Source organism: Scyliorhinus torazame, chromosome 5 (assembly GCF_047496885.1).
Source record: "Scyliorhinus torazame isolate Kashiwa2021f chromosome 5, sScyTor2.1, whole genome shotgun sequence".
Taxonomy (NCBI): Eukaryota; Metazoa; Chordata; class Chondrichthyes; order Carcharhiniformes; family Scyliorhinidae; genus Scyliorhinus; species Scyliorhinus torazame.
This window is the reverse complement of record NC_092711.1, coordinates 245,517,500-245,741,994: the sequence shown is the minus strand read 5'-3', so window position 1 is coordinate 245,741,994 and position 224,495 is coordinate 245,517,500. Positions and strand designations below refer to the sequence as shown.

The 224,495-nt window shown below is 49.0% G+C and overlaps 1 protein-coding gene across 1 annotated transcript; it reads left to right on the top strand.

Annotated features, from left to right (window-relative positions):
- The first annotated feature begins 83,092 nt into the window (after positions 1-83,092).
- On the top strand, positions 83,093-211,568 carry f8 (coagulation factor VIII, procoagulant component). Its single transcript, XM_072505270.1, has 25 exons — positions 83,093-83,278; positions 83,829-83,932; positions 95,133-95,255; positions 96,587-96,799; positions 97,840-98,022; positions 100,989-101,210; positions 113,237-113,504; positions 114,106-114,286; positions 121,819-121,900; positions 125,075-125,286; positions 144,461-144,611; positions 148,271-148,480; positions 152,244-153,429; positions 157,091-157,259; positions 170,130-170,369; positions 170,657-170,885; positions 175,931-176,113; positions 176,872-176,988; positions 180,316-180,387; positions 182,225-182,310; positions 182,874-183,029; positions 185,370-185,514; positions 194,010-194,155; positions 194,386-194,568; positions 208,483-211,568. Exons 1-25 carry the CDS (start codon positions 83,127-83,129, stop codon positions 208,636-208,638), a joined length of 5,169 nt encoding a protein of 1,722 aa, XP_072361371.1. The 5' UTR covers positions 83,093-83,126; the 3' UTR covers positions 208,639-211,568.
- Positions 211,569-224,495: the final 12,927 nt, after the last annotated feature.

Below are 224,495 nucleotides of genomic sequence, written 5' to 3'. Positions count from 1 at the left end.
CTACCCTCAATCAGGCAGGCAGACCAGTAGCGTTCTTCTCCCGAACCCTCACCTCTTCCGAGGTTCGACACTCTGCAGTCGAAAAGGAGGCACAAGCCATTGTGGAGGCTGTACGGCGCTGGAGACACTACCTAGCCGGTAGGAGGTTTACCCTCGTCACCGACCAACGGTCGGTCGCCTATATGTTCGATAACACGCAACGGGGCAAAATTAAAAACGATAAAATTTTGAGGTGGAGGATCGAACTCTCCACCTACTCGTACGATATCAAGTATCGTCCAGGGGCGCTCAACGAGCCCCCAGATGCCCTGTCCTACGGCACTTGCGCCAACGCACAGGAGGACCGCCTGCAAGCCATCCACAATGACCTCTGCCACCCGGGGGTTACCCGGCTCATCCATTCCATCAAGTCCCGCAACCTACCTTACTCAACCAAGGAGGTCAAGGCCATGGTCAGGTCCTGCCAAGTCTGTGCGGAGTGCAAACCGCACTTCTATCGGCCATACAAGGTTCGGCTTGTGAAGGCCTCGGGCCCCTTTGAGCGACTGAGCGTGGACTTCAAGGGGCCCCTCCCGTCCACCAACCGTTATGCCTATTTCCTCACCGTGATCGATGAGTTCTTCCGTTTCCCATTCACCATTCCCTGCCGACATGACCTCAGCCACGGTGATTAAGGCACTGCACAGCATCTTCACCCTGTTCGGTTACCCCGCTTATATCCACAGCGACCGGGGTACATCGTTCATGAGCGATGAACTGCGTCAGTATCTGATCAGCAAAGGCATCGCCTCGAGCAGAACGACCAGTTATAACCCGCGGGGAAACGGGCAGGTGGAGAGGGAGAACGCGACAGTGTGGAAGGCTGTCCTTCTGGCCCTGCGGTCGACAAATCTCCCAACCACCCGCTGGCAGGATGTCCTACCCGATGCCCTATACTCCATTAGGTCACTCCTTTGCACGGCCACGAATGAGACCCCTCACAACCGATTGTTTCTCTTCCCCAGAAAGTCTACCTCCGGGGTCTCGCTTCCACCTTGGCTGATGGCTCCGGGACCTGTTCTTCTCCGGAGGCATGCAAGGAGCCATAAAACGGACCCCCTAGTTGAAAAGGTCCGACTGCTCCACGCCGACCCCAGTTACGCCTACGTGGAGTACTCCGACGGCAGGCAAGATACGGTTTCCCTCCGGGATCTGGCACCCGCTGGATCCTCCACCACAGACGCCCCTTCCCCCGCCGCTCCCCTGCAGGACCCGTCGCCCCCTACAACACACCCCCTTCCGGCCTTACCACCCGTTGGTGAGCCCCTACTGTGCGCCCCCCCTTTACACACCCCGCCGGCACCGTTACCCCCGGCCCTGCCTACTTCCCCTGCCCCGACCCGGACCGAAGCTCCGACCGCTGTGCTCCCGGATGTGCCCTCAACCGGGACATCCGTGCCCGCCGCACCACTGCCCGTTGAGGAGGACGATCCGGCCACCGAGACGGATGGACCTATGATGGCACTTCACCCCCGCCGGACTATTTTTAAACAGGGGGTGATTGTGATGAACGGTTACTGCCTTATCATCATGTAAGGTGATGTCCCCATTAAGACCGGGCTTGGAACCCTGGGGACTCCGCATCTGACTCCGCCCATCTGGGAGCCATACATAAAGGGCTGCCTCATGGTCTGTGCAACAGTCAGCTCTCGTCTCTAGCTCTAGCGTAGTTATTAGTCTAATAAAGCCTTCTTTACAGTTTAATCTCTAAGCGTCATTATTGAGGGTATCTCAACTGGCAAAGCCATCCCTAATTCACCTTCAGAAGATGGTGGTAAGATGCCTTCTTGAACTACTGCAGGCCATATGGTACTGGGTCAAAATCCTCAAACTTTCTCCGTTTCTGAGATGAGATTTTAAACCGGTGCTTTGTTTGCTCTCTCAGGAGGTCAATATTTATCCCTCAGTCAACATTAAAACAAAGTAAAAGCAAATGACTGCGGATGCTGGAATCTGAAACAAAAACTGGAAATACTGGACAATCTGAACAGGTCTGGCAGCATCTGTGGAGAGAGAAAGGAGCTAACATTTCCAGACTGGATGATTCTTTGTCAATTGCTGTTGGGTGGACTAGGGTGAGTGAAGCAGTGCTTAGTATGTTGGTTCGACTGCACCCTGATGGCATCCACCAGTTTTTGTATGAGATTCACCCCGTCTTGACCTCAACTCCAGTGATCTGGGTGTGATGCTTATAGATTAATGTACAATTAAGAACGATACCAAGGAGCAGCATGATGGCGCAGTGGTTAGCATTGCTGCCTCACGGCGCCGAGATCCCAGGTTCGATCCCGGCTCTGGGTCATTGTCCACGCGGAGTTTGAACGTTCTCCCCGTGTTTGCATGGGTTTCGCTCCCACAACCCAAAGATGTGCAGGCTAGGTCGATTCGCCACACTAAATTGCCACATAATTGGAAAAAATTAATTGAGTACTCTAAATTTTTTTTTTTTAAACAATACCAAGATATTTTGATGTTGGGTCATGGGTGAGTGGTCGACCACAGAACTGAACATAAAGTTCCTCCCTGGCCTTCAAGTTATTCAGGTCAAAGGCAGAAAATTAAGGCTAGAGTATTCAGGAGAGATGTTAGGAAGCACCTTTTCTCTCAGGGTGGAAGAGGATTGGAACTCTCTCCCACAAACAGCAGTTGAAGCCAGGACAGTTGTTAATTTTAAACCTGAGATAGATAGATGTTTGTTCAGCAAAGATATTAAGGAATATGGACCAAAGGCCGGTAAATGGAGTTAGGCCTCATTAGCCATGATCTCAGTAAATGGCAGGACAGGCTTGAGGGACTGAATGGCCTACTCCTATGTTAATGATGTTTAAATAAATGTAAATTCATGGTAATCAAGTTCACACCACGAGCAGGGTCTGGAGGGCGGGGGGGCACATCTCTAAGTGAGACTTCCCCAGCGCAAATCCCATTATGATCCTCTCATGAGCTTTAGCTACCATGACGGTATTTGCGCCCACGGCTAACTGATCAAAAAAAATCACGCCCGCAGATTCAGGTTAGCTGCATTGAATAGAAATTTTGTGGCCCTGTCTGGCTCGTATGCCTAAAAAATTGGTTCCTTTAGCTTCTTTTAGGTTATAAACTGTCTGCAATTAGTTAGCTCAGGTGTGGAGCACAGCCAAAAGACTGAATCACTAAAAAGGCAGTTGTCCTGCTGGCGTCCAAGCTGACTAAATCAAAAATAGAAATGTAGCTCCAGGAACTGGAACATTGGTTCCTTTGGTTATAGATCACAGCCGGCCACCTGGTGCAACTAAAGCAAGGTTAATTACTATAGCTCACTCAACTCAACAGAAACACAACTACACTGGGAGTGGATTTTGGTAAAAGATTGATTACTTTTACAACTAACCGTGAGTGTCTCCAACAACTAAAATGTTGATTTCTCATGCAGTTCCTGATCGTTGATTTATTCCAACGAGTGAAAGATTAATTGTTTTGGTTATATACATGTGGCTAACAAGCTGGCTATGATGAATATTTAACCTGCAGATCTTGGTTGTGAAGTTGGTTACCCTGATGTGACTTTCGGACCGTCTCCAAATCAATGCAAGGTTAGCATTTCTAAGTGTGGATGAATGGTGTACTGGAAGGTTGGTTCATGGACAATAATTCAGGTAAATCCACCATTGTCTATGTAAGCAATTGTGAGATTAATAACTGACAGATGTAACCCTCCTATAATTTAATTAACTTGTGTCAGGATCCTCATGTTTAAACCTTGTTTGTTTCCTGTTTTCCTCTTTTTTAAATGTTTGCAATTTTGATCCATGAATGATTAATGGACCTGTGACTTTAAAGCATCCTGTGCCTTTAATTCAAGCAGGATAATAGATCAGTGATGATTTGGTTTGACTGACTTGGCTGGTAGCCAATGAACTGGCTTGAAAAGCTGGGCTTTGCCGGTAACCAGTAGTGATTGGTTCTGATTTCTCTGGAATGTTTCTCAGTGCTGGGTTGTTTTTAGTTTTGCTTTTGGTTCTGAAGCTGAAAGGGGCAGCTCTGATTTTTCTCCCTCTGATATAATAAAATCTCTTTAGAAATCCAGTAGAGCTCTCTCTCCAGGAAAGGCTGTGCAAGCAGAATCCAGAATCTGATAATCATCTCTCTGCAGGTAATAGGCGAGGTGAAGCAGAGACCAGAATCTGATTGTTCTCTGTGCAAGAAATAAGCTGCTGTGAAGCCAAAGGCCTCTCCTGGAAGTTGCGAGTAAGATATACTGCTGGGCTGTATTCCAGAGACTTTCAACCACACTCGTACTGTGACAGCAAGAACTCTTATCCTTTTAACTTAAGACATATTATTTTTACCCCTTTCCACCCCTCTGTATTTGTGTGACTTGTGTGTGTGCTGAACGAGCGTGGAACAGTTGGGGGGGGGGGGGGGGGGTGGGGTAGTATGTTAGCTTGCTTGTTATCCAGCTGAAATTACTGCATTTTTCATCTTTATTCCTGTTATAAATAAACAGTAATTGTGTTTCAATTTACAAACCTGGTGACTAATTATTGGCTGGCCAAGGACCAAAGATTTCAGGAATTTTTAGAAGAATTATTGGTTAATTCACTTGTGTTGTGCCTCCGGGACGAGTGGGGCTGGAATTGACCATGCACTTGCCCAGCTTTCCCCATTTCATTCTTCACCCCAGCCTTCTTTGTTCAGGTTCACAGAAAGAGAGGGATTTTATTAAATATATCCATTAGTTTTATTGGACAAATAGGTGCACAGAAGGTATCCTACGAACTATCCACACCAATAGATTTGATTTAAAAAAAACAGCAAAACTAAAATAATGGGCGGCACGGTAGCACAGTGGTTAGCTCTGTTGCTTCACAGCGCCAGGGCCTCAGGTTCAATTCCCGGCTTTGGTCACTGTCTGTGCATCGCCTGCATGTTCTCCCTGTGTCTGCGTGGGTACCCTCCAGGTGCTCCGGTTTCCTCACACAAGTCCCAAAAGACGTGCTATTATGTAATTTGGACCTTCTGAATTCTCTCTCTGTGACAGGCGCCGGAATGTGACAACTGCGGCTTTTCACGGTAACATTACATTATTTATGTAAGCCTAATTGTGACAATAAAGATTATTAATTAAAGGTTATTACTAATGACCTCTGCGAGTGTCTGGATGACCAAACTTAGTAAGTGAAATTGTGATGGTGTATTCTTGAGTATAAAGTTTGGAAAATAAACAAATGTCTATACAAGGTCACTTTCACCACACAATATTATAATGAAGCATCCAACTATTTCTGGTTGGACTCATTAGTACCTCCAGAAATCTGTAGTGAGAAGGCTTGTCAGACCAAAAATAGGAGAGGATCCTGTGAGATGTGTCTCTGCCCAATTTTGTTTTGCTCCTCTACTCAATAAGCACCTCTGGGTGAGCTGTAATAGAAATGAAAACTTTCATATATCTTAGGAAGAATTTTGGTGTTTCTGATGATATGATGAAGCTGTGGAAGAGCTTTGCATCTATTGTTTGTTTCGACCAAAAATGTTGGAGCCCCGGTGAACATTGGAGCAATATTGTGCACTCAGGAATAATTGTTTTTTTTATAGTCCTTGCACTATTTGCCAACAATGTTATAATTTTGTGGTAAATTAAGACAAATTAGAAAACTGAGCTTGCAGCTGAGAAACAGGAGCCAGGAGAGAGAACGGAGCAATAACAAGACTGTTATACTGTATATATGTGTACTGCAACTCATGAAATGTGTTCCAAATAAGATCAACGTCACCAAGCATATTTAGTTTCTGAGAACATTTATTAAGGAATACGGTTTTAAAACACTTCTGAATATATTTTGTTACAAACTTGTTCCCCATTGATGTGCTTTCCTGAACCCTGTCATCTTGGAGTTTTGATTATGTCAACAAATAATGACTGTTTAATGATTTATCACAGCCTAGAATATAACTTTGTTATTAGGCAAATGTTACATCCTATTTTAAATTTTCCTGTTTGTATGCAAACAATGTGCCTATCTAATAACACGAAGTCTCGTAAGCCAAACATGTAGGTGGCCCAACAACATGGAGAGTCATCCCATCAGAACTCAGGAGTAAGCACTGGGGAGGAATCAGAGAAGTCTATCCAGGGAATACTCCCGAGGTCTAATGGTCACTACTGGGCTCACAAGGCAAAGATGTTTGTGCACAATGGCAATGCTTAAGTTGCATGGGGAATTAATATCTATGTGCAGGACTGCAATAGTGTATTATGTGTGACAGTTTTGTACAATATTGCAGTGAAACAGTGAAAATGTGGGTGTTAGAGAGCCTAAAGCAGGATTGCTACAACACAGTGGTAATGTAGAGTTAAGAATGTTCGATGCAGGATTACATATAATTGTGTCGGTTTGAGAGCTTAGTGCAGTATTAGATTGATACATTGACCTTTGGGCTATAGCGAGCTTGATAGGATGTGACTCCATGGGGTTTAGTGAGTGCAGAATTGCAGTGAATCAGTGACACCATAGGAGGTCAGGAGCTCAGTGCACGATTGCAGGAGCTGAATAAATCCTGTTCATTATCAGATCATCTTATTTTCCAACCTTCTTAATGTTGAGTTCTAACATCGAACTGTTTGCTGTCCTGTTCTTTGTTTTAAATTTTAAATAGCACTTGCTATCGATTTATTTTTTTCGAGGCTGAAAGCTCCTCAGCTGATAGCAAATAAAGTGAATATGTTTTATAAACTCACATATGTGAATATTCAGTGAAGATCTGGGTCGCCATGACTTCTCAGTACCCTTAAATATAAGTAGATAACACTGAATGATGCAAATATATACACTGTCTTCACACTTTATTATTTCTGCTATTCTCTCTTCATATCCTGCATCTCCTTACTTCTCAGTGTAGTTTTCCACTATGTTTAAATGCGATTTATAAGGTTTTTGGCCAGTATTGATTAATTATATTATACTTTAATGTATTTATACTGTAACAGAATCTGAGAGATTGTGTATGATAATGAGACAACTGAAGCCTCTAATAATTAATGATGTGCATGGGATAGGTTGCACATTTGGCATACTCAGCAGTCAGAACATACTGGTGCTTGTGCCATTGAGTACTATGAGAAGGAAGCACACTTAACGATTCATGGCATGAATGCCAGATTATAAAATGCAGTTAAATGTTCTCAAAGTGGCAAAAGCAAGTATGAGACTGAACTAGAAAACTGGCACTGCCATGTGCCCAACACATCTCCATTGATGTATCTCATTCCTAATGAACAATCTTTGTAGCTTGATAATGTCATCAGAGACCCAGTAACCAGATGTAGCTGTAGTAATTGTGGAACAGATCCTACACTAGCTACTGAGCAACTGATTAACATCTTTTATCCAGCATTTAGGGATCATCATGTTGTGGCTCCTGCAGAGCCAGGACTGGGGTCTCATGTAACCCTGTAATAAAACAGAAACATAAGGAACAATGAATAGATTGTATCAAACAAAATCTCTGTGGCCAGCGGAGGCCACTGAGGTCAAATTCAGACAGATGTTGGAAGATTACTGTTAAAAGAAGCCTACAAAGCAATTCATGTGTGCAACTGCACAGGCGCCTTTTACCAGCTTATGTACCGGCTGCAAAGGTTGGATTCCTGAATGATGCATAAACATGCCACCACATGTCACATTTATCGATAGCCTGTGGAGTCACAGAAGAGCACGATTCTGCCTGTTTAATTGAATTGCCTGAGAGTTTGAACTGGTTGATAGCTCCAAGATTGAAATTGAAATGCAACATTTCTTTTCTACAATTTATAGTTTTGCTCAATTTTTGCTTCACATTCTGTTTTCGGGAAACCCAGTAAATTTTGATGGGAGTCAACAGAAATTTATTCATTACATTTGTGCTCTTGAGTTATTTCCAGAAACTGATTTTACACAGACAAATGTTGTAAAGAAACTTCTGGTCATAACTGTAATATTAGTAATGAGCCACTGCAAATCAAAAGAATGTGAGTTGCAAAACAATTTACATTTCAATTTATATAAGACCGGGGGGGGGGGGAGGCCCAAGCAGGTAGGTTTTTAAGAAAAAATTCTTTGTGGGGCCAGAAGTAAAACTTAGACCTCCCCTGCCATCAGTGGCTTCCGCCATTCCAGTCTTCCCTACTGCAAGAATCTCCCAAAAGACCCTCGGCACAAAAACTTTTGTTCTGGTGACTATGTCTTACTCTAATTCGTCTGGGAATGCAGCAAGGTGCAGAATTTAGTCAGGACCAGATGGGCGTATTTCACTCACCCTATTATTGGAGTGAATAGGTTTGGAACTGATCTTTTGTGAAAAAATCTTCCAATGGGATATGAAAGTCTGCTGTAGTGGCATGGAAGGGGAATGCTTTTCTAAGCCCATTGTGTTGAGTTTAAGGGCTGCTGTTGCCTACTGACCACTTAACATTTGTATTAAAGTAACCATTTCATGTTTGCAGGAAACTCTGGAATGTATAACTGGCTTAATTACATCTAGTTCCCTTAAATACATAATTCAATGCCTATTTCTTTTAAAGCATCCAGTACACATCAACATAAGATTAATGGAATAACTTGGTTTTCCTAAAAAGAGAGTATTGCCCGAAGCAGTTATTCGGCAATATATTTTCCCAGTGTTTGTAAACTCGAATGTCATTTACATCATTCCGCAAAAGAGCTTATTATGTAGCAAAATAATAATTGGAGACACCATCATTACAAAGCCTTTTCCAGATATTTTACTTAAATGTGTATTCTTCCATTGTTGTTCATCTCTGGAGCCAGTTTAGCATTTTATTATCCTTCGTTAACTGGCACTTAACTAATTTAATCAGCACTTTTGAGGATTAATTAGTCATAAACTACCGTGGCTACTGATGCAGTGGAATTTGATTAATGAACTTGTATACCAGGAGCCGTTTTTACATTTTTCTTAACCGTAAACCTGGTAGGTGCCTAATAAACAGAATGAAATTACATGTGCATTCTAGTTATTTTAATAGACGACTGCACAGCATCTCATCAGCCAGGCATGACGCTAACCTGCTGAATGCTTTGTTTATGTCAGCAGGTGTTGAGATGCTGTTTGTGGTTTATGTGGCTGTCTGAGCTAGATGTGTCATATAGTTCTTCATTAAAAATGATTCCCCTCTATTTCCTGAACTTACTGCACAAACAGAAAACAGCTGCCTATGTTTACCCTTTTGATTTAATGTCTTACCAATATTCTTAACCGTTTTATGTGTAGGTTTAAATCAGTGCAGCGTAATACGTAATGAGCCATTCCTGTTACACAGATCTAAGCTCACAAACATGGAAAACTCATTGGAAAGGGAGTTGTGAGGACTCGATGGTGCTTTATACAAAGAAGCGATATGAGCTAAAAGGTGTTACACTGAAGAACTAGCCAGACTGAAAGGTGTGTCGAACATTTGAAGTGTTGGTTTGAACAGAGAGGCTGTATGGATGGAACCGTATGTTACACAGACATATATGCTGAACGAGCAACAAAACTGAAAGCAGCTAAGCTAAAAATTGTATTTCCAAATTACAAACAGATAAGAAGTTTACCCTATCCTACTAGATGACAAAAGTGAAACAAAACTGATCAGGTCACCTTGAACAAATTTACTTGTAGTAAAACCTCCATTTACTAAAACTTGAATGTGTGCCTTTTTACATGTCGTACATTTTCACATTTTGGTATTTTGAAAGAATATTATCCACGAATTGTAACATACCTGTTCAGTATTTGATGTCTTCAGCTAGAGATGGCATCTTCAATCTTGACTCCAACGATGTGCTGCTCAAACACTGGATATACACTGAATGAAGCAGTTGCTCGAGCTTACATTCATTGCAGGAAAACTCCAAACCCAGAGCAGGAGCGAGAGAGTATTCATTCAGCAGGTGCAAGCAGCCTGGCTCAGAACAGAGCAGGAGGCAACAGAGATACAGCCATGTGTCTTTCTGTACATCATTCTCTCTGAGCAGGCGTTAGCCAGACTGCTGTTCCACTGTATATCAGTGTCTCTGAGCAGCCCTGAGCCAAGCTATTAATATGTCAGTTGTAGCTGGGTGAAATCCCCTGGTTCAGCCCCTGAGCTGTTCAAAGGCTGTTGAGGTGCTGTTAGTCAGTGCTGGGGCTGCCCCAGCCACTCTGTGACACTATGTGCTTACAGCCTCACTGCTCATATCATGATTGTCTGTGTCTGACATGAAACTGGAGGCTGTTGAATTGAAAGTCATCTCATCTGGAGCATTTCCCGACACTTTCCCCTATGTCGGCCCAGTCAGCACTCAGCCTATTAGAAAGTGGTAAGTCGACCACACAATCCTGGCTGTACTTTACTACAGTTGGGGAATTTTCTTTTCTTTTAACTGAACTGGAATTTTTAATGACCCGATTGATTGAAACAAAATAAATTTCCCAGGTGGTGTTTAAGAGAAAACCAATAATTTAGGTTTTAAAAAATCCACAAGATTAACTAGTATCAAAGTATCACAGGACTCAATCAGAAAAAAAACATTCTCAGAAAATAAAATTATTTTTGTTAAGACTGAAACTTTCTCATAACAATCCCTTCCCTCTATCTTAATGAATGATTTGCAGATGAGCTTGCCTAATCGAACTTTAAAGTTTAAATGTGCTTTATTTAAGTTCGTTAAAATAAGAACCTGCATTTATATAGCACCTTATCCAATTTCGTAACCATCTCAGTTATGTAATGTCCATTTGAATCATTAGAAGAGGCAACTGAGAGTTCAGTTTAAAGTCTTATTGATAATCAACACGCAATACTACACTAGTATCAGCCTGATATATGTACTCAAATACTGGAATGGTTGAGGCAATTCTTTAAATAGAGGTCCTGTTTTTTCCCCCTGGAAGCACTGCTTTAGAATTTTGAAATCTCCGTTAGAACTTCTCTATCTGTTTATCCCATTATGCTATAAGCAGGCAGAGTTCCTTTTAATTGAAATTCTCTATCTCTATGATGAATTCCAAAATGTAACAGAGAAACCTGAGATAGCAGGGAGAGAGATGGTGTTACTGGTTGATTCTGCAAACTACTCGCCAGTAGTAGGGCCAGTGGCGCAATGGATAACGCATCTGACTACGAATCAGGAGATTCCAGGTTCTGAGCCTGGCTGGCTCGGACTTAAATCTTAACCGGGCAGCACGGTAGCATTGTGGATAGCACAATTGTTTCACAGCTCCAGGGTCCCAGGTTCGATTCCGGCTTGGGTCACTGTCTGTGTGGAGTCTGCATATCCTCCCCGTGTGTGCGTGGGTTTCCTCCGGGTGCTCCGGTTTCCTTCCACGGTCCAAAGATGTGCAGATTAGGTGGATTGGCCATGATAAATTGCCCTTAGTGTCCAAAATTGCCCTTAGTGTTGGGTGGGGTTACTGGGTTATGGGGATAGGGTGGAGGTGTTGACGTTGGGTAGGGTGCTCTTTCCAAGAGCCGGTGCAGACTCGATGGGCCGAATGGCCTCCTTCTGCACTGTAAATTCTATGATCATCTATGATAACCCACAGAAAAGTTTATATCACAGCTTTTTACAACAAACCTTCAGTTATGTGACAGCTACTATTGGTGTACGGTGGAAGGTGATCCATGTTAATGAAAGAGCTTTGATCTTCCATTGTCAAAGTTACCAAGATGTCATTGGAACAGATAGGGCTGTCATTGGGACACGAATAGTGGACTTGTGGGATGGATAAATGTTCTGAGGTTCTGCTTAGTAAGTTTTGTAGAACTTTTCATTTGTAATTTAACACAGTTCATGAATGGGCATATCGCACATGACATGCAGAAGGGCTAGGCATGGTGGGTCTAATAGCTTTACTTTGTTCTAAAGTCACCAGACAGGACCCATGATTAATATTTGAAGGTACTTCCCTAAATTATTCAATTTATCAAAGGCACGTTTGAGTTCAGCCTTTTGGAATTCCATTCATCAATTGGACAGAAACATTCAAAATTTGTCTACATTCAAGGAATTAGATTTTTTTAATCTCTAAAATCTTACCCCAGTCTCCAGGCATAGACAGGTTTTATGCACTACAAGCAAAGTAGTGAACTACTAACATCATAAAATATTGACCCATTTCTTACTTACAATTTGCTACCAAAACATATTGCAACAATCGGATCTTAACCTACAATTGCTTAAATTGTTTTGAATAAGAATGCATTCAGTTCTTTTCTTTACATTTTTAAATCTTCTCAATAAAACGTTTTGTCCACATGTAACTTAAACAATCATTTTCCTTCCTATTCCCGACATGTTTTTCTTCAGTGTTCTTCTCAGCCCTTCTCTATTTTGTCAGAGATGTGGAAAGTAAGACATGAAGACCTCCTAAGGCGTGCCCTTGAGACACCTCAGGTAGAAGCAGTCAGCATTTCCCTTTAGGTGGCAAGTGTTTGCCATTGGTATTCCATTACACTTACCAGGACTAATGTCGATCCAACAAGTCATTCCTTGTGCTGCTACTATTGGGTATCCTATGAGGTCAAGGTTGCTTTTTGTTGGAACCTTAATATAAATTAGTTGGCATGCCACCCCAGTTCTCAACACACTAGGTGCTGATTTAGCACAGTGGGCTAAACAGCTGGCTTGTAATGCAGAACAATACCAGCATCGCGGGTTCAATTCCCGTACCGGCTCCCCGCACAGGCGCTAGAATGTGGCGACTAGGGGCTTTTCACAGTAACTTCATTGAAGCCTATTTGTGACAATAAGTGATTATTATTATTATTAATAAACTGTGAGTCATTTTCTCTTAATCAACTTTTCAGATCGGCCCAAGGAAATCTATTTACCTATGTCACTCTCAATCCAAGCCAGAGCTCACCCTTTTTCTTTACCCATATTTATAGTAAGATTTTACATCTTCTGTCAGTGGCATTCTGATTATTCCCCTTAGGGTTGATGTCTTTACCAAGTTTGGTCTCCTGTGTATAAGGAATAATGATGTTATTGTGATGGATTTAGATCTCCATCAAGCTCATGGTATGAGACTTGTGTACTTTATGGTGACTTTTGCAAGGTTCGACGTTGTCAGTGCGGTCTCATTCACGGTCAATGTAGCTTAATTTATATATTTTGGAGTTTCGACATTCAATTTAATTCAATATTAGTAACCACTCCAGTCGGGGAACACTTCAGCAGTCAAGGGCATTCAGCCTCTGATCTTCGGTTAAGCGTTCTCCAAGGCGGCCTTCAGGACACACAACGCAGAATCGCCGAGCAGAAACTTTAAGCCAAGTTCTGCATGCATGAATATGGCCTCAACCGGGATCTTGGATTAATGTCTCACTACATTTAACCCCCCACCACCTAGCCTGGGCTTGCAAAATCCTACCAACTATCCTGACTTGAGACATTTCATACCTCTTTAACCTATGATTATCCCTCTCTCCAGTCGCATCATCTGGACCTGTAAAGACTTAATTACCTGCAAAGACTCACATTCAAAGTATCACCTTGCATCATTGGCTTTGTCTATATATGCTGTGTTTGTGTAACCTACCTCTCCACTTATCTGATGATGGAGCTACGCTCCGAAAGCTCGTGATTCCAAATAAACCTGTTGGACTTTAACCTGGTGTTGTAAGACTTCTTATTGTGCCCACCCCAATCCAACGCTGGCATCTTCACATCATGGTAACCACTCCAATAAGTGGACCTTATGTCTCTAAAGATGTGGGAAACTTTTCTTACCACAATTGAGAGATCAACATGGCATGAGATGTCATAAAATACACCTTATAACACTCATGAACTTTCAGCTGGGCCAAGTATTGTAAATATTTAATGAAATGCTGCTGCTGGACTCCAGAAATAACTTTTCTTTGATCTTAGAATTGCAGTTGAAGCATTAAACAATGTTATTTTACATTAGCAATTAGCTTCAAAGGAAAGCTGATGGTATTGACTATAAACACATTCTAATCAGGTGTAAGTTGCTGGCTAGCATTTCAGTTTTATAAAATGATAACTTGTACATATTTGTCACAGTGAGAGAAACAGCTCATTACCCATGATTCAACATTGAGGAAGTGTCACATCAGATGGAAATTTCAACAATCTAGTCTTCACACATGACCTAGTAAATGTTTCTGCTAAATGTAACGGGCAGCAATACATTCCTCCTCGAGTGAGAGAAACTATGATAATTCCCATCCTCGAGAAAGAGTTCAGTGAATTCTTTAAAGCTATGGACTAATTGTGAATGGCCTTGATTGACAGTCATGGTCTTAACATCTACTCAGGTTCAGATATAATTTGCAAACTGTTGACCATTTCTTCAGTTCAATTTTAGTTATTTTTGAAGAAATGCGAAGCTCTTTAAGGGAGTCGTTGCTGCTGTGGACAATCATAATATTAGGAATCCTAGGAACCCAGATTTCCAGCACCCAGTCTTCAAGGAGGTTGACACATCCAGGACAAAGCAACCTGCATGGCGGCTTTCCAACCATGACTTTAAACATCCATTCCTTCAATCACCTACACACATCTATAAAACGCACAGCAAATTGCAAAGGTGTTTTCAACAGCCTCTTCCAAACCCATGACTTATACCACCAGCAAGACAAGGAACAGCAGTTGCATTGAAACACCACCATTTACAAGCTCCCCTTCAAGTCACACATCATCCTGATGTGGAACTATATCGCAGTGTTAAACATAAAGATAAAGCATATATTTTCACAAAGACGAATGGCAGGTCAGAAGACCTCAAGAGAATACTGCCAGAATTCCACCAAGACATCTCTTGTCCCACCAGGGGCCTTATAATCCTTGATCACTGCTAGAGAAACATCAAGGGCACCTACTGCTCCATCCCCGAACCACATTTCGGAAAATCAGACTACAAGACGGCGCTCCTCCCGCATACAAGCAGAAACCTAAGTGGGACGATCCAGTTAAGAAGGTCGTGCAATGCTGGTCTGAGGCAGTGAACTGGTCTATATTCAAGAACTCAGCGACCAACCTAGACAAGTATGCCACTACTGTCACAGACTTCATTAGCAATTGTGTTGAGGACTGCGTGCCAAAGAAGATAGTAAGAGCGCTCCCAAACTGGAAACCATGGTTTAACTGGGAGATCCACTCCCTACTGCAGTCCAGGTCTGAGATGTTCAAGATGGGTGACCCTGATCTATACAAGGGATCTAGGTACGACCTCCACAAAGCTATCAGAGAGGCCAAGAGACAACACCAGACTAAGCTAGAATCCCAAACCAACAGGACAAACTCTCATCGATTGTGGCAAGGCTTACACAATATAATGGGCTATAAAGCAAAGCCGAGTAGAATCTCAGGCAACAGAGCCCCCCTCCCCGATAAACTCAATGCATTCTTTGCTCGTTTTGAGCAGGAAACCAACAAACCAATGTCATCTACTCCAACAGCCTCGAACACACCCATACCTACCGTCACAGCCTCAGAATTCAGATTGGCTTTCTCGAAAGTCAATCCACAGAAAGCAACAGGTCCTGACGGAGTCCCCGGTCGGATATGTTCACTGACATCTCTAATCATTCTTAGGTTCCCACCTGCTTCAAGAAGACTATTATCATACCAGTGCCAAAAAAGAACCAGGCAATGTGGCTCAATGACTACCGATCGGTGGCCCTGACATCTATCATTATGAAGTGCTTCGAGAGGTTAGCCATGAGACACATCAACTCCAACTATCCAGATTGCCTTGATCCACTGCAATTTTTCTACCGCCACAACCGGTCCACAGCAGGTGCTGTCTCCCTGGCCCTACACTCATCCCTGGAGCATCTCGACAACATGGACACCTATGTCAGACTCCTGTTCATTGACTACAGCTCCGCCTTCAACATTATAATCCCAGCCAAGCTCAGATCAAAGCTCCAAAACTGAGGACTCGGCTCCTCCCTCTGCAACTGGATCCTTGACTTCCTGACCCCCTAGACCACAATGGATCCTTGACTTCCTGACCCCCAGACCACAATCAGTAAGGATAAACAATGACATCTCCTCCACAACAGTCCTCAATATTGGGGCCCTGCAAGGCTGTGTACTTAACCCCCTACTGTAGTCCTCATACACACAGCCAAAATTCAGCTCCAACTCCATCTACATCCATTTGCTGATGACACAACCGCAATGGGTCAGATCCCAAACAACGACAAGTCAGAGTACAGGAGGGAGATAGAGAACTTTGTGGTATGGTGGAACGACAACAATCTCTCCCTCAATGTTTAGGGCAGCACGGTAGCATTGTGGATAGCACAATTGCTTCACAGCTCCAGGGTCCCAGGTTCGATTCCGGCTTGGGTCACTGTCTGTGCAGAGTCTGCACATCCTCCCCCTGTGTGCGTGGGTTTCCTCCGGGTGCTCCGGTTTCCTCCTACAGTCCAAAGATGTGCAGGTTAGGTGGATTAGCCATGATAAATTGCCCTTAGTGTCCAAAATTGCCCTTAGTGTTGGGTGGGGTTGCTGGGTTATGAGGATAGGGTGGAGGTGTTGACCTTGGGTAGGGTGCTCTTTCCAAGAGCCGGTGCAGACTCGATGGGCTGAATGGCCTCCTTCGGCACTGTAAATTCTATGATTCTATGATAAATGTCAGCAAAACTGAGGAGCTAGACATTGACTTCAGGAAGCGAAGTGTCGTACACACCCCTGTATGTATTAATAGTACCAAGATGGACAGCTTCAAATTCCTGGGTGTGCACATTAACAATCTGCCCTGGTCCCCCCCCACATTTACACAATGACCAAGAAAGCACAATAGCACCTATACTTCCTCAGGAAACCAAGGAAACTCGGCATGTCCACAATTTTTATAGATGTACCATAGAAAGCACCTTATTAGCTGCATCACAGCTTGGTACGGCCCAAGACCATAAGAAACTGCAGAGCGACATCAACACAAACCAGTCCTTCACCCCAGACCGCCTCCCATCCATTGACTCCACCTCCCGCTGCCTTGGGAAAGCAGACAGCATAATCAAAGGCCGCTCCCATCCAGGTTATTATCTCTTTCAACCTCTTCCATCAGCAGAAGATAAAAAAGTTTGAGAACACGCACTAATAGATTCAAAAACAGCTTCTTCCCTGCTATTACCAGATTCCTGAATGACCCTCTTATGGACTGAACTGATCTTTCCACATATCTTCTCTACAGTTGTAACACTATATTCCTTCCGTATGCTGCACCTGATGTCTACATTTATGTATTAACATTGTGTATTTATAGTATGTCCTATGTATTTATGGAGCAATCTGCCTGGACTCAGAACAATTTTTTTCACTGTACCTCGGTACACGTGACAATCAATCTAAATCTAAGATTGGAAAGAATATTAAGAACATCAAAAAATGACTTTCCAGCAATAGCTGTAAGTCAGGAAATGAAAGGGAGGAAGGAACTCAGGAAAATTACAATCACCGAGAATGTGGTATTGAGAAAATTGTTGGGTCTGCCAGCTGAAAATCCCCTGGGTGAAGTGGACCTCACAGAAAGATCTTGAAAGAAGTGGCTACTGAGATAGTTGATGCATTGGTTTTAATTTTCCAAAATTCCCTAGATTCGGTGAAGTTTCCATTAGATTGAAAGATAGCAAATGTTTAAAAAGGGAGGGAGGCAGGAAAAGCAGAAAGCAGGAAACTACAGGCCAGTTAACCTAATTTCTGTCATTGGGAAAATGTTGGAAGCCATTATTAATGATGTTATAGCAGGACTCTTGGAAACATTCAAGGCAATCAGGCAGAGTTAATATGGTTTTGTGAAAGGGAAATTTTGTTTAACCAATTTATTGGAGTTCTTTGAAGGATTCACATGTGCTGTAGATAAAAGAGTGGATATACTGTACTTAGATTTCCTGAAGGCATTTCATAAGGTGTCACATCAAAAGTTATTGCCTAAAATAAAAGCTCATGGTGTGGGGGGTAAAAGTTGTCTAGCTAACAGGAAACAGAGTTAGCATAAATGGGTCTTTTTCCAGTTGGCAGGATATGGCGAATGGAGTGCCACAGGGGTCAGTGGTGGGGCCTCAATATTGTACAATTTATATAAATGACTTGGATGAAGGGACTGACGGTATGGTTGCTAAATATGTTGACGAGACAAAGATAGGTGGGAAAGTAAATAGTGAAGAGGACATAAGGAGGCTACAAAAGGGCATAGATAGGTTTAGTGAATGTGCAGACATCTGGCAAATGGAGTATCATGTGGGAAAATGTGAAATTGTCCATTTTGGAAGGAAGAATAAAAAAGAGGCATATTATCTAAATGGTGAGATATTGCAAAGCTCGGAGGTGTAGAGGGATCTGGGTGTCCTAGTGCATGAATTACAAAAGGCTAGTACATAGGTACAGCAAATAATTAGGAAAGCTAATAGATATTATTGTTTATTGTGAAGGAATTGTTTAAAGAAGTAGGGAGGTTATGCTTCAATTGTACAGGGCATTGGTGAGACTACATCTGGAGTACTGTGTACAGTATTGGTCTCTTTATTCAAGGAAAGATGTAAAAGCATTATAGAAGCAATTCAGAGAAGGTTGACTATACTAATTCCAGGAATGGACAGGTTGTCTTCTGAGGAAAGGTTGGAGAGATTGGGTTTGTATCAACAAGAGTTTAGAAGAGTAAGAGGCGGCGATGGAAACCTTTTAAGATCCTGAGGGATAATGGTAGGGTGGATGCGGAGAGGATTTTTCCTCTTCTCGGAGAATCTAAAACTAAGGGTCCCTGTTTAAAAATGAAGGATCACTCATTGAAGACAGTGATGAGGAGTCTCTGGAACTCTCCACCACAAAAGGCAGGAAAGAAAAGTCTTTGAATATTTTTAAGACAGTGTTAGATAGATTCTTTATAATCACGGGGAAGAAAGGTTATCGGGGGTAGATACAAATATGGAGTGAAGTTAGAAGCAGATTAGCCACTATCTTATTGAATGATAGAACAGGCTCGAGGGGCCGAGTGGTCTCCTCCTGCTCCTAATTTGTATGCTCCCATGTTCTTATGTTTCTTCACTGTCGCTGGGTCAAAAACCCGAGTTCCCTTCCTAACAGCACTGTGGGTGTACCAATGCCACATAGACTGCAGCAGTTCAAGAAGGCGGTGGCTCCTCAAGCACAATTAGAGATGGGCAACAAATGCTGGCCTTATCAGCGATGTCCACATCCCATGAAAGAAAAAAATGATAAATGAGCATTGATTTCATTTTCAGGCTGTGGAAATTGTTTCCAGTTCAGATACGGTTAACGGATATATTGAAAGAGCAAGTTCTTACGTCTGCAACACAAGGCTATGAAGATCATCTGCACAGATTTGCAGTCTTGGAAATACCTGCAATAACAACTCATCCGGAGAAGCTTCTAATGACAATAGCGGTTTTGAGTGTGGCAGCTGCTTCAGTGCCTTAATGGGACTATTTTATAGGGATTTCAGTAGTTAACTGGGATTGAATAGATTGTTATCACGTCGATCATTAGCCCAGGACCGATCCCAGTGAGCTGCGATGAGTGGCAATAATAGGATGAAATTCTATGTTGCGATCTGCATGCAACTGGAGACGCCGACAGCACATTGGGAACCCAGAGGTTTCAGCAGCTGCATTGCCAGTGGTTTTATAATCGGTCACAGCATTTGCATCTGACTCCCAGATTTCCCGACCAAATAGAGCAGACATGGGTAATCTAATGATTTGCTGAAATCACTTTCAACTCTGCTATTTAAAAGGGCACTCCAAGGGTCAGAGCTGAGCCAGCAATTAGGAAAATGCAGGGTCAATGTATAAAGGCTGCACCAACGTTCCAGATACATCCCTGGACATCATGCCGCAGGCAGTAAGGAACTGCCGGGAGGTTATGTTTTCCCACAAATGTCTCTAAGAAGCTGCAACAAAGAAGAATGAAAGCGAAGGTCACTCACTGTGAAGAAAAGCTGTCACACAATTCATGCACACCCTCAACCAGCTTTGATGCACACACCTTGGTGGGCCTCCAAGACAGGTAGCTGGGTTATCACATGCTGTACCACACATCACATGTGAGCAGAAGCAACTGCTGGAGTCAGGTACAACAGTGGAGAGTCAGAGAGCTCAGGAAACCTCGAGCTCTGTTTAACTGGACACAGCTTCCAATCCCGTGTCATCGCGAAAAAAGACTATGTTGGAGCAGCAACAGAAAATGTGTGAGATCTGTCAGCATTCCAGAGGCAGTGCACACGCTGGCTCTCACCAAGATTGTCATCTTAGGGCAGGATGGAGGAAGTCTCTCTCAGTCATTCAGGAGCAAAGTACTCTCCAGCTCTTGGCAAAGCAGGGAATTGGGTCATGAGAGAGCAGACGATGAAAGGGCTGATAAAGTGAGGTCTCTGGTCAGGGAGTTTCCACTGCTTCCCTCCTCCTCCTCAGTCAGGGCACCACATGCTGCCCACTATCCTTATGGCTGAGCCTACCCCAGCTCAAGTAAAGGTGAGGCAGTCTTTGATGAAGCCCTCGCAGATTCCAAAACCTAAAGGATGTTAGCCAAGGGCACAGTAGCACAGTGGTTAACACTGTTGCTTCACAGCTCCAGGGTCCCAGGTTCGATCCCCGGCTTGGGTCACTGTCTGTGCGGAGTCTGTACGTTCTCCCTGTGTCTGCGTGAGTTTCCTCCAGATGCTCCGGTTTCCTCCCACAGTCCAAAGATGTGCAGGTTAGGTGGATTGGCCATACTGATTTGCCTTTAGTGTCCAAAAAGGTTAGGTGGGGGTTACTATGTTACAGGGAGAGAATGGAGGTGTGGGCTTGAGTGGGGTGCTCTTTCCAAGGTCTGGTGCAGACTTGATGGGCCGAGTGGCCTCCTTCCACACTGTGAATTCTATGATCTATGACCTGAGCACTCAAAGCAGTGAAAAGAGAAACCTGCTTCTAGCTGCTGAAGCCATAGGGGTTGTATTATGTCAGAGTGATAAGAAAAGGAAGAAAAATAATTTTTAGTTAAACTAAACACTATGTTACATTGTTACATTTTAGATTAATGTTCATTAACCATAAAGTTCACGTTAAAGCTCCATTGGCTCATGCCTCGTCTCTCTGTGTCCTATGGAGCAGTAGATGGTTTGAGGAGAAGGTTTCTTCTCTTCCAGCTGCTGCTGCTGCTGGTATTGATGATGTTCCTCCAACTATTCCTCTGCTAATCTCTCAGGTACATCTCCATAAGCTGCTCCTGTGCTGCTGAGAAGATTGATAGAAAAGAAATGCAGATCAAAGTCCAAAAATTCCAAGGTAGCATTAACCTCCAATATATGGGAAAATACCATCAGACCAGTGAAAGTACACTGTTAGAGCAAGTCTTGAGCTGAGGTCTTTCACTTAGGCAAGGAAGCAGCTGCCATATCTCAGTAAGTAAAGGCTTTCTTGCCTTTCTGCTCAGCACCGTCAATTCCTGCTGTGCTCATGCCGGTGAGTACCAGGAAGGTTGGAAAACCCATGCGTTTGGTTAAAGACAGATTTCAGGTTTAAAATGGCACTGAATTGTCTTTTAACATATGTAAATATAGGGCCTGCCTTCCCAAGAGGGCTTGTGGTGCACTAACAAACAAGCTTAACTTAAATGTGGAAGTCAACAGGTCACTCGCAGGTTCTTGTGTTTACCCTGCTATCTGCACAGAAACCCATCTGCGAAGGTTGAAATTCAGCCTGATATATCTGTTTATGAGGGTTGTAACAATGAAACTACATCATTCCAGCTCCTAGTAATGCCAGCAGATGAAGAAAGAACTTGCACCTTTCACACTGTCAGAAAACCCATAAGTAATTCACAAACAAATAATAGCTTTTGAAGTCACATCACTGTTGTTTTGTAGGCCAGAGTGGCAGCCAATGGAGCACATTAAGATGTTGAGATTTCAATGGGTTGCCTCTTATGGTACACCTGTAAAAATTGGTAAGAGGGAATGTGGACATGCCGCATTTCCTTAGTTTTCTGAGGAAATATAGGCGCTGTGTACTTTCTTGGTCGTGGCATTGACATGGGTGGACCAGGACAGATTGTTGGTAATGTGTACAGCTAGGAATTTGAAGTTGTCAACCATCTCCACCATGGCACCATTGATGCTGACAGGGGCGTGTACATCACTTCGCTCCCTGAAGTCGATGACCAGCTCCTTAGTTTTGTTGACATTGAGAGAGAGATTGTTGTCATTGCACCACTCCAGTAGGTTCTCTATCTCCCTCCTGTACTCTGACATTCTTTGAGATCTGACCCACTAAGAGCGTGTCATCAGCAAATCTGCAGATGGAGCTGGAGCCGTGTTTTGCCACACAGTCGTGTGTGTACAAGGAGTATAGCAGTGGGCTAATTACGCAGCCTTCCGAGGCCCCGGTATTGAGGACTATCTTGGAGGATGTTTTGATGTTTATCCTTACTGATTGTGGTCTATGGGTCAGACCTAGGTCAATCCTAGGTTTTGGAGTTTATATATGAGCTTGGCTGGGGATATGGTGTAGAAGGCGGAACAGTAATCAATGAACAGGAGTCTGACGTAGGAGTCCTTGTTGTTGAGATGCTCCAGGGATGAGTGTAGGGCCAGGGAGATAGCATCAGCTGTGGGCCGGTTGTGATGGCATTTAAATTGCAGTGGATCAAGGCAGCTGGAAGTATGGAGTTGATGAGTCTCATGACCAATCTCTCGAAGAACTTCATAATGATATATGTCAAGGCCACCGGACGATAGCCATTGAGGCACGTTGCCTGGTTCTTCTTTGCCACTGGCATGATAGAGGTCTTCTTGAAGTCGATGGGAACCTCGCAACATTGTACGGAGAGGTTGAAGATATCTGCGAACACATCCGCGCAGGATCTGAGTGCACAACCAGGGACTCCGTCAAGACCTATTGTGAAATCATTCAGTGTGTGATGCTGATTTGGTGCTAATGCAATGCTTTAGCCAATGCCCTCTCTTAACACGCATTCAGCAGGAGGAAGGACTCCCGCCACCATACCACCCAACCCTCACCAGTGCTATTTAAAGTGATTCTCAACTAATTTCATGTTTATTGCTGATTGATTTCTGCTGGCTCTTGCTGTGATTGTCGAAGGTTCCAGCATTGTTTAAATTTGCTAAAGTCCACAGAGAGTGGTGTGCCACGTGCTGAAAGACTTTGTCCTGACTTCAAGGATTCTGCGCAGCCCACTTGCACCCAGACAAGGTTGCAGTACTATACCTAGGCCTAATGTATACCAGAATGAGCAGAAGCAACACAGAGCAGGAAAAGTGGCTGGAAAAGGGAGGAGTTAGGAGGGGGAGAAAGTCTGGCAGCAGGAGGCCAGCAATCAGTGTCTTCAGGGAGTAATTTTCCGACCTGAACCTCAGTGAGGAACAGTTTGCCAGACATCTCTTCTTCACTAAGGAGATCCTCACTGACATTGTCCACTGGCTGCAGCCTCACAATGAGGCAAGAGTGGCATTAACAATCACCATGAATCTGATCATAACCATGAACCTTTATGTATCTGGCTCTTTCCAGATTGGTGCTTTTTGCAATATCTCACAGTTTGCTGTTCACTAGTGCATAGGGGAGGTCACTGAGGCTCTTTGTATATGATAGTTGAATGGATTTCATTCTCTCTTGCCAAAGAGAAATAGGCAACAATGATTATCCGCTGGCCACCGGGCACATAATCCTGATACACAAACCAACACAAATAAACAGCATGCATATAATGAGTGCCATGCTGCCTCATAAAATGTGACAAGCAGATCACAGCCATGCTAAAACAATCTTTCCTCTGCCTGGACTGCTCTGGGAGAGTCCTACAGTATTCGGCAAAGAGCATGTCAAGATTCATCATCGATAAAAGCAAATTACTGCGGTTCTGGAATCTGAAACAAAAACAGAGAATACTGGGCAATCTCAGCAGGTCTGACAGCATCTGACAAAGAGTCGTCCAGACTTGAAACATTAGCTCCCTTTTTTCTCCACAGGTGCTGTCAGACCTGCTGAGATTGTCCAATAATTTGTGTTTTTGTTCAAGATTCATTATGATCTGCTGCACAGGGCACAGCCCTTGCCACCAGCCATATGACAACCGGGGTCAGGATTTGGGTTGATAGTTAATGGATTCTGCATTGAGATGATTCAAAGATGTCGACGACCTTCACTACAGCAGCGCACGTAAATGGTGCGTCTAAAAGGCATCATGGGTCAGGTAGATGACTTTAGTCACAGCTTCTCTCATTCTGATTTAATCCCAAATAACTGACTCTGTTGTGGCAGGATGGCTATCTGAAGAACCCTATTATATGAGTAGCACTTGCTCCCTGAGCTCTCAGGCCACCTGCACTAACCAATACCTGATACCTGCACCCAAGCTATGGACTAAGGAATTCCTATCAGCTGACTAACATCAGATTTGACCTGGAGTTCAATAATCGTTACAGTTTATTTGTATCCCCTTCATCCCTGCTAATCCTGCATGTATTTCACAGGATTGTCCTTTAACCCTTCTCATGCAAAAAGCTTTCTTTTTCTAATTCCTTTGAACATAGTTTAGGATGGAAACACTTCTTAGAGCACCAGTACAGATAGAGACATGCCTGTCACCATTTTCTATTGACTGCTCTTGCAGCCCTATTTATACGCATCTATTTTTATATATAGTGTAATCCTTTGTATCAAGACTGTGGCGTGAGAATTTATAGGAAAAGTAGGGGCTGATGTGTGATTTTCTGCCAATTATTCACATCAGATAAAGTTCCAGGTCTCATCATCAGCTGATTCTGATTCTCATTTGCATAACGTCCGCATCATCACCTGAGGAAAGTTTGTGGTCATTTCTTTGAAGAAAAGGCTGCACTGAATTTTTAAAAAATCTGTTCATGATGTAATCCTTTTAAGTTGCTTAGTCTGTTAAACAGTAAAAGCCGCTGGCATTACGTTGACATTTCAATTCCAACCTTATGCCTGATGAGTAGAAATGAGTTGCCCAATTGTGGTCACAGAGCAAAGCCACCCAACAAGCACTTGTAGGTCATGGCTGGGAAAGTTGAAATAGGGTACCAGCACTGTGACAAATCAATCCTCACTAGTGCATAGGGGAGGTCTGTGCACTATGTTTGAAATAAGACTCTTCCACAAAGACCATTAATTCACTCTATGCATCATAAATCTGGGTTGTGAAAGAAATAAAAGCACAAATAGAGCTTGGATAGGCGTCTTGCATACTAAATACCGATTTAATGTTTGCCTGCATGTTGGGGAGGGATTTCTTTTCTCTGTTGCTAAATAATCCGTCAATGAAGTTAAAGGTTCCAAAACTATATTTTATATAGATCATTATTTCAACAAAAATCCTGTTTTTATTAAAAGGGAAATTTCCTCCTGGCCTGGTCCAAGTTCTTCAAAATTGATATTTTCAGACTGTCAGTTTCCAACATGTAGTGCACACATTTATTCATCGAACGATTAACATTACAAATTCTGGCAAGTCTCAAGTCAGAAGTGAGATGGATGAGTGCAGCTGCAACTCAAGAAGCTCAACATCATCCAGGGCAAAGTAACCAACTTAATAGCAACACATCCATCACCTTAATCATTCACTCTTTCTACATAGATCGGCCAATTGATTGAACAATGCCTCCCTGTAAGTTCTCCTCCAGCGGGAGGTGTTCTTCCCAAGTGATGACAATAGGAGACTCTCCTGTCTGACCATAGCAACCTGGAGGGAGATCGCAGAGGAAGTTAGCAACCATGGATGCACCGAAGATTATCATGAGTGCAGTGCTGGAAAAGGGTCAATGACCTCCATTGGTGTGCCCGGGTAAGTGTCACAGAGATATGCAATTGCCTCTCATGTAGGCATCAGGCAACGTATTGTGCAAGTGTGAAGCTAGGCTTGGCTGGTGAATGTCTGATCAGCTTAAGGACCGCATAGCACTTGAGGCCAAAGTGCGTGACAGATTGTCTTGAGTGAACCATTGGATCCAACCTAGTTCATCAGAAAAGGAACTATACTCTCATAATCACGGTGCTCAAAATGTCCATGTCTGCTCTTTACAAGCATCTCAAGTTCTACTTTGTGTTGTCATCCAACAGGTAAGCATTGGTAGTGGGCGACCATTGGATTTGCTTTGGCCCTGGTACAGATGGTGCAAGGTTGTGATCATAATTTGGCAGCTTGATGCAAACCCAATCTCCAACTTCAAATCATGGTTCCTTTACACAAATCTGCTTGTCGAAGTATGCTTTTACTTTACCTTGTTACTTTGTGATCTTGTCTGTCTGCGTTGTGACATTCTGGTTGGATGGCAGTGATAGTTTAAGAATGATCAGCAGCATGCGAACATTGTAACATAGTAACATCCCAGTCTGAGGTTCGGCTGGCGCCTTTTTGGTCGGAGAGCATGGGTAAAGCAATATGTTTGAAGTAGGATATGAATGGATTGCTCAAACATTTTCCGCTCTGATATATTTACTCTCAGAATCTCCATGATCACCGCATTGAATCATTCAATGCCACCATTCAATTGCCTGTAGTGATGGTCTCCAGCAAACAACTTGCCTAAAATGTCAGTGGCTGAAGTGATGGTCGTGGAATTTGTTGTAGTGATTTCTAAACATTTTCTATGTAGATCATGAATGGCAAGCAAAAAAATTGATTGCACTTCTCCACAAATGTCTACTTGGAGTGGTCATCATGGTTTTGTTGGCCATGGGTTCAGTTGTGGTGGTGCAGGATATGGTTCAACAGATGTTTCTCTTGAATGTTCAAGCCATACATTTTCGAATGAAATCTTCTATTTGGTGATCTATTGCTGATCACAAGACTGCTTCACAACATTGTTGTTTCATCTTAACAACAGCCAGATATGTTTCATGGGCAAGATGCAATGCACATTGCTGTTGTGCTTTTGGAATAACCCCTCGAGGTCTGCGTGTGATACAGCTGTTGCCGAGTAATACAGGTTTGTTGTGTCCTCCGTAGTATGGGACCAGTTCTTTCGCCATTTTGAAAGGCCACTCAGCTTTTAGGCACATGCTCATTTTTTGCAGTGCACTCCCAAAACATCTAAAGGACTGTCTAGTGCAAGGTCAGAGAGATGCACGACACTTGACTGCATAAGAAAGCAAACAAACTTCAGGCGTATGTCAACTGCAAAGATTGGAAGAGATTCTATAATGTTCTGAAATCTGTCAGTGTGCCCCAGTCTGACCAACACTCGGTGCCAAAGGAGTCAACAGTGCTCAAAGAAAAATCCTAATTCTAGAAGGATGGGCAGAGTGCTTTAACTACATCCTCAATTAGTCTTCATTCAGCAATGAAGAAGCAATCAAATGGCGACCACTGGCTACCATCAATTATTCTCTTATATAATAATCTTTATTGTCACAAGTAGGCTTACATTAACACTGCAATGAAGTTATTGTGAAAAGCCTCTAGTCGCCACATTCCGGCGCCTGTTCGAAAACACAAGGGAGAATTCAGAATGTCCAAATTACCGAACGGCATGTCTTTCAGGGGCAATTCAGGACTTGTGGGAGGAAACTGGAGCACCCAGAATAAACCCACGCAGCACGGGAGAACATGCAGACTCCTCACAGACAGTGACCCAAGTCGAGAATTGAACCTGGAACCCTGGAGCTGTGAAGCAACAGTGCTACCACTGTGCTACCGTGCTGCCCTTGTGTTACCGTGCTGTCCTTTTACCGGGCTCTTGATAACCTTCACAAACTGTTAGAAACGACAGTCTGTCTATTAGCAAAGCTTCAGGAGCTAATTCTGCCCCAGCTGAGTCCCAGAAGGCCAGAAGTCAATGCCTGGTCAAGAACTCATTGGACTCTTTCAGTCTATGTGGGAGCAAGGAACCAAGAAGACAAAGATGCTTCCATTGCCCAACTGTACAAGGAGAAAGGAATTTGCCTTCCATGCGACAATCATAGAGGAATCTCACTCCTCTTCATTATCATCAAAACCTTTGCAAGAATCCTACTGACAACTTAGTGCAACATCTAGACCAGGATTCGCTGCCAGAGAGTGGTGTGGTTTCAGCGAAGCTTGAAGCACTACTGATATGGTACTCACAGTTATGCAGTTCCAGGATAAGTGGCAAGAATAGATCATGAACGTCCATATCATATATGTTGACCTGACCCAAGACCTTTGACACAGTCAACCTTGAGGGCTTTTGGAATACAATGGGGAAATTCAGCTGCGCTAAGAAATTTATCAAATTGGTTTGACATCTCCATGACAGCATGCAATGCACATGTTCACATGTGACCCACTCCCAGTAAGTAATGTAGTTAAACAGGGCAGTGTGCTAGCCCTAACCCTCTTCAGCGTGTTTTTATCTGCCATGCTTTCTAATGCCTTCCATGATGGCCAATCCTGGCATCAAAATCAGATATTGCTTGGACAGGATACTGCTCAATCTGAGATGATTCCAGGCAAAAACTAAAGTCTCAAGGACATACTTTGTAATCTCCTGGTTGCTGAAGACTGTGCACCCATACCATTGAACAGCTGGATATGCAACATAGCATGGGCTTGTTCCCCAATGCATGTGACTACTTTGGCCTTACCGGCCAGCACTGGAATTAATCTGAAATTGTGTACCAGCATGCACCAAGAAAACCCTATTTTTTTTTGGAAAATATTTTATTATGGGGCATTTATAATTTTAACAATTTTAACCACCAGGTATCAAAAGGAACAAAAGAAGATAAACAGCACACCCACCCAATAACAAATGCCAGCCAACATGGCTGACACAAACAGGACCTCCTTCCCCTGCCCTCCTTTCCACTCGTCTTCCTAAGGAAAGCCCTGTCTTGAGCCCAAGGTTTTATGCCATGGCCATGAACCTGGAAGCAGCTAATAAGTTAACTTAACTTTGGTAGCGTACTCTTTCTTTCTCGAGCAGTCTACTTTGAAGATGAGACATACGCAAGAATTGCCAAAGTGAGTGCAACCTTCAGCAGACTTCAAACATCAACTTGGGAATGAAGAGGAGTAAGTCTGTTTGACAAATTGAAGGCCTATAAGAAATAGTCCTGCATACTCTTCTCTAATATTTGCGAGGCTTGGGCCGTGTGCCAGAGATATGGCAAGAAGCTTGAACCCCTTCACTAGGGCTGCCTTAGGAAGCTTCTGAAGATCAGGGGCGGGATTCTCTGAAAATGAGGCTATGTCCCCAGGCTGGCGGGAAAACCGGCGCCAACCACTCCGGCGTCAACAGCCCCCAAAAGTGAGGAATTCGCCAATTTCTTGGGGGCTAGGTTGATGCCGGAGTGGTTGCCACCATCCCAGCCGGCACCGAAGAGCCGACGCGAATTCGCGCACGCGCAGAATGGCAAGCGTGATCCCGCGCATGCGCGGGCCGACCGCCATATTTCCGCACATACGCAGACCGGCCGCCGTATTTCCGTGCATGCGCGGGGTTCCCTTCTCCGCGCTGGCCCCCTGGCAATATGGCCGAGCCCGACAGGGGCCCGGCGCGGAGGAAAGAAGGCCCCCCACGGAACCAGCCTGCCCGCAGATCGTTAGGCCCCGATCGCGGGCCAGGCCACCGTGGCCCCCCCCCCCCCGGGGTCGGATCCCCCGTGCCCCCTCCCCCCAGGACCACCCCGCACACTTACCTGCCAGGTCCTGCTGTACGTGAAGTGAGTAATTCACACCGGCGGGACTGGCCAAAAATTTACGGCCCGTCGGGCCCCGGAGAATCGCCAGGGCCCCTGTCAATGGCCCCTGACCGCCATGGCGGGAATCCTTTCGGACCCCGGTGCCAGAGAATAGGGCAGCCGGCGGCGGAGCGGGATTCGCGCCTCTCCCAGGGGATTCTCCAACCCAACGCAAGGTCGGAGAATCCCGGCCCAGATGTCAGGACACAATACCAGACACTCAAACAAGCTGGCATGCCAAGCACCTACACCATAATGAAACTTTTCAACTGAGTTGGGCTGGTCGTGCAGACACACTCGCTTAACAAAGCAAATCTTCGATGGAGAGCTTAAATGTCGGGTGCGCTCTCATGGTGGTCAAAAGAAGCCCTACAAGGACACTGTGAAAGATTTGCCTATGATTTTCGAAATTGACCCCAGGTCCAAACAGAAGGTCGCCCAGGATCGCTGCATCTGACACAACCAAATGAAAATGAGTTCAGCCACCTTCGAAAACAAATGCCCATCAGAGGCAAAGAGAAAACTCTAGGATAAAAAAAATCTTAGTCGGCGGCTCAATATCCTGTTTGCAGCAGAACCTTCCAAGCACAGATCTGCTTTAATAGTTTACCTACATAGCCACCAGAACTCTACCAAATACTGCAGATGATGGACATGTCATCTTCGTGTCAAAGGACCAACATCAGAAAAAGCAGATTTTAGACTACCCAGTATTTCGTGAACATTTGGGAAACCATCCGGTTTCATTACTGGTGAGCAAAACCCATGGGTTAGATTGTTTCCTCACTGACCTCTGTGACAACTCATGACCTAATCTGATACACCTCAAACACATTCACAAATTGATAATCACAAGGTTATCAGACTAAGGGAACAGTAACAGGCCATTCAGCCCCACAATTCTGCTCTGCTATTCAATTAGATCACTGGTAGCCTGTATCTCAACTCCATTTACCCACCTTAGCTCCATATCCCTTGATATCCAACAAGGATCAATTGTCCCCTGAATTTTCACAAAGATTAAGTGCCATTCTAATTTGGCTCCTCCAGACCAGTCCATTCACTAAATTGAGACATAAAGGTCTTGGCAAAGCTTCTGGCCATCTGTCTGCACAAATATTGTTTTACGCGTGGGGGAGCCTCGTTCAGCAGCATCTGCTATCGTTTCACAAAGTATAGCCACGAGCTGAGGTTTCTGTGGTATTTTCCCTTTCAGCAGATACGACGTAGTTTGGTTGAGTGGAGATTTTTCCATGGGATGCTCAAAAAAGGGTTTGGCTTTGCACACGTTCCTCTTATATCTGAATCCAAATTCCTCGGGAGTGATGAACAGAATGGGGGAGGAAAAATCAAAGGAGCTGGAATGAGTCATAGTCAACAGGAAAAAGGAGAAAAAAGGGAAAGTGACTAGATGGGTGGAAAATTAGTACAGCACGTAAGAGTCATCAAGAATAAGAAGAAACCAGGATGGTAGCGAAGTTTAACTGACCCAGTGAGGCCAAAAGACTTGAGCAGGATATGAAAATAACATTCAATGAGCAGGGGAGATTTTTTAAACTTTGACATGAAGGTGAATTATTGATGTACAGTAGGAGAAGCTTTCTTCCATGTCTAACCTGCTACACCTGACCGGATGGGACAGTTTAGAGGAAGTTTAAACCTGCCCCAAATCCATCCTACATGGGAGCATATGTGTTGTCACCACTAATGCTCAAAGACAACATTTTAACATCTTTCACTTTGATGAACACAATTGTTTGCCAAAATGCAAAACTTATGAAAATTATAGGTAAGGAATGTTTTGTAATGATGTACCATTTAATGATGTCACAATACTGCTGAAGTAAGGAACTTCAATTCCCTGCTGTGCCTCAGATTGGATGGGTGCTACTAGTTTTTCAGTTTCAGCTCCTCTGGTCCTGGCCTTGTCTGGGCTGAAGTACATTTCTCCACCACTACTGGATTTTATAATGACTTCCAACTTAACCCTCATTTTTCCGTATCCCTTCTAGATCTTCACTTCTACAGAAATACCTTCAACATCCTCCAAATGTTGCAACTAGCTTGTTGGGGAATGGGAACCTGGGGTGGTGGCTCAAGTTGGAAAGAAGTAAAGCTGGTAACAGGCAGTAGAAAAATAGCAAGTGAAATTTTAAGATAGGCGAGCATCAACTAAGCCTAGAATGCAGAATAATGTCAAAAAGACAAAGTTAAGGGCACTCTACCTGAATATGTGCAGAATTCACAGCAAGGTAGATGATTTAAAGGCCTAAACAGAGGTAAATGATCTAATTTCCGATATGGAAACATGACAGCAGGGTGACCAAGACCAGGAACTGAATATTCAAGGACATTCAACATTTAGGAAGGACAGACAAAAAAGAATAGGAGCTGGTGTTGCGCTGATAATTAGGGATGGGATCAAATCATTAGTAAGGGAGGATCTCAGATCAGAAAGAACAACATGTGGAATCTGTTTGGGTGGAACTAAGAAACAGGGGCAGCAAACATTTACAGGAGTTGTTTATAGACTACCAAACAGTACTGATAGTGCAGGACATTGTGTTAATCAGGTGATTAGTGAAGCAGTTAGCATGGGTAATACAGTAATCCTGAGTGACTTCAATCTGCATACAGACTGTGTAAACCTGATGACCACTAATACTGTGGAGGACTGGATTCTGGAGTGTGTTAGGGATGGTTTTCTTGAGAAGTATGTTGAGAAACCGAGTAGAGAACACGTTCTGTAATGAAAAGGGCTAATTAATAATCTAGTTGTGGAAGAACCTTTAGGGATGAGTGACCATAATATGATAGAATTTTACATTATGTTTGAAAGTACAGAAGTTCAATCTAAAGCCAGGGTGTTACGTGTGAACAAAGGGAATTATGAAGGTATCGTGGCAAATTGTCTGAGGTCGATTGGGAAAATACATTAAAAGGTACGATGGTACATAGGCAGTGGATAATCTTGAAGGAATTACTACACAGTTTACAACAACTATATGTTTCTTAAGGCACAAAAACCCAAAAAAGAAATGTCAGTCAATTGTGGCTAACAAAAGGAAGTTAAGGATTGTATAGGATTGAAAGAAAAGACCTATGAAGTTGCCAGAAGTAGTAGTGAACCTGCGGACTGGAAGGATTTTAGAAATCAGCAAACGATGACCAAGAAACTGATAAAGAAATATGAATGTAAACTAGTACATAACATAAAAATTGGCTGTAAAAGGAGGCATTTGGCTAAGACAAATGTGGTCCATTACAGACAAAGTCAGGAAGGTTTATAATGGGGAATAGAGAAATGGCAGAGAATCTAAATAATTACTTTGTGTCAGTCTTCACTGAGGAAAATTCAAAACAATCTCCCAGGATTAGAGATCCGAGGGATTAAGGAGAATGAGAAATTGAAGGAAATTAGTATTGGTAAGAAGGTGAACTTGGACACAGTTTGTTGAAGTTCCATATGCTGAATCTATTGTATCTCACCAAAAGGCTTTTAACTTTATCTCTCGGCTCACCACTTTTGTCTCCTATCTATTTCCCATTTATTACCTATCTTGATGAATCTTAATAATTGCGAAATAACCAGGTCTTGAATGGATATGCTGAACAATTGGTTAAGCTGGTCACCACCACATCTGGCTGGAACAGGTAAAGCACTATCAGGTCTGCTCTCATCTGCCAAAGTGGATCACTATTCCAGCATCTCCCTGGAGTGCAAAGAAAATGCAAACTTATTTTCTCTGTCACAAACCATCTTGTTAACCCTCTCCCCTGCCCCCTCCATCCTCACCTCTAATAAGTACTTGGTGCTTTCTTTGTCTCTAACATTGAGACCATCCAACAGCTGCCTTTGTCACTTCCATCTCTTCTCTTCACCCACTGGGCCATGCCTGGTGTCACATTTGATCCCAAGATGAACTTCCAACCCCATATCCATTCCATCGCCAATTCTACCCCAGTCCAACTCTGCCTCTACCTCTGAACATCTGTTACTGAAACCTTCATTCATGTCTTATTTACTGGCACACTTAACTATTTCAATATGCTCCTGAGGGACATCCCAAATTCTAACCTCCAGGGTGGCATGGTAGCACAGTGGTTAGCACTGTTGCTTCACAGCACCTAGGTCCCAGGTTCGATTCCGGTTTGGGTCACTGTCTGTGCGGAGTCTGCACATTCTCCCTTAGATTTCCTCCGGGTGCTCTGGTTTCCTCTCACAAGTCCCAAAGACGTGCTTGTTAGGTAATTTGGACATTCTGAATTCTCCCGCAGTGTACCCGAGCAGACTCCGGAGTTTGGCGACTAAGGGCTTTTCACAGTAACTTCATTGCAGTGTTAATGAAAGCCTACTTGTGACAATAATAAAGATTATTAGTTTTTGAAAATTGAGTTCCCAAAACTATGTTGTCTGCGACTTACACCAAATTCCATTCACCCGCCCCTTTGCTTGCTGATTTACACCGTCACCCAATTAAATATTGCCTTGGTTTTTAAGCTCTGGAATTCCCTGTCTAAACAGCTCTACCTTTCGACCTACTTTTCCTTATTATCTCCAGACCGTGCTTTTGTCCATGAAACTTAAAATCCCCTTATGTGGCTTGATGTCAAATTTTGCTTTAAAAATTCCCTATGAAATGTCTTGGGAGATTTGAGGTGTAATTTAACCACCGTGTTGCGGATCACGCCAGTTAAATAGCGGGAAAGGGCAAAATGGAGATTTGCGGCGAGCGTGAATCAGTTTGCTATTTAACCAGCCTGTTTTCGATGGCGAGTACCTGATCATGTCCAAATATGGTGAACATATCATGAACACCAATTTGCATTTGTATCCATCTCACTAGAAAGATTGCAGTTAAATGTAATGGCTTCCTGGGAATTAACTAGCTTCCCAGCGAGAAATCACATGGGTGCCGTTTAGTACTCCTTTTTCAAAATGTGAAGCTGGCGCAATTGCAACTGAGGGGAAGTGAATAGCCATTTCCATTTTCCGACATGCAGCTCAAGGGCACTGGAGCTACTGCCCCAGTGCTCGAGGGGGGGGGAATCTCTCAGGGGGATGGGCTTGGTCGGGGAGCTGGAGCCTTAAGCCGTCCAGGTCGGGGGTCACCTCTGGGCCGGGGTTGGGGGGGGGGGGGGGGGGGTGGGGGGAAGGAGGGAAGGGGGGGATTCGGCCAGGGGGCCTTCATATCATATTTAAATATTGTGGATAAGCATAACAGGGGCGACTGCAGCTGATGCCTGTCTGTCCTACCAAAAACTTCCAGTCCAGAGCCCTATTCAGATACCTGGGCCCTGGAACACCGGGCTCAAGGGGATGTATGAGTCCAGAAGGCAATCCGGTTTGAAGTAAGAAGATGCTGCGGGACCTGGTGCGTGACGTTGATCGAAATGGGCCACCCAATGGTGCCATTGAAGAAATGCTTTTGCAGATTGCTGATGTTTTTGCTGCTAGCCAGGTGAGTGCTGCATGTAGCTGGCACATCACCGCGGGTTAAACACTCTGTACGTCAAGGATGTTCAACTGCACCTTGAGTGCCAGTGGAATCATAGAATCATGGAATTTACAGCGCAGAAGGAGGCCATTCGGCCCATCGAGTCTGCACCGGTCCTTGGAAAGAGCACCCTACCTAAGCCCACACCTCCACCCTATCCCTACACTTCCACCCTATCCCTGTAACCCCACCTCACCTTTTCTTTTTGGACACTAAGGGCAATTTAGCATGGCCAATCCACCTAACCTGCACATCTTTGGACTGTGGAAGGAAACCAGAGCACCCGGAGAAAACCCACGCAGACACGAGGAGAACATGCAGACTCCACACAGACAGTGACCCAAGCCAGGAATCAAACCTGGGATCCTGGAGCTGTGAAGCAACTGTGCTAACCACTGTGCTGCATGTGGATGCTAGGATTTGCTTCCAGTGAGATTGTGCCATGTGGGAGGGCCTGCACAGCTGCAGCTCCTGGATGGAGAATGGCACAGATACATTGAACAAATAGCACATGAACAGATCATTTCTATGACAAAGTTCTGGACATGGTAACACATTTTCAGGTTTATCCTCCGTTTCTGTTGAGGAACCTGCGAAGGGTGAAACCCTGTTTTTGTTTTGTGAAAATGAGCTTTGTATTGGTACCAATACGGTGACGTTTCCTTGCTGTTTAATGATCAGTGTGAAATGTAGTTGATTTTCAAATCTTTGTTACTGTTGACCGTGGCTTCTTGTGGGTATTACGCCTCAGACGATGATTATTGCATCGCATTTCAATCAAACTTTGTAGCCTGAACACTTTGCCTGAACTCTAGAAACGCCAGCACCATAGAGGCAGCAGTCAACAATCAAAGGCTCAAGAGCTGGTCTTCAGCACTGGTGATATGCTTGTGACCAAAGGGTGAGTGTGTGGATCAGGGGTGGGCACCTGAGCATGGCCTCCCTAATGTTTCCGGCACGTGTCTGTGATCTGGGATCTAGGGGCTCCTGATGTGGCCAGGGGTGAGTGTGAGGATTTCCAGCACAACTAGCTTGGTGGATGGCACTCTGAGAGAAGGCAGGACACTTAAATGTGGGGGTGGTTTGGGGGAATGGTAGTTTGCACATTGGCTCCTCGTGGCCGTGAAGGTCACCACAGCCCTGAACCTCTATGCCACCGGTTCATTCCAGGGCTCAAGCGGGGACTTGTGTGGCATTTCCCAAGCTACAGCCCACAAATGCATCTGTGAGGTCACGGATACCCTGTATGCCCAAGTAGCAGACAATATCAAATCTGAGCTGGACCAAGCCCACCAACTTGTCTGAGTTGCAGTATTCATCATCATCGTCAGGATGTCCCAGGTCCAGGGGGTAATTGATGGCACACATGCCACCTTGCATACAGTGGAGCACCCTTCATTAACAGGAAGGGGTTCCACTCCCTGAATGTTCAACTCGTGTGCAAACATCACCTCCGATCATGCACATGTGTGTATGCTTCCCAGGGACATGCATGACAGCTACATTCTGATGGGTTGACTTTTGGAAAATATGGGGTATACGCCAAGGTCCTAGCTGATAACACCAGTGCGGCAGCTGGAGACCGAGATGGAGACCAAATATAATGAGGCTCATGTTCCACCTATGCTATCATTGAGCAGTGCATCCGACTGTTCAAAACGCGGTTCCGATGCCTGGACTGTTCTGGTGGTGCACTGCAGTACACTCCCCCAGAGGGTATCCCACATTGTGATGGTCTGCTGAACCCTCCACAACCTGGCACAGCAGCAGGGTGACCTGCTGGAGCAGGAGGAGGAACATGCACCTGTGGTGATGTGATTCAATGTAAATACATGGAGGCTAGCTAGACACTAGAGGGAGCACCAGAAACATCACACACACACACTCAACCAATAGATCAGTTAGATAGGACACGACCAATGGGCATTCACAATACACACAGAGGTGACACCACCACAGGAGGGCATTACACCAACCCATATATAAAGGACACCACACACATGATATGCCTCTTTCCAGTGGAGACAGTCAGTGAGTAGAGACACAGGGTTGATTCAATATCACGCCCACCACGTGGATTGCAGCAACTGGTTAGTCAGTCTGGGTAGCTATAGTAGGATTAGCAGTAGTGTCGAACCCGAGTAATAGAAGTGTAAATAGTTCAATAAACGTGTTGAAGTTATCTCCACGTCTGAACCTTCCTTTGTCAAGTGCACCACAAGGAAGCCGCTTATGTTACACCTACACCTAATAAATCAGCACCCTCGTCTGAGTAGGAGGAGGAGCCGGTCCAGGAGGGGAAGGTGGACGAGCCTGGGGAGAAGCCGCAAGAGGAGCCGGAGGGTAGAGGACACGCAGCGGCCCTACCCTGCCCTAATCCCCCCTCCCTCGCCCTCCGGCTACGCTGTTCCTCCCTCCCAGGGTCTGCGTAACATCACCCCAGAGTGATGGGCCTGTGTCAACACTGTCAGTGGGTCAATATAAAAGGCAGGAGAGTGATGATCACTCGCTGTGAGGAAAGCTCTGGTGCTCCTCAGTTAATGCCAAAGTCTGACTCCTGTCTTTCTGCTGACAGCGTGCTCATACTCATCCACAGAACGGGGTCTGCATCGGAGGTGTTTGATCTCAGAACACTGTGCCCAGGGGGTGGAGGCTGTGGGGAGTGGAGGGTAACAGAGAAGGAGGGTGCAAGAGAGGCAGACAGGCCCGCTGTGAAGATTAACGTGACCGAGGTTTCACATGTATCAGGTGTAATATGGTTAATTGTGAACATTTGACATTTCCATTCCCACTAGCTGGAGATTGTGACCGCCTGCCCCAGTGCTCAATCAGTGATCCTCAATCTTCTTGATCTCAGTGATCTACTGCTCTGTCTAGGTGTGCCCCCAGGATGCATATCAGGAGTGGAGGAACCAGCTGCTTTTTGCACCCTGTGGCCAGAGAAGACACAGCCAGAGTGAAACAGAACCAAGAGTGAGTTTGGGAATTTGAATTTAGGTGGGAATTCGAAGCTGGGTGGGGAGGAAGTGATTTTTATCCCTGGTAAGTGACTGGTAAGTAGGTTTTCTGTTTTCTTTTTCTTTTCATTGGTATATTTATTTATTTTTTCTTCATTGTTTATTTGTTTGTTTACTTATTTATTTATATTTTTGGGAAATTGTAATTGTTGAAGTTAACCGAAGGTTTAAGACACGGCAGGCGATCTCAGACCCGTGTCATGCTCCTCATGTGCGATGTGGGAGCTCAGGGACACATCCACTGTCCCTGGCTCCTTCACGTGCAAGAAGTGTGTCCAGTTGCAGCTCCTGTTAGACCGCTTGACGGCTCTGGAGCTGCGGATGGACTCACTTTGGAGCATCCGCAATGCTGAGGATGTCGTGGATAGCACGTTTAGTGAGTTGGTCACACCGCAGGTGAAAGGTACTAAGGGAGATAGAAAATGGATGACCAAAAGACAGAGCAAGAGTAGGAAGGCAGTGCAGGTGTCTCCTGCGGTCATCTCCCTGCAAAACAGATATACCGCTTTGGATACTGTTGAGGGAGATGGCTCACCAGGGAAAGGCAGCAGCAGCCAGGTTCATGGCACCGTGGCTGGCTCTGCTGCGTAGCTGGGCAGGAAGAAGAATGGCAGGGCTATAGTGATAGGGGACTCAATCGTAAGGGGAATAGACAGGCGGTTCTGCGGACGCAATCGTGACTCCAGGCTGGTATGTTGCCTCCCTGGTGCAAGGGTCAAGAATGTCTCGGAGTGGCTGCAGGACATTCTGGGGGGGGGGGGGTGGAGGTGAACAGCCAGCTGTCATGGTGCATATAGGCACCAACGATATAGGTAAAAAACGGGACGAGGTCCTACAAGCTGAATTCAGGGAGTTAGGAGTTAAACCAAAAAGTAGGACCTCAAAGGTAGTAATCTCAGGATTGCTACCAGTGCCATGAGCTAGTCAGAGTAGAAATGTCAGGATAGATAGGATGAATGCGTGGCTCGAGAGATGGTGCAAGAGGGAGGGATTCAAATTCCTGGGGCATTGGAACCGGTTCTGGGGAGGTGGGACCAGTACAAACCGGACGGTCTGCACCTGGGCAGGACTGGAACCGATGTCCTAGGGAGGGTGTTTGCTGGAGCTGTTGGGGAGAGTTTAAACTAATGTGGCAGGGGGATGGCAACCGATGCAGGATGTTGGAAGGTAGTAAAACGGACAGAAACAAAAGGCAGTAAGGGGGAAAATGTAAGGCAGAAAAGGCATCGTCAAAAATCAAAAAGGGCGACAGTACAAGGTACAGTGACTGAGGGGAGCTCAGTGAATAGGACCAGGAATACTAAAAGGAATAAAACGGGAAGTGAAAACATTAATGGTAAGCGACACGGCAGGTTGTTACATGAAGATATGGGTTCAACGACAAGGAAAATTAGGAGAAAAGTTAGGAGGAAATATAACTTAGGAGAGGTTACAGATCAAGGTATTAAGATTCAGAACAGAGGTAAAAAAGCGAACATAAGTGTACTTTACCTGAATGCTCGTAGTATTTGGAATAAGGTAAATGAGTTGATGGTGCAAATCATCGTGAATGGCTATGATATAGTGGCCATTACTGAAACATGGTAAAAGGATGGTCACGACTGGGAGTTAAATATCTGAGGGTATCAAACTATTCGGAAGGACAGAGTGGATGATAAGGGAGGTGGTGTAGCTCTGTTATTTAAGGATGACATCCGGGCAATAGTAAGGAATGACATCGGTGCTATGGAGGATAAGGTTGAATCCATTTGGGTGCAAATCAGGAAAAATAAGGCGAAAATGTCACTGATAGGAGTAGTCTATAGGCCACCAAATAGTAACATTATGGTGGGGCAGGCAATAAACAAAGAAATAACTGATGCATGTAGAAATGGTACAGCCGTTATCATGGGGGATTTTAATCTACATGTCGATTGGTTTAACCAGGTCGGTCAAGACAGCCTTGAGGAGGAGTTTATAGAATGTATCCGCGATAGTTTCCTATAACAGTATGTAATGGAACCTACGAGGGAACAAGCAGTCCTAGATTGTGTCCTGTGTAATGAGACAGGATTGATTCAGGATCTCATAGTTAGGGATCCTCTCAGAAGGAGCGATCACAATATGGTGGAATTTAAAATACAGATGGTAAGAAGGAGAAGGTAAAATCAAGCACTAGTGTTTTGTGCTTAAACAAAGGAGATTACAATGGGATGAGAGAAGAACTAGCTAAGGTAGACTGGGAGCAAAGACTTTATGGTGAAACAGTTGAGGAACAGTGGAGAACCTTCCAAGCGATTTTTCACAGTGCTCAGCAAAGGTTTATACCAACAAAAAGGAAGGACGTTAGAAAGAGGGAAAATCGACCGTGGATATCTAAGGACATAAGGGAGAGTATCAAATTGAAGGAAAAAGCATACAAAGTAGCAAAGATTAGTGGGAGACTAGAGGACTGGGAAATCTTTAGGGGGCAACAGGAAGCTAATAAAAAAGCTATAAAGAAGAGTAAGATAGATTATGAGAGTAAACTTGCTCAGAATATAAAAACAAAAAAGAATGGCTAAGGTAAATATTGGTCCTTTAGAGGATGAGAAAGGAGATTTAATAATGGGAGATGAGGAAATGGCTGAGGAACTGAACAGGTTTTTTGGGTCAGTCTTCACAGTGGAAGACACAAATAACATGCCAGTGACTGATGGAAATGAGGCTGTGACAGGCGAGGACCTTGAGAGGATTGTTATCACTAAGGAGGTAGTGATGGGCAAGCGAATGGGGCTAAAGGTAGACAGGTCTCCTGGCTCTGATGGAATGCATTCTAGAGTGCTAAAAGAGATGGCTAGAGAAATTGCAAATGCACTAGCGATAATTTACCAAAATTCACTAGACTTTGGGGTAGTCCCGGCGGATTGGAAATTAGCAAACATGACACCACTATTTTAAAAAGGAGGTAGGCAGAAAGCGGGTAATTATAGGCCAGTGAGCTTAACTTCGGTAGTAGGAAAGATGCTGGAATCTATCATCAAGGAAGAAATAGCGAGGCATCTGGATGGAAGTTGTCCCATTGGGCAGACGCAGCATGGGTTCATAAAGGACAGGTCGTGCCTAACTAATTTAGTGGAATTTTTTGAGGACATTACCAGTGCGGTAGATAACGGTGAGCCAATGGATGTGATATATCTGGATTTCCAGAAAGCCTTTGACAAGGTGCCACACAAAAGGTTGCTGCATAAGATAAAGTGCATGGCATTAAGGGGAAAGTAGTAGCATGGATAGAGGATTGGTTAATTAATAGAAAGCAAAGAGTGGGGATTAATGGGTGTTTCTCTGGTTGGCAATCAGTAGCTAATGGTGTCCCTCTGGGATCAGTGTTGGGCCCACAATTTACATAGATGATTTGGAGCTGGGGACCAAGGGCAATGTGTCCAAGTTTGCAGACGACACTAAGATGAGTGGTAAAGCAAAAAGTGCAGAGGATACTGGAAGTCTGCAGAGGGATTTGGATAGGCTAAGTGAATGGGCTAGGGTCTGGCAGATGGAATACAATGTTGACAAATGTGAGGTAAGCCATTTTGGTAGGAATAACAGCAAAAGGGATTATTATTTAAATGATAAAACATTAAAACATGCTGCTGTGCAGAGAGATCTGAGTGTGCTAGTGCATGAGTCGCAAAAAGTTGGTTTCCAGGTGCAACAGGTGATTAAGAAGGCAAATGGAATTTTGTCCTTCATTGCTAGAGGGATGGAGTTTAAGGCTAGGGAGGTTATGCTGCAATTGTATAAGGTGCTAGTGAGGCCACACCTGGAGTATTGTGTTCAGTTTTGGTCTTGTGACTTGAGAAAGGACGTACTGGCGCAGGAGGGTGTGCAGAGGAGATTCACTAGGTTAATCCCAGAGTTGAAGGGGTTGGATTACGAGGAGAGGTTGAGTAGACTGGGACTGTACTCGTTGGAATTTAGAAGGATGAGGGGGGATCTTATAGAAACATATAAGATTATGAAGGGAATAGATAGGATAGATGCGGGCAGGTTGTTTCCACTGGTGGGTGAAAGAAGAACTAGGGGGCATAGCCTCAAAATAAGAGGAAGTAGATTTAGGACTGAGTTTAGGAGGAACTTCTTCACCCAAACGGTTGTGAATCTATGGAATTCCTTGCCCAGTGAAGCAGTAGAGGCTCCTTCATTAAATGTTTTTAAGATAAAGATAGATAGTTTTTTGAAGAATAAAGGGATTAAGGGTTATGGTGTTCGGGCCGGAAAGTGGAGCTGAGTCCACAAAAGATCAGTCATGATCTCTTTGAATGGTGGAGCAGGCTCGAGGGGCCAGATGGCCTACTCCTGCTCCTAGTTCTTATGATCTTATGTTCTTATGTTCTTTGTGGCCCTTGGCCTCTGCATTCACTGGTTCTGCCAGTCCTGGATTTCCCCTTGTCTGCACCTTCAGTGATGCTCCTCAGTGACTGGACTGCGCTCTGCAGTGCCCCTGCAATGTCCACCTGTGTTAGGAACATGTTCCTCATCGACTGGGTCATGATGTCGAGGCCCTCAGACATGATTAGCACAGACTGAGCCATGCCTTGGTCATCAGCACTCAAGTCGCTGACCTTGTGCTCCCGGCTTTCCACTGCATTCGCTTCCTGGCAGTGCTGACCTCGGTGCCATGCGTTGTTGGCATTATCTCCTGCGCCCGGAGCCTTTTGGACTCCTCCAATCAGCTATGCACTCGCTGGAATGTCACTAACATCCTCTCCAGAATCTCATGGCTATGTCCTGGCATCTGCATCAGCTCTGGGATAACTTTGTCCAGAGGCTCAGCATCTGACCAGGTCTCAGCTGAGTCCTGGGATCCAGCAGATCTCTGACTGCTGTCTCCCCTGGATATTCCTTCCTCCACCTGATGTTCATCAACAACTATGTGGTGCTCACCAGACTGTGCCCCAGAAGCCTGCTCATTAATAGACATAGAATTTACAGTGCAGAAGGCGGCCATTCAGCCCATCAGGTCTGCACCGGACCTTGGAAAGAATATCCCACTTAAGCTCACAGCTCCGCCCATCCCCGTAACCCAGTAACCCCACCCAATCCCTTTGGACATTAAGGGCAAATGAGCATGGCCAATCCACCTAACCTACACATCTTTGAACTGTGGGAGAGCCCCCGGAGGAAAGCCACGCAGACACAGGGAGAACATGCAGACTCTGCACACACAGTGACCCAAGCCGGGAATCGAACCTGGGACCCTGGAGCTGTGAAAGGACAGTGCTAAACACTGTGCTACCGTGCCGCCCATGTTGCCCACCATGGTGTGTCTCTGCACTGGTGGAAGGTGGGGGTGACACCATGAGGGCGGTCGCCTCAGAGCTCTTCTCTGAGATGGTATCTTTTGTTGGGGGGGGGGTGTGTAGAGGGGGGAGGATGACTCCAGATGGCCCTGCCAGGTGGAGATTCTACGAGATAGTGGACATGTGGTCAGTGAGAGGGAAAGATCATTATGCCTGACATGAGCAATTCGCTTGAGACAGTTGATCTGGGTGAAGGCACAGTAGTTCCTCACCTTGGTGCACAGGCCAACCTCGCTGCCAGTGACTGCTCTCTCCTCAGTGAACCCCATGATCCAGGGCCCTTTGCTCATAGGGGGTGAGGACTCGGACCTTTGGTAGTCCGCTCCCTGTCTTGGCACTTTCCCGCTTATTATGGGCTATCTTCTCCTGCGGGAGAAGAACCGTTCAATGCGAGCCGCGATCTTGCTAACGGAGCCGGCTGGCGCGGCGCCAACCCCTCCTGTGTCCACCTAGCCCCCTAGACACCTGGCCAATCGTGCCCAAAATGACACTCAGAAATTTTTATGTTAAACCATGCCCCTGATTACATTAAATATGCTGTATAAACACAAGTTGTGTTTGTTGATGGCGCTCTGTTACTTCTCAATATGAAATGATTTGTTTTACAAATCGGATCTTCCACACTGTATATAATTAATTTCCTAAACTCCATTATAGAACTCCACTCTGCAGACATAAGTAAACTATTTTGTTCCAAACATTATCAAATTCTCACACACAAAGGTAATACAAACAGGTTGTCATTTTTATTTTAATGAAGTAACATCAACATCCCTAAATCCCCTATCCCCCCTCAGTCCAACTATCCTCCCTCCCTCACCCCCTCCCCTCCTAATCTCTGACCCTTGTGATACCACAAACAGGTCCTTAAAGAAATTGATGAACGACATCCACCTGGAATAGAACCTTTCTTCCGACCCTCTTAGGGTATATTTAGGGCAGATTTCTCCGACCCCCGCCAAGTCGGAGAACCCCCGGGGGGGGGGCGGCGTGAATCCCGGTGCCGTTTTTTGGGAGGGGGCAGGAGTCCCGCCACTCTGGTTGGAGGCCATTGGCAGCGCCCCCCCCCCCCCCACCGGCGATTCTCCTGGCCCTGATGGGCAGAGCGGCCGTCCATTTTTGGCCAGTCCCGCCAGCGTGTGTAACTTATGGTCCCACATGGCGGGAACTGGCAGGTAAGTCGGCGGGGGCGGTCCTCGGGGGGGGGGGGGGGGGGCGCAGGGGGATCCGAACCTGGGGGGGCCCCACAGTGGCCTGGCCCACGATCGCGGCCCACCGATCTGCGGGCAGGCCTGTTCCGTGGGGGCACTTCTTCCTTCTGCGCCGGTCCCTGTAGGGCACCGCCATGGCCAGCGTGGAGAAGAGAACCCCCCGCGCATGCGCCAAAATACAACGGCCGGTCTGCGCATGCGTGGAATCACGCCGGCGGTTCCATACATGCGCGAGATCACGATGGCCGTTCCATGCATGCGAACTCGCGCAGTCCCTTCGGCACCGGCTGGATCGGCGGCAACTCCTCCGGCATCCACCTAGCCCCCTAGACAGGTGAGAATTCCTCACCTTGGGGGCCCGTTGATGCCGGAGTCGTTGGCGCCGGCTTTGCCGCCGGCGTGTGGACTTAGTCCCCGGAAGGGAGAATCCCGGCCTTAATCTTTTCCAATCGCAGGAATTCTGCCAGGTCACCCAACCATGCCGAGGCCCTGGGCTTTACCGCCGACCTCCATCCAAGCAGGACTCGCATCTGGGCCACCAAGGAGGCAAAGGCCAAGACATCAGCCCACCTCCCCTCGAGAAGTTCTGAGGAGTCTGCCACCCCAAAGATCGCCACCAGCAGATAAAGCTCTAGTTTGACCCCAACGATCTCCGACATGATCTTAAAAAACAAGTCCCAGAACCCAACTAGCTTGGGGCAGGACCAGAACATGTGTGAGTGATTCGCTGGTCACCTTGAACAATGCTCACACCTGTCCTCCACCGCAGGGAAGAACCCACTCATACGTGCGCGTCTTAGTTATGTGCACTCTCTGTACTACTTTAAACTGTATCAGGCTCAGTCTTGCGCAGGAGGAGGTAAAGTTCACCCAAAAAGTAAATTATTTGTTTAAAGCATTTCTAAGGTTTGGAGATTCACTGTTTGTAATTTCGTGGATAAGAGCACAAGGTTGGAGAGATTACTGGAGGTATACTCCTGGCAGTACTTTCCCTGCTATTCAACACTGAACTGTCATCAGTCTTACTCACAGCTACACGAATGAGATTAGGTGTCAACGGGTAGCACTGTAATGAATGGTGACTGTCACAAAGTTACCACAAAGTCACACTTAAGATGCTTGTTCGGAACCTAAAACCAGTGCCAAGAATATAGAGGCTGAGAAACCTGAGCTACACATCCAGTGTGCAAAGGGTTAAAGAGCAGGTTCAAAGTGGCTGTATCTCACCTCAGGCTAACAATGTAATGAACCCCTTGTAAATAGTCTGTGTGCGTGCGTGTGTGTGCGTGTCTGGCTGTCTGCGTGCATGAGTGACGGAGTGTGTGTCTGTGTAAGTGGAATTTCACAATCCCCAGAATCAGATGACTCACACACAGGGGAGGGGAGGGGGGTTTCTTATGCATATGCTCAGCGATAGGTGTGTTAGTATTTTTAGAATCAATGACCTCACCGGTAGGAAAAATCAAAGTGATTTAGAATGTCAAAGCTACTCATTTAAAAGAATGAAAATGTACCTAATTTGCATTCAGTTTTTTTTCTGGTGAATCATTTTTCAGTTAGAAACAGACGAAGGAAGGCTCTGCCTCAGCCACACAGGAAATAACTGTAAACACAGACCTCTGCTTCCCCACAATAACCACGACTTTTGCGAACATGAAGACAGATTAGAAAGGATATAGGATCTGATATTTCATTTCGTCCCCTTGCACTCCTCTCCAATGGAGGACCAAATTACTATATTTTAGTCAGATGACAGCTAGACCATCAAATTCATCTGCTTGCAACAAACTATTTAACAGTGACTGAAAATGAAATTGCACCAATCTCTCATGTTTCCACCCCCACATTATATTCGACTTCAAGCAACATCCTGTCCTTGGCTGTCTGCACAAGCAGCTTCTTCAGCCTCATTGTGGAATGTTCTCATCGTACAGGACCTGGAGATCTGTCTTCAGCCTTAATCAAATGATTACTGATTTGAGGAATTACAGGGCTGATCTCTATCCAGAATAACCTTTACATTTGAATTCAGTTTGTAATGAATGTACAGATATTAGTCAGTGATCTAATAAACCTCAATGTTCCTTGGGTGAGGGAGTTGAATGGTCATTCAGGGTTTCCATCCCTGATCACTAGTCAATAACCATTGGAAAACACAGCCTGTGGCTGAATAGTTGGCCATTTGTCTGTTCCAATGCACTCCCAGCTGGCCTCCGTATGTCCATTTCATCACTAGAGTCACCAATTCCACCCCAGTAACATTGATCAATTCTGCCTCTACCACTTAACTGTACCTCCAATCAGCAAGCGGCGGTGCAGACGCACCATGCGGTATCAAGACCACAGTCATGTGACCAGCGACTCCCATATAAGTGGAGACACATCCGGCCATTATCAGTTGGTTGCAGATGATAGTTAGACATCCAAATGAATGGTCGGTGCTAGGTGTAGTTCCAGAGGAGTAATAAGGAGACTCCATGATAACGTGCTGTGTAACAGACTGCTGTTTTACCACATGAGACTCAGTAAAGATCCTGGTTTGGACAAGCCAAGGTGTTTGGTGGACTCCTTTACAAGGTGCAGAAGACCAAACACAAATGCTGAAGGTTTAAAGATAGCGACGGCAGTGACAACGTTAGGCATTCGGCTTGAAGACCGATCTGGGAAACTACAGCCTGAGGTGACCCAACGTGTTTGAAGATGCTGAAGCTCGAGATGGAGGGATTGAGGCCCCCCCCCCCCTCGCCCCCCCCCCCCCCCCCCCCCCAAAACCAGGTTCAGATGTCCGATAACATAGATGTGAACTGGCGGCTATTCAAGCAGTAGTTCAAACTTTATGTTTCGGCCCATAGGCCCACAGGCCCAGCCTGCCGAAAGGTGAATTAGGTTGCTGCTAACGGTGGCAGATCCACAAGCGATTGAACTGCATAACTCATTTGCATTCGATAATGAGGTGGATCACAACAAATATGATGAAGCAGTCAGGCACTTTAATAAACATTGCTGCCCTAAAAAGAATGAGACATTTGAGCGCTACATGTTCGGTATGCGTACCCAAAGACCTGGCGAGTTATTTGACAGTTTGGTCACAGACTTGAAGCTGAAGGCCCAATCATGCAACTCCACCGACCGTTAATACATGACCAAATTGTCTTTGGTGTAGCTGATGATAATGATTATTGCGGGAAGAAGATTTGGTGCTGGAACAGGCAGTGAAGATTTGCAAGGTGAGCGAGAAAGCTGCACAGAGAATAAGCGCACTCTGCTCAAAATACTTTGGCGCCAACCCGGAAAAAGAAGCCAACGCAATTGTGCTGTGACACACGTCATAAAGGTACATGGTCGGTGCGGCACGTTGGGCGGTGGTTAGCACTGCTGTCTATGGTGCTGAGGACCTGGGTTCGATCCCAGCCCTGGGTCACTGTCCGCGTGGAGTTTGTACATTCTCTTTGTGTCTGCATGGGTCTCACCCCCATAACACAAAATGTGCAGGTTAGGTGGATTGGCCATGCTAAATTGCCCCTCAATTGGAAAAGTATAATTGGGTACTCTAAATTTATTTATTTTTAAGTGAAGGAACATGGTCTCAGTGCAGGCGCCCATTTTAAGCGGCCGACAGGAATCGCCATCTTGTGCCAAAAGTGTGGCGCTCGACATGCCCCACGGAAATGGGTAGCCTTTGGAAAAGTTTGTTCCAGGTGCAGCCGTATTGGGCATTTTGCAAAACAATGTTTTGCGCGTTCTACAGTGGACCATGCACAAGCGGTACATGCAGCTGATGAGATAAATACCGAAGAACAGTTTTTTATCGATCTCATCGTGGCGAGAAACCAGAAGAGTCCAAACATCAAAGATAAAAACAAAATCTTAAGGAAGACTGAAGATAGTAAGAACTTTCCGAAGACCTTTACATCTAAATTGAAATCGATGGTGATACTGAACAATTCTTGAATACGTTGTGACTTTGACCCTAAAGCGACAGCCAACCTTATGAGTCAATCTGCTTTGCAAAAGCTGAGCGTGCAGCAGAAATTCGCTGATCGGCCAGGGCTGATGATAGACTTCGGAACAAGAACTATGAAGACCGTTGATGTTTGTGAATTGGTGCTCTCGGTGGCACACATGAAGCACACACTACTTTTTCATTTTGTAGACATGGACATTGACTCAGTACTTGGTACAAAATCATGTGAATCCTTGAATCTAGTCAAGCGACTATGTGTCCAAGGAAATGGCTGGCCAGCTGAACACTTTGGATCCCTACAAGACATTATAGTGTGCATGGTGTATGAGGATTCGGAAGAAATCCTAGTGGGGGACGGCAAATCAGACGAGGGGACAGGACTACCGGTGAGCATTCCGCAATTCTGGTTAACAGTCAGAATGTGCATAGGCTCAATGAGAACATGACAAACCCGTATTATAGCATCTGCGAGATGTGAGTGTTAAATGGGAAGCTGTGGAGCTTCACTCTGGAGCATACATTCGAGCCTAATGAAAATTTCACAAATGAGGTGATCACCAAAGTGTATCAGTTGGACTCGCGGCCGCTTAAATCATTCTTTGCTGAACCACAATTCATCGGCTGCACAGGCTGCACAATCGACTGGAGGGAGGGCACAAATGTAACAATGAGAATAATCCGAACGAAACCAAAGCACAAAAGGTCGGAGCACTCAAGAACAGCGACAAGAACCATATCAAATGAATCGTTCTTCAATTTCTTCAGTCCCATTGAAGTTCCACAGCGTGGAATGTTGGACCAAACTAAAGACTGATTTTGAACTTGGCACCCTATTATATGAACAAATAATTTTGTATGCAATGTTAAATTTTTCAGGTGAAATCATTGCAGACGATGCTGAATCCGATTGCAATTACTACCAATATCTGCTCGAAGATGTCGACGATGATGCAGAAAGTGATGGCATGGGAGGTGAGACAGATGAAGACCACTATGAAATGCTTGCAGATCTCTTTTCCAGCAGCACAGATGAGGCTGCAGAGGCACGGCTTCGGTGGTTTGCAAGCAATGACGAAGAGGTCACAGGAGCCGCCCAGACCATATTGGATTCTGAGAAGAGCGGGAGCTTGGAAATGGCGCATTTCAAAATTCTGTGATACCACAGAAGATCAGCCACTGACCGAGCCGGGGACAGAAGAAATCATCCCGGTATTAGAAAAACTGGCCTCAGAGGTATGTGGTGACTCATTCCAGGTCTTTGCAACGGTTCCTGTATTTCATTCCCAAACCATCGACATGTCCTTCTCACCCAGTACACCTGTGTTTATTGATCTACATTAGTTCCAGGTCTGATAATGGCTGAGTTTTAAGATCATCATCCTTGTTTCAAATCTCTCCAGTGCATCACCCAGCCCTATATTTCTAATCTCCCCCAGCTCCACAAGCCTTCAAGATGTTTGTGCTCATCTAACCCTGACCCTCTTGTGCATCTTTGATTTTCATCACCTCACCACAGGAGACTGCGTTTTCAGCTGCCTAGGCCCTATCCTCATTTTATACACTCCTTAAAACCTACCAAGCTTTTGGTCACCTATCGTAATAATGCCTGGCGTGGTTCGGTATCAAATTTTGCTTGATAACATTACTGCGTAAATGCGAAAGGAATGTCTTACTACATTAAGGTTGTTGTTGTACTCAAGTTCACACTTGAAGAATGGCTATTGAAGGCTGCCAATGCCTAAGAAATTGCATCCCCGTGCCTTCACGTGAGAAAGACGATAAAATGTAAGACCATTGCAAAACCAAAACAATAAACATTTTCAAAGAAGAGACACTAAGTGGGGTACAGGGGCTTAAATACATCCTTCTTCCATCTCCAGCATGTGGACTTAAATTAAGCATTGATGATGGGATGACAAGATCTCTATTTTTGCTGAGAGTTTGGTTCCTTTAAAAAATTGGTTTGCGGCATTCTGAGCTAAATTGCTAAAGGATGCCCCACTGCTCAAAATAGTCCGAACTGCATATAGATTGGCAATTTCAAGCAGAGGGCTGGTTCACGAAGGTAAATAGTTCACATTGACGTGTCATTTCAGATTGGGGTTAAAGCACTTTGATTGGGCTGGATTTAATCTTCCTGACCTGACTTGAAATCTGGCACTGGATGTAAAATACATTGATCGACACAGTGCTAACATTCTTCAAATTGGTGAGGCCGATTGTTAAAAAAAAGTATTCTGTATAGCAGATTTGACTCTGTAATTCCAAAACATGCAATAATCGCACAGTGAATTCAAAATTAGTTTGTATTAAGAAGCTCTCTGAAAGCCAAATTTTCATGAACATCAAGGGCTGGATTCTCTGCCGCCCCAACACCGAATTCGCATTCGGCGATGGGGCAGAATATCCATTTTGATGCCGAAATTGGGAGCGACACCAGCTTTGGGATTCTCCGCCCCCTGAAAAGCGGCGTATTCTAGCAGTACGCCACGCCAAGTATCCACGGCCTCAGGCCATTGCCTGAGGCCCACCACACGATGCTCCGTCCCTGACCGGCCGAGTTCCCGACGGCATGGGTTACGTGTGCTCACACCGTTCGGGAACCTCATGTGGCGGCTGCTGCACAGTCCGGCCCTGCACAGTCGGGGGAGGGCCGATCCGCAGGCAGGGAGGGCTTCATTCGGGGCTGGGGGAACTGTGGGTGGGCGGTTCAGGGCACGCAAGCAGCCGAAGGGGGGCACTACTTTTGCAGTCTGGGTCCACGGGCTGAGTCCACCATGAAGCACGGCGCAGCTGCTGCAGGCTGCCGTCGCGCGCATGTGCGACCACGGAACCGGAAATGCTCAGGGTCGTATTGGCCTGCGAGCTCTACGCTACCTCCCTGCTAGCTCCCAGCAAAACGAGGAATCGGTGGCCGTTTTGGGCCAGTTTTCCTGGCATAAAAGACCACCGTTTGCACCCCGGTGTGGGGATTATGTCTCCCAAATGGAGAATCTAGCCCCACATTTGCTCTGTATTTCTTCTGAAAATAGTGCAAGGCCATCCCACCTCACTCTCTTGCCCTTTAAGAAATGATTTAAAAAGCTTCTGGTCATTCTCGTATTTCCTGACTCTGTTTTTTTTTCTGGTCTTACCTTTCTTCTGGATCACATCACAATACAGGGATTCCGGATATGGCGTGGGGAGGTGTTGTTCTGGCAGCAGCCACAGTCTCCTCTATGGCGCTGCTGACCCTAATGTTCTTGTTGTATGGCCTGATTTATATTACAAGAACATTTGTAGCTTAAGATATAAATGATTTATTAACATTAACTGTGAGTCAAATATATTCAAAACAACAGATGAATAATAGTATGAACATAAGAACATAAGAACTAGGAGCAGGAGTAGGCCATCTGGCCCCTCGAGCCTGCTCCACCATTCAATGAGATCATGGCTGATCTTTTGTGGACTCAGCTCCACTTTCTGGCCCGAACACCATAACCCTTAATCCCTTTATTCTTCAAAAAACTATCTATCTTTATCTTAAAAACATTTAATGAAGGAGCTTCTACTGCTTCATTGGGCAAGGAATTCCATAGATTCACAACCCTTTGGGTGAAGAAGTTCCTCCTAAACTCGGTCCTAAATCTACTTCCCCTTATTTTGAGGCTATGCCCCCTAGTTCTGCTTTCACCCGCCAGTGGAAACAACCTGCCCGCATCTATCCTATCTATTCCCTTCATAATTTTATATGTTTCTATAAGATCCCCCCTCATCCTTCTAAATTCCAACGAGTACAGTCCCAGTCTACTCAACCTCATCTCATAATCCAACCCCTTCAGCTCTGGGATTAACTTAATGAATCTCCTCTGTACACCCTCCAGTGCCAGTACGTCCTTTCTCAAGTAAGGAGACCAAAACTGAACACAATACTCCAGGTGTGGCCTCACTAACACCTTATACAATTGCAGCATAACCTCCCTAGTCTTAAACTCCATCCCTCTAGCAATGAAGGACAAAATTCCATTTGCCTTCTTAATCACCTGTTGCACCTGTAAACCAACGTTTTGCGACTCATGCACTAGCACACCCAGGTCTCTCTGCACAGCAGCATGTTTTAATATTGTCTCATTTAGATAATAATCCCTTTTGCTGTTATTCCTACCAAAATGGGTAACCACATATTTGTCAACATTGTATTCCATCTTTCAGACCCTAGCCTATCCAAATCCCTCTGCAGACTTCCAGTATCCTCTGCACTTGTTGCTTTACCACTTATCTTAGTGTCGTCTGCAAACTTGGACACATTGCCCTTGGTCCCCAACTCCAAATCATCTATGTAAATTGTGAACAGTTGTGGGCCCAACACTGATCCCTGAGGGACACCACTAGCTACTGATTGCCAACCCGAGAAACACCCATTAATCCCCACTCTTTGCTTTCTATTAATTAACCAATCCTCTATCCATGCTACTACTTTCCCCTTAATGCCATGCATCTTTATGTTATGCAGCAACCTTTTGTGTGGCACCTTGTCAAAGGCTTTCTGGAAATCCAGATATACCACATCCATTGGCTCCCCGTTATCTACCGCACTGGTAATGTCCTCAAAAAATTCCACTAAATTAGTTAGGCACGACCTGCCCTTTATGAACCCATGCTGCGTCTGCCCAATGGGACAATTTCCATCCAGATGCCTTGCTATTTCATCCTTGATGATAGATTCCAGCATCTTCCCTACTACCGAAGTTAGCATGCACAAGCAACCCCTCTCTTCCAGCTCCCTAGTCAGTCTGAGACCACTTGACTCTAAAATTCACTTATATACTAATGAAACTCCGAGTGGTCAGTCAGTGAATTACAACCCATGATATCACCTGACTGAGTGCAAAAGCTGCCAGCCTCTGATTGACCGGCAGCTCTTGGTTGGCGTGAAGTTGTCTTCCGTGGTCCTCAGTCTGAAAGAAGGCCAGCAGCTGTCCATCTGACTGCCCGATGGACAGAATATGCGGCGGGCCTTCCTCCTCAGAGCCAACGCGGTATCTTACTATTTCATCAGGTAGCGAGCAAGACACCCACTGAGGACAGAAGATTCCATCCCAGTTCTGCTTTCTTAGCACCTACTTTTAAACCTATTTCCAGCTTTTCTGCTATTGCTTTTAAATTAACTGTTACTGACGATTGCAAGGGATTCACAGACAACTCTCTTTCAAGGAAAGCTTTAGCAATGGATTTAGCTATTTTAACATTTCAATGAATGCAGTAAAAGTCACTGTGACATCTTGCTTAACTTTGGCAAAACCCAGTGTACTTGTCTGAACCTGCGGGCTCAAAACCTCACAAGAGCCCCCAATTTTGTTATAATCCCCACAGAGACCAACAACGTTTAAGAGTAGATTTTAGCTTGCATTTAATGGCTGAACAGATGACATAACAAGATTTTATGTTTAAGAAATTAACTGTAACAAATTAAAAGCACTGTAAACCAAACACTATTTTTGCAGACAACTTATCTGTTAAACTATGGAACAGAACTTTGAACACAACTGAAAAACCCTGGCCGGGATTCTCCGAGCCCGCGCCGGGTCGGAGAATCGCCGGGGGGGGGGGGGGGCGGGGGCGCGAGAACGCTATTCCGGCGGCGGGACGCTGATTCTCCGGCGACCGGAGAATTGGTGCCAATCACGCCAGCGCGGTCGCTGTGGCGCCGGTCAGGGGCCGTTGATAGCGGCCCCCGCGCGCGATTCTCCACGCTCGGCGGGCCAAGTTCCGCCGACTCCCGCCGGCATGGTTTACATATGGTCCCTCCCGGCGGGACCTCAGTGTTCTGGCTGCAGGGGCCGTCCTGGTGAGGGGAGGGGGGGTTCCGACTCCGGGGGAGGATTCCACGGTGGCCAGGCCCGCGATCGGGGGCTACCGACCGGCTGGTGCACTCATTCCGGTGGGAGCCTATGTTCCTCCGTGCTGGGCCCCTGTAGGGCTCCGCCATGTTGCGCGGGGGCCGGCGTGGAGATGGCAACCACGTGCATGCGCCGGCGCGGAGATGGCCATCGCGCGCTTGCGCGGACCTGGGCCGGCCGTGCAGGGCCGGCTTTCGGCACCGGAGCAGTGCACAAAACTCTGCCGCCATTCTAGCCCTCGAAGAACAGGAGAATTACTGGGCCTGGAGGCCCGTTGACGCCGACGTCGCTCGCGCCGGTTTTGATTCCGGCGTCAGCACGATATCGGAGAATCCCGGCCCCTCTATCTGGTGTATGTTATACTGTTCTTTAATTCGACATCCAATCCTCCTGGAAGAATTCTCCTATAAGGGGAGTAAGCTAGTGAGGAACATAAAAACTGACTGTAAAGGTTTCTATAGGAAGGTAAAGAGAAAAAGATTGATAAAACTAATGTAGACTTCTTACATTCAGAAATGGGGAATTCATCATGGGGAATAAAGAAATCGCTGAGGAACTAAATTCATACTTTGCTTCTGTCTTCACAAAGGAAGACATGAATAATGTGCCGAATGTTCTGAGAAACACAAGCTTCAGTGAGGAGCTGAAGGAAGTTAGTATTGGTAGATAAATGGTTTTGGGGAAATTAATAGGATTGAAGGCAGACAAACCTCCCGGGCCGGAGAATCTGCATCCCAGAGTACTTAAGGAAATGGCCTGAGGAATAGTAGATCCATTGGTGGCCATTTTCCAAAATTCTAATGGTTCCTACAGATTGGAGGGTAGCTAAAATAACCCTGCTATTCAAAAAGGAAGGTAGAGAGAAAACAGAGAACTATAGACCAGTGAGCCTAACGTCGATGATTGGGAAGTTGCTGGAGTCCTTTATCAAGGGTTTCATAGCACAGTATTTGGAAAGCAGTGGTGTAATCAGACAAAGTCAGCATGGATTTACAAAAGTGAATTCATGCTTGACAAATCTACTAGAATGCTTTGAAGATATAACTAGTAGAGTTCACCAGGAAGACCTGATGGATGTGGTTTATTTAGACTTTCAGAAGGATTTCGACAAGGTCTCAAATAGCAGATTGCTATGTAAAGTTAAAGTCCATGGAGTTGCAGGTAGTATCTTGGATAGAAAGCTGATTAGCAGACAGGAAGCAAAAAGTTGGAATAACTGGGTCTTTTTCTGATTGACAGGCAGTGACTAGTGGAGTACCACAGGCATCTGTGCTAGGACCCCAACTGTTCACATTATATATTCATGATTTGGACATGGGAACTAAATGTATTATGTCCAAATTTGCAGATGGTTGAAAGTTGGGTGGGAGGGTGAGCTGTGAGGAGGATGCAGAGATGCTTCAACAGGATTTGGCCAGGGTGAGTGAGTGGGCATATGCATGGCAGGTGCAGTATAATGTGGATAAATGTGAGGTTATCCGCTTTGGTAGAAAAATTGGAAGGCAGATTATTAGTTGAATGGGTGTAAATTGACATGGGTGAATACTCAACAAGACCTTAGTGTCCTCGTGGATCAGTTGCTGAAAATAAACACACAGGCACTGCAGGTAGTAAAGAAGGCAAATGGTATGTTGGCCTTCATAGCGAGAGGATTTAAGTAGAGGAATACGGATGGTTTACTGTAACTGTATATGCCATTGTTGAGGCCACACCTGGAGTATTGTGTGCCGTTTTGGTGTCCTTATCTGAGGAAGGATAGTCTTGCTATGGAGGGAGTGCAGCGAAGGTTTACCAAGCAGATTCCTGGGATTGCGGGACTGTCATATAAGGAGAGACTAAGTCAGTTAGAACATAGAACATTACAGCGCAGTACAGGCCCTTCGGCCCTCGATGTTGCGCCGACCTGTGAAACCACTCTAAAGCCCATCCACACTATTCCCTTATCGTCCACATGTCTATCCAGTGACCATTTGAATGCCCTTAGTGTTGGCGAGTCCACTACTGGTGCAGGCAGGGCATTCCACGCCCTTACTACTCTCTGAGTAAAGAACCTACCTCTGACATCTGTCCTATGTCTATCTCCCCTCAATTTAAAGCTATGTCTCCCCCGTGCTAGACATCACCATCCGAGGAAAAAGGCTGTCACTGTCCACCTTATTCAATCATCTGATCACCTTGTATGCCTCAATTAAATCACCTCTTAACCTTCTCTCTAACGAAAACAGCCTCAAGTCCCTCAGCCTTTCCTCATAAGATCTTCCCTCCATACCAGGCAACATTCTGGTAAATCTCCTCTGCACCCTTTCCAATGCTTCCACATCCTTCCTATAATGCGGCGACCAGAATTGCACGCAATACTCCAAATGCGGCCGCACCAGAGTTTTGTACAGCTACAACATGACCTCATGGCTCCGAAACCCAACCCCTCTACCAATAAAAGCTAACACACCGTACGCCTTCTTAACAACCCTCTCAACCTGGGTGGCAACTTTCAGGGATCTATGTACATGGACACTGAGATCTCTCTGCTCATCCACACTGCCAAGAATCTTACCATTAGCCCAGTACTCTGTTTTCCTGTTATTCCTCCCAAAATGAATCACCTCACACGTTTCTGCATTAAACTCCATTTGCCACCTCTCAGCCCAGCGCTGCAGCTTATCTATGTCCCTCTGTAACTTGTAACATCCTTCCGCACTGTCCACAACTCCACCAACTTTAGTGTCATCTGCAAATTTACTCACCCATCCTTCTATGCCCTCCTCCAGGTCATTTATAAAAATGCCAAACAGCAGTGGCCCCAAAACAGATCCTTGTGGTACACCACTAGTAACTGGACTCCAGTCTGAACATTTCCCATCAACCACCACCCTTTGTCTTCTTCCAGCTAGCCAATTTCTGATCCAAACTGCTAAATCACCCTGAATCCCATGCCTCCGTATTTTCTGCAGTAGCCTACCATGGGGAACCTTATCAAATGCTTTACTGAAATCCATATACACCACATCAACTGCTTTACCCTCATCCACCTGTTTGGTCACCTTCTCAAAGAACTCAATAAGGTTTGTGAGGCACGACCTACCCTTCACAAAATCGTGTTGACTATCTCTAATCAAATTATTCCTTTCCAGATGATTATACATCCTATCTCTTATAAACCTTTCCAAGATTTTGCCCACAACAGAAGTAAGGCTCACTGGTCTATAGTTACCGGGGTCGTCTCTACTCCCCTTCTTGAACAAGGGGACAACATTTGCTATCCTCCAGTCTTCTGGCACTATTCCTGTGGACAAAGATGACTTAAAGATCAAAGCCAAAGGCTCAGCAATCTCCTCCCTAGCTTCCCAGAGAATCCGGACCAGGGGACTTATCTATTTTCACTCTTTCCAGAATTGCTAACACCTCCTCCTTATGAACCTCAAGCCCTTCTAGTCTAGTAGCCTGAATCTCACTATTCTCCTCGACAACATTGTCTTTTTCCTGTGTGAATACTGACGAAAAATATTCATTTAGCACCTCTCCTATCTCCTTGGACTCCAAGCACAACTTCCCACTACTGTCCTTGACTGGCCGTACTCTTACCCTAGTCATTAGATTATATTCATTGGAGTTTAGAAGAGTGAGAGGGGATCTCACAGAAATGTATAAAATTCTAACAGGATTAGACAGGGTAGATTCAGAAAGAATGTTCCTGATGTTGGGGAGTCCAGATCTAGGGGTCATAGTTTGAGGATAAGGGGTAAACCTTTTAGGACTGAGGTGAGGAGAAATTTCTTCACCCAGAGAGTGGTGAATCTGTGGAATTCACTACAACAGAAAGTAGTTGAGGCCAAAACGTTTTGTAATTTCAAGAAGGATTTAGATATTGCTCTTGGGGCTATAGGGAATCAAGGGATATGAAAGGAAGGTGGGATCAGGGCATAGAATTTGATGATTAACCATGATCATAATGAGTGGCAGAGCAGGTTCGAAGGCCAAATGGCCTTCTCTGCTTCTATTTCCTTTGTATATTTCTATGTATGTTTCTAGAACAAATCCAAAGTCATTCCAAACTCCCAAGCGTTTACTTCCATTTTTTTGATTTTTCTCAGCCAAGGAACTTTCAATCCTTTCATAGAATCATAGAATTTACAGTGCAGAAGGAGGCCATTCGGCCCATCGAGTCTGCACCGGCTCTTGGAAAAAGCACCCTACCCAAAGTCCACACCTCCACCCTATCCCCATAACCCAGTAACCCCACCCAACACTAAGGGCAATTTTGGACACTATGGGCAATTTAGCATGGCCAATCCACCTAACCTGCACATCTTTGGACTGTGGGAGGAAACTGGAGCACCCGGAGGAAACCCACGCACACACGTGGAGAATGTGCAGACTCCGCACAGATAGTGACCCAAGCCGGGAGTCGAACCTGGGACCCTGGAGCTGTGAAGCAATTGTGCTATCCACAATGCTACTGTGCTGCCCTGTGCTGCAGTTTTTTGCAGGTTCCTCCTCCAGCTAAATAAATCTTCATGCCTTGTTTTAACTCCTCAGTCTTTGGCCTTTTTAATCCAAATGTGAGCTCCCACCTGCATTCCTGCCTGGTGAATCACAAAGACATTTGAACTCCAGTTGTTCTCTCTCTCCTAAATCCTAACAGACTGCTTGTGTCTATGTGATTTCAAGGATAGCTTAGAAACCCTTCCCCTCTCAAAGCCCATCCCCTTAGCAACATAAGCTAAAAATGTTTATCTTGAGACTCCAAGTAAATGGACAGTTTACAGCATAATTGTTTACAACCTGAGATTCTCAACACCTTTCTGGGACTTTGGAGACTAGCAGTCTGACAACTGTAAATGCTTTTTATTGTCTATAAGCATGAACACCTTACACCTACTTCCTAGCAAAACAATTTGACCTTCCTTTAATCTTTAACAGCTTCCTCACCTCGATATGTTGTCCAGCAGACTGCAACACTTGACTCCCTTCATGTTCCTTCAGATAAAGGCACAGTGCCGAAACATAATTGTACCACAATCCATTTATGTTCAAATTGCACACCTCGATATGCTCCGCGATTGTAGATGGAGTGTATTGAACATCTGTCAATACCTCTTAGTTTTTGCTGTCCCAGCTGCTTCTCAAAATATCTTCTGCAGTTCAGTAACTGTATTCAGACTTGAAGTGCCTCCCCACTTCCCGCCCCCTGACCTGGATGCTCCACAGTTGCCTCTGTCACCGTGTCTGCTCATACTCATTTGGGAATTATGAATCACAGTTCAAAATCCAACTAACTATCTGCCTTGATCCTCCAAAGTGTGAGTATTTTCACTGGTGCATGGCTATACATCCTCTAACAGTGAAATGGAGTGATAATTCCCTGAGGAATTAATCTCATGCATCTCCAGCAAAACTTACTGTATCTGCCAACACCCTGGAAGACTGGAATTCAAGGGACATGAATTTATTGTCTCAAAGTAGCAATCCTGACAATCAACATATTCGGTATTCACATAGTTTAATCATTGATAAAATAAAGTTAGGATATGCATTATCAGCTATTTTCGAGTTCCAATTGCATTCAGCAGGTGAATCAGTGACTTAATTCTGTCAGGAAAAGTGAGCACATTTAATCTACATCCTGCAATGGACAACATCCTCCTCTTTCTCTGTCTTACCAAGTGTGCTTCATCACATCATGCCTCACACACACATTTAAAGTTCCGCATCCTTCACTTTCAATGCACTTTCTTAGTATCCATTCACTTGCCACTCATCCCACTCCTTAAGCAGCATATGTTCACTTTTCCTGATGGAATTAAGTTACTGAACCACTTCCTACATTTGTCCAAGAGTAGGACATAATTATCGTGCTGCTCATCTCCTCAAGCACATCCAACCATTACTTTTTTGGTGAGAGCTGCAGGTTTGAACTGAAAGGCATCCAGCAGTAATTCTAGGGAAGCATCACTAAATATGGGTGTTGCCCGTTGCACTTTGGTACATTGATCCCTAAACACTGGGCATGATCTAATCCAATTGGAACAAAGTCCCCTGTCAAGCACGTTTAGTCGGGTGTTTCCCAGCGCTCGCAGCACTGAGAAAGTCCATACTAACAATCAGGACTCTGGCTCAATGCGGGGCCTCAACGGGGAAGTCCCCTACGAGGCCGCATTTAATCCCGTTTTCTGATCTGAAGAATTCCACTTGCTGGAACTCCTCAATGCAGGAGGAGATTGAGCCCGATCTAGTGACCCGCCAACGTGACCCCTGAACACCCCCAAAGCCCCAGATCCACTACAAGGAGGTCCTCGTGCCCTCCCCTGCACCCCCACCCCCACCCATGCATCCCTGGGCCCAATCCACAGCATGGGAAAACGGTCAGCCTGGCACCCTAGTACTGCCGCTGCCAGTCTCACACTCTGACAGGGGCACTGAGGTGCCCAAGTGCCAGGGTGGCCCTGCCAAGGGCCAGGAGGTGAGTGGGGCCAAGCCCATTAAATGAGGATGGAAGGGGGGGAAGTGCAGGGCAAATAAGGAGGGGCCTCCGGGAGGTTGGGTGGGTGATGTTTGGGGGTCCAAGAAGGGAAGGGTGCTGTAAGGGGGCTTGGGGGACCTGGAAGATGGGGGACTGACAGGGAACTCATAGCAGGGTTTCCTTACCTAGAGGGTATGGGGCAGTGTACTTTTGTGTGGGGGTGACATTGCCCATGGGTGGTTGATGTGGGGGACCCATAAACTCAGTTAGAGATCGGGGCACCCTTTCAAAATGGCGGCCCGACCTTTGAGTTCAGCTCCCCAGTGCTTAAAAAAAATTCCAGTGTGGGTTAAACTGGTGAGAAACTCCCCAGGGTCCAAAAAGGTTATAAGTGTCATTGAATAACGGTGGGGAACTCGCCCGCAGAGCCGGCGGGAAACTCCTTGGAAAAAAACGCCACAAATTAATTTAGAAATTTTTGGGGAGAATCGCGCCCATTATACGGAAAGAATGTGCTACTTATTCCGGGCAAATAGCATCACCCTTTCCTAAGAGCTGAGCACATAATTAAGACTGGCACTTAAACAGAGTACCACGGGAATACTAGAATGGTGCAGATACTTTCCTTTTGTAAGGGAAAAATTGATTGGTTAAATTGATGTCCTAGCTAGTTAAGGTGGACGTAAAAGATCTTATAGCAATATTTTAAAGCAGGGTTTTCTTCCAATGTCTTTTCTACTATTTTTCTCTCAACCAAGGCAACGAGAAACCATTCATCGGGGGCCTCCGGTGGTTGCCATGGAGTGCACAGTCGCACATTTGGTAGCTCCCGCTCAAGGTGGATTTTTTTGGTTCTTTCCTCAGTCAAAGAGTGAAAGTTTGGATGGAAAAAGGTATAGGAATGCCAGGAGAAAGCGTGACTCCTCTAGTGTGGCTAGTGGATGATCCATGGACTAGGAGTGGGTCGAGAAGAAGACAGCTGGTGGAGCAGGAGAATCTTTATGCGCCACATGCCAAGATGCCGGAGGGCAAAGGGTCTGTCCTGCCTACCCAGTGGTCAACGGAACAGCTGGTGGACATTTTAATGAGAAGTTCAACCAGCAGAGAAGGGAAGCCCTGGAGCCAAGATGGTAGAGCCACGTAAAGCAGGGATTGACCATGTGGAACAGAGGCTGAAGTCCCAGGGCAAGGCGATCCAGAAAGTGGAGGAGATGGCGGCGGAGCATGAGGAGCAGATCGCCTCGTTGGTGGCCAAAATGGGGGTAATTCAGGAGACCCAAAAGAGGCTGAAGGAGAGACCCGCTCCTGAATCCAAAACTTGCGATCATGGGGATGCCCGAAGACATTGAAGGAGCGGAGGCCAGCATTTATGTGGCCAAGATGTTGGAAAATCTGATGGGGGGATGGGGTATTTGACCAGCCGTTGGAGATCGACCAAGCGCACAGGGCACTGATGAGAAGGCCGCAGGCGGGTGATCCACTAAGATCGATGGTGGTGCGTTGTACTGCTTCTTGGACAAAGAAGATTCTTCGGTGGGCGAGGCAAACAAAGAAGTATACCTGGGAGGGGACCGAACTGCAGGTGTGTCAGGACCTGGGCTCTGAGCTAGCGAAGAGGAGGGCTGTGTTTAACGTGGAACATGAGGGGGCTGAATGGGCCAGTCAAACAGTCGAGTTTGTTCGCGCACCTGAGAAGTCTGAAGGCGGATGTGGTTTTTCTACAAGAGACTCATTTAAAGATAGGGGATCATGCAAGGCTGAGGAAGGGATGGGTAGGGCAGGTGTTCCATTCAGGACTGGATATGAAGGCGAGGGGGGTGGCGGTGCTGGTAAACAAGCGGGTTGCGATCTGGTAAATGTTTATGCCTCAAACTGGAATGATGTGAAGTTTATGAGGCAGGTGCTGGGGAAGATTCCTGGCCCGGACTCGCACCGGTTGATCACAGGTGGGATTTTAACACGGTCATTGAGCCAGGTTTGGACTGGTCGAGCCTGAGGTCGGGGAAGGTGGTGGCGAAGGAGCTGAAGGGGTTTACGGAACGTATGGGGGGGGGTACACCCATGGAGGTTTGGGAGGCCGAGGGCAAAGGAATTTTCCCATGTGCACACGACTTTTTTGTGGTGGACAAGACGTTGCTGGCGGGGATGGTCGACTCGGAGTATTTGGTGATTGTGGTTTCAGACCACATGTCGCACTGCGTGGATTTGTGAGTGGACCGGGGTCAGGGAGGGGGGGGGGGGGGCAGGGGGGTGGGCATGGCCCACAGTGGTGGCTGGACGTAGGGTTGCTGGTGGATGAGAAGGTGTGCGAGCGGGTGAGGATTGCCATCCGGGGGTATGTGGAGCTCAATGACACGGCCATCATGCTTTGGGAGGCGCTCAAGGCAGTGATTCAGGGAGAGTTTATCTCAATTTGGGCACACAGGGAAAAGGGAGGAACGGGCAGAGATGGTAAGGCTGGTGGCAGAGATCCTGAGATGGACAGGAGGCACTCGAAGGCCCCGGAGGAATGGTTGTTAAAGGAGAGGCAGAGGCTCCAAATGGAATTTGGATTGGTGTTCATGGCGAAGGCGGTGGAGCATTTGCAGAGGGCAATATGTGAGTACTGGGAAAAGGCGAGCAGGATGCTGGCCCATCAATTTAGGAAACAGGAGGCGCCGAGGGAGATTGGCAGAGTGAAGGACAGGACCGGAAGATCGGTGCTGGACCTGGTGGGGGTGAATGGGGTGTTTGAGGAGTTTAAAGGAAATTATATGAGTCAGAGCCCTTTTCCTGGGTTGCCGTCCCTGGATCTGCAAGGTGGGAGTAGGGGAGGGTAAGGTGTCCGAGGTTTACAAGGAACTGATGGATTGGGAGGGAGCCCTGATAGGAGATGTTAAAAGGAAGTGGGAGGAAGAGCTTAGGGGGAGGGGGACCGGACAGGACAGGAGACCCTGCAGAGGGTGAATGCATCCTCGTTGTGTGACGTTTAAAGTGGTCCACAGGGCGCACATGACGATGGCTAGGATGAGTAGGTTCTTTGAGGGAGTAGAGGACAGGTATGGACAGTATGCGGGGAGACCTGCGAACCATGTTCACATCTTTTGGGCATGTTTGAAGCTGAACAGGTTCTGACAGGGGTTTGCGGATGTAATGCCCGAAGTGTTGGGGATGAAGGTGGTCCCGAAACCAGAGGTACCGATATTTGGGTTTACGGAAGACCCGGGAGTCGAGGGGGTGAGAGAGGCCAACGTCTTGGCCTTTGCCTCCCTGTTAGCCCGGAGATGGATTTTGCTTGGGTGGAGCCGCTGAAAGCGGGGTTGTGGGCGAATGCCCTGCTGGAATTCCTCAGGTTGGAAAGGATCAAGTTCGTCTTGAGGGGGTCGGCCAATGGGTTCGCCCGGAGGTGGAAGCCGTTCGTCGACTTCTTTTAGGAGGATTGAGGTGTCAGCGGGAGGGGAGGGGGGGGATTAAGGAGGCTAAAATGTGGTAGGCAGGACAGGAAGAGGGAAGGGCAGGGAGGAGTGGGTGCTAGTTAGTTATGTTGAATATTTTTGCTTCCAGCTTAATTGTTTTGTTTGTTGTTTGTTTATGTAAATGCCTGAATAAAATACTTCAAGAAAAAAAAAACTGATCCTTCAACTCATTATTGTTAGTGGACTGTGCTGTGGTGTAATTTAACTGGCCTGTAACTACATTTCAAAAGTAGTTCATTGGATGTGAGGTATGTTGATATGTCTTGAGGATGCAAAGTGTGGTAGATAAATGCTCACAGTTCTCTCTCAATATTTTTCCATTCTTTCATGGGATATGGACATCACTGGCTTGCTAGGCCATTTCAGAGGGCAGTTCAGAGTTAACCACATTACTGTGGGCTCAGTCACATTAAGGATGGCATATTTCATTATCTAAAGGACCAGAGAGGTTTTTTTTTTAACAACAATTGGTGATAACTACATGGTGTAGCCATCTGGGATGTCCACTTCCCGATTACAAAATGGACACTTTGCAAAGATTGCAGGGAAAATGGACATTACTGAGAAAACAAGCTTGTCTGTTTATTGGAGCCGCAGCTCCCAGACAAGACCAAAACTGTAGGCCCATTAGCATACTAATGGCCCATCTCCTGGAACAAAAGAGTAACTTTTGAGTAACCGATACTAAGGCAGACACCCCGGCGCCAGAGGAGACCAGAACAAAGCAGGCCAACGGCCACCTAGGACACGCCCAGCCATCAGGGCACCCACCCCTTTATTGGATGAGATCAATATGAATGATCAAGAAACGGCCCAATTGATTGGGGCCAAGTCAAGGCCCGCCCAAAAAAGCACAAAGCCCCTTTGGGTATAACAAGGAGCCCTCAAGAGAGAATCCTTCTCTTGGACCCGGCTCTCACCGAGGAGAGACCTGTCCACCAGCTGCACCAGAAGCAAGTAAGTCCAAGGTCAATGCTCGCTACCAGACAGATGACCTTCGCTGTTTCTCTTTCACCACTTCAACCCCAGCAGCCTCAGATCCGAACAACGGCCATTGTTCCTCTGACTGAGTGGGCGCCCGAAGCTAAGTATAGGCTTTAGCAGTAGTGATAGTTTAGTCTGTAGTATTTGTGCATGAGTATATTTAACTGTGTGTGTAAATAAATAAGCATTTGACTTTGAACTAACTAACTGGTGTATCGAGTCTTTGATCAGTATTCGGTTTGAACCTTGTGGCGGTATCGAAAGATACCTGGCGACGCTAGAGCAAACATAATTAGAATGAAGGAAGGCGACCATATTGACCGCCACATTCAGAGCCAACGAAAGAGAGAGAACATATAGCAACAATGGTTACCATTACTGAGACTAGCTTTACATTCCAGATTTATTTGTTGAATTTAAATTCCAAAAGCTGCTGTGGGATTCATACCTATGTGTCCGGAACAGCCTGGGCCTCTGGACTACTAGTCTAGTGAGATTACCACTATGCCACTGCTACCCTTCAATTAGGAATAGGTGTTTAACAATTGTGTTAAAATATGAAGGTTTTTATTTTACCACAGAAGTGGTTCTGTCAAACCAAATAATTTCTGACTCTTTGGACACAGAAGTATTTTGGTGCAGATTATATTAATGTCATGACATTAAATTAAATTCAGTTCACAAGAGATTAATTCCATAACATGTTGTTTCTGAGAAATATAGATTAGATGCAGATGAGTCATCCATCCAGAATGGTACTTCATACATATCACTTCAGACAATGAAGATTCATTTGGACATTCCAGTAAATGTTCACACTCATTGGGTGGCATTTAACAGAGGCAACAGGGGTTTTGCCCACCGGCTGGCGAGCTGGTGAGAACCCCGCATTGCCTCTTTCTGGCAAGGTTTGCCACATCAGGTGCCACTCAGGAACTTGACAGGCCAGCGGAAGGCCTTCCTTGGGAACAAAGACCCCGAGACAGACGTCCTGCCCGCTGAGTGCTGCAGGCCAATCAGAGGCTGGGAGTTTTATTAAACGGCAGTGCCACTGGAAATGCAGTGGTTGCTGCCGATACAACACCTTTCCGAGGCCTCAGATGGTGGAGGGACCTAGGTCAGAGATGAATGATGGCGGGAAGGGGTTCAGCTGTAAGGGCATGGCTGTGGCTCTTAGTGAAGCCCCCTCTTTTCTAATGTCAAAGCACTGTACCTTTGAACTGGGGACCAACACCACCACCACCCTACTCCATCCCCCCAACATTTTATGTTGTGCGTCCCACATGGTGAATCTTTCTTCATCCGCTGCTGTGTTTATACCAGTAATGGTGGGATAAAGCCCTTAATTGGCTATTAATTAGTCACTTAGAGGTCTTAATTGGTAATGGGGCAGAAAGATCCTCAGGCCTTCCTACACACACTTAATCAGGGTGGAAGAGGGAAGGTGACGAGGTACCCATCTGCCACCCGCTCACACAATGAAATTTCCTCCCCACTGCCAAACCTGCCAAGAGGGAGGGCATTAAATTCTATTCATTATGTGGACAAGGGTCCATTCAATCAAGAGATTAGCCGCCAGCAAAGGGAGTAAAGTTGATCTCTTAAAGTTCAGGGCTAAACATTTTCAGGAAATTTTCTGATAACAGGAGTGGATATTGGCCACTAACAAGGACTGTGTGTACATATTGTTATGGAAATAACTTAAAGCAAGATAAGATTTATTATGACTGTTATTTTGTTCAATAATGTATTCTTTTCAAAATAAATCAGCCAGTAATTTATAATTAGCCTCATTTCATTAAATTGTTCATTAGATTGTGGTTCAGGTGATCAGAGACTCTAATGTAGTGACACACATGGAATTTCAGTATCTATCTAGTTCATATAACAAGTGACTTCGTTGTTACAATCTCTCAGGTACTGCTGTCATATGAATACATATTAACCAGTATACTCCTAATGATAAAAGACAGAAAGCCCAGTAAGGGGCAGTGATGCTGCACTCACAGTGCAGACCCAAAATGTATAACAACATTTATAAACTTCAAAGATGTCAGAAAAGCAAACTGCATATTTCTGTAGGAAGAACAAAAACTCTCAAATTTAAGAAGTATCTAATCTTCATTTACATATTTCCCTCTTCAACAAATATCCCTGCAATGTTACCTGATGTTACCAAAGATCCTCTGTTTCTTAAATTCAAATTCAGAAATGCCTATCCAAATTACCCCTTCTTGCTCAAATAATCTCCCATCATGTGATGCCTTTTTCTGATGTCTGATTTTTGTGTTCTCCCTCAGATGCACAAATTAAATAGAACCAGTCACTGACAGCATGAGTTTGATAACATAATAATTGTGTTACTGGACTGGTAATCCAACAATGTTGGACTAATAATGATCCAGAGACTTGAGATCAAAACCACCTTGGCAGCAGGAGAAATTAAATTCAGTTAATTCAATAAAAATCTTGATTAAAACCCTATTATCAGTAATGGTTGTTGCTTGGTTCACTAATTTTCTTTAGAGAAGGAATCCATTGTCCTTACCCAATCTTGCCTACAACCCCAGACCCATAGCAACATGGTTGATTTTTAAATGAATCACAGAATCGTTAGAGTAAAAAAAGAGGCCATTTGGACCGTCAGGTCTGCACCAAAAATAAAAACAATAAAAAAAATAATAATAATGAAAAAAAGGTCTGCACCAGCTCTCCGAATGAGCAATTCACCTAATGCCATTTTCCCGTCTTCTCCCGTAAGTTTGCACATTCTTCTTTTTCAGATAATGATCCAATTCCTAATTGAATCTGCCTCCACTACACTCTCAGGTATCACATTCCAGATCTTAACCATTCGCTGGGTGTAAAAGTTTTTCCTCATTTTGACACTGCTTCATTTGCCTATTACCCTAAATCCGTGGTTCAATCCTTCCACCAGTGGGAAGTTTTCCCACATCTACTCTGTCCAGACCCCTCATGATTTCTCCTTCAAGGGAAACAGCCCCAACTGTTCCAATCTCGCTACTTAACTTAAGTTCCTTATCCCTAGAACCATTCTCATGAATTTTTTCTACACTCTCTCTCATGCCTCCACATCGTTCTTGAAGTATGGTGCCCAAAACTGGATGCAATACCACAGTTGAGGCGGACCAAGTATTTTCTACAAATTTAACATAGCCTCCTTGCTTTTGTACTCTCCATTCCTATTAATAAAGCCTAGGATACTATATGCTTTATTAATCCATCTTTCAACCTAAACTGCCACCTTCAATGATTTATGCACATAGGTCCCTCTTGCTCCTGCACCTCCTTTAGAATTGCACCCATTATTTTATAAGCTCCTCCTACCAAAATGAATCACTTCACACTTCTCTGAATTTAAATTCATCAGTCACTTGTTCGCACATGCCACAAACTTGTGTGTATCCTTTTGAAGTTCTGAACTATCCTCCTCACAGTTCTTAATGCTTTCAAGTTTTGTATCATCTGCAAATGTTAAAATTGTGCCCTGTACATCTAGGTCAGTAATATATATCAGGGAGAGCAAAGGTCTCATATAGACCCCTGGGGAATTCCACGACAAGACTTCCTTCAGTATGACAAAAATCCATTAACTACACTCTATTTCCTGTCACTCAGCCAATTTTGTATCCATGTTGTCACCATTCCTTTTAATTCATGAGTCGTAACATTGCTCACAAATCTTCTGTCCATCACTGTAACAAATGTCTTTTGGATATCCATGTACACTACATCAATAACATTACCCTCATTAACCCTCTCTGTTACCTTTCAAAATACTCCAACCAAGTTAAACACGATTTGCCCTTCACAAATCCATGCTGGATTTCCTTAATTAACTTGTATTTTCCCAAATGACTATAAATTTTGTCCCATTGTTTTTAAAGCCTAACATTCCTGGGGTTAGGATGACATGGGAGGCCCAGTTTTGAGCTATTAGATCTTTTGTGAATCTAACTCCACTTTCCCAGTATCCCATGTAGCAAAGTCCATTTCTCCCACTACCATCTTTGAGTCACACATTCAACTCTGATCTTACTTACCCTGTGGCAATTTGTTCATGATTCAGGTAGTAATCCACAGATTATTACTCTGTGGTTTTGTTTTTTAATTTAGTCCCTAACAGCTCATACTCCTTCAACACAACCTCTTTCTTAGTCCTGCTATGTTGTTGGTGCCCCTGTGCATGCTACCCTTCCACTCCAGCCCTGAGGAGATGTCCTTAAACTTGATATCAGGCAGCCAACACAGCCTTCGAGACTCATGCTCTCAACTGCGCTGTAACTAACCCCCTACCATACTGTCCCCCAGTCGAAGTACATTACTTTTTACTTCCCTCATTAGAATGGCTCCCTGCACCACAATCAATGCCCTGGTCAGTTTACTCATCCTCCCCACAGTCTCTGCTCTCTTCCAAAAATAATTTCAAGAACCTCAAACCAGTTGGATAATTGTCAGGGCTGAGGCTCCCCCTTACCACTGGATCCTCATACCTGCCTAATTCATAGTCGCACCATCCTGTCTCTGATCATAGATCAAATGTAAAGTACCTAGCCTATGGGGTGTGACTGCCTACTGGAACTAAGTGTAAAGGTAACTACACCCCCCCCCCCTCCCCCCGGGCGACCCCCCACAGGATACAATACAGTGCCCAATGTTCCGACACCAGCTCATAAACTCGGAGCTGAAGTTCCTCGAGTAGCAGACACTTACCACAGATGTGCTAGCCACAGCTGCCCACCAGCATCCCACATCACCTGCAACACATCACCTGCTCTGCCATCTTTATTGTGTTTAATTTAAATAATTAGGTTTCAAGATCTCCGCAGTACCAGTTAAAACTACCGACCACGTCTCAGTGGGATAAAATCTTTAAAGCTCTGTGAACAATCACTTACCTGTTCATCTAATTAAAGCCTTGAACACACCTCAGCTTTTGGGGCTGAAATATTTTTACAGCCCCACCTCCGTCCCCTCTGCACCAAATCCCCAAGTTAGCTCACTCAGGCTCCCTTGGATTCAGCAGCTAAGAAATCTGCAGGAGGCAATGTTGGTGAAATTTTTAAGGAAAAATGATACATCTGGGCAAAGCACATGTGGACTAATGGAACTTTCATCAGTGCAGTATTGGTTGATGTGCTTTGATAAAGAGTCATCCAGGCTCAAACGTTCGCTCTGTTCCCCCTCCACAGATGCTGTCAGACCTGTTAAGATTGTCCAGTATTTCCTGCTTTGTTTCAGATTCCAGCATCCGCAATAATTTGCTTTTGACTTCAAGTCGCAGTTTTGTATATAATTTGCACCTTCAGTGAGTGATACACCCTCAGGTAAGGTGTACAAAACTGCTAATTTATGTGCTGTGAAGTCAACCCAGGAATATTGCAGTTCAATAGGACACCCGGGAGTTTTTATTCAAGTTTTTGGATGAACGCAGCATAGCATTCAAGGGTTAACTCTCAGCAAACAGCACGTGCTTCATGAATTTTGTGCTGTAAACCTACAGCAATTAAAGACAAAGGTTTGCTTAAGAAAATTCAGTGACCTTCAAAAGAATTGTATGCTGACATTTCAATCTATTGAACCACGGATTTAGGGTAATAGGCAAATGAAGCAGTGTCAAAATGAGGAAAAACTTTTACACTCCGCTATTACATGCAAATGTCTTCTGAATGTATTCTAGGATTAATCAAAATGCTCCAAATTCCCAGGGTGTGATTTGTGTACTTGATATTGGGAATTAATTTACAATAGGTGATCTTTTTTGCATGTATGAGTGGGGCTTTGCATGAGAGTGTTTGGTATTCTTAAACTCTGTCAGCAGCTGCGGTAGTCACTCAACAACCTGACTTTGAATTATATCAGCAATCCTTCACCACTGCTCGGTCAGAATCCCAGAACCCCCTATCTAACGCTACTTTGGGAGTACCTTGGCCACATAGACTGCAGCAGTTCAAAGTGTCTAACCATCACCTTATCAAGGCAATAAGGATGGGGAACAAATGCTGGCCTTGCCATGCAGAGATACTCACATTCCTGAATGAATTTTTAAAAAATACAATACAAAATGAAGGAACAAAGCGAAACTTCACTTGTCAGATACAAGTCATCACATTTTGGTGGTCCAGGGTAAAGCCGACAGTCCGGGAACGTAAGGCACGGTTCACACTTTAAACAGAGCAGGCTGGCTACATTCTGAGAGTTATCCTCGGATACATTGAAAGAGATAGAGTGAGGGAGCCTGAGATTTGCTAACACACTCGCCTGGTCAATGCCGGGTCCATAGCATTCCCAACAATACAGTTGCTTTGCAATGTATTTCATATGTATAGGGGTTTGAGGTTAATAGAGCACCCTCTGCTGGACAATAACAATGTATAATCTGTTGCAGAATAATTTACAGGCAAAACATGGGACCTTAGCTCTCAGGGCCGAATTTTATGCCAGCAGGGTTTTCCAGTCCGCTGAAGTCAATGGGCTTTCGAAAGGCTCACCGTATTTTATGGCCCCGTCCCCACCACGAAGAGGCCATAAAATCCGTCACAAGAGTCATAGTGAAAGATATGTATCGAGGGGATGGGGATCTGGGGCGTCATTCTCCGACCCCCCCACCGGGTCAGAGAATGGCCGTTGGCCACCGTGAATCCCGCCCCCGCCCCCGCCGAAGTCTCCGCTCCCGGAAATTGGGCGGGGGCGGGAATCCGGCCGTGCCGGTTGGCGGGACCCCCCGCTGGATTCTCCGGCCCGGATGGGCCGAAGTCCCGCCCAGGAATTGCCTGTCCCGCCGACGTAAATCAAACCTGGTATTTACCGGCGGGACCAGGTGGCGTGGGCGGGCTCCGGGGTCCTGGGGGGGGGCGCGGGGCGATCTGACCCCGGGGGGTGCCCCCACGGTGGCCTGGCCCGCGATCGGGGCCCACCGATCCACGGGCGGGCCTGTGCCGTGGGGGCATTCTTTCCCTTCCGCCTCCGCTACGGCCTCCACCATGGCGGAGGCGGAAGAGACTCTCCCCACTGTGCATGCGCGGGAAACTGACAGTGGCCGCTGACGCTCCCGCGCATGCGCTGGGAAACTGACAGCGGCCGCTGACACTCCCGCGCATGCGCCGCATTTCCGCGCCAGCTGGCGGGGCAACAAACGCCATTTCCGCCAGCTGGCGGGGCGGAAATCCCTCCGGCGTCGGCCTAGCCCCTCAATGTTGAGGCTAGGCCGCCAAAGATGCGGAGACTTCCGCACCTTTTTACCGGCGCGATGCCCGTCTGATTGGCGCCGGCTTTGGCGCCAGTCGGCGGGCATCCCGCCGTTGGGGGAGAATTTCACCCCTGGATTTTCAAAGACTTCTTCAGGTTATAAGGTGGTAAAGGTGGGGGTTTAGCTGATATACCAGTTTATCCGATGTTTAGTACATGATCCCCAACATGACAAAGGAATTAAAGCTTACGTTCGGAACTGCCACCTGGAGGATAATTAAGGGGCTAACTGACACTCAACTACCTTTCTTGCTAGTACACATTAAAAAGGCTGCATGGTACGTTGGTTGATAGACCTAACGCCTTCTCCTCACAGCTACCAGATGATTGGAAGTGAACAAATCATTGCTGAAGATTTTGAGCGATTCTGAAGGGTTTATCAAGTTTTACTATTCACTTGATGCTGGAGGTTTGAAGAGAACTTTTCAAACATCTGGACCATGTTCACACTTGGGCTGATGGATGACAAATGGCAGGCAATGGCCATCTCCAACAAGAGGCAATCTAATTTTGGGTCGAGGTGGGAAAGTAGAGTTGACGATTAACAGATCAGTCATGACCTCGTTGAATAATGAAGCAGACTCGATGGGCCGAATGGCCGACTTCTGGGGCGAAATTCTCCGGTATCGGCGTGATGTCCGCCGACTGGCCCCCAAAATGGCGCAAATCAGTCGGGCATCGCGCCGCCCCAAAGGTGCGGAATGCTCCGCATCTTGGGGGGCCGAGCCCCAACCTTAAGGAGCTAGGCCCGCGCCGGACAAATTTCCACCCCGCCAGCTGGCGGATAAGGCCTTTGGTGCCCCGCCAGTTGGCGCGGAAATGTCATCTCCGGGGGGCGCATGCGTGGGAGCGTTTGCGGCCGCTGACGGCATTCCCGCGCATGCGCAATGGAGGGAGTCTCGTCCGCCTCCGCCATGGTGGAGACCGTGGCGAAGGCGGAAGTGAAAGAGTGCCCCCACGGCACAGGCCCGCCCGTGGATCGGTGGGCCCCGATCGCGGGCCAAGCCACCGTGGGGGCACCCCCCGGGGCCAGATCGCCCCCCAGGACCCCGGAGCCCGCCCGCGCTGCCTTGTCCCGCCGGTAAGGTAGGTGGTTTAATCTACGCCGGCGGAACAGGCATTTTAGCGGCGGGACTTCGGCCCATCCGGGCCGGAGAATCGCGGGGGGGGGGGGGGGGGGGGGCCCGCCAACCGGCGCGGCGCGATTCCCGCCCCCGCCGAATATCCGGTGCCGGAGAATTCGGCAACCGGCGGGGGCGGGATTCACGCCAGCCCCCGGCGATTCTCCGACCCGGCGGGGGGTCGGAGAATCTCGCCCCTGTTCTTTCTGTCATGATATGCAGACATGCAGATAATGATATACAGACAGGCACAGACAGGCAGCTAATGAACACAGAGAACTGGACATGAACAATGAGCAGGCAGGACACTCAGGGGTGGTATCTATCTATAAAAGGCACGAGGCTCTCACACTCCGCCTCTTTCCACTCATGAACATCTACAGAGTGAGTCAGGGTGTATTTACAGTATCACACCTCCAGCTAAGAGCTAGTCTGGTTCAGTCAGACAGGTAACCACACTTAGGTTAGCAGAGAGTCGAACTCATGGAGAACTGCTCTAATAAATCAGATTGAACTAACTTCAAGATTTGGAGTAAGGTCTGGAGTAACTCCAAGGTCTGGAGCAAAACAGCTGAACTCAACAGGTGAGCTGATAGTGACTTTCCTTGACATCAGGCAACATTTGACCAAGTGTGGCTTCAAGGAATCCTAGCAAAACTGAAGTCAATGGGAAACAGAGAAACCTCTCCACTGGTTGGAGTCATATCTCGCTCAAAGGAAGATGATTATGGTTGTTGGAGGCCAATCATCTCAGTCCTGGGGACATCACTGCAGGACATCCTCAGAGAAGTATCCAAGACCTGATCATCTTCAACTGCTTTATCAATAACATTCCTTCCATCAGAAGGTCAGAAATGGGGATGTTCGCTGGTGATTGCTGGTGATTGCACAATGTTCAGCACATTCACGACTCCTCAGATACTGAAGCAGTTCACACCTGTATGCAGCAAGACCGGGAAAGCATTCAAGCTTGGAGTGAGAAGTGGCAAGCAGCATTTGCACCACACAAGTGCCAGGCAATTACCATCTCCAACAAGAGTGAATCTAACCATCACCCCTTGACATTCAGTGGCATTACCATCACTGAATCCCCCACTATCACCATCCACGGGGTTACCATTGACCAAAAACTGAACTGGATCAACCATATAAATACTGTGACTACAAGACAGGTCAGAAACTCGGAATTCTGAGCTGACTAACTAACCTCCTGATTCTGCAAAGCCTGTTCACCATCTACAAGGCACAGATCAGAAGTGTAATGGAATTCTCTCCACTTGCCTGGATGAGTGCAGCTCCAACAACACTCAAGAAGCCATCCAGAACAAAGTAGCCCCCTTGTTTGGCACTCCACCCATCACCTTAAACATTCACCCTCTCCAACAGCAACATAGAGTGGCAACAATAAAGATGCACTGCGGTAACTCATCAAGCCTCCTTAGGCAGCACCTTCCAAACCCACGACCACTATTACCTAGAAGGACAAAGGAAGCAGGTACATTGGAACAGCACCAACTGGAGGATCCCCTCCAAGCCACTTATCATCCTGACTTGGAAATATATTGTTGTTTCTTCATTGCCACTGGGTAAAACTCCTGGAGCTCCATAACAGCACTGTAGGTGTACGTACACAGCATGAACTGCAGCGGTTCAAGAAAGTGGCTCACCACTACCTTCTCAAGGGAAATTGGGGATGGGTAATAAATGTTAGTCATGCCAGTGAGGCCTGTATCCCATGAAAGAATGAAAAAAGCATAATCAGTGCACTTCTTTTACGACTGACCAGAAAGTCAAGGCCATCATTGAGCTCATTACTGACTTTTTTGGTCATTACAATTGCCCTTAAAACATAAGAATTTGTCCATGGCGCACACCCACACTTAAGGGTGCAAATCACACTGAGCACCATATTTGTGAAAGCATTTTGGGCACAATAAGTGTCATGGTAAGTATGCAGAGGAAGTAGATCATGATGTCGATCAACATGCAATGCTGATTTACCACCAATGGTGCTATTTCGGAGCTGAATGTGCCAGCTAATGCCTGCTGTTAATCTCACACAGCTAAAAACATGTTCAGCAGCATCATCCCCCTCATCCACCAGTGCAAATCAAAAGGATCATTAGTTACTTACAGGTTAGTTTATGGTCAACTTCTTCTGGCCATTGCTACAATCCTATAAGTTTTTGCTGCTTTCCACAGCTGTTTAAAGTTCTAAATGTCCACAAGGCGTGGTATGGCAGGTGCTGCAGTACCTCCTGCTGACTTCAAGGCTTTTATACAAACCAGCTGCTTTCATACATGGCTGCATTAATAGGCATTCCCTTTGGAATACAGCAAATGTGAGAATGAACAGAAATCGCACCGAGCATGACAGCATGACAGGCTGCTGGAAGAGGGAGGAGAGGTAGAAGGAGATCATATTCGCCCAGGGCATTCAGGGAGTAATTCACCTATTTGAATCTCAATGAGGAACAATCTGAGAGAAGCCTGCAATTCAGTGAGGAAATCCTCTCTGCAATGTGCCACCTGCTTTAGCCAGGACCCGAATCTCAGAGCAGGGCAAGGACTGCATCGCCAGTGGTTTTGAAGGGGACTGCAGTGATGAATTGATATGTGCCTGGCTCCTTCCAGACTGGAGCTGCTGATATTTGCAACAGTTTGGAATTCTGTGTTGCATAACAGTGGCTATCGACACTTCATTTCATTCTCTCTTACCAGAGACAAGGAGGAGCGAGCATGCACATTCAGGGTTTGCAGGCTTCCCCTTGGTGCAAGATGCCATAGATGCATGAACATTGATTTTGGATGTCTTATGTCTGCTCTGCCCAATGTCAGAACTGAAAGGGATTCTACTCTTCAACATCCAGCTGATGTGTGATCATAGGCAATGAGCCATGCAAGTCAATGCCTAGTATTCTGGCAGTAATCATGATGTCTTTATTGAATATATAATATATAATAATCTTTATTGTCACAAGTAGGCTTACATCAACACTGTAAAGAAGTTACTGTGAAAAGCCCCTAGTTGCCACATTCAGGCACCTGTTCGGGTACACAGAGGAAGAATGCAGATTGTCCAAATTACCGAACAGTACGTCTTTCGGGATTTGTGGGAGGAAACCAGAACACCCGGAGGAAACCCATGCAGACATAGGGAGAACATGCAGACTCCGCGCAGACAGTGGCCCAAGCCAGGAATCGAACCTGGGACCCTGCCGCTGTGAAGCAACAGTTCTAGCTACTGCTTGTGCTGTATAGCCAGAGCAAATTACATGCTGGTAAAAAGTGGCCAACTCTGAGGAGTTGAGTGGCTCTAGCCAAATATGGGCATAACAAGCTACAGGCTCAACAGGCAATATGTCACCGCAGGTGATTGCAACTGCATCAGAAGATAACCTAATAACTGAAGTAACAAGATGTTGTCTGTACAGCAAATACCAGAGGATAACCTGATTAACTGGAACAATGAGATTGTGGCTGCTGAAATTATAATACTTGGTGGCTTGTGACATGAAGGAATGCAGGTACCGAGTCACACATCTGCTTGAGAAATAAGGTAGAGATATACTGACGAACAGAACACTGGCAGCGACAACACTGGAATAACCATTGCAGGAAGAAGAAAGAAGAACCCTGAGCTTGAAGCCCCGGAGACAGTGAGCTGGAGCCCAGAGACCGCAGTAATGGTAGTCAACCCCGTTAGCGCCTGGCCAGCGTGACTCGGATTTGACTCACTGATCTTATTTGGGAAAATAAATATCGCTTATTTGGGAAATAGATAATTTGTGCTGTAAGATCAGGTAATAGTTTTGGGCTTGTTAAATAAGATTGCATGGGTCAACAAAATCAATCAGAAGAAATGTTATAGTTATATAAAGAGAAAACAGGTGGTCAAGAGCAATAGGCCCACTGTAAGCTGAGAATGGAGATATTGGGGGCGATTCTCCGACCCCCCCCCCACCGGGTCGGAGAATTGCTGGGGGCCAGTGTGAATCCCGCCCCCGCCGTGTCCCGAATTCTGCGCCACCGGAGATTCGGCGGGGGCGGGAATCGCGCCGCGCCGGTCAGCAGGAATCGCGCCGGTCGGCGGGCCCACCCCCGGCGATTCTCCGGCCCGCAATGGACCGAAGTGCCGCCGCTGTCAACCCACGCCAGCCACCGTGGATTGAACAACCTACCGTACCGGCGGGAGCAGACGGCGCGGGCGGGCTCTGGGGTCCTGGGGGGGGGGGGCGCGGGGCGATCTGGCCCCAGGGGGTGCCGCCACGGTGGCCTGGCCCGCGATCGGGGCCCACCGATCGGCGGGCGGGCCTCTGCCGTGGGGGCACTCTTTTCTTCCGCCTTCGCCATGGTCTCCACTATGGCGGAGGCGGAAGAGACCCCCTCCACGCCACATGCGCGGGGATGACGTGAGCGACTGCTGACGCTCCCACGCATGCGTCGCCCGGCGAAGTCCTTTCGGCGCCGGCTGGTGTGGCGCCAAAGGCCTTTCCCGCCAGCCGGCAGGGCGGAAATCACTCCGGAGCGGGCCTAGCCCCTCAAGGTGAGGGCTTGGCCCCTAAAGGTGCGGAGAATTCCGTACCTTTGGGGCGGCCCGACGCAGGACTGATCCGCGCCGTTTTTGGCGCCGGGTAGCGGACATTGCGCCGTTTGCGGAGAATCCCGCCCATTGTCACTGACATTGGGTAAATGGCAGACATGTTGAACAATTACTTTGCCTCAATATTTACAGGTGAAAAGGAGGATAACTTGCCTGACGTCCCGAAAAAATTAATAGTCGATAGAAGACAGGATCTTAATACAATTAATTTAAGTACAGCATCAGTAACTAGAAAATTAATGGAACCAAAGAGGGACAAATCCCCAGGATCTGACAGTTTCCATCTGAGGGTGTTCGAGGAAGGAGGGGAGCATGTTTTAGATGCCCTAACTATAATCTTTCAGAGTTCCCTAGATTCAGGAATAGTCCCTCGGGATTGGAAAATTGTACATGTCACTCCAATTTTTAAGAAGGATAAACCAGGGAATAATAGATTGGTTAACCTAACATCTGTGGTCGGGAAATTGGTGGAGTCTAGAATCAAAGATGGGGTAACTGAACACCTTGAAAACTTTTGGTCGATCAGGAAGAACCAGCATGGATTTGTGAAGGAAAGGTCATGCCTGACTAATCTTATAGAATTTTTTGAAGAGGTGACTAAGGTAGCGGACATGGGAATGTCTATAGATATTATTTCTATGGACTTCCAGGTGGCATTTTATAAAGTCCCACAAAAGAGATTGTTAACTAAGGTGGAAGTCCACAGAGTTGAGGGACAATTATTGACATGGTTAGGAAATTGGTTGAGTGGCAGGCAACAGAGAGTGGGGATAATGGGTGCTTAATCAAATTGGCAAGAGGTGATGAGTGGTGTACCACAGGGATGTGTGTTGGGGCCTCAATTATTCACATTATTCATTAATGACTTGGATGATGACATAGAAAGTCATATGTCCAAATTTGCTGATCGCGGACCAGGCCACCATTGTGCGCGAAGGAGTGGCGTGAACCACTCCGGCGTCGGGCCGCACCTTCAGGGCCTAGGCCGGCATCGGAGTGGTTTGCGCCGCGCCGGCCGGCGGGGAAGGGGCTTGGCGCCACACCAACCGGCACCGAAGGGTCTCTTCTGGCCGGCGCGAGTTGGCACATGCGCGGGAGTACCAGCGTGTGCTGGCATCAACCCAGCGCATGCGCAGGGGGGGTTCATCTCCGCACCGGCCATGGCGGACCAGTACACCAGCACGCGCAGAGAGGAATAGAGTGCCCCCACGGCAGAGGCCCGCCCGCGGATCGGTGGGCTCCGATTGCGGGCCAGGCCACCATGGGGGCACCGCCCGGGGCCAGATCCCCCCGCACCCCCCAAGGAGCCAGGAGCCCGCTCACGCAACCAGGTCACGCTGGTAAGTACCTGTTGTAACATACGCTGGCGGGACCATCTGAAAACGGGCGGCCACTCAGCCCATCGCGGGCCGGAGAATCGCCGGGGGGGGTTCCACTGCCACCGGCCCCCGGCCGGCGTGATTCCCCCCCCCCCGCCAAATCCCAGGCACCGGAGAATTAGGCAGCCGGTGGGGGCGGGATTCACGCCAGAGAATCCTGCCCAAAGACTCAGACGTTATGCTGCAACTATACAAAACCCTTATTAGACCCCACTTGGAGTACTGTGAGCAGAACCTTAGGAAAGATATTTTGGCCTTGAGGGGGAGTGTAATATAGGTTTACAAAAATTATACCTGGATTGAGCAGCACGGTGGCACAGTGGTTAGCACTGCTGACTCACAGCACAAGAGGTCCCAGGTTCGATCCTGGCTCTGGGTCACTGCCTGTGTGGAGTTTGCACATTCTCCCCGTGTTTGCGTAGGTTTCACCCCCACAACCCAAAGATGTGCAGGATCGGTGGATTGGTCACGCTAAATTGCCCCTTAATGGAAAATGTAGATTGGTACTCTAAATTTATTTTAAAAATGGAAACAAAATTATACTTGGACTACAGGGATTAAGTTACAAGAAGTGATTGCATAGATTAGGCCTGTTTTCGCTAGAATTTAGAAGGTTAAAGGGTGATCTGATTGAAGTATTCAAGATTTTAACAGGGAAAGACAGGGTACATAAAGATAAACTATTTCCACTGGTTAGAGATTCAAAAACTAGGGGCACAGTCTAAACGTAGGGCTAAACCGTTCAGGAGAGATGTTATGAAACACTTCTTCATTCAACAGATGGTGGAGGTTTGGAACTCTCCCACAAACAGCAGTTGAAGCTAGAACAGTTGTTAATTTAAAACCCTGTGGTAGTCTGTATTAGGGGTATTACGGTATCTAGGTTGGAGGTACCTGATACTGTAAGATCATTGGTGTTGGAGGTACCTGATACTGTAAGATCATTGGTGGAGCCTGCCTGCTGGCATCTGTGTTTCCCTAGCTGCTGCATTCTGTACCTGCGCTGCTGGGGGAAACATCTAGTTCAATAAAGCCTTCAATTGTCCTACAGTCTCGCTTCGGGAGTTACTGATCATGCATCAAACCTGAGATAGATTTTTCTTAAGCAAAGATATTAAGGGATATGAGCCAAAGACCGGTATATGGAGTTAGGCCACAGATCATCCATGATCTTATTGAATGGCAGGACAGGCTGGTGGGGCTGAATGGCCTACTCCTGATCCTATGCTCCTATTGATTGAACGATTACAGAAATCTTGTGAGTTTGTGTTCATCAAATAGATGGAGCAGCAGAGCTTCGGTGATGAGTTAGAATGAAAGTTGCAACATTGACCATCAGACGTTGCAACCTGGATGCCTCACCAAGTCTGCGAACAGAGTTAGCCACCACTTGCATGCTGGAAAATATCTGGTCCAAATTGTGCGCTAAGCCCTGTATCAAGGTAGTGTTGGACTTCTCCATGCTTCTTTACATTTGACTGCAGGCTTTCTGGCAGGCTTTCGTTGTATAAATCCATAAGCCATCTTTCATTAGCTGTTCCATCAGAGTCGCTCATCTGAGTCCTCTGCAATGGAATATCTGTGGGACCTTGCCCTTTGGTGAGCTGGTACCGTCAGTATCCTTGTCCCATGCCACGGCTGTAGCCCATTTGCAGATACCACCTTTATACTCTTCTCTAAGATATCTCAATTGGTGACTGTGTGTGTGTCAAATAAAGTGATGGTGCAGCTACATCATCACTCTCTTCTTGGTGTTCCTCCATTGCCTGACCAGACTTGCAACTGGATAGAAGGCACCAGGGTAAGGTTGTGATGTGGAAATGAAGAATATATGCTTACACCATTTGCAGAAGAGTGTATGAGACAAGAGAGAAGAGGGAAATAGGATGTGAAAAGGAGGAACAAGTAAGTGGATACCATCGTATTAAATGGTTTAAGCCCTGCTACTGGCCACAACCTCAGCAATGACCATTCCTCTTCTACATGGGTGTTAGGACACACAGGAATACCTGTCTTCCCTTGCTTACCTCCTGCCTCTAGTTATGTGCTACCTTGTCCTGCAAAAAAGAGGAAGTGTGTCCTTGAATATGGCACAATGTGATTTGGTAATGTGGCTGTCATGGTTAATTACTGTCAGTGTGTGCAAGTTTAAGATGTGGAAAGGACACTTTCAATAGCATTAAGTGTGTGGTGGTGAGGGGAAGCATATGAATGTTAGGTACAAGTCCTGACTGATGGAGATTATTGGTAGGTGACTGGTGGAGGTATGGTGATCTGAGTGGGCAGTGCAGTTGGTGGGATATGGCATTTGAAAATGCATTCACTGACCTTGACTACTCATGTGGGGTCATCGAACATCTTGAGGCTCTTTCTCCAGCTCCTTAGGGCTCCACCCCTGGCATTAACTTCCGCAGCTCCAACTGCCTTTTAACCATGTGCCTGGATGGCCTCATGACCTCCTGCAGATTCAGGACATCTCTCTTCCTTTCCACCTCCTCCACCAGGACCTCCAGTGCAGCCTCCAAAAACCTTGGAGTTGCTCCCTTCCACTATTCTGATATTTCTCACTTTCCCAAGTTAGATTCTCTTCAAACACAAATTCTAGCCCCTGTTTCGCCACAATGTACCTGGGCTAACTTTAAGCTAACTTTGGACCAGCCACTCATGATATTGGTCCCCCTCTGATTTGTCTAACCAATGAACAGCATGATTAGCACTGGCTGTACACAGGAATCACTCAAGTTAGGAGGCAGCACAAAGTTCTCCATTACTTTCGGCAATTTGGCCTTCCTAGAATTACAGTTGAACAGTTATAATAGACTGGAAACTCATAAAATAGAAAAATTCCTCTTTGCTTGCGATTTTGTAATTTGTTACTGATGACAAGTTGCATCCTGATTGTAAACTAGAAATGCATTCATTCTCCCGTTTGCATCACAATATGAGTTCAGTCAAAGTTTTATGTTGTGTAAGCAGTAGTGCATTTGCCACTTCCTGGTGACTTCAGTCAATTTCTGGATACTTCTTGTTAGTTGCAAATTGTAATATATTTTGAGCTGATGCCAAAATGCTGACCCAATGTTCCTTAAGAGTTCCTGCCATTAGATTGCTTTCCTGGGGATGTTTTCCTTTCTTCAAAAAATCAGTATTATTTTCCGTAATCCATCCCTAATTGATTGTACTGTGACAGTCATACTTAGCGACCAGCTAGGAAACCATGGCATAGACGGGACCATTTTCCAAGCATTAACTGCCAAACACAGAATGAGAGCCCTGGCTTTCTGTGTGTTTTTGGTCCTTCTCCTTATCAAAGATTCTTCACTGAGAGTGAGGAAGCATTACATTGCAGCAGTGGAGTTTAACTGGGACTACAGGAACAGCAATCTTCTATCAGCGCTGGGAGCTGGAAATCTGAGGTGAGAATTTAAGTTTGTTCTCAGCTGATATCAAAACGAAATACCTGTTACAATACTCCCTGGACCTACTGATTTAAATGGTTGTTTTTGTATTTCCACATTTTTCCCTTGGGAGTAGTGCCAATCTGCACACAGATTTGCCATCCGATGGATTGTGAAACTAATCTGCTAATTCCTGTTTTACTTGCCCAAGGAAAAGCCTGGCAGCAGTGCAAAAACTGAAGTGTTTAATTCCCCAACTCTGAAATCCTCCTTCTGGCATATAAGAATTTGCTTAGGGTTTTGCAACCGTATTTATCTAAATATTATTCATGTAAAGGGCAGTTCCATAGTGCTGCGGCACTACCTCGAGCTCTGATCTCAGTCATGCCACCCTGATGAGATACAGAACAGGAGGGGGAAAGTCTGTATGGAGCCAATATCCTTGAAGCCTTACAGTTTAGAACAGCGTTCCTGGGGTCATAGCTAATCCTGGGTTCCTAGCTAATCAGAGTGGATGAAGAATTCAGAAAACCCAACAAAATGATAAACTAAATAAATTTCTTTACAGGTCGCGATATTCTTCCAGGACATTTCCACAGTACAGGAAGGCGGTTTTTGTGGAATTCAAAGACTCATCATTCCTCACACCAGAACCAAAGCCCGAGTGGATGGGTAAGAATTCATCTGTTGTGAGCATCAACGTGACATTACTAAATTGACTCTGTCAGTGTTCCTGTTTCGCTACTCTGCTAACTTCTAGCTATTCACGGGTCTGTTGAATTTAGCTGTAACACTCTTCCTTTGCTAACGATGAGGAATTGCTGTTCAACTGGAACTGGAGTGGAACACTTCATACCGATTGCTTAGCTGTGGAAATCCCAGACTCATTTTTATCTACTTTCTGGTCCAGATAGATTGCATCATGTATTTTAAAATAATCTAGGGAATAGATGGAAGATGCAATGCTGCAGGGTTTGTTGGAAAAGGTGTGGTTCAAGAACACTGGTGTACAGCTACCCTTATACCTATATTTAAGAAGGGAAATAAAACATATCCCGGGAAGTATAGACCAGTCAGTTTGACATTGACACTAGGAACGTAAAGGAGTCAAGTAAAAAACCTTTTGTGTGTGTGTGTGTGTGTGGGGGGGGGGGGGGGGGGGGGGGGGGGGACTTCTCAGACCTTGAGCTGCCTAATCACTTAAATGATTACGCACAGCCCCGCACAAAACACGATTTTCAGTGACTGCATGGAAGATCAGATTGTTCTCATCGAAGCTCAACTCGCTGTCGCACAAGCTCAAACTACTGCCATCAGAGCTGAATATACTAAGGTGCATAGCAGGATGCCCTAGGAGTGCAACAACCTGTCCTGTAACACATTACGATGACACCTCACGGGATCGGCAATGGCACCATGCAGCACAAGCCAGCTGTCCTCTTTTAGGATGATGTGGAGATGCCGGCATTGGACTGGGGTGAGCACAGTAAGAAGTCTTACAACACCAGGTTAAAGTCCAACAGGTTTGTTTCGATGTCACTAGCTTTCGGAGCGCTGCTCCTTCCTCAGGTGAATGAAGAGGTCTGTTCCAGAAACACATATATAGACAAATTCAAAGATGCCAAACAATGCTTGGAATGCGACCATTAGCAGGTGATTAAATCTGATTTAATGCCAATCAACACTCGTTTGAGCGTGAAATGGCATCGGGCCTGCTGAAGCCGACAGGAATGTGGTCAGAAAATTCAAACCATTGAGCGGGAGTGGAAATTGGAGAGGCTCCAACATCTAAGGGAGGGGAGCAGAATCCGGCCAGCTTGGTCCACACCTCGGTCACATCTGGTAGAGAGGTGCAGGTTCGGAACTGGGTGACGTAACTTATAATGTGCAACGTAAATGAAACCTAGGTAAAATGAACAACGAAGATCAGAAGAGAGAAAGTACTTGTTACTCATGAGGTTAAGGATCAACCAAAAAAACAGCCAGAATGTGGGCCATGGCACCTTGGAGCAGGAGGTTGTCCAGAGCAGGGAGGAGGAGGAGTGGAAGCAAAATGTGTTAGTTGTAAGGGATTTAATAATTGGGACACTGGATCATTTACAATCAGGATTGAAAGTCGCATATGTATGTTGCCAGCGAGGTGCCGATGTGAGAGACACCTTGAACTAGCTCAACAGAAAGAACACTGGAGAGTGAGGGGGAAGGATCCAGTCATTGTAACACATGTTGGAACCCAGAAAACAGGGATGAATGGGCAAGAGGTTTGGAGAGTACTGTGAACAAGGAGTTAAATTAAAGAACAGATCCTCAAGGGTGATAATCTTTGGATTATTACCTCAGCAACATGAGAGGTGAACATGTGGCTAAAGGTGTGCTGTGGGTAATCAAAGTGGCTCTGATTTTGAGAAAAGAAGGAAATCAGCCCCCAACCAATTGGGACCAAGGTCCTAACGGAGGATAAATAGAGCAGTCACAAGGACTTTTAATGAGTAAATGGAGGGTCGGGGTGGAAGATTCAGGGGGAAAAGGTAGTATAAATAATAGTCCAAGAACAAATGAAAGGGAAGAGAGTAGAGTAACAATCAGATATTGTGCCATATGCATTACAGGAAAAGGGAAATTGAAAAATATAAGTGATTAAACCACATGTGAGAAATAAGGGGCGGGATTCTCCGCGAACCGGCGGGGCGGGCAACAATGGCGCAAAGGAGTGGCATGAACCACTCCGGCGTCGGGCCGCCCCAAAGGTGCAGAATCCTCCGCACCTTCAGGGGCTAGGCTGGCGCCAGAGTGGTTTGCGCCACGACAGCCGGCGCAGAAGGGGCTTGGCGCCACGCCAACCAGCGCCAAAGGGCCTCCGCCAGCCGGCACGAGTTGGCGCATGCTCGGGAGCGCCAGTGTGTGCTGGCATCATCCCAGCGCATGCACGGGGGGGGGTTCATCTTCGCGCCGGCCATCGCAGATTGCTACATCGGCCGGCGCGGAGGAATAGAGTGCCCCCACAGCACAGGCCCGCCCGCGGATCGGTGGGCCCCGATCGCGGGCCAGGCCACCATTCGGGGCAGCCCCAGGGACCTGATCCCCCCCTCACCCCCCCACCCCGAGGACCGCAGAGTCCACCACGGAGCCAGGACCTGCTGGTAAGTACCTACCTTAATTTACGCCGACGGGATGGGCCTAAAACGGGCGGCCGCTCGGCCCATCGCGGGCCAGAGAATTCGGGCGGCCCCGGGGCCTATTGCGTCGCGCCGGTCCTCGCTATTCTCCGAGGCGGGCGGCGTGATTCACGTCGGGGAGATTTTTGGGGGGTCGGAGAATTCAGCGGCCGGCGGGGGCGGGATTCATGCCGACCCCCCGGCGATTCTCCGACCCGGCGGGGGGTCGGAGAATCCCGCCCAAGAAATGTGTGAAATAAAATGTTAGAGCTGAAGGACAGGTTATGCTGTGTGGCTCATATAAAAGCCTTTATACAAACACATGCTGTGGAATTCTCCATCGGCGGGATCCTCCGCTTCGCCGGCAATGCACCCATTGGTCGGTTGCCTGAACGGAGGTTCCGCTGCCGGCGGGGACTCGCTGTGACGGAGGACAGGGCTGGCGAGATGGAGAATCGCGCCCGTGACGAGTAACAAAAAATTGAATGAACTGCAGGCACATTTGCAACCTCCCCTCCACAATGCAAACCTGTCACCTCCACCACCACCTCCCCTCCACCCGACCGTGTTGACTTTGCATAAAGCACTTAGCTGCTGGTGAGAAGCTGTCAATCATAGCAAGACTGGTTATAAACATTGTGGTTAGCATCAAAGCCGGGTAATGGAGAAGCATTCAAGCATGATTGGAACGATAGATCAAACAGTCCACCAAGCAGCTAGTCCCAGTCCCCTATCCTTACCCCAGAACACTGCATTTTTAAAATCTTTCAGGTGCTTATCTAATATTCTTTTGAACACCATACTCTGCCTCTATCACCCTCTCAAGCAGTGCCATCCAGATCCTAGCCATTAACTGCATAAAAATGTTTCCAGGTTGTATTTGGTTCCTTTGCCAATCACCTTAAATCTGAGTTCTCCAGCTCTCCAGCCCTCCAAAAGCAAAAGGGAAAGTTTTCTCTCTATCTACTCAGCCTAGATCCCTCACGGGTTTGATCACCTCTATCAAACCGCCTCTCAAACTTCTTTAAGGAGAACAACGGCAGCTTCTTGAATCTAACCTTGTAACTGAAGTCACTCATCCATGGAATCATTCTTGTGAATCTTTTTTGCACCTTCCCTAAAACACACACATCCTTCCTAAAATATGGTGTCCAAAGTCGGACACAATACTCTAGTTGAGGCCAAATCAATGTTTTATTAAAGTTCATTATAACTTTTTGTTTTTGTACTCTATGCATCTACTTCTAAAGTCCAGGATCTCAAATGCCTTTTTAACCAATTTCCCAACCACTATCCTTTTCAATGATGTATGTACATGTACTCCAAGGTGTCTGTTCCTGCACCCGTTTAAAATTGTATGCTTTAATTTATATTGCCTCTCTTCATTCTTCCTACCAAAATGTATTACTTCACATATCTCTGCATTACATTATGTTCACCCATTCCACTCACCTCTCCATGTCCTCTTGAAGCCTATTACTATCCTCATCACTGTTCATAATACTTCCAGATTTTGTGTCATTTGCAAATTTGGAAATTGTGTCCTGTACGCCCAAATCTAGGGCATTACTACATACAAAGAAAAGTCGCAATTCTCGTACTGAGCCTTGGGGAATACCACTCCACACCTTAACTATAAGACTCCCCTGGGAAAAACAATAGCTTACCACAACTTTGTTTTCTGCCACTCAGCCAACTTTGTATCTACTGTTCCTTTTATTCGTCGGTGCCCATCATCATCTGCAGTCCCTCAAAACAAGGACGGCCACCTGCCAGGTTTCATGATCTCCGTGTCCTCAGATGACTCAGCAGACCAATCCTAGAGCCACAGATCATTGTGCAGAGAGGTGAAGAGTTGCCCGGAAGAAGTGCGGGGGATTCTCAAGGCAGGATTCTACTCTCTTTCCTTCCACTTTTGTCTCTTCTCCACAGCTGAGTTTATGGCGTCAATTTCGGACTGTGTTGTAGCTTGTTAGATGAGTCGCCTTTGCATGGAATGGTTTATGGCCAGTTCCTCCCAAGTACAAATGTCACCTTTTCCTCCATTTCAGTGAGACCTTAAAAGACTTCCTCTGTCCTCCTTGAGACTGATTGCCAGCCTTAAGTTGTGGGAAAATAATCTACTTTGGAAGTCAATTATTTGGCTTGTGGATGCAATGTCCAGGCCAGCAGTGCTGATTGAGTGAAAGACCAACCGTTTTGAAGAAATTGAGGGTGGTCTGAATGTCACTTGAATCACTGCAGTTATCAGCAAATTGTAAGTTGTGGATATGTTGGAGTTTACTTTCGTCTTGACTCTCAGCCTGTTGAGGTTGAAAACTTCCTGTTGAGTCAAAACTCAACCCTGTGGACGTTGATCATGAATGAGTTCCATGAGCTGGCTGAGCAGGTAGGGAAGTGATTTGGCACAATCACACAGCCTTTCTGGAGTCTATCTTTATACAAAAGGGTTTGGTCTCCGATCGATTGCAAAGGATGGTTTCTCTCATACCATTGTGCAGGAATTGCAAGGTAGTAACAAATTCTGCTGGACACCCAAGTCTCTGGGGGACATTCCTAAGAATGAAATCTTATTGATGAAATCAAAGGCCTTTGACAGATCAGTAAAGGCCATGTAGAGTTCCTTACTTTGTTCCAGACACTTTTCTTGGACTTTTTGAGTGACAAAGATCTGTTTGTGCTTCCACTGTGTGATGAGTGATTACTGTCGCCTTAACACCATGTAGGTGATGCCCCTTTAAGACTGGGTTTGGAACCCTGGGGACTCCGCCTCTGGCTCCGCCCACCAGGGAGCCGTATATAAGGTGACGTCCTGTAGGCGGCACTCAATAAGCACACGTCTCTGTAGCTGGCTAGTTCTCTTCTTATAAAAGCCTTCATTTACCATTCCACACTCTCGTGTCGTTATTGAAGGTACAACACACTGGACCGCCAGAAACCACACTGGGTCTCTGGAAGTATGTCTTTGTTAATGGGTAGGAGGATTCATGTGAGAATTTTCCCCACAATAGACAGACGGGGGCCTCCGTCTTTCCCACAAATTTATTTATTACAATTCTTGAAAAGTGAAACAATGGTGACATTGCAGAAGTCTATAGAACCTCTTCTTCTCCGATTTTTGTTAAAAGGTCTGAAAGTTTGAATGAGATTTCTGCAGGAATGTTGTCTGGACCGCATGCTTTTTTATCTTCATCTGTTGGAGAGCCTTTTGTATCTCAGCAAGTGATGGCAGTATACCCAAATTTAATCTCTCAAACTGTTGAGGGATTGTTTTGATGATTTTATGCCATACTGTTGACTCCTGACTGAAAAGGTTCCGATAATGCTTCATTCAATTGTCTAGGATAGCTGTGTCATCTAGTCCCTCAGCATGTGGCATACCACTCCCTATTGACTTCAGCAATTTTCCAAAATAAAAGTACAAAACACTTCATAAAGTGCATAAGGAAATGAGAAGAATACTTACTACTCAAACTCAGCAAGAGCCAGTACAAATCTGGCAGTAACTAAATTTGAAAGTAATTGATAATCCTTTTAAATCGTACTGCTGTGAGGTGGTGGGTGGAGTTCCTTCCTGACTGCATGTTCAAATGTGCAAGGTTGAGAGAGAGCATTATTAGCTGGAGTGTTGAGCCCCAATTTTTAAAAATGTATTTATTCATTCATGGGATGTGGGCATCGCTGGCTAGGCCAACATTTATTGCCCATCCCTAATTGCCCTTGAGAAGGTGGTGGTGAACCAAATTCTTGAACTGCTGCAATCCATATAGTGTACAGAGTGCTATTAAGGAAAGAGTTGCCAGGATTTTGACCAAACTATAGTGAAGCAGTGGTGTCATCAAACCACTGTCTGAAATCACAATCTACCCACTCTGTATTATCTGGGGCAGGCTTCCTGCACCCATACTAGTGCCCTACCCACAATGGCATCCAACACAACTCACACCAGAAGTGTACTGCAGACACCATTTTAGAACAATAATGGCACTGCAAATATAAGCAATCTAATTGGGTGGCACGAGAAACCAATAATGTAATAATGAACAATTAACATTGGTTTCAAAAGTCTTGCTTGACCAACCTCATTGAATTATTTGAAGAGGTAACAGAAAAAGTAGAGAAGAGTAAACTAGCTGGTGTAATATATCTAGATTTCCAAAACAGCTTTGATAAGATATCAGGCTGGTTTCTCCCACCCCGCCCACTGCAAGAATCCCACAGGCGAGCAGCTTGGAATAGAAAAATCCATTGCCCTCAGGCAGGATCCTCCGGTCGTCGGGTGAATGCGGCCGGAGAATCCCACCCATCATTTAATATGACATAATAAACTTGCAGAATAGGCATATGATTGGCAAATTAATTTCAGCACAGCTAAAAGTGGGGCTTTTCACTTAGGTCAGAAAAATAAGAAGGTTACATCTTGCATGAATAAGGTCAAGGCATGCAGAGTTGGGGCAAGTAACAGAATGGATAATTAACTGGCTGCAAGACAGAGAGCAGATAGTTGAGTTAAAGAGTAGCTTTCAGAGTGGTGTAAATATAATGCTGTGCTGGGATCACTGTTAATCATCATTTGTATTAAAGATTTACACTTTGGAATTGTAGCGCACGCAGCTCGATAGTAGAATGGCCTGCGGGGGAGGACTCCGGCTTCTTATACTCCGCCTTCAGGGTGGAGCTAGAGGTCAACGGCCAACCAGGACCCGGGATCTGTCAGCCAATGACATTAGGGCTTCCAGTCCCACATGACCCCCAATACATACTACCACAGGAATCAAAAATTGAGGGCGGGATTTTCCAGTGGTTTGCCATTGGCCGCTGATGGGATCTTCCAGTCCCACCAATGTTTATGGAATTTTGTGTGGCTCGTCTGTCCCACCGCCTGGCAACCCGCTTCTAGAGCCACCGGAAGATTCCGCTGGTTGGAAGGGCTGTAAAATCCTGGTCTGAATTTCTAAATTTGCAGGTGACACCAAATTCGGAAGGATAGTCTGTACTGAGGAGGACTACCGCAAATTGCAGGACAATATTAATAAACTTGCTGAATAAATAAAATAAAATAAATAAATAATCTTTATTGTCACAAGTAAGCTTACATTAACACTGCAATGAAGTTATATAATTGACAAATTAATTTCAACATAGCTAAGGGTGAGGCATTTCATTTTGGTAAGAGAAATAAGAGGGTCATAGCTTGCTTAAAAATAGAATCTAAATACTATAGCAAAAGAATCAGAGAGTACAAATACACAAATCAAAATTGTGATCTAGATCAAAAAGATCATAATGAAAGTAAACCAAATACTGGAGCTTATTTCTAAAGGATAGAATTGAAAAGTAGAGAGGTTCGGCTGAATTTGATTAAAACCTTGGTTAGAACACACGTGATGTATTGTGTATAATCCTGATCACCATATTAGAAAAAGAGTAGAGTACATCAAAAAGAACACAGAGGCACAGGAGCGGGGTGCAAAAAAGGTTGACAAGGATGACTAAGTTATATTCGGAAACAATGGACCGTCTGGGTTGGTTTTCTCTTGAAAGAAGACTGACGGGTGACCTGATGGAAGCCTTTATTTTTGCTCTTACATAATTTTATTTTCAATTTTCTCTTTTTGATCAGAGGTAAACCCCAATTCTTATTTTCCTCTAATTATTCCAAGCTGCACACTAACTGAAATAGAGTAACCTCCTCTCAGGTTGCACAAAGGCAGCTCTTAACTATCCAATAGAAGGTATGGACAGGAAGCAGAGTACAGCTTTCCCACTAGTATTTCTTACCCTCTCTTGCCTAGGGAAAAATGACTCCCCTGGACTTCTTTCAGTGATTTAACTGAGACCAGTAACTGAGCAGCAAAAGTCAGACTTCCAAATCTACATGGCAGTGTGTCGTCAACCCAATGTATTTATCCGATGGCACTGCCCAGATTTTTCTCTCATTGATTGTTTGGGTTCTCAATTCAATGTGAGGTTTCTTCAACGGTGAGTTTGTTTTCAGTTGTATTCCAGAGTTTGTCGTATATCTCGGGGTGAACATATGTAAGTTTGTGAAAAATCACTTCTAACGAAGGGAAGCGTGAAATACTCTGATCATAAAATCATAGAATGTACAGTGCAGAAGGAGGCCATTGAGTCTGCACCAGCCCTTGGAAAGAGCACCACACACAATCCCACACCTCCACCAATCCTCGTAAACCAGTAACCTCACCTAACCTTTTTGGACACTAAGGGCAATTTAGCATGACAAATCCACCTAACCTGCACATCTTTGGACTGTGGGAGGAAACCAGAGCACCCGGAGGAAACCCACGCAGACTCGGGGATAACGTGCTGACTCCGCACAGACAGTGACCCAAGCCGGGAATCGAACCTAGGACCCTGGAGCTGTGAGGCAACTGTGCTAACCACTGTGCTGCCGTGATCCATCATACGCACTCGGAAATCGTCAAAGCACATGGCCTGAGTGTAACCTTCTCCCTTCTCTCGCACATTCTAATTTGAGTGATTCAACTCTTTATGGAAGCTTTTGCCAAGTAAAACAGCTTGGGTCCCATGCTACTCACAGTCAATTATCAGGCATATCCATCAACTGACAGCATTTCCCCTCAGACTAGCCAGAAGAAACAAACAAAACAACTTAGCTATGTATACAGTTTCTGCTGGAAGATGTCATGAAGGGTCATATTATGACCTTCCTTTCAGTGAATTTGATTTCTGTCTAAACAGTTGCTTAGAGTTGATTTCAAGACTCTTTCTTTTCCCTTCAATTTTTGATCCTCATCTCCCAGGCTGTCCTGAATGTGCGGACTTTTACAGGGATCATGGGCGGGATTATCCGACCCCCCGTCAGGTCGGAGAATCGCTGGGGGGGGTGGCGTGAATCCCGCCCCGCCACTCCGATGCCTGCTGCCGGTTTTTCCGGCGCTGGTTTTTGGGCGGGGATCACGCCGCGCCGGTCAGAGGCCATTGGCAGTGGCCCCCCCGGCGATTCTCCGGGCCCCGATGGGCCGAGCAGCCGCACGTTTTAAGCCAGTCCCACTGGCGTGGATTAGACAAGGTCCATACCAGCGGGACCTGGCTTTGAGGGCAGCTTGCGGAGTCCTCGGGGTGGCGCGGGGGATCCCACGGTGGCCTAGCCCGTGATTGGGGCTGGCCTGTGTCATGGGGGTACTCTTTCCTTCCGTGCTGGCCATCACGGAGCCTTACACAGGCCGATCGCGGGCCAGGCCACCGTGGGATCCCCCACGCCACCCCGAGGACTCCGCAAGCCGCGGAGAAGAAACCCCTGGCCCAGGCGCAGGAATCACGGGAACGGTTCCGCGCATCCGCCAGAACACGCTGGCGCTCCTGCGCATGCGCCCACTCGCGCCGGCCGGCGGACACCCTTCGGCACCGGTTGGTGCAGCGCCAACCACTCCAGCGCCGGCCTAGCCCCCAGAAGTGCGGAGGATTCCGCACCTTCCGGGCGGCCCGACGCCGGAGTGGTTCACGCCGCTCTTTGGTGCCGGGACAGCCCACCCAGCTGATTGCGGGAGAATTCCGCCCATGGTTCAAAATGCATGGTGGGCCCTCTAATACCGTACCCAATTGCTCATTTTCTAAACCTAGAAAACAACAGTCATTTTTCTAATCAGACATGAAGGACATTATCGGTGACCCCAAATCTGTTGAGACATGTGCATTTCCAGCAGGTTCACTGGCTATTAATCAGGAGAGAGAGACCAAAGCACATTTTAGGCTCCCTAGCCCATGGGTGTTGAGATCAATTGCAATATACTTGTTATCCTGCTACCCTTAACTCAGCTAATTGTGTTTCCAACCCTTGGAGAAAATGCCAAGTAATTCAACTTGAAAACAGCAGTACAATGAAATGTCAGACTCAAGCAGCCTTACAGGAATGTGACTGGATCAACTAACAGTTTCATTGTAACGCTCACAGAAATATGGAGGTCTACACTATGATGCAGAATCCTCCAAAGTTCATCTTGAATCTTAACCTGGAGTTCCTGACGTGATTGGTGCCCGATGAATTTAAGACAGATGGTTGTTATCCTAATGAGAAGTCTGGGAAGTTTCCTCTTTGTTTTGGACATGGATAATGATTCCCTGAATTCCTCTGGATTTATGACTCAGATTGGGAGGACAGCGCTGTCTCTTCCTGCAAGAGATGAGTGATCTGTTAGGTAGTTACTGGTTATTTTCAGAAGAGTTCAAGAAAGGTGACTCATCTGCAAGAATGACTGGAAAATTCTACTGCACAATGAGTAATAAGCTGTAAAACAAAGTCATTGATCCCCAATAATTGCTCTGTAACTCACTCAATTTCTGATCTTTCATTGCTAATTCTTCTGGTTGTCTGCTACCCTGAACCTTTGTAATCTGTATCAGCACCTTTCTTGCAAGTGCATCACGACATCAAGAATATATTTTATTTAACTCGAGCTCATAAGACAACCTATTAAAAGCTTTATTCAGATAAAGGGACTGGTTGGTGTGACAGAATAGTACCCAAGTCCTTTCTGCTTACTCTTTTGACCTAAGTGCAAGGGGAATATTGGACCTTATCCTGTGAATGAAAAGGAACTGTAAAAGATATGGAAATTCTACCCTACCTTCTGTGATTGAGTAGGGTTTAATAAAATATAACAATTTAAATATACATTTTGTCGTTCTACTTTACTAGAAGTAAGTGGCTCACAGATTGTTGTATCTCCTAGGAATTCTTGGTCCCACAATTAGAGCAGAAGTCAATGACAAAGTAATAATCCACTTCAAGAACTTAGCCTCACGACCTTACAGCATTCACCCATTTGGGATCTCCTATTGGAAGATGTCTGAAGGTGAGTCCAACACTACTATTTATATGATAGGCTTTGTCATAATCTGCAGTATAATTTTTCCATTAAAAGGCATCAACCACAATTGTATATTACTATATTGTACATCTATAGTATGAATATTTGTTATAAGCCTGACATAAGTCTAACATACTTAAATGTGAAAATCAATAAGAGACAATCCTACAAAACCCATTTTGCACTTCCTTCAGCATACGTAGCATTAGTAATACATAGCAAATGACCTGAAGTGTCAGTCCTGTAACAAGTTGGACTCACTACATTATCAAATAGTGCTGCTAAAAACATTCGAGCCTTCACCATCATGTACTGAAGTGCTTGTGCTCAAGTTCTGTAGTTGGGCTTGAATCCCTGATTCTCAACCAAGCTGTCACTGAGAATGAGTGCCAATATGACTTTGTCCAGCTTGGTATATACGTTAGCAGAAACAAGCACCGAGAAACTCTCTGCAATTACATGTTGAGCCATTATACATTAACCTCAAAACAGAGTGATTACTCAGGAATCATTGTCTGTGCACACAGAACTTAACAGAGGAAGGACAAGTGAGAAGTAGAGAATGCACAAGGCCAATGTTGTAGAATCTGTGGAGCCTGAAGCCAACATCATTACACTGATTGGAACAGAACACCCTCAAAATTGTGCACCTACTACTGGAAAATCAGAAACACGGACGCAGATCTTCATCACTGCATTGCTAAGAAAGGTCTACCTGCTTTCAGATTAAATGAATGGACAATACATGCAGAACCACAGCCCTTCTAAGTGTAGTGTGAAAGAATGCAGATGAATCCTCACCATTCAGTTAAGAAGTATAAATGCATTAACTCTACTGGACCACCAGCAAACACAATCATCATCTCACCCCCATACGACACAAACATTTTAGTGCTATTTTCTTTTGGCTTCTCTACAGGACCTTTTGGCTCAATTACAATGAAATTCAGTGAAAAACAAGTGCCAGAGTGGCTGCAAACATGTCTCGTCACAGTAAGATTGAAACAAAAGATAGATCACATGCTTATAATGGCTTAACATGTAATTAGCTTTTGTTTCAAGAAGATTAATTCATAAAGGTCAATTCAGATCATTACAATCAGATGGTTTAAACTAGTGCACAATTCTGAATATTTATAAATATATCATTAACCATTGTGCATAGCAATGAATCAAATATTTTAAACATAATCTGACATGTGACAGTTGAATATATTTTGCTTAACATTATAAAGGGACCATTACAATTTCTTTGCTCCACACTTCCCTTACACCTTTTTGTGAGTTGTTACTAATTATGAACATTCTGTACTAAGGAGCTTCATATAATGACCACACATCCATGTCCGAAAAGAAAGATGACATTGTGGCACCCAGAGGTGAATACGTATATGTCTGGGAAATAACGGAGAATCTTGGCCCAATGAATGGTGATCCTAATTGTCTTACCTATGCCTATTCTTCACAAGTGGATCCTGTGAAGGATTTCAACTCAGGGTTAATTGGAGCAATGCTCATATGTAAACAAGGTGAGTGTGAATTAAATGCAGGAATAAAGCTGGAATTGTTTGTAAAGGCAGTGGAAACGCTCCCTTGCCGAAGATTTGGGGGGGGAACCCACCTTCTCCAGGCTGGGAAGCAAGGACTAGATTTAACAGTTGCCAGACTGCTAACTGCTTGAGGCTGTACCTTCCAGCCCCATCTGGGAGATGTACCGCTTCTCAGAGCTCCCAGCCAAACAGATGGCTGTCAGCTCTCCTGTCCAAGCAGCACATTTAGAGTAGTCACCACTGCTAGGTCTGTAGTCAGTCCTCGATGAGGAGACATGGAAATGGCTAGACTGAATGATAAGTGGGTCAGCTTCATTGAGGCCAGTCTGGCAGGACCAGGCAAGGGAGTTTGAGGTCGGTAATAGGGAAGGCTGGGAGAGTGGACAAGCAGGGATAGCGATTACCATTGGCGGGTTCCCCCTTTCAGCAAAGGCACCAGAACAAGAGGATGCCATGCCCTCCAATGCCACAGCCAGCTGGCCGAAGGGTGGGCAGATGGGCAGCCCACCCACCACCAACAAAGCCATTGGTAAAATACCAGCCGAGGTGGGTCAGTGATGGGCATGGCCCCCCAGTTATGGTACTCAATTTAACAGCAACACCACCTCCCGCCCCCCAAGAAGTAAAATTCCTATCAATGTTTGCTTTCTAAATGGTTTTACCATTAAACTTTGTTGTGTCTATTTTGAGAGCTATACTGCAGTACTCTCCTTTCTCTGGTACTACTGTGTGAAATTGTTACAACAAAGTTTGACTTTCCTCATTTTATAAATATTATTATTGATAGATCTTTCATTTCTCTACTTTACTGACTGATATTTAATCAAAACTATTTCTGACTGAATAATCTGTTGTTGTTGATTAGCTGCTGATATTCAGGTACAGTTAATTACTTTAACAAGTTTTCAAATATATTTATAGCTTGTTTAATATTTTTCTGAAAATATATGAAATCTGCATTTTCGATTGAACATTTTTTATTTGAAAGAAAAAAATAATTCTAAACATTTTCACTTCAGGGACTCTAACTGAACTTGGAAAGCAAGTGGATCGACAGGAGTTTGTGCTTTTGTTCTCAATCATTGATGAAAGTAAAAGCATGTACCATGAAACAGACAGGATCAGATACAAGATTCCTGGCCCTCAGAAAATCAATGGGCAGATGTACTCAATAAATGGCTATATCAATGTCTCCTTACCAGGTGGGTTCAAACACATTCCTGAAAGTTGTGTGTTTAGTTGCTCATGGTGTCAGATTTTTATAAATGTGTGAAATTACAATTGTCATAATATACACCAGTACATCATGGTGCAGATACACACACACTGATGGACACACAGCAAGACCAATCAACACACACAACACCGCAGCCAATCACCAGTTAGAGCACATGCACTACAAGGACAGGGGGCATCAGAGTTCCCGCTCATTCGGGATGCGCTATGTATTCCAACAGCGTTTGCAGGGTAAGGATGAACCTTTCCAGTCCCTTCTCACACCTCCGCATCCTTGCGCAGTCCTGTAATTACGGGCCCACCTCCAACTCCATGATACGCGACCAGATCGTTTTCGGTGTTCAGTCGGACCCCCTCCTCAAGGTAAAGCAGCTCACCCTAGCGACCGCCATCGAGACCTGCGTGCTACACGAACACGCCGCTAGTCGGTATTCCCACATCCAAGCGGCTGAAACGGCGCAGCAAGGTCCCCACGAGGCAGAACAGGTCCAAGCAATCGAGCAACTCCAGGGCCTCAGCCTGGATGAGGGCGGCTGTTTTGAGCGCTTTTCGCGGACTCCCGCGCTTGTGCGCACCGAACGAGGGGACGGCGGCGTCGATGAACGTACTGTGCAGGCGCGCACCACGTACAGCCGCATCGCGCATGCACGGTGGCGCAGCGAACGTACTGACGCTACAATGTGCGGCAGCTGTGGCTCCACCCACTTAAAGCGGCAATGCCCTGCCAAATCCCGACAATACCTGAGATGTGGCAAACTTGGCCACTATGCTGCTTTATGCAGATCAGCTCAGTCTGCCAACTCTCGTCGCTCCAGCCAGCCTTGCAGGAATGTCCGGGACATTCAACCCATGGTCACCGAGTCCGATGCGTTCCGTCTACCCGATATTGACACCGAGGACCCGAAGGCGCCTTTTCGAATCGGTATCATTACAAAAAACAGGGTGTCCCCGAAGCAAAGAATCCAGCCTCTATCGGTATACAGCATCGATCCAGACGATGAGTGGTGTGCCACCCTTACGGCCAACCGGTCCCAAATACGATTCCGCCTGGACATTGGTGCCTCCGCCAAGGTCTGATCTCCAAAGCCTTCCTGTCAAACCAGCCATTCTCCCATCAGCCTGCCAGCTATTGGATTATAATGGCAATGCCATTGCTGCCAGTGGCTCGTGTCAGCTCGAAGTGACGCACAGGTCACGCAAAGCCATCCTTCCCTTTGAAATCGTGGGCTCCTCGAAAGCCTCCCTGCTTGGCGCGCAGGCATGCAAGCTGTTGAACCTAGTTCAGAGAGTTTACTCTCTCTCTCCTGCTGACGCATCTGCCTTTCAGGACACCGACTTCAGGGCGCAGCTCGACGCCATTATCAACCAGTACCGCAAAGTCTTCGAGGGCATGGGCACGCTCCCGTACACCTACAAGATTTTATTCAAACCGAATGCCACGCCTGTGGTGCACGCACCTCGCAGGGTCCCAGCACCCCTTAAGGACCGCCTCAAGCAGCAGCTGCAGGACCTCCAGAACCAAGGAGTGCTTTCCAAAGTCACGGAACCGACTGACTGGGTCAGTTCCATGGTATGTGTAAAAAAAGCCTTCCGGCGAATTGAGAATTTGTATTGATCCCAAGGATCTAAATCGCAGTATCATGAGGGAGCATTATCCAATTCCCAAGCGCGAAGAGCTCACATGTGAGATGGTTCGCGCCAAGCTCTTCACCAAACTCGACGCCTCAAAAGGATTCTGGCAAATCCAGCTCGACAAATCCAGCAGGAAACTTTGCACATTTAATACCCACTTTGGCAGATATTGTTACAACAGGATGCCGTTCGGGATCATATCTGCATCAGAAGTGTTCCATAGGATTATGGAACAAATGATGGAAGGCATTGAAGGTGTTCGCGTCTATGTCGATGACATAATCATTTGGTCCACCACCCCGCAGGAGCATGTTAGTCGCCTCCAGCCCGTATTCAGACGTATACATGAGCATGGTCTCCGCCTCAACAGGGCCAAATGCTCTTTTGATCAGACGGAACACAAGTTCCTCGGGGACCACATCTCCCAATTAGATGCGGACAAGGTAGCTGCCATCAAAACACCAGAGGACAAGAAAGCGGTCCTCCGGTTCTGAGGTGCTCCGGAGAGTGAATGCCTCCACCTCATGCGCGAGGTTGGGGCTGATACAGCTGAAGGTGGTATACAGAGCACACCTCACAAGGGCGAGGATGAGCCAATTCTTTGAAGGAGCAGAAGATGTGTGTGAACGTTGCGGGGGGGGGGGGGGGGGGGGGCGTTAATCACATTCATATGTTTTGGCCCTGTCCCAAGCTGGAGGATTACTGGAAGGAGGATTTTAGGGTAATTTCTAAAGTGGTGCACGTGAAACTGGACCCGGGCCCCCGGGTGGCCATATTCGGGGTGTCGGACCAGCTAGGGTTGGAAACGGGTGCGGAGGCAGATATCATAGCCTTCGCCTCATTGATCGCCCGAAGGTGGATCCTGATGGGATGGAGAGCAACCTCTCCACCCTGTGCCCTGGCGTGGTGGGGGGACTTGTTGGAATTCTTGACTCTTGAGAAGGTTAAGTTTGAACTGAGGGGAAGGATGCAGGGGTTCTTCAATTCATGAGCATTATTTATTATGCACTTTCAAGAACTGGATAACATCGAACATTAGTTGGGGCGGGTGGGTGGGAGGGTTGGCGGGAGGGGGGCGTGTGTGTTAATGGTGACTATGGGTGATTCGTGATTCCTTTTTGTTATTTGTTTATGTGAACATGTGGCCTAATGTTCATTTTCAGTGTGTTTTGGTTTATTTGACATAGACCGAACTCAGCACCTTTGGTGTGGAGTTCCTCTCTCCTTCAGCAACTATGATGCATAAGACTTGGCTCCATTAAAATCTGCCTTTCAAAAGATATTTCTTACTTCTTTTCAGATCTGAATATTTGCAAAACCGAAGTCGTCAGCTGGCATTTAATAGCCATGGGCTCCACCCCAGAGCTGTACTCCATTTACTTCAATGGATATGGGCTCCTACTACGTGACCACAGAGTTGTCTCAGTTGAATTGGCTCCAACAGCATTCGTGACTGCAGAAATGATCCCAAATCATGAGGGCAAATGGTTACTCAGCTGTCAGAACCCTAACCACCAACAAGGTAAGATGACAGCAAGATTTTACTGTGATGACAATGTCAGGATGTGAAACGAGTATGTAAGACACTCACTATTGTGACTACTTGTAAAGGAATTGTAAAGTTTAAAATTCCAGGGTGGGATTTTCCGTTGGCCGACGGAAGAATCGGGAAATGCGATTGGGTGGAGAATTGTATGTTTGGGGAAAGTCTAGGCCGGCACCGGGCGCCACGCTCTGGCGCCTCGACAGCAACGTCGATGAGTTCTACTCGCACGTACAGTAAACGCCATTGGCATACCATTAGCGGGCCTGATCTGGTATTGTCCGGGGCTTCTGCAATGCTCCACCTCCGCAAGGAGAAATTACTGATGCCGAGTTTCACTTGTGGATTTAAAAATCGGAAAACCGTCGCCGTGGCTGCTGAGGGAGAGAGAGCGGGTACGAAAAGTGTCCAACATTGCTATAGTGTGCTGACAGTTGTGCCGCCGGCCGGGGGCTGCTGCCAGGGCCTCAGGGAGTAGTAAAGGGCGGCCAGGAGGTGGGCCATGGGGTCCAGGTGGATGGGCACGGAACATCATTGCCGGGGCCTGCAATGCAGCCCTACAGCTGCACACGTCGCTGACTGCCCACTGTGAACTTAGTGCCACGGGTCATATAGGTGTTCTCCGAGGCCACCCCCCCCCCAGGTATCCTCTGGCCCCAGCCGAGCCATCAATGGGATGGGCACGCTCCGGTGCACCAATACTATCTTGTTGGCTGGAATGAGTGTGTGTCGGGAGTGGAGTTCCAATATGTGGCTGCAACTTGTCAGCCTCTCGAGTGCAATCCCGCCCCCGATGGATCGTACACCGTTTTTCATTGGAATCGCCCATATTCCACATGGCACCGGTGCTAGCCCATTAACCGTTGTGGAATTGCTCCGGGACCGGCACCAATTTTGCTGTCATAGAAGTCCACCAATTCTGTTCCGGCGTCAACACTTAGTACCTGAAATGGAGAATCCAGTCCCTTGTCTTTAAGAAAACAGGACTTAATTTTTCAACCATGCACTATTCCTTCAACCTTGATACATGGGCGAGATTCTCCGACCCCCCAGCGGGTCGATGACGGGTCACGTCGGCGTAAATCAAACCACCTTTCAATCGGCGTCAACCAGTGCTCAAGGTTTACGCCGACCAGCGTGGAGGTGGGTGACGGCCTGGGGGGTTGGCCGCTGGAGAGGTGATGGCGTGGCCGCAGTCTGTGTGTGTGGGGGAGAGGTGTGTCTCGGGTTGTGTGTGTGTGTGTGCGGCGGAGGGGGTGGTTAGAGTGGGCTGGGCTCCGGGGGAGTGCCGGGAGGGGGGTGAGTGCCGGGGAGGAGGATGGGGTCCGTGCCGGGGAGGAGGATGGGGTCCGTGCCGGGGAGGGGGATGGTGTCCATGCCGGGGAGGGGGATGGGGGGACGGGGTCCATGCCGGGGAGGGGGAGGGGGTCCGTGCCAGGGAGGAGGATGGGGTCCGTGCTGGGGAGGAGGATGGGGGGGGGGTCCGTGCCGGGGAGGGGGATGGGGTCTGTGCCGGGGAGGAGGATGGGGGGGGGGGGGGTCCGTGCCGGGGAGGGGAATGGGGTCCGTGCCGGGGAGGAGGATGGGGTCCGTGCCGGGGAGGGGGATGGGGTCCGTGCCGGGGAGGAGGATGGGGTCCGTGCCGGGGAGGGGGATGGAGGGGAGGGTCCATGCCGGGGAGGGAGATGGGGTCCGTGCCGGGGAGGAGGATGGGGTCCGTGCCGGGGAGGAGGATGGGGTCTGTGCCGGGGAGGAGGATGGGGTCCGTGCCGGGGAGGAGGATGGTGTCTGTGCCGGGGAGGAGGATGGGGGGACGGAGTCCGTGCCGGGGAGGGGGGTGGGGTCCGTGCCAGGGAGGAGGATGGGGTCCGTGCCGGGGCGGAGGATGGGGGGAGGGTCCATGCCGGGGAGGGGGATGGGGTCCATGCCGGGGTTGAGGATTGGGTGGGGGGGGGTCCGTGCCGGGGAGGGGGAGGGGGTCCGTGCCGGGGAGAAGGATGGGGTCCGTGCCGGGGAGGAGGATTGGGGGGGGTCCGTGCCGGGGAAGGGGATGGGGTCCATGCCGGGTAGGAGGATGGGGTCCGTGCTGGGGAGGGGGATGGGGGGGGGGTCCGTGCCGGGGAGGGGGATGGGGGGGGCCCGTGCCGGGGAGGAGGATGGGGTCCGTGCCAGGGAGGAGGATGGGTCCGTGCTGGGGAGGGGGATGGGGTCCGTGCCGGGGAGGAGGATGGGTCCGTGCCGGGGATGGGGATGGAGGGGGGGGGGGTCCGTGCCGGGGAGGGGGATGCGGTCCGTGCCGGGGAGGAGGATGGGGTCCGTGCCGGGGCGGGAGATGCGGTCTGTGCCGGGGAGGAGGATGGGGTCCGTGCCGGGGAGGGGGATGGAGGGGGGGTCCGTGCCGGGGAGGGTGATGGGGTCCGTGCCGGGGAGGGGGATGGGGGGATGGAGTCCGTGCCGGGGAGGGGGATGGGGTCCGTGCCAGGGGGAGGAGGATGGGGTCCGTGCCGGGGAGGAGGATGGGGGGGGGGGGTCCATGCCGGGGAGGGGGATGGGGTACATGCCGGGGAGGAGGATTGGGGGGGGGGTCCGTGCCGGGGAGGAGGATTGGGTGGGGGGGGTCCGTGCCGGGGAGGGGGATGGGGTCCGTGCCGGGGAGGAGGATGGGGTCCGTGCCGGGGAGGAGGATGGGGTCCGTGCCGGGGAGGAGGATGGGGTCCGTGCCGGGGAGGAGGATGGTGTCCGTGCCGGGGAGGGGGATGGGGGGATGGAGTCCGTGCCGGGGAGGGGGATGGGGTCCGTGCCAGGGGGAGGAGGATGGGGGGGGGGGTCCATGCCGGGGAGGGGGATGGGGTACATGCCGGGGAGGAGGATTGGGGGGGGGTCCGTGCCGGGGAGGAGGATTGGGGGGGGTGTCCGTGCCGGGGAGGGGGATGGGGTCCGTGCCGGGGATGGGGATGGAGGGGGGGGTCCGTGCCGGGGAGGGGGATGGGGTCCGTGCCGGGGAGGAGGATGGGGTCCGTGCCAGGGAGGGGGGTGGGGTCCGTGCCGGGGAGGAGGATGGGGTCCGTGCCGGGGAGGGGGACGGGGTCCGTGCCGGGGAGGAGGATGGGGTCCGTGCCGGGGTGGGGGATGGAGGGGGGCGTCCGTTCCGGGGAGGGGGATGGGGGCCGTGCCGGGGCGGGGGATGGGGTCCGTGCCGGGGAGCGGGGAGGAGGATGCGGGGGGGGGGGGTCCGTGCCGGGGAGGAGGATGGGGGGGAGGGGGGTCCGTGCCGGGGAGGGGGATGGGGTCTGTGCCGGGGAGGAGAATGGGGTCCGTGCCGGGGAGGGGATGGGGGGGACGGGGTCCGTGCCGGGCAGGAAGATCGGGTCCGTGCCGGGGAGGAGGATGGGGTCCGTGCCGGGGAGGGGGATGGAGGGGGGGTCCGTGCCGGGGAGGGTGATGGGGTCCGTGCCGGGGAGGGGGATGGGGGGATGGAGTCCGTGCCGGGGAGGGGGATGGGGTCCGTGCCAGGGGGAGGAGGATGGGGTCCGTGCCGGGGAGGAGGATGGGGGGGGGGGGTCCATGCCGGGGAGGGGGATGGGGTACATGCCGGGGAGGAGGATTGGGGGGGGGTCCGTGCCGGGGAGGAGGATTGGGGGGGGGGGTCCGTGCCGGGGAGGGGGATGGGGTCCGTGCCGGGGAGGAGGATGGGGTCCGTGCCGGGGAGGAGGATGGGGTCCGTGCCGGGGAGGAGGATGGGGTCCGTGCCGGGGAGGAGGATGGTGTCCGTGCCGGGGAGGGGGATGGGGGGATGGAGTCCGTGCCGGGGGGAGGAGGATGGGGGGGGGGGGTCCATGCCGGGGAGGGGGATGGGGTACATGCCGGGGAGGAGGATTGGGGGGGGGTCCGTGCCGGGGAGGAGGATTGGGGGGGGGGGTCCGTGCCGGGGAGGGGGATGGGGTCCGTGCCGGGGATGGGGATGGAGGGGGGGGTCCGTGCCGGGGAGGGGGATGGGGTCCGTGCCGGGGAGGAGGATGGGGTCCGTGCCAGGGAGGGGGGTGGGGTCCGTGCCGGGGAGGAGGATGGGGTCCGTGCCGGGGAGGGGGATGGGGTCCGTGCCGGGGAGGAGGATGGGGTCCGTGCCGGGGTGGGGGATGGAGGGGGGCGTCCGTTCCGGGGAGGGGGATGGGGTCCGTGCCGGGGCGGGGGATGGGGTCCGTGCCGGGGAGGAGGATGCTGGGGGGGGGTCCGTGCCGGGGAGGAGGATGGGGGGGAGGGGGGTCCGTGCCGGGGAGGGGGATGGGGTCCGTGACGGGGAGGAGAATGGGGTCCGTGCCGGGGAGGGGGATGGGGGGGACGGGGTCCGTGCCGGGGCGGGAGATGGGGTCCGTGCCGGGGAGGAGGATGGGGTCCGTGCCGGGGAGGGGGATGGAGGGGGGGTCCGTGCCGGGGAGGGTGATGGGGTCCGTGCCGGGGAGGGGGATGGGGGGATGGAGTCCGTGCCGGGGAGGGGGATGGGGTCCGTGCCAGGGGGAGGAGGATGGGGTCCGTGCCGGGGAGGAGGATGGGGGGGGGGGGGTCCATGCCGGGGAGGGGGATGGGGTACATGCCGGGGAGGAGGATTGGGGGGGGTCCGTGCCGGGGAGGAGGATTGTGGGGGGGGGGGTCCGTGCCGGGGAGGGGGATGGGGTCCGTGCCGGGGAGGAGGATGGGGTCCGTGCCGGGGAGGAGGATGGGGTCCGTGCCGGGGAGGAGGATGGGGTCCGTGCCGGGGAGGAGGATGGTGTCCGTGCCGGGGAGGGGGATGGGGGGATGGAGTCCGTGCCGGGGAGGGGGATGGGGTCCGTGCCAGGGGGAGGAGGATGGGGGGGGGGGTCCATGCCGGGGAGGGGGATGGGGCACATGCCGGGGAGGAGGATTGGGGGGGGGTCCGTGCCGGGGAGGAGGATTGGGGGGGGGGGGGTCCGTGCCGGGGAGGGGGATGGGGTCCGTGCCGGGGATGGGGATGGAGGGGGGGGTCCGTGCCGGGGAGGGGGATGGGGTCCGTGCCGGGGAGGAGGATGGGGTCCGTGCCAGGGAGGGGGGTGGGGTCCGTGCCGGGGAGGAGGATGGGGTCCGTGCCGGGGAGGGGGATGGGGTCCGTGCCGGGGAGGAGGATGGGGTCCGTGCCGGGGTGGGGGATGGAGGGGGGCGTCCGTTCCGGGGAGGGGGATGGGGTCCGTGCCGGGGCGGGGGATGGGGTCCGTGCCGGGGAGGAGGATGCGGGGGGGGGGGGTCCGTGCCGGGGAGGAGGATGGGGGAGAGGGGGGTCCGTGCCGGGGAGGGGGATGGGGTCCGTGCCGGGGAGGAGAATGGGGTCCGTGCCGGGGAGGGGGATGGGGGGGACGGGGTCCGTGCCGGGGAGGAAGATCGGGTCCGTGCCGGGGAGGAGGATGGGGGGGGGGGGGTCCGTGCCGGGGAGGAGGATGGGGTCCGTGCCGGGGAGGGGGATGGGGGGACGGGGTCCGTGCCGGGGAGGGACTGGGGGAGTGTGGCAAGTGAGTTGGTCCACCTGGCCAGGTGCCAGCCTCCAACAGTCGGACCCATGCGGTCCATGCCACCTGGCTGGAGGGAGGAGGGGGTATGGGCAATGATGACATGCCGTCGTTCCCCCCCCCCCCCCCCCCCCCCCCCCCAGGCCGTCATGTTTTCCGATCATCCAGCGATGTTGGCCGCCGTGGTGGCAGCCGCTCATGTCTATGTTGCCCTGGATGAGGAGGAGGAGGAGGAGCGTGCCAGAGAGGCGGCGCAGGCTCCTGCAGAGGGGCTGGCGGCAGCCGACCAGGCTGGAGGGACACCTGACCGACAGGACGAGGAGGGGGAGGAGGACGTCGCGGCCCCACGGCAATGGAGGCACCCGAGGGCGCCCTGTGTGTTCCAGCCCCGGCAGTCATACCAGGACCTCACGGACCGGGAATGCAGGAGGAGACTCCGGATGAGGCGGGAAACCGTGGCACACATCTGCCACCTGCTGGCACACCTGTCACCGCGTGGCACTGGCGGGGGACACCCTCTCCCCGTGTCCGTCAAGGTTACGGTGGCCCTGAACTTTTATGCAACGGGGTCATTCCAGGCACCGAGTGGGGACCTGTCCGGCATATCGCAGACATCGGTGCACCGGTGCATCCGGGCAGTGACAGACGCCTTATATGCCATGGCGCACCACTACATCCGCTTCCCTGTGGACCGGGCCAGCCAAGATGCCCGGGCCGTGGGCTTCTTTGCCGTGGCCGGGTTCCCCATGGTCCAGGGCGCGATCGATGGGATGCACGTCGCCGTGCGGCCACCTGCAGATAACAGGGCCGTGTTCACCAATAGGAAGGGGACCTATTCGATGAACATACAGGTGGTCTGCGACCATCGCATGATGATCCTGCACGTCGGCGCCCGTTACCCAGGCAGTGTACACGACTCATACGTGTTGTCGCGGTCATACATCACCGGCATGTACGAGGGACGCCATCCCCGGTTGAGGGGCTGGTTGCTGGGCGACAGGGGCTACCCATTGCGATCGTGGCTGATGATGCCTATACGGAGGCCACGCAATGAGGCGGAGAACCGCTTCAATGATGCCCATGTAGCGACAAGGGGAGTGATAGAGAGGTGCTTTGGCGTGCTGAAGATGCGTTTCAGGTGCCTGGACCTCTCTGGGGGCGCCCTCCAGTATCGGTCAGATAGGGTCGGCCGCATCATTGTTGTGTGCTGCGTCCTGCACAATATAGCCCAGCAGAGGGGCGATGTGCCGCAGGCAGAGGAGGGCGGAGTGGAGGAGCAGCAGGAAGAAGCACAGTCCTCCCCAGATGAGGGGGATGGGGGCAATTGTCAGGGCAGATGGGCTAGACATGGGCGGGTGGCTGTCCACCGTTACCGGCTGGGCCAGCGGGCACGGGACAGGCTGATAGCCACCCGCTTCACTGACTAGATGGGCATGGGAATCGGGTAGTATGGCCACAGACCGCACACCATGGCAACAGCCAAACATCCACACCCCCCACCCCCCTCCCCAACACCACCCACCCCACCCGCATGCACACCACCCCCCCATTGCCAATCCACCTGCGGCACAACGGGCGGGCTCACACAGTTGCTGGTGGACGCGTGTCTATTGCAGGCCATGGAGATGATGACAACCCGCCCTGCGATGAGCTCCTGGCTCCACATCGTTGGACTATGTCTGACCCATGGCCACAGTACCACCATCCACCCGGACCAGCCCTGCACCCGTGCCAACTTACTCAGTGTCTAATTGTTTGGCCTTACGGAAGCTATGACTACGTCTATGTGGTTCCCCAAACGGTACAGCAGAACTGGAGGTGGACTCCTGTGATTCCTGCCCTCTGACACGGGATCCCTTTGGCGGCCGTTTCCTGGGGTGTCCTGGCCTAGATGGGCCAGGCTGCAGCCCGGGCGACTGGGATGGCGAGCTGCCAGCCTGTCATGCCCGTTGCCCACCTGATGCACCTGGGACGGAAGGGGGGGAGTCCGAGGTGTCGCGGTGTTCCGGGACCTCCCCTACAGGGGGACCCGGGACGGACCACAGCACCTCCTCCTCCCTCGGGGTGCCCGATGGCCCCCAGGCCTCTACATGGGTGGGGGATGCGAACGGACTGGCCATCCGACCCCCCCCCCCCCCCCCGACATCTGGCGCTGCCAGTCCTGGAGGCCCGTGTTGGTATCGACAGGGGTCTGCAGGTTTGCAGCCATGGAGCTCAGGGGATTGTCAAACCCTGTCTGTGACAGTGCGACGCCGGCTCGTACATGGCCACTGGCGCCGATGCCCTCAGCGATGGCCTGCTGAGACTGGGCCATGGCCTGCAGAGACTGGGCCATGGCCTGCAGAGACTGAGCCATGGCCTGCAGAGACTGGGCCATGGCCTGCTGAGACTGGGCTATGGCGTTGAGCGCCTCTGCCATCTGCCGCTGGCGCTGGCTCATGGCCTCCTGAGAGAGGGCAGCCATGTCCTGGGCCACAGACGCCGCCTGCACGGAAGGCCCCAGGCCTCGCAAACCGTTCACCATGTCTGACACCGTCGCACCCATTGCCTCCACCGCGGACGACACCCGTGCGGTGTCAGCCTGGGTGGCACGCATGACCGGCACCACTCCCAGCTCCTGGACGCGGGTGGACTCCTCCACCTGCGACTGCAGCCGCCGCAAGCCGGCCGTCACCCTCTTCGCTCGTCTCCGGGTCGGTGGTTGCATCGGGTCTATGGGTTGGTGTGGTAACTCCAGGAACCCGGGATCCATCTGGGCGGCAGATGTTCGCTTGGGCTGGGCTGCCCTCCGACCGCCCGGTCCCTCTGCTGCTCCTACCTCCACCTGCTGTACCGGGACGGCTGTGTTGTGCGCACCAGTGAGTGTACCAGACGCCTCATCACTAAAGTGCCCAACCGTGGTGAGTGTTTCTGCGATGGTGGAGGGTGTTGGTGACAGCAGTGGCGTTGTGTCGTGCGCATCGTCCCACTCTGAGTCCATGGCACTTTGGGGTGGGGGTTCGTCTCCGCCCATCCAATCTGTGTCACTGTCCTGTATTTCAGTTTCCTGGGTAGTGGTGTCCTGGGTAGGGGTGTCCTGGGTAGTGGTGTCCTGGGTTGTGGTGTCCTGGGTAGTGGTTTCGTGGCTCGGCTGTGACGGGGGCCTGTGGCTGCCCCTCTCGTCGCTGGGTGGCACACGCCTGCGTCATCGCACCCGCACGAGACGAGGGCGTTGTCTCCCTGTTGCTCCAGGTCTCTCCATCTCCAGTGGTCTCCGAGGGACATCGTGCGGGCGTCGCATGCCAGAGGGTCCGGGTCTCTCCGTCCCCCGTGGTCTCCGAGGGGCATCATGCGGGCGGTCTGCATCTGCGGGGATGGGTGCCTCGACGTTTGCTCCTGCGATACACAATTAAGCATGCATGGTTAGATACGCAGGCAGTGATCAGGTGATATGGGGGAGGGGGATATAGGGGAGGGGGGATATGGCGATGGGCTGTCGGTGGCTCACTGGCTGGTGGGCCCCCGACCTCAGCATCAGCAACCTCCCGGTCCTCAGGTACGCCAGCCAGTTCCAGGGCCCTTCCCTCATGTTCGGTCAATGGCCTCTCATCAGCGGGGCCTCCTCCAGTCCTCACATGCTCCCTGGTGTTGTGTGCGCGTTTCTCCTGTGAGGGGGGGGGGGGGGGGGTGGCAGGGGTAAAAGGCAACAGTGTTAGACAGGTATATGAATGCACGCCATCGGTTGCGCGTGTATTGCAGAGGTTAAGGTTAGGGCTGGATTCACTAGGGGAAATGGGGGAAGGCGGATATGGGGGAGGGGGATATGGGGGAGGGGGGATATGGGGGATATGGGGGATGGGGGGATATGGGGGAGGAGGATATGGGGGAGGGGGGATATGGGGAGGGGGGATATGGGGGATATGGGGAGGGGGGATATGGGGGAGGGGGTATATGGGGGATATGGAGATCGGGCATGGGGGGGGGGAGGCTCACCCTGGCTCCTCTGACGAGGTTGTTCACCTTCTTGTGGCACTGGGTGCCTGTCCGTGGTGTCAGGGCCACAGCGGTGACGGCCTCTGCCACCTCCCTCCACAGACGCCGGCTGTGACGTGGGGCAACTCTGCGGCCGTGCCTGGGATACAGGGCCTCCCTCCTCTGCTCCACTGCGTCCAGGAGCGCCTCAATGTCACGAGACTGGAACCTCGGGGCTGAGCGGCGGACGGTCATCCGGTCGGGTGTTCTGGTCGGGTGGGGGGAGCAGCGCGTCCTTAATGAGCCGTCATACACGCCGCACGGCGTGAACCACGTGAGCCAGCGCAGATAACGTCACGTCGCTGCTAGCCCCTTCCGGGCCGGAGACTTTGCGACGTTTTTGGCGGCGTGATGCAGGTGGGATTTGCACCATTTTTGCCGCCGGTCGGTGGACTTTGCGCCGATAACGGAGAATTTCGCCCATGAGTCTAATTGCCACTCAGAAGAATTAAATGAAAGTCTATATTCATTCACTTGCAGGATGTGGTTAGAATGCTGGTTAGACCAGCATTTATTGGCCATCCCTAGTTGCCCTTCAGAAAGTGGTAGTGAATTGCCTTCGTGAACCACTGCAGTCCCTGAGGTGTAGGTACACCCACAGTGATGTTAGGGAGGGAATTTTGACCCAGCAACATTATGTTTAGTGTTCGATGTCTAGCAAGGAATCTACCAAATGACTTGTGACTTGTCCAAACCAGGATCTTTATTACATCACACATGGTAGGGCCGCACGATGGCACAGTGGTTAGCACTACCGCCTCAAGGAGTGGATGTTCCAGGTTCGATCCCGGCCCTGGTCACTGTCTGTGTGGAGTTTGCACATTCTCCCCGTGTTTGCGTGGGTTTCGCCCCCACAACCCAAAAATGTGCAGGTGGATTGGTCACACTAAAAAATTGCCCTTCAATTGGAAAAAATGAATTGGGTACTCTAATTTTTTTTAAAAATCACACGTGGCAAGATAATGATCTGTTACAGAGCAAGTTATCATTGGAGTTTCTTTGTAATCCTCTGGAACTACCCCTAGTGCACGCCTGTCCTCTTGTACATCTTATAACCATCTGGGGATCACCGGATGTGCCCCCATTTATATCTGAGTTCCTTGTCACTTGACCACTTTCTTGCGACCGCATGGTGGGTCCGTACTGCCACCTGCTGGTTGGAGGTCGCACCACCAGCTATTCTATGATAATGCTTACAGGCACCGCTCTGAAAACATTAATGTTTGTTTACAACCATCATTGCTATTTTAACCTTATACATTTGTGCTTTGATCAACAATGAAAATTAATTTAACTAGGGTGTCCATAAACAAGATATGCCCGTCAGCGTCTGTCTCTTTCGCACGTATCATTGTGCCTCCCTCATGTTATCATCTCTGTGATGATTTGGGCTTTTGTCAGCCTGTTCGAAGATTGGTTTTCGGGCCAGCCTCTTATTTCTTCTCCGATTTACTCTGTGCCTTTGGAAGACATGCTTTCGCGATTTCCACGTGTGCATCCTCAGCTCCTTTCTTTTCCTCTTCCTGCCATGCCACTGTTTGCTGCTTCTCGCTGTTTCTTTTATCTCTGGTTTGTCAGTGATACCCTCACCTTCTCATTTTTTACTTTTATATGTGGGACGAGCTACGTCTCCCAGTCTTCTCCTCTTTCTTCTTCTTGTTCTGCCAATGGGTTTACAAGGTCTTTGTTTGGTGTTTGCATTGAGGCTTGGCAGCCTCTGGTTTGGTACTGGTCTGCACCCTATGCTCGGAGGTTTACTGAGTTTCAGGTGGACCCCGAGGCGCCGATGCATCATCACTGGGTTGTGTGACTGAACTGGCTAGTCCAGTTCAGTTTCTGATCAATGGTAATCTCCAGGATGTTGATTGTAGGGATTTCAGCGATGTAATGCCATTGAATATCAAGGGATGGTGGTTAGATCCTCTCTTGTAGGAGGTGGCAAGCAGCTCTCTCCCTCTCGGTGATTAGACTGTGAGGAGAGCAGGAGCATAGATCTAGCTCAGGGCGACTAGTGTGGTCAGACATAGCTACTGTATGTAAACTTTGTAACCTTTCTATTGATATTGATCTTAAAGTAAGAACTCACGCAATTGTTAATTCTGTTACTCAATAAACCTTTCAATATTTCTGGACGACTTCAAGCCTTCTTCATCAAGGTACAAAAAGCCTCTTCAACAACTGGATTGAGTAACGCATGTTACGCACAGTAGTGCTACCAAACACACTACAGTAAGGTAACAAAAGACTTAATGGGCTAATTCATATCGTCGCATTTTCTAATATGAGCTCACTGATAGAAATAGGCAAATGGCTTTAGTTTTTTGGGCATTTGCAAGTCACAGGGCTATTGGTCCATTCATGTGCAGTGAATGGGGTTTGCTTAATAGGGGTGTTTGGTTAAAGAGGATGTTTTGCTAGCCATATCAAGATACATGAAGAATTCTCAAGTTTGCTTTCTGTTGCTGTCTGTTACAACAGCTGGAATGAAGGCTCATTTCAATATTGAGGGCATCTGTGAAGAGGACACTGACGTTTGGAAAACGGGGAAAGTGGTGGACAAGGAGGAAGAAGATGATTTTAATAATTTTGAAGATGGGGAAAAGGATGAGGAGGAATTTCAGTTACAAATTAACTACTTTCCACGGACAACTGTTACCAAAAGTAGGTCAATGGAATGGATTTATTATATTGCTGCTGTGGAGTGTAAATGGGATTATGCTCCAACCCTTCCAGACTACGTGAGCAGGTACAGTCCTTTTGTCTTCATTCCCTTATTGATGTGTCTTGAAATATCTTCTAAGCCGATGTCTTCTGCAGGAATATCACTAGTAGGGCAGGAGATGCTGGTAAAAGCTTCTTCTGAAAGAGGTCTCCAGTTGGGCATCTTCTAGAGCTCTGTGGGTGTCTTTTGTGGGGAAACGCTGAGCAGACACACCCACAGAGTGGAAATGAGAGTGATGACATATTCAATTAGTTATCAGTGTAACGTGCCACCGGTGGCAGAATAATGACCCAGGATAATAATAATTCTATTAATTAATTATAACAGTGCAACTCAGCACCCACCATGGAAAGGGAATTATATTGAAAAAAGGAAAAACATTGCTCCATGTGGAGGTCACTTTTGTCTATGTCCCAGCAGTTTGGCATTAAGCAGCTTTGGCAGAGTATAGGAACAGTGCACTCTCACCTGATCTCAGCCGTGGGACAAGGGATAGCACAGAAAAACAACTTTAAAAATTAATTAAAAATAAGAACTAGGCCAGCTAACAGCCGTAATGGGAGAAACAACTTGCTGATGATATTTACTTCCGAATCTTTGTTTTTCGTGTTCTTTCTCCCTACAGTGAGCTGAGAAGCAAGTTTCTAGAGAGGGGCCCAGACAGAATTGGGAAGGAATATAAAAAGGCTGTTTACATGGAGTATACGGACAACACATTCACGGTTGTAAAACACAAACCAGGTCCGGAGTCGTCAAAGGGAATTCTAGGCCCAGTTCTACGTGGAGAGGTCGGAGATCGCTTTAAGGTCAATTGTTTTAATGGATTCATGGGGCAGAATTTTCCCGCAATTGCACAGAGTCAGAAGGGAAGAACTGTGTGACACTTGCTGGCTTCACAAACACATATTCTCGCCTGATTTAACAGAACTCTGTGCAATTTCAAAGTGCTGGAGATAATCCCACAGCCAGCTGGTGGCCGGGGGGCAGTGGGGAGTCAGTAAACACCAGCAAAGTTGAGATTCTGAGTTCAGGGCGCCTTTTTTAAAAGGCCCCTACCCCACCCAAAGATCGGTACCCCTCTTGCCGCCATCAGGGCACCTCCCCCCAACCCCCCCTCCACCTCGACAGGCACAGCCCCCATCACTGAAAGCAGGCCCCTTCCACACTCTCCAACCCGCACCCAAATGAATGTACAACCGCGCCCCCCCCCCCAAACAACCATTCCCCTCACACGCAGAATGGGGAATCTCCAATGGGGCTCTCCTGAAGGCCACCCCCTGGCAGTGCCAACCTGGCACTGCTCTGTCAGCCTGGCAATGCCAATCTGGCAGACCCAGGGCAATGCCCGGCCATGTCACTCACCACCTAGGAGGCTATACGCACCTCCAAGCCCCCAGCGTAGTTATCACAATTGGTTCTCGTTTCTGAAAAGCAGTAGTGATTCTCACAGGTGTGTTGTCAGGCTGAATGGATGGAAGGGTAAGACATGGGCAGACAAGCCTGGTAAATATATGTAACTGGATTAAAAGTTATGGAAATCACATTCACGCCCTGATGGGGCGGGCTGGGGGAGATCTCAAACCGACCTCCTGTGAGATTTAGCGTCCATGACAGGATTTGCGCCCATGGTGAATGGTGCCGCTAAATCCTGCCCATGGTTTGTAACAGTAATGGAATGGTAATGCCATTGTTTTGGGACAGGGTTTAGAAAACAACAAAGTATATCACGGCGTTCACCTGGCCTATAACTGTTTATTGATTTTGGTTACGATGAGCACAAGGGCCTGCCTTTCAGGTGTTACGCAACAGGGTTCTTAGGCGCTTTTAATCAAAAAATAAGCTTTATTGTACGAATTTAGTTAACATTTGTATAAACACACTTCTGTGACAAGATAGGGAAGGTGATTGAGGAGTATGTGGGGTTTAATTGCACGGTGGAGGTCTCACGGTCAGTAACCTGAGAGGCTCTGGTGAGGGGGGAGCTGATCTCGTTTCAGGCGAAAGTGGAAAGTGCCATCGACTGAAAGAAGAGATTTTGGAGGTGGATGGGAGGTACGTGGGGGACCCGGACCCGTGTCTCCTGGCAAAGAGGAGAGAGTTGCAGACGAGATTTGACCTATTGTGCACGGGAAAAGGGGTGTGTCAGTTGAGAAGAGCAAGGGGAGCTATCTGTGAGTACGGGCATGAAGGCAGGTCAGCTCCGGAGGGAGGTCGCGGCGGGGGAGATTGTTCAGGTGCGGGATGAGAAGGGGGAACTGGTGGGGGCTCCAGAACAGATTAATAAAGTGTTTGAGGAGTTCTGTAGGGACCTGTATAGGTCGGATCCACCGGAGGAGGAGCGGGAGATGAGGGGGTTTCTGAATGGGTTGGAGTGTCCGAGATTGGGGGAGGCGAAGAGGGCAGGGTTGGAGGAGTCGGTAGGGGAGGAGCAGGTGAAAGTGGTGATTGGTAGGATGCAGGCAGGGTAGGTGGTGAGGACTGATGGATTTATTGTCGAATTTTATAAAAGATTTAAGGATAGGCTGACCCCATTGATGGTGGGAATGTTTGAAGATGCAATGTCAGGGGTGCCTTGCCACAACCAATGGGGTAGGCTTCCTTTTGCTAAAGAAGGGCAAGGATCCGGTGGAATGCGGGTCGTATAGGACCATGGGCGAAATTCTCCGGAAACGGCGCGATGTCCGCCGACTGGCGCCCAAAACGGCGCAAATCAGTCGGGCATCGCGCCGCCCCAAAGGTGCGAAATGCTCCGCATCTTTGGGGGCCGAGCCCCAACCTTAAGGGGTTGGCCCGCGCCGGACGAATTTCCGCCCCGCCAGCTGGCGGAAAAGGCCTTTGGTGCCCCGCCAGCTGGCGCGGAAATGACATCTCCGGGCGGCGCATGCGCTGGAGCGTCAGCAGTCGCTGACGGCATTTCCGCGCATGCGCAGTGGAGGGAGTCTCTTCCGCCTCCGCCATGGTGGAGACCATGGCGAAGGCGGAAGGAAAAGAGTGCCCCCACGGCACAGGCCCGCCCGCGGATCGGTGGGCCCCGATCGCGGACCAGGCCACCGTGGGGGCACCCCCCGGGGCCAGATCGCCCCGCGCACCCCCCCAGGACCCTGGAGCCCGCCCGCGCCGCCTTGTCACACCGGTAAGGTAGGTGGTTTAATCTACGCCAGCGGGACAGGCATTTTAGCGGCGGGACTTCGGCCCTTCCGGGCCGTAGAATCGCGGGGGGGGGTGCCTGCCAACCGGCGCGAGTCCCGCCCCCGCCGAATATCCGGTGGTAGAGAATTCAGCAACCGGCGGGGGGGGGGGGGATTCACGCCAGCCCCTGGCGATTCTCCGACCCAGCGGGGGGTCGGAGAATCTCGCCCCATATCTCTGCTGAATTTGACGGCAAGATAACGTAAAAGGTATTGCCATTGAGGTGCCTGGAAGGGTGCCTTGCAAAGGTGATTGTGGAGGTCCAGACGGGGTTCATAAAGGGAAGACAGTTGTCCTCGAATGTGTGGAGCTTGTTGAACATGGTGCTTTCTCTGGCAGAGGGAAGGGAGACGGAGGTGGTAGTGGCATCGGATGCAGAGGAGGCATTCGATCGGGTGGAGTGGAGTATTGATGGCAGTATTGGAGAAATCTGGGATTGGTCCTAAGTTTGGGGCATGGGTACAGCTGCTCTATAAGGAGTCGATGGCGAGTGTGCACATAAACGATATGAGCTCAGGGTATTTTGCATTACTGTGGGGTACGAGGCAAGAATATCCCATGTCCCCCCTTTCTGTTTGATGTACCATCAATGACTACGAGACGAATGGTGAACAATTGAGGCTTTATTGTGCTAGATGTTAAGCCTCCTGCAGCTGGAGCCTGAATGGGGGCAGCGCAGGAGAGCATACGCTTTTATACAGAGCCTGCTGTGTGGAGCCAGCAGGCCAGGATTTATTGTAATGACTGCAGTACAATGGCAGTCCCGTAATGATCAGTGGTGTTTCCCACATTCACTCCCTGTTTAAAAAAAGAGTCCAGCGGGGGTGAAGCGACATTACAGGTTGAGTCTGTCGGGGGCTTTGACCCTCCACCGCGGTCGCCTCAGCCCCGGTTGTGGTGTGGGCGCCGATGTGGGTACCTGCGACGCCGGGAGTGCGTTGTCCTCTCCTTCTTCACCCAGTCGTGGATCCGGTGGGGGGGGGGGACGGGCGCTGCCGGGGTGGAGGTTGCGGTGATAGTCGCTGGTGGGGGGGTGAACGGCGCAGGGGCGGGGTGGTAACCGGAGGGGGAGGGGACGGTACCAGGTTGGGGGTGGTGGTGATGGTGGATGGGGAACCAGCGGGTGCCAGGTCCCGGAGGGAGACTGTGTCCTGCCGCCCGTCATGGTGTGCCACGTAGGCGTACTGTGGGTTCGCATGGACGAGGAGGACTTTTTCGACGAGAGGGTCTGATTTATGGCTCCTCGCATGCTTCCGGAGGAGGATGGGCCCAGGAACTGTCAGCCAGGTTGGGATCGAGACCCCCGAGGTGGACTTCCTGTGGAAGGCAAACACACGTTCGTGAGGGGTCTCATTGGTAGCAGTGCACAGGAGCGACCGGATGGAGTGGAACGCATCGGGGAGGATCTCCTGCCAGCGGGAGACTGGGAGACTCTTAGACCGAAGGGCCAGCAGGACGGCCTTCCAGACCGTCGCATTCTCCCTCTCCCTCTGCCCGTTTCCCCGAGGGTTGTAGCTGGTCGTCCTGCTGGAGGCGATGCCTTTGCTGAGCAGGAACTGACGCAGCTCATCGCTCATGAAGAAGGATCCCCGATCGCTATGGATGTAGATGGGGAAACCGAACAGGGTGAAGATGCTGTGTAGGGCCTTGATGACAGTGGCAGAATTCATGTCAGGGCCTGGGATGGTGAAAGGGAAATGGGAGTACTCACCAGTTACATTGAGGAAGTACACGTTAGTCAGTGGTGGGGAGGGGCCCTTTGAAGTCGATGCTGAGGCGCTCAAAGGGCGGAAGACCTTTACCAGATGTGCTCTGTCCGGCCGGTAGAAGTGCGGTTTGCACTCCGCGCAGACCTGGCAGTCCCTGATCACAGTCCTAACCTCCTCGAGTGAGTAGGGCAGGTTGCGGGCCTTGATAAAGTGGAAGAACCGGGTGACCCCCGGGTGACAGGTCATTGTGGAGAGCCCAAAGCCGGTCTACTTGTGCGCTGGCACATGTACTGTGAGATAGGGCATCTGGGGGCTCATTGAGCTTCCCAGGGCGATACAAGATCTCGTAGTTATAGGTGGAGAGTTCGACCCTCCACCTCAAGATCTTGTCGTTCTTAATCTTGCCCCGCTGTGTGTTACTAAACATGAAGGCAACCGACCGTTGGTCAGTGAGGAGAGTGAATCTCCTGCCGGCCAGGTAATGCCTCCAATGTCGCACAGCTTCCACAATGGCTTGGGCCTCCTTTTCTACTGGGGAATGGCGAATTTCTGAAGCATGTAGGGTCCGGAAGAAAAAGGCCATGGGTCTGCCCGCTTGGTTGAGCGTGGCCGCCAGAGCTACGTCGGACGCGTCGCTCTCGACTTGGAAGGGGAGGGACTCGTCGATGGTGTGCATCGTGGCCTTTGCGATATCCGCAATTATGAGATCTTGTACCGTCCCGGAAAGCTGAACGAGCCGTCCGATGCCCTATCTCGCGGCACTTGTGCCAACGCACAAGTGGACCGTCTCCAAGCCCTCCATGAGGACCTCTGCCACCCGGGGGTCACTCGTTTCTACCACTTCATAAAGGTCCGCAACCTCCCTTACTCCGTCGAGGACATCCGAACAGTCACCAGGAACTGCCAAATCTGCGCAGAATGCAAACCGCATTTTTTCAGGCCAGATAGAGCGCACCTGATAAAGGCTTCCCGTCCCTTTGAACGCCTCAGTTTGGACTTCAAAGGCCCCCTCCACTCCACCGATCGCAACACGTACTTTCTTAACATCGTTGACGAATACTCCCGCTTCCCCTTCGCCATCCCCTGCCCCGACATGACCGCGGCCACGGTCATTAAAGCCCTTGGCACCATCTTTACCCTGTTCAGTTTCCCCGCCTACATCCATAGCGACAGGGGGTCCTCCTTCGTGAGTGACGAGCTGCGTCATTTCCTGCTCAGTAAGGGCGACCAGAGCACCATCTCGACTCATCGAATCGACTTAAGATGTATATAATTCAGTGGCCCAGTAAAGCGGCATTGTTGTAAATAGTTAACGCTGCAAATCGGGTAAAATGTGAATAATTTTGTGGCCCAGTAAAAGCGGCATGATTGTATATAGTTCAATGGTTAAGGCACCGACCCTGTAAACCCCTACCACCATATCACCCACCACCCCACCGGGTTCTTTTTTAACAAGGGGAGAATGTGGTGGTATGTATTAAGGGTAATACGATACACCATGAATGCCGAGGAGCCATTGGAGGACAGATGCTGGATCCTGATTGGATCCGCCGCCTACTGGGCTCCACCCAGATAGGCGGTATTGTGGTGATACACCACTGTACCTCCCTACCATTGTACATAGTATATAATAGTTGTGCGTAACGTGGCCCTGTAATACTGTGTATTGTACTGTAACTCTGCAGAGGTTCGGTCACTGGTAGGTAACCCGACCTGGCCACGGAGAGCTCCGCCTTAGCCACTCCCCCGGGAGTCAGTATAAGAACCTCTTCTGGGACAGCCCCCATTCTTTCTGGGGTCGTCTGTGTCGGGTAAGCCTCCCATGTAGTATATTAAAGCCTGAGTTAAAGTCTCACATGTCTTTGTGGTTCTTGACGCTTAGCGCATCAGGTATATGAACCTGGGTTAATCCCCGCAGCTGCATTCTGTGACTGAGCTGCTGGGGAACGAGTCTGAACAAGTCTGCCCAATAAAGCCTCGATTGAAGTTCTTTACGTCTCGCCTCGTGTGTGATCGATGGTGCTACAAGAGCTAAAGGAATGGCCACCAATAGTGGAGGGATTAACTGAGTAAGAGAGATATGATGGGAAGTCCAATCTTGGCAATCCTACCCATTTCATTCAATGAGTTGCTGCATTGCAGCCAGGTCCTTGGAGCACTGTGGCTGGCATTGACCTGGTCAGCCACTTCTGTCCTTTAATTATGGATGATTTTATGAGCCACTGTCACCCACTACAAGTACAAAGTCTTACAACACCAGGTTAAAGTCCAACAGGTTTGTTTCGATGTCACTAGCTTTCGGAGCGCTGCTCCTTCCTCAGGTGAACCCACTACAAGGGAAGAGGACAGCTTCCAGATTCTCGTGCTCCACAAATACAGAGAATCTTGGAACCCTGGGCAGTGTATTGTCATCTCAATAACACCTGTTCTCTCTAGCTCTGCTTTAATAGCATGCCTTTCTCTAAAGAGCTACAGGCTGACTTTAAGTGGTAGCTCCTGACCTGCCAGATTCTCCAACCTCCCTTTGGCAAACTGCTTCTAAGGAGCGCAGTTAGCACTAGCTAAGCAGATGCCTGCCCATCACCTGCCCAATATACACATATCATGCATCTCTTGGTAACTCGCTCTAATGTATCCCACACTCCATTTTTCCTCATTACAGAACTCTGGAACATATTCCTAACTGTTACATTCTCAGATATTTTGCTTCCTTTGCAATATCACTCCCTGATGCAACTTGTCTTCCCATAGATTAACAAGACCCTTCAGACATGTCACCTTCAAACTGGAGGGTCAATCAATATTGAGACTGTCCACCATTGCCTGACCTCTGCATTTTCCCCACAAAGGCTGCAGATTGACAAGAACTGAACACATGTCCCAACCAAAGCATTCGTTGGGATGAGTTCTCAGTACTGTCAGTTACCCCCAACTCCCCAATTGGGCAGCACAGTAGCACTGTGGTTAGCACAGTTGCTTCACAGCTCCAGGGTCCCAGGTTCGATTCCCCGCTGGGTCACTGTCTGTGCGGAGTCTGCACTTTCTCCCCATGTGTGCGTGGGTTTCCTCCGGCTGCTCCGGTTTCCTCCCACAGTCCAAAGATGTGCAGGTTAGGTGGGTTGGCCATGCTAAATTGCCCTTAGTGTCCAAAAAGGTTAGGTGGGGTTACAGGGATAATAGGATAGGGTGGAGGCGTGGGGCTTGAGTGGGGTGCTCTTTCCAAGGGCCGGAGCAGACTCGATGGGCCGAATGACCTCCTTCGGGACTGCAAATTTTATGATTCTATGAACTCCATCAGCCTCCAACCTCTAACTCCATGCTGTGGCCAATTATTGCCAGAGTCCATCTCACATTTCCCATTGACATCCATTTTATGGAGACATTATGAAAAGTAATTGCACTCTGCATCTAAAAATGTTGGTCCTTTCTGTATGATACAGATCATCTTTAAGAATCTCGCTAGCAGACCATACAATATTAAACCACATGGACTGACAGAAATAAGGGTGGATAAAGCTGAAGGTAAGAAGGAATATTATTGGAATCACAAGGTCAAAGTAACCCGTAATGGGGTCGGACTGTCCTGAGTTTATACTTAGGACCTCTTTGGTCTGTGATAAAAAATACCTGCATTCTTATGTATTACAGAAAAAGTCTGTTGTAATGTGGTTAAACACGTAAACATGCTAGTTTACAGATTACCTGAAATTTACAAATCCAACACAAAAAGACACCTGCGGTGTGTCACAGGTGGGATGTGGGAACTATGAGGGTTTGAAACAAATACATGTTCTGTTTTCTGAGCACTGGTGGACAATTGGAGCCATGGGTAGAGAAGGAAACTAGACAACCGTGTCCTGGAAGCCAAGAACATCTGTCTGCCTTATTACTGTAATTTAATCTTCACTGTCAATGTTATTTAGCTGTTGTATTAAACGCCATATATAATTATATATAGGTGAGATGGAGTTAATCATTGGGTCATGCACTTCATTTATCAAAGTTTTCTGCAGGATGGAGTGCCTTGAAGGGTAATCACTTTTGTCTTTCCCTCTTTGGCTAGTGGCACACTGACACTGAAGAACATTATAAACGAAGAAAAATTATTTAAGGCCAGAGAAGAACCCACCGACATACATCAGAGAGTTATCATTCCCTCTAATATTGCTCACATACACTGGAACAGTTCCCAACGATAGATGTAAAATGTAGATCAATCCAGTTAGTATTTACAAGTCACAGCTCATACAGAAAGGATCATGCTACCAAAATAGTAGACAGGTTATACATATATAAATAGTGCTCTTTGCAAGTATAGAAACAATGGGGCGGGATTCTCCAGCTGCCAACGCCGAGATCGCGTTTGGAGATCGGCCGCAGAATACCCGTTTCCACCCAAATCGGGGGTGGCGCTGCTTTTGCGATGCTCCGCTCCCTCCAAAGCGGCGCATGCGCAGTGTACACGCTGTATCGATGGCCTCAGGACCTTGCGGAGGCCCACCCCTGATGCGCCGTCCCCAACCGTCCGAGATACTGACGGTGTTGATCGCGTGTGCTATCATCCCATCGGAAACTCGGCGTGGCAGCTGCGGACTCAGTCCAGCACCGCCACGTCGGGGGGAGGGCTGATCCGCAGGCAGGGGAGACTTTGTCAGCAACTGGGGGCACTGTTCGGGGATAGTGCAGGGCTCGCGAAGCAGCCAAAAAGGGGGGGGGCACTGTTTTGCAGGCCGGGTCCGCAAGCGGCCGGAGCCATGTTGCATGGAAATTCTCCGAGCCATATCGGCAGCTAGAGCCGGGTGCTGTACACTGCTCGGCTGCTAGCTCTCAGCCAAACGAAGGATCGGTTGCCGTTTTGTGCCGAATTTTCGGTCGTAAAACGCCACCTTTCCCACGCCAGCATGAGGACATAGCTTCAGAATCGTAGAATCCAGCCCAATGTGTTTTTCACAATTATGTTGGACATACTCTCTCCATTAATTAGACCTTTATTTGTATAGAAGCTTGTGCGGTGGTCTGTATTAGGGGTCATGTGGGACCTGTGAAGCCGAGATGCTATTGGCTGACAGATCCCGGGTCCTGGTTGGATCTGCCGACTTCTGGCTCCGCCCTGAAGGCGGAGTATAAGAACCCGAGCTTCTCCCCGCAGCTTCATTCTTTTGCTGAGCTGCTGGGGACAAGCATCGCTTAATAAAGCCTGGATCAACTTCATCACTTCTCATCTCTCGTAAGTCATTGTGCGCTACAGCTTGTTTCTCTGGCCTGCACCACAAGTAGCAGAAAGTGTGGTTATGATCTGTTCCTAAGCCTCAACCAGTGTTATTATTATTTTCTCTTTTCACGGGCGAAATTCTCTGGTATTGGCGCGACGTCTGCCGACCGGCGCCAAAAACGGCGCAAATCAGTCCGGCATCGCGCCGCCCCAAAGGTGCGGAATCCTCCACCCCTTGACTGGCTGAGCCCTCACCTTGAGGGGCTAGACCCGCGCCGGACTGATTTCCGCCCCACCAGCTGGCGGGAAATGACATTGCAGGGCGGCGCATGCGCGGGAGCGTCAGAGGCCGCTCACGGCATCCCCGCGCATGCGCTGTGGAGGGAGTCTCTTCCGCCTCCCCCATGGAGGAGACCGTGGCGAAGGCGGAAGGAAAAGAGTGCCCCCACGGCACAGGCCCGCCCGCGGATCGGTGGGCCCCGATCGCTGGCCAGGCCACCATGGGGCCCCCCCCGGGGCTAGGTCGCCCCACGCCCCCCCCCAGGACCCCGGAGCCCACCCGCGCCGCCTTGTCCCGCCGGTAAGAGACATGGTTTAATCCACGCCGGCGGTACAGGCATTATAACAGTGGGACTTCGGCCCAACCAGGCCGGAGAATCGCCGGGGGGGGCCCGCCAACCGGCGCGGCGCGATTCCCGCCCCCGCCGAATCTCCGGTGCCGGAGAATTCAGCAACCGGCGGGGGCGAGATTCCTGCCAGCCTCCGGCGATTCTCCGACCCGGCGGGGGGTTGGAGAATCTCGCCCCTCATCTCAATCAACATTACCAAAAAATGTATTGAGCCTTCATTTCATTGTTGCTGATGAAATCTTGGTGCACAATATAGGTGCTACATTTACCTACCTAACAGCAGTCATTTTACTTCAAAGTAATTCATTGTATATGAAAGCTTTGAGATGTTTGAGGCACATATAACTTACAATATCAATGTAGGTCTTTTTTTTCAGTTAAAGGCTAGGATTTACATGTGAAGCAAATTAGATGAGTCTCCTTGGAGTTAACCTATTTGTTGTATTAATTACGCAGTTCTGGTGAATATCAGGATTTTACATTTTTTGTCGTGGATTAAATTGCCATGTTGATTTTGAACACAGTTTTTGGTGAGTTCTCCTCATCATTATTTTTTTTAATGTCATAACCCAGATTGAAACTACATTAAGAATAAAAATGCTACTCCTAAAGAGATATAGATTTCAACTACTACAATATGTAATGGTGACCAGAACTGCTCCATCCTCCACAGCAACCACATTTCATCAACACCTGAAGGTGTTTTGCTGGACAATATCCTCATTGGAATGTTTTCAGATTAGATGATTTTGACAGTTAGATTCACAAATGACATGAACGATGAAAGCTATTTTTAGATGTCCTCCAATTATTGGGCCAATTCTGCATGCATGTCTGTTTGGGTTCTCTCTACAGATCACAATATAAGAAATCTCATTGTTCAGCCCAATAAAACAGTCACTTACTTCTGGAGTGTGACTGAAAGCGATGGACCTACTGCCTCTGACTTGGGCTGCCTGACTCGATTTTACTTCAGCAATGTGGATAAGGATCGTGATATTGCCTCAGGACTCATCGGGCCTCTGCTGATATGTGCAAAGGACATGCTGGATATCAATGCACGAATGGTGAGTAGAAGACTTGTGTCAATGATTCAAGATTATTCAGCATGCCATCTGGAGTTTTGTTTGGTATTTGATGGTGTTTTCCAACTCATAGTTTTGATAACTATGGGAAAATGGCAGAGTAGCTGGACACTGACACTATGAAATAAGCTTGTTGGACTAATTTCATTCATTGTTTTCGTTGGAAAGACAGAGGTTGAGGAGGGACCTGGTTGAGGTCTACAAAATTATGAGATATATGGACAGGGTGGATAGCAACAAGCTTTTTCCAAGAGTGGGGGTGTCAATTACAAGGGGTCACGATTTCAAGGTTTAAGGGAGTTGTGCGTGGAAAGTTTTTACGCAGAGGGTGGTGGGTGCCTGGAACGCTTTGCCAGCGGAGGTGGTAGAGGAGGGCACAATAGCATCATTTAAGATGCATCTAGACAGATATGTGAACGGGCGGGGAACAGAGGGAAGTAGATCCTTGGAAAATAGGTGACAGGTTTAGATAAAGGGTCTGGATCGGCGCAGGCTGGGAGGGCCGAAGGGCCTGTTCCTGTGCTGTAATTTTCTTTGTTCTATATCAAATACGTGTGTAGATATACTAACCTATAGTTTACTAAATGGTAGAATAGTCAGAGAGTGTTGGCCAGTTGGCACAGCACCTGAACTGAATACTGGTTGAATGGTGGCACGGTAGCACAGTGGTTAGCACTGTTCTTCACAGCGCCAACGTCAGGTTCGATTCCCGTTTGGGTCACTGTCTGTGTTGTTGTGTTGGGCGCACTGGATCCGTGGAACACATACAGGTCACCAACACTTGAAATAGTGCAACACTATTTTATTGCGTTATTAACAGTTTAACATACTCTCACTGTGGGTTAACACGATACTAGCTTTAACTAAAGACCTTTGCCTTATCCTAACCAGTCGATGCACTCAGCTCATGGTGAATGTCTGTGCTGCAGGCTGTGAGCTCTGTCCTACTAGGAAGCTGCAGCTCGAATGAGCGGGAACTCTGATGCCCCCCCTGTCTTTATAGTGCATGTGCTCTAACTGGTGATTGGCTGCGGTGTTGTGTGTGTTGATTGGTCCCACTGTGTGTCCATCAATGTGTGTATCTGCACCATGATATACTGGTGTATATTATGACATCCCCCTTTTATAAAAGAATGTACAGGTGTGGCAATAAATAGTGTATTGGGAGAATGTCCCTAACTACGTGTGCGTGAAAGACGTATTTACAGGACTATGTACATGAGAACTAAGCTATTTACATGGGAAGGTGCCTGGTGCAGAAAAACAGTATGCAACAAGAATAACGAGATGAGCACTATATGCAAACCATGTAAACGATCAAACGGAAGACCAGAACAATTCAGAAAGTCTATAAGTCCACAAAGTTCACAAATTAAGTCGCTGAGGTGGGCGACGAATTCTGGTTGACCGCCTCAAGGGTGGGTCGGGAGCCGCCGGCTGAGGAGCGGGCTGGACTGCGTCAGAGTGAGGAGGATGCAGAGTGACAGGGATCGAGTGACAGGGATCTCTGCATAGTCCATGGCAGGGTCAGCAGGAGGGCGAGGTGAGCATGGAACGAGACGAAGGGCGCGTCGATTGCTGCGCAGAATGGAGCCATCCGGTAGATGAACCAGGAACGAGCGGGGGCCACCTGCCGAAGGACAACAGCAGTTGCAGACCAGCCACCATCCGGAAGATGGATACGGACGTTGTCATCTGGAGCCGGAGCAGGGAGATCAGCTGCACTGGAGTCATGAGCTGCCTTGTGCTGTGCATGAGACAGCTGCATCCGTCGAAGGGCCGGAACGTGGTCGAGGTCTGGGACATGAATGGACGGCACCGTCGTCCTCAGGGTACGACCCATGAGCAATTGGGCTGGCAACACGCCAGTGGACAGTGGGGCGGAGCGATAGGCCAGCAAGGCGAGGTAGAAATCAGACCTAGCATCGGCAGCCTTGCAGAGGAGCCGTTTGACGAGATGGACTTCCTTCTCCGCTTTGCCGTTGGATTGGGTGTACAGGGGATTGGATGTCACTTGGGCAAAATTGTACCGCCTGGCAAAGTTGGACCATTCCTAGCTTGCGAAGCAGGGGCCATTGTCCGACATAACCGTGAGTGGGATGCCGTGTCAGCAAAGGTGTCCTTATAGACACGGATGACTGCAGACGATGTGATATCGTGCAAACGTATCACCTCCAGGTAATTTGAAAAGTAGTCCACGATCAGGACATAGTCTCTACCCAGCGCGTGGAACAGGTCGATGCCCACCTTGGTCCAAGGTGACCAACTCATGGGGCTGCAGGGTCTCATGTGGTTGGGCCGGCTGGAAGCGCTGACAAGTGGGGCAGTTCAGCTCTGTGTTGGCTATGTCCTCATTAATGCCGGGCCAGTACACTGCCTCACGGGCCCATCAGCGGCACTTTTCCACGCCAAGATGGCCCTCGTGTAGTTGTTCCAGGACAAGCTGGCGCATGCTATGCGGGATGACAATGCGGTCCAGTTTCAGAAGAACCCCGTCTACTACCGCCAGATCATCTCTGACATTATAGAACTGAGGGCATTGGCCCTTGAGCCACCCGTCTGTTAGGTGGTGCATGACACGCTGCAGCAAAGGGTCAGCCGCCGCCTCGCGGCAAATTTGGTCATGGCGTGCATCCGTGGCAGGTAGATTGGAGGCCACGAAGGCCACATGGGCGTCAACCTGGCAGACGAATCCCGCTGGGTCACATGGAGTGTTGACTGCCCTGGAGTGAGCATCAGCAATGATGAGGTCTTTGCCTCGGGTGTATACCAGCTGGAAGTCATAATGCCGGAGCTTGAGAAGAATACGCTGGAGGCGAGGCGTCATGTCGTTCAAGTCTTTCTGTATTACATTGACCAGCGGGCGATGGTCAGTCTCGACGGTGAATTGAAGAAGTCCGTACACATAATCGTGAAACTTAACCACACCGGTCAGAAGGCCCAGGCACTCCTTTTCTATCTGCGTGTAGTGCTGCTCCTGGGGTTCATGGCGCCTGACGCATATGCAACGGGGGCCCATGATGAGGCCTCATCGCTTTGCAGGAGCACTGCCCCAATGCAACGGGGGCCCATGATGAGGCCTCATCGCTTTGCAGGAGCACTGCCCCAATGCCGAATTGGCTGGCATCGGTCGAAAGTTTGGTCTCTTTTGCTGGATCAAAGAAAGCGAAGACCGGGGCCGTGGTGAGTTTGGTTTTGAGTTCTCCCCATTCGCGCTCGTGGGCAGGGAGCCATTGGAAGTCTGTCGTCTTCCTGGCCTGAGAGCCGTGGTATGAGAGGCAAGGTAAGGGATGAACTTCCCTAAAAAGTTGACCATGCCCAGAAATCGGAGGACCGCCTTCTTGTCCTCTGGCGTTTTCATGGCTGTGATAGCAGCCACCTTGTCCACATCCGTCCGCACACCCAACTTGGAGATGTGGTCCCCGAGGAACTTGAGTTCCGTCTGACCAAAAGAGCATTTGGCCCTGTTGAGGCGGAGGCCCTGCTCACGTATACGTTTGAATATGCGCTGGAGGCAACTGACATGCTCCTGCGGGGTGGTGGACCAAATGATTATGTCGTCGACATAGACGCGAACACCTTCAATGCCTTCCATCATTTGTTCCATAATCCTATGGAACACTTCTGAAGCAGATATGATCCCAAACGGCATCCTGTTGTAACAATATCTGCCAAAGTGGGTATTAAATGTACACAGTTTCCTGCTGGATTTGTCAAGCTGGATTTGCCAGAATCCTTTTGAGACGTCGAGTTCGGTGAAGAGCTTGGCGCGAGCCATCTCACATGTGATCTCTTCGCGCTGCGAATTGGATAATGCTCCCTCATGATATTGCAATTTAGATCCTTGGGATCAATGCAAATTCTCAATTCGCCGGAAGGCTTTTTTACACATACCATGGAACTGACCCAGTCGGTCGGTTCCGTGACTTTGGAAATCACTCCTTGGTCCTGGAGGTCCTGCAGCTGCTGCTTGAGGCGGTCCTTGAGGGGTGCTGGGACACTGCGAGGTGTGTGTCTCCAGCGTGTCTTTGCTCGGATACGAGAACACGGCCTGCGCCTCAACCGCGCCAAGTGTTCTTTTGGCCAAACTGAGCTAAAGTTTCTGGGGGACCACATATCCCGGTCAGGAGTGCGTCCGGATGCAGACAAAGTGAGCGTCATTACAGCCATGCCGCAGCCGGCAGACAAGAGGGCAGTGCTACGCTTTCGCGGGATGGTCAACTTCCTGGGGAAGTTCATTCCAACCTTGCCTCCCACACAATGGCTCTTCGCCACCTAGTGAAGAAGACCACAGAGTTCCAGTGGCTGCCCGCACACCAGAAGGAATGGGAGGAGCTCAAGATTAAGCTCACCACAGCCCCGGTATTGGCGTTCTTTGACACCTCTCGAGATACGAAGATCTCGACTGATGCCAGCCAGCCCAGCATTGGGGCGGTACTCCTGCAACGGGACGACACTGCATTATGGGTCCCGGTCGCCTATGCCTCGCGGGCCATGACCCCCACAGAACAGCGCTATGTGCAGATCGAGAAGGAGTGCCTGGGTTTGTTAACCGGCATAGATAATTTGCACAACTACGTGTAAGGTCTCCCTCAGTTCACCATGGAAACTGACCATCGTCCCCTGGTCAGCATCAGACAAAAGGACCTGAATGAGATGACCCCTCGCCTCCAGCGCATTCTGCTCAAGCTCCGGAGGTACGACTTCCAACTAGTCTACACCCTGGGCAAGGACCTCATCATCGCGGATGCTCTGTCCAGAGCAGTGAGCACACCGCCCGATTCAGAGGGGTTCGTATGTCAGGTCGAAGTGCATGTGGCCTTCACATCGGCCAATCTGCCAGCTAACGATTCAAGTCTGCCCCGTATTTGCCGGGAGACTTGCGGTTGACCCCCTTCTACAAAGTGTGATGCGCCACATGACGGGAGGGTGGCTCAAAGGACAGTGCCCACAATTCTACAATGTCCGGGGCGACTTGGCCATCATTGACGGTGTCCTCCTAAAGTTGGACCGGATTGTGATTCCACACAGCATGCACAGGTTGGTCCTCGAACAATTACACGAAGGCCATCTCGGGGTTGAGAAGTGCAGGCGGAGGGCCCGAGAGGCGGTATACTGGCCGGGCATCAGCGACGACATCGCCAACATGGTGCTCAACTGCCCCACCTGCCAAAGGTTTCAGCCGGTGCAACCCCCTCAGATGCTTCAGCCCCATGAGTTGGTAACGTCCCCCTGGGCGAAGGTGGGTGTGGACCTTTTTCATGTGGTCGGCAGGGACTACGTCATCATTATAGATTACTTTTCGAATTATCCAGAGGTCATACGCCTGCACGATTTGACATCGTCCGCTGTCATCAGGGCATGCAAAGACACCTTCGCTCGCCACGGCATTCCGCTTCCTGTCATGACGGACAATGGGCCCTGTATTGCAAGCCAAGAATGGTCTTCTTTTGCTGCTTCGTATGGCTTCACACACGTGACATCCAGCCCTCTGCATCCCCAGTCAAATGGCAATGTGGAAAAGGGAGTCCATATCGTCAAGCGGCTCCTCTGCAAGGCTGCTGCTGCCGGATCGGATTTCTGCTTAGCGCTGCTGGCCTATCACTCGGCCCCACTGTCCACAGGCCTCTCACCAGCCCAGCTGTTGATGGGTCGTGCCCTCAGGACCACTGTGCCATCCATTCTTGTTCCTACACCCGACCATGCTCCAGTACTGCAAAGGATGCGACAGCAGCGTGCTCAGCAGAAGGTGGCACATGACACGCGGGCAACTGACCTTCCTGCCTTGGCGCCTGGAGACAACGTCCGCATCCATCTACCAGAGGGTGGCTGGTCAGCAACTGCCATAGTTCTCCCAACGCGTGGCTCCCCGCACGTTCCTGGTTCGCATGCCTGATGGCTCCATTCGCCGGCGTAATCGCCGGGCTCTTCGCCTGCTTCCGTGCTCACTACGTGATCATACACCGGTGCCACGCCCTCCTGTTGTTCCTGATGTCGACTTTGTGGAGCTTCCTGCCACCATGCATATTCCCCTGTCGCCTGTGGCCAGGCCCGTTCCTCAGCCGGTGGATCCTGACCCACCTTTGATGCGGTCAACCCGAATTCGTAGCCCTACTAGGCTGGACTTATAAGCCTGTTTGAACATTGGACTCACTAAAGTGTTATGCCACAATGTTAATATGTTTCTCTTTTTGTCGTTACAGGAGTTTGTTTTTGATGTTTGATGATTACACTTGTTTTGTTTATGGTACAACCTCGTTGCTATGTTGCACCTGACACCTTCCTATGTATATAGTTTAGCCGCATGTACATGTTGTAGATATTGCACACACACATTCAGCTGCACTCAGTACACATTTATATTTATTACCACATAGGCACATATTCTTGTAAAAAAGGGGGGATGCCATGATATTCAGATAAACATCATGGTGCAAACACTCAGACACACTGATGGACAGATCAACGGACCAATCAACACACACGCAACATCACAGCCAATCACAAGCAAGAGCACACGCACTATAAAACGGGGAACACCACAGTTCCCGCTCATTCCAGCAGGAGACAGCTCAGGGCACAGAGCTCACAGCAAGCCACTCAGACATACACCATGTGCTGAGTGCCTCTCTAAGATAGTGTTAGGGCTGGGTCCACAGGTTAAAGGGTAAAGAACGAACCACAGTCATAAGTTTACAGATGTTGGTATTGATAGTAATAAAACAGAGTTGTACCATCTGCAACCATGTTGGTTCGTCTGTATAGCGGAACACCCAACACGACATTGGTGTCCTGAAAGGCAGACGTGTCATCAAGAGAGAGAGAGTAAACTCTCTGAACTAGGTTCAACAGCTTGCATGCCTGCACGCCGAGCAGGGAGGCTTTCGAGGAGCCCACAATTTCAAAAGGGAGGATGGCTTTGCGTGACCTGTGCGTCACTTCAAGTTGGCACGAGCCGCTGGCATCAATGGCATTGCCATTGTAATCCAATAGCTGGCAGACTGATGGAAGGATGGCTGGTTTGACACGAAGGCTTTGGAAGTCAGACCGCGCAATGAGATTGGCGGAGGCACCAGTGTCCAGGCGGAATCGTATTTGGGACCGGTTGACCGTCAGGGTGACACACCACTCATCGTCTGGATCGATGCTGCATACCGACAGCGGCTGGTGTCTTTGCTTCGGGGACACCCTGTTTTCTGTCACAATACCGACTCAAAAAGGCGCCTTCAGGTCCTCGGCGTCACTGCTGTGTGGGAGGTCCGCACCGGACTCGGTGACCGTGGGTTGAATTGCCCGGACATTCCTGCAAGGCTGGCTGAAGCGATATGAATTGGCAGGCTGAGCTGCTCGGCATAAGGCAGCATAGTGGCCAAGTCTGCCACATCTTAGGCATTGTCGAGATTTGGCAGGGCATTGCAGTTTTAAATGGGCGGAACCACAGTTGCCGCACGTCGTAGCGTCAGCACGTTGCTGCGCCACCGCGCATGCAGGGTGCGGTCATGTGTGGTGCGCACAAGCGCGGGAGTCCGTGAAAAGCGCGCAAAATGGCCGCCCTCATCCAGGCTGAGGCCCTGGAGTTGCTCAATTGCTTGGACCCGTTCCGCCTCGTGGGGACCTTGCCGCGCCATTTCAGCCGCTTGGATGTGGGAATACCGACTCATGGCGTTTTCGTGTAAGACACAGGTCTCAATGGCGGTCGCTATGGTGAGCTGCTTTACTTTGAGAAGCTGCTGTCATAGGGGGTCCGACTGAACACCAAAAACGATCTGGTCGCGTATCATGGATTCGGAGGTGGGCCCGTGGCTGCAAGTCTGCGCAAGGATGCGGAGGTGAGTGAGAAAGGACTGGAAAGGTTCATCCTTACCCTGCAAACGCTGTTGGAACACGTAGCGCTCAAAACTTTCATTCACCTCTACGCTGCAGTGAGTGTCAAACTTGAGGAGGACCGTCTTGAACTTTATCTTCATCATCCGCAAAGGTGAAAGAATTGAAAATGTGGATGGCATGGTCTCCAGCTGTGGATAGGAGGAGAGCAATCTTCCTGGTGTCCGAGGCGTCCTCCCTGTCTGTGGCCTCAAGGAAGAGCTGGAAGCGCTGTTTGAATATCTTCCAGTTGGCCCCTAGGTTGCCGGCGATGCGGAGCAGCGGCGGCGGGCAGATGTTGTCCATGTTGCAGGATGACAGAATGCTGGCGGAAGGCAGTTCACTTGCAGATAGGTCTAAGAAGTGCTAATATCCCTCAACTCCTGGTATCATGTTGTGTTGGGCGCACTTGATCCGTGGAACACATACAGGTGACCAACACTTGAAATAGTGCAACACTATTTTATTGAGTTATTAATAGTTTAACATACTCTCACTGTGGGTTAAAACAATACTAGCTTTAATTAAAGACCTTTGCCTTGTCCTAACCAGTTGATGCACTCAGCACATGGTGAATGTCTGTGCTGCAGGCTGTAAGCTCTGTCCTACTAGGAAGCTGCAGCTCAAATGAGCGGGAACTCTGATGCCCCCTGTCTTTATAGTGCCTGTGCTCTAACTGGTGATTGGCTGCGGTGTTGTGTGTGTTGATTGGTCCCACTGCGTGTCCATCAGTGTGTGTGTCTGCACCATGATATACTGGTATATATTATGACATGTGTCCGTGCGGAGTCTGCACATTCTCCCCATGTCTGCGTGAGTTTCCTCTGGGTGCTCCAATTTCCTCCCACAATCCAAAGATGTGCAGGTTAGGTGAATTGGACATTCTGAATTCTCCCTCTGTGTACCTGAACAGGCGCCAGAATGTGGCGACTAGGCGATTTTCACAATAACTTCATTGCGGTGTTAATACAAACCTACTTGTGACAATAATAAAGATTATTAGGTTGGAGTGTGAGGTACACTCAGGACACTCCTGCATAACCTGCCTGTTTCTTTTTGACTGTCTGATGTTCAACCATTTCCTCTCTCCCTTCATACTCTTAAGCTGCAGAATGACCACATCTATTACATGCTATTCACAAATCTCTCAACCTCATGGATGCTCCCCAGTGATGCCAGCTGCTGCTGAAACTCTGAAACATGGAGCTTAAGCTGCTGCAACCGATGACACTACCTGACCATGTGGTTATCTCGGACACATGAAGCGTCCTGGAGTTACCACGGGGCACAGGAGGTTCACTCGAGAGATTGTTGCTGCCCTGCCATTCCTCTTTCTAGTAGATCATAAATGTTGCCACGACAAATACATCTTACTACTTAAAAAGCTACTCACTTCTCTTCTGTTGCTATCACTTAGATACAGGGCTGGATTCTCCCTCCCCACCCGCCGCAAGAACACCATGGGCGAGGCGCCGACAATGGAAAAATCAATTGACCTCGGGCGGGATTCTCCGGTTGCCGGGCGAACGCAGCCAGAGAATCCCGCCCATAGGGAAGCTAACTAAAGGCTTTATTTAAAGCTTATTTTTTTAATTAAAAGTTTTAATTTCCCAGCTGCTTAAATGAACCCTCCAACTTTGGAGAAAGGGAAACTTCGAGGCAAGAGAGGAAAAATGAAAGCACCAGATACAAAAATCATAGTTTCATACTAATATATTTCTTGCAGGCCTAGAAGTGGACAAACAAACTGCAACATGGAGCTCTAAAATATATGCCAAGAAATGTTAGGTTTTGTATGTCTAGCTAGCAATGCCATCATGGGATGTGACATTGCTAACGAGACCCAGCAACAGTGAAGGAACAACGATATATTTCCAAGTGAAGAGTATTCCATCACGCTCCTGACTTGTGCGTGGTGGATGGTGGACAGACTTTGGAGAATCAGGAGGTGCGGTACTCACCACAGGATTCCCAGCCTCTAATCTGCTCTTGTAGCCATAGTATTGATATGGCTAGTCCAGTTCAGTTTCTGATTAATGGTAACCCCCAGGATGTTGATTGTGGGAATTCAGCGATGGTAATATCCATTGAATTTCAAAGGGTGATGGTTAGTGCTGTGTCCACAGAGTCTGAGGAGGAGGGGGAGGCCCTAAATGAATATTTTGCTTCAGTATTCACTAGAGAGTGGAACCTTGTTTCTTGTGAGAACAACGTTCAGCAGAAGGAGGATGTGTTAGAAATTTTGAAAAGCATCAGGATAGATAAGTCCCCTGGGCCAAACGGAAGCAAGGGAGGAAATTGTTGCACCGTTGGCGATTATCTTTGCGTCCTCACTCTCCACTAAAGCAGTACCGGATGATTGGAGGGAAGCGAATGTTGTTCCCCTGTTCAGGAAAGGGAATAGGAAAATCCCTGGGAATCACAGACCAGTCAGTCTTACGTCTGTGGTGAGCAAAATACTGGAAAGGATTCTGAGAGAAAGGATTTATGTTTATTTAGAAAAACATAGTTTGATTAAAGATAGTCAACATGGCTTTGTGAGAGACAGGTCATGCCTCACAAGCCTCTTTGAATTCTTTGAGGATGTGACGAGACACATTGATGAAGATCAGGCAGTGAATGCGATGTATATGGATTTCAGTAAGGCATTTGTTAAGGTTCCCCAAGTTAGGCTCATTCCGAAAGTCAGGGGCATGCAATACAGGGAAATTTGGCTGTCTGGATACAGAATTGGCTGACCGAAAGAGAACAACAAGAGGCAGTGGATGGAAAGTATTCTGCCTGGAGGTCGGTACCAGTGGTGTCCCACGGGGATCCATTCTGGGACCTCTGCTCTTTGTGGTTTTTATAAATGACTTGGATGAGGAAGTGGAAGGATGGATTAGTAAGTTTGCCGATAACATGAAAATCGCTTATTCTCACGAGTAGGCTTCAATGAAGTTATTGTGAAAAGCCCCTAGTCGCCACATTCCGGCGCCTGTTCGGGGTGACTGTTACGGGAATTGAACAGTGTTGCTGGCCTGCCTTGGTCTGCTTTCAAAGCCAGCGATTAAACCCTGTGCTCAACAAAATAGTTGGTGGAGTTGTAGATAGTGTTGAGGGCTGTTGCAGGTTACAACAGGACATTGACAGAATGCAGAGCTGGGCTGAGAAGTGGCAGATGGAGTTCAACCTTGATAACTGTGAAGTGATTAATTTTGGAAGGTCGAATTTGAATGCTGAATCCAGGGTTAAAGGCAGGGGGCGTCATTCTCCGACCCCCTGCCGGGTCGGAGAATGGCCGTTGGCCGCCGTGAATCCCGCCCCCGCCCCCGCCGAAGTCTCTGAAGGGAGAAAGGTCGGCGGGGCGTTAATGGCGCCGCTGCCGCGGAGAATGTCACGGGTCTGCGCAAGGCAGCCGATTTTCGGCCTGCCGATATTCTCCCTTCCGGATGGGCCGAAGTCCCGTCGACGTGATGACCGTTCACATCGACGTGAATCAAACCTCCTTTTCATCGGCGTGACCCGGTGCTCCAGGCTCACGCCGACCAGCGAGGAGGTGAGTGACGGCCTGGGGGGTTGGCTCTGGGCAGGAAATGGCGTGGCCGCAGACTGATTGCATGAGGAGAGGTGTGTCTCGGCTTGTGTGTGTGTGTGTGCGGCGGGGGGGGGGGTGGTTAGAGTAGGCTGGGCTCCGGGGGAGTGCCGGGAGGGGGTCCGTGCCGGGGTGGAGGTTGGGGAGGGGGTCCGTGCCGGGGTGGAGGTTGGGGGGGGGTCCGTGCTGGGGTGGAGGTTGGGGAGGGGGTCCATGCTGGGGTGGAGGTTGGGGATTGGGGGGGCTGTCCATGCTGGGGTGGAGGTTGGGGGTTGGGGGGGCTGTCCATGCTGGGGTGGAGGTTGGGGGTTGGGGGGGTTCCGTGCTGGGGTGGAGGTTGGGGAGGGGGTCCGTGTGGGGGTGGAGGTTGGGGAGGGGGTCCGTGCCGGGGTGGAGGTTGGGGAGGGGGGCCGTGCCGGGGTGGAGGTTGGGGAGGGGGTCCGTGCTGGGTTGGGGGTTGGGGGGGGTCCGTGTCGGGGTGGAGGTTGGGGAGGGGGTCCGTGCCGGGGTGGAGGTTGGGGGGGGGTCCGTGCTGGGGTGGAGGTTGGGGGGGGGGTCCGTGCCGAGGAGGGTGATGGGAGGGCAAATGAGTTGGTCCACCTGGCCGGGTGCCAGCCTCCAACAGTTGGACCCATGCGGTCCATGCCACCTGGCTGGGGGGAGGAGGGGATATGGGCAATGATGACATGTCGTCGTTCCCCTCCCCCCCACCAGGCCGTCATGTTTTCAGATCATCCAGCGATGTTGGCCGCCGTGGTGGCAGCCGCTCATGTCTATGTTGCCCTGGATGAGGAGGAGGAGGAGGAGCATGCCAGAGAGGCGGCGCAGGCTGCCACAGAGGGGCAGGCGGCAGCTGCCCAGGCTGGAGGGACACCTGAGCGACAGGACGAGGAGGGGGAGGAGGACGTCGCGGCCCCACGGCAACGGAGGCACCCGAGGGCGCCCCGTGTGTACCGGCCCCGGCAGTCATACCAGGACCTCACGGACCGGGAATGCAGGAGGAGACTCCGGATGAGGCGGGAAACCGTGGCACACATCTGCCACCTGCTGGCACACCTGTCACCGCGTGGCACTGGCTGGGGACACCCTCTCCCCGTGTCCGTCAAGGTTACGGTGGCCCTGAACTTTTATGCAACGGGGTCATTCCAGGCACCGAGTGGGGACCTGTCCGGCATATCGCAGACATCGGTGCACCGGTGCATCCGGGCAGTGACAGATGCCCTTTATGCCATGGCGCACCGCTACATCCGCTTCCCCATGGACCGGGCCAGCCAAGATGCCCGGGCCGTGGGCTTCTCTGCCGTTGCCGGGTTCCCCATGGTCCAGGGCGCGATCGATGGGATGCACGTCGCCGTGCGGCCACCTGCAGATAACAGGGCCGTGTTCACTAATAGGAAGGGGACCTATTCGATGAACGTACAGGTGGTCTGCGACCCCCGCATGATGATCCTGCACGTCTGCGCCCGTCACCCAGGCAGTGTACACGACTCATTCCTGTTGTCGCGGTCATCCATCCCCGGCATGTACAAGGGACGCCATCCCCGGCTGAGGGGCTGGTTGCTGGGCGACAGGGGCTACCCATTGCGATCGTGGCTGATGATGCCTATACGGAGGCCACGCAATGAGGCGGAGAACCGCTACAATGATGCCCATGTAGCGACAAGGGGAGTGATCGAGAGGTGCTTTGGCGTGCTGAAGATGCATTTCAGGTGCCTGGACCTCTCTGGGGGCGCCCTCCAGTATCGGTCAGATAGGGTCGGCCGCATCATTGTGGTGTGCTGCGTCCTGCACAACATAGCCCAGCAGAGGGGCGATGTGCCGCAGGCAGAGGAGGGCGGAGTGGAGGAGCAGCAGGAAGAGGCACAGTCCTCCCCAGATGAGGGGGATGGGGGCAGTGGTCAGGGCAGACGGGGTAGACACAGGCGGGTGGCTGTCCACCATTACCGGCTGGCCCAGGGGCACGGGACAGACTGATAGCCGCCCGCTTCACTGACTAGATGGGCGTGGGAATCGGGTAGTATGGCCACAGACCGCACACCATGGCAACAGCCGACCACCCACACCCCACACCCATCCACCCACCCAGCACCCTCACCCCCCTCCCCAACCCCACCCACCCCACCCGCATGCACACCACCCTCCCCCCCCAATTGCCGATCCACCGGCGGCACAACGGGCCGGGCTCACCCAGTTGCGGGTGGACGCGTGTCTATCGCAGGCCATGGAGGATGATGACAACCCGCCCTGCGATGAGCTCCTGGCTCTACATCGTTGGACTATGTCTACCCATGGCCACAGTACCACCATCCACCCGGACCATCACTGCATGCGGCTGTGACACTGCAGCGCACGGTCCCGTCCTCTGCCCGGGGGATCGGGGGATGTTGATGGCGGCCCAGGGGGAAGGGGGCAGACTCACCTGGGGCTGAGGTAAGACCACCCCTCACACACACACTTGCGCTCAACGTACATGACACGCCCGCACACTTTGGACAGAGCACAAAGGCAGCTTCGGTAGGTGTAACATTGATTTTAATAACCAAAGGAGTTCATGCACGTGCCCTAGCCCCTAAAACTCATCTGTGCCCTGCACCCGTGCCAACTTACTCAGTGTCTAATTGTTTGGCCTTACGGGCCCTTTGACTACGTCTACGTGGTTCCCCAGACGGTACAGCAGAACTGGAGGTGGACTCCTGTGATTCCTGCCCTCTGACACTGGATCCCTTTGGCGGCCGTTTCCTGGGGCGTCCTGGCCTAGATGGGCCAGGCTGCGGCCCGTGCGACTGGGATGGCGAGCTGCCAGACTGTCCTGCCCGTTGCCCACCCGATGCACCTAGGACGGAAGGGGGGGAGTCCAAGATGTCGCGGTGTACCGGGACCTCCCCTACAGAGGGAGCCGGGACGGACCACACCACCTCCTCCTCCCTCGGCGTGCCCGATGGCCCCCAGGCCTCTACATGGGTGGGGGATGCGAACGGACTGGCCATCCGACGCCCCCCCGACATCTGGCGCTGCCAGTCCTGGAGGCCCGTGCTGGTATCGACAGGGGTCTGCAGGTTTGCAGCCATGGAGCCCAGGGTGTTGTCAAACCCTGTCTGTGACAGTGCGACGCCGGCTCGCACATGGCCACTGGCGCCGATGCCCTCAGCGATGGCCTGCTGAGACTGGGCCATGGCCTGCAGAGACTGGACCATGGCCTGCAGAGACTGAGCCATGGCCTGCAGAGACTGGGCTATGGCCTGCTGAGACTGGGCCATGGCCTGCTGAGACTGGGCTATGGCGTTGAGCGCCTCTGCCATCTGGCGCTGGCACTGGCTCATGGCCTCCTGTGAGAGGGCAGCCATTTCCTGGGCCACAGACGCCGCCTGCACGGAAGGCCCCAGGCCTCGCAAACCGTTCCCCATGTCTGACACCGTCGCACCCATTGCCTCCACCGCGGACGCCACTCGTGCGGTGTCAGCCTGGGTGGCACGCATGACCGGGACCACTCCCAGCTCCTGGACGCGGGTGGACTCCTCCACCTGCGACCGCAGCCGCCGCAAGCCACCCGTCACCCTATTCGCTCGTCTCCGTGTCGGTGGTTGCATCGGATCTATGTGTGGGTGTGGTAACTGCAGGAATCCGGGATCCATCTGGGCGGCAGATGTTCGCTTGGCCTGGGCTGCCCTCCGACCGCCCGGTCCCTCTGCTGCTCCTACCTCCACCTGCTGTACCGGGACGGCTGTGTTGTGCGCACATGTGAGTGTAGCAGATGCCTCATCACTAAAGTGCCCAACCGTGGTGAGTGTTTCTGCGATGGTGGAGGGTGTTGGTGACAGCAGTGGCGTTGTGTCGTGCTCTTCGTCCCACTCTGACTCCATGGCACTTTGGGGTGGGGGTTCGTCTCCACCCATCCACTCTGAGTCACTGTCCGGTATTTCGTCTTCCCGGGTAGGGGTGTCCTGGGTAGTGCTGTCCCGGGTAGTGCTGTCCCGGGTAGGGGTGTCCTGGGTAGTGCTGTCCCGGGTAGTGCTGTCCCGGGTAGGGGTGTCCTGGGTAGTGGTGTCCCGGGTAGGGGTGTCCTGGATAGTGGTGTCCTGGGTAGTGGTGTCCTGGCTCGGATGTGACGGGGGCCTGTGGCTGCCCCCCTCATCGCTGGGTGGTCGCTCCCGCACGTGACGGGGGTGTCGTCTCCCTGTTGCTCCAGGTCTCTCCGTCTCCCGTGGTCTCCGAGGGGCATCCTGCGGGCGTCGCATGCTGGAGGGTGCGGGTCTCTCCGTCTCCCGTGGTCTCCGAGGGGCATCCTGCGGACGTCGCATGCTGGAGGGTGCGGGTCTCTCCGTCTCCTGTGGTCTCCGAGGGGCATCCTGCGGGCGGTGTGCATCTGCGGGGATGGGTGCCTGGACGTTTGGTCCTGCGATACACAATGAAGCATGCATGGTTAGACATCAGGCAGTGATCAGGTGATACGGGGGAGGGGGATATAGGGGAGGGGGGATATGGGGACGGGCTGTTGGTGGCTCACTTGCTCGTGGGCCCCCGACCTCTGCATCAGCAACCTCCCGGTCCTCAGGTCCGCCAGCCAGTTCCAGGGCCCTTTCCTCGTGTACGGTCAGTGGCCTCTCATCAGCGGGCCCTCCTCCAGTCCTCACATGCTCCCTATTGTTGTGTGCGCGCTTCTCCTGTGGGGGGGGGGGGGGAGGGGGTGGTGGCAGGGGTAAAAGGCAACAGTGTTAGGCAGGTATATGAATGCACGCCATCGGTTGCGCGTGCATTGCAGAGGTTAAGGTTAGGGCTGGATTCACTTGGGGATATGGGGGAGGGGGGATATGGGGGAGGGGGGATATGGGGGGAGGGGGGATATGGGGGGAGGGGGGATATGGGGGAGGGGGGATATGGGGGAGGGGGATATGGGGAGGGGGGATATGGGGGATATGGGGGAGGGGGATAAGGGGGAGGGGGGATATGGGGGAGGGGGGATATGGGGGAGGGGGGGATATGGTGGAGGGGGGGATATGGGGGAGGGGGGATATGGGGGAGGGGGGATATGGGGGAGGGGGGATATGGGGAGGGGGGATATGGGGGAGGGGGGATATGGGGGAGGGGGGATATAGGGGAGGCTCACCCTGCCTGCTCTGACGAGGTCGTTCACCTTCTTGTGGCACTGGGTGTCTGTCCGTGGTGTCAGGGCCACAGCGGTGACGGCCTCTGCCACTTCCCTCCACAGACGCCGGCTGTGGCGTGGGGCAACTCTGCGGCCGTGCCCGGGATACAGGGCGTCCCTCCTCTGCTCCACCGCGTCCAGGAGCGCCTCCACATCGCGTGACTCGAACCTCGGGGCTGAGCGACGGCCAGCCATCCAGTCGGGTGTTGCGGTCGGGTGTTCCGGTCGGGTGGGGGGGAGCTGCGCGGCCTTATGAGCCGTCACGCCGTGCAGCGCGTATGACGCTGCACGGCGTGAACCACTGCGCAAGCGCGGATCCCGTTACGTCGCTGCTAGCCCATTTCGGGCCGGAGACTATCGTCCTATTTTTATGACGTGACGCAAGTGGGATTTGCGCCGATCGGCGGACTTTCCGCCGATAACGGAGAATTTTGCCCCTGATTCTTGGTAGTGTGGAGGAACAGAGGGATCTTGGGGTCCAGATACATAGATCCCTCAAAGTTGCCACCCAGGTTGATAGGGTTGTTAAAAAGGCGTATGGTGTGTTGGCTTTCATTAACAGAGGGATTGAGTTTAAGAGCCGTGAGGTTTTGCTGCAACTTTATAAAACCCTGGTTAGACCACACTTGGAATATTGTGTCCAGTTCAGGTCGCCTCATTATAGGAAGGATGTGGATGCTTTGGAGAGGGTGCAGAGGAGATTTACCAGGATGCTGCCTGGACTGGAGGGCATGTCTTATGAAGAAAGGTTGAGGGAGCTAGGGCTTTTCTCACTGGAGCGAATAAGGAAGAGAGATGACTTGATAGAGGTGTACAAGGGGATGAGAGGCATGGGTAGAGTGGATGGCCAGAGACTTTTCCCCAGGACGGACATGGCTGTCAAGAGGGGAAATAATTTTAAGGTGATTGGAGCAAGGTATAGGGGAGATGTCAGAGGTAGGTTCTTTACACAGAGAGTGGTGGGTGTGTGGAATGCACTGCCAGCGGAGGTGGTGGAGTTAGAGTCATTGGGACTCTTGGACAGGCACATGGACAGCAGTAAATTGAAGGGGTTTACGTTAGGTTGATCTTAGATTAGGATAAATGATCGACACAGCATCGTGGCCGAAGAGCCTGTACTGTGCTGTACATGTATGTTCTATGTTCTATTCTCACCTCACCCTTGGAATTCAGCTCTTTTGTCCATGTTTGAACCAAAGCTGTAATGAGGTCAGGAGCTGAGTAATTCTGGTAGAACCAAAGCTGAGTGACAATGAGCTGGTTACTGCTAAGCAATTGATAGCACCGTTAATGACCCCTTGAGAGTACACTGATGGGGTGGTAATTGGCTGGGATGGATTTATCTGCTTTTTGTGTACAGGATATACTTGGGCCAATTTCCACATTGTCGGGTAGATGACAGTGTTGAGGCCTTACTGGAACGGTTTGACTAGGGGCAAGTTCTGGAGTACAAGTCTTCAGTACTATTGCCAGAATAGGGTGGCACAATGGCACAGTGGTTAGCACTGCTGCCTCACAGTGACCCAGGTTCAATCTTGGCCTTGGGTGACTGTATGGACTTTACACGTTCACCCCATGTCTGCGTGGGTTTCCTTCAAGTGCTCCGGTGATTTGCAGGTTAGGTGGATTGACTATGCTAAATTGCCCATTAGTGTCCAAAAATGTGCACGTTAGGTGGGGTTACGGGGTTATGGGGATAGGGTGGGGGAATGGGCCTAGGTGCTCATTCAGAGGGTCAGTTCCGACTTGATGGGCCAAATGGTGTTCGTCATTACTGTTGGGATTCTATGGATTCTATAAACTTTGTCAGGGCCCATAGGTTTATAAGATAGAACATTGGACTATTAGGTTGGAATCTTCTGGAATTTTATTTCAGTTACTTTTAGCAGCAGGGAGAGACTTAGTAGGATTTTGCAAAAGATTAAATTAGTTGCACATAAAACCATGAAAAAGTAGATTGTACTGGTCTCTGGGAGGTTCGAATAGATGTTTTTATCATTTTGTCTAATTTCAGTCTGTGAAGCCATTTCTCACTGAAATTGAGACATTTTAATATTTTGAAAGGAACACAATCCATCGTTCTTGAACTTTCTACTGTTTTTCTTCTGCTGATTTCATTTCTTAACGCATTCAATAATTCAAAAGGTGCAGTTTTTAACAACATTTCCCTTTGTTCTTACTGAGTTCCAAATACATCAATGACATTCTTCTGCATGATGTTGAAATCAAGACTTATTACGCCAAACCTATTCGAATTCACTCTTGGATCTCAAGCGTCCACTTGTCCCAAACAGCCTTCCCTTCTTCCTGCCATGTACAACCTTGTTAAAAAGCCAGATACTATATTGTATTCTTTCCAAGTCTTTAAAACTTTGGTGGTATCTACCTATCAAGAACCTTAGTCCTTCACCCAAGTTAACTCATTATATCACAAGTTGTCTAAAGACTAAGGATTTATAAACACTTGAGGAAATAGAAGTGTGAATAGGTTACACAGTGCAAGATGTTTATTACAACTTTACAATTAATGCAAAATTGAGCCTACTTTTTTTACTTTTTTTCTATTTTCTCCACAGGTAAAGATAGACAAAGTCAAGTACCTTTTCTTCTCCATATTTGATGAGAATAAAAGCTGGTACATAAATGATAATATTGAAAAATACTGTGAAGATCCATCACGGGTGAATCCAATTGATCCTGAATTTTATGATTCTAACCTAATGCACAGTAAGTGATTAGTGAGATTTCAGTACCATTAACCATCTAACCCTAAATGATCCTTTGATATTGGCAGCATTTGGATGATCTGAGGGTAACATTACTGACTCTTCAACTCCCAGCTTAGACTGCTCCTAATAACAACAGACCAGTCCCAGGCCCTGTTTCTATATGGGGTTATTGGGTCAAACACTTGGAACTGATATCAGCAGAATTATTTCCCCATAAGAGGCAGAAAGGAACAAGCAATACAGACCATGTGGAATACTGGACAGTAATAGTTCCTAATGAACTTGTCAGCTTGTTACGGGTCTGTTTGGTATTTTCTTTATAAGGCACAGGGTCTATGTAAGGTGCCAACCACAACAGGGAGAAGAAGGCAGTGACACAGTGAGGAATGAGTCAGAATGGCCGGTGAGCAGCCCAAGGCACTATTGTAATGAAAGGTTCAGAGAAGATCCTCATTCACAGGCAACCATTGCACAGTGTCAAGAACATTCGGCGGAATTCTCCCCAAAGGGCGCGATGTCCGCCGACTGGCGCCCAAAACGGCGCCAATCAGACGGGCATCGCGCCGCCCCAAAGGTGCGGAATGCTCCGCATCTTTGGGGGTCGAGCCCCAACATTGAGGGGCTAGGCCGACGCCGGAGGAATTTCCGCCCCGCCAGCTGGCGGAAACGGCCTTTGTTGCCCCACCAGCTGGCGCGGAAATGACATATCTTGGCGGCGCATGCGCGGGAGCATCAGCGGCCGCTGACAGTTTCCCACGCATGCGCAGTGGAGGGAGTCTCTTCCGCCTCCGCCATGGTGGAGACCGTGGCGGAGGCAGAAGGGAAAGTGTGCCCCTACGGCACAGGCCCGCCCGCGGATCGGTGGGCCCCGATCGCGGGCCAGGCCACCGTGGGGGCACCCCCCGGGGCCAGATCACCCCGTGCCCCCCCCCGGGACCCCGGAGCCCGCTCACGCCGCCTTGTCCCGCCGTTCAAAAGGTGGTTTAATCCACGCCAGCGGGACAGGCAATTTATCGGCGGGACTTCAGCCCATCCAGGCCGGAGAATCCAGCGGGGGGCCCCGCCAACCGATGCCGCCCGATTCCCACCCCCGCCGAATATCCGGTACCGGAGACTTCGGCAACCGGCAGGGGCGGGATTTACGGCAGCCCCCGGCGATTTTCCAATCCGGTGGGGGGTCGGAGAATGACGTCCATTATCTGTACACTTCAACAATGCTAAGTGCTACAAAAGAGGAAATGAAATAAATTAGTTGCTTTGAAGTGGGCAGTCATAACTAGTATGGGGCTGTTTAGCACAGGGCTAAATCGCTGGCTTTGAAAGCAGACCAAGGCAGGCCAGCAGCACGGTTCAATTCCCGTACCAGCCTTCCCGAACAGGCGCCAGAATGTGGCGACTAGGGGCTTTTCACAGTAACTTCATTTGAAGCCTACTTGTGACAATAAGCGATTTTCATTTCATTTTCAGTGTTTATAAACAAAGGCAATAACTCTAACCTCACCTTTAGCATTCAGCTCTTTTGTCCACGTTTGAACCAAGGCTGTAATGAGGTCAGGAGCTGAGTGACCCTGGAGGAATCCAAACTGTGTGTCCATGAGCTAAGCCAACATCTATAACCCATCCCTCACTGCCATTGAGAGAAGAGTCAATCACAGCTGTGTCTGAACCATTAAGCTGTCAATCACAGGCTAGTGCAAGGTACTGCTCTGTGAAATTGAATGGATGCTCAGCATTTCAAAGGATCACAGGGGATTTGAAGCCTTTTCAAGTGCTGAGGGCTTTCTAGGAAGGCCCTGACACTTTAACAAGCTGCAGTTTCAAAGGCATAGGGCTGAGCAGATGTTAGGAAAGGGAAAGTGTTCCTCCATTGATTCTTCACTAAACTGCCTGGACTTCTCATTAACTGTCGGGCAGGGCAGTTCAGGGTGAGGAGGCCACTTCAGAGTTTAAAAAGTCTGACCAGGATGATGCTGTTGAACAGAGAGCTGCCTGAGATCAAAGTGCCAAGGGTGATCTTCAGGTTACCCAGGGCTGGAAGGGGCAGTCCAGTCACAGGAGGGGAAAGGGTCCTTCACTCATAGCCCATGCCCAAACAACCCCCAGGACCCTTGTGGAACCTCCCTCCGCAGCCTGGCAAAAGCAGAAGGCACATTTGCAATGTGATGACTCTCTTGACCTCTCCCTTGGTGTCCACCATACCAGGACTGCACTTGGCCATACTTACACCAAAGCCCGCCCAGTGGATTTCCTGCTCTGAGGATGTGAGCAACATACTAGGGGAGGGGGGGGGGGCAAAATTGGGCTTCCAGCCCATCAATTCCATGCTAATGCATGCAACTCAGCACTTTGCATGTTCCCGCTGGCCCGGGGCGGGTAGCCTGCTATGAGCAGCGGCCCAAGAGCGGAAACTGGGGATGGGTCTGCCTCCCTGTGCCAATCCTATTTTTGAGCCAATGCTCCATTCTTTGTCCAATCAAAGCAGCAGAGAATGGAGAATGCCGACCAAGAGAAATTAGTCATTAGAAATCAGCACAATGAACTGGTGCTTCTGCTGCTTAAAATAATGAGATGGCAGCTTAAGCAGTTTGTTGCACTAAGAGAATTTCCATGCATCCTCTAAACCTGGAGGTGTTCACCCTGTCTATGTTGGGTACTGTTTCCTCAATCTCCAGTGCTCCAGTGGCGTCGCACTCTGGACAGGTCAAGGGTCAGCCTCTCAAAATGGATCAGTGATATGAGCTTGAGCAGTCCACCATCCATACATGCACATTCTTTCTCCCTAGCATTGTCCTCCTGTTTAGCCTGAGATGTGAAGAAAGCTGCCATTAGGATAATGCTTCTCTCCTTCACAATTTTTAGATTTTCATTTGTGTAAGATGTTGCAGACTTCCCCGTATCTGACTGTGCACTCGGGTTATGAGCTATGCTTATGGATCATCAATACTGTTATGCACACACTTCTCCTGTTATCATGAGAACTCAGTGCACCTTCAGGAACCCCTTCTTTTTTGCATTCTGGTGACTGCTGACCAGGGGCACACCATGTAGGTCTTTCTTTGGACTCACTTTGCCAAACTTGAGAAAGTCACTGAAACATTTCCTGCACTGGACCTAGTTCCTCCTCATCACTCCTCTGCTATTTGAGCCACCTCCAACCATGTTTTCATTCTCTGTCATGCAGGCTTTCTCATGCCACTGACAGGGAGCACGCTGCTTCTCCATGCAGTCACTGCGTCCAGTAATATCTTAAGTAAGAGATCAGAAAAATGGAGATGGTCAGGGTGCTACCCTGGCGTAGGGGTCCTCCCATATCCACCTCCCTTTACACAACTCCTCCTTGCATTATTGAGACAAATGGCAGCCATAGCAATGACTTCGGCTTGCCTTTTAAATCAGGCCTGCCACCAGTCACTAATTGGACAGCAGATATGACCCTGGGTCAATCAAGTAGATTGTCAATTAAAATTTCAATGAGTACACATTGACTATGCAGTGCAGAGTTGGAATCCAGAAATGAATGTCATTGCAGGTTCCTGACCCAGGAATTGAAATCTCACCTTAGATGCTTTTACGTTTGTGTGCTTTTTTGCACTATTAACATGTATGTATTTGCTATCCTTCAGGTACTGATTTGTTTTTATGCATGCTACTTTGCAGGTATTAATGGGTTTGTCTATGAAAATGTCCCCAAGTTGAAGTTCTGCATGGAAGAAGTGATTTTTTGGCATGTAATAGTTGGCGCTCAAGACAACTTTCTTTCAATCTACTTCCATGGACAAACTTTTAAGTATGATGGGGTGTATGAAGATGTATTAACTCTCTTCCCATTTTCCAGCGAAACAATCCACATGGAAATGGATAACATTGGTCAGTAATGCAGAATTTTGCACTTGTTTAACAGGGACATATGGGCTCTACATATCTTCCTGGCATTTAGGCTGGGATCATGTCCCCTGGTACATTTCACTAATGTAAGAGGTTCACACTCCTGTTTCCCCTTATGGATGGTTCTCAACTTTCAGATTTTAGAAAGGATAAAATCACACAGACACAGGTTTGACTCGACCACAAACATGTTTATTTTTAAAATCTCCAACGCCATAATGCCAAACACTACACAACACTCAATTGGTTGGTCCAATTTAAATCCTTCCACAATTTAACCTCGTCCACTCAAACACACAAAATCAATGCAAGTTATTAGAAGGTCTCTACATAAAAAGCATAGACAAAACCCTACGTTTCTGCCCAAATCTTCCTCAATTTATACCCAAATCTTTCAGGATTTGGTTGTTATCCTTAAGCTACCTTAAAAAGCTCATCCCCAATACCCTTCAGATTTGGCAGATAACTTACAACCCCCTACACAGTTGGTCTTTCCGGTGTGAATTGCAGGTCCACATGCTAGCTTGACCATTCCTGACCCTCTTTCTTGTCTGCAGTGCCATACTCTTCAGTCTTGTCCATGTTAAGATGATTCTTATCAGAATAAACATATTCCCTGGAGCCATCCTGCTGGGTTGTCAGTGCTTAGCATCTTTCAATCCTTTAGTCTATTACATGCCCTGGTGCAGACTCTGTGCTGACGTTATTTTCATAACCAAAACCAATGAACTCCAATAACATGGGGTATCCTTGGCTCCAAAGCTGTATGCATGTGAAAGTCTCTCTCTTCCTTGACTGCCATGAACACTGTTGTGTGATGACTGTTGTCTGAGGCAGTTTGGTGGCAACAATGAACGGCCTCCTCAGCTTCTTGATTGGGTTATCAGATGGCAGTTACCTTGTGTCATTGTTGTGATATTGTCGGCATTTCTGGTCCTTTAATTGTATCAGTTCTGCTGCCATGTTGGAATGTTTGGAATTAACTCCTTACAGTATATATATATCAAAGAACAATACAGCACAGGTTCAGTCCCTTCGGCCCTCCAAGCATGTACCGGTCATGATACCATCCTTGGCCAAAACCCTCAGCACTTATTAGTGCCGTATCCCTCTATACCCATCCTATCCATGTATTTGTCGAGATGCCTTTTGACCTCCGTTAATGTATCTGCTTCCACAACCTCCCCTGGTAACACATTCCAGGCACTCACCGCCCTCTGTGTAAAAAACCTGCTTCGCGCATCTCCTTTAAACTTTGCCCCTCGGACCTTAAACCTATGCCCCCTAGTGACTGACCCCTCCACCCCTGGGTAAGATTGCCTGCCAATCCACTCTATCCATGCCCCTCATAATCCTGCTGAATCCAAGTAAGTGGTAGCTTCTTGCATAGGGAGACCTTGCTCTGGCTTGGTCCCCACCCCTTGGCCCCCTAACAAGAGGTTTTTCCCTTTTGCACGCCACAAAACCCAGCAAGTGGCAGAGTGCTGGCACAACCAGGTCTTACACCACTTTCCGAAGGGGTACTGCCAGATTCCAACTAGAGTTACACAGTCCGTGGCCCATCTATAGCCCATATTTTTATTAGCTTTTTAAAAATTTTAGCGTACCCAATTCTTTTTCTTTTTCAATTAAGGGGCAATTTAGCATAGCCAATCCACCAACCTGCACATTTTTTGGGTTGTGGGGGTGAGACCCACACAGACACACGGAGAATGTGCAAACTCCACACAGACAGTGACCCGGGATCAGGATTGATTCCGGGTCCTCGGCACCATGAGGCAGCAATGCTAGCCATTGTGCCACCTTGCTGTCCATATTTTTATTAGTAAGTCTGTTTGCAAACAAGCATTCGCATGAACTCTTTCTTCATCATTACTGATGTACTTTCTGTACAAAAATAAAATGTGTCTGCTTTTGAATTTTGTATCAACACTATTGTTTGTTGAATTAAGGAATTTTATAACACCCAGACAAAACTGCAACAATTCATATGCTGAATTTGGTTTAGTTCGTTTCCGGAAGTAAGTGATTTGACTAAATTGTGCTTGACTAACAATATGTAAATTAGCTTTCCCACAGCCTAATGAAAGTTCCAAGAACCTTGCTTGATTAAGTAATAGCTTACTCTACATTTGCACAGAGTTTAGACAACAACAGTGTCTTGGGGGGTTCCAGACAGGAGAAGTAGTGTGTGAACATGCTTTCTGCGTAAGTCCCACACTCTGATACGCATTGACCTAATCCTTTACACCTCATCTCTTGTTGACCAAGCTTTTCATGGTCCTTTCTAGCACCTTTGGCTTAGCTTTGTCTGATTAAACCTCTGTGATGAGTTTCTACATTAAAGATGCTACGTAAATGTGAGTAGATGTTATTGAGGATACACCACTGTCATTTTGTATGGGGCTTTTAGATTAATTCAAAACTGTTGGCATGTAGCTGCAACAGTTTGTGTTTCTGGTGCAAATGTGCATCTCTGACTTAACTCCCGTTATGTTGGTCGGGGTGCGATTTTGATCCAGTGGTATTGAAGGAACAGCCATAATATGTCCAAAACAGGATGGTGTGTGAATTGGAGAGGACTTTAAGACAATGGTATATGCTAGCTGCTCTTGTCCTTCTAAATCGTAGAAGTTGTGGCTTTGGGAAACTGTCAAAGAAGCCTTAATAGTTCTTGCTCTGTCTTTTTCCCAGTGAGAAAATTCTGTATATACTCACAATTCCATGCAGAATGCACAGAGATGACAGATATGTGAATAGACTGGAGAATCTGAGGACAGACATTCTTCTAAGAGCAGAGACAGCTAAGAGGAGATTTGATGGAGGTGTTTAAAATGCAGAGGTGTTTTAATAGAAGAAGTAAATAGAGTAAATCAAAAACAATAGCTGAATGGTCAATAACCGGACCATAAGACATAGGAGCAGAATTAGGCCACTCGGCCCATCGAGTCTGCTCTGCCGTTCAATCATGGCTGATATTTTCTCATCCCCATTCTCCTGCCTTCACCCCATAACCCCTGATCCCCTTATTAATCAAGAACCTATCTATCTCTGTCTTAAAGACACTCCGTGATTTAGCCTTCACAGCCTTCTGCGGCAAAGAGTTCCACAGATTCACCCCCTCTGGCTGAAGAAATTCCTCCTCATCTCTGTTTTAAAGGATTGTACCTTCAGTCTGCGATTGTGCCCTCTGCTTCTAGTTTCTCCTACAAGTGGAAACATCCTCTCCATTTCCATTCTATCCAGGCCTCGCAGTATCCTGTAAGTTTCAATAAGATCCCCCCTCATCCTTCTAAACTCCAGGGAGTACAGATCCAGAGTCCTCAACCGAGTCACAACAGGTGAATCACAAAAGATGATTGCCAAAAGAACCGGAGGTGACATGAGGAAAAACATTTTATGCAACAAGTAGTTAGGATTTGGAACGCGATCCCTGATAGGGTTTTGCATACAGATTCAACAGTAGCCTTCAAAAGGGAATAGGATAAACACTTGAAAGAGAAGAAAATTCAGGGAAATGGGGCAAGAACAGCAGAGTGGGAACAGCAGCACAGAATTGATGGGCCCAATGGTCTCCTTCTGCATTGTACTATTCAACGATTGACATCCCAACCATGTCACTTTCAAAACTGAGAAATTATGAAATGAAACTTGATATGCTTGGTTGCACTTAATTTAGGTAAAAGTTGATTCTTTCCAACTCTATAGTTTTACTTTATTACTCCCTTTACCTCTCAACCTCCAGGTTTGTGGCTCGTGGAGCCCCTCAATTATCAATATCAAATTCAGGGCATGAGGGCAAAGTTCAGAGTTCGTAACTGTGATTATGATGAGGAAATGGTGGAAGACTTTCTTCTGGAAATTGACCCTGATGAGGCTAATGGAAACGTACTTGAAGAAGAAATGAAGCAACTTCTTTTCAGACCACGAGCATTCAACACGCGCAACAATAATATAACAGAAGAAATTGAACTGGAGGAACTCATGAACATCACGAATGATGTGGAAAATATGATTGAGCAAGACCCTATCTGGTCACATTGCAGGCAAAAGCAACATCACACCTTAGGTAAGGGATATGCACAGGAAAAGAAAGAAAATCGCTTTTCGAATCACGGTAACAGTTTGTCCAAAGACCCCAATGAACTGAATCAAACTATTAGAAAGGATCTTGATGATCCATCTGAAACCAGCAAGAAGCAAACTACAAAAGAATCTGATGAAATGCACTCTGCCTTCACCAAGGACAGTAGAGTTAATAAACACAGCAAGAATGGAGAAATTGATGAGTTAATTGAAACAAACTACAGTTCGGATGATCTTGTGCAGACGAACCGAATGAGAGAGATACCTTTTCACGATAGCCCAGAAGCTAACCTGACCTTGACTCAAACAGATGGAAAACAGGACTTCCTCTATGAAAAACAGGTTCTTAAAAAAGACCGGATCGTATTGACCGACAAATTGCAATCAAATCAAAGCCAAAAGCTGGATGATGGGGTTATCGCAAAGACCCAGCTTCACAAAGCATTTACATTTGAACGGGAAATTAGCAATGGAACAGAGGGAATGAACTTATGGGATAATGATACAGCTGCAACCTTCAGGGAATCTGAAGGTATAACATCCAATCAGACATCATTTAATGAAGCATCAACCACAGAAACTGTAATCAATTCCACACAAGCCAGGGAAGAAACTCTTGAATATGATGACTATTCAGAAGAAAGTGGAGCTGGTGATGAGTCCAGCTACCGAGACATACATGATACTAACTTTGGAGCTTTCTCCAGCAGTGAGTGGTGCCCAGAGGAGGATCCAAGCTACATCCTACGAACTTCCAATTCACAGTCTAAATACTATTACATTGCAGCTGTGGAACTGTTATGGGATTATGAAGCCAACGAATCAGCTGGAGCTTTCAAGCACAGGTAAGTGAGTATTAATTTTGATTCATAAAGGTGGACATATTAAATAAGATGTAACCAGTTAACAATAGACTGCACATGTAGAATTCCTATTCAAGCCAACTGCTTGTTCATTATGAAGAGTTTCCAGGGAGGGTTTAAACTAAAAACGCAGGGGGGTGGGAACCTATGCAGTCAGAGAAGGAGGAATCAAGGACAAAATCAAAAGTCAGAAAGGGGAATAAGAAATGTAAAAGGCAGATAAACCAAGGGCCAGATTCAAGCAGGACCACAGTGAAAAATATTGGGAGTGGGAAAATTAATGTTAAAAAGACAAGCTTAAAGGCTTTGTGCCTTAATCCGTGGAGCATTCGCAATAAAGCGGATGAACTAATCATACAAATAGATGAAAACGGATATGATATAATCGGGATTACCGCATGGCTGCAGTGTGACTAATGGTGGGAGCTAAACATCCAGGCATATTCAGTATTTAGGAAGGACAGACAAAAAAGAAAAGGCGATTGGGTTGCATTGCTGGTTAAAGAGGAAATTAACACAATAGTGGGGAAGGATATTAGCTTCAACAATGTGGAATCTGTACGGGTCAAGCTGCGAAGCACCAAGGGGCAAAAAATGTTTGTGAGTGTTATGTATAGACCCCCAAACTGTAGCGATGATCTTGGGAATGGCATTAAACAAGAAATTAGAGATTCATGCGATAAAGGACCATCTGTAATTTTGGGTCATTTTAATCTGCATATAGATTGGGCAAATCAAATTAATTACAATACCATAGAGTGGGAATTCCTGGAATGTATACGGGATGGTTTTCTGGACCAATATTCTGAGGAACCGACTACAGGACAGGCCACCCTAGACTGGGTATTGTGTAATGAGAATGAAATAATTGCCAATCTAGTTGTGCAAGACCCTTTGGGGATGAGCGACCGTAATATGATAGAACTTTTCATGAAGGTGAGAGTGATGTAGTTGATTCTGAGACTAGGATCCTGAATGAGTCATCTGGTCAGTTGGGGAGCTTCAGCACGCCTACATGAGCACCCTTCACAGGAAGAATGAGAGGTGATCTCATTGAAAGCTATGGGATTCTTAAGAGGCTTGATAGGATAAATGCTGAGAGGATATTTCTCCTCATGGGAGAGTTTTGGACCGGAGGGCATTGTCTCAGAATAAAGGGGGGAAAGTTAGGACCGATATGAGGAGGGATTTCTTCTGTAAAAGGGTTGTGAGTCTTTGGAACTCCTTACCACAGAGAGGTATGGGGGCAGAGTCCGTGTGTATATTTAAGACTGAGATAGATAGATTCTTGATCAGTAAGGGAATCAAGGGTTCTGGGGATAGGGCAGGAAAGTGGATTTGTGGATATGGGTGGCATGGTGTCACAGTGGTTAGCACTGCTGCCTCACAGTGCCAGGGACCCGGTTCAATTTAGGCCTTGTGTAACTGTGTGGAGTTTGCACTTTCTCCCCGTGAGTGGGTGGGTTTCCTCCGGGTGCTCCTGTTTCCTCCCACAGTCCAATGAAGTATAGATTAAGTGGAATGACCATTCTAAATTGCCCCTTAGTGTCCAAGGATATGTAGATAAGGTGGGGGTGTGGATCTGGATGGGGTGCAGATTCGATGGGCCGAATGGCCTCCTTCTGCACTGATTCAATGAATGTTGGATCAGCCATGATCCTATTGAATGGCAGAGCAGGCTTGAGGGGCTGAACGGCCTACTCCTGTTCCTATGTCTTATGGTCTTATGATAATAATAATCTTTATTGTCACAAGTAGGCTTACATTAACACTGCAATGAAGTTACTATATGAAATAAAAAGCCCCTAGTCGCCACATTCCGGCGCCCTTTCGGACACACACACAGAGAATTCAGAATGTCCAAACTACCTATGGGCCACTGCACCATATGCAGCCTCACAAAAGGGCCTCCAAATCTGCGATTAAACCAAATTTCACGCCCCATCTTTTATACATTCAAGGTTATTTTAATGTGCCTACCAGTAAATGATTGGTAAAGGTTGCATTGTCTCACAACTGCAGCCTCAGTTTTGTGTGGCAGACAGGCCAACCGCTGGACAAAATATTAATATGCTCAAACTTTAAACGCTCATTATTTTTAAACTTTACTGATCCAATATTCTTTTTATTTGGTCCAGCCTTATTAAAAGAATGAAAATGTAATCCTCAATTTGTGAGGAAAATGTATCGCAATCATATCAAATTATGACAGCTTCAAATTCCAGCTATTCATGTTTTTGTGACTGTGACCCATGAGTAGCTTGATAAGCAGAAAGGAATTTCCATTTGTATTTATGGTGGGCAATGCATAGTGTTCAGCTCTACTTTACAATAATCTTCAAGTGTCTCTGTCACATGCCCACTGTCTTGACTGGGGAATACTGTGTGACTAGAAGTGCAGCAAAAGAGATTAAACATGGGGCGGGATTTTCAGCGTGTTTCCCTGTGGCGGGAAGCAACCCACCACTGGCCGGTAACGGGATCTTCTGGGCCCGCTGCTGTCAATGGGATCCACCCCACACTGCCGAGATTCCGTGGCAGTGGTTCGCCATCAGTGGAACGGAAATCCTGCTGGTGCGAAGAGATGAAAAATCCCCTTCGCGAATTCAAAAACATATAGGGCTGAATTCTCCGTTTTTGGGACTATGTCCCCATGTCGTCGCGAAAACTGTGTACTTTTACGCCAGGAAAACTGATATCAAAAGTCCACAGATTCACGTCTTGCAGGGGGCTATCAGGCAGCTGTCGTGGAGCTCGCAGCTCCAGCTGTTGGTACGGCCCCCCGCACGTCCGGGTCAGAGGCCAGGCACGCTCCATGGCGGACTCAGCCCGTGGACCTGATCCACCGATATAGTGCCCCGCACGGCCGCTCGCCCGACCCTGACCGCCCGCACACATAGCCCCCAGCCCCAGCCCCGAATGAAGCACCTCAAGCCCTCCGATCGGCCTTCCCCCGACTGTGGCAGCCCCCGACTGAGCCCGCAGCTGCCACACGAGGTTCCCGAACGGCAGGACCATATTAGAGCCACCCTGTCGGGAATTCAGCCGGTCGGGGATGGGGAATAGCGGGGTGGGCCACAGGTCATTGCCTCAGGCCGTGGATACTCGGCGCGGCGTATTCCTGAATACGCCTCTTTTCGGGAAGCGGAGAATAGCGGAACCTCCGCCGGTCCGATTTCATGCGGGAAAACGGATTCTCCGCCCTGTCGTCGAACGCGATTTCAGCGTCGGGGTGCAGAGAATCCAGCCCCTAATAAAAGATAGTCAAGGTTTTTAATTGAGGGTTTATGAGATATCTTACTGATCTTTTGTCAGAGGAGTATCGTTTTACTGTTATTTAACACATGTCTAAGTTAGGCATTCATTGCAGGATTTACTGACTAAATATTAAGGAGTAGAGCACTTTACTGGGTATTTCGAGTTTCAAATAGATATTTGTGCTATTTCCTGGATTACTGCCCAGTAAATTACTGGGCATGATACTGAAGATATTGTACAGAAATGTAAATATGTATGATAGATTTAAGAGATAATATATAAATATACATATATATTTAAATAATATTCACACTCACTAATGGCTGTAACTGGAGCAAATTTAATCAGCTCAACATCAGATTAAACTGATGCCAATGTCACATAGGCAGAGGAAGCAATCTCCAAGACAGAGTCTTGGCAGCAAATTCAAGAAGGCAGTGTTTCTGCAATACAAGGACAGCATGTTCAAACATCCCATAGTCCGTGGAGAAGGTGAACAACATTTGGGCATTCTTGGGCCTGTCATCAGTGCTGAAGTCGATGATGTTATTGTGGTGAGTCACCAACCTTAAAATAAATATATGGATTTAAAATGATATTTTACAAATTGATCACAGGACTAACATGCAAACTCAAAATTCAGTTTCACATTAAACTGGATTCCAGGAGGTCATCAATCCAATCTGTTCCAATCCAAATATTTCTGTGATTACCTTGGAACTCTCGGGGCTTTTCACAGTAACTTCATTGACGCCTACTTGTGACAATAAGCGATTATTATTATTAACTCAGTCTTCCCTTCATTTTAATTTGCTGAACATCTTCCATCACATTCTGGCTCTCCTTTTGTCATCATTCTTAGTTCACGTTACCAATCATCTGCTTACTCCACATTCTATTACTCTTCTGCTAACTTCTTCTCCCACAGCCAAACCCACGAATGATTCCTCTCTGCACAGCACCAAGTCTATACAATTCTTTTGATTCTTGGTCCATTGCAACTCTTGAGTTCACTCGGTCAACATGGTAGTCCATGTTACCTCATTGTTCTCTTTGTAAGTCCCTCCATAGCCTCATCTATCCCTACCTCTTGAACTTTCTCTACTCTATGGGCGCGATGCGTCTGAAAGTTAGCTCGCCACGGTGCAGCATGGCCGATAAGAATCGGGAGACCCTGTTCCCAGGATCCACCTGGCTCTCAATGCCTCACGAGATCACGTTAGATCTCACGAGGCGTTGCAATGTAAATCCTGTCCACTGTGGGCGGGATCATATTTTGGCAAATCTGCATATTAAAGCCAGACAGCTAGTCTCACTTTAATGTGCAGATTCCCGAGGTTCCTGAGACTTTGGGATCTATCCCCTTTGCCTTAGAGACATTAAGGGGGCGATTCTCCAAAATGGAAACCAAGTGTTCGCGCCGTCGTGAAATGGGCACGGGGACGACTGATTCTGTCCCTCACAGGGGGCCAGCATGGCGCTGGAGCGGTTCACGCCGCTCCAGCCTCCCTTCCCGGCGCCAAATGAGCGCCGCGCCAACCCGTGCATGCGCAGTTGGGTCGCACCAACCTGCGCATGCGCGGGGGACTTCTTCAGCGCGCCGGCCCCGACTCAACATGGCGTCGGTGTTCAGGGGCTGGCCGCGCAACAAAGTAGGCCGGGGGGGGGGGGGGGGAGAGGCCGGACCGCCGATCGGTGGGCCCCGATCGTGGGCCAGACCCCATTGGAGGCCCCACCCGGGGAAGGAGCGCTTTCCCCCGCCCCACAGGCCGCCCCCGACCCTTCGCGCAGAGTTCCCGCTGGCAGCGACCAAGGGTGAACGGCGCCGGCGGGACTCTGTCGTATCCGCGCGGCAGCAGGGCCCATCCGGGCCGGAGAATCGGTGGCCCCGCCGATTCCAGCGGCCCGCGGCTGGCGCCGTGCCAAACGCACCGGCGTAAATGGCGCCTATTCTCCGCACCTCGGAGAATCGTGCGCTGGCATCGGGGCCAGTTGCGGCAATTCTCCGGCCTGGCGCGGGGCTCGGAGAATCACCCCCTAGGTAAGCACCGTTTGGTACTGGCCTCCACAATCAGGGACCAGTTAGAACGGCACAATCCCTGGGGATTGGAGGCCCCCAGTTGCATGCCCTTTGGGCAGGGTGGTGCCCTGGCACTACTGGTGCCACCAGGCCAACCTGGCAGTGTCACCTGGGTTCCAGCTTGTCACTGCCAAGATTGTATTTTCTGTGCACCCGTGATTGGGATGAGGGTTGCCTCTGTGGGTGTTGAGAGAGGGTGGGGTGTGTGGGGGGCAGAGGGTGTGGGGGGCAGGGACCCTACCATACTGCGTTCGGGCTGGGGGTTGTTGGGGATCATTTTGGGGCGGTGGATATCGTGACGCCATTTAAAAATGGTGCCTTGATCTCTCGCTATACTGGGGAGTTACGACGAACGGAGCTCCTCAATGTACAAAATGGGACCACGTGTGGCCTCGGCCGCGTATTCCCTGCTGAGGCCCCTTATACAATGCGAATTGCGTTGTATAGTCATGTGTTTCCCGGCAGTGTGAGCACCAGGAAACACGCGGCTAAAAGCGCTCACTTTGGGACTTTGTTTCCAATTAGTTGGATAGTGCCCAATGCTCCCCTCTTCGGCTTTTGTTGCATCTCCCTCCTTCCCACAAAACTGTCAGTTGCCATGAGTTATTTTATTTATTTATTCTTTTATAGGATTTGGGTAGCGCTGGAAAAGCCAGCATTTGTTGCCCATATCTAATTACCCTTCAACTGAGTGGTTTGGTAGGCCAATTCAGAGGTCAGATAAGAGTCAATCTTATTGCTTTGGGTTTGCGGAATCACATGTAGGCCAGACCAGATAAGGACGGCCCATTTCCTTCCCAAAAGAACATTTGTGAGCCAGAAGGGTTTTTATGACAATCAATTATAGTTTCAAGACCATTATTTTTGATATGAGTTTTATGTTCCAGAATTTATTAATTGAATTTAAATTCCACCAGCTGCCATGGTGGGATTTGAATCCATGTCCCCAGAGCATTCGCCTCTGCATTACTAGTGCAGTGACATTACCACCGCATTACCATGGGCAGAATTCTCAATTTTCCCAGCTGGATGTTTCTTGGCAACAGGAGGCTTGCACAATACGCTGAGAACAGGATTTTCTTCTCCCGTTGCTGTCAATGGGAATTCCGGCCCATGACTTCAGCCATATTGGCTCCATGTTCTGAAAGCTCTCGTTCAACTTGCTATAACAAAAATAACTTTTATAACTTTAACATAAAGAAACTTATGGGCGGCACTGTGGCGCAGTGGTTCGCACAAAAGAACTGGGTACTTTAAATTTATTTAAAAAAAAATAAATAAACTTTTTACCCTGAATATAAACTTCCCACGTTGTTCCTTATAAAACAAAGTATGACACCAAGGCACACAGATATATTGGTTCAGATGACTAACAGGTTGGTCAGAGAGGTAGCTTTTAATATGTGTCTTAAAGAGAAGCAGAGAGATTTGGGAGGATATTCCAGAGTTTAGGGCAGGGGCGACTGAATGCTTGGTCACCAAGTGGAGCAATTATTTCTTTTTTAAAAATATATTTTTATTCTTCTCCTGTTTCACATTTTCTCCCAAATTTACACCCAACAATAAACATTAATCAGTAACGAATGCAATGTCAATCCCCATATCAATAACAACGATCCCATCTCCCACCAAACCCCCAAACATTAGCCCTCATGTTAACATAGACAAATGACAAAAACAAATCAGAAATCACCCATAGTCACCATTAACACATACAACACATTCGACCACCTTCCCCCCAACCTTCCCAACCATCCCCCCCCACCCCCCTAATGTTCGATGTAATCCAATTCTCGAAAGTGCATCATGAATAACGTCCATAAATTGTAGAACCCCTCCGTCCTTCCCCTCAGTTCAAATTTGACCTTTTTCAGAGTCAAGAATTCCAGCAGGTCCCCCCGCCATGCCAGGGCACAGGGTGGAACGGTTGCTCTCCACCCTAACAGGATCCGCCTTCGGGCAATCAACGAGGCGAAGACTACATCATCTTGGTGGAGCAATTATACCTGGGAATAAACATGAGGCCAGAATTAGAGAAGCCTGCATAGAACCTACTTCTTTGGCCATGTCCACATTGTCCAATCTTATAAATCATCCAACCACAAATATTTTCACCTCATAAAGCACATCAAGACCCTTCCTTACTTTCGGGATGTTTTATGAAGAGGCACTAGCATAATGAGGAGGCTGTAGCAGAGTGGTATTGTCGCTAGACTTGTAATCCAGCAACCCAGCATAATGGTTGGGGGACCAGGTTCGAATCCCACCGTGATGGATGGTGAAATCTGAATTCAGTAAAGTGCTGGAATTGAAAGTTTAATGATGACCATTACATGATTGTTGTAAAATCCCATCTGGTTCACTAATGCCCCTTTAGGGACGGAAATCTGCCGTCCTTGTCTGGCCTACTTTTGACTGCCTTCTGAAATGGCCTAGCAAGCCACTCAGTCACTGCATACTGTCAGTAATGCTCAAACCCTATGAATGAATTAAAAAAACATTGTTAATTCAATCCATATTTTTTTAATTATTTGTCTCACTGCTCTAGAAGGGCTTCTAAAAGGCAGAAATAAGTACTATGTTACTACCAAATCTGAAACTAAAGAATTCACATATTTGTCTATGAATCAATATTGAACATTGAGCTGTAATTTTCTTCTAAACCAAGCACTTGGATCAAAATCCATTACTTAACAGTTCTACAAAATTATTTTGTAACAGTATCAGAAGGTTAAGTGTCAAAGTGTGATATCACATTAGGAGCTGATACACAATCAATTACTCGTGAGACAAGGAGAGTCATACTAATCGGCTTTAATCAGCTAGAACTGTACCCAGCAGCTTCAATACAGAAAGTGAAGGCTGCTGGGACGGCATTGGTTCTTATACCCCGCCTCTCAGGGCGGAGCTACGTACGTTGGCCAATGGTAGACTCCTAGGTCTGGCCAATGGGCATCCTCCTCTCAGGTACTGCAATACCTGGTATTACCACAGGAGCTAACTTCACTGAATTTGTAATGTGACTTCCTTAACTTGCATTTATTCGGCCTTTGCATGATTTTTTTCTCCAGTAAATTGCCTCCTCCCCCCCACATTCTTTATTCATTTGGCTTCATACCTAGGATAAAAAAGTGCAAATGTATGAAGTGTTCCAAGGCCACTACACTGACACTGTCTCTAGGATGCCGTTTGTCACCAAAAAGGCATGATTCTTTCTTCTCAAGTTTTCATTCCACCCCACACTATTGGAAAAGACTGCCAGCTTCCCAGTCTGAACGCGTTAAATCAAGACTTGAACAAAATGTTTCTCAAATTCATTTGTTTGCTCGGTTCATCTAATTTGAGTTAAATTTGGTGTTGTGACATGCACAACTACACTGGATGTTATCTTAAGCTCCGAAATTTCACAGTAACCAGTCATGGACTGCAACCTCCGACTACACTTTCACATTCCAAAGTGACACAGTTAATTCCAAAGTTCGGGGGCGTCATTCTCCGACCCCCCAGAGGGTCGGAGAATGGCCGTTGGCCGCCGTGAATCCCGCCCCCGCCGGTTGCCGAAGTCTCCGAAGGGAGAAAAGTCGGCGGGGCGTTAATGTCGCCGCTGCCGTCGGAGAATGGCACGGGTCTGCGCAAGGCAGCCGATTTTCGGCCTGCCGATATTCTCCCTTCCGGATGGACCAAAGTCCCGTCGACGTGATGACCGTTCACGTCGACGTAAATTAAACCTCCTTTTCATCGGCGTGACCCTGGTCACGCCGACCAGCGTGGAGGTGAGTGACGGCCTGGGGGGTTGGCTCTGGGCAGGCGATGGCGTGGCCGCAGTCTGAATGTGTGAGGAGAGGTGTGTCTCGGGTTGTGTGTGTGTGTGTGTGCGGCGGGGGGGGTGGTTAGAGTGGGCTGGGCTCCGGGGGAGTGCCGGGAGGGGGTCCGTGACGGGGAGGGGGATGGGGGGTCCGTGCCGGGGAGGAGGTTGGAGGGGTCCGTGACGGGGAGGAGGTTGGGGGGGTCCGTGCCGGGGAGGAGGTTGGGGGGGTCCGTGCCGGGGAGGAGGTTGAGGTCCGTGCCGTGGAGGAGGTTGGGGGGGGGGGTCCGTGCCGGGGAGGGGGATGGGGGGTCTGTGCCGGGGAGGAGGTTGGGGTCCGTGCCGGGGAGGAGGTTGGGGGGGGTCCGTGCCGGGGAGGGGGATGGGGGGTCCGTGCCGGGGAGGAGGGTGGGGTCCGTGCCGGGGAGGAGGTTGGGGGGGGTCCGTTCCGGGGAGGAGGTTGGGGGGGGTCCGTGCCGGGGAGGGGGATGGGGGTCCGTGCCGGGGAGGAGGTTGGGGTCCGTGCCGGGGAGGAGGTTGGGGGGGGGCCGTGCCGGGGAGGAGGTTGGGGGGGTCCGTGCCGGGGAGTGGGGTGTGGGGTCCGTGCCGGGGAGGAGGTTGGGGGGTCCGTGCCGGGGAGGAGGTTGGGGTCCGTGCCGGGGAGGAGGTTGGGGGGGGGGCCGTGCTGGGGAGGGGGATGGGGGGTCCGTGCCGGGGAGGAGGTTGGCGGGGGGTCCATGCCGGGGAGGGGGATGGGGGGTCCGTGCCGGGGAGGAGGTTGGGGGGGTCCGTGCCGGGGAGGAGGTTGGGGTCCGTGCCGGGGAGGAGGTTGGGGGGGGGGGCCGTGCTGGGGAGGGGGATGGGGGGTCCGTGCCGGGGAGGAGGTTGGCGGGGGGTCCATGCCGGGGAGGGGGATGGGGGGTCCGTGCCGGGGAGGAGGTTGGGGGGGTCCGTGCCGGGGAGGAGGTTGGGGGGGGGGGGTCCGTGCCGGGGAGGAGGTTGGGGGGGTCCGTGCCGGGGAGGAGGTTGGGGGGGTCCGTGCCGCGGAGGAGGTTGGGGGGGGTCCGTGCTGGGGAGGGGGATGCGAGGGCAAGTGAGTTGGTCCACCTGGCCTGGTGCCAGCCTCCAATGGACCCATGCGGTCCATGCCACCTGGCTGTGGGGAGGAGGGGATATGGGCAATGATGACATGTCGTCGTTCCCCTCCCCCCCCACCAGGCCGTCATGTTTTCCGATCATCCAGCGATGTTGGCCGCCGTGGCAGCAGCCGCTAATGTCTATGTTGCCCTGGATGAGGAGGAGGAGCGTGCCAGAGAGGCGGCGCAGGCTTCCGCAGAGGGACAGGCGGCAGCCGCCCAGGCTGGAGGGACACCTGACCGACAGGATGAGGAGGGGGAGGAGGACGTCGCGGCCCCACGGCAACGGAGGCACCCGAGGGCGCCCCGTGTGTACCGGCCCCGGCAGTCATACCAGGACCTCACGGACCGGGAATGCAGGAGGAGACTCCGGATGAGGCGGGAAACCGTGGCACACATCTGCCACCTGCTGGCACACCTGTCACCGCGTGGTACTGGCGGGGGACACCCTCTCCCCGTGTCCGTCAAGGTTACGGTGGCCCTGAGCTTTTATGCAACGGGGTCATTCCAGGCACCGAGTGGGGACCTGTCCGGCATATCGCAGACATCGGTGCATCGGTGCATCCGGGCAGTGACAGATGCCAGATATGCCATGGCGCACCGCTACATCCGCTTCCCTGTGGACCGGGTCAGCCAAGATGCCCGGGCCGTGGGCTTCTCTGCCGTGGCTGGGTTCCCCATGGTCCAGGGCACGATCGATGGGATGCACGTCGCCGTGCGGCCACCTGCAGATAACAGGGCCGTGTTCACCAATAGGAAGGGGACCTATTCGATGAACATACAGGTGGTCTGCGACCACCGCATGATGATCCTATACGTCTGCACCCGTTACCCAGGCAGTGTACACGTCTCATACGTGTTGTCGCGGTCATCCATCCCCGGCATGTACGAGGGACGCCATCCCCGGCTGAGGGGCTGGTTGCTGGGCGACAGGGGCTACCCACTGCGATCGTGGCTGATGACGCCTATACGGAGGCCACGCAATGAGGCGGAGAACCGCTACAATGATGCCCATGTAGCGACAAGGGGAGTGATAGAGAGGTGCTTTGGCGTGCTGAAGATGCGTTTCAGGTGCCTGGATCTCTCTGGGGGCGCCCTCCAGTATCGGTCAGATAGGGTCGGCTGCATCATTGTGGTGTGCTGTGTCCTGCACAACATAGCCCAGCAGAGGGACGATGTGCCGCAGGCAGAGGAGGGCGGAGTGGAGGAGCAGCAGGAAGAGGCGCAGTCCTCCCCAGATGAGGGGGATGGGGGTAATGGTCAGGGCAGACGGGGTAGACACAGGCGGGTGGCTGTCCACCGTTACCGGCTGGCCCAGCGGGCACGGGACAGACTGATAGCCGCCCGCTTCACTGACTAGATGGGCGTGGGAATCGGGTAGTATGGCCACAGACCGCACACCATGGCAACAGCCGACCACCCACACCCCCCACCCATCCACCCACCCAGCACCCTCACCCCCCTCCCCAACCCCACCCACCCCACCCGCATGCACACCACCCCCCCCATTGCCGATCCACCTGCGGCACAACGGGCCGGGCTCACACAGTTGCGGGTGGACGCGTGTCTATTGCGGGCCATGGAGGATGAAGACAACCCGCCCTGCGGTGAGCTCCTGGCTCCACATCGTTGGACTATGTCTGACCCATGGCCACAGTACCACCATCCACCCGGACCATCACTGCATGCGGCTGTGACACTGCAACGCACGGTCCCGTCCTCTGCCCGGGGGGATGTTGTTGGCGGCCCAGGGGGAAGGGGGCAGACTCACCTGGGGCTGAGGTAACACCACCCCTCACACACACACTTGCGCTCAACGTACATGACACCCCCGCACGCTTTGGACAGAGCACAAAGGCAGCTTCTGTAGGTGTAACATTGACTTTAATAACCAAAGGAGTTCATGCACGTGCCCTAGCCCCTAAAACTCATCTGTGCCCTGCACCCGTGCCAACTTACTCAGTGTCAAATTGTTTGGCCTTACGGGCCCTTTGACTACGTCTACGTGGTTCCCCAGACGGTACAGCAGAACTGGAGGTGGACTCCTGTGATTCCTGCCCTCTGACACTGGATCCCTTTGGCGGCCGTTTCCTGGGGCGTCCTGGCCTAGATGGGCCAGGCTGCGGCCCGGGCGACTGGGGTGGCGAGCTGCCAGCATGTCCTGCCCGTTGCCCACCCGATGCACCTGGGACGGAAGGGGGGGAGTCCGAGGTGTCGCGGTGTTCCGGGACCTCCCCTACAGGGGGAGCCGGGACGGACCACACCACCTCCTCCTCCCTCGGGGTGCCCGATGGCCCCCAGGCCTCTACATGGGTGGGGGATACGAACGGACTGGCCATCCGACGCCCCCCCGGCATCTGGCGCTGCCAGTCCTGGAGGCCCGTGCTGGTATCGACAGGGGTCTGCAGGTTTGCAGCCATGGAGCCCAGGGGGTTGGCAAACCCTGTCTGTGACAGTGCGACGCCGGCTCGCACATGGCCACTGGCGCCGATGCCCTCAGCGATGGCCTGCTGAGACTGGGCCATGGCCTGCTGAGACTGGGCCATGGCCTGCAGAGACTGGGCTATGACGTTGAGCGCCTCTGCCATCTGGCGCTGGCACTGGCTCATGGCCTCCTGTGAGAGGGCAGCCATGTCCTGGGCCACAGACGCCGCCTGCACGGAAAGCCCCAGGCCTCGCAAACCGTTCCCCATGTCTGACACCGTCGCACCCATTGCCTCCACCGCGGACGCCACCCGTGCGGTGTCGGCCTGGGTGGCACGCATGACCGGCACCACTCCCAGCTCCTGGACGCGAGTGGACCTCTCCACCTGCGACTGCAGCCGCCGCAAGCCGGCCGTCACCGCTCGTCTCCGGGTCGGTGGTTGCATCGGATCTATGTGTGGGTGTGGTAACTCCAGGAACCCGGGATCCATCTGGGCGGCAGATGTTCGCTTGGCCTGGGCTGCCCTCCGACCGCCCGGCCCCTCTGCTGCTCCTACCTCCACCTGCTGTACCGGGACGGCTGTGTTGTGCGCACCAGTGAGTGTAGCAGACGCCTCATCACTAAAGTGCCAAACCGAGGTGAGTGTTTCTGCGATGGTGGAGGGTGTTGGTGACAGCAGTGGCGTTGTGTCGTGCTCTTCGTCCCACTCTGAGTCCATGGCACTTTGGGCTGGGGGTTCGTCTCCACCCATCCACTCTGAGTCACTGTCCGGTATTTCGTCTTCCTGGGTAGTGCTGTCCCGGGTAGGGGTGTCCTGGGCAGTGCTGTCCCGGGTAGTGGTGTCCTGGGTAGTGGTGTCCTGGGTAGTGGTGTCCTGGGTAGTGGTGTCCTGGGTAGTGGTGTCCTGGCTCGGATGTGACGGGGGCCTGTGGCTGCCCCCCTCGTCGCTGGGTGGTCGCTTCCGCACGTGACGGGGGTGTCGTCTCCCTGTTGCTCCAGGTCTCTCCGTCTCCCGTGGTGTGCGAGGGGCATCCTGCGGGCGTCGCATGCTGGAGGGTCCGGGTCTCTCTGTCTCCCATGGCCTCCGAGGGGCATCCTGCGGGCGTCGCATGCTGGAGGGTCCGGGTCTCTCTGTCTCCCGTGGCCTCCGAGGGGCATCCTGCGGGCGTCGCATGCTGGAGGGTCCGTGTCTCTCTGTCTCCCGTGGCCTCCGAGGGGCATCCTGCGGGCGTCGCATGCTGGAGGGTCCGGGTCTCTCTGTCTCCCGTGGCCTCCGAGGGGCATCCTGCGGGCGTCGCATGCTGGAGGGTCCGGGTCTCTCTGTCTCCCGTGGCCTCCGAGGGGCATCCTGCGGGCGGTCTGCATCTGCGGGGACGGGTGCCTGGACCTTTGGTCCTGCGATACACAATGAAGCATGCATGGTTAGACATCAGGCAGTGATCAGGTGATATGGGGGAGGGGGATATAGGGGAGGGGGGATATGGGGACGGGCTGTCGGTGGCTCACTTGCTAGTACGCCCCCGACCTCTGCATCAGCAACCTCCCGGTCCTCAGGTCCGCCAGCCAGTTCCAGGGCCCTTTCCTCGTGTTCGGTCAGTGGCCTCTCATCAGCGGGGCCTCCTGCAGTCCTCACATGTTCCCTATTGTTGTGTGCGCGCTTCTCCTGTGGGGGGGGGCAGGGGTAAAAGGCAACACTGTTAGGCAGGTATATGAATGCACGCCTTCGGTTGCGCGTGCATTGCAGAGGTTAAGGTTAGGGCTGGATTCACTTGGGGATATGGGGGAGGGGGGATATGGGGGATATGGGGGAGGGGGGATATGGGGGCGGGGGGAATATGGGGGAGGGGGGAATATGGGGGAGGGGGATATGGGGGATATGGGGGAGGGGGATATGGGGGAGGGGGGATATGGGGGAGGGGGGATATGGGGGAGGCTCACCCTGCCTGCTCTGACGAGGTTGTTCACCTTCTTGTGGCACTGGGTGCCTGTCCGTGGTGTCAGGGCCGCAGCGGTGACGGCCTCTGCCACTTCCCTCCACAGACGCCGGCTGTGGCGTGGGGCAACTCTGCGGCCGTGCCCGGGATACAGGGCGTCCCTCCTCTGCTCCACCGCGTCCAGGAGCGCCTCCACATCCCGTGACGCGAACCTCGGGGCTGAGCGGCGGCCAGCCATCCAGTCGGGTGTTCCGGTCGGGTGTTCCGGTCGGGTGGGGGGGAGCAGCGTGGCCTTTTGAGCTGTCACGCCATGCGGCGCGTATGACGCTGCACGGCGTGAACCACGTGCGCAAGTGCGGATCCCGTTACATCGCTGCTAGCCCATTTCGGGCCGGAGACTTTCGACCCATTTTTCCGACCTGACACAAGTCGGATTTGCGCCGTTTTTTGCGCCGATCGGCGGACTTTCCGCCAATAACGGAGAATTTCGCCCCAGGTATTTGCTGCTTTTTCAGGACTTGCTGAGAAATGAAGCAGCAGACACACAAGGTAGTTGAAGACAATAGGAATGTAACATAACTGGGGTAAGTCAAAATGAGGGCAGAAATCGTGGGCACCAAAACCAGACAACATTAATACCCTGAAGCTAACATCAATTGCATTGTGATCAATCACAATATATAAGGCCAATGGGGCTCCAATTAGGTGGCTCAGAGAAGAGAATCATAGAAATGTACAGCACAGGAGGAGGCCATTCACCCCATCAAGTCTGTGCTGGCTCTTTCAAAGAAAAAAAACAGTTAGTCTAACTCCTGGCTTTTTCCCCATATCTCTGTAAGAATTTTCTCCTTCAAATATTTATCCAATTCCATTTTGAAGGGTTGGATCTGTAGTCACCAATTTATCAAGCAATGCATTCAAATCCTAACTACTTGTTATGTGAAAATGTCATATCATTTCTGGTTTGTTTGACAATCACCGTAAACCTGTGCTCTCTGGTTATTGACCTTCAGTAATTGGAAACAGGGGCGAAATTCTCCTACCCGCCCCGCCACATTTCTGCGCCGACCGGCCGGCGGGAGTCTCCGTAACACCGGCCGGTCAATGGGGTTTCCCATTGTGGGGCAGCCCCACGCCGTCGGGAAACCCCCGGGCGCCGGCAGAACGGAGACTCCCGCCGGCGGAGAATGACTCCCCTGGTTTCTCTTTATTGACTCTATGTAAACATTTCTTTCAAATTTCCTCTCATCCTTCTCTGCTCTAAGGGGAACAACCTCAGTTTCTCCAATCTATACATATAACTGCATATAATTGGTTCATTACTTTTTTTGTGCAGTCATTAGCTGTGTACCTACATACATGGATACGTACATAGAAGATAGGAGCAGGAGGAGGCCCTTCGGTCCTTCGCGCCTGCTCTGCCATTTATTACGATCACGGCTGATCACCCAACTCAATAGTCTAATCCTGCTTTATCCCCATAGCCTTTGATCCCATTCTCCCCAAGTGCTATATCCAGCCGCCTCTTGAATATATTCAATGTTTTAGCATCAACTACTTCCTGTGGTAATGAATTCCACACAATGCCCCCGCCCACTCACAGTGGGCTTCCCTGCAGCAGAGGCAGCCTGCTATTGTCCGCTGGCGAGCTCTTCCACTTCTGCCAAAGGTCAATAGAGTTTTGCATGGTTCACCCGTCCCGCCGCCTGGGAACCGGCAGCAGGGGTTGACTTCAGGGGTCAACTTTGGCAGGAACGGAAGATCCCACCAACGGAAAGAGCTAGAAAATCCCTCTCATTGCTTTTGCCAACTATAACCTAATTAGAAAAATCATGCTGCCATTATTGCTGGGCATCACAAGAGTTTATGATTTAGATGCTCATTCAGCGGAAAATAAGATCCAAACTACAGAATAGAGACTGGTCATTTTAGATTGAAAAGACCATTTAGTCCGACAGAGCCAAAACAACTGGATAAGTAAGACAGCGATTTGAAAGCTATTCAATTCTGTGATGTAAAACTATTCCATATATTATGTATATAGGTGAAGTTCAAGAATATGGCCTCCAGACCTTTCTCCATTCATGCTCATGGTGTGGCACGTGAGCTACCACTTGAATACAAATATGAACAAGAGAAGCTGCAAGACTGGCCTAGAAAGGCTGATGATATTGTTCATCCAAATAACACAAAAGTTTACATTTGGAATGTAATAAAGGGATCAGCACCCACTGAGAAGGACTTTGACTGCAGAGCCTGGACATATTACTCAGATGTCAACCCGGTAAGTCAAGGTTTGCAAAGATGTCTTGGTGAGTTGAAGCTGTAGGCAATATCACTTGGCCTTCTGGCTTATTTCTATCTTGGCTTATTTATAGAAAACCTTTTAAAGAAGTTTGAACTCAAGTCTTTCAAGCTAAGTTGAGCTTTTCTGCTTTTCAGCTTCCCATTTAAACAATCTCTTGCTTCATCCTGCTGAATGAGAAGAAGGTTCTGATGCTGTAAGCCCAAAGGGTCACATGGTGCAGGCTGCATTGTTACAGAGTCACATTGTGCTATTTTTCTAATCAGGAACGAGACATCCATACGGGTTTGATTGGCCCTCTAATCATCTGTAGAAGAGGGACGCTGCACAAAATCTTTCATGGGAAGCTCAAGATTCAGGAATTCTCCCTGCTTTTCATGACGTTTGATGAAAACAAAAGCTGGTACTTAGAAGACAACATCAAAATGTTCTGCGATTCCCCTTGTCATGTCAGGCCAGAGGACCCTGCATTTCAAAACAACAATAAATTTCACGGTAAGGGTTCATCAATTAATTTCAGCTTTTGAATGAATACAAAAATGTTTGACAGGGGCAGAACTTTGTCATTGAGCACGAGGGCACATGATCATAATTTCCCTCATAGTGCGTATAATTTCTGGTAGCTGGCTCAATAGTCGTTGAGGCGCAAGACTCAAGTTACAAACTATCTTTGGTTATAATCATCCACTTTGATTCAATTGGGTAATTGCTTAAATTGGCCAAAAAGCACTATCTATTTCTATTATATTCAATTACAAAGTTACTGCTCAAACACCGGCTGGTCCGGCTGAAGTCGATCCCGCCATGGGTCCCCTGGCAGTGGGACCCTGGCAGTGGGATCCTGGCAGTGGGACCCTGGCAGTGGGCCCCCTGGCAGTGGGCCCCCTGGCAGTGGGCCCCCTGACAGTGGGCCCCCTGGCAGTGGGACCCTGGCAGTGGGCCCCCTGGCAGTGGGCCCCCTGGCAGTGGGCCCCCTGGCAGTGGGACCCTGGCAGTGGGACCCTGGCAGTGAGCCATACAAATTACCATTGACCTCAGCGGGACGAGAAGATCCCACTGGCGGCCAATGGGGGGGCCGCCTCCTCTGTGGAAAAACTCACCAAAGCAGGGGCTAGAAAACTCAAAGTAGAAAGAGGTGCTGGTCTCCAAATACCTGTGCTGTGATGTTAACTGGTCTTTATATTTACTGATGACCAATTTAACACAATAGAGAGTCAAATAAAGTTTACTGATGATTTCAAAATTGGTGGCATAGTAAGTAGATTAGATGTTGGTATAAAGTTGTAAAGAGACAAGCGTCAGCCAAACTGTGGCAGATGTGTTTTAACAAAGGTAAATGTGAAATTGTCCATTTGGGACTGAATGGCCTACTGCTCCTTGTTTGTATGCAGGTTAGGTGGATTGGCCATTTTAAATTGCCCCTCAGTGTCCAAAGATGGTGGATTGGCCATGATCAATGCATGGGGTTGTGGGTTGGGGCGGGAGAGTGGGCCTGGGTCAGTGCAGACCTGATAGACCGAATGACCTTCTTCTGCACTGTAGGGATTCTATGGACAGATCTTGGGCTTCAACTCCATTCTCCAACCCATATCTCTTAATTCCTTGAGAGACCAATGATCTGTCTTAAATCCCCGTCTTAAATGTATTCAAACCACAACCTCTGGGGTAGAGAATCCCAAAGATTCACAATCCTTTGAGTGAAATAACATTTCCTCATCTCAGTCCTAAATGATCAGCCCTTTATCCTGAGACTCTGCCTCCATGTTTTAGACTCCACAACCAGCAGAAACAATGTCTACCCTATCAAACCCCTTCAGAACCTTTTAGATTTCAATGAGATCGGCACTCATTCTTCTAAACTTCAAAGAATATAAATGCAATTTACTTTGCCTCTCATCAACGGATAATCCCCTCATCCCAGGGACAAATCGAGTGAACCTTCACTGTACTACCTCCAATGCAAGTATAAGATTTCTTGGGCGAAATTCTCCAGAAACGGCGCGATGTCCGCCGACTTGCGCCCAAAACGGCGCAAATCAGACGGGCATCGCGCCGCCCCAAAGGTGCGGAATGCTCCGCATCATTGGGGGCCGAGCCCCAACATTGAGGGGCTAGGTCGGCACCGGAGGAATTTCCGCCCCGTCAGCTGGCGCGGAAATGACATCTCCGGGTGGCGCATGCGCGGGAGCGTCAGCGGCCGCTGACAGTTTCCCACGCATGCGCAGTGGAGGGAGTCTCTTCCGCCTCCGCCATGGTGGAGACCGTGGCGGAGGCGGAAGGGAAAGAGTGCCCCCACGGCACAGGCCCGCCCGCGGATCGGTGGGCCCCGATCGCGGGCCAGGCCACCGTGGGGGTACCCCCCGGGGCCAGATCGCCCCGCGCCCCCCCCAGGACCCCGGAGCCCGCCCGTGCCTCCTTGTCCCGCCGGTAAGGTAGGTGGTTCAATTTACGCTGACGGGACAGGAATTTTAGCGGCGGGGCTTTGGCCCATCCGGGCCGGAGAATCGAGCAGGGGGGCCCGCCAACCGGCGCGGCGCGATTCCCTCCCCCGCCGAATATCCGGTGACGGAGACTTCGGCAACCGGCGGGGGCGGGAATCACGCCAGCCCCCGGCGATTCTCCGACCCGGCGGGGGGTCGGAGAATTTTGCCCCTTAAGTGTGGAGATTAAACTGCTCACAGTATTCCAGATGTAGTCCCACCAAAACCCTATATAATTGTAGCAAGACTTCCTTATTCTTGTACTCCAATTCCCTTGCAATAAAAGCCAACATACCATTTGCTTTCCTCATTGTTTGTTGCAGCACCATGCTCATTTTCTGCATTGTTCGTACCAGCACACAAAGTCTCCCAGAAGTTTCACATCTTTTCAAAAATATTCTGCTCTTTTTATTCTTATAACCAAAGTAATAACGTCACACTTCCCTAAATTATGCTCTATCTGCCTTATTGTTGCCCGTTCACCTACCTGTTTATATCTCCTCTCCGTCACTCTGTGTCCTCCCCGTAGCTTACCTTCCTACTTAGCCTGATATCATCAATAAACTTTAATACATTACTCTCTGTCTCTTCATTTAAATTATTAATATAGGGCAAGATCTTCCGCTGTTCATGCATATGATCCCGCCACCAGCCTATGGCAGTTCCCCTACCTCCGCCGAGAGACAAGCCATGTGGAAGCCAGAGAATCGTACCCGTAGATTGTAAATATCTAAGGCCCAGCACATACCCTTGTGGCACTTCACTATTCACTGCTTGCCAACTTGAAAAAGTCTCTTTTTTGCTCTCCCTCTGATTTCTGTCTGCTAACCAATCTTATAGCCATGCTAAAATATTACCCTAAGTCCATGAGCCCTTATCTTGACGATGGATTCTCCGTTCCTGAGCCTAAGTGCCAACGCCAAAGGAGGATCTGTGCTGTTTCACAACGGGAAGATCAGTGCAAAACGCTCACCGATTCCAGAATCGGTGAGGGGCAAGCACTGGAGCCACGTGAAACACCCACAGAACGTGCAGATAACGGTCGGAGAATCACCGTGTCCCATGCTGCACATGCGCAGGGCTGACAAGCTGCAGCCATGCTTGCCTACACCCCCCACACACGCACCGGTTGCACCAGAAGAAATGGCGCAGGCCGTGCTGGACCGCGTACCCGCCCACCCCGACCCCACAGCCCACCTCCTGGCCACTGCCCACCACTCCCCCAGCCCTGGCAGAAGCCACCTATCCAGCAACATAGATCTCGATCGAGTGTGCCAGTGCTGGACACTGACCTCTCCCCCCCCCCCAGCCGGCACACCAGGCTCCCAACCGCTGGGACCACACGTGGCCCGCACCTTCGGGAACTTGGCCCATCCGGGGCGGAGCATTGTGGGTGGGCCACCTGAAGATGTACAAACGGCGTTGCGACTGTGCGCGGCACGATGACACGATGGAGGGGCGGTGCATCGCGACCCGTCATCAAATCGGCACCTCCCTGATTCCGGCATCGGGAGCCATCTTTGCCCGATCGCCGTTCCGGATTTCGGTGTCGGGCTACGGAGAATCCCGCCCCTTGTGTGTGACACCTTATTAATGCCTTTTGGAAATCTAGATGTACTACACCTACTCCTTTATCTACCCTATTAGTTACATCCTCAAAAATTGCTAATAAATTTGTCAAACAGGATTTCCCTTTAGTAAAACTTTGTTGACTTGTTCTAATCATGCAATGTTCTAAGTGCATTGTTAAGAATTGCTTAATAATAGATTCAAACATTTTCCCAACAACTGATGTTGGGCGAACTGGTCTGTAGTTCACTGTTTTCTCTCTCCCGCTTTGTTGAACAGTGGTGTAACATTTGCCGACTTCCAATCTAATGAGACTGTTCCCAAAACTTGCAATTTTGGAAAATCATAGCTGGCACACCAACTATCTCTGCAGATATCTGTTTTAGAATCCGAGGATATAGGCCATCAAGTCCTGGGGATTTGTTGGATTTAGTCCCTGAAGTTTTGCCAATAATTGTTCTCTGCTGATATTAATGTCCTTAATTCCCTCAATTTTTAGCCCCTTGTTTACTCTCTATATCTTGTTTGGAACTTGTGTCTTCTACTGTGAAGACAGACACAAAATATTTGTTTGATGCTTCTGTCATTTCCTCATTCCCCCATGATAATTTCCCCTTCCTCTGCTTCTAAGAGACCAACATTTACTTTAGCTACACTCTTCCCCTTTACATAGTTACAAAAACTCTGACAATCTGTCTTTATATATCTCTATACTTTACTCTCATTCTATTTTTCCCTTTTTAGCAACCTTTTGGTGTCCCTCCACTGGTTGTCAGTGGGATGCAAATTGGAGCATAATTTCCAGATATTAAATGAGCTGCTGGCTAATGTTTCAAATTTTGATCACAAATCTAATATTTTAGGCCCAGTTGCCTGATTTTCAAGTAAACAAGCTGGGAACATGCATTCGACCTGAAGAGAAGAAAATTAGATGGTTCAATTTTCCTGTCAGAAGCCAGCATGTCGGGGAAGCCATCTTGGGGAGATGCAGGTGTGATTGTAATGTTGCTACACTGGTAATCCAGAGGCTCACAATAATGCCCTGGTGTCATGGGTTCAAATCCCAATATGACAGTTGGTGGAATTTAAATGCAATTTATAAGTCTGGAATCTAAAACTCGTCTCAGTGATGGTGACTGTGAAATTATCATCAATTGTCATAAAAGCCCATCGGATTCACTCATGTCCTTTAGGAAAGGAAATCTGCGATCCTTACCTGGTTTGACCTACATGCAACTCCAGACCAATAGCAATGTGGTTGGCTTTTAACTGCCCTCTGAAATGGCCAAGCAAGCCACTCAGTTCAAGGGCAACAAATGCTGGCCTTGCCAGTGAAGCCCACATCCAATGAAAGAATGAAAAAAGGTTTTCTGCTGATCCAAGATGGAGTTATAATGGCGGTTGAATATCCAACTTGTTTAACTGTTGAACTCTAGAGTGCACTTTAGAGATGCCCAGTAACATTCCTTTAGTCTTTGATTTTTCTTGCAGCTATCAATGGGCATGTGGCAGAAACCCTGCCGGGGCTGGTAATGGCACAGAACCGATTAGTCCGCTGGTACCTCATAAACATGGTTGGATCTGCTGGTATCTACAGTGTGCATTTTCACGGCCAACCTTTTACAGTGAGAAGATCCAAAGAGCATAGGATGGGTATTTACACATTATTTCCTGGTGAGTATTTAAAAATATAACTTCTAAGCATCACATCTTCATAACATTACAATCTCCGATACCCACTACACCTGTTACCATAGTACACTCTGATATATTCAATGCCCCTCACTATAGTGTACGTGGATGTACCACACATTGGGTACCATTTTGTAAGAGGCTATACAACAGATTTTAATGCCATAATTATCTAATGTCTGAATTCCTGAATGACCTGTTCCTTTAAAATGCAATGTCAATCCCCCTATGTCCTTGCTGAAAAATGTAGGATTAGATAACAAGCAGTTTACTTTTCTCTGTCTTAACATAGGCAGCATGGTACTGTCACCTCTCAATCCGTTAGACCACATTGTATGCATTGTATTTTGGCAGGGCAGCGATGAAATTTGATAGCCCACTGTTTATTATCCACACATTCCATCTGCTTTCCTAAATCGGTGATATGAAATCTTCCTTTTCTTAAAAGTACATTGACTCCACAATCACTCAGCAGGTTTATATAATTAGTACCAGTGAAGGTCACATGTTTGATCCCCAGTCAGGTTACATTAGCTGATCTCAACCACAATGGTAGGTGTCCTACAATTGATCTTCCAGTACCTATGGACGGAGTTTAGACGGGGAACTAAATTAGCCAAAGTTCCTGCACATTATATTGTTATTATAAGCAGGTGCTTTAAATGTGGTTTTATTTGGTAGTATTCTGCTTTTATCATTTTTTAATTATGTGAATTATTTTACTATGTTCATTGTCATAGGTTCATTTGGAACCATCGAAATGCACCCGGCCAAAGTGGGTTATTGGCTTGTGGACTGTGAGACTGCTGAACACCAACAGGCAGGGATGCGTGCTATTTTCCTCGTCTACAATGCCCGTGGGTATTATTCTCCTGTGCGTTGTGTGGTGCTCTTTGTGTTGCTAATTTTAGGATGGTTGGCGTAGTGTTCACAAAGACCACTAATAGCTTTAAATTGAACAAAGCTATAAATTTATTAACACTACTTATTTGGATTCAACACTTATTTTATTTGGATTCACAGTTGATAATAAACATATTATCTACACTCATCTAATACTAATCTCTACACTATAACATTAACTATGATCTGCTCTCACTCACACTATCTTTCCTTCAGCCTATTCTCTAGCTTTCTCCTCAACCTCTCACTTAGTATCAATGTCTTAGCTTTGACATAGAGTCACCGGACTCGAAACTTTAGCTCTTTTCTCTCCCTACAGATGCTGCCAGACCTGCTGAGATTTTCCAGCATTTTCTCTTTCATTTCAGATTCCAGCATCCACAGTAATTTGCTTTTATCAATGTCTTATATACTTGTATATCGAGCTCCCTCTAGGGGTTGATTTAGACATTACATTAACCCTTGCAGTTCTTACATTTATGATTATTTCACACATTAGTCATGAATAAGTGATGTAGATGAAGATAAATAGATAAAGGTAAAGTCACCATAATCCCAGATGACCATAGGCTGCTTTCCCCTGTGAGGGAGAGATCTGACTGGTGATGATTTAACCTGAAATCACCACACCTCAGGTGAGGAGCAAGGTTGAGAAGGCATGAATAACCTCAGCCGGTACGGGAATTGAACCCCCGCTGTCGACCTTGGTCTTCATCACAAATCAGCTGTCCAGCCAACTGAGTTACATCAATTAACTGCAAAGATCTGAATAATTATGTGACAGGGACAGGAATTTGATTGAGGAATCAAGAAGTAGGGTTCCGGATCCTAACAGCAGTAAATTAGGTGATGCTTAGATTCAGTTTTAAAAGATTGAAAGTTGTAGGAGAAAGGGAAGCTGAGGAAGGATTTGGGCCAAATTTCCGTGGAACCAGGATGACTGCAGAGCCATTTACAAATGGCGGGTGGATCATGGAGAAGCTGACCTGACTCCACTGATTCTGGGATTCCGGGGCCCCATTCCTGGCACTGGCAATTTCTGCCATTGCAGGATAAGGTGTGGGTAGGGAGCACACACCTTGCATTCCTGAACTGGCTGGTTGCATTGCAGGCATTTCCCTGCGCTCTGCAATTTCCATGGCGTTGGGTCAGCTTCCCTATGATCCATGGTTCATCGCCCCTGGCTTGTTCTTTTAGACTGCAATGTCCATCACTCTTGTCCTTGCTGTAAACTGTAGGGTCAGATAGCAAGCTGTTTACTTCTCTCTGTCTTAACAGAGGCAGTATGGTGTTGTCACCTCTCAATCTGTCAAACCACATTGTATGGCATTGACTAATTTAACATTTTGTCAGGGCAGTGATGAAATCTGATAGCACACTGCTTACTATCCATCTGCTTTCCTAAATTGGTGATATTAAATATTCAATTTTCTTTGTGCATCTTAAAAAGACAATGACTCAGTGGGTTTATATCATTAGTAACAGTGACAAGGAACATCACATGGTTGATGCCCAGTCTTGCTGAGTTAGCTCATCTCAACCACAATACTAGGTGTCCTACAATTGATCTTCCAGTGTCCAAGTAATGGGTTTAGAAGGAGAACTAAATTAGCCGAAGGTGCTGCTCCTGGTCACTGTTCATCCTTCATGAAAATGTGCATATGTGGACAGAGGAATTGTGAACCACAGTTCGGATTTTGGAAACTTGAAATGTAAGTTCATCCTACCCCATCTCTCTCCCCCCCCCCCCCCCCCCCCCCCGCCCCCACCTCCCCACATATCGATAGCCCCACATAGCCACTGTGCCAATTCAATGCCAACTCATGCCCCTCAGCCACAACTCATGGCCCCTCATACTCTCCATGCCAATTGAATGCCAATTCATGCCTCTTAACATGCCCATTCACCCAGTATGCACCGTGTACTTAACCAATGAGCCATAAATTAACAATGGCAAGTTTGAAACTGCTGAGGAGAAAACACTCATTCATAAATGTTGTTTGTAAAAAAAACTACTCTTTCTACAAACCTATAAAAGTATCGATCAGACAAACTATTACTTAACAATAACTGAGGCTTCGAAAACTTCACACCTCGTAACCTTGTCCAAACATTGAGACATTGACAAAAAGATCAGAGAAAGAACAACATAATCTAACCACTTAAAAATGTCAGTCAAGCAAAGTCAACAATTCACTTCACTTATCAAACCAGATTCCATGCTGAGCTAATGGTTTTATTGCTCTGGGCTCTCAGCCAAGCCTGTATAATGAGGATGCTATTAAGGACAAAGTTATTATTATTAAGGATAACTGGTGAGATATGTTGTTCTGAATCATTCAAATTCAACCAAGCATTTCTCACAGGCTCAGCTGATTATGTTAACAATGAAGTATATTGAAACGCCAGGAACAGATAGCTAATGGTATTCTGAGCTACACCAGATGGCCTGTCAATCGGAGCACTCTATAGCAAGGGGTGTCCGTTTTCTTACTCCAATTGAAAGCTGCGACCACGCTTTTTCAATTTTAAAGGATGGTGATTTAAATAACTTCAGATCACAACACTTAAATAAACATTATCTACCCTGCGTAAGCACTTGTACCTGTTCCTGAAATTTGTGACTGCCACACTGTGGGTTAAAACCTTAGGGACAGTAAAAGTGTCTGTTTGAACTCAGCACCAATTTCAAATGGCCCTCCTGAGCTTGAGTTTTCCATCTGTTTCTCTCCTCCTTCCTCCAGCCAACAAAAATGGGATCAGCCAGAAATGGGGGCAGGGCATCCACATCCAGAACTTTTCAGGAAAAATGAATGATTGAAACAGAAGAGAATACAGAGTTATGCTGCGAGATGGGAGCAATAGGATTAGTTTCAGAGCTCTCTAGCGAAAACCCACCTCAGACACCAAGAGCCAAATGGGCCAAAAGTGGGATTGGAACACTCCCTGAGGTTCTTCCTCCGACATTTAATCTAAAATATTTATTTTTAATGAAATGCTTTAGATTGTTAACAGATTCTTAACATCAAAAAGTGGCATGTTCATAATAGCCTTCGAAGTAACTTTTTTTCCAAATGTTTTAGTTCCCTAACTGAGAAGGGAGTGGCCCCAACCTTCCTAAACATGAGAGTCATTTTCCAGGTATAAGAAACTATGAGAAATTAATTTAAAGCAGTCTGTGAATTTAATACTGTATCTCATCAACAAGTAAAATATGAATTGGACCGAAATATCATAGTACATTGGTAACTTAGACTGTAATGATATCTTTCATATTTCAGACTGCAGAGTACCCCTGGGTCTAGCAAGTGGAAGAATAGTAGATTCACAGCTCACAGCATCTGGACACATAGGTAAGTAAAACGTCTATTTTTGACAAGATTGAATCCTGTAGCACTTAGGTAAGTGCTGGAGTGGAGGGTTTAACCTCACCTGCTTGACAGAAATTGGGCAGGTGGACAATTACAATGGCCTGAGTTAATTATTTGCCAGAAAACCTTAAAATCATAGAATAGAATCATAGAATCCCTACAGTGCAGAAGGAGGCCATTCGGCCTAATAAGGCTGTAACGATCCTCCGGAGGAGCACCCTACCCAGGCAAGCCCGTGCCCTATCCCCATTACCCCATCTCACCTTTGGACACTAAGGGACAATTTATCATGGCGAATCCACCTAACCTGCACATCTTTGGACTGTGGGAGGAAACTGGAGCACCTGGAGGAAACCCGTTTAGACACGGGTAGAATGTACAAACTCCACACAGACAATCACCCAAGTCTGGAATTGAAGCCGGGTCCCTGGCAATGTGAGACAACAGTGCTAACCATTATGCCGCCGTGCCGCCATCTGGTCCCTCCACCTATCTGATTTTAACCTTTCCTTCCGAGCAAGTGGTAAAGGCACGTACCAGAAGCCTGTAGGATCTTTATAAACATGCTAATTGGTGTCCGGTGCGATCAATCAAACCCCCATGGCATCTTAAATCGTTCACAGCAGGGAAGCCATTCCAGATGTAAGGTGTGCCGGCAACATGGTTTGGTGGTTAAATTAACCTCACGTCATGCTGCCGCCACCAGGCTGAAAAGCTGACTGCCACAATTTCACAGAGAAAACCCACTGGAACTTATTACCTACACCAATGTTTTTCAAACTTTTTATCCCGGGATCCACTTTTGTCAGCTGACCAAATTTCGAGACTCATGCCGGCCGACCTTCCCGACCCATGCCGGCCAATCTTTGTGACCCATGCCAGTTGGACTTAGCAACCCTCTTTGGGAACCTTCTTGGACCTCATGATCTCACTTGAATCCGGTTCAAAGGAGGAGAGGGCAATGCGGAAATCAGGTGCAGACTTCAGCCAGTTCCTTTGTGCTGTCTTCACCTTTATGAAAGTGGAAAATCCAACCTTGCACATGTAGCTCAATGGCAACAAAATGCTTGTTTTACTCAGCACTGGGTACTCCTGGGACATGCTACTCCAGGATGCTGACAGCCTCGTGGGCTTTTGGCATGTTTTTAATGTGGTATCACAAGTCATATATAGCAGCGTAGTCTTTTAATTTGGAGTCAGCTAAAAGTTAATAACTGACTCTGGAGTCTCACCCGCAAAAGGAATTTTTCACCCACCACTTCTCTTTCAAAAGCTGAAATCCTGGCAGTGCCAACCTGGCACTCTGGCAGTGCCACCTAGGTGCAAGCCTGGCACTGGCAATGTGCCAAGCTGGCATTTTTTAACCCACACGCAAACGGGCCAGGGTTGCCCGTTATGGATGTTGAAGGGGGCTGGCCAGGGGACACTCCCATGTTGCATTTGGACTGGGTAGGAATTTTTTTTGTGGGCCTTGGAGATTGGGACACCATTTAAAAATGGCATACCGATCTCTCGTTCCAGCGAGCAGAGCTCCCCATTGTAAAAAACGGAACTATTCCCATTTAGGCCCCTTATTCAAAGCGAGTCGCCTTGTATCACCATGTGTTTCTTGGCACTGAGAGTTCCCGGAAACATGTGTCTAAACACATTCGCTCGGGGTCTTTGTTCCCTTTTGGGAAGATCGCATCCTCTGTGTCTATCCTACCTGGTTAAAGAGGTAGCTTGTTATCTAGCTCTGTTTCCTGATCTTTACCCAACTGGTAAGTTGACAATAAGGCTGTCACGAGTATCTGAGCTTCTCTCTTGCTGGATTTTGTAGGGAAATGGGGGCCGCAATTGGCAAGGTTACACAACTCTGGATTCACCAACGCATGGCGGGGCAAAGGAATTCGACCATGGATTCAGGTACAATTGTTCCCAGGAGACTTTACTGAATTTATTTAATTGTTACATATATTGATACACATATGATAAACCTGCATCTAACAATTTGTTATCAAGGGAAAACAATGCCAGATTGCTAATACAAGTAGGAGCAACATCTAAATTAAAAGGAACAATAAGTTCAAATAGAAACATTATTACTTCCAGTAATATACCCATTCAAAATTAGCAAATGAAAAGAAACAAGCCCTGTCAGATAAAAACACAAGTGCAATGTCAAGGTGTCAATTTTGAGCTGCTGGTTTTATCACTAACTTTGTGACTATTCACTCACATAGCCAGTGAATATTTAGCACAAGCCCAACTAATCACCTTCCTCAGTTTGAATTGATTTTGAGGTATGTTTGGACACCCTCGACACCTCCTTGCCTATACCTATACCTGGATCCTTCCATTTGTAATGTGGGATAAGCACTCTGCTATTTTATACAAAGTTGTATCTCAAGACTTCAAATTTTTTATCAATATATAGCTTTTCAATCGATTTTTGAATTCTAACCTTGGGTGTGGTGATATGCTTCCAGGTTGATTTGAAGACTCCAATGTTAGTCCATGGAATAATTACACAGGGAGTCCGCCACTATTTTAAGCATCTCTATGTGGATCACTTTTATGTTTCCTACAGCCAAGACACCTATGCCTGGAAAAAGTACAAAAGCAATACCACCTTAGACATTAAAGTAAGTAATTTTTCTTGCTACAAAAGCAAAATTAATTGGTGGTGCCTCAGACAAGGTCAGAATTTTGCTTTTTCCAAGTACTAATGCAACTGAAAGATTCCTTGTCACCTTGGGCGGGATTCTCTGACCCCCGCCGGGTTGGAGAATCGCCGGGGTTGAATCCCGCCCCCGCCGGTTGCCGAATTCTCCGGCACGGGCGGGAATCGCGCCGCGCCAATCGGCGGTTCCCCCACCCCCCGGCGATTCTCCGGCCCGCGATGGGCCGAAGTCCCGCTGCTGGAATGCCTGTCCCGCCAGCGAGAATCAAACCACCTCGCTTACTGGCGGGTCTAGGCGGCGCGGGAGGGCTCCGGTGTCCTGGGGGGGCACGGGGCGCTCTGGCCCCGGGGGGTGCCCCCACGGTGGTCTGGCCCGCGATCGGGGCCCACCGATCCGCGGGCGGGCCTGTGCCACGAGGACACTCCTTTGCCTCCGCCTCGGCCACAGCCTTCACCATGGCCGACATGTAAGAGACACCCCCCCCCTGCGCATGCGCGGGGATGACGTCAGCAGCCGCTGACGCTTCTGCACATGCGCAAACTTCCGTCGACCGGCAAAGTCCTTTTGGCCCCGTCTGGTGTGGCGCCAGCCGGTGGAGCAGAAACCACTCCGGCACAGGACTAGCCCCTCATGGCGAGGGCGTGGCACCTAAAGGTGCGGAGAAATCCGCACATTTGGGGCGACCCAACGCTGGAGTAGTTCCCACCACTCCATCCCGCCGGGACCCCCCGCCCCGCCGGGTAGGGGAGAATCCTGGCCCTTATTACTAGAAAATGGATTCATAGATGGTAATGTGGATGATAGTTATAAAATTGGCAAGATCAATTCAGCCCCTTGTTATCCCAACTTTTACGCCAATTGACTGCAATGGAAATGAAAATCTATGAAGTGGCATACAGTTTGTCAGACTTTTCCATGTGAGGACAAAGAGGCTGAAGTTTGGATGGGGGCTTCAAAGAGGCAAATGGGCACATGTGCCAGTTCCCCAGCTACATCCCACCTCTGGTTCAATTTCCAGCAGATAGGTTTGGGGTGCAGCAGGGCTATCTGCCACAAGCAGCACATAGCCAATTCAGCTGTTTATTGGCCTATTATAAGGCCTGTTAACAGAGGCTGTGATGATATACATAAAGCAAGTTTGTACATAATGTTATGCATGACCTCCAACCACTAGGGGTGGCAGTGTAAACCCACCAGGTGACCCTGTAGTCTGGGAGTTGGGAGTAGGTCATGCTGGAGGATATACATATTTTGCAGTAGCTCTACAATAGTTAATTAGTGTTGGTAGTTAATGAATTTATTTATCCCAGTTATCTTATCACGCAGTTGTTCCATAATAAATTATTTAAACCAGATGTTCTGTAGTTCTTCATTCACTTCAGCCAGTCTACAGAACATGACAGAGGCCATCTGTAAATTTCCAGTGGGTCACCAGGTCTCCAGAAGCATTGAGGAGCAGTCTAGCTGTTTTCAGAGGGTCTTTCAGGGGCTGTCTGGACAGGCTATGAGGTCCTCCCCACCTATCTGCAGGCCGCCTGGTGTTCCCCGTCAACAATGGCAGCTTGGCTCCAAATTAAGGACTTCCTTTATTTTAAAACTTTTAAAAGTTGGAGAGGCTGCACCTCCAACTTGGGGCACCATCTCTCTCACTTACCTGAGAAGGAAATCTCTTGGTCCTCATCTTGAGGAGCTCGCTGCTATCACCAATTGGATGACAAGCGTGCCCTCTAGCCATCAGTTGGCCACGTTGGGGAAATTTACTGCTGGGTGATTGTTCCCCACACAGTCCAGGCACCTGACCCCGACTTGATTCTAATAGCTAGGTCCTAAAGCCTGTGGGGGAAATCCTCAGGATAAACTCCAATTAAACAATGAGGAGGACTAGACTAAAGGTCAGTAATTTAACTTTCTCACGGTCCTCTTGGTAAAAAATATACAAATAGTTCAAAGCGCTGGTGGTATTAAATGACCATTCAAAGAACACTGACCATGAGATTTTCTCACATCAAACATAATTGCAAATAAAACTCCTAAACTCAGAGCCTGAAATAAAAAAAATGAAAAGGTAAATGGAAATCAATTCCTCCTTTACAATAAATATTATTTTAAGTGGCGTTGTAAACAGTGTATCCATTCCAGATCATTTTGAAACAGTATGGTTTGAATATTAATGAAAAATTATGGTGAACGTGATCTAACAGCATTTTTAATCTTAATAAACAGGTGTCCTTAATCTTTGTTAAGAACCCTGTGTATGTATTTGTATTTGGAAGGCTTCACATTTCCACTTCTAAATTCCAGATATTTAAAGGAAACACCGATGGAATAGGACAGATGAGGAACGATTTCAACCCACCAATCATTGCTCGGTATATCAGAGTGTACCCAAAGCCAAGCATAGGAAACTTTGCGCTACGAATGGAGTTGCTGGTTTGCGATCTGCAGAGTAAGTTCAGAGATATCTCAATGATCATGAAAGCTCATCCCAGAATGGTCAGAACTGAAAATAAAAAAGAGAAAACTCTCCCAGAAGCAAAAAACAGTGGACGCAGTAAATCTAAAATAAAAACAGAAAATGCTGGAAATATTCAGTAGGTCAGGCAGCATCTGTAGAGAAACAACATTAGCGTTCTATGTCTACGACCTTTCATCGGAAATGGGAAGAGTTAAAATGTAATAGGTTTTAAAGCAAGTTGAATGTTGGGGAGGGGAAGAATGAAAAGGAGTGTATAATATGGTGGTAGGCAAGCGGGATTAAATGGGTTAGGTGGCACAGAACCAAAAAGGGAGTGGTAATCAGACAAGTAAATAAATAAATTTTATGTTTACAGAGTGTGTGAATGGCAGAATCATGAGCAGCTGTTGCCTGTAAGCAAACAAAGGAGAGAGGGAAAAAAAGAGTAAAACTAAAACTAACCAGGGAAAATGAAACAAAATGGGGGCAGAGGTCACATATCTGACATGTTTTAAATGTGTAGCGAGAGGACAAACTGGTCAAAACTGGTGATTACGTTTCCCTGGACTGCACTCACGTCCTTCATTTCACCACATTATAAACAGCATTTAGCAGATACTTGCGGCAATTTCTTTACCTTTTGGGTAAAGTATGGTATATTGGGAGCAAGGAAGAAATACAGATACACTTTTAAAATTGGGTAAAAATTAGAACTCCAAATAACTTTGGGCCGAGTTGTGTAAGCTAGGTCCAATGCGAACTTTCAGAGAGAGGTGACATAAGGTCGGAAGATCATCCTGTAAATAGGACAATGTTGACTTGACATAGCTACTCACCTGAACCATTTATTCAATAGATACAGAATAGTGCTGGATATGTGGTTCAGTGGCCTCGCTTTTTGTGCAGCAAGGTGGCGTTTGTGCTGATTTTACATGCAGTGAGTTGTCAGTATTTCTAAGGCTCCAATCCAAAGAGAGAGAAGAGACTAAAAGGAAAATATCTCTTTCCATTCTACTACTAAATTATTGGTCCATATTTTTGCCAGGATGGAAAGCCAAATATGAACACGTCACGTTCCATATTTGCGAAGATGGGAGTTTGTGCCTGTCTGGTTCACAGGGACAGCTGCACATTTAAATCTCAGGCTGCCCCCACTGCAGTGGAATTTTGGTAAGCCAGGGTTATGAAATCCAAAGTGTGCAGATTAGACCAGGAAAGAGTAGGTCCGCACAGGACTCACACCACAACCCCAACCCCCTGAGGACTCCCCCACCCTGCCAACTAACCGACCCCACCACTTGGACCCCCATGGGATCCCCCTCACCCGCAGTCCTGATTGTCAGCTTTGATCCAACCAAGCCGACTCGACACCCCCAACGTAACTGGACTCCACCCCCTGACTTGGCCCCCACTCCCCCGAGTTGACTCCCACCCCTGAGGCGGCTAGACCACCTCCCCGGTCCGACACCCACGCCCTGAATCCCTCCAACCGACACAACCCCCGGCTGGGCTGGACCACCGCCCCCTCTCCCCCCCCCCCCCCCCAACTTGACCTAACTCCCCAGTTTGGGTGGACACCCCTCCCCCCAAGACCTAACCTCAAACCCTGACCTGGCTGGACCAACCCACCTCCCCTGCAGACCCCTTGTCCCATCAGGACCACCACGACGGGACCCAACCGGACCCAGTTTGACAACCTCCCCAGTCCCAATATGCCCTAACCCACACCTCCCATCTGACACTCTAACCTGGCTGGACAACTCCACATGACCCGGCTGGACCCCCTCTCCTGACCCAACCCCTGCCCCTTCCAATCCATGGATCCCCCTCAAATCAACCCAAACCCCACCCCCACCGTGGAAAACATCCCCAATATCAACCAGTTCCACCCCATCTGATGTCTGAACCTCCCGGAACCCCCGAACCTTGATTTTCATCACCCGCACTCCCTCCGAAGTCCAACATCTCTAATGTCCAAACCTCCCCCACGTCTCCCCATACCACCGTCATCTCCCTTACCCCCCTGATTCCTAGCCACTTACCTGAGACACATACCCCCTTCTTCATGCCGGCTCTCTTACACTTTGAGGCTGGGCCTAGTGGAAGCGCTGTGTTGCTTGGATCTCATCCAGCCTGAGTCAAGAGATTGGACGGGACAAGCATGGAAGAAATTTGGCACAAGTCAGTGGGTACAGAGTCTCAATCCGACACTAATTGCCACTCCGTGGAAGTTGCGGCCCAATATATCCTAAGTGTGAAAGGAAGCAAGAGAAGAAATAGCTGAGGCACTGACCATAATTTTCTAATCTTTTCTGGCTACAGGGAGTACCAGAGGACAATTAATGTTTAAAAATGGATAAAGGGGTACACCGAGGAATTACAGGCCAGTCAGCCTAAACTCAGTGAGAGAAAAATATCAGACAAAATCCTGAGGGATAGGATAAACCTTCATTTAAAAAAGACACGGATTAACCAAAGGCTGGCAGCTTGGATTTGTGAAGGAAGTGTCATAATATACATCAATGTATACAATGGAGTGCAGACAGGCAGTGATTGACACACAGGATGACCAGTAAGCACACAGAACAGAGCAGCCAAGCACCAGAAAGGACACGACCACTATAAAGCCAGAGGGCACCAGTTTTCCCGCTCTCTCGGGACCCAGCCTCTGAGACAGTCAGAGTTAGTGAGCTGGCCAGTGCAAACACCATGTGGTAGCTAGTAAGTCTGGCTAGGCTAGTATCAGGTCTCCAGTCAAGTCAGCATAGTGTCAACCTACAGTTGAACATGTATAATAGTTTAGATGTTAAATAAAATCGTGTTGCATCTTATCAAGTGTTGGAGGTCTGTCTCTCGCTACACTGCATCAAGCGCAGTCCACACCAACCCAGCCTACCCAACACATCATGGTACCAGTGAGTGATGCTGAAAATTGACAGACCTACCTTGAGTGAATCAGCATTGACCAGCAAACAGACAGACCTACTTTGAGTGAATCAGCGTTGACCAGCAAACAGCCATCCAGTGACATGGAAAACGTCTGCCCTCCTCCGCAGCTCCGCATCGCCGGCAACCTCGGTGCAAATTGGAAGATCTTCAAACAAAAGTTCCAACTCTATCTCGAAGCCACCGACCTCGAGGCCGCATCGGAAGCCATGAAGATCTCACTATTCCTCTCCACAGCCGGGGACCACGCCATCCACATCTACAACTCACTTACATTCGCTGAAGGCGAAGACAAGACAAAATTTAAAACAGTCCTACTGAAGTTCGACAGCTACTGCGACATTGAGGTGAATGAGAGCTTTGAACAGTTTTCCAACAGAGGCTCCAGTGTAAGGATGAACCTTTTCAATCCTTTCTGACCCATCTCCACATCCTCGCGCAGTCATGTAACTATGACTCGACCACTGATTCCATGATCCGGGATCAGATCATTTTCGGGGTCCACTCCGATTCCCTTCGCCAGCAGCTCCTGAAAGTCAAGCAGCTCACCCTCACCATCGCCATTGAAACGTGCGTTCTCCACGAACATGGTAACAATCGGTACTCCCACATCAGGGCGGCAGAAACGGCAAAGCTAACCTCCCACGAGGCGGAACTGGTGCAGGCCATCGCACAAATGCAGGGCCTAAGTATCGAGAGTGTGGCCATTCCACGCATTTTTCCCGGCCCCTGTGCATGTGCGGCACGACCGAGGGGACGGCCAGACCGACTGCGCAGGTGCGTACGTCATTCGACCGCACTGCGCATGCGTGATGGCGCACGGAACGCGCTGACGTTGGCGTCATGATGTGTCCGATTTGTGGCTCCGCCCATTTAAAGCGGCAATATCCGGCAAAATCACGACAGTGTCTACAGTGTGGCAAGCTTGGCCACTACGCAGCCCTTTGTAGATCTGCTCCACTGCCCAGCATCCAGCGATCCCAGCCGCGGCACAAAAGCGCCCGTTCAATACAGCACGCCATGCCAGACTCTGACCCCGACAGCCCAACAGATCCTGATGCTGCGTGCCTCAAATTTCCATACCGGGAGGGCATAATTACGAAGCATGCGCTGCCTTTCTCCAAGACAGCGAAGCACCTCCCGATCCTCAGCGAGGATCCCGACGACGAGTGGTGTGCTGTCCTCATTGTCAACAAGGCTCGTATCCGGTTCAAACTGGACACTGGCGCATCGGCAAACCTCACCTCGAAATCCGATTTCAACACCATCCACGTCAGACCAGGCATTCTTCCACCGGCCTGCCAGCTCCTTGACTACAATGGCAATGCCATAGCTGCCAGTGGCTCATGCCAATTCGGAGTTTCCAATAAGTCATTTAAAGCGACACTGCGATTTGAGATTGTGGGACCTGACAGAGCTTCCCTGCTCGGTGCTCGGGCCTACAAACTCCTGAACTTGGTTCAGCGAGTCCACACCATGTCATCCTCACAGGCGACGGCCTCGCCTGATGAGAACTTCCATGCTGAAATTGATGACATCATCACGCAGTACCACAGCATGTTCGACGGAATGGGCACACTCCCATACCGATACAAAATCCTGCTCAAACCAAATGCCAGCCCTGTGATCCACGCACCACGTTGGGTGCCGGCACCCTTCAAGGACCGCCTCAAGCAGCAGTTACAGGACCTCGAGGACCAGGGCATCATATCAAATGTCACAGAACCCACGGACTGGGTCAGCTCCATGGTCTGCATCAAGAAGCCGTCAGGGGAGCTTCAAATCTGCATCGACCCCAAGGATCTAAACCGCAACATCATGAGGGAACATTACCCGATACCAAAACGAGAAGAGTTGGCCAGCGAGATGGCTCATGCCAAACTCTTTACGAAGCTGGACGCCTCCAAGGGGTTCTGGCAAATACAGCTGGATGCATCCAGTCGCAAGCTGTGCACATTCAATACCCCGTTCGGTCGCTACTGCTACAACCGGATGCCTTTTGGCATCATCTCTGCCTCAGAGGTATTTCACCGCATCATGGAACAGATGATGGAGGGTATCGAGGGGGTGCGCGTGAATGTTGACGATGTCATAACCTGGTCCACAACTCCTCAAGAACACATCGATCACCTCAAGCAGGTATTCCACAGAATCCATGAGTATGGCCTCAGACTCAACAGAGCCAAGTGCTCGTTCGGTCAGTCAGAAATCAAATTCCTTGCTGACCACATCTTGCAGCAAGGCGGGCGGCCAGATGCTGACAAGGTCTCAGCGATCAATGCCATGAAGACCCCAGAGGACAAGAAGGCGGTCCTCCGCTTTCTAGGGATGGTCAACTTCCTCGGGAAGTTCATTCCCAACATGGCGGCACACACCACGGCCCTCCACCATCTCGTCAAAAGTCGATGGAATTCCGGTGGCTGCCCGCTCATGAGAACGAATGGCCTGAGCTGAGGGCAAAACTCACCACAGCCCCGGTTCTGACGTTCTTCGGCCCTACCAAAGAGACCAAAATATCCACTGACGCGAGCCAGGACAGTATTGGGGCGGTGCTCCTCCAACGGGATGACTCCTCCTCATGGTCCCCAGTTGCGTATGCCTCCAGAGCCATGACGCCCACTGAGCAATGGTACGCTCAGATCGAGAAGAAATGCCTGGGCTTCCTAACGGGAATCGACAAATTTCACGACTATGTGTATGGCCTCCCAAAATTCACGGTTGAGACGGACCACAGACCACTAGTCCACATAATCCAGAAGGATTTGAATGACATGATGCCTCGGTTACAACGAATCCTTCTCAAGCTGCGCCGCTATGACTTTGAACTTATCTACACGCCAGGCAAAGAACTCATTGTTGCAGAATCCCTTCCAGGTCTATCACCACACCGTGTGAACAAACTGACTTTGTCTGCCAAATCGATGCGCAGGTGCAATTGTGTGCCTCCAACCTTCCGGCCACTGATGAGAGGGTCATCCAAATTTGTGAGGAAACGGCCAAGGATCTTCTGCTACGCGTGTGATGCAGCACCTCACGAATGGCTGGCAGAATGGACAGTGTCCCCAGTTTTGCAACGTCAAGGACGACCTAACGGTGGTGGACCGCATCCTCATGAAGCTCGATAGGATTGTGATTCCGCAGAGCATGCGAACTATGGTGCTCGGCCAACTCCATGAGGGTCACCTGGGGGGTCGAGAAATGTCGACGCAGAGCTCGAGAGGCAGTCTATTGGCCGGGCATCAGCCAGGACGTTGCCAACACGGTCCTCAACTGCCCCACATATCAGAAATTTCAGCCAGTTCAACCCAAAGAAACTCTGCAGCAACATGGGATAGTGACCTCCCCATGGTCCAAAGTCGGTGTCGACTTTTTCCACGCCAAGGGGCGTGACTATGTCCTCCTGGTCGACTACTTCTCCAATTTCCCTGAAGTGGTGAAACTGTCCGACGTCAAAGGCGGTGATTAAAGCATGCAAAGAAACGTTTGCCAGGCATGGGATACCGCTCACGGTGATGAGTGACAACGTTCCCTGTTTTTACAGCCAGGAATGGTCTGATTTTGCCTGCCTATACAGCTTTTGTCACGTAACCTCCAGCCCCCACTACCCACAGTCAAACGGGAAGGCCGAAAAAGGGGTCCATATCGTCAAGAGATTACTATGCAAGGCTGCAGACTCAGGCACCGACTTCAACCTGGCGCGGCTGGCAACAGAGCATCCCCGCTGTCCACTGGGTTGTCTCCCGCGCAGATGCTCATGAACCGCACTCTGCGAACCACGGTTCCAGCCATCCATGTTCCAGACCTTGACCACCTCACGGTCATACAAAAGATCCAGCAGTCTTGGGCCCAACAGATATCAGCATATGACGCTCATGCCACGGATCTCCGCCAGCTGGTACCAACTGATCGTGTTCGTGTGCAGTTGCCTGACGGCGGCTGGTCCGCATGGCTGATGGCTCCTTCCTACGACGCAACAGACGGGCGATGCGCAGAGTTCCACGCCCACCACCTAACCATGATGTCCCGCCTCACACAATGCTTCCTCCAGACGTGCCCTACCACGAGGCCACCGATCTACCAGCAATCCTGCCGACCTCTGCGACCACCGCATTGGCGGCGGCCCCGCCTATCCAAGTGCAGGCGGCCCCTGATCCACCCTTGAGGCGGTCAACCAGAATTCGTCGCCCGCCACAGAGACTAAACTTATAGACTGAACTTATGCACAACTGTGTTACCTTATCGTTTTGACCTCTGTAAATATCGTTGTTACCATTTCATCCGCCCTATATCTGCACTAGCGACACCTTCCTGTGTACATACGGTCATTTTAGCACATTCTGTATATAGTCACGCACATATACACATCCACACGCGCATGCACCTTAATATTTATTATCTCAACACACACAATACAGAACCAATAAAAAAGCGGGGGAAATGTCATAATATACATCTATGTATACAATGGAGTGCAGACAGGCAGTGATTGACACACAGGATGACCAGTAAGCACACAGAACAGAGCAGCCAATCACCAGAAAAGACACAACCACTATAAAGCCAGAGGGCACCAGTTTTCCCGCTCTCTCGGATCCCAGCCTCTGAGACAGTCAGAGGTAGTGAGCTGGCCAGTGCAAACACCATGTGGTAGCTAGTAAGTCTGGTTAGGCTAGTATCAGGTCTCCAGTCAAGTCAGCATAGTGTCAACCCACAGTTGAACATGTATAATAGTTTAGATGTTAAATAAAATTTTGTTGCATCTTATCAAGTGTTGGAGGTCTGTCTCTCACTACACTGCATCAAGTGCAGTCCACATCGACCCAGCCTACCCAACACATCAGGAAGGTTATGTCTGACTAAAATAATCAAATTTTAGGAGGAGATAACGAGGTGAGTCGATGAAGGCAGCGAAATAAGATAATTCATATGGATTTCATGAAGGATTTTGACAAGATTCCACATGACAGACTGGACATGAAAGGAAAAGCCCAAAGGAAAGGAAAAGCCCAAGACAAAGTGGCAAGTTAGATCCAGAGGCAGGAAGCAAAGGGTAATGGTCAAACGATGTTTTTGTGATTGGAAGGTTGTTTCCATGATTACTATATTATCCTTGTTACATTAACTTCTAATTTCCTGACTTTACTGTGTCTAACATAATAACTGCTGTTGTTAAGCCTATAAAGTACTCCCACTAATATTTTCTGCTCCTACTTGGTAAAAAAACACATTCTTATATGAACAACTGAGTAACAATCCTTTTAAATGTCCAAATGCCTCCCTGCTCTATACACAATTATTTGGTTCACAGCTAAAACCTAGATTTCTAAAGCTGGAAGAACGATGCAAAAGAAGCAGATTGGTCAAATAAATCTTGTACCACAAACTAGAGGGAGAAAAAACATGCTATTTTGCACCCACCTGTGATTCCGACAAGGCGAACAAACTCTTCCTTTGCTTAAAAAGTTGTAATGGGTTTACCAAGCTTTCTCAGCAACACCAGCAAACTATGCCTCAGGCTGCCCTCTCCTTGTGTTTCCCAGGTTGTTCTTTGCCATTAGGGATGGAGAGCAAAGTTATCGCAGACCATCAACTCAGTGCCTCCTCATTTTGGGTTAGCATGAGTGCTTGGACACCAGCCCTGGCGCGCCTCAACAAAGAAGGATTCACAAATGCGTGGGTGCCAAAGGTAACATAGAAAACAAATAAACTAAAGAATACTGGATACTGGGGAGTGAATTACAAGCTGGTACCTTATGAAATTATTCCAGTGGTTTATCTCGCAGAGAGAACTGTCTGCAATTTTTTAAATCTTTCTGTATTATTTGATTTGCTACTCTATTATTTCTGTTGCAGTAGGTAATCAAAAAGGGCCAATTTTGTGAAATTAAAGTACCACAAATTGTTTTCTACCCGCAGAGGAACAATCCACATGAATGGTTTCAGATCAACTTTGGGCGCAGAAAAAAGATTACAGGAATTATAACTCAAGGTGCCAGCCAGCTGGGGCGGGCCATGTTTGTGAAGGAGTATATTATCTCGTACAGTGATAATCGGAGCAGCTGGGCCGTAATCAAAGATAGGCAAAGCTTGAAGGAAAAGGTAGGTTCTGAAAAGAAATTGTAATAAGAGACTTCAAATCAAACTTAACAATTTCTGGAATGTGTGTATAATTGTCGACAGAGGGGTGGGATGCTCCGTTCCAGACTAAGTGCTTTCGCCAGCAGAGAATCAACACTGTGTCCCACTGTTGCTAGGAGCATCACTGGGATAATATTCTCATACATTGACTGTGCAAAAATATGCATATTGGTGACCACGCCGGTTTCTCTGCACTTACTGGTGTTGAGCTACCATTTTGAATGGGTGCCCTGACCCCAGCATCCAGAGACAAGCCCTCCTTCTCCCCACAACACAAATATTAACCCCCTGTGCTGACAAAGGGAATAACGGGTCACTCCTTCCCCACACCACACATGCATGAGGGTGACCCAACACGCCCCTCCTGATTCCCCCCTCTCAGCCACCACTCCAGCCACCCCCCCTTAGCCATGCTCCCCCCCCCCCTCTCCACCCCTTCAGGCCCTTTCCTCTAGCATTGCCAAAAGTGCATTTCCCCCTGACACTATGACACTGACACCCTGGCAGTGACGTCCTAGCCTGGTGTGCTGGACCCCGAGAGGGAATTAAGGTGGTTAACCCATTGTTCCTATTCCCCTCTGCTACTTCCAGGCTGCAGAGGGAGGGTCCACAAAGGGTCCTGAGGGTTGGGTGGGCTCAGGCTGTGGGTAAGGTGTTGACCCCAGGATGGGGGTTCCGTGTCTAGACTGCCCCTTCCAGTCCTGAGCAACCAAGATCACTTTTGGCATGGTGATCTCAGGCAGCCATCTATTCTAAATCATCATCCTCGTCTGATCTGTTTAAACTTTAAAGTGGCCTTCTCTTTCTGAATTGCTGTGACAGACAGCTGCAGAGCAGATCACAGAGTTCATTGAAGATTCAAGCCAGGAAGACTTTCCTTTTCCTCACATCTGGTTGCTCAGCCCTATGCTTTTAATATTGCTGCTTTTTGAAATGCCAGATCGTTTCTGGAAAGCCGACAGCACTTGAAAACCTAAAATCCTGAGATCCTTTGAAATGCCGAGCATTGATCCTATTTCACAGTGCAGTACCTTTAACTAGCCTTTGATTGACATCTTAATGGTTTAAACACAGTTGCCAGGAGGTGTGTTTGTTTATCTTTCCCTTCACCCTTGAATGCATCTGAAGTTGTGTGGCGCTACCACCGTGCTAAATGAGATAGACTTCGAACAGATCTAGCAACTCAAGAGTGGAAATCCATGAGGCACTGTGGCCATTAGCAGCAGCAGAATTGTATTCAACCACAATTTGCAACCTCATGGTCTACCATTATCACCAAGCCAGGGGATCAACCCTGGTTCAATGAAGAGTGCAGGAGAGCATGCCAAAAACTACGTCAGGCATACCGAAAAATGACGTGTCACCTGATGAAGCTATAGCACAGGACTACTTGTGTGCCAAACAGCAAAAGCAGCAAGTGACAGATAGTGCTAAGCGTTTGCACAACAAACGCACCAGATCTAAGCGCTGTAGTCCTGCCACATCCAGCCTTGAATGGCAGTGCACAATTAATGAACTCACTGGAGGGGCAGGCTCCACAAGTATCCCCATCCTCAATGATGGAGGAGCCCGGCAAATCAGGGGAAAAGACTAGGCTGAGGCACTCGCAACAACCTTCAGCCAAAAGTGCCGAGTGGATGATCCATCTCGGTGTCCTCCGGAGGTTCCCAGCATCATAGATGCCAGTCTTCAGCCAATACGATTCACTCCATGTGATATCAAGAAACAGCTGAATGTAATGGATACTGCAAAGGCTATAAGCCCTGACAATATCCCGGAAATAGTACTGAAGACTTGTGCTACAGAACTTGCCGTACCCCTAGTCAAGCTGTTCCAGTACACTGACATCTACCCGGCAATGTGGCAAATTGCCCAGGTGTGCCCTGTACAAACGAAACAGGACAAATCTAACCCAGCCAATTACCGCCCTATCAGTCTATTCTTCATCATCAGCAAAGTGATGGAAGGAGTCATCAACAGTGCCATCGAGTGGCACTTACTCAGCAATAACCTGCTCACGGATGCTCAGTTTGGGTTCCGCCAGGGTTATTCAGCTCCTGACCTCGTTACAGCCTTGGTTCAAACATGGACAAAAGAGCTGACTGCCCTTGACATCAAGGCAGCATTTGACCGAATATGGCATCAAGGAGCCCTAGCTAAACTGGAGTCAATGGGAATCAGGGGCCAAACTCTCCGCTGGTTGGAGTCATACCTGGCACAAAGGAAGATGGTTGTGGTGGTTGGAGGTCAATCATCTCAACTCCAGGACATCTCCGCAGGAGTTCCTCAGGGTAGTGTCCTAGGTCTAACCATCTTCAGCTCATTCATCAATGACCTCCCTTCCATCATAAGGTCAGAAGTGGGGATGTTTGCGGATGACTGCACAATGTTCAGCACCATTCACGACTCCTCTGATAATAAAGCAGTCAGTGTCCAAATGCAGCAAGACCTGGACAATATCCAGGCTTGGGCTGACAAGTGGCAAGTTATATTCGTGCCACACAAGTGCCAGGCAATGTCCATCTCTTACAAGAGAGGATCTAACCACCGCCCCTTGACATTCAATGGCATTACCATCCCTAAATCCCCCACAATCAACATCCTGGGGGTTATCATTGATCAGAAACCGAACTGGACTAGCCGTATTAATACTGTGGCTACCAGGGCAGGTCAAAGGCTAGGAATCCTATGGAGAGTAACTAATCTCCTGATGCCCCAAAGCCTGTCAACCATCTACCAGGCACAAGTCAGGAGTGTAATGAAATACTCTCCACTTGCCTGGATGAGTGCAGCTCCAACAACACTCAAGACGCTCGACACCATCCAGGACAAAGCAGCCCGCTTGATTGCTCCTCCTTCCACAAACATTCAAACCCTCCACCACCGACGACCAGTGGCAGCTGTGTGGATCATCCACAAGTTGCACTGTAGTAACTCACCAAGGTTCCTTAGACAGCACCTTCCAAACCCACCACCACTATCATCCAGAAGGACAAGAGGAGCAGATACCTGGGAACCCCACCACCTGGAGGTTCCCCTCCAAGTCACTCACCACTCTAATATGGAAATATATCACCATTCCTTCACTTCGCTGGGGCAACATCCTGGAATTCCCTCCCTAACAGCATAGTGGGTGTACTTACACCTCAAGAACTGCAGCGGTTCAAGAAGACAACTCACCACCACCTACTGAAGGACAACTAGGGATGGGCAATAAATCCTGGCATAACCAGCGATGCCCACATCCCGTAAATGAATAAAAAAAATAATAAATACCCTCCATTGATCCTAACCGCAAGGTTCATAAACATTCTTGTGATTTACAGATGCTGGCCACTTCAATAATGCTAAGTGAAAGCAAATTAGACACCAGTTAGACCTCAGCTGGAATATCATGTACTGTTCTGGGTGCCACACTTTACGAAGGATGTGAATGCATTGGAGAGAGTGCGGTTGACAAAAAATGGTTCCAGGGATGAGTAACTTCAGTTACGAGGATAGATTGGAGAGGTTGGGACTGTTCACCTTGGAGAGAAGAAGACTAAGAGGAGATTAGATATAGAAGTTCAAAATCATGAGGGGGCTGGACAGATAGCGAGAAACTCTTCCCGCTCTTAAACGAATCACGGACGAGGATGCACAGATTTAAAGTGATTTCCAAAAGAAGCAAATGTGAATTTAAAAAAAAAAAGGGGGGTTTCCGCACAGCAAATGGTTCTGGTCTGGAATGCACCGTCTGGAAGTGTGGTGGAGGCAGGTTCAATCGAGACATTCAAGAGGGCATTAGATGATTATTTCAGTAGAAACAATGTGCAGGGATACGAGGAAAAGACCGGGGAATGACACTAAGTCATGATGCTCTTTCGGAGAACCAGTACAGACACGATGGGCCAAATGGCTTCCTTCTGCACCGTAACAATTCTGTGATCCTGTGACAGTACGTGAGGTCATCAATCAAAACAAATTCCTCCAATTTGAACAACTATATTCTTCAAACGTTTTTAACCTGATGTCCTTTATCATTGAATCACTGCCAATGAGCTCTTTTGCTGCCATCTGCCTCTTGAGTCTATTTATGCTAGAGGTCAGATGTGGGGATGTTCGCTGATTACCGCACAATGTTCAGCACCATTTGCGACTCCTCAGGTATGGAAGTGGCTGTCCAAATACAGCAAGACCTAGACAACGTACAGGTTTGGGCTGATAACATTCATGCCACACAATTGTCAGGCAATGAACATCTCCAACAAGTGGGAATCTATCTCATCTTAAAATTCAATGGTATTACCATCATTTAATTCCCCGCCATCAACCTCCTGGAGGGTCACCATTGTCCAGAAACTGAACTGGACCAACCATATAATTACTGTGGCTATAAGAGCAGGTCATAGGTGAGGAATCCTGCAGTGAGTAACTTACCTGACTCTCCAAAGCCTATCCACGATCTACAAGGCACAAGTGAGGAGTGTGATGGCATGCACCACTTGTCTGGATGAGTGTAGCTCCAAAACTTAAGAAGCTCGATACCATCGAGGACAAAGCAGCCACTTGATTGGCAGCCCATCACCACTATAAAAAACATTCAATTCCTCCACCACTGACACAAAATGGCGGCAGTGTGTGCCATCTACAAGAAGCACTATAGCAACTCACCAAACCTCCTCCGACAGCACCTTCCAACCCATGACCTCTACCACCTAGGAGGACAAGGGCAGAAGAAACCTTGGGAAAATCACCATCTCCAAGTAACACACCATCTTGGAACTATATCACTGGGTCAACCTCCTGAAGCTCCCTCCCTAACAGCACAGTGGGTGTACCGCGACCTCAGGAACGGCAGCAATTCAAGAAGGGCAATTAGCGATGGACAATAAATGTTGGGCATGCTAGCGAAGCCCACATCCCATAAATAAATAAAAACACCATTCCAGCCAAAGAAGGATATATATATATGATGACCATTAAAAACTAAAACTGACCCGGTGGCAGCTATGAAGGAGTAGGTCACACATTTGGTGGCTCCCGCTCGGGTTGGACCTTTGGACCTTTTTCCATGATTTTTTTGTCGGATTTGATTCGGAAAATTGCTGGTGGATGCAATTGTGAAGAGGACTCCTACATCAGTGCATGGCGAGGCGGACCAGAAGTGCTCGCAAAGGAAGACATAGGCGAATAGAGAGGTTTGGGCTGAGGCTGCTGCGGGAGAAATTATGGCGGACGACTGGAGTCCTGGCTCGACGACCCAGCGGTCGACGGAGCAGCTGATGCAGTTCATACAGGAGGACTTCGCCAAGCAGAAACAGGAATTCTCGGACCCGATTAAGGAATCGATTGCGCGGTTGGAACTTAGACTGGATGCTCAAGATCAGGCGATTCAGAAAGTGGAGAAGGCACTGACTGAACAGGAGGAACACCAAGCTGCAGTGGAGTTGGAGGTGGGGATGTTGAGAGACCAACAGAAAATTCTCCAGGAGAAGGTGGAGGACTTAAAGAATAGGTCCCGCCGGCAGAACTTGAGAATCGTTGGTCTCCTGGAGGAATCTGAAGGAACGGACGCAGGGGCATACGTAGCGGGCATGTTCGAGAAGTTACTGGGGGAGGGGACCTTCACCCGAGCCTTGGAGGTGGACAGAGTGCACAGAGCGCTCGCGAGGAAGCCGCGTGATGGCGGGGAATCCTGCGTATATACCAGGATCTGAGCGCAGACATGGCCAGGAGAAGAGCAGGGTTCAACCAAATAAAGTCGACCATTTTCAAGAAGAAGGTTAAGTTTGGGCTGCTGTCTCCGGCCCACCTTTGGGTCACTCATGAGGAGCAACATTTCTACTTTGAGTCATCCAAGGAAGCGATGGACTTCACTAGAAGGAAAGGGCTGGTAGCGGACTGAGGTGTTTGAACTTTGCTGCAGCGTTCATGTTAAAAAAGTTTTTTGTTTTTGGACGTTTTCTGTAATGCCTTCTGTATTGATTTGGGGCCTGCGGCTGAGCTGTGTGAGTTAAATTTTGCATTTGCACTGATGGGGGATGGAGGTGTGAATTTTAGATGTTGGATCTTCTTTTTGATTTTCTTTGTGTTTCTTTCGGGCAATTGGGTTGGAATTGCTTTTTTTGCATACGTGTGTCCGAGTTTGGGGGGGGGGGGGAACAGTAGGTGGGAAAATGTCTGCCGCCATTGGCGGGGGCCACCAAGCTAGCTGGTCGGGCTAGCTCACGGAAGTGCAGTGGGAGGTGGGCAGATGTTATTTTAGGGGTGGTTTGCATAGTGCTGTTACTGGGGAGGGGGGGGGGGGGGAAGAGAGAACTGTTCTGCTGACGGGGAAGGGATTTTTGCTGTAGGACAAAATGGATGTTGAGTGTGGAGGCTGCCTAGGAGCGGGCCGGCGGATGCGTGGGGTGCGGGCTGGAGACTGGCCCAAGAAAGGTGATGGTTGATCAGTGGGGGGGGGGGGGGGTGAGAAGCTCCCAACCAGGCTGATCACCTGGAACGTAAGAGGGCTAAATGGGCCGGTTACGAGGGCAGGCGTGTTCGCGCACTTGATGGGACTGAAGGCGGACGTGGCAATGTTACAGGAGATGCACCTTAGAATAACTGACCAGGTTAGATTAAGGAAGGGATGGGTCGGACAGGTTTTCCGCTCGGCGCTGGAATCTAAGACTGGAGGGCTTGCAATCCTGATTAACAAGCGAGTGTCATTCGAGGCGGGAAGAATAGTTGCGGATGTGGGAGGCCGTTACATTATGGTTAGTGGGAAGCTGGAAGGACTGCCAGTGGTGCTCGTGAATGTGTACGCGCCAAATTGGGATGATGTGGAGTTCATAAGGAGGATGTTAGGGAAGATCCCGGACCTGGATTCACATAAGTTGGTCATGAGGAAGGACTTCAACACAGTCATTGACCCAGGGCTAGACCAGTCGAGCTCAAGGACAGGCAGGGTGCCAGCAATGGCAAAGGAGCTAAAGGTGTTTATGGAGCAGATGGGAGTGGTGGATCCATGGAGATTTGGGCGGCCGAGGGTGAAGGAGTTCTCCTTCACCTCACACCTCACGTGCATAAAGTGTACTCCCGGATTAACTTTTTAAATCCTAAATAGGGCTTCACTGATGTGGGTTGTGGACACTGAGTATTCAGCGATCACGATCTTGGATCATGCCCCGCACTGGGTTGACCTACAGGTGAGCAAGGAGGGTGGCCAGGGACCGCATTGGACACTGGATGTTGGACTTTTAGTGGATGAGGTGTGTGGGTGGCTGAGGAAATGTATCCAGAACTATCTGGAGGTTAATGACACAAGACAAGTCTCAGCTGCAATGGTCTGGGAGGTGCTGAAGGCGGTGGTTAGAGGGGACCTGATCTCGATACGGGCCCACAGGGAGAAGGTAGACAGAGCAAAGACAGACTGACTGATAAGGGAATTACTACAGTTCGACAGGAGTTATGCGGAGACCCCAGAGGCAGGGCTTTTAAGGGAATGACAGAGGCTAAAGGCGGAGTTTGGCTTGTTAACTACAGGGAAGGCTATGGAGCAGCTGAGGAAGGCGAGGGGGGTGATTTATGAATATGGAGAGAAGGCCAGCAGAATGCTTATGCAGCAGCTCAGAAAGAGGGAGGCAGCCAGGGAGATTGGGAAAGTAAGGGACAGGGATGGGAACCTAGTTCAAGGAGTTTTACAGCAGGCTGTATGAGTCGCAACCCCCAGCTGGACCGGAGGGGATGAGGCAATTCTTAGGGGAGCTGAGGTTCCCGAAGTTGGACAGGGAGCTGGTAGAAGGGCTGGGGGCCCCGATCGGGTTGGAAGAAATAGTAGATGGGCTGAAGGCCATGCAGTCGGGTAAAGCCCCAGGATCGGACGGGCACCCAGTGGAGTTTTATAAAATGTTCTCTGGGATGCTGGGGTCACTGCTGATGAGGACATTTAATGAGGCAAGGGAGAGACGGGGGCTTCCCCCGACGATGTCACAGGCCACTATCTCATTGATCCTGAAGCGGGAGAAGGACCTGGAACTATGCGGGTCTTACAGACCGATCTCCTTGAGAAATGTAGACCCCAAACTGTTGGCCAAAATCTTGTCCTCAAGGATTGACGACTGCATTCCGGACATGATTGGGGAGGACCAGACTGGATTCGTTAAGGGTAGGCAGTTGACGGCCAACGTAAGAAGGTTGTTGAATGTGATCATGTGCCCCCAGAGGGTAGGGATGTGGAGGTAGTGGTTGCAATGGACGCAGAGAAGGCCTTTGATCAGGTGGAATGAACCTATCTGTGGGAGATGCTGGGGCAGTTTGGGTTTGGACGGGACTTCATCGACTGGGTTAGGCTGCTGTATCAGGCTCCCGTGGCGAGTCTACGGACGAACAGGTTGACATCGGGCTATTTTAGGCTGCACCAGGGGACGAGGCAGGGATTCCCCCTCTCCCCACTGCTGTCTGCGCTGGCCATAGAGCCACTGGCAATTGCGTTGAGAGCCTCAAGGGGCTGGAAGAGGCTGGTCCGGGGTAGGGGGGGTGGGGTTGGCTGGAACACAGAATCTCGCTATACGCAGACGACCTGCTCCTATATGTTTCGGACCCACTAGAAGGGATGGAAGAAATTATGAGGCTGGCCAGTTTTCGGGTTATAAATTGAACATTCGGAAAAGTTTGTTGTTCGCGATCCAGGCAAGGGGGCAGGAGAGGCGATTGGGGGAGCTGCCGTTTTGAGTGTTTGTGTTTCAGTGTCTCCCCATCTTTATCCCACTGTCCTTCTTTAAACGGGTCAACAAGGTGATCTCTGGCTTTGTATGGGCGGGTAAGACTCCGCGAGTAAAAAAGGGGATGCTGGAGCGCAGCCGGGGGGTGGGCGGTCTGGCGCTGCCGAACTTTAGTAATTATTATTGGGCGTCGACTATAGCCATGATTAGGAAGTGGGTGGTGGAGGGACGGTCGGTGTAGGAGCGGGTAGAGGCTGCATCATGCAAGGGCACTAGTTTGGGGTCATTGGTAACGGCGCCTCTGCCGTTCCCGCCGGCACGGTACTCCACCAGCCCCATGGTGGCAGCGGGCCTGAGGGTCTGGGGGCAATGGAGGAGGCATGTGGGAGCAGAGGGAGCATCGATCTGGTTTCCAATCTGTAATAATCACCGGTTTGCCCCGGGAAGGCTAGATGGAGGGTTCCGGAGATGGCAGAGAGCAGGGATCGAGAGGATGGGAGATCTGTTCATAGAGGGGAGCTTTCCCAGCCTGAGGGAGCTGGAGGAGAAATTTGAATTGACAGGAGGGAATGAGTTTAGGTACCTACAGGCGCGGGACTTCTTACGCAAGCAGGTCTCAACCTTCCCACTCCTACCACCAAGGGGGATACAGGACAGGGTAGTTTCCAGAGGGTGGGTGGGAGAGGAGAGGGTTTCAGACAATTACAAGGAACTCATGGGGTCAGAGGAAATGCAGACCGAGGAGCTGAAACACAAATAGGAAGAGGAGTTAGGAGGAGAGATAGAGGACAGTCTCTAGACGGACGTGTTGAGTAGAGTCAACGCGTCCACAACATGTGCCAGGCTTAGCCTTATACAGATTAAGAGTATTCACCGGACTCACATGACAGTGGCCCGGATGAGCAGGTTCTTTGGGGTAGAAGATAGGTGCGCAAGGTGTGCGGGAGGACCAGCGAACCATGTCCATATGTTCTGGGCATGCCCGAAGCTTCGGGGATTCTGGCAGGGGTTTGCGGATGTCATGTCCAAGGTGTTAAAAACAAGAGTGGCACTGAGTCCAGGGGTGGCGATTTTTGGAGTGTCGGAAGACCCGAGAATCCAGGAAGAGAAAGAGGCGAACACTCTGGCCTTTGCCTCCCTGGTAGCCCGGAGACGGATATTATTAGCTTGGAGGGACTCAAAGCCCCCGAAGTCGGAGATCTGGCTAACTGACATGGCTAGCTTTCTCTGTCTGGAGAAAATCAAGTTCGCCCTGAGAGGGTCAATGTTAGGGTTCGTCCGGAGGTGGCAGCCATTCTTCGACTTCTTTGGGGAAAATTAACCGTCAGCAGAAGGTGGGGGACTGGAGGACGGGGGGTTGGGGTTTAGTTTAGTTTAGAGTAGGGTGTTAGAAAAGGTCGGACCGAGGAGTGACCTAATAAGAATTTTTTTTTTTTTAAATCAAGATAGATGAGTTACCAAAAGACTGGGCAACACCGGGGAGGGGGGGGGGAGGGGTGTGCGCACGGGGGGGGGGGCGGAAGGAAGGCAGGGAAACCACGAGATATGGGGCAAAATTCTCCTACCCGCCCCGCCACATTTCTGCCCCGACCGGCCGGCGGGAGTCTCCGTAATACCGGCCGGTCAATGGGGTTTCCCATTGTGGGGCAGCCCCACGCCGTCGGGAAACCCCCGGGCGCCGGCAGAACGGAGACTCCCGCCGGCGGAGAATGACGCCCATGATTCCGCTCTGTCCGGAAAATAAAATAAAAGCACAGCCGAAGCCGGGGGGTGCTGGAGGAACCATAGACCGATCCAGAGGGCAATGAAAGGCACGTAGGGTCAGTTAAACGAAGGACAAACTAAACCTCTGTATAATAAAGGAAATTAGCACAGGCGAGAAAAATGTGATGTGTATATATACAACTGTTTATAAATATGAGAAATGCCAATAAAAAGATTTTTTTTAAATGAAAAGGTAGGACCTGTGAGGGAGGAAGACAGCTTTTGCACTATGTTTATATTTGTCTGTATATTGTTTCTTCTGTTGTTGTTATAAAACCATAAATACCTCAATAAAATGTTTATAAAAATAAACAAAAACTGGTTCGTTCACAAGAAATAATCCTTTAAAATATATTTGTTGTTACTCTTTAAATAGCTACGTTCCAGTAAATCATTACTTTAAACATCAGTTTGACAAATGTCAACTATTGCCCTAATGTTCTGTCCTGTGTCAAGAGTTCTGTCAAAATGAGATTCGGGGCTACAAACCCCAGCTCTGTCGCACCCATAGATTCAGCGCTATGAGTGCCACTTTACATCCAAAAAGACATTTGGATGTCTCTAGTGTAATTTTGTGGTAGGTCGCTGGAACTGTGCAGAGTCACTGAACTGGCATAGCAGTCATATTTTCAACCTCAACATTCCAGTTAACACCATCTCTTAAACTCAAACAGTTGAACATATGTTCAGTAGCAAGAAGGAATCACCCACCCACACCCCACCCACCAGCACTATTTAAAGGGATAATTCCCGTACCAGCCTCCCCGAACAGGCGCCAGAATGTGGCGACTAGGGGCTTTTCACAGTAACTTCATTGAAGCCTACTTGTGACAATAAGCGATTTTCATTTTCATTTCATTTCATTAATCACTCTCAGGTTAGTTGCTGAGACTGGCTGTTACGCATTAGTCGAGATGTTTGATGGTTTGATTTGCGGTTAACATTGCAGAAGTCTACAGGGATTGGCATCGCTGTTTTGAAGGTCTTCACATTGACTTCAAGATTTCTGCTCAAATCACCTATTACCAGTCATAAGTGCTGTATCTATCATCACCCTTGGCCTGCAGAACAACAGAGAGATTTAGTTAGACACCTCTGTTTCACTCAGGGGATCTCACAGAAACCTGTTGCAGGTAGCCTTGCAGTCTTAGGGCAGGGTGAGGTGAACATTGTCTGTGGCCGTTATGGTGAATGTGGCTATGCATTTCTTTGCATAGAGGGAATAGCTCCCAAATCTTGAAGTTCACATCCATTGTAGCACAAGAGAGCCGAATGTTGCACTACATGTGGAGAGAGGGGACGATATGGCCTTCTTTCAAACCAGAGAAAAGTAGGAAGAGCATGCATGTGGCTTTGTCAGGTTAGCGAGCTTCCCCATGATACAGGGAGGATGCCACTGACTGCACAATGCAAGTATCACATTTAAATTCAGAGTTATTACGCAAACTCAAAAGGTTCTGTTTCCTTAATGTGAAATTGATGTGAGACGAAGCACATTGCAACAGGCAGGTCAATGCCCATGATCCTGGCAGCTGTCATAATGTCTTTATTCTGCAACAGTCCACTATTGCATAGGTATTTCAGCCAGCACAGAAGATGGCTGAAGGGCAGCAAGTGTTATCTGCTGAGCACTGAGCTTCTGACTTCTGTGTGCAACTCCTGCTTCAGAGAACCTTGTAGCCCACTCTTTGCCATCTTGTGCCATGCCTGTGTCAAATTGACTTCTAGAATGAGTTCCAGTACATGCTCCAGCCAAAATGTACTTCCCCTTTAAGAGCTGAGAGTTGGCTTTAAGTACCACAATCAAGCTTGAATACATGATAGGATCTCATGATTTTGTGCCCATTGCTAAAGCATGTAGCCACTCAGCAGCACACGTAGCACCGGCTGGACCATGCCAACATTTAAATGAGTGGGGCTGGATTCTCCGGTCGCCGACACCGAAATCGCGTTCGACGATGGGCCGGAGAATCCTAATCCCGTCAGAATCGGGGGCGGCGCCAGTTCTGCTATGCTCCACCACATCCAAAACGATGTGTCTGATGTTAACCCTTTACTACACTTGTGCTACGCATAACATTACAAGGCGTACGTCGGGCCACATATCCATGGCCTCAGGATATGGCCTGGGCCCGCCCCCGATGCTCCGCTCCCAACCGGCCGAGTTCCCGACAGCGTGGGACTCAGTCCAGCGCCGCCACAGTCGGGGGAGAGCCGATCCGCGGGCAGGGGTGGACATATTCGGGGCTGGGGGCACTGTGGTGGGGCAGTCCGGGGCGCGCAAGCTGGCTGAAGGGGGTTACCATTTTGCGGGCCAGGTCCACAAGTGGCATCCGCCATGAAGCAAGGCGTGGCCCCTGTAGGCCGCCACCATGCGCATGCGCGGCCACGGACCCAGCAATTCTCAAGGCTGTATCGGCAGCTAAAGCTGGGAGCTCTACGCTGCTCGTCTGCTAGCCCCCCCTGGAACGGAGAATCGGTGGCTGTTTCAAGACAATTTTTTCGTCGTGGGGACTTAGTCTCCAGAACAGAGAATCCAGCACGTGATGTTACGTGAATTGGAAATTGTGAATTCTCCCTCAGTGTCCCCGAACAGGTGCCAGAGCATGGCGACTAGGGGATTTTCACAGTAACTTCACAGCAGTGTTAATGTAAGCCTACTTGTGACACTAATAAAGGTTATTATTATCATAACCCAAGCCTTGGGTGTTTTTTTTAAGCATTGCCTTATTAACCAAAGTCCTTTTAAATGAATTATACCTGACTCTTTTCCAAATTTGACCTCAGGAATGTTCTATAATTTAATGTTACAGTCAAATAATGTGCCCGTTCCCAAAATTTACGTCACTCACATTGTAAAGAATTTATATAGAGGAGTGATGGGGACATTGAAATAAAAGTAAAACAAAAATGTTTTATGATGAGCTGGATGATTGAGCATTCACATTGTACTCTTGAGACTTGAACGCCAAAATCTAATCTGACACAACACAGAGCTATATTGCTTGCCATGTGAGGGAGTTCTGCACTGTCAACAGTGCCGGTACTCTGTCAGGCTGAGGTAAGTGGCCAAGGGCATTTTTAAGAGCAGGGGAATTAATCCCATTGCCCTGACCAATATTTATCCCTTAACCAACATCATGAAAAACAATTACTTGGTCATTATCGCATTGCCGTTTGTGGGAGTATATAAATTGTCTGCCAGGTTTTCCACATTACAACAGTGACTACACTTCAAAAGTTATTTTTTGGCTATTAAGTGCTTAGGGATGTCCTGCTGTTGTGAGCGGCGTTATATAAATTTTTTATTTTTCACAATCTGACTGTAGTAAACAATTCTTCCGAGCTCCACCACAAGGTTCATCTGTTAGTCTAATGACAATTTGTCTTTTGTTCCTTGACTCTTGAATTGTTTATTCCACAGGTATTTAAAGGGAATGTGGACAGTAACAGCCAAGTTCAGAACACCTTTGATCCTCCCATATTTGCTCAGTATTTGAGAATTCTTCCACAAACCTGGCAACGAAATATTGCCTTACGTGTCGAGGTATTGGGATGCGAAACAGAACAGAGGCTTTAAAGAGAAAATAAACATATTAAAAATGAGCAAAACTAAATATAGTTAAAAAAATGAAAGTAAATGTAATAATAAATAGCCAGATTTCCAAGTTCTGCTTCTCTTCCAGTGTATCATGTCAATGTATATATGTAAATGTGGCAGCTACCTAGAGTCTATTGAGATTATGATCCCTTTCATGTTGGTCACAAGATTATATTATACATTATATTTACTATTTGTCTCCTGCTAGAATGAGAGGAGCCAGAGTATTGATTAATTAAACCATAAGTAACAATTATGTAAAAACAATATTTCTAGGTTATCTCACAAGCATCCAGGCTTGATAAAACCTCTCCTTCATACATCTGTGATCTTTAAGGATTTTAGTAATGCTTATGAAGCAAAGACTGATTACTTGCTATTCAGAAGAAAAATGCCATCATTTTTGAAGCTCCAATCCATATCTATCCAACACGCTCCTCTGTTTAGATAAAGCAAAATACTGTGGCTGCTGGAAATTGAAATAAAAACAGAAAATGCTGGATCGGTAGAAGGCTCATTTAAATCTGAAATGTTGGGCGGGATTCTCCAACCCCTCGCCGGGTGGGAGAATCGCCGGGGGTCAGCGTGAATCCCGTGCCCGCGGGCCTCCGAATTCTCCCACCCCCCAAAATCCGGCGTGGCGTGAGTCGCGCCGCCCGCCTCGGAGAATGGCGGGGTCCGGCGCGACTCAATGGGCCCCAGGGCCGCCCGTATTCTCCGGCCTGTAATGGGCCGAAGTCCCGCCTGCTGGTAGCCGGTCCCGCCGGCGAAAATTGGAGTTGGTCCCTTACCGGCGGGACCTGGCGGCGCGGGCAGCTTCCGGGGTGATCGGGGGGGCGCGGGGGGGATCTGGCCCCGGGATGTGCCCCCACGATGGCCTGGCCTGCGGTCAGGGCCCACCAATCCACGGGCGGGCCTGTGCCGTGGAGGCACTCTATTCCTTCCGCACTGGAGGCCGTGGTCATCCGCCATTCCCGGTGCGGAAAGTGACTCTATGTGCGCATGCACGGGGATGATGTCAGCAGACGCTGATGCTCCCGCACATGCGCGGACCCGCGCCGGCTGGCGGAGTCCCATCGGCCCCAGATGGCGCATCGCCAAAGGCCTTCCACGCCGGCCGGCGGGGCGCAAACCGCTCTGGCGCAGGCCTAGCCCCTGAAGGTGCGGAGGATTCCGCACCTTTGGGGCGGCCCGATGCTGGAGTGGTTCCCGCCACTCCACTGCGCCGTTTCTGCCCGCCCCGCCGATTCCCAGAGAATTTCGCCCATGAACTCTGTTTCTCTCCGCAGGCTGCCAGACCTGCTGAGTTTATCCAGCATTTTCTGTTTTTACCTCTATTTCGATGAATGTATTCCACCGAGTTAATTCAGAAGCAAACAAAATTTACTTTCTGGTATCCAATTCTGTTCCCTAGATTACTGCCGGTAGGGGGATGGTTTAGTACAGTGGGCTAAACAGCTGACTTGTAATGCAGAACAAGGCCACCAGCGTGGGTTCAATTCCCGTAACGGCCTCCCCAAACAGGCGCCGGAATGTGGCAACTAGGGGCTTTTCACAGTAACTTCATTGAAGCCTACTTGTGACAATAAGCGATTATTATTATTACTGGTACCATCCAATAGTTGAAGTTTATCATGAAGATAAAACAAGTAGTCTGGTTTGTGTATTTCAAGATGGACTGGAAAGTTTAACTTTCCTTCATCTCTTTGTATAGAGTATGTCTACTTGTGTTTATCTGCCCAAATGACCCTTCATATATGAATGTATTTCCCTCCATGTGCACAGTGCATGCTTATGGCAGTTACCTAGAGTCTATTGAGATTACGATCACTTATTCAGTATCACAGATGTATTAGACATGGGGAGTGTTGATACTTGTATCATCTGGATGGATGTGACCTGACCATAGGTTAAAATACTCCAATCTTTTAGTAAATACCCTAAAACATTCTAATTGACAGTTTAGTCTGGATTTTTTTTTCTAAAGTGTACTTCTAATCCACCTATCCCTGATTTCCTCTGTGCCAGCTAGGGTGATAGACAGATCAGCAATCTTAAGTTATTTATCAATGGAAACATGCTTCAGCTTGCTGGACTGAGGAATGACAACCATAACAAGATAACAAGAACATACAGCTTTTTTTAAACCAAAAAAAATCACTTCCTTAAATATGGAATAAAAAACATTGGTCAATTGACCCAACTTATTCTTGGCGACCTTAAACATCTTCAAGAATTCTCCGCAATATATTTAATCTCACAAGGGAGGTTAATAACAACATTAAACAGATATCCTGAAATTTCTGCTCAAGCCTTGAAATATATTCATAAAAAGCCCAAAATAGCATTTTACACATAACCTTACCTATCATTTGTTTAGATAAGGACAACCTCAGTCTCAATGTTGCTATTTTGAAATTTGCCGACTAATTTGTGTTGTGTTGTGCAAAAGTGGAAGTTGTCTGCTCACCCCTTTCAGAAAGAGAGCTGGGGGGCGGTGGGGGGAATGAGGGTCGGGGGGGAAGAGAGATTTAACCTGAGGGTCACCCCACATCAGGTAAGGGACTAGGTTCATAGTAACTAAGTTCATGATAACATCAGCCAGTTATCAGCCAGAATTGAGCTCACGCTGTTGGCATCGACTCTGCATCACAAACCAGCCATCCAGCCAATTGAACCAACCAACCTCCCCTGTGGTATACAGTTTCTCAGTGAGGTCATGAAAATCCTGCGAGTTGCTATATTGTTGTTCATAGATAGGACCTGTTATTGGAATCGCCGTGCATGAAAATAAAGGATGTAGTGAATGAGGGAAATCTGGTGGACATATTGATCTGGTTTTGAGAAACCCTTTGATAAAAATAGAGCTTAGTGCAATTAGGGGAAAGGACAGGAATCAAGCAAGTGTGGGGAAAAAAATGAGGGGAGGGCTAATTTCAGTGAGTTGTAAAGGAATCTGGCCCAGGTGAATTGGAATCAACAACTGGGAGGTAAATCTGTATATGAGCAAGATTTAGATGAGTTTTAGGCTTGAGATATTCTCACAAGGTGGAAAGGTGAGGTATCCAAATCTAGAGCTCTCTAAATGACTACAGGTGTAGAGATTGAAATGAAATAGGTAAAGAACTCTTACGATATTTACAGTGGGAAACCAAGCTGATACAGAAAGTACTGAAAAAGAATGGAAAAAGGAAATTAAAGGGACATTGACAATTTATGAAAATAAACTTTTAGGTTACAGAAAAGGGAACTCAAAAGTCTTTTATAAACATATTAATAGTAAAAATAGGTGGTCAAAGGTTGGATAGGGATGACGTATCCTAAATTGCTGAGGAAAATAAGAGTGGAGATAACATCGGCTCTGGTCATAATCTTCCAATCCTCCTCAGAAATGGTTATGGTGCAACAGTACTGGAGCTTGTTCAAAAAGGGGAGGGAATTAAACCTGGCAACTGTAGGTATATCAGCCTAATGTCAATGGCGGGGGCAATTTTTACAGACAATAACCTGGGATGAAATGGATTGTCACATTGAAACATGTGGGTTAATAAATTACAGATTCGTACACAGACAAATTGTGTTTTATTAATTTATCACAGAATATAAATGGTAGAATGATGCAACAGAGAAAGGTCTTCATTTGATATATAGTGCCTTCATCAACACTTTGGTACAGCTATCAAATAAGTCCCACTCCCTATTATTTCCTCACAGCCCAGCATTTTTTTTCATTTAAGTATTTATCCAATTCTCTTTTTTGTTTAATATTTCTTTATTCTCCTCCTTTTTCACATTTTCGCCCAAATTTATACCCACCAGCAATAAACAATAATCAGTAACAAATATGTCAATCCCCATATCAATAACAACGATCCCGTCCTCCCACCAAACCCCAAACATTAGCCCGCATGTTCACATAAACAGATAACAAAAAGGGATCAGGAATCACCCATAGTCACCATCAACACACACTGCCCCCCAACCCCCACCCACCCCCCCCAACTATAGTTCGATGTTATCCAGTTCTTTAAAGTGCATGATGAATAATGCCCATGAATTGTAGAACCCCTCCATCCTCTCCCTCAGTTCAAATTTAACCTTGCCAAGAGTCAAGAATTCCAACAAGTCCCCCCACCACGCCAGGGCACAGGGTGGAGAGGTTGCTCTCCATTCCATCAGGATCCGCCTTCGGGCGATCAACGAGGCGAAGGCTACGATATCTGCCTCTGCACCCATTTCCAACCTTGGCTGGTCCGACACCCCGAATATGGCCACCCGGGGGCCCGGGTCCAGTTTCACGTGCACCACTTTAGAAATTACCCTAAAAACCTCCTTCCAGTAATCCTCCAGCTTGGGACAGGACCAAAACATATGAATGTGATTAACGCGCCCCCCCCCCCCCCCCGCAACGTTCACACACATCTTCTACTCCTTCAAAGAATCGGCTCATCCTCGCCCTCGTGAGGTGTGCTCTGTATACCACCTTCAGCTGTATCAGCCCCAACCTCGCGCACGAGGTGGAGGCATTCACTCTCCGGAGCACCTCACACCAGAACCTCTCCCCCATATCCTCTCCCAATTCTTCCTCCCACTTTGCTTTGATCCCTTCCAGTGGTGCCTTCTCCTCTTCCAAAATAGCTCTGTAAACCGCTGACACTACCCCCTTCTATCCAATTCTCTTTTGAACAATACCATTGAATCTGCTTCCTCCACTCTTTTGGGTAGAGCACTCCAGATCACAACAACTCACTATGTTCTATGCGTCAGTAGTGGAAGGAGCAAATGTTTGCGGATGGGGTGCCAAGATTGGTCCTGGAAGGTTTTGAGTTTCTTGAGCTGTGCTGGGCAACCTGCGGCCAAGAGACCATTGCGATTTACCAGGGTTCTGAGTGCAGCCTGCGGCCGAGAGGCCATTGCGATTTACCAGGGTTCTGAGTGCAGCCTGCGGCCGAGAGACCATTGCGATTTACCAGGGTTCTGAGTGCAGCCTGCGGCCGAGAGGCCATTGCGATTTACCAGGGTTCTGAGTGCAGCCTGCGGCCGAGAGACCATTGCGATTTACCAGGGTTCTGAGTGCAGCCTGCGGCCGAGAGGCCATTGCGATTTACCAGGGTTCTGAGTGCAGCCCACAAGACATTTTATTGACTGTTGCCCATGCACAGAGTTACCGCATTCTGAAGATTTCCATCCGCATAGCATTTTTCCTCCCAGTAGAACTGAAATGAAATGCACATAAAGCAATAGCATGTGAGACGAGGTGGGTGTTTATTGAATAAATTGACTTTGAAAGGCATGCATTCCATCTGTTTCTAATTGAGCGTAAATGTTTGTTCGTTTTTACCACTTAAAGTTGATAACATTCTATTAATTCATAAATGAGTAGCATTTTCTATAACTTATGAAATATTCAGCATACATTACATGTATTCAATCTTATTCAAGGGTCATAATTAGTGAACAAGCCGGATTTCAATCCTGCAGCCCAATGAGATGAAGAAGGGCTATTCATAACGTCCCACTCACTAGCCTAGGTTGTCCATCACTGTTCTTGAGAGTTGTTGGGAGATCCACTCAGGCAAGTAGTGAGTATTCCATCATATTCCCAACTGCTGCTTTGTAAATGGTGGAGAGGCTTTGGGGAGTCAGGAGGTGAGTTACTTGCCACAGGATTCTTAGTCTCTGACCTGCTCTTGTAGCCACAGTATTTATATGGCTAGTCCAGTTCAGTTTCTGGCTATGGTAATCCCTCGGATGTTGATAGTAGGGGGAATTCAGCGATGGTAATGCCATTGAATGTCAAGGGGTGATGGTTAGATTCTCTCTTGTTGGAGATGGTTATTATCTGGCACTTGTGTGGCATGAATGTTATTTATCACGTGTCAACCCAAGCCTGGATATTGTCCATTTCTTGCATTAGGACATGGACTGCTTCAAGTCTGAGGAGTGGCAAATGGTGGTGGACATTGTGCAATCATCAGCGAATATGCCCACCTCTGACCTTATGGGGGAAGTCATTGATGAAGCAATTGAAGATGATTGGGCCAAGGACACTATACTGAGTAACTCCTGCAGTAATATCCTGGAACAGAAATGATTGACCTCAATCACAACTGTCTTCCTTTGTGCCAGGTATGACTCCAATCAGCAGAGAGTTTCCCCAAATCCTATTGACTCCAGTTTTGCTCGGGCTTCTTGAAGTTACACTCTGGGAAAATGCTGCCTTGATGTCAAGAACAGTCACTCTCACCTCACCTTTGGAATTCAGCTCTTTTGCCCATGTTTGAATGAAGACTGTAATGAAGTCTGGAGCTGAGTGGCCCTAGTGGAACCCAAACTGAGCATCAGTGAGCAGGTTATTGTGAGCAAGTGCCGCTTGATAGCTCTGTTGATGACTCCTTCCATCACTTTGCTGATGAACAAAGTAGACTGATGGAACGGTAATTGGCTGGGTTGGATCTATCCTTTTTATGTATAGGACATACCTGGTTAATTTTACATGTTGACAGCGAAAGATTTACTTGTTATTATGCACCAATCTCCAAAGGTTGACCAATGCAAACAAAGAATGGCTAAATCTAACAGACTATTGGTTGTATGAATATAAACAGTGGTCTGAATAATGTCCTCTGAAAATGAGAGCGAAATGGACACGTCAAAATATTATCTAGCACAAAGACATTGCGTCGTGTTCCCAGTTTCATCATGGCCTCTAGAATCTATGATTCTATGAGTATGGTTGAATATGGTTAGCAGGCAGGTCTGGAAATCAGCAGCCCGACCGTGCTATGCAAATTGAAGGTAATAGGTTCATTGAGTTCATTAAAAAGGCAATCAACGACTTCCGGTGGCGGCTATGAGGGAGTAGGTCGCACATTTGGTGGCTTCCGTTTCGGTCGGACCTTTGGACCTTTTCCCCCAACTTTTTTGCGCTTTTGAGTACGGAACTGGAAAGCAATAGTACTCAGGCACAGGACTCATACAGAATTGTATGGACCTAAGTAGCCAGAGGGACCGTAAACAGCAGAAGAAGTGGTCGAGTAAGGGGACAGTGGAGGCTGTGAGAGAGACCAGCATGGCTGGTGTTCAGAGCAAGGCGTCGACAGCCCAGCCCACAATGGAGCAGCTGCTGCAGACTACGCAGGAGGGATTTTTGGCTCTGAAGCGTGACAACTTGGAGCCGCTACAGAAGTTGATTGGCCGGATGGGAAAAAGGCTGGATGATCAGGCTGAGAAGCTCCTGCAATTGGAGAGGTCAGTGGAGGAGCAGGCTGACTTTCAAACGGTGGCAGATGTGGAGATTCGGAGGCTGAGGGACCAGCAAAAAGTGCTTCTGGAAAGGCTGGAGAACCTGGACGACAAATCTCGCCGGCAGAACTTAAGAATCGTGGGCCTCCCGGAGGGGGCAGGAGGGCTAGACACTGCCGCATATGTGGAGGATATGTTCCAGAAGTTGCTGGGGAACGAGGTGTTCCCGTGCCCGCCGGTGGTGGACAGGACATACAGAGTGCAGGTGAGGCAGCCGCGATGAGGGGGTCCCCCACGAGCGATGGTGGTACGTTTTCACAGGTACCTGGACAAGGAACGGGTGTTGAAATGGGCAAAGAGCACACAAAGCTGTACTTAGGACAATACCATCCTGCGTGTTCACCAAGATTTGAGCGCTGAGGTGGGCAGGAGGAGGGGAGGCTACAGGCAGGTGAAGGAGATACTGTATAAAAACAAGGTGAAATTCGGGCTGCTTTTTCCAGCGCGACTGTGGGTTACGTACGAGGGTCAGCACCACTATTTCGAGGAACCCGAAGAGGCGATGGACTTCATTAAGAAGCAAGGGCTGGCCCTGAGCTGAGGACGTTTGGACTTGTGTTAGAACTTTTAAGTATATGTGGTGTCTCTCCAGTTTTCAAAATTGCCTGCATGTTTGGGTTCGTTTTTGTCGTTTCTTCTTTTGACCTTTTTAGGGTGTTGGAAGGTGGTAGGGATGTGGGTTTTTTTTGGGGTGCTTTTTGCGTGGTTTACCTGAATGTTTACTGTTTGGGCTCTGATGCACGATCAATTACACAAAGACGAGAGTTGAATGCCACTGAGGCTTTATTACACTAAGCTGTGTGGCCTCCTACAGCTGGTGAAATGGCTGCTGTATGGGGAGCACACATATTTATACTCCACCTACTGGGTGGAGCCAGCAGGCAGGGAACTACCCCCGTACCTGTAATACAGGGCCTTACCACAAATCACCTAATACATACATCAGTGGTGACTACCACATTCACCCCCTGTTTGAATTGAGTCCGGCGGGGGTGGTAGAGAACTATATGCAAGTACATGTTTTAACTACAGAGAAAAAATGGAGTCCCGATTAAGTTACAGGTTCAGTCGGTTTGGAGCCTTGATCTGCCGTTCGGAGCCCCGCAGTGGTGGCGGCGATCCCGGTGTCGATCTGGTCCTCGGTGACTCCTGGAACGTGCCGAAATACTCGTCATCCTCGGGCGTGGGCAGGGGGAGGACGGATTGTTCTGGGGCGGGGGCTGCGGTGGGGTGCACCGGGGAAGGGGAGGGTGGTGCTGGGTCGAAGGGGTGTGTGTGTGTGGAACCAGATGGTGCCAGGTCCCTGAGGGAGGCAGTATCATGGCAGCCGTCAGGGTACGCTACGTAGGCGTACTGCGGGTTGGCATTGAGTAGCTGTAGCCTTTCAACCAATGGGTCCGCCTTGTGGAGTCGTACGTGCTTCGGGGAGGACCTCCTGCCAGCGGGACGCCGGGAGATTTCTGGACTGTAGGGTCAGCTGGACGGCCCTCCAGACCATCCCATTCTCCCTCTCCACCTGCCCCTTTCCCCGGGGGTTACAGCCATTTGTCCTGCTCGAACCGATACCCTAGTTGAGCAGGAACTGACGCAGCTCATCACTCATGAATGAGGATCCCCTGTTGCTGTGGATGTAGGCGGGGAAGCCGAAAAGAGCGAAGCTAGTGTTGAGGGCTTTGATGATGGTGGCAGACGTCATATCAGGGCATGGGATGGCGAAGGGGAACCTGGAGTACTCATTGACCACACTGAGGAAGTACGTGTTACGGTCGGTGGAGGGGAGGGGCCCTTTGAAGTCCACGCTGAGGCATTCAAAGGGGCGGGAGGCCTTCACGAGGCATGCATGGTCTGGCTGGTAGAAGTGTGGTTTGCACTCCGCACAGACCTGGCAGTCTCTGGTGATTGCCCTGACTTCCTCGACGGAGTAGGGCAGATTGCGGGCCTTGATGAAGTGGTACAAACGTGTGACTCCTGGGTGACAAAGGTTGTCGTGCAGAGTCCGGAGCCGGTCCACCTGTTCGCTGGCACTTGTACCTCGGGATAGGGCATCGGGGGGCTCATTGAGCTTACCGGGGCGATACAAAATCTCGTAGTTGTAGGTGGAGAGCTCGATCCTCCACCTCAAGATTTTATCGTTTTTGATCTTGCCACGATGTGTGTTGTTAAACATGAAAGCTACCGACCGTTGGTCAGTGAGGAGAGTGAATCTCCTGCCGGCCAGGTAATGCCTCCAATGCCGCACAGCTTCAACGATGGCTTGGGCCTCTTTTTCGACGGAGGAGTGCCAAATTTCGGATGCATGAAGGGTTCGTGAAAAGAATGCCACGGGCCTGCCTGTCTGGTTGAGGGTGGTGGCCAGAGCGACGTCTGATGCATCGCTCTCGACTTGGAAGGGGAGCGTCTCGTCGACTGCGTGCATCGCGGACTTGGCGATGTCGGCCTTAATACGGTTGAAGGCCTGGTGAGCCTCGGCCGTTAGGGGAAAAGATTGGATTGGATGAGTGGGCGGGCCTTATCCGCATAATTTGGGACCCACTGGGCATAGTAAGAAAAGAACCCCAGGCAACGATTGAGGTCCTTGGGGGAGGGGGAATTCCATGAGGGGGCTCATGCGGTCGGGATTGGGCCCCAGAACTCCGTTCTGGACCACATAGCCGAGGATGTCTAAGCGGTTTGTGCTGAATACACACTTATCCTTCTTGTAAGTGAGGTTGAGGAGAGTGGTGGTGCGGAGAAATTTGGCAAGGTTGGCGCCATGGTCCTGCTGATTGTGGCCGCAGATGGTGACATTGTCAATGTACGTGAAAGTGGCCCGCAGGCCATACTGGTCGACCATTCGGTCCATTTCCCGTTGGAAAACTGAGATCCCGTTGGTGACGCCAAAAGAACCCTGAGAAAGTGGTAAAGGCGGCCATCAGCCTCGAAGGCAGTGTATGGACGGTCCGCCTTACGGATGGGAAGCTGGTGGTAGGCGGATTTAAGGTCCACAGTTGAGAAGACCCTGTACTGTGCAATCTGATTGACCACATCAGATATGCGTGGGAGGGGGTACGCGTCGAGCTGCGAGTACCTATTGATGGTCTAGCTGTAGTCCACGACCATTCTGTGTTTCGCCCCAGTTTTCACCACTACCACTTCGCCTCTCCAGGGGCTGTTGCTGGCCTCGATGATTCCTTCCCGAAGCAGTCGCTGGACTTCGGACGTATCATAGAATTTACAGTGCAGAAGGAGGCCATTCGGCCCATCGAGTCTGCACCGGCGCTTGGAAAGAGCACCCTACCCAAGCCCACACCTCCACCCTATCCCTATAACCCAGTAACACAACCCTACACAAAGAGCAATTTTGGACACTAAGGGCAATTTATCATGGCCAATCCACCTAACCCGCACAACTTTGCACTGTGGGAGGAAACCGGAGCACCCGGAGGAAACCCACGCACACACGGGGAGAACGTGCAGACTCCGCACAGACAGTGACCCAAGCTGGGAATCGAACCTGGGACCCTGGAGCTATGAAGCAATTGTGCTAACCACTATGCTACCATGCTGCCCTGGTGGGCCTCATGAAAATCCTGTCCTGGGCGCTGTACCATCTGCTCCTGGTGGCGACGGGTTTGCAATCTGGGGTTAAGTTTTCAAATAGGGAAGGTGGGTCAACCTTTAGGGTCGCGAGGCCGCACACAGTAAGGGGTGGTAGGTGCCCGACCAATTTCAATGTTAGGCTCTAGAGGTTGCTGGAAGTCCAGGCCGAGTAGGAAGGCAGCGCAGAGGTTGGGGAGGACGTAGAGGTGGAAGCCGGTTAACTCCGTGCCCTGGACAGTGAGAGAGGCTATGCAGTATCCTCGGATCGCCATGGAGTGGGACCCGGAGGCCAGGGAGATTCTCTGATTGGCAGGGTGTACCACGAGGGAGCAGCGCCTTACCTTATCGGGATGAATGAAGCTGTCGGTGCTCCCGGAGTCCAGAAGGCAGGAGATCTCATGCCCATCGATTTTCACATTTGCAGAGGCGGTTGCTAGGTTGTGTGGGCGGGACTGGTCAATCGTGACCGAGGCGAGACGCGGCTGATCGCCGATGGTGGCAGACGATGGGCTGCCCGGGGGGCATGGGTCCTGGTAAGATGGCGGCGCCCACTGGCCGTGCGTTGTCCGAGGTGGGGAAGATGGTGGCGCCCACTGGCCATACGGGGGGGGGGGTCGGAACAATAGCAGCGACTGAACGGGCCTGGCACACCTCTTCGAAGTGCCCCTTGCCGCAGGCCTTGCAAAGGGTGCTCCAGGCCAGGCAGCGTTATCGCTGCCCACAGAAGTAACATTTGGGGCCCCCGGGGTTGGTTGGCTGCCGCGCGGCACAGGCGTGGGGTTGGCTGAGTGGGGTTCCCGATGGGGTGGCCATCTGCGGAGTCCACGATGCGTAGGAGGGGTGGGCCGCGTGGCCGGGGGTGTTACACGAGGCGACCGTCAGCGAGAGTGCAAGCTTGTTGGTTGCCGCGAGGTCGAGCGTGGCCCCTTCTAAAAGGCAGTGGCGGATGTAAACTGACCCTATCCCCATAACAAAAGCGTCCCTCATAAGCAAGTTCGAGTGTTCCGTGGCCGTGATGGCCTGACAGTCACAGTCTCTGACTAGGGGAATTAGAGCACGCCAGAAGTCTTCTACTGACTCGCCAGGAAATTGACTGCTCGTGGAGAGGATGTGTCTGGCGTAAAGTGTGTTAGTCCGCTGAGCGTAGTTTTCTTTCAGTAGCGCCATGGCTTCATTGTAGTTCGGCGCATCCTGGATAAGCGGAAAGACGTTGGAGCTCAGCCGCGTGTAGAGGATCTGAATCTTCTGAGCTTCCGGAATTGGGTCTGGTGCAGACCTGATGTAAGCTTCGAAACAGGCTAGCCAATGTTCAAAGTCCTTTATGTCGTTGCCTGATTGCGGATCCAGCTGCAGGCGCTCCGGCTTGATGCGGAGGTCCATCTTCTGAAAACTTTAGTGTAATAAATTGATGCACGATCAATTACACAAAGACGAGAGTTGAATGTAACTGAGGCTTTATTACACTAATATGTGTGGCCTCCTACAGCAGCTGGCGAAATGGCTGCTATATGGGGAGCACACATATTTATACTCCGCCTACTGGGTGGAGCCAGCAGGCAGGGAACTACCCCCGTACCTGTAGTACAGGGCCTTACCACAAATCACCTAATATATACATCAGTGGTGACTACCACAGGCTCGTTGATTATTTGGCTGGGGGGAAAATAATAAAGAAAACAGTTAAAAGGGTTGCTTCAGGGGAACTTTGTGCAATCTTTTTCTGTGTCTGTGTGGGAAGGACTGAGAGTGCCTGTTATTTCTTATCTCTATTTTTTTCTTGTATAACTTGAATTGTGCTATTGTGGGGGTTGTTAATGACTTGTATAGAGTGTTTGCTTAAGTAGGGCTGATCTGGGGAAGTGGTATGGATGGGTCGGGGAGCGGTGACTGGGAACAATGGGTGGGAGACGTGCTGGCGCCGAGGCTGGGAGCCCCAGGCTAGCTGAGTGGGGTTAGTCAATGGTAGCCGAGGTGGGGGGGGGGGTGCATATAGTTAGATTAGAGCAGGGATTAGGTGATAGGATGGTGTTGTAGCCATCTGGGATGGCCACTTCCCGATTACAAAATGGACACTTTGCAAAGATTGCAGGAAAAATGGACAATACTGAGAAAACAAGCAGGTTTAGGGTTTGTCTGTTTATTGTAGCTGCAGTTCACAGACAAGCCCAAAACTGTAGGCCCATTAGCATACTAATGGCCCATCTCCGGAAACAAAAGAGTAACATTTAAGTAACCGATACTGAAGCAGACACCCCGGCGCCAGAGGAGACCAGAACAAAGCAGGCCAACGGCCACCTAGGACCCGCCCAGCCATCAGGGCACCCACCCCTTTATTGGATGAGATCAATATGAATGATCAAGAAACGCCCAATTGATTGGGGCCAAGTTCAAGGCCCGCCCAAAAGAGCGTGAAGCCCCTTTGGGTATAAGAAGGAGCCCCAAGAGAGAATCGTTCTCTTGGATCCGGCTCTCACTGAGGAGAGACCTGTCCACCAGCTGCACCAGAAGCAAGTAAGTCCAAGGTCAACGCTCGCTACCAGACAGATGACCTTAGCTGTTCCCCTGTACCAGTTCCACCCCAGCAGCCTCAGAACCGAACAACGGCCATTGTTCCTCTGACTGAGCGGGTGCCCAAAGCTAAGTATAGGCTTTTAGCAGTAGTGATAGTTTAGTCTGGAGTATTTGTGCATGAGTATATTTAACTGTGTGTGTAAATAAATAAGCATTTGACTTTGAACTAACTAACTGGTGTATCGAGTCTTTGATCAGTATTCGGTTTGAGCCTTGTGGTATTATCGAAAGACACCTGGCGAATCTAGAGCAAATGTAATTAGAATTAAGGAAGGCGACCATATTGACCGCCACATTCAGAGCCAAATAAATATAGCAACATTTAGCAACAGTGTTGCTAGGAAGGAGGGGGGGGAGTCGTTCTGCTGACAGGGATGGAAACTGGGTCAGGAGGCTGGCCAGATGAAGCGCGACACATGGCTGGGGGGCTGGCTAAGGAAAGGAGATGGCTGATTGGCAAAGTAGGGGGCAAAGTGCCCCCCAGCCAGGCTGATCACCTGGAATGTTAGAAGGTTAAACGGGCCAGTGAAGAGGGCGCGTGTGTTTGCGCATCTGCGGGTTCTGAAGGCGGACATAGTCTTGCTGCAGGAGACGTACCTGAAAGTGGCAGACCCGGTTAGGTTAAGGAAGAGCTGGGTCAGTCAGGTCTTTCATTCGGAGCTCGACACTAAGGCTAGGGGTGTTGCGATCCTGATTAATAAAAGGGTTCAATTTGAGGCGGAGGGCACAGTCGTGGATGGGGGTGGCAGGTTCGTTATGGTGAGGGGTAAGCTCGAAGGGGTGAGAGTAGTCCTGGTCAGTGTGTATGCCCCTAATTGGGACGATGTGGATTTTATTAGGAGGATGCTAGGGAAGATCTCTAACTTGGACTCGCGTAAGCTGATCATGGGCGGGGACTTTAATACAGTACTGGACCCGAGCCTGGACCAGTCATGTTCAAGATCGGGCAGGTTGCCAGCGATGGCAAAGGAATTGAGAGGGTTCATGGAGCAAACGGAGGGAACAGATCCGTAGAGATTTAGCCAGACGACGGCGAGGGAGTTCTCGTACTACTCCCACGTCCACAAGCTGTACTCCCGAATTGACTACTTTGTTGTGAGTAGGGACCTGCTGGCCGGAATGGTGGGTGCAGAATATTCGGCAATTGCCATTTCGGACCATGCTCCGCACTGGGTAGACCTGCAGTTTTGTAAGGACAGCTTTCAGCGCCCACCATGGAGGCTGGAAGCTGGACTACTCGCGGACTGTAGCCATGTAAAATGGCTGACTCCCGATTAGAATGGCCAAACCCCGATTTAAAATGGCGAACGGAAGAGGCTGATGGGAAAATCAGCGAACAGGACTCAAACAGACAGCTGCAGGTAAAACAGTGTATTCGCCTCTGGAGAAGCCAGACCAAACCGATACCTGCAGCCATCAACATCACAACAACCCAGCAATCTGCATACTAAGCAGCCATCCCCGGGAACAATTGCTACAAATTAGCAACACAAAGCCGACCCAGACCTTTCGGCGCCAGCAGGAGCTGACACAAAGAAAGGTAAACGACCACCCCTCGATCAAGGAATCGCTCCAGTATTGGAGAATATCGAACCAAGTGATTGGGACCAAGTCCAATCACTTGGAACCAGGTACAAGGTCCACCCCGAGAGGCGGGAAGCCCCTGGGAACTATAAGAATAGGGGCCAAGTTCAACTCGCCCCTTCTTCTCCTCTCCGCACCCTTCGAGACCCTTCTGCAAGAGAACGTAATTTCTACTCCAAAAATCGCTACCAGATAGGCACTCCTGACTATCGACCTGTACCGGCTTTTGAATCCCGCAGGCTCAGAACCCATTCAAAAGGCCATTCATTTCCCTGACCTGGTGGGCCATTTCCAAAGTTAAGTATTGGCCTGTTAGTTGTAGGAAGTAGCTTAGAAGTAGAATTAATGTATAAGTATTAATTGCTGTATATAATAAATGAGCGTTGATTTAACTCTTACTAAGCGGTGTGTTGGATTATTAATCATTACTCGGACTTGAACCACATGGTGGTATCAGAAAGATACCTGGCGACTCAAGAGCAAAGGTGACAGAATAAGAGCAATTAAACTAAGGCTAAAACGAGCAACAGGACGAGGCGGTGTTTGAGAGGCTGAGGAAATGCATGCAGAATTACCTGCAGGTGAATGATACTGGAGAAGTCTCGGCAGTGGTGAGAGGGGAGCTGATTTAAATCCGGGCGTACTGGGACAGGACAGATATGGCAGATTCGGACCGACTGATTAAGGAAATTCTACGGACGGACAGGAGTTACGCGGAATCCCCGAGGCCAGAGTTACTCAGTAAACGACAGAGGCTGCAGGCCGAATTTGGGGTGCTGACTACAGGCAAGGCTGTA

Bases quoted from the DNA above. Each gene is read 5' to 3' on its own strand.
- f8 (XM_072505270.1), top strand. From the start codon at position 83,127: ATGAGAGCCCTGGCTTTCTGTGTGTTTTTGGTCCTTCTCCTTATCAAA. The intron at 113,505-114,105 runs GTACAGTCCTTT...TTCTCCCTACAG, and splicing joins CTTCCAGACTACGTGAGCAG to TGAGCTGAGAAGCAAGTTTC. The intron at 176,989-180,315 runs GTGGGTATTATT...TTCATATTTCAG, and splicing joins TTTCCTCGTCTACAATGCCC to ACTGCAGAGTACCCCTGGGT.